The sequence below is a fragment of the Excalfactoria chinensis genome, chromosome 3 (assembly GCF_039878825.1).
Source record: "Excalfactoria chinensis isolate bCotChi1 chromosome 3, bCotChi1.hap2, whole genome shotgun sequence".
Lineage (NCBI taxonomy): Eukaryota > Metazoa > Chordata > Aves > Galliformes > Phasianidae > Excalfactoria > Excalfactoria chinensis.
In genome coordinates, this window is record NC_092827.1 from 66,221,487 (window position 1) to 66,509,844 (window position 288,358).

Below are 288,358 nucleotides of genomic sequence, written 5' to 3' on the forward strand. Positions count from 1 at the left end.
TTCACTTTACACTATGTATTTGTAACTGGTTCTTACACTCGAGGACTAGCATTTTCTAGGGCAAGGGACAAATATCTGTGCAATTTCTAAATACATTTCAATCTCTGATCACCAACAAAGAAATAAGCTCGACTAGAGGAAATTCTTTTACAAAGGAATTTCCTTGCCTCCAACCTCTCAAATTACTGCTTTACAAAATAGGCAGCAACTTGACATACATCGCCCTTTGCCTATGCTACTCCTTCACAGTGTCCATATACATTCTATCAGATGTGCACGTGCTGAGCCAGGTGCAGCATCACAATGCAAGCTGATATTGTGACAAAAAAAAAACAAAAGATGATGATTGGTAAAAGAACTAAAAAAGTATAATGACAGTCAGTGTGTTGGTATTTACATTTCCTTATATATATAAAATAAATACAAAAGATAAAAACTGGCCCAGATAAAGTTAATAAAATAACTGTCATAGATTTCAGTACAGCTAAGAATGCAAGCAATGTTTATATTGCGATGGTAGGAAGATCATATCCAAACTTGAAAGAGCTATTCTACTGTTATAATTTAAAAGGCAGAAGATGCATCATGGGTTCTTTTGCTGTCTTTAACCAATAGTCTTAAAAATTGCTATTAACTAAACTGAAGGTTAAAGGCAACTTTTTTTTACCTTACTTTCATTAATGCCTATACTTTATCAAGCCTCAAAGTCAAGTGCATTCTTTTATGTTGTAGTGTGATACACTTATGTTACCTGAACTTTAGTTCTCATACTGTGCAAGCCAACAGTAATGTTGTCATTACACATTTCCCTTGTGATTTTTTGTACAAATCACAAAAAATAGTTATGCTATATCCCACTGTTTCCTTTGGTGTCATTTCCATGTTGTCCTATATTCTCTTCATAAGCTTAGCATCTTAACTGAAATTGCAGATTAAGATGTCTTATATGGTAAGATTTTCTGAGTGTTATTTACCGTAACCATTTTCAAGAAGAGAAAGAAAGGGAAAACGAGTTCTTGTTTGATCATTTCCCCAGGCATAATTTTTTTTCTACCCAGACTCCAAATGTTTTATGGCCATTGTGTAAAACCATCACCTTGCTTTGTGGGTAATTAAGTCATTACAATAACACATTATGTTACCACGTACCAAAGCAAAAATGCCTGACTTCTATCAGGAAACTATAAAAAGCCAGATGTTTCTAAGAGTTCAGGCAGAATCACAGTGCTATCACTAATCACCAGGTTTGTTTGTGTAGGAGAAAGTGAACCCATGAAGTCAATGTGAAATTTCCTATATAGTTCATCCAACTTCATAAATTTAGTTGAAGCTTATCTTTTTTTTTAGGAGTAGAAGTAATGGTTTCCCTAAAAATAGGAAAAAAATAAAAATAAAAAAAAAAAAGAAAAAAAAGAAAAAAGAAATGAAAAAAGAAAAGAAAAAAGAAAGAAAAAAGAGAGATTGGAATTATCTAACTTATTTAAAGTATTTAACTTTCAAGTCAGTCATATCAAATCTGTCTATTGCTGGATCGTCAAGACAGAATTCAGTGAAAAAATTCAGACCTGGGCACACAATCAATTGTATTTCAGCCCATCTATTCAGGACACAGGATATGGATCTACAGACTGTGTGTCAGCTTCGTACTTTCAAGCCAACAGTGTGCCAGCATGACAGCTGTCAGAGACCAATGATATTTGCTTTGGCAGAAAACTTGAGTGATTTGGACCAGTAATGTCTGAATCAATATTGAACTTAGACAAAGTTAACTGAGTGAAAGTTTTTGAATCTATCTGAATCAGAGAAATAAGATCACACCAGGTTATTAATTTGCATCCTCAGATTTCAACATTTGTAATTGAAACTGGAGAGGCTGATAATTACTGACTAGAAAGTTATCTTTTTGTTTTTGTTATTGAAACTATTTTGTTATTTATCGATATGTATGTTTACTCTAGGGAAAGAGTTTACTTAGTTTCTCAAATACTTTGGGTTAAGTTCAGCAGAACTTATGAAACAAGTTAATAAACTACGTGGTAATAAGTAAATATCTTAAATATAAAGGAAAATGGGAAGAAGGGGAAAGGGACACTATGACAGCAGCCACTTCTCAAAAAGATGCAATATACTTCCCAAAAGACTCCAAAATAGTCTCTAAGAAGCCATTTATTTTTATAAATATGTGTTCAGTTACTAAAACACAGAATTTCCTATGACTAAAAACATTAATTACTTTAGCTTGTTTTATGAAGTAAATAATTCCATATGTACCACAACATTAAATCTACAAACATACAGTTAATCTCCTATAATTAATTCAAGAATATGAAATTAATTCAAGAATGTTGAAATTGTTTATGTGCCTTTTGTTTCCCATAAGTGTTTTTTGTTGATTTGTGGAAGGGAGAGAAAGTTTTGTTTTCACTCAGATAATTTAAAAACTTGGAAAGAACCATCAAATACTCTTTGCTGATTATGGATATGATGACAAAAATACCATGTCATTCAAAGACATATATTACTCTGATAATCCCAAAAAAGATCAACTAAGGGACTGAGAGACAGTTTCCTTGACACACATCATCAGATCATCTGACATGATTTTCCGTATATCACGGCCCATTAAAGTCTGTTAAAAGATTCCTGCTTTGATCCCAGTAACATGATTCTGTTTAAGTCATAGTTTCCCAAGAGATATACAGTCTCCATGGACAGAGAATCTTCCAATGTTTCTTTTTGGTCCATTTATTTCCATCATTCACCATCAATTTGCTCGTGCTTTTTTGTTTGTTTTTTTGGGGATGTTTGTTTGTTTGTTTTTGCTATCGTTTTTGTGAGAATCCTATGGAGCACAGTTGGGTTTTTTTCCTGCACAAGTACCGTGAAATACTTCTTAAATTTCCTCTAGATTTTTCTCTAATCTTTGAATCGTTTGGGCAGAGTGCTGTGTTAATGTGTCCAGTTTTCCTACATCCATTCAACAATGTGAACATTAGGTATTTGTAGAGAGCATCTGGTCCCAGGGACACTTAGTTTAGAGCTATTAATCATATATTTGTTCCCTTTTACAGTTCCTCTCTTTGTGTGATTAAAAACAATTTGAGTTTTTCTGCACAGCTAAATCATTTCTCCAGTGTATCCCTTCAAGCCATCTGGTTGTTCTTTTTATCCAGGGTTGCAAGCCACAAATCTATAGGCATTGACAACAGTGCTTATACATATTTGTTTGAGGGCTGCTCAAAAAGTAATGCCTTATGTTCTATTATGTTGGCTTACAATGTCATGCAGGGTCTTGTTCATCACTACTGAAAATGTGCAGCTAATGGTGGTGACTGCTGAAAAGCTAGTGTTCTGTAGCTGAGATTTATCTCTATTAAAGAGTGTTATTGTACTCTTTGTAGCTGTTTTTTCATGGGAATAGATAGGAGGCATCACATTCAGAGTGACCAACACAACAGAACGCATGAGAAGTGTGCTGAAATGTAGTTCTTTTGAGGAATGATAGATCATACTGTGCTCTGTACTACAGACTTATCTTTGTTACTACTCATAACTATTTCTACCTGCCTTTGCAAGCACTGCTTTCTGTATGGATACCTCAACTTCCCTCAGAAACAAAATAGCACTAGTCAGTAGATCAACAGCACCATTCGTCCAAGGCAGGGTTTCTGAACAGCAAATCCTGAATTCAGAGATCTTGATGTATTGGCTGGAATAGGAAGTTAAGGCCCAAGCAGTAGTGAGGTCCTTCAGTACAGTTAGATCAGAGCTCTGGGCAAAACTCAGGCTGAAAACTGAAAGGGACATATGTGGTTACATCCAACCTCCTCTGTCTTTCCAATTGTGATGCTCACAGGTTTCTCTGCTTGCCCACCTACTCTGAAGATATCATATTAAGAAGGAAGACAGAGTCAGCAAGTCACTGTAAGATTCAGATGAGGCAATAGCACAGGAACTTCCCGAGCACTGACTTTAAGTAGCCAGTGGCCTTCTCCTTTCCATACTTGCTTGGGAGCCAGCGGGTTGTGATGCTGATGGAGCTTGGCCACAGAGTAGCCCAGTCCACAGTGCTCAGCTATATGAAATAGTCATTATACTTAAGTTTATTTCACTCCGCCTATAAAATGCCTCACATTTCTATGGCATCATAAAAGTGGTAGTATGATATATGTTTCTGTTGATGGGAAAGTTGCAATTTGCTGCTTATTCTAGCCCTCACCCAAGGGTCCATGTCCTGATCTGGCCTCAGCCTGGTCCTGTCCCAAGGGAGGTGCCTGAGGCCTGGAACTGGGACTGTTCCCATGCCCCTAGCAGCTTGCTGCCAGTGAGGCAGTAGAATGGGGCTGCTTTCCAGGCTCTGCCCTGGGTGAGCCTATCCAGAGCCCACAGGGATCCCCTGGTACCATCAGGGCCCTGACAATCCTTTCACACTCAGCTGTGTTTCTGCTTTGACTCTGGCTGTTGCTGAGTCCCTTATTGGCAACTTCAGACCATTTTTCACTTGGTATCTGTTATAATTCTGCCAAGCAGTGTTAAATAACACATACTTACCCCGTTCTCCCAAAGGAAACAATATCATTCATTAATTTTTATATAGAGTTATCTTTAAGTAAAGAAACGCGAAGCCAGAACTTACCACAAGCACAATACTTGGCAGTGACAGAGATGATTCTGTACTTACTAGAGAGCACTTTCAAATTGTGACTTACAAAGCAGAGACAACCAGCAGAAAACAAGGAGGGGAGTGCTGTGTTTCTCCTGAAAAAAGTGACGAGTGGAGCAGGAGTGGTTTCATAAAATGGGGAGTGTTGACTGCTTACAAAGCACACTTCGTTCACTGTGACTGATTGCATAGTGTCATCATTTGGATTATTAGGTGAGCAGGAATGCAAGACTGGCCTAAAAGCTCTTTAGTCATGTTGGAAAAAATGCACATAATGATGAATATTAACCACACATCTCTGGAAACTTTTTTTCCGCATCCTCAGATTACTTGAATTGTAGACTTTCGAGCAACTTGTGGTCCTTGCATGATTATTCCAATGCATTCCAGACAATACTTGTGTTTATAATTTATTGTTAGATAAAAAAGGAGCTTCAGATTCAGACCAACAGTTTTGAAATCCTCTAAAGGTAGGGCAGAAGGAACAAAAATTTATAGATTAATTGGAATGGTTCTTCCCAGTTCAGATGTATCACAATCTCCTGTTGCCCCTTGGTAGCTTTAAACGTTGCTCCAGAGAAACTGGTTCCTGCCTTGTTTTGCAGTACCTGGCTGTCATGAGACAAGCCCTCACAAACAGCCCTCCCAGTATCAGTTACTCAGAAGCCAAGAAAAGGTCTATGGGCAATTCAAAATGTGTGGAAGGTTCCTACCACTTCTGCGCAGACTTAGCATTCACAGAGAAGGAAGTGTTACCAGGGCATGTGAAAGACCACAGCATCTGAATGCTGAGCCAGGGCTGGGCTGCAAGAAGGTGTATGGTAGATAGACAAAGGATTAACTGGAAGAAAGAAGTAACATAGGATGAGTATGGAGACAAGATATCCTGCTTGCTTGCAAGATTATTGAGTGATAAGCAGTAAAATGATCTAAGGAACTATGAAACCCAAATATTAATGCTGGAAATCATTTCCGGGCACATAAAGGACAAGAAAGCAATCAGAGTAGAAGGTGATTTGCCAAAGGAAAGTCATGCCTAACCAACCTGATATATATAATGAAATATCCATATTATCTTCCTAGACATCAGTAAGGCTTTTGACACTCTCACCGATAAGAAGCTGTTGAAGTATGGGCTGGATGAACAGACTATGGGGTGGACAGTAATTGTCTGAATGGCTAGATCCAGAACATTATAGTTCTGTGGCATAAAGTCTAGATGGAAACCAATAATGAAGGGAGTACCACGGGGTAAATACTGGGTTTGATCTTGTTTAAGATCTTTATTAATGGCATGTATAATGGAGTAGGGAGTAATTCTGTGGAAAATGCAAATCTGAGGGGAGTGACTGACATGTCAGTGGGGTGTGCAGCCATCCAGAGAGTCCTTGCTAGTCTGGAGATGTGTGCTGATAAAAAAAAATAGTTGTGAAGTTCAGCAAGAAGCAAAGAGGCTGGCATCCGAGGAGTAACAATACCATGCATCAGTACAGTACATGCTGGGAGACATTCAGCTGGAAAACAGCTTTGTGCTAAGGACCTAGGATGCCTGGCAGACACCAAGCAATGTGCCCTTGCCACTAACAAGTCTAGTAGTATTCTTGACTGTATTAGGCAAAGTATTGCCAATAGGTCAAGAGAGGTGTCCCTTCAACTCTACTCAGTATTGTTGAGGATGCATCTGGAGTACTGCGTCCAGTTCTGCCACCCCCCAGTACAAGCTCCCATCTCTTTCATTCAGTACCTGATCTCCCATGCAAAAAAAAACCTTCTGATTCCACTGTGAGAAGAAATTCTTACATTTTGTCACTTTTGAATGAATGTCCATTCTTAAGGCCAGTTAATGTTCTGCCTCAGTGTTCCAGGTAAAAGAGTACCACCAAAACTTCTGCAAATATGTGCAACAAATGTCCAGAATCTCAACAGTGGTGTTGGCACAGTAGAAATTAGATGAACAGACTGAGAAGAACACTAATGTATCCTTAGGATACTATTGAGTAATGAAATGATGACAGATCTACGAGAAACAAAAGTGAGATGAATTAAACTATTTTCATTGCTCAAACTGAGAAAATTACCCATAGTGAACAACCAGCAGAGTCATTACCAAGTGATAAATGGAACAGTAAGTCTGACGTCAATTCTCTTACCACAGTTTAAACTTCATAAGTAATGTTGTGGTACTATTCTTTTAGAGTTGGAAAAAAAAAAAAAAAAAAAAATTAAAAAAAAAAAAACTAAAGGAGAAAAGGAAAAAGAAAGCAAGAGCAAGTAAGTAAGCAGGAAAGAAAGAAAGAAAGAGAGAGGGAAAGAGAGAAAGGAAAGGAAGGAAAGGAAGGAAAGGAAGGAAAGGAAGGAAAGGAAGGAAAGGAAGGAAAGGAAGGAGGGAGGGAGGGAGGGAGAGAGGAAGGGAGGGAGGCAGGGAGGGAGGAAAAGAGAAAGAAAAGAGAAACAAGCAAGGGACCCTTGTGCATTTTCTCACAGAGCATGGCAATGAGAGAGATACAATACATCATGTCACACCTAACAGATAGTCATATTCTGGAGTTCACCAAGAAAAAAGAGGTAACTGCAAGACTTTTGCAGGGAACATATGCGAATAAGAACGTGGTAAACTGAATTCTTAGCTTTCTTGTTCAACTCATCTGATGTTATTATGCAAGCTCTTTCTAATGAAGTTTGTGGTTTGACGATAAGTTTCCCAATATTACTTTTTTATTGTTGCTACTAAACTATCCACAAAAGGAAAAATTTAAAGCATTTTTATTTTCTCCACCAAATTTTTAACAGAAACACCATACAAGTATTTCTCTTAAGAAAAGGCGAGTGTTGTAAGATCTGTTCATGTAGGTCAAGGGAGTGGGACTTATCTCCTAACTTAACTGCCTTAAAGTGAAAGCCTAGACTGACTATATGCATGAAAGAAACAGTGGCACTTGCAAAGGACAACCGTTTTCATTTATATTAGGACAGGCTGAATAATCTCAAGATATTTGTCTGTTGCACTGTCAGTATGGGGATCCTGGGAGATGAGTAGTTGGGGCCAGATATTTGATTTTTAAATGGCAAAGTAATCCCAACTAATATCTGTCAATTATATGGGACACCAGGTTCAGTTTGTATTGGTGTGTATGTAAAAGCTCCCATCCATACAATGTTCCAAGATATTCTATTGTTAATCTTTCTGAGTACAGTCATTTCTGTAATGTATCTGTACATGTTCTGTACTCTGTCTCTCTTCTTCCTTTATCTTTTCTGTCCTGCACTTGAATTATAGTTGAATGTTGTCCCCCATCTTCTATTTTTCTCTTCTTCAAGGATCTTTATTAGTAATTAAATCCAGTGCAGTATCTTCTTACTCAACAGTTCTGACCCTTACATGTGCTCCAGATTATATTCACTTACTTTACTGACCAATACATGTTTTATCACTGAGGGAAAGATTACTTAAAGGTTTTATAGTTCTATAAGAATAATGAACCAATTTTCCAGGAAAAAACAATGGAATTACTATAAATGATGGTATGAAAGGACATTCCTTTAAGTTTTTGGTTTTTTTTCCTCTGAAACTGGGAAGGAGAAATGAAGAGAAATGGGGAAAAAGAAGGCTGTACAATACCAATTTCAAACGCAGTTTTTCTCTCAGGACCAGCAAAGGGACAGAAAAGGAGCAACCAAGGGCTCATCCACATTGTTCCTGTGCTTATACTAAGTCAAGGATACTTCAGCATTTCATGATGCCCCACCAGCGAGGAGCTGCAGGTACACAAGGATCTGGGAGGACATAGAGCCAGAACAGCTGACCCAAACTGGACAAAGGGATGTCTCATACTGTATGGAATTATGCTGAACAATAAAACTGGGGATTTGGCCATAGGAGCTGCAATGCTTAAGCACTGAGCATTATTTAGCAGGTGGTAAGCATTTGCATTTGTTCATCACTTGTTTTGTATACTCTTTATTTCTGCTTTTTTTTCCTGCCTCTTTCCTTCCTATTAAATTGTTTTTATTTCAACCCATGTGTTTTACTTTCTTTTTCCTAATTCTTTCCCCACTCCACTGTGGGAAGAGTGAGATTTGTTTAGCTGACTGCCAGGTTAAATCACAACTAGAAAACACTGTAGAGTACATGCTTTCATTCTGTATTTTTACTAACGCCTGATACAAGATGCTGTGATCTTTTCAAGGATTGCCATCTGATAAAGTGGATGATCATTCACCAGCATTCTTCAATTAGAAGGGAAAGATTTTCCCTTTGCAGTAACTGGCTAATAGATTTGATCTGCATATGTGACTTGTGATTATTACTTCAGTAAACAGAGAAATATGAAGGATTTTGGTAGTAGATACATACATGGAAAGCCAGTTGTACAAGGTGGCTAGTGTCACAAGGGAAGTGAAAAGGCATTTCAAATGGTGCTACTCACAGATAATCAAATTTGTTTCTTGTAATTTTCCATCTACTAATCCATGACAGATGTCAGCTACTCTGCTTAATTTCACTGTCAGCCAAATTAAATATTTTTGGGAAGGGATTCAAAGAGCAGAGGAACAAAAAATTGTTTGGAAATATTATGAAACCAAAAAAATTTAAAAAAAGAAAAGACTATGTGATTTTCAGGCATTACAAATGCGTTCAAGGATACGATCCAAAAAAAGAGCCTGTAAGCATAGAAATTATCACTGAAATTCCTGACTTCAAGATAAGGTTACCAAAATCCCTTTCTAGTTTCCTGAGGTGAATGAGGACCATGGATGCCTACATATTTCTCATAAAGCTACCTTGAACATCTCAAGTTGTGCATCTTTCCCTGTGCAGAAGAGATTCCTTTTTTGGCTTGGGTAGAGCACTGAGACAGCTCTCTTACTTTAGGAACTAGACAAAGCAGCCAAGTGGACTAACACCTAGTTCCCCAGAGCTATCTCATCAGTACACAATGAGAGGCAAATCCAGAGGACTACATGTGAGATAGCAGGGTAGCCATGGACAATTTGAATGCAAAACGTGGTTGGAAGAGGAGACAATGAGTATTCCGTTATCTAAGATTGTCCCCACATATGGAGAGACCCACCTTCAGTTCACCCACCAGGGATCCATATTAACATCTGTTTTGAAGAAGTCTGCTGTGACCAGCTGAGCTCACAGCTGTTTTGATATCTGGAGGGATGATCCCCAGAATTGCTATTGAAAGTTCTGAGAATGAATTGCAAAACCAAGGAAAGTAGACAAGAGCGTCTAGGCTATTAGACTAGGAAAATAGACAGTAGTGCTAGACTATTCTAAGACTAGCATGGCCAGGGGAAATCACTATGGAAATATGCATTGATAAGTTTTGGAAGGAAGATAAGTGAGCTCAGATAAAATTTTACCTTTGCTTGACTGCTGTAAAGAAAACATCTCTAAGATATTTTTCTCAGTGTGCTTAATCCAGACAATCTTTTCAAGGAGGAAAAACGAATACAAGTAAAATTAATACTATCTAGGTAATAAAACAAGATTGCCAGTTAAAACTAGAAAGAAGCTGACAGAATGAGGTTCTACATTTAACGTGTGCAGTGACGCAAAACAAATACTTGGTTGACATTTTACAAATAATGAATGCATTACAAATCTGGCCTTGAAGATTTTCCTGAATATATTTTGGCCTAATCATATCAGCTGATGTATCATCTGTTTTATTCGGCTCTCTAATGATGCTATCAATCACATCATAATGGAATGTGAACCGTATTATTCTTATGAAGTTAAATGTTACAGAAGTCAGATGCACTGGCTTATATTTGATCTTCCTATCAATATAGCTACTCTTTGGGTGATGGTTATTAGCCATGACTAAAGTGCTAGGAGTAAATAAAATTAATCGTAACATAAGTAGCTCCTTTCTTGATAAAAAATATGGGAAAAGAAAATTCTATTATTTAAATGAGACCTTACTCTTATCTGTATTACTATTATTCTGTTTGATTGTTAGTTTTTTGTATTTCTCCTGCTTCCATTCTGTGAGATCTGTCTAGGATTGCTTTGCATGTGTGAATCAGATAAATCATAGCAGTACAAAACTTCTATTTCAAATCTTCAAAACTGTTTTGTAAGTTCTCAGCATGCAGTTTTCTCAGGATCTGTTCAAAACCAAACTTCTTAGGAAATTACTGATAGATTCCACATGGAAAAAAGAATGTACATTTCATTATTTAATTCCTTTTGCTTTATAATTCCTTGCTTGTTTCTGCCTATTTTTTGAAATTATAAGGAATCTCAATCGTGGCCAGTTAAGCAAGGTCAGAAAAAGTAGATCCTAAGCCAAAATCTTTACCATTGATATTTAAGATAAGATAGCAGTAGGAGAGCTTGACAGATGAGGCTGCACTGGAAGTGGGGTGGCATCGGGTTGAGAGAGGTGATTGTCCTGTCTCTGTCCTCCTTAGGCCCCATCTGCAGTACTGTGGTCCAGGTCTGTGGCCCCTGGTATAGGACATATGTCAACCTTTTGAAGAGGGTTCAGAGAAGGGCCATGAAGAGAGGAGACTTAGATTAGATATTAGGAGGAATTTGTTTACTCAGAGGATGGTGAGGAACAGGTTATCCAGAGAAGTTGTGGATGCCCCATCCCTGGAGGCATTCAAGGCCATGCTGGATGTGATCCTGGGCAGCCCTAATCTAGTGGATGGAAACACTGCCTGTGGCAGGGAGTTTGGAACTAGATGATCTTTAAGGAGCCTTTCAAGCCATTCTTTGTTTCTATGCTAATATTAATCACCATATTCATGCAGCTTTCCATGTCACTCCTGACAAGGAAATCCAAGTCTATCTTTCCTGATCCAAGCTGCAGGTTCTGACCTGATACCTAACAGGTGGGATTGGTCTAAATAGTAATGTCTATCAAAAAAATGTGGTGACTTATGAAAAGAAGTTCTCAATCATAACCTCTAGTCAAGAAAGACAAGAGCACCTCATGATGTGACTTGTTCCGTGTAGTCAAGAGGTCTCTTGTCACATGCTGAACTGCCCTCTGTTTACCCACGTTGGTTTCTAGGAGGAGCCTGGTCTCTTAAATTTTCAAAAAGAAAAGAATCAGATGAAAGAAATTCTGACAAAAGTCCTGAGCTCGGAACATCCAGGAGGCAGAATCACAACTTCAAGGGAAAACTCCACAGCACTCCCTTCTTCAGAAATTTTATTTCTACTATGGTTCATTGCAAACCCACTGCTGAGAATGTACATGCACTTTGAAAGGATGCTGTTAAATAAATACATAAATAAATATATATATATATTTAAAAGCAATTATGTGATATATCTAGTATGAGGGAAGGAAAATTATGACACAGGAAAATGATAGAAGCCAGAATCTATCAGCATTTGGCTGGTTCGCTATTCTGCGTTCTCTGAGAATGAGCTGAGTATTTTCCATTTTTGAAATGTTAAGTCTAGGAGTTAGTTGAGTAAGTAATTTCAGCTACCATAAAACAAAGTTAGTAATTCCATCTTCCCGGTCCAAGTCCCAGCAGAGATCAGGTTGTTAAGTACCCATGTAAGATGAAAGTGTCATTCAACTGATAAAAGTTTCATCCAGCTTCCACTCACTTCACAAAAATTTACAGTTAAGAATAACAAAATGTTCTGTAGATTTATGATGTGATAATTTATCTAGATCTCAGCCCAAAAATAATTAGCCTGTTTTGCAACCCGTGCAGAAAGGAAAATTCTCAATTCAAATAGTTTCAGTATAATTCTACAGAAAACATTTGATCATGTATTTTACAACCACAGTTCTCTACAGCCACAAAATCTGTCTTACACTCATCTTTCTTTTATAATTCAGTTGATTAAAATGTTGTATAATAAATTATTTGGAACCCATTCAATTATACACAAATATATATATCACCAGTGGGTTAATAGTAAATAGTTTTGAACATGAACCTGATCTTGGCCTTATTAAGTATAGATTGTTCCAGCTCTTAATAATCATTATGCTCACTACAGCTGAATCTGTGAGGCAAAGTCTTTGGACATGAGTGTGGTTGTTGTTGTATTTGTTGGTTTTAATCTGGGATGGTTTTAGAAGCTTTACCAACCAAACCCAGAATATCTTGCAACATCCACTTTGGAAGTTAAGGATTCATCTAGATGTATTACTAATGTTCTGCGGCAAACTCAGTTGCTGTTTGTCATGCTAACTGCATCAACAAAATGGTACTTCAGCAGAGGTTGAATTTGAAGGTCTGAGGTTCTGTGCTGTCAGTAGGAAAAATGGAGGAACTGACAAATCTTATTGAAATCATCAACTTGGAGGCTCTGGGATGGAATGCTGGAATTACATTTCCTTTGCAGCTTTAATTACTGAATATTCCTCCTTATATAGCATTGCAAACGTTCCTTAGATATTGGTTTTTAGTTTGGGTCTTTGTAAAGCCTTGTGGATGAAAGTTTTCAGCTGGTGCCTTCACTATGTGGCTATATACCTCGTGATATTTTTTCTTTTTTTATTTTGTTTTGGAGATTTTTTTAGTGAATAGTCACTTACTTACTTGTGTGTTGCGTCTCAACCCCAACAGCCAGCTAAGCACCACACAGCTGGTCTCCCTCCCTCAATACATAGAAATGTACATAAGTTCTCACAATGTTAAGATCTGGCATGCACGGTTTGCTATTATTTTAAAAAATAATATTAATAAATAAAAAAATTCAAGTAATGAATGACAAGGGGAGGTTGTTTCCTTTACAGCCTCTGTCTATATATGGTGACTGAGTTTCATCTTACAGAAAAGACACTGTAAGTTTGAACAAATAAGAAGGAACACCTAATCCTTGCTGGTCTAGACAACAGTATCTTTAAACATATACTGTGTTTTATTTGCAGCATTCCCTGGTATTCTTCCAAGAAATGTAATTTCATGAAGATTCATCTCAGAAGACTGGCTATTCCCTCCCACCCATACATTCCATATGCTGTTTTTTTGGGCTGCCTGGGATTTCTGGTGTTTTGTTCTAGTGTTGCCAGAACGAAACACAGATACAAGCCTCAATGTGTCCTCCACTAGAATCATAGAAACATGGAATCACAAGGTTGGAAAGGACCTACAAGATCATCTAGTCCAACAGTCCTCCCTTTACCATACTTATACATACTAAAATTTGTTTAACTGTTAGCAGGGTGAAACTGTTAAGGGGCATAGTTGGTTGACCTAATTGTCTAACAGGATGTGCTTTCATTCTGGTGGGATAGCAGAGAAACTGTTGCAGAGGTTCATTAACATAGCTCTCAACTCAAAAACTTTTTTTTTTCTCCACACAATCAGAAAAGGAAAACAAAGTCTAAGTTCAAGGAACAGAGGTTCTTTTGCACTGAAGGGTCAGTTTAAAATGTTAACACAACAGTCTTTTCAGATTCACCAAGGTGTTTTTAATATATTGTAGTGCATTGCAAAGGAAAGGGACTAATAGATGATCTTGTGGCTTTCCTATAAAATTCCTCTGCCTACTCCCTTTGCTGAATGTGTCTTTGTGAAACAGATTCCACAGAAGAAAGGATTATCTTTTTTCTCCCTCTCCTTCTCCCTCTCCTCTTCATTCTTCTCCTTCTCCTTAGTCATTCAATCATAGAATTGCTCAGGTTGGAAAAGACCTTAAGATCATCAAGTCAACCTCAACCTAACCATACTATCCTAACTCTAACAACCCACCACTAAATCATATCTCTGAGCACCACAGCTAAACTGTTTTCATTCTTCTCCTTCTTAGTTATTTAAAAGGGATTTAAAATTAAATTTAGATAAATTTTATATGAGAAAAAAAAAATACAAAAAGAAAATGTTGTTCCACAAGACTGGATTTAAATGTATTTGTGAATGTATAACAAAACGGTGCTCAACAAATGTCACCAGTAGAATCTATCCTCTGTGTACTGGGCACGTGTTACCTCTGAAAGGGAAATCAACCATTTTTCCTGTACAGCATTGCTACTCTGAAGTAGGATCTGCTGCTTCATTTCCACAAATGGTGAAGAAAACCAAGAAACAAAGTGATTTAAAGCAGTGACAGAGGAGTACTGTCTGGGTTTCCTGGTGATGTTAAGAAACAGTCCTTGTGCTGCATGAGTTGGAGTTTATACGAAATAAACATAAAATGCTAGCAATTTTTCTAACCTCAATAAATTTATCTCTGAATGGAATGTGAGCTCAGTGGTATAACTGAATGACCTAGAAATAGAGAGTGCTAGAATTGCATGGAAATCAGGGTAGAAAAGAAAGCTATACAGTATACTATATTCCTCAAGAAGTATTTTTACTTGAGAAGACATTTCTTTATTATTAAAATGCATTTGCTGTGTGGGCCTTGAACAGATGTATGCTTTTCAAAACTTAATAAATCATTGACTGTGGTTTTCAAAAATGCTGTTCCACCCACTCTCCTGTTCAGAGAAGGCTGCAACAAATGACAGACCTTTCCTTTAAGGTTTTCTGATTCATAGTCTGTCAAAACAGTGGGTAAAGAAATTCCACAAGCTGAGGATCATTCTTAGATCCCTCTGATTTTATTGCTAAGTCTCAGATGCAGTAATGCAGTAAGAAAGAGTTGCACTTTCAGCAAGGAGTAGGCTTTATCAGCCAACATCTGTTACTTGAATTGGACACAGAAATGAATGAAAGATCACACAGCTAGAGAGCCAATTGGTTAAAAAATATATATGTTAGTTGGAAGCTATTTTCCATTATGGAAGCGGAATGCTGATCCATCAAATGAAAAGATGATCCCTTTGCTTCCATGACTGTGTTATTTGTACGCATGAAACAGCAAATGTTTATAGGAACTATGGCAGAGGCATGAGATATAAAAAATCCTCTAGGAGTACTCATACGTATAACCAGGACCAATAAATTTTAGCATAATTAATTTTACCAGAGTGTTAATAAAAGCTAGTTAACATATGGCTACAATACAGTACAGTACATAAGAAACAAATGTTTCACCACAGCTTTGAGCAACCTAGAGCTGAAGCCAAGGACTGCAAGAATGGAACAACTGGAGAAGGATTTACCTGAGGGCCAAAGAGGGCTGTACAGACTTCAAATCCAATGGCTTAAGTTTATGATGCATATGTCTATATCACTTGATGGAGAAGATACTGCTGCTGTTTGTCCTGAACACTACTCCAAGTACATCCAGCCCTTCTGGATGCATTAGCAGAAAACACTGCTATTGCTAAGAATTAATTCAACATTATACAGGATATCTGCTTTGCAGTCATTCATGAATCTTAACTGGCAAGTAAGGCAAAAAACAAACAAACAAAAAAAACAACAACAACAAAACAAACAAAAAAACCCAACACAATACTAAAACTCAAAAAAGGCATTTGGGAAAACGAATATAATATGTACTAAATTACTTGCATTAGATTTTTTATTTTTGCCACAAAGTGTTTTTAATCATACTGCTGCTAAAAATAACAGCAACAAAGACTTTGCCTTTTGAACAACTCTGTTCCTATCATCCTTTTTTCCTAATGGAACGCTGCAGAGCAACAAATTTTGGATTGATATCACTTTAACTTACAATGAAATGTGGCACATAACATAAAAAAAACGTAGCTCATCCCAAACAGACACCTTTGAACAGTTTTGCAGGACTTGCATATCGCTACTATAAAATCCACTAAGAGTTCAGAACCATCTCAGTTCAGTTCAAAAGAGTTCAGTTCAAAACTCAGTTCAAGTTTCACCCCTTGCAGAAAGCATCATTGTAAGAGTGCAAGGCCAGCAGATCTGTGCACAACACATGGTTCTGAGCTGTAACGATGTAAGCACAGAAAGCACACAAGGTCACTGTTCCCGCAGTAACCCCAGAAGCAAGTGTCCTTTAAAAAGCCATCTGCTAAGCTCTGTTGCAGGGGGTGAGCATTGCCAGGTCCTGCTACCTAAACTTGTTTAAAACAGGAGGCCAGCGAAGCAGAAAAGGAAAGAGACTCGTGTAGGAGCAGACAAGAGCTGGTATCATAAGGAAGTAGAATCCCTTGGAAGTGATGGTACAGCAGGAATAACTGCCTGAATCCAAAGTTCAGTAGAGGATCTGAATGAAGTACTGAAAGTTCTCAGTAAGCAGGAGCAGGATCAAGGTCCCTCTGTTATTCCATCTGGCTGGCTCCACACAGTCTTTAACTTCTTCTCAGAAAGGCAGTTTCCCTCCAAACATTTTTCTCTCCAGCTGTAAGCTAGGCTGATGATTTATATTTTCCAGAGGTGGCGTATCTTCTTAGTCATTCACATGAAATGATATTTCAACAGATATTTTTGGTGACAAAGTGCACCCTGTACTGTCTTTCTGTAGGAAAATATCAAAAAGCATGGAAAAGCTTGAATAGAATCATGTAGCTTATAAAAACACATTCCAAAGATTCAGACTGATGGAAAGGTTTTAGGGGGTGAAATTTTGGGTCAGCTCGGCTTCAAAAGCAGAAAGCATCAAGAGGAGTTTTATCATGCTCCACAAAATGGATAATTCTTGAAGCAGGGAAAGAGGAAAACTAAGGTGGCTTTGGCCTTACAGCCCAATACTGTAGGCAGAAATGCAAAGAAGTCTGGCAGGTAACGGAGTCTCTTTAGACTTCATGACTAAGAGAAGGAAGGCCTAGATACTTCCAAAAAGCCTTCAGCTTCCAAAGGGTTCTTCTTTTGATAAATACCTCAGCAGCTTTGAATGCTGGACTATATTGTAAGTGCAATATATTTTTTGCTAGCATTTGTTTTCCTTTCCTTGCATTCCTTTTATAAAGAAAATTTTATGTCATTACAGTCATTGGCATTCTTCAGAGTATTAAAACTGCTAAGGAAAACTAGCTGTATATGTTGAATTATACAACTGCTTTACATTAGGAGGACGTATATATACCTGGCATTTCTAAGCTTTTATAGCATCTAAAAGAAGTCCATTTTAGTGTGACTAACAAAATAAGAAAGCAGGATGCAAATCTTTCTGGATTTGAGGTTTTCTTTTTTATTTTTATTTTTCTTGTTTTAAGAGTGAATCTTAAAGAAATCTCAATTATACCTGCAAAATATCTGCAAGCAAAAAGTAATTGTCCTCACCTCAACTAGATGAATTAATTGAATTAATGAAATAATGGACAGAATTGTGTACTTTCATGTTGATGAATATCTGCTTTACAAAAGTGTGCAGCTGCTAATGTACACATAAGCAAGTGCATATTTCTGCACCTATGTCCCAGTAAAATGAGCTTCTGCTATTTGTACATGCTGTGCTAGCCATGAAACCCCTATTCAGCTTTTATTTCACTCACACACAGTACACATAGCTACATATTGTCAACACCAGCAGATTCATCAAGTAAATACTGTGCATCCACCTGTAGATTCTGAGAAGAATTTTAATAAGAATTTCCTGTCTCTAAGAGAAAAACAGAAGAAAATTTGGACACATGCGCACACAAAAAAAGCATTGCTACTAAGTCAGAAAATTGAATCCAGTAGACTATTTAGAAATAAGACCAACTATGTGATATCTAAATGAGCTTAATCTGATGGATGATGCTAACACAATACTTAATGTATGACTAGAGACTTTTCTTTCTACTTTCCTATAGTTTATACCATTATTATTTTATTAGATTTTAAAACTATTTGCTGTCATGAGAATATCTCTTTCCCACTGTTTCTTTGGCAAACTAAAAGTGGCAGAAAGGAAATAGTTTGCTGGCAGTATATGTGCAAGTCTTCATTTTCAGAAGAATAATTTGGAACATTTGTCATTTGAAAGTCAGTAAGAGGCCACATTTAGAGGCAAACTGATGATAAAATGAATTGTGTTCTCAATTGTACAGATACAAAGTTGTTGTAATGAAGTTACTCCCTATTTACACTGATATAGCGGATGGCAGAAGTGGGCACTTAGGTTAAAAAGTGTAGGTTGAACAGCAACCAGCAGACTCTAGCAGCCCATCACTTCTTGGAGCCACAGCATGCTCAAACCTGGACATTTTCAAACACAAAGTTTCATCCACCTTCCATGGCCAAGCATTAGAATTTTGTCGTACTGACTGGTATCTGCAGAAAAATAGAAATCAAGCCAGAATGAAGCAGATGAACTAACTAGTTTTGAGTTTCTAGTGTAAGGCTCTTAGCACCTGCAATTGTCTCATAAGCATCCATTTGTGTTATCAGAACATCTGAATAAGTGAGAGCAGCAGATTTTTATATGTTTTAATAATAAATAAATAAATAAATAAATGTGACTTAAGTGCCTCCAATAGAGGCATATATATAGCCAATATAGCCAGAAGATAGATTGATCCAAGTGCTGAATTTGTCTGGTTATAATCAAGAAACTGCTGAGATCTAGATTAATGAAAGGGCAGATATTTCCACTACACAAAGTTCTCTAATTCAGCAAGGATTTTGCTTGTACTATATTTAGTCAGAAAAGTCTCCATTTGCAAATTCATATGCCTCCTTCTCCCTTCCTTTCACCCCAGTCAGTGTTTGTGGCCAATCTTGTACTCCTTGGACAATTCAGCAAACTGCAGGAGTGCTCACACTGTGCCAGCATTGGCAGAAGGGCAAGAAAAACGATCAGCTAGTGTGACAGCATTCTTAGGAGGAGAGGAGAGGAGAGGAGAGGAGAGGAGAGGAGAGGAGAGGAGAGGAGAGGAGAGGAGAGGAGAGGAGAGGAGAGGAGAGGAGAGGAGAGGAGAGGAGAGGAGAGGAGAGGAGAGGAGAGGAGAGGAGAGGAGAGGAGAGGAGAGGAGAGGAGAGGAGAGGAGAGGAGAGGAGAGGAGAGGAGAGGAGAGGTCTTTTAAAACACATCTAAAAGGGAGTTCAAGTGTCATATACCCGTCTTGAGACACGATGAACATTAGCAGCAAGGCTACTTATACAGCTAGTACCATCCTTTGTGCACAGCACTGAATACAGATGAAGTGACTAAGGTTTGCAGTGTTAAGACCCAGAAACCCAGGCTAGCATTTTTTAAAAATATACATTTTCTTATACTTGAACCCATCCTAAAACACAGCTCTTACGTACAGAAAGTTGGTATGCTGAGTTTCCAGAAGATTTGATCATAGTTCAGTCTACAGAGAACTAAATACTGTAGTCAGTTCTGAGAAAAGGCAGTTCAGAAGAAAATCACAAAAAATGGTTTATGGGATAGAAAAAGTGATTTATTATGAGAGACAGGAAATGTTTAATAACTTTGTCTTGCAAAAAGCAATGTGACAGGTGTCTTGTTTGTAGTAGGTATAAATCTTTGTGAGAAGAAAATATGAAGTACAAAAATACAAAGTAGGAGAGAAAGAAATGATAGAAAAACAATGTTTGATTACTGAGGTCAGCCAAATGCAATTGAGATAAAGACTATAGTTGCTCTGGTTTTTAATAACTAGAGTAAAGCACCAAAGAATTCTCAACTCTTCATGCCTTCAGCTTCAAACTTTCCATCTTTTTAAAAGCTAATTTCACCAAACAGAAGTTATTAGACTCAGAGCAAGGCCAGCAGAAAGTGATACAGTGAAACTTGATAAACCATGATCTTATACTTAAGACCTAATTGCTCAGCTTGCAGTAAATTCTGCGGCTCTCAGACATAACATGAGGAATGGACAGCATTTAGATTGAATACCTCCAAAGGAAACCAGATGCCATAGACAATATTGCTGGTAATCCTTTCTGGTGCTAAAACAACTCCTACTGCACACGCTTCTCTCCTGGGATGTGCTATCCAGTAAGACAGGAATTTAAAAATATATATAACTTTGATCTGTGCTCTTTCTGACATTCTTCCAATTATCCTGCCAGATTCCAAGTGTGAATAAACACAGCCTTCACCTTTACCCTCACAGCTTCTACTGGAAAAAAAATTTCCTTACTTTTCTTCTTTTTCTCTCATGCACTGCTCTAGGAGGAAATGTATGTACAAAGCAGTGCAAAATACAGTAGAAATTTTAAGTTTTATTGATAGTGTCTATCTATTCTCTGCAGGAAAGAGATAATTCTGGCCTAAAACAGTTTCATAAATGCAGCTATGCCCTCTAAATAGTCAAGTGTCAAATCTTTCTAGTGGAAAGATTCCCATTAAATTTTATTGGCAGTGAATCAGGCTTAACTACAGGCCAGGCAGACAAAGTGCTGTATGTGCTTGTACTTGCAAGCAGATACTTTGATTTTTGCTTTCTATTCAACAGTTAACATTTCCTGGAGATTTCCTTCACAATGGACTCATACTGATAAGAAACTATGTACACAGTGTAAGGGCAATCATCTATTTCTGTTTATATACACTGCTTTAACATGAAGCAGCCTTTGTATGGGTTATAGAAAAGCAGATAGCACCTGACTGAACAAATTCAAACAATATGGAATTTTAAATGGATAAGGTCAAAATCACAACCATCTCACCAGTTACCTTAGGTGAGGAGTGGTATAACAGTAGGGATCAGAAATAAGGCTGTGGTAAGAATCAGATCTCAGACTTCTTAGAAATAGACCTCTTTTCCACAGCACGTCAGTAAAGTGAAATGTTCACCTAAGGGAGAGTTAAAAATAAAGAAAAATATTTCTATGTCAGTGTTTTGACAATTTCAATTTACAGCTCCCACGTGGGGAGCTCGTTATTGCTTCTCTGTTATAGGAAACAATTGATAGAGATGGGAGACCAGAGGTGCAAGTGGAAAAAGCAGCGGAATTGATCTTTTAATTGTTTAGAAGTTTCAAATACTGTAACTCTAATTGCTTGATAACAGATTATGCTAACTTCCTACTCTTATCTGTTAGCACACAGGAGACCTTTTTCTCCACACTGAAATCACTGAGATCCATGCTGTGAAACTGTAGAGACCAGAACAATTCTCATCAGTGATGTAGTTATGGCCAGGTGCCGCAGTCCTGCCTGCAGTGAGATGCTAACTGGGCCTGAATTTGGGGGGATTCTTTTTTGGTTTGTTTATATACAATCTCCTGCTCTGATCCTTATCCTGTGGAGGAAATAACTGGAATACCCTTGGCAACAGTTGCCACTGTTGAAAATATGAGTAAGGGAGAGAAACAGAGAGAAAGGATTTTGAACTTGTCCTCACTCATGATGCTTAATCCAGGTACCACTGTTCAAAGAACTGTTAAAGGTCTAACATAAGATCCTTCAGAACTTCCCCAGGCTAGACAATGCATAAATTGCAATTCCACCGGTAACTGAAGTCTCAAGCCGGGAACGTAAAGCTTCCCTTCCATTTCTGTTTAGCTGCATAGAATCATAGAATCACAGAATGGCCTGGGTTGAAAAGGACCTCAGAGATCATCCAGTCTCAACCCTCCTGCCATGAGCAGGGTCAACAGCCACTAGACCATATAAGAAACCCTCTTTCTGTTGAAATACACGAGTAATGTTCAGAACTACTGGCAATGTTGTTTTACAGACAGAGCTGCTATCACTTAAAAATTAAAAAAGAAGAAATTGCTTCAGCTAATCCTTTGGGCCTAGCTTGCATATTCTCTCCTTCAGCTCTCAGAGCTGGTTGAATTGATGAGCTTTTCTTTCCTGTTTTCAAACACTGACAGTGAAATTCTTGGCCTTAGGGAAGGCTTATTTTTACAGTAGGGATTTAGAGGTGTTCTTGAAGTGATGAAACTGCAAATTTCAGCCAGAAGTGCCCTAAATCTTGCAAGAGTATTGTAAATTTCCCTGCATGCAGCAGAGCCCTACCTCCTCCATTCCGACCTGTACTATCCTCTTAACCTGTTCCAGAAGAGACAGTCAACCATGATGAATTAAGTGTGTTTGCAAAGGACCAGATCTATGTGACCACCAAAGGAATGTTTCCTTTCCTAAAGAACTATCTTTCACAAGAGATTTTCTGTTCCTTTGTAAGTTATTTTTCAAGTATTATTAGTATCATTAGCAATTAATGAATGTTCTGTATGTTCAAATATTCACCATATTTATTACTTTCTGGCTGAGATTATCCTGAATTCTCTGAATTTCCTGTTATGTTTCATCTATTCATTACAAAAAGACAGATGCAGACCTCTGTCTAGTATGCACAAGAAAATCCCGAAGTTATTTCCCCAGAGCACAGGAATCCTCATTCATTGGATAGAACGTAGATAGACCTGTGTAACATTTGTTTGGTAAGCCTCAAAACACTGTCAAATGAAGTCATTAGAAATTACATGATCCTTATATTATGATATAAACTATTACAACTAGTGCAGAGAAAGCAAGTTATGAGACCAAGCTGTTCCATCCATCCAAATAAATACCCAAACACAGAGGTGTAAACAGTTAAAATATTTCAGATTAATATTTAAGCAAAAATTGCCAGGGGTTCTTTACACAAAGTAAAGTACAAGAAAAAAAAAAAAAAAAAAAAAAAAAAAAGAGAGAATAATCCCATTTTTGTCTGCATATAATGAAGATTAGCACATGGTATGCTCCACCCACGTGTGACTGACACACGAGTCCCATTATCAGTAAATCCTTTCATTCTCAGCTTACATTAAACATAGCTAAAAAACAAGGTGGAGCCAGAAACCTTAGCCATACTGATTTTTGTTTCATCAAGAAGTGTTTCTCCTACTTAGAAAATTAAGCAATTATATATACAATAGTGTTTCTTTTTTCCTTTAGTTAATAAAGTAATTAATTAGCTTAAATGCATAAAAGCCAGTTGTGTATTTAAGGTGTGTGAAAGGGTGGCTGATGCATCATCAGTACGCAAGAGGAGGCCCATGTTAAATACAGAATCCTTCAGTCAATTAGTGAGGCATTGCAGATGGTTTCATTTGGAGGAAGGGATCCTGGCTCCATGCAAAGGGAGATGTGACCAAAGTGAAGGAACTGGAATCCACTGACCTCCACTGTTATCCATGAGAAAAAAAAAAAAAAAAAAAAAGAAAAAAAAAAAGAAAAAGGGATTCTCTGAAATTACCAGCTGAACATGAAAAATAATTAATTCCTGGTGTAATATTTCCACAAAGGAACTGGAAATCTCAAAGAGGAAAGGGAATGCAAAGCCATGAAAAGAAAGTGTCAACAGAGTAATCTAATCTATCCAAAATTGCATGCCGCTGGAGAAAAAGAAAAAAAGAAAAAAAGAAAAAAAAAAAAAAGAAAAAGAAAAAGAAAAACAACATAAATGTTTAGATAGAAAATAAAAGAAGAAAAGAAATCCAGAGGTGAATGCCAGGAGCCTGGATTTTCATTCACTTGAAATCGCTTTTTTAATTCTCTGTTCCTACAATACAGTCTGCCAGGTTCAGCATATGCCTGTTAACATTATGTTTTCATGGGCTCCACAGGAGTTCTAGGTGCCATGCAGATAAATGACAGGAACACATCCATTCACCTTCCTCTTGTGCAGCTTTTTCCCTTACTCAACCAGAGAAATGAGCAGCACCGAGTCATAAATAGAAAGTGATTGAGGATGAAGGCTTTGCAGAAAGCTGATTGGAAAAGGACGTTTTCCTTTTAACAATATTCGTACCTCAGTGTAATTTGGAGCAACACTATTTTTTGGCATACCACATTAGACATTTTTTTTTTTTAAACTCTATTTTTCACCAAAACTAGAAACAGCTGCTTTCTGATGTCGGCTGGTGTATGTGGTAACAGTGTGGCTGGAGAAAGAGATTTCTTTTTCCTCGCATGAAAGACACAACCATGGAAAGTATGACGTTTCGGAAAAGTGTTAGCAGGTGATATAAAACATTGCTTTGGTTTACATAGGTTAAAGAACAACCATCCAAATTGCTTCTGAATGATTCCAGTTGTAGTATCTTTAAAGTACAAAGGTTTGATCACCACAACAGCGATTAGCAAAGCAAAATAATCTTTTTTTCTTTGAAATCGTAATCCCCAGGAGAGGATGTTTGGAAAGCATTCTTAGGCTACAACAACCAATTCTTGCCCCTCTGACATATTCCGAAGTGATTATGTGAAATAGAAGAACAAAAGCAGAAAGAGCTCAGCTGTCCCTCACTCCCTTGTAATTATACCTCTGTTTTTTTCGTTCCCCTTCTCAAAGCAGGAGTATTTTTGGAAGTACCGCTTAGTTATTTTGAAATATTTTTGACCACTGTACCACAACACAAGCTTTCTCTGCTTTAGTTAAACCTATCACATGTAGCGTTCCTCCAGAAGCTCCCTGAAAAGACAGATGGAAGTTTACCAGTCTAAGCAAAAATGGGCCCTGAACCTCCTAAACGCTTCTTCATCAGTTCCAACATGCATACACTCCAGCATTTTGCCCCAGCAGTTCAGGCTGAGGTTTGCAGTAGCTCCTCAGTCGCATAGATGCAGCCCTGCTGGCTGTGAGGACACGTGCCACAGTGCTCTGTAAAGCCCTAGAACAAGGCAATAATCAGGGAGGCACAGGAGGTTCCCCATTCAAAGGATTTTTTTTATTTTTTTGTGCAATATTTAATCATATTGTGGACTGTTTTCTGCAGATTGGTGCAAAGTTCACGTAAGTTTAAAGGTGATCAAATAAATTATTGAAAGAGAGCTATCAGATGGAGTACAAATACTCCATCTCCAGCTGAAGAAGTTTGTAAGTCACAAAACATTTGGAGCCAGAATAATTCAGAGGAACTATCTATACCTTGATTTTTCATATTCTTTGAAGTACATCTACTTCTGATGTTAGAGACACAGTACAGGATACTGACAAGATTTTGCTTGGACTCAATATATCCATTCTTATGATCTTATGTCATTTAACACCAACACAGCACCGAAGGTCTTTGTAGATCAATGTAAGACTGGGCCAGTGGGGCAGCTAGCCTTATGAATCCTAAGATCTTATATTTGAAAATGTTTCTTAAGAAAGAGGGATGCTTGGGGTGAGAGAGCTAGTTGGTACTTCCCTTTCTTTTCCTTCCCTTTGGAAGGATGACTGCATTATTCTCTCCTTGCCACTTCTCCACATCCCTTGGCAGACAGACCTGTCTTTCACAAAGCAGCCTTGCAGCACAAACTAGATGGTGGTGGTTTTGGTGACATTTCATGCTAATTAGAGCCAAATGTTATCAGCACAGAGGCACAGGAAATGTAGAGAACTTGTATTGGAGTGTCAGAATGATTTTTGTTTGCCTTCTATGGACTCTTTACCTGAACATATGTGCAGTCAAGATCTAAATTCCAGTCTTAGGATTCAGAGCAACTTAAGCAGACGAGATCAGGCTCCCTTTGGAATGACTCTGGGATGATTAAAAGGATCCACAGACATAGGACTACTGCCCTCTGGGTTGGCTATGAGGACTCAGTCTTTGTATATGCAGGTCATGAAAACAAACTTATTGTGCTATCTTGAACAACAGCAGTAAGTCTTCCTCCTGCTGGGACTGGAGTTGTGTACATCCTGCATGAGCTGACTGATTCCCCTTAGGGACATAGCCTACTGGTGCTGCTTCCTTCCCTCTACAAAGACATCCAAAGAACCCTTGAAATGGGCAGGTGTAATGCTCCCAGGTGTAGCTGAGGCTCACTCCAGGCCTGTGAACTCTGTCTGAAAGAGGAACCTCTGCTTTGGTGCTGAGGAATGGTGTAAGGATCCCCCATGTAAGGGACATGCTGCTCTGTGAGATCCCTCAGGGTGGTGTGAACTACAAAACACCACTTTAAGCCCAGACAGACTTGGGAGAAACTGAGCCACAGGTCAGTCAGCCTTCCTCCTGAATATTGCCAGAGATATGGAAAGTTCAAGGTGAGCCATTCACTTCCTGTAGAGCTTCCCTGTCTGACCATGAGATCTTTTGGGAAGTAAGTAAAAGACATGTCCATCAGCCCCTTGGAAAACTCAGGTTTACAGCCTTGGTTCAACAGACAGATATCTCACAAATATACGAACATTTATTCTAGTTAGCTATCCCTTAAGAAAAGCGCTCTTCCTTTAATCTGTACTCCATAATTTCTCACGTAATGCTCTCCTTAAGTGAGCACACAGCTGTACGCCAGTGGCTGAAGACTAAGTAGAAACTAATTTCAGGTTTTGGCCCATAGTGATTTTAAGAAGTCACACCTGGACTGGGACTTTGGGTGCCAAGATTTTAGCCTGGAGCAAATTTTTACAGCCAAGTTTGAAAGCCCTGAAAATAAGAAGAGAGAGGGAATGTTATAATGGAAAGGCTGGCATCACTTCAGCTGCTCTCTAGCAGCCATAAGAAGTCTAAGAGGCCAGGAGATAGAAGCAAATCTGCCAACTTTCACTCTGTTCAACTAAGGTAAGTCTCGCTAAAACATTTCACTGTTTAAAAAAATAAAGTTGCTTTCACCTCTTTAGAAAGGCACCACTTATTATGGGGGGAAAAAAAGAACAAAATCCAGTCAAAAATAATACAAATACACTTTCCATCAAAGTCTGCTTTTTATTTTTTTTTTTCCCTTTGTGCTGCTTGATTTCTTTTTTTCTGTTGAGTAGAATGAGATGTGGGAAACTACCTTTAAAACGAATTTGACTGTTCCTGGCTGGAAGTTTGGGCTCTACCCATCCAGAAAAAGGCAGTATAGTCTGGGCCATTCCCAACAATAGAGTGGCGGCAGGCTAAATATAACCTCGCTTACAGCCCCAGAATTGGCATCTAACACCAGGGGCTTACAATAACACTGGAGCTGCTCCTGCTCCAGCAAGCCGAAGCGAGGGGAGGGAAAGCTCTGTTTGTTTTTCAGCCGGGTCCTCATTCTTCACTCAGCTGTTTGCTATTAGGGCTGGAGCAGTAGCAGTGAGAAATTCATTGCTGCTTGGTCTCCGAATCCTGACACAGTAACAGCGCAGACCCAACCAGCCAAATCCACAAAGGATCAAGGGAAGGGGAAAAAGAGAGCAACAATCTTTTGAGCGCTTGCCGTCTCGCTTATATTGCACCTTTCATCCCCGAGGAGCCGATTTACCGAGGGTCTGACTCTGCCCCATTCCTGCAGAGGTGCGTATTGCGAGTGCTGGAAGCGGCACAAGGAATTTCCTCTCGTCTGGCTCCCTCCGCCCTACTGGTGTGACCTGTGTGACTGGGAGGTTCTTCCACCATGTCCCTCCAGCTGTCACCTGCACCCTGCTGCCTGCCAGCTCTGCTCTCCTGCTGGCTGGGAGGAGGGGTGGGGGACAGAGCAGAGTGAAATAGTGGGACGGACAGCAGGAGTGTCCTGTACAGAGCTGCAAATCTCTGCTCCCTGGAAGGGCACAAACCAAGCGCAATCCTAGTTAAATTCATCCTGATGCTCAGATGGCCTTTGGACCCAGTTCTGCTGGCATTGACACAGGTATACAGTGAGCTGAATTATGCTGAATATATATATATTTATGCTATTTGGGTTTAGCTGATTAAAAATAAATAAATAAAAAGGAAAGCTGGACTCATCTTACCAGCACATCTCTAATTAGATCAGTGGAGTCACTGATGTGCCCCAGTGTTGGGGACAATGACTCAGCCCCACAGGAGTTTAGTGAAGAACACAGGCTCCATAGGGATGACAGCCTGGGTGAAAAAGCAGACTCCTTTCCAAGACAAGTGCTCCAGAGCATTTGCTATTTGGGAAAATTAAAACTGCTGTCTGGGGTTCTGTTTTTGTGTGGTAGGAATGTGCTACCAAAGTGAATCGCTGCTTTTCAGAGCAGGCTTCCCTGCCGCTGCAGAAAGCAGAGCTCAGCTTCTCGTCGAGGAGAGCTTAGGAGGAGGAGCCTTGGCTTGGGGTCCCTGGGTACAAAGGGTGATTTCTGCTAGTCCTGCTCGAAAGCGCTGCATCTGAATGACGGCTGCTGGATGCAGACAGCATGAACGAGTTTCTGCTAGAAAGCCAGTCCCAGCGGTGGAGCTGATTTGCTTTCATTCTTTTGCAGCCTATTTACATTTGAAAATACAAATGGTATGTAAGAACTCTGGAACTTTTCTGCCAGTATAGCTGCTTCCCTTTCAGTGGACTCTGCACTGTCTGGCTTGTGAGCTAAATGATAAGATTCCCAGGACTGGGAATTTTGTTTTGCATTTCACTGCCTCCTTGTCCTGTTGACATAATGATCTCATATGCAGAAACAAATCTCTCCCCCCACCCGACCACAGCATAACAAATAGAATGTAAAAAACATGGGCTCTGAGACCATCTGCCCAGTTTCTTTTGCTGCAGTAGAGTAAGAGGGTCTGTTTTCTCCTATCTGCAGCCTACACATTGCAGTACAGTTGAGTCTATTGCCAACTGTCACCTGTGAGCATTTCACTCCCAGCTATGCTTTCTGATTTCTGGGAACAAATCAAACACATCCCCAGTGGCTGACGAACTAGACATGAAGGAATACTTTGGTACATTTGAAAAATAAATAAATAAATAAATAAAAATCAAGCAGCAAATGATTGCCTTTATACAGAGGCATTCTGAGTTATTCACTAAGAAGCAAACCTGACACAAAAGCATGTGTAACCCCAGCTGGCTTTAAACAGCACACATGCAGTGTGAACAATATGAATGGCAGCATCTTGATGTTCAACACATTTGGGAGAGAATCTTGTGTACGCTGGCCCATCACCTTAGATCAGGTCTCATGTTTACACTGAAACCTGAACTCCCTGAAAGGCAGCAAGAAAGGAAAGGTTCATAGCTGCGGAAGCATCAGCTATCACTTCACAAGAACTGCTTCCCTTTGTTTCTACCCCACAGCAAAGCATGTTTACTTCCTCTACTTTGTGAACAAAACTTGTAGCTGTTCAGGGCTAGAAGCTCTTGATAGGCTACCCAGCACATACAGGATAACAAACACTGCAAGTTGGTCAGTTATAAAAAATGGTTGTGGTTTTAGACAGTTTCTGCCTACTTTTTGTGATAGGTACTCAAAAAGTAATTTAAAAAATTGTATTTCTGTTCACGGGCTTACACTACATTGCATTAGAAGACAGGGCCTCTACTTATACTAGAAAACTTCAGGAGCGCATCTGCTGACGTACCATGAGCCACTAGTATGTAGGGCTGTACTCCCAACCTGTACACATCTGAGTCCTGAGCTCTACCAGGTCCCTGCAGCTATTAAGCCAAGCAGACTAGTGTCAGCCTGGGTAGTGACACTCTTATTCTCTATAAAGAAAGAGAAAACTTGACTAGTAAGAAAGGAGAATAGAGGAGAGCCCACAGCCTGTGTCGCACCACATATATTTATTTCACTGCTACAGAAATACAGTGAATAAGAGCCATAGTAAATAATTTCTTTCATCTATAGCAGAAGTAGTTACGTTCAAGAAGCCCACTTTTTTTAACATCAACATATGTCCTGAGTACTTTGTGACTTTTTGGTATGAAAACATGACGTCTCTCAGCAATGGATGTTAGTCAACTGACACAGGGCTTTCTTTTTCCAAAGTAACCTTTATTTGGTAATAAAGGTTGGACACCTCAACTACTCCATACTGAATTGGCTTTTCAATAGGCTTTTATTCCAATGGTTAAAATATCCATTTCACCTCTGAGGAATAACTTGGAATTACTCCACTAAGGCACATCTGGCATGGACCTCATTAATCTTGAAACAGTAAGATATATGCCCAGCAACATTTTGGCACTGTGAAAGAAGGAAATAATAATGTTTCTTCAGAAGCTCTGAATTCCTGGCATTCTACACAAGTTACTATAGAAAGCCTAGTCTACCTTAGCACTATATTTATAGATAGAACATCCTAGCATCTGTCTTGAATTGATTTGCAGAGATAAATGAAACAGAGTCTGATGCGTCTTTGCCAGTCCTCAACTGGTACAGCATAGTACCTACAAGTTCACTGTCTTCCATTGAGACTGGCTTACAAATGACTGACTCCATGCAATCAGCTACAAACACTACAGAAGGACTGTGAATTTCCAATAACACGAACTTCAAAGACCCTGGAGGATATGAAATTTCTTTCAGCAACTTCTGTAACTAATACAACCACACGCCAACACTCATCATTTGTATACTAGGCGATGAAAATCAAATCTTGTAGATAATCATCCTTCCACTATCACATTTGATGTGGTAAAGTAGCTTCCACCTGTTAGAATATAAAAACCAGACAAAGGAAATGCTTTTGACATTGAAGTCATCACTATCATCACTAGAGGGAGTGAAATCTGTTTTTGAAAGCACCACCTGAATCTCTGAAGTCCTTCAAAAACACTGACAAAGTCCTTTACAGGTCTTTATGTTGGTAATGATAATCTCTAAGCATATCTAAGAGCAAGTGGAGCTTGACAGATTTGCACATTTATCTTCTCTTCTTGGCACGGTCCTGGATGACGGAGAGAAATAAGCCATACGTCTTACTTTAGGTTCCTAGACCAGGTGGAGATGAGCCACACTCTACACATGCCTATTTTCCTCAACTATCTGTTGAAGAAGACTAGGGTGATTAGCTCAGAGGTTATTGTCCATACTTGATCATCTGAATACCACTACAAGACACTGCCTGCACTGCCAATAAACCTCTGACCCCAACCCTTTACAAGACATCCCCCTTTAAATCACATACTCTCTGTTTCCTCCTTGCCTTCATACTTGACTACACAAGTTGAATACAATGCTCAGTCACAGTGATGGTGATGTTCTTCACTGTTTTGGAAGCAAGCAAACTGGGGCGCGTCTTACAATGTATGGCTGTCATTTAAACTTACAGTACTACGTGTGAGTAAAGGCAGCACAGTGTGATTTAAAGTTTTGGTTAAAGACCATGCTGAAATCTTAAACTCCAAGTGTACTCACTGAAATGGCCCCTTGTTCTTTGATCTCAATGGGATTTGTCGAGGATGAAAGTATTATTTCACCTGAGTAAAGATGCCAGCTCTCCAGTCGCATGTAACTAAACTTTAAAGAACAAATTACCTCCTGTTTTGACCAGGTTACCTCTGGTGTTCTTTCATGTGCTTATAGGTTGTTAATGCACAGTTGTTTGGTATTTGAGGTCATACTGCAGTGCTGCTATCTTTGCAATGCATTCTATTAATCCATTGATCATGAAAATGTATCTGAAACAGCAATCTTTCCAATCAGATGAAGCTATGCTTTGGAAATCAGTCAGCCATGTTCTAGTTCAGGTGTGTGTAGAAGGGACTTGATCTGTGTGCTGTCTGATTGAGTCTCATCAAGAATAGGAGCACATAATACAAATAACACCAACCATTTCAGTTAAAATAAGAGCACTGACAAGTTGCTTTTTCCTTCAATGTGAAATCAATCTGCAATCCCTCCAAACTATACTACAGTTTCGTAGTGGTGAGATTACATCAAATGATACTGGAAAATGTACGAGTCCTGGGTAACATAGAGCTCATAAATTAAGCATTTTGGCTTAAGTTAATGAATTTCGTCAACAAAAATAAATAAATAGGTAACTCCAGAGCAGCCCTATCCACTTGACTGTGACTCTCCTACAACTGTTCATTTTCTCAGGCACCTATTTCCCATCCACAGTCAGCTGGATCAGCAGTATCTTGGCTCCCAAGACAAAGCAGTCATTGCAGACATGACATGTAGCCATGTCTTAGCATCAGACAACTTGCACGGCTTCTGGTACCATGCTGCCTACTCTGAGCTTGGTGGGCTCCAGGAAGCAGAGGGCAACTTTATTGCTCCCCCGAGAAAGCTGCCACACTCCACTCCTGCTTCTACCCAGCAAGTAACTTCACCAACTCTCAGCCTTTGTCAGGGAACTATTCTTGCATTTCATGAATGCTGATGTTTTATTTCAAGCGTTATAGACAGGAATGATATGAATTTTATTTTCCCACACAACTTCTCACTCCTATAGCTGCAGAGAAATGCTCAGGAATGTATGTAGTTAATATTTAAATTCCAAAAGACAAAAGGGCAAGAAAGCAAACCTGGATGGGCTTATTTGCAGCTCAACAGTTTTAGAATATAATTTTTGTGAAACTTCACCCAGGGAAAGGAAGAGTGTTAGAATGTTTGGGACTGGAGGTCAGAAAGCAGGGATCTACAGCAGAGCACCACATGCCTGGTACTGCTCCTTTCTGCCCTCAGGCTCCCACAGCAGCGCACCGACCACACACAGCCCAGACAGTGCTTTTCAGTGGCCAACAAACATCCCAACAGCAACACTTCCCTCTGCATTCATCTGCTAATCCAGAGGCAGAGAAGCAAGGAGCCTTCCCCTGAAGATACAGTGCCTACATACATAGATGGGAAGAAGGCTAGGTGTAGAAGTAGGAGGTGTAGAAGTGCCCTAAGCCAGGTAACATGGCACACAGTACATGGGTAAAGGCCATATGAAGTAACTAGCTCCCAATGATTCAGTGAGTTCAGAATTGAAATGAAATATGGTAAATCAACTGTCCCTTTTTTCTGAAATAAATTTTAAAAAAGAGGAAAAAAGATAATAAATGTTGCTGTTAGCTTTACTGCAGCAATAGGCAAACTTAATTTACTGTCTTCCTTCCTCCAGGGCACTGTCTGCTAGACAGGACATCTGAGAGGGTCCCTGGGCAGAGCTGCTATGTGAGGAATCCTGAGCAGCAGAAAAACACAGGACATGGAAAGTTCTTTCTTCCAGGGCAATCCTCACCTGGTTTCTATTGCTGATGAAATCATCTCCTGAAAACAGCCAGACTCACGGGCTCCATTGATGCAGGTCACATCATATTCTTAGGCCACAAAATGATCTCCCCCAAATCACCCTTAGAAGTTGGTTTATAGAGCGCTCTGTATGTTTATAACTGAGAATGGCCAAAATGTGACCCTGCCAATGGAAGCGGGAGGTTTTGTTATATCACAGCATTGTGTGGCTGCTCTGCAGCACTCTAACAAACCCACAGGCTTGGATCAAGCAATCAAGGGGAGAGCTGATGCTCATGCCTCGCTTTGTAAGTGGAACAAGAATGAAGGGGAAAAAAATAATTAAGCTCTTTTCATGGACTCCACTGATCCTCTCCTTGGATCCTGGGGTGTCTTGATGGTTTTCTCAGCTGTTCTGGATCCACAAAGATGCTGCCAACCCAGCCTACTCAGTTGGGCGTTTGGCACTGAAAGTTCTTTGTGGTTCCTTTTAACCCTAGAGGATGGATCTTTCCTATTTGATAGCACCATTTCAGTCTGCTCAGCTACATTCTCCCCAGATCTCACCTTTCCAGTGCATTTTCATCCCCAGCTTCAGGATCAAAATTTGAGGAAGTTATTTGGACCTTTGACACTCACCAGGAGAAGAAACTCATGAATTGTAGGATACCTAATAAGGGTAAGAGTCCACGTGACTACTATTTCCTGCAACCAGAACACAGATACTATTATCCGATCACTTAGCTCCTTTCCTTCTTAGCCCCAAACACTCAGTGCTTTGGTTTGTCCTGTTTCATGATTGTCCTGCAGTTGGAAAAGCTTTCAGAATACTCCATTTCAAATTTCAAGCAGAGGGGAAGCAAACCCATTGGCTGCTCCCAGACATGTATTCAGCTGTAACAGAGAAATGGGTTAAGCTGCTCAGGCTTCACCCAGACCCCTTTTATGGATTAAATTTGAAGCCGCCCCATCACACTGAAAACATCCCTCAATCTTTCTCTCTTTCGAAGCACCTGTAAACTGCTGCCAAACTGTTCTGCAGTGCCATCTAGTGAGGCAGACACATTCTAACACAACTTCCTCTCTGAGCATGGACGCATAAATCATTCTGACAAAGCTTTGCCGTTTTTTGTTAAGGCTCATTCTTTCCTTCCTATATAAACATGTTTCCTCGAGTCTTTTCTATTCAGAGTCCAGCCAGACGAGCCCCTTCCTCCTGACATGAGACCCAAGTCTTGACTCCAGGGCAGTTTCCCAGTTTACCAAGTGTATCACTGCTGAAACTGGATTGTACCTTCACAGTCTGCAACATATTAAATGGGTGTAGATGGTATCCCTGCCCTTCAAATAAACTCAAAAAGGCAAAGTCAGGCTATGTGGGAATGTGATCTTTCATGCTGGGGGTGATATGCACAAGGAAAGGAGATGGACATTGGGTGGATAAAGAAAATAACAGAGACTCATGCAGGGAGGTGGGAAGAGGGCAAAGTATCAGCTGAGGAAGGGAAATAAGAGGTAGAATGGAGCAAGAGGAGCAGTGGTGCTGTAGAAGGGGACCTGAAAACACAGAGAAGAGAGGTGAGAGGACCAAGTTACGTAGGTCTGCTCAGGGAGACGGGAAGAAGATCAATCACAGTGAAATTAGCAGAACCTTATGAAAGAAGAATAAGACTGGAAAGAATAGGGACAGACAGTTTAGTGAATCAATGGGAGACAAAAGTAGGCAGTGAAAACTTATAAATCCTCTGTGGCTGAGCTGGACTGCTGTGATAAGGAACAGGAACAGCAGCAGCAGCACTGTGAAGCTGGGAGTAAGCAAGGATTACAATGGAATGGGTGCTCATGTGAGCCTGTTGGGCATGGGGCCTAAGCAAGTGTCAGAAGTAGGTGCAAAATGATAACTACGTAGGCATTGGTATTCTCGTCTGAAGTCTGTTTTTTTAAAGACCTAGGAAATGCAGTCTATACCTGCAAAGTACAAGCACACATAATTCTTACAGGATTAGAATTCCAGCTCTGAACTCTCCAAAATTAGAGACTGTCAGAGTTGTCTGTACACCCCGGTTCACTGTATAACTTTAAATGAATAGACATTTGAGTTAGAGAGAAGACAAGAGGGTGCAGCAGAAGACTTGTCTATAGAAGACTGTGCCTGCCATTCTGCAGGCAGAGCAGAAAGAATGAGGCGGGGGATGAGCTCATGGCTAAGGCAGCTGAATGATGCCACAGAGCTGGACTTTCTTTCCTTTCCCAGTATGCCCAGGGGAAACACATCTAGCCTTTTCTTAGGTGGAGTTTAATGTGTGGTTCTTGATTTGAGGGTGTCAGGCTGGAGATCTAAGAACGGAGTCTGCAGAAAGGTGAAGACGTGGAGCCATAAATAACACTGTTAAGAATTTCCACACTGAATTGTCTCTCAGGACTATGCCATAAAACCAGCATGGAGGGCACATATACTCCAAGAAAACCATCAGTGAGGACAATGGTGATTTCTGGCTTTCTCATGTGTTGCTAACCAATTTCCACATGCTCAAGCAAAACCCTACCTTTTCAGAAGGTAGATGTCCCTGTGGTCTGATCTGCTGTGAGTTTTCATGAAGTTTTATGAGGCTAGGAGTCAAAGTACTAATAAATGGAACTGCATGTAAGCTGATCTTTTAATAAAACTACGGCTATTGAGGGGGGGAAAAAATCTCTGTAAGATTTCAGAAGTCTATGCTACATTTTCCGTTTTGCTTGGACAGATATGTGAAGCAGTGGCTGCAACAAGGAAGCAGAAAGAAACCCCTTAAAGCCCTTAACTATATCTTTAAGCACCTGAAAGAATACCACAATCACTCACTGTTTTAGTTCAGTAAGGGAAGGAACTTAGTGTACTTCTAAGTAGCAAAAAAGGGGGAAAAAAGTGAAAGAGAGAAAAGCCACAATAAACTCATGGGGTATTTTCCATAGTGCATGACTGGCTTTTCAGTATTTACATTACATAATATACAGCTACTAGAATTACTGTGTCCTATTCCAGAGAAGCTTCCGGAAACCAAATTATTTGGTGGCTAGGAATGAATGCTAACCCCCTCATTAGAAACACAAGCTTAATAATATAGAAGTTTATTCTACCTAAGGGTATGTGCATCCATCCTACTTGAGAAGCATTTCTCTGTATGACAGATTCAGCTTGATGGGTGTGTTTACAAAGGCTTTCTTCCTAGGATAATTGGGCAATTTTGGTTTAGGGGAATAGAGACATTTGAAAAGTATTCTAGCACAGTAAAAAACACTCCAGAGATCCAGCTACAAAGAGTTGAGGACTGAGGAAATGAGCAAAACTCGGAAAGGAGAAATGAGATCATCAGTCTCAAATGGCCAAGAGGCCTGCTTGGGTAGGCTGTGGTTGTCCCTGAGAGAGCCATGGTGGACATAGCTGTCCCTTTTTGCCTACACCACACAAGGATGAGAATCACTGTTCATTTGTAATGCATGAGCTCAACCAGCTTCCTTTGGATTTTCCCAAGAAACTCTCTCCATGGAGCACTAGAGATCTGTCAGTGGGCTCTCCAAGGCTTGCAAAGTCATTGCAGTTGATGGTATCATCTAACCATATAGAGTAAAATCAGAAGGCAGTAGACCTTGCTATTGCAATGCACAGTCACACTAAAATCCTTAGAGTTGAAAATAATTCACCACCACCACCAAGATTCAAATGTGACAGCTAGGTTTATGCAAGAGTGAAGATTCACTGGTTCCTTGGATGTTCCTCTCTCCCCACTACCTGTATTGACAATCCCAGCTGGTATCTTGCAGACCCCTGATATCCCTCTGATTTATCCCGTAAAATGTTTATTTCCATAATATATAAATGTGAAGAGATGCATTCAGTTACCGTATTACCCCACTTAATGTCTATTTTTTTTTTCCTCCAGAACACACTGAGAGTTTGTATTCACAAACTATCATTAATTTGTTTTTCACAATTAGCCAAAAAGAGATATTACCTCTGTATGTTTTATTAGGGAGTCAGGAATCAGCTTGGACTGAGTCACTGTGATGCTACTTCTTTGCAGCTACTAAACCAATACTTCTTAGAAATAAAATAATTTCTTTAAAACAGCTGTTTAGTGTCTATTTTCAGAGATGAAGAGGGGTCACAGCTTGCAGTAACATCCATTTATGTTTGACTAGTTCAGACTGACTCTCTGTGTCAGCACAGTGAGTGTTGGAGTGCCCCAGCAATGCCTCCTGCTGAAGGAGCCCACCCTGTTGCAAAGGCCCTGGCCTCCAAACCACTCTCAGCACATCTGAGGCATCTCACTCAATACGTTTCATATCCATTCTTATAAGAAAGTCACTATTTTGTGTAGTCATAAACCAGAGAGAAGGGGAAACACAAACTGGAGTTAAGCCTTTGTGGTTAGACTTGATAATCTGGAAGGTCTTTTCCAACACGAGCAATTCTAAGAAGAAAGAAAAGCTTCACTACGGTGGGAGAGGACAGGGAGGAAGTAGGAGAGGGTGATGAGCAGCACAGGGAGGACTGTAAGGACTGTCTGCTTCTTTTGGAGGAAGGATGCAGGAAGGAAGCTGAAGTAGCTGTTAGATCTCTTTATGTGCTGAAGTGACAGGTAGTGGCTGAATCCTCCCTGTGAAGCTCTGGAATAACAACGCTTTCCAGACATGAATGGCCACTGAAACTAAAAAGCTTTTTTTTTTTTTTTTTTTTTTTTTCCTTAACATCAAACCCATCAGAGCCTCTCTGCTTTTTACTGGAAAGTTCAGTGTAAAATTTGTGTTTGTAAAATATAAACGATACAGTCTTTACTCACACATCTGCTACCACTTAAGGGAAAATCATAGCAGGGAAAGGATACTTTCCTTGCATTTGCTTTAAGCATCACGCCCATCCCTCCTGCCCCAAAGTACAGTTTTGCTGATTTCATCCTTGCAAGGAAATTTCCTGTAGCCTTGACTGCCATAGAAATGGAGATCTACTAAGGAACAATTGGTAAAATGTACAGCCAGGGTAAGAGCTTTTACCCTGTTCATGTATCAGTTTAAGGGTGTCACGTTCTTCGCACCAACACTTGAAAATATCTGAGTCAGTCACCTAGCAATTTGCCCAGGTTATGCCTTTCTTGAGAACTTTGTCAGACTACCAGGAAGAAACAGGAGATGGCCACAGTCCTCAGAGCTGACTAACCACATAAAGTAACATCTTTGGGGGTTTTACAGAAGTGTGAATCTGCTAAAAGGAAGTGAGCCAGTAAACAGTTGGACAGTTTAAACTATATGGCATGGGTTCTAGAAATAGCCATGAATCCTTAACAGGTGACATACCCTCACCTGGGAGTACCTCAAAATCAGCAAACACCAGGGATACTTTGAAAATGCTTTTTCCAGTTGTGGAAGAGCAATTTACCAGCAGTTATCAACTCCAGTGGGAACACAGGTCTAGTATCCATAGGCTGAGTACATTCCCTGACTTTGTAAGCGCATAAGCACACAGATGCAGATATCTGCTCAGAAACAAGCCCATTAGGAGAGAAACTGTCAGATGAAACTGATTCTGATGCACCACCAATGAAAACATTCTTGCATAGCTACAGAGATGTGTTCATAATGAGGCTCCAGTGCTACTGCAAGAGCAAGAAGTCCCATGAATTCCAAGATTCACAAAACCACTCTTTGGCACTAAGATAAACATCATTTTTGCAAACACAAAACACCACTAAAGGCTTGTTTTGCAATGGGTTACGTGCTGAAGTAGCAGAGAGGGAAGGGGCAGAGATAAGCCATCTTGATACGTATTTTAAAATGAAACAAAAAAGCTGAATGTGAGTTTATTAATCTATTCACATTAATAATCACAAAACTTTTTGGTAAACTTTTTTCACCTGTTGCGTAAGGAGTCAAAGTGTCAGAGGTCAGTGGGTGAAAAGGTGCTAGAATTTCTTAGGCTATATTAAAAAGAAAATAAGTCCAGACAGACAGCAATTTTATTAAATATTGAATTGTCTCTTAGTATCACATTACTATCTCCTGGAAAAATTATATTGTCCTAGGAAAACTCTAGTGTGCAAAATGTTCAATTGAAAGACATGAGTTCAGTCATTTATTGGGGCCTGGCATAAACAAAGGTGTTCTACGCCAAGTAGACATAACCAGGCAAGCTCTTTGACATTCCTACAGCAACAAGTAATTGTTATTATTTCAGCTTCAGATATGACAATAGCTTTCTTGTCTTCTTACATAAGAAAGAGCTATCATTTGCTTTGTGAAGCCTGGCAGGGAGCACTTTGTACCTCAGTGAAAATCATCTGAGTTAGAATTGATTTTAGCACACACACTTGACAGCTTGGTCAACTCAAGAGTATGTTCACTTCATGTTTTGAATGAATTCCGAATGCAATAAACTTGTTTTAAAGCAAAACTTTCAACATGCTGAGGCCTCACATTTGTATTTATTATTATTTATTGTGGTTATTAATGTTTTTTTTTTATTAGGGTAGGAATCAACATGTCACGAGTAACCCCAGCCCTTCTTAGAAACCTAAACTAATAAGACAACTGAGACAAGTGGTAGAAAAGACATGCATAGGGCATGAACATAGCAACGGTAACCTGTGACTATAATGTCACTCATCCAAAAGCATTCATCAAGTTTCATACATGCTGTTGTATCATTATAGCAAAGAGTATTCAAAGCCTATTTCAGTGAACAGGAAATGTATCCCTGGCTGAACAGCATTCATCGCACAGATCCTTTTCCTCAGAAACACACCTGCAACTGCATCACCCTAAGCAGCCAGCTGAAGTGCAGCAGGATTCCTTCCTCTGGCTTCATGAGGTTATACTTTGATTGTGCTCAAGTAGAAGCTTCAAAAGCACATCATTTCCATCCACTCATGGTGCTTTTTGAACACTGTGTCAGTAAAACTCAATAAGAGTTGAGCACAAGCAGTCTCTATTGTTGCCCAACTGTGCTGTTTAACCTGTGTGCTAGAACATGGAATTAGGGAAGAGTCCAAGCAGAATAAAGTAGATGCCATGCCAGCGGCTCTGCCTTAGACCACTGGCCTTCTTTCATGGGTTTGACCACAGTGGGTATTTTTTGGATAGCAAAAAAAAAAACACAAAAACATAAGAGTTACAACCTTTCCATATTCAACACTAAGCCATATCAGTCTGGTTCTTTATTTGGTGAGGTGGAAGAAACAGGCACAGCTTATGCCTTTGGAATAGAGAAGTGGAAGCACCATGCTGGGCTTTCTCTGAACATTTTCAGATTGCTCTTGGAACCATCTGTCTTTCCTATCTCCCACAGTGCATCACCATCAAAACTAACTAACCTTGCACTCTAAGCAGTAGTAGCCTACAGTGTAGCATTTAAATATGTTTTAGGTACTGACACATCATCATTAAGCACCATATCTTTGTATCTGCGTCTGTTTCTGTATCTGCATCTAAATATCCATGCCTGCATCTAAATCTGTTCTTACCTATATTTATACATATATCTCGCATGAGGAATAATGTCATGAAACCACAGAAATAAAAAACCTGGGGCACAAGCCAGAACTTGGCCTTCTGAATGTTAAACTGTTCAAGGAAATCAAACAGTAAGCATTATAGAATGTCAAACAAATGAAAAAACTCCAAATTCCATCACATTTTATTTGCAGATAAATATTTTAAATGACTTTTAAAAAAAATATTTGGGTATATTTACATAATCCTCTAAACCTATGAGTTCAATTGTATGGACAGTAGCTGGGAAAACAGTGACAATGCAGGTGATTTAGTCATCTGTTCATGGAGCAAAGCTGAGATTTGGAAAATTTGAGGTGTTCATCACTGAAATACAGCACTCCAATGCAGTGTTCCACTGGGGAAATATTCCCCCTTCTTGTTCTTAGGGTGATGAGATGATCCTTCCATCTATCTGCAATTCATTATTCCTCACAGTTGGCCTTTAATGTAAGTAATTTGAAAGAAATAAACAAAAAAGAACGGATTTTGTTACTCTTCAAAAATATTGGTTGTCCTAGGTTGGACTGTTGGAACAAGTTCACCAGCCTGGAGTTGCAGAGGTAACCACAGATCTGCAGTTTATTGCACAGAGAGACCCGATTTTATAGAATTTTGTAGCACACGCCTTCTTGTGAAAGCACAATTTACATGTTTGTTCCATGTGGATTTAAATTTTCAAGATTGTCATAGCTGTGGGGAACCAGGGCTACTCCTACTCTCAGAAAAGCAATGCTCTGTTGTATGCAAAAAAGCAAGCAATTCAACAAATGCCTTTGCAAACTACTTGAGAAGGAAATGCTACCAGTCAGCATGTGTAAGGGTCTGGCTGTTTGTTATTCCTTTCCTTGCCACAGACAACTCTTCCTGAGGTTTGATCCCACAGAACTCCCCTGAGTGCCAGATGTAAGAACCAAATCTGACCTCACTTGTGCAGATATGTAATATGTAAAGGAGATGCTCCATGTCAGTATCCAATATTGGTCAGATAAGAATCTGACCCAACACAACCATTTTGGTGTTTGTGCACACGTGTGCGTCTGCCTGTTTGAATCCTTTCAATAGGCGTTTCTAGCTACACCCGCAGTAGATGACTACAAGCATTCTTCTCCCATGACTGGTACATAGCAATTTATGCAGCTCTCTGGTGAAAATTTTGTTTTAAGGCTGTAGCCTTTCCCCATCCTTTTACATCTCGTGACAAAGGGGAATAAATTCTCACTGGCTGCGTTTCCAAAACAGCAGACAAATTTATTACTGCTAGTAATATTTTCAGCTACAAAATTAAATCAGCTGAACAGCCAAAGCTTCTGACTGAGGTAGGAGGATCCCACATTTGGGACTTTCTCTTTTTCTGTGTAACACATCAGCAGTCCGTGGTCAGAGTTCAGTCCCTTCTGGCCACAGAGATGAGGCAAGAAGAATGTGCTGATGGCTCAGCATGTTGGCCTTCGGCCAGCATTGAGCACACCTCTCCTACCTGAGACCTAGAGAGATGTGGAGACAAGGAGGGCAAAACAAAGGGGAGAGAAGTCTGAGGGAGAAGCAAAACTCATTTCCCCAGACACCATGAGCAACAGTTCCTGGTAGGACCATCTGAAAGGATAAACAGCTGTGCTGGTGCAGGGTATAAACTAGCAGATGTTCAGGGCAGAAAGAATTTCCCAAGTGGCATGCAGTTGTGGTGTTGTTCACCATTGCTCTTTGTTCAACATGTCTTTGTTTGGTTCCTCAAAAGTACTGGGTACTGTCAGCTGCTGACAGATGAGGGCAGTTTCCTGCAATGACAAAAATGGTTTAAGCTCCTCTTCCCAACTGCCTCCCAATCACTGACACCTCTTTCCAGCTAACCATTTCCTCAAACCTCTTTGCTTTCAGAAGATGGAGATCATGCCAATGGTCAGCACCAGCCAAACATCCCCAGAGAGCCAGAGCAGCAAAACTGAAAGGCTACATTTTCATGCCATACCACTACTTCTGGTTTTGATAAGAGGCATTCACTGGCATTTTTTTTCCTCACTAGAGGCTTCGCTGCATTTTATATTATTTTTAAGTATTTTTAAAATCATGCTTTTCATCTAAGTACATAAGAGTTTTAGACAAAACTTTTGCAATGTTATGTCACATTAGATTGGCCCATTTGGATTAGTCTTCAGTAATGTGCAAAGTTGCAGTTAATTTGGGATATTATCAACATTTTCTAATTGAAAGTATCCAGTGATGGTTCTTCACTTATGCAGACAATAAGGTTCAATCCACTGTGAGATTCAGGGTTTTCCTTTCTTGCTTCCCTGAGTGTGAAAGTATTTAAAAGCAGCTACAGGTCAAATTTACAGTGGGAACATTATTGCCTTATGTTCCAGGATTGGAGTGGGAGTCAGGCTAAAACCAGAGTATCAGTAGCGATTTTGAATTAATTCCAACTTGTGCAGATCTTTAGAATGTATCTGTCAGAGATGGGCAACTCTCATAGCTTAATCATAGACATTTGCTATTAATATTAATCTGTTTCTGTTTATGACTCAGAGCACTTTGTTGCCAGAACACTGAAAACCCCAGAAGGCAGTGACAATGAGTGTATTTATAATGTTTGCAGAGAAGTTGGATGGGGAATTGGATGGGGGGGATGGTAAAGTCATTTTACAAACTGGAGTTATGGCTATTTATTATGAGTCATCTTATTGTTTGTCTCACCACGTTACCTTGCTTCATTCTATGCTAAGCTTCATGCCGAGAGACAGACCTTGCCCTGGGAGCCTTCCCAGTCCAGCCAGGTGCCAAGCACCTCTGGAGAATACATGATATATAAAAATCCCCCACAGAGGTCAAACAAGGTGAAGGGCTGAGTAGGAGCCGGAGGTCAGCCCAGAGACTCACAGACCATGCACTCATGTCCCATTGGCTGCTCCAAAGGGTAGGCAGCCCCAGGAGAGGATCAGATACCTATCTAAATGAGAAAAGCCTCCAACTCCCCCTGTAAGCTTCATCTTCCCTGGGAGAACGTGTCCCTCGTTTACTTGTTAGAGACAATTGCAAACATGCTTCACTAGTAAGCATAAAGTAAGAATGAAAATGAAGCTCTTGGACACCAGAAAGTAATGTTTTTGTTTCTGGCCACTCTTCATTTGAAGGAGTGAGATCTCTCAAGCAAGGTGGAAATACCTACAAAAAGCTACAGATGTCAGGAGAAGGAAAGGAAATGCATTTCTAGCTTTAACAGCAGAGCAAATTCCCTAAGACTCCATTTCCCAGTCTTCTGAGGAAGGATTTGTTTTACTCCCCCCAATGGCCACAACACAGTTTGGCCACAGGCAGAAGAGCTGTCAGATATTGAGCACTACCAGCATTTCTATGGTAGATCTGTTTTCACAAAATAGTAGGGGTTGGAAGGGACCTCTAGAGATCAAGTCCACCCCCCCTGCCAAAGCAGGTTCCCTACACCAAGTCACACAAGTAGGCGTCCAGGCAGGTCTTGAATATCTCCAGAGAAGACTCCACAACCTCCCTGGGCCGCCTGTTCCAGTGCTCCATCACCCTCACCGTAAAGAATTTCTTGCACACATTCATGCGGAATTTCCTATGCTCTGGTTTCCAGCCATTTCCCCTTGTCCTGTCTCCACACACTGCGTTCCCCTAAAGAGTCTCAAAGAACAGCTACTTCCTACGTGCTCTAAAATACTGAACATATTTGTGTAATTGGGGAAGGGGAGGAGGCAGTAAATGCAGAACAGAATCATTCAGGTATTAACTAAGATATAAGCAAATAAATGTTTCTAATTGACCAGAATGGCCAGTTGGTTACACAACCTCCAAAACAAGGACTGGGCTGGGGATTTCAGTGCATTTGTTTCTCTGAGTCATAAGTGTCAGGCTCCATAGAAAAGGCCAGCCAAAGGAGATTGTTCTCTATCTTCCCTTCTGTTTCATTCCATTGGCCATAGGCAATTCCCGAGCATGCTCCTAAATGGTACAAAATAACAAGAACTGGATCTGGTTCACAGGGAGCACACCAGTGTCCCATAATCCTCACTGCTATCTCCTTTCTCTCAAGCTCCTTATCACAGCATAACTGTTTGGCTGTGTTTTATTTCTATTTATATGACTAATTATACCCCAAATCACTTTCCATGATGGTCCAGATATTTGGTAAAAAAAAAAAAAAAAAAAAGAGACATACCAAACAAATAAATACAAAACAAATTATGGATAACTTTACTGGCCCTGGAGATTAAGAGAAAAAAAAGAAAAAAAGACATCCTCTTCAACATAGAAGGGAGGCAAGTGGGCCCTTTTACCATCAGTCAACTCACAAGGCTCCACAAAGGATACCAGGAAAGTGCTGTAAGGCTGATATCTTGCCATTAGGCTTTGCACAGCTTCTCAGATACAGAACAACTGGTTCACAGCTCACAGTATATTCTTAATTCCAAATTTTAAATGTCTTTGGTGCAAACACTAAGAATTGCTTTGTGCTACAAAAGGCTCATATCTTCATTTGCTTAGTGATCAGCTTTTGTTTTGTTTTTTTTTTTTCCTCATTTGTAAATGTGCAATATGAGGACAGGGTGCAAAGGAGAAACAATGTAGTACATGGCACATCTTTTTTGGATTGGTCAAGATCCATCCATAAGCAGTTCTGAGTAATCTTAGGATAGGCATTCAAGCCCATACTGATTGGGAAAAAGGAACATCATTTCTCAAGTTTTATTCTCACAAAATTTCTGATTTGTTTAATCTGTAGTCATTGGGATAGTTCACATAAAGGTAAACTGAGGATCCAAATCACAGGGTCTTGTCCCACAACACTGTTATCCAGCATCAGTAATTCCATCCCTAGTTGCATTAAATTACCGACACTGACTGTGAAGGTAATTTGGTGATTTGAAGGTAATTTGAATTTGGTGCTATAGAAATCAAGTTTTGACTGGAAGCATTAAGAAGCTGTCACTTGAAGAAATATGCCAGTGAAATTTTTCCTTCCTTGCACAAGCTTTCTGGAAGATGAATATCTCAGAGCCTTTGACATGTTTTCGTTCTCCATCAGGTGCCACCACATTGCCCAAGTTAGAAGAAGAATTCCAAGGGTTACAAGAAACAGAAGCTTCCAGCTTTGTTACTTTCCTGGAAAACACAAAATTCTTTTTGCACTTTCAAAAGAAATGAATAAACAAAATAAATGGCATCCCACATCAAACTGAAAATAATCTACGACTTCTGCTTTAATTTCTTCAGCCACATCTGCTTTGTATCTTGTGAATTTTTTTTATTTTGAATGTGTGGCATATGTCCAGAACATTTTTCATCTGAGAACCTGTAATTTTGTGCTCTGAAAGATCAGCCAACAGTAATGGCAATATTGCCTCATTCTTCAAGGAAAAGCACAAACATGCCCTTCTAAGATATTCTTGCAGAACTTGTAGCTGCATAATCCTGGTGTATATGATTTCTCAGAGAGTCTATGGCATATAGTGAAGTAAACCAGAATTGATTATTTCAAGGATAAATAAATAAATGGGCAAATAATTTTTTTAATTCAATGAGTACTGCAAGCCTTTCCTGACTTCCTAGCCCCAGATCACAGAAAACATGACGTTGCATTGGCAGTTGCATTTGCACTCATTCTGGTCTGCAAGTAGATATAGGGTGGGGAAAGAGGAGAGCCCCCATTAGAACTTAACTTGGAATTTCCCAGTCTTTCTCTTCCAGCTCTTACCAAAAATAAATAAATAAATAAAAAATCAAAGGAAACAGATGCAGCAAGGGCACTGTAACACAACAAGTGTTAAGACGTAAACACTCAAAGGTTCTGAACTGTGAAATATATTCTAGCTTGTTCATGCTCTGGAAGCTAAACAAATTTTGCTGCAGCAGTGCTCAGCATCTGGTTGTTGGATTAGATTTGGACAGCTGGAAGCCTACTGTTAAAAATAAATGCTATCACAGTGGTAAACAAAATGTTTGAGTAGCCAAGAGGTCAAGGAGGAAACACAAGAATAACAGGAGAAAATAAAAATGTTATCTCAGTTGTAAACCATGCTAAGTCAGATAGGAAAGTTTGAAATGGATACTTGAGTTATTATTATTATTATTTTATATGGAGCATATTCAAAGTGATTGAAGAAGTGAGTATTCAACTTCATATAGAGCAATCTTTATGGGGATAATACTTTCTTAACTATAAGAAAAAGTAAAACTTCTCTACAGACAGTTCTCCCTGATGAATTCTCCAGAGTTTGTGACAATATCCATGCTCCCTTTGGGTTGGGTTCATCACATCTAGCTTTGAGACTCCTATCTAAGGCAGTTACTTATAGAAGCTTTCACAGACAATGCTAGGAATCTTTCCAGCATAGTTCATTTCACTGGTCTTAGCAATCTTTCTCTGTCCAGAAAACCCTCACAAGATGATTGTGACAGCCTTCAGCATCAGCAGGCACTCAAGAACTATTTGATGCTATAAGAATGTTTAATATTCCAAAGGTCATATCTAGACTCTGAGCACAACCCTTTTGAGAAGTCTGGAGGGAAATAGATGACAATGTGCTGCAGAATGAACTTGGAGTCTATGAAAACCATTCTAGCAAACAATCAGAGCTGTAAAGGTGCTGCAAGCACTGATATACTGTAAGCCCAAATAGCATTTCTCGTACAAAGTAACCTCATTGATTTCTATACAAACTTATCTGTATCACTACCAGAGAAGAGATGAAAGAACTACCAGTCTCCTCCAACACAACATACACATGAATGACGCCAGAACAATTTCAGAGTTCCCTTACCAACAGCAAAGCAGACATATGAGTGGGCATTCCCACAAAGGGCCAGGAAAGTACTGGAAGACTAGGATTTTTCCAATAGCAGGTTTTGCTAGTATCTCACAAAATAATAAATGGGTAAAGTTGTTCTCTGTGCTAATTTGTAACCTAAGATTGGTTACATTGGATTGATAGATTGGGTTGTAACCTAATCGGGCTGTTATCAATGAGCAGATGTCAGAATAATAAATCATTTCACTCAGAATTCCCAATCTCATCTTCATACATACTGGGAAGAGAAAGGATCTCGCAGTAGTGGAGAAAAGCTCTCAATAATTGATGTTTCCTTACCAGGAGGTAACCTACACAAGCCTTTCCCAGTTCTCAAGGTAAACAAAAAGATGCTGAATAAAGTCAGAAGAAAAAAGAAGAAACATAAGAATTACACTTTTTTGTTGTAATTTAATAATTTGTTTGGCTTTTCCAAATAGATAATGTGCTCACAAAAAGGCATTACAAGAAAACTAAACTTGTTCATTGACATCAGCCTCTTCAAAGTATATAAAAGCAAGGTAACCACATCCTTTTAATGACTGTTTCTATGTTTGCAAAGCTTGCTCAAAGTTATTTCAGTTAGTAAACTGAAGCAGCAACCATTACACTATATTCAGATTTATTCACGTATGGAAAAATCCTTTGGAATGTAATGAGAGTGAAGCTCAAATGGCCCTATAGAAATGACTGTATCCAACATTTATATCCTTTCTATACAATTCTATAAATTGATTTTTAAATTCTGTAGGAAGGCTATCACTCCATTAAAGTCTGTCAATTTTTTTCCATAAGCACTACGTGCAAAAGTGCTTGTAGAAAATATTCCCATGTTCTTCTGCATTAAAAAAAAAAAAAAAAAAAAAAAAGGCAAAATAATCTGTGACCTTCTATATAACCATTTGTTAATACTCAATTGATTGATACTAGAGTAGAGAGACCTTTCCTTTTTTTGGACTTAATGGTATTTGGAAAGAGACCCCCTGCAATTCATCCAACAAGTCTTAGTGATGTGAGAAAAGAGACCACTAACACATCAGTGCTCTCTAATATTGGAAGGGAGACCCCCTTTTGCACTGAATTAGTGCCTGGAAAATCTGCTCCCCTTATGCTTTTTCCATGTGATCTGCTGGAGCTCACTCTTGCTCCATTGCTGGGAAGGCCAGGACATATCCCCTGGCAGTTTTAAAAACTTTTATAAACTGGAAAGTATTTTGTTGGCTTGAGCTTCACTTGCCTAGAATCTATGAAAGATGCTGCTGTTATTGTTGGGGTGTTAGTTGAGTTAAATCCTGTTATTCATTACCGTTCAACTGAATGGTTTGATTTATTTTTTAAAAGGTTTTATATTTACCCCAGGATGTCAATTAATTCTATTCCCAATTGCTTATTTGCATTTCCTACGGTTGTTTCATTCTCATGTGTTCAGGAACTTGGTGTGGGGGGAAGGAAAAAATTTATTGTTCCAGGTTGGTTTCCAATTTTTTTTATTTCAGTCTAGGTGAGAAGGCCAATCTACAGTGATTCATATACCTGCCAGGTGGGAGAGAGATGGATGTTACAGTGCCAAGCAAGCAGGCTCTTTCCTAAGCAGCTTTAACAACAGCTGCATTTTCATCATCCCTGAAATGTGAGGAAGCCATGTATGGAGAACTTTGATGTTTCAGGTGAAACAGAACCATGTTTTTGTGATAAGAATTTGCACGTATTAAACGTGAGCCCAGTGGGCTATCATGTTACTCTTTCTAAAGCAATGAACTGGGCCGCCCTGAACTTTCACTGGCTGAAATATGGATTTGAAATCCTGCAAGTGCCAATATGTGCTCCTGCATGAGCATATGCACAAAGACAGGGGGAGAATGCAGCATTTTTAATTCTCCTTCCAGTTTACATAAAAATCTCTTATAAAAGATCTGAAAATATGTATGAAGTTCAGACCTTAAAGTCATTTACCATTCAGCACACTCAAATTTGCCAGCAAGTCATTCACTCACTTATTTGGCTCCTTGCTTATGAAATTCACTGTGGAAGGATTTATACAAAGAGTTTGATGGAAATGGGAGACCAAGTCAAGACTATATTCCTGTGCTGCTGAGGAAATGTCTTTAGTAAAGCGAATGTACTTTTTAGTGTGCCTGGAATGAAGTTTTAAGCAATCATTTTAAGCTGGTGATTTGTGTACTTTGTACTCTATAATGGAAATAATACCAACCACTGATTTGGGTAAAACTAAATCCTGGAATGGCTTTTGTCCCATTGGATCATTCCTTTGGGAAACAAACAAATAACTTACTGCATCTGAAAGCAATAGCACTGGAAAAAGAAAAATAAACAGGGGAGAACAAGTAAATCTTCTTAAATCAAACTCAAAATTTCCTGAGAGTCATGAAACAAGAGGACAACAGCAATTTGGGTGTTTCTACTTATTTGCCTACTTCTGTTGCTATTATAAATGCAACACTTGCTACAGATCATGCAACTAAGTGTCATGGTTAGTTCCTATGGTAGGAATATAAACAGACATGAAGTTAGAAATTACATATTTATCCATATCAGTAATTTATTTACTTGCACATCACTTAAGGAAGGGTCATTCAGTCTCCACCAGAGCACTGCACACATTGCAAATAAGTAGGTGCAATGCCAGAGCATCCCTGGCCCATGTCAGATTGGAAGTATATACCTGCTGGTGAAGCCCACTCAATCTCTCATTAACTATGCCATGATCTTTTGCCTCCTTTTCAGTACATCCAGAATGCTATTCCTAAGGCCATATGCTGATGAAGAACTTTCCAGCTCTGCTACAGCAGCAGTTGTCTGACAGAACAGCAAAATATGTGCTCATTATCAGTGGCAGCAAAGTACTTGGGGAAAGATGCACATGGGAAGACCTTTCAGAAAGGTCACTTAAATCTGTGTTGCAATAGAGTGCCTGGAAGAGCCACAAAATTTCTACTGTATTCTTTAAATGTGGCATTTCTAAGAGATCTGGCCCTCAGTTATATGATCCCAATCTCCAACCTCATAAAAATTTAGAAAAAGTTGGGTGAATCACGATGAAATATCTTCTGGACTGGTCTGAAATAGCCCACGAGTGCCAATTTATTTGGAATCGATCCCAAGAATTTTGTTTTTTTCTTAAAGTAAGCACATACACTTGGTTCTGTATACAGCACATGGAGAGCAAACACATGGGCAGATGGGCAAGAATACTGAGATGTCTGTAGAGAGAGAAAGGACTCATTGAATTAGCTGGCTTTCTCTAGATGTAAATATACCCTGCTAAGCAACGTAAAATAACTAATGAGCCATAGTCCACTGAGAATCACTGGCAGTATGACCTTACCTCTGGCTTAATTTTTTGTTATGATATTGTATTGAATAAATGAATTTATGAACTTCAGTTTCAGTACCTTTGCTCTTACTCCAGGCAGAAATTAACTCCGCCACTTCTGTATGGAAGTTTGCTCCCTCACAATAGTACATTGCTCCCTCATTCTTTATCCTGTTGAAAATGAACATTACAAAATGCAATCTTTCTGTAAAGCTTTCTCACAAGATTGAAAGGAGAGCAAAACTCCCAAGCAGGCAGAGATAACAAAGTTCAGCAGTGTCCTAGAACATGTCAAAGAGTGTAGCCCTTCCTTGTTACTGTTGATTGAGAGGGAAGAACAGAGCTCTTTTTGAATGGCTCATTTCATCAGGAGCAGCCATCTCACATACAGGTACAGCATCCTCCATTACAACACTGCACGCATGCTCACTGACAGTAATCCATGTTTAAAAAGAAAATGCATATTTATTTTTGCATAGAAAACCACACAACGTGCAGAACTCTTTGGCTAAAGCCCATGGACTCAGGCAGACCACCCACATACTCTCCACTGTATGTCACTCTATAGAACAGAATTAAGGCCTTATGAAGCCTGAAGTCATTGATCGACTTCTCAGACAGCAATCATTTAGTGGAAATAATGGGACTCTCAGCCAAAAAAGGGGTAAATACTGAGTAACAGAACAAATTCCTCTAGGTTAAGTTTCATTTTTCACAGAAAAACCTAAAAAAGCATAAAGCATTCAATTTTAACAATTCTTTAAAATAAACCCATCATTAGGAGATGGTAAATAGAGTCTAGTTTTCAGTGTTTATTCCCATTTATGATCAAAATGTCCTTTTGGGCATGCCGCAGAGAACAAAACCTAGAAAGCGCCTGTAAAATCGTTACAAGAAGAAAAGTGCCAGCTAACAGTAGGCAAAAGTTTTTACAATAACAATGCTTTATGAAAGTTTTGCAAGCAACTTCAAAAATGTTTTTTCCTGTTGTCAAAAAAACAAACAAACAAACACCTGCAAAAAATGCAATTTTCAGTAAAGTGTAAAGTAGATGATGGCTCACCTGTACTAGTAAGAAACAGCAGACACTACCAGTCTAGAATCCCACAATCACCCAATTAAAACCTATTACAAGGACTTGCTTTTCTCTAAAGATGAACACTGCACAACAGAAGACTCCAAAGTACTTATGAAATCAACATCTGTTGTATCCATGACATTATGGATTGCAGTACTCAATCTCGGAGTTTCCTTAACACAAGAGTAACATGATTTTCAGCAACTCCAAACTACATGCTCGAATAACCAGTATAAAGCATACCAAAGACCAAACCCCGGACCGAGGCTCATAACAAGGATGCAGCCTCTCAGCTTGTTCTCCTTTAAATCTACACACCACTACATCTGAGGAACTTGAAAAATCCAGTCACACCAAACATGCACATTACTTTACTTCCCTGAAGTTCCACATCCCCTTCTGACTTCATCTATCCACAATCACCATGACAATGATGAGAACAGATTTTTCTAGTATTGGTCCTTTCAGTACCACCTCCCAAATCCAATTAAATACTTTTGTCTGATGGAAGCTCCAGACCCACAATTTCCCCATGATTCTAACAAGCCATCAGGGACAGCTTTGATATCTGATTCTCTGCTCAAAAGGAAGCGCATATAACCAGTTCAGGAATTATCAACACTTAAATCCTACACTTGATTTTACCTTCAAGAATAAATTGGATCTAATCACGATTTACAAGGCTGATGACTGCCAACTGCAAAATACCCATCCCAAAGGCATCTCCTGGGTTTGAAATACTAGCTGAGTTTCTAGACATTCAAACTTCTTGGGTGTCTCATCATTTCTAACCAACTCCCACAGTTCTAAAACAATCATCTATATCTCTTAAAAACAAACAAACAAAAACAACACAACAACCTTTCAGACTCACCAGATGATGACCTCTGGGTTTGTCTTTTTACCTTCAGCAGAGTTGTGAACAATGCCAGTGGTCTTTTTTTTTTTTTTAATTAAAAATAATAATAATAATAATAATAACTAAAATGGATGCAGGTGACTCACAATTCCATTGCTTTGCTTATCTGTGTTGTGGTTACTTTGGCAGAAGTGGAGTTCAGTGTTGGTTACAGTAAACCATCAGCATCCAGATCCTTGTCTTCTCAAATACAATCTCATGTCATTAATGCAAACCAACAGCAAGAGAGTCATGGATGAGGGAGCGGACATAAGGCTTCTTGTTTGAAACCTTGCTAATAATCTACATCTTTTACTACATTCACAGGAGGAATAAGTAAGAGGTCATTATTTTAAGGTTTGTCCACCATTCACTGCCTCCTAGGAGAATCCAAGTGAAGCAATACGCCCAAGCAATGTACAAGAGCCACATGACTAGGTAGAATTTATAGGCCATGTGGGAAGTGAATAGCTCAGTTGCAGAGAAGGTCCTTTCCTCCTGCTCTTGCTACTTCATTCACTCCCAGTTTTAACAAAAGTCACTCAATTTGGTGAATTCATGAGATGAAGAACTTACTAATTGACAGCAGCACTGAGTCTTTAATGTCTGACATGTTCAAATTGAAATCATTTTTCCACTTTGAGTTCTCTCCAGCTGTGTCCTAGTACCACATTGCAAGTTCATTACCAGCTATGACCCTTTTATCCAGCTGCCAAGTTTGCTCCACGGTAAGTTTTATCTATTGCATTTTTTTCTCCTGCTTCATGTTATGGATGTTTTGAAGATTGACAGCCCTCCAGTAGCTCATTTTGAGCATCAATTGAAATAATTTAACAGAGATTCTCTGATGACAATACTTCATCATATATCTAATATTCATCTTACATACAATCCTAAACGCATTTAACATGTTCTGCCATAGTGTAGTGCTAACTATGCTATTGTATTCAAAATTAACAAGTTGCTTTATAAAAACCTTAACACACTCCATGTTTCACATCTATCAGTTACTAGAAACCTCATCAAGGAGATCCTAACTTTGTTAAACAATTTCCCATATACTAGGTACACTGTCGTGACTTAAAGCTCCATTCTTTAACCATCATTGCACATTTATATTAATTCATTTGTTATTTCATCAGTGAACTAATTCAGGTTAATTACTATTCATGTGACCACAGCACAGCGCTCTTAAATATTGGCAGAACATTTGCACTCCTAAATTCTGAAACATCCTCAGTTTTCAAAGGCCTATTTAAAATCAGTATCAGGAGCCAAAGATTCTCAGATTTAGGATTTCCAGATACAAGTTCTCTGCATCTGATGGTACAGAAACACTATAAAAATGTATTGTCTTCTGAATAATATCTCATCTTACAACTTAAAATTTATTTTTACTTGATGTCCTGTGTTTGCCACTGCATCATGTTTTTAAACCAGATTTTTTTCTTCCTGGTAGTGGAATACAGCCTTGTAGTAACCTCAGACATCTTATGAAATCCAAGCTACTTGCTTACAAATTACCCTCCTGCTCAGCAATGCTCAGTTAATCCCATAGTGGAGCACTGTAGGATGCAATAATGTTGGTTCATCAGAAAGTGTGCTCTATTGTTTTTGTAATGTTAAGGGTACACTCACCACTTCAAGGAATGGAAAAGTTCTATTTCTTGCACTACTCACTTTGAAGCTTTTTTCCATATTAGAGATGTAACATGCTTATTGCAGATCATGAGTTTGTCTGGTTGAAGTGGCTTCACTGACAACATTTATGGGTGTCTTTCACATAACACTCAACTGTTGAAGTCAGTCTCTGCCTTCTGCCACAAAAGGAAAGCCATAAAATAAATTTCTCCTTGTTAAGGCTGAGTTCATTTTCAATTGAATATCAGCATCAGAAAGAACTGAGCAAAAATGCTTCAGAACAGTAAGAAAATTTCCAGAGAGAAGGGAAGCATCTCAAAAGAACAGAAACCCACTAACCAATAGCCGCTGCATCACTGTAAGGAAACTACAAACTGCTCAATGGGAATACACAAGCATGGATGTTGATGGTACTGAGCTTCAATAATGTCATGTCTGGAAGCACTTCAAACACTGTGGTGAAGAAACCAAGAAGGACAGTGTAATAATAATGACCAAAAAGTGACAAATAACAGGGAGAAGTTTCTCCACAATGTAAACTGACATATTTTAGAGGATCCTTGGCAAGGCACATTGCTGAGGGTGGCAATTACCACAGTAAAGGAGAATCATACAGAGTAGGTCCCTGAAACCTTTTCCCTTGAGCAACTCCATCTGACCTCGGAACAATCCCATCCAGCTACAAAGAAAACTGATGCCAGCTTCTCTCAGTCACGAGATTAGCTGTCCTCAGTACATTTGTACATCTATATAGCTCATATAGACTTGGCCAAAGGCTTGCATAACTGTCAGCCTCTATATATTAATATAACCAGTAAGTGCAATTCTTCTTCATTTGTGATACTAACCAAATGTAAGCCTGACTTGCTCTCAAAAAACAACTTATTTAAAAAAAACACAACTGTTTATCTGTCATGTAAGTCATATGGAGGCCCTTCTACACAACCACTCTTTTCTTTACAAACCAGTTGAACTCTTCCTTTACTGACACTTCAGGCCCTCATCGTGCCCCTTCATAGTCATACTCTAAGCTGTCCTCCCATTCTTCCACTCCTTGATCAGAAATGCCATTTTCTCTACAAAAATCAGCACCTGGAAATTCACATGGATATCACCTTCACCCTCACCACTGCCTTCTTAATGCTGAATACCTGCAGTCCTAGTGCTTGGCCTATGCCAGGACCTGGGCTCTGGGAAGGACCTGGCAGCCACAAAAAGCTGAGCAGCATGACAGGCAGTGTTACCTTTGGGTTTTGGCTGCAGATACCATACCCTGCATGAACAAAGACAGCATTTCTTTATTTTAGGAGCTAAGAACTTGGCAGACAATGTAAAATGTCTTAGATAAAGACCTTATGTCCCTCTCACTTTGGCTGTTTCTACAGTTTCTGAATGCTTTGGCAAACTCCAGCCCTCTCCTCAGGACCTGGAAAGCAAGCCCTCTTCTTCATAGTGCAACTTGCTTTTTTTCCACGGGTTGTCAGCAGTGTAATCACTGGGCAGGCTAGTATACATCTCTGACGTGGCCAGCAAGTCACTGTGGCCTGCCAATTATATGTCTACACTTAACACATGACTTTTTCTCAGCACTTGAACATTTCACACAGAAAAGAGGACCTCCAGACTCTAACCAGTGAACAGAAAAGTTCTAGACAAACTGATCTGCTGCCTCACCTGTAGCCTTGCTTTTTCTGCCAGGGACAAAATCCAGATCTTTGTTTCTGTCCACCTGAGAGCACTGAATTCAGACCTGATCCCAGAACACAAGCCGCAGTCTTCCTGCATGTCTTCACCATTTTAGTGCTTCTTAGACAATCAGATGTTTACTGTTACTCAATTTTATTAACAGCTGCAGCCATGCTAGGCTCATCTGAGAAAATGCACAATGAGTCCAATTTATAGCTGTAGTTGACTGGAAGCAGGAGTGATAAAAGACTTACTTTATAAGTAAGTCATATGTGGCCTAGATCTGTCCCAGGAAGAACAATATCAGCAGCTGTGGAGCACTGGAATTTTAATTGCTGGACAAACATAACTCAGATTCTCCTCAGCCTCTGCTATGGCTTTGCTACTCAAATGAAAAGGCTCTGTGCCTCCATTCACATCTCCATGAAGGAAGCAAACTGTCACAGCAAAGGCAGGTAAAGTACTTAGCATTCTCTAGAGCATTTGGAAGACAGGTAACTTAAATGTATAGGAAGATTAATAATACCATAGTTACTAATAGTGTATTATAAAAGTATCATACTGTAAGAGCATCATTTGTAAATGATGATACCATAATCACTAATTGTTAAGTATTACAAAAATACTTTCGTGAACTTCTTTTTTTTTTTTTTCATTATTTCGTAGCTCTTAATTCTTCCTTGTTAGTCATCATTGGGCTACCAAGGAATCTGAATTTCATTTAAAACTTAATTCTTGCTAAAAAGCCCATCTGTTGATCAGAAAAGATGACTTCTAACAAGTACAAACATTTGCTATTCATACTGAAGGATATAAAATTCACAGAAATCTAATTTTTCACCCAAACACTGGACAGAAGCAGGTGATTCAGTTTAACAGTCTCACACTATCTATCCACATACACGAACATGTAGTTAATACTCCTCCACCAAGACTCTTCTGTCACCATGCAGGCAGGTACTCCAACCTTTGATGAAAAAGCCCGATATGTTTCTCCTTCCTGGATAGCAATTTCAGTAGCTGTCTGTGCTCTCCAGTAGCAAGTTTACCACGTCCTGGCTGTTGTCATCTCCATCCTGGAGACATCCTTCCTTCCCTACTCTCTGCCAACCCCCAGACAGCCTAAAAATCCCACCTGGAGCCCTGAACTAACCATGTTGCTCTTGCCTCCAAACATCTCCACTTTGACAGAAAGCAGTAGTCAACACCTCTCCTGTTCCAGATATGTAAAAGAACTGCCATGACAGAGAAAGCTAATAAAGAAAACTCTGGAGATTCCCTACCACAACCAATCCCTTTCTGAAAAATCAATCAATAAATAAATAATGAAATAAAATAAAAAAGAAATTTGCAGAATAAAGGCTCAAGATGGAGGTAAGCGGTAAGCTGGCAAGAGGGATCTCCTCTTTTATACCGTTGACTCAACGCTTGCTGAAGGACATAAGTAAACAAGTTCAAGCAATTCCTGGTCAAGGGCTGAGAAATCCTTTCTCTGAGGGACACAGATGGACTAGGCCACAGGCAAAGAGAAAGAGATAAGCTGCAGCTTATCTTGAGGAAGATGGCCATTTTTGGGGGTGCACCCAGGGATGACACTTAGGCAGGAAAAGAGGAGGATAAAAGAGAAATCAGCAAGTATGAAGTTAGTTAGGTCTTCTGACATCAGATTCCTCACAATATGATGCCTGCATACCGAAGAACAAGAAAGGTTTTCTGACAACACATTCCTCACAACCTCAGACCTGCATGCTGAAGTAGTAGTAGGTGTCTGCTATCAGATCCCTCACTATGGAAGTCCTCAATGCTAACTGCCTATCCTGGACCTGCTACCTGCTCCCAGACTTACCCCGTGGCTTCTTCCTGCTACCCGCTTTCTGCCCAAGGCTGGCCAGCTGCTGCTGCTCCTCACCCCTCTGCACTTTTGCCTTAGACCACCAGAACGCCTTGCAACGGGACCACTGCTTGATCCTGATGATGAGTATCCCCGCTTTACACAATTCTTGCCTTTTTCTAGCTTTTCTATCACCCTTCCCCATCTCCCTGATTAAGATTTGTAATAAACTGGTCGGACCAACATCTGATCCATTGTTTCTTAATCTCATGCCAGGTATACATATATCAAAGAACCTCTTCTCCCTCCTATAAATTGGAGCAAGATAGTTCTCACAAAGGAAGATAAAGAAACCCTGCAGGAAATAGCTGCGACAAAAAAGGGATGCAGAATTGAAGAGCCTATGGCTGAAGTACCAGCATTATTTCCTTTGTTTTGCTCAAAACAAAGGAAGATATCATTGTCCTTAATTTATTATCTCACAAAGGAATAACAAATCAGGAGAAAAGCATCATGAATGGAAAACAAAACATTTCCAAAGGTGCTTCAACATAGGAAGATACTGTGATTTAACCCAGCTTCTTTGGTCATGGACACAACCTGGAGTTCAACGTCACTGGTTCAGTTCTGTATATTTTTTTTCTAATAAAGATGCAAAACTGTGCTGTCAGTAATGCATTAAGCTGAAGAAAAAAAAAAAAAAAAACAATAAAAAACAACAAAAAAAACCCCCACCATTAGAATCCTCATATTTGCATATGTGCATCTCTGTTCTTGAAGAGAGGTTGCCAGAGAATGTAAACAGGAGAATCATGAGTCAACAATCTTTTACGTTCACATAATGTCTCTTGGGACTGCGTGTGTTCTAACACAAAGCCATATGTTATGTGATTGTGGAGAATAAGCATTTAATCATTGCTATTATATACAGCCCTGATTTATTTATTTATTTTTGATGGCTCAACTGAGCATTGTTTGCGTAGCAAGCACCATAGAGCCTTCATTTCAAGCCAAGTGGCTAAACTAATCAGTACAGTTTCTCATGTGTTAAGTGAGCTTCACTGTTACCCTTCACTTTTGGAACTGGAGGTGACATTACACACTCATTGCTTTTTTGGCATTTCATACCTAAATCTTCCAAAAGAATGCCACAGGAAAAAAAAAAAAATATATATATATATACACACACACACACACACACATATATATATATATAAAATTGGAGAGTCTTTTCACATGAGCTTTTGCAAACAATCTCAAAAAACAAAATAAAAGTGTATTCTCCCAAGCAAAGAGACAAGAACCCCACTGTTCCAGCAATGAGCAAACATAAGAACGTGCAGACAGTAACTCTGGTCATTGTGCTGATCAGTTATGCTTTGTCAGTACTTCAGGGCAGATCTCATGCAACACATCAGCTCTGACCTCTGTGCAGCATGATACCTCTAGATTTTAGGCACAGTGCGGTCAACCGGCCTGACCAGTCAGTAAGACTGACCTTCTTTACTAAAGTTCAGTCAAAATCTTTGAATAATTTTGCTGTCTGAACCTCCGATGCTGTGTAGGATGAGTGAGAGAAGAAAGAAGTCAGAAGGAGAAAGGAGAACCACAACAACCTGCTGCTATCCTAATCCACGTACATATTTTGTTCCATTCTATTTTTTCCACAGTATTTAGACCACAGAAGCCCTGAACCTTGCAGCAACTGAATGCATTTGTGCTGAATTTCATGTCGTAGAGTTATAAACACGGCTATGTTTTTCACCAAGACCACCACAAAGCAAGCAAGGTCTGTGCTGCACAGATTTAATTAAGTGGCAAGGTTTCAATAGCAGGGGGATCACAATGAGTTCAGACCCAAGAATTTTAACTCTTTTCACCTTTGCATTTGTATGGTATCAAAATTCACATTATCAGGGTATCTCCACTTTCAATGTCCGTTGCTTGAAAATAATTGAAAACTCCATATTTATATGTACACTCTGTAGACAATATTAGAAATAGAAAATCTGTGCACTATGACACTTAAAACACTCTCACAAGGACTAGTATTTCATATTCCAAAATAGATTTTATGCCACATTAGAAGTCCCTTACTGATTTTATTTTTTTAAACAATGTAGTAATTAATGTTTCACTCCATAATTTGATATATATATTTTTTAATGTTCCCTAATTCTAGAAAGAGAACAAGTGGAAGAAGACTAGATCATGGACTATTCTCTCACTTCCTACTCTTTAACATAACCAAAGCTACAAATAAATAACTCCTCAACCGGATTATTAGCTGCTAAATAAATTGGCTTTTCAGCCCTGCAGCATACAAATGCCACCAAGACATCCGAATTCATAACTATTAAAACCTAACTTTTCATTTCATTTTTTCTTCCTCCTAAATACAAAGTGGAAGTTGGCAGATGAGCGTTGGCTATTCTCAGACCAGACCACAAGTTTATTATTTCAAATCATCTATAAAAACACTAATGAAGAGAAATTATGTACTGAAGTAGTATATGGACCATCAAAGGTTTTGTCTTGAAATGGGAGAGTGGTCAGTCTGAAATCCCTTACGGTTCCTGAATTTGTTGATTCAGAAAAGCAACAAGATCTGAGTGGTAGTGGGGGTTTTCTGTTCTTGTTCCCCCCACATCAAGACAGTTTTCTGCTGGATTGCTTTATGAAACTTCCACAGAATCAGTCTTGCACTGTGGAAAACTGGCTGTTAACTTGTTAATTCAGTCTATCTATGTTCTGGACTCCTGCTTGCTCTGTACACATCCTGGACTAGGGCTTTCAGTCATCTTCACTTTTCTTTTGGATTCCCAGGGAGATGCCATGGATCTGGAAGTTCTTGGTTTTTTGGTTAGGTACCTCACCAGTTTCCAAAGCATTTTTTCCCCTATTCTATCAGCCAATCTGAAGGCTGTGCAGCGAAATCAGTGTCTCACTCCTTGCTTGTGCAGGAACTTAGATTCTCACATTCCCACATTCCAATGTTTCCTGCACTGCTTGGGAACCAGAGTAGCCATTCACTGACTCCTAAACTGCATCTGAGTCTTTTGGTGGTTCTGTTCCCCGACTTCTCAACTAACCATCTTTGCACACCCCATCCTGACTGAAAAAGCAAGATGAGGAGAAGGTGAGCAGTCTGCCTGCAAACCAAACAGAAGCAGACAGGAAACAAGAGCATTTTATTTCATGCCTCTTGAAGCAGAATTTCCTGGAAACCCCACACTGGGAAACAAACCTTAAAACCTGCCTTTGACATTTCGTCCTGGTTCAAAACAAAGCCCTTTTATACAATACAGAAACATTTCCGAGGAAGATATTTTGTGATTCTGCGATTTTCATTTTCCCCATTTTCATGAATCCCATTTCAGTTACAAGCCAAATACATGCTTTCTCTCTCTCCTTGAAACGTTTGTAGAAAGAGTAAAAGGGAACAGAGCTAAAAGTGACTGCAACTCTCCAACTCTCAATTTCCACATAGCTCTATCCCTCAATAAAAAAAAAAAGCCAAGGATGACTTCTGGAGATTCAGGCATTTCATTTCAGCCTATTGTTTCCTGTTTAAAAAGAGTCCTCTTTGCAATGAACAGCAAATTGCAAAAGCAGAGGACAAGCATCGACAGAAAGGGTTAAGGGACCAGGGAAAGTTCAGAATGTCTTTTTCTGACATTACTTTTGAATGTAGACTTATGTTAGGAAGTTTTTCCAACTGAACATTAGTGAGGGGGTGAGGATTGAAGAGGAAGTGGCTGCAGCAACTCATTTTTATTTTATTATCCTTTTTATAGAAACATCTCACATCTATCACTCAATGTTACTTTTATGGAGAAGAGACCTCAGTCGGTTGCCTGATATTTGGGATTGCAAGTCTGGAGTAAAAAAATTCCTTCTACTTCAGTTTTGTTATCTTATGACCTCAGAAAAGCAAATTAGATCAAAATAATTAAAATGAATCATTTTTATCAGCCTCATTATAGGGGCATCCTTTCCTCATCTACATTTAGAGAAAGTAAAGGGACTTAATGCTCCTAATGGATCTTAGAAAAGGTTCAGACTTGAAACCCCTGTATCTATCATATAATTTGGCAACTCTACTGTAAAGGAATTTGGAAAAAGCATTACAAGAGGAAACCTCACCCTTCTTACAGGTTTCCCTCGGAGACAAAGCTATTTCCCTTCTTAACTACATTACTTCAGAAGACACCTATAAAAAAATGTGTTAACTACATACAATAAATACAAAGTGCACAGAGATGTTGCTGGGTGTTAGTTCCAGTTGTCATTTATTAATTTTGAAGTGTTTTTCCGGTCTGTGTGCCAGAGGACTACGTAGGATAATGACTGTGTGCATATACTGTGATATATATGAAGGGTGTGCAACCTCACTTGGAAGAAAAATGACTTAAATCTCCAGTCTCCTCCACCCAAACTGTATTTGTTTTTTTTACATCAATCTCTTTATTTTAATCTGCCTCTTAGGCTATTCCAACTGTTCTCAGAATGTGGATTATTTCAGAAGTTGCTGTAAAGAGAAATGTTAACTAAAATTATATGTACTAAAGCACCAACTGGCAATCTGGAGATCACAAGAGTAAAAACACAAAAGAATGAAAATATGGGAGCATGACTCTTGAATGAAAAGTTATGTCCTCAACCATTACTATAAAAGTTGTTTTCTCAAGCAGTGTCTGTATGTTCTACTATCATGAAATCAAAAAAGCAGCAGTGGATGAAAAAAGACTTTGGGTGAGTAAGAAAACAAATACTCCTGTGTTAGGACAGAAGATAATTTGTACTAACCAAATCCCCAGACTCCATATTATGCTTCATTTGACAGAGATGTTATGACTTCATGGGTGGGAGAAGAGACAGAAAGGGTAAAATAAAACGTAACCATGTCAGACCACTGATCACAGTAGTTTCAATTAGAGTAAAACCAAAACTTTTTCCAGCATTACCTCACGGCCCAGAATCACACATAGAAGAAGACATTTCATTCATTCACTCAGCTTCTATTCCCTCCCCTTGAAATGTCTTTTTTTTTTAAATCTACAACAACGAAGAGTATTTTATATTCATTAGTTCAAGATCCCCTGGTGTAATGCTAGCTGAGGGTATGGAGTTGGGCCAGGAACACATTCAGCCTCTGGTCTCATTCTTTCTGGAGCCATTACCACCTGAAACCAGCATCCTCCCCTGAGGCACAGCTTTTTGGTCAGCCCATTGCCGCACATAGACATGAGGCAACATTTTCTGTGCAGTGATTGGTAGCTGCCTGTGAGACCAGTCTACAAATTGGGAAAGTGAGATACCTTTGGGTATTGTGGGAGAATATACTATATGCAGGCATTTCTCTCTTCCAAAATAAGAGCTTAAACAGCAAGTTTAGGGGCAGGTGCTACCCTGGGAAAGCAGAAAGTGCTTAATCCAAGCATTTTGGCAGGACTCTGAGTAATAGCATGGAAGCAGAAAAGCAACTACATTACTATGTGCTGTTATTTTTCACAGCTTACACTGCAAGTCAGGTCTAGGATGAGTTTGCTGTTGCAGGCTTTACAAACAAGTGGAAATACTCAACCAGTGTTCCAGCCAGTCTGAATTTGGGCCTATATTTAAGCTATACCTGCCATTTCTTATTCTCACAGGTGTTCAAGGTAGTAGAACAGGCAGCAGTCAGCTAGCTACCTGCGAGCTTGCTCCCTGTAAGAGATGGCAGCCTTACTATTCACATCTCACCCAAGCACAAAGACTTTAGATAATGCTTGTTGACAATTACAACTCCTCTTTCATGTAGATATTAGAAAGTATGTTTGATTAACAAGGTTTTAAGGCTTTAAGGCTAATGAGGCCCAGAATTTTGAAATCCGGTCTTCTTTTATCTTCTAGAGGGACACAGCAAAATCAGGTTAACAATAAAAACAAAGGATAAAAATTATTAATTATTAAATGCCACATCGAGAACCTGTAACAAAGGAGAAAATGCTGATTTCACACAGTCTGCATTTTTCCCTCCACCCTTAAGTTGTATCATTCATTTCTTCTGTTAATTTAACTGCTCAGAGAAGTCCTGTGCAATAACATGGAAGTTCCCTGTGTATGACACCACTAATGAGAGAAACAGCAGCTGGGATACTCCAGTCACTCTCCTAGTATGGCCAGTCCTGCAATGGAATGCTTTAGCCTTCACATGAAAGCTGCATAAGTATTCAGAAGTTGATTTACTCTTCAAGATAGCACCAATTCATTTGTGTCTTGTCCCTCTCCTATAGATGCTGCACTATGGCTCTGTTGATTCAGGGTATTTGCTTTGTTGTGACTGTAATGCAAGGACTTTGAAGAGAAGTCAGATCTCGGTTTTATCAGTGCAAATGAGGAATGTTTCTTTTAACATACTTGTAGGAATTTGATGTAAAACAAATGTGACATCATTCCTGTTACAGCATCTGGTCCAAGGCATAGCACTTGTACTTGCTATTCTCATGCAAGAACTCCTTGAAACTATCAAAGTAGTTACATTCAAGGTCAACAAATTGTGTCAGAGTCCAGTCCTCAGACAGGAAACATTTGAATATAAGCAAATGATCAGGTATTAGTTAGAACAGGGGAATAATGCATCAACACAATTCTGATGAGCAAAGGAACACGACTTTGCACTATTAGATAGAAGAAGTATTGGTAACACCTACAAAATGTTGAACTTCACAGCATTAGTAGAAGCTGAAGTACTCTGTTTTCACTGGAAAGTGAGAATAAATAGTAATCTCAGCTAACTGTATCACTGAATATCCTCTCCCCCAGCCCACATCTGAAATAAGTAAAATAAGAATACCACCTTTGGCAGTGAATATATAACCTAAGACTCATATCAGCAGGCAACTGACTTCTTCCATGCTCTAAAATCTTTGATTATTAAGTTTACAGGCAGTAATAAGTTAGGAAGGGCTGGAGGCACAGGATAAGAACTCAGTCAGCACTTGACCAGTTGGAAAAATGAGCTAAAATTTCATAAGAGAGGTTCATTTAACTTTTACCAAAGCATAAAATTAATCCATATGCTTTAAAACAAACCAGAAATGTTTAACACATTACACTGTGTTAAATTAATGATTTTGTTGCTATAATTCTGTTCAATAATAGGAAAGCATTTACATCATCCTTTGTCCAGTCTTTTCTTTTCAGAGACATTTGGATTTCATGAAGATACAAGAAAGACCTTCAGTTAAACATCACAAAAATGCATTGTTAGAAGTATACTGTTATCCTTTGACAGTTATTAAAATCCCTGAGACAAAACCCACCCCCAGCAGCACACACACTCACAAAACTAAGAGTAATTACTTATGCTTTACTGAAGTATAGAATTCTAAAGAGCAGAACCTGTGGTCATAGGAATACACGTAGGGAGAAGTTGAACTTAAACAATAAGATGAAAAATAGTATCTGACAGCATCATTTTACTGTCCTTGAATAAAATTAATTGGTTAAACAGTCAGAAAAGACTTCCAACATTATCCAGTCCAACCACTCACCTATCATCAACATTTCCCACTAAACCACATCCCCCAGTACAACATCTAGATGTTTCTAGAACACCTCCATGGACAGCAATGCCACCATCTCTCAAGGCAACCTACTCAAGTGCCTGACCAGTCTATTTTTTTTTCCTTCCAGCCACCCTGCCCCAAGCCTGCAGCATTGTCTGGGGTTGCTGTGGCCAAAGTGCAGGTCCTGTACTTGGTCATGTTGAACTTCATCCCATTGGCCTCAGCCCAGCTACCCAGTCAGTCAAGATCCCTCTGCAGGCATTACTACATGTAGAAGGGAACATAAAGTATCAGGAGCAGGAATACACGCTTTCCTGTCTCCCCTACCCATGAAGGGCCAACATGAGACCCATGCTCTTTTCCTCAAGGCGTCACTTAACAGCATCGCTGTTACTCAGCATTACCCACAAATAAATAACCAACACATATCCAGAGGGTAAAACCATGCTGTTTTACCTCACACACAGTGTCTCAATTTCTCCTTGTTTCTGCAAGCTTTTTTCCATGAACCCTCCCCAAGACTTTTCCAAGCTTTATAGTTTACTACAAGTTCAAATAGGATACCTACTCAGTAGGAAATGATTCCAGCTTCACACCACACAGGACAACAGATAATACCTGCTGCTTTGCAAAGCATTTAATCTGAAACAGATTTTAACAGTAGCCACTTTGGAATATTGCTGCCTATTCCCATATCACCTGACCTTCAAATTTAAGGCCATGACCAAACTACTGCAGAATTCTATTTTAAGTAAATAATCCAAAGACACTCAGCTGGAAAAGTCCCCAACAAAGCCTCAACCAGATAGGAAAACTCAGCTCCTCTACACAAAATACTGAAATCCAAGAATAGATGCTACATGGTAACTGCAACAACAGGAGGTAGTAGATACAGTCGCCTTTAACCAGTTTCAGATCTTTCACAAAGGGTCACAACTCAGTAATAAGAAAAAGGAATAGCTTACCCCCTTCTGAGGATCAGGACCTACTGGAAACTCCCAAAAGAAACAACCTCCAAGCAAAAATGCTTCCTTCACAGCTGCCAGTCCTTAAATGAGGCTAGGGAAGAGTGGACCCAGAGACCACCCCTTCAGTTGCACAGCTGAATTACTCACACCTGTGCTCCCAGGGCTGGCTACACCCCTTCACCAGGTGCTCAATCACTGGTTCAGGCTGTTGCTTAATGGCTCCCATTCAGTGACACAGCTGATATTTTAGGAAACTAAACTATATTTCTTCATAGTTAGTTTTCTGTTTTTCATAAGATGTTTGGTGGATATTCTAGTCTCAAAAATTGCCTGAAAGCACACTTAAATTGCTCAAAGTGGCCTATTAAATATTCACAGTTGTCTAGGAAAATTTCTGATGGCTGCTGCATGTTATCTAATTAACAAGGAACTTTTCCTATCTGCTTTTTATGTCTCTTTTCAAATGTTTTGTCTTCATAGTGAAAAAAACAGAATTGCATGGTTGCTTATTTAAAACCAAAGGTGTAGTGTCTCTGAAGGCACTTTATGCTGGAAAGTAGCATTTTATGACAGCAACTCTTCAGTAAGTAGATATTCTCTACAACGTCCTTCTGTCACAGTGATCTCAGAAGGACAGCCTAGTGTTGCCATTATAAGATGGCAACAACATCTACAACTTCTTTTCCCCTCATATTTGCTTTTAAAAAACCTGATTTCAAGCACTCAACTTTGCCAAATTCGAACTGTGTCAGCTAGTTTTCCATTCTCAAAACCACAAGCATTCAAGCATTTACGAGGAGTCTGGGGGGGGGGGGGGGAGGGTTTTGTTTGTTTGCTTGTTTTTTAACTTACGACAAAATTGTAGTAAATTTCCACTTGAAAGTATTTAGTGCCTGTGTGGTACAGCAGATTCTCTCAGCCCTGAAGGCAAAAGGGGTTAATAAATTCTTGGTTTACTACGGAGCTGTACATCTGCAAATAATGGATAGATGGAAGATTCCATTTGGAATGGACTGATGATGCTGTGGCCATTGCCAAACTGCCCCAAAGCACTTTGCTGTCCAGCATCAGTCCTTCATGAAGGTAACCAGAAAGCCTCAGAAAGCCAAGTTGCACATTAAGCAAAGAGAGATAATCCTGTAGACTTAGAAAAGAGATCCTTTTGCAGAGGCCAAACTAGCCCAAGACTAGGAGGTGTTACTGGGACACACAATGGCTGAGTGGGGGCTAACAACATTTAGCCCTAGAAAGTAGGATATCTACAAAACAGTAACCTTACCCTTTTACTTCAGTCCTACAGAAACAAACAATCTCCATGTTTGTAGCAAGGACTCAAACTTTTTTTGTGTGTCTTTTGCCTTCATAATGCTATATTTCTGCTTCAGAAATCTGAATTTTTTAAAACACTGTAATAATTATCACTCATACATCCTCAGTAGAGGTTTGAAATTATCTCTACTAAGCAGTCTGCAAGCCAAAGTTCAAGAACACTTTCCTTGCAAATGTTTCTGAGCAATGACACTTGTGGAACGGTTCAGAGCATGTGGATGAGAAAGTTAGCAAGATGAAGTCTGAGAAAGACCATCCTAAGAATCCACCTGTGGTGAAGATAACTCATAAGCGTAGTGTATTAGCATGGAGCCACAGAGTAGAACGTGCTCCCCTGGTTAATCTGGTCTTGAACTGGAAAAAATATTCAGGTGTGTTATTCTTTTGCTTCAATTGTACCAGACTTTATTCTGATACACAGACTCTTTTTGAGTATTATCTAGCTGTGTAACGCTTCTATAGTTATTGATGAGATGTTAACAAGTTCTTGACTCAGTGGGCTGTTAGACTCTGGCACAGGCTGTGCAGAGAAGCTGTGGATGCCTCATCTCTTGATGTGCTCAAGGCCAGGCTGGATGGGATCCTGGGCAGCCTGAGCTGGTGGGTGGCATCTCTGCCCGTTACAGGGAGTTGGAACTGGATATCAGACTATGATACATAGCAACAACAAATCATTTTCCTTTGCAATAAACAGCTAAAGCCTTCTCAAAAGAGCATTTTCTAAGGAATTTAAACAACTCATGGATATATCTTGATTTATATGTACTAACTATGGCATGTATAAATTAAGGCTGCTTGCTGAATACAACATTCTTTACAGTACTGAAAAAGATCCAGACAAACTGATGCTGATGTAGCTGTGAGTAATCCACTATTTCCTTTTTTTTTTTTTTTTAATTAACTGACTAATGATATTTAATGATTCTGTCTTAGAAAATGTGGCTATTTCAAACAATTTCAATGTCTTTTCCAGTAAATCCAAAGGTACATAACAGAAAGAATCTTGTGGTTTTTCAGAAAGGCAATTCTTCTCCCTCCTGGATTAATTTAAATTTTGGGCACAGGTATACATAGTTTTAAAACAGGAACAGTTGATATTTTAACTGCATTTACAATCTGGAACAAAGTGGTCCCTGATAAGTAAAGCTCTACAGTACACTCTCAACTATAAATAATGAAGCAATCCTCTAATAGCCATTTCTCTGGTTATTTGCTGGCATGAAGTCAGAATGAGTAGTTTTTGCAATAAAGACAACAGACTGTACAACAGAAGAAGTGAGAACAGTTTGAGGAACTTCCATAAATAAAATCAGGAGAAGTCTAGGCTTTTGCTGCTTGTGTTCGCCAGTCAACAGTCGCCTTCCAGCAAAACGTTTTTCTCAGGGCAAGAGGGCCAATGAAGCACATGCTGGCAAATCTCAGGGCATATACATCCGGAGTTTACCATCCAAGGTGGCAGTGGTGAGCTGCAGTTCAAAAGAAAAGAACCATGGCTTTAGTCAAGATCTTTCCAGTGAATTAAGTTTGCTTTAGTGCAAACAGAAGTAAACTATATTTAAATAACTTCTATTTTAAAAGATAACTAAAAAAAATCACCTTTAAAATGCTCCAGCTTTACCTGTAAATTCTTCTAACCCAAACTGGCCTGAAAATTCCATTTTTCCTTTTATTTATTCTTTTTCTTTTTCTAGCTCTTCAAATTTGTGTCAAGATGAGCTAACATGTCAACAGATTGTCAAAACAAAGCATATGTTTAAACCACACAGAAATTTAAATTCACTGTGTATGACTCAAGAAGGGAACACAGAATAAACATGAAAGAGCTGGAATAAGCGAAGATGGAAAACATTATGAATTAAGTCAGTCATTTCACCAAGTGATGTTTTCAGACTTTGAGTGGTGTTAAAATGTAGAATAATTTCCTTTCTAGAATGTACACTGAAAAAGGACGCAACCTTTATAAAGAAGCAAGCTTCAAAGACATGCACTTAGCGCTGTACTTGCATTAGCTTTCTTTTATAAGTCTCACAAAATCTTAATTATGAAATAAGAGTTGTATTTTCTGCAGTTTCTTCTGTAAACAAGCACTAATAATGTTATGATCTCCAAGTGGTACCTTTTATTCAAGTTGTTTTCACTGTGTGTATCAGGACTTGCAGTCATTGATGTCAGCGACAAAAATCCCAACTATACGCAGTATACTTTGGTTGATATCTTGTACTCTAATCAATCCATCAAAATTCATCTCATCAAATCAATTACAGTTCTATTTAACTTCTTCTCATCTTTATTTTTCTTGCTCTGTTATTTGACGTGCTTAGTCATTCTCTTACTTTCTTTGGCTCAATAAATTATACTTTTTGCTTTGGTGGTTTGTACCCCCTTCTTCAATATCTCCAACAACAAATTTTTAATCTCCCACAACAGCTTATCTCCAAAGACTGTGACTGTAGTTCATTTATTTTCATCTTTTTCTCTCTCATTTAAGTAATCTTGATAACATAGTCTATTTAGAAATGTCCAGTCTGCTGCTTCTAACTGTATTTTTATTGCCATTCAAGACTATTCCACCTTTCATAAATACTTTTATTGGCTCCCTATCTACCTCTGTAACTTATTATTGGAAAGAGGATATGTTGATAAAATATGTAAGTAATCTATTCTAAGTTACTGTATTCATTTTTGGAGAAAAAAAAAAAAAAGAAAGAAAAAAAAGAAACTTCTAATATTGTTTCAAATTATTAACAAAGAGCTGATCTAACCTAACAAACCAGAGATTCCATTCTAACTGAAGATTCATTGTTCAGCCAATTTAATTTTTTGCAAGACCCAAGAAAGTCACCTGCTCCACCTTTCTGTTCTCAGTGGTGACTGAAAACAGTAGAATGCAGTAAGCTATGGCATTGTCAAATTTTGGACATCTGTGAGAAGACAAGTTTTCACAACCAGTTCTAGTGCTGCACTGGCCCCTAGTGACTTTCTTTTTTTCCATTGACTAGACTGAACCTCAAGAACTGCAGCATGTGGTTACTGCCTCATGCCATATCCTCTGACACTAGTAAAACACTGCTTGGTTTCATCTTGCTAAATGCAAATGTATTCCCTAAATGACTATTGCATTCGTCCTCCAGAATCCTATTGTTCATCCATTAAAAATGATCTTTTTACTCAATCCAATCACCTTTCACACATTTGACAACATTAAAGCACAGAAGTCATGGAAGTGTTGGCCAAGTTAAAATACGCTCACAGTCCAGCTTTCACATCGCTTCTTCTTGGCCCTGTGTTGATTATCTTACAAGTCCTTCACTTTCCCTTTCCACTGCTTTTTCACCTGCTTTCAGCAGCAGCAGATAAAAAAGGCTGCCCCTAGGTTGCATAACTCTCCAGAGAAGTATACCCTGTACAGAGACAGGATTCTTTTTTTAATACAACTAATGTTTTAAAAGTCTAATGAACTGTAAAGCAACAACTAGACAGTTATAATGTCACTGTCATCATAATTCAAACTGATTCAAATTGATAACTTATTTATTCTATTTTTTAGAATTTAGAATATTCAAAATTGAATAATTTTTTCATTTAAGCCAACATTAAATTTCCAAGGACAAGAAAAAAGGAAGCAAGAACCACAGGGAATAGTTGAAGTGTTTTGAAAATGATTAGCAAATAGATTTCTCAGTTTGCTAAGGCCCATGAAGCAGAAGATAGTCTCTAGTCAAAGCAGCATAGTACTTTTTCTATTAAAAATGTTGAAAGCTGTACAATTTGTTGGCTCAAATAACTGTAATATTTCTGTCAATTATTTCAAGTGACATCAAAGTTGTAAGGGACTTAAGTCACTAGGAAATTAAAGTAAGTGACATTTTAGGAAGGCAGGCAAAATAAAATAGTTATAATGAAATTATTATAGCTGCATAAAATTCTTCATTTTTCTTTCTTCTGCTGCTGAATTAGTAAAATATTTTCTTTGGGCTTCAGACTTAGGAAGTCTTGGTTTCAACATATATTATTCTTTCTTCTATATGCACCAATGAACTCATAAATTTGAAACTGTTCTTCTCGATCATTTTAAAGAAAGCAAACAAAATAGCTTAAGAAGTCTCTGAAGTCCAATCTTGCAGATGAAAATATTGAACAATGCGACTCCTATTGGCCATTACTATTCTAGCCTCAGTTACCTCAGTTATCCTGCTATGTGTTAGGCTATCTAAATAAAATGTATGCACAGAAGTGGAGGACAGGCAACTGATGGAAGTCACATGCTTGCACCAAGCACTGAGGAATAATCAAGATCCTTCTGTCAGTTTGCTCATAGTATCATTTCAACAGTGAGATGAAGTGCACAGGAGCTTCCCTGGAATCATCTTAATTACTTCTTATGCCTTGAGACCTATGCAGAGACTATAAAATGAGTTTAGTTGTTGCTATTTGTATAACAGACAAGTACAAGTAATAAATATGAAATGTGAAAAGCAGGCTAATCATTAGCTCACAGTATAAAACAACATGAGATGGTAAATCTTCTTTCTAAACTTCTTGGTATCAGAAATCTCTACAGTAATTTCTATTGGACCACATATATATTTACTATAGATCTTAACTTGGATGCTGAAGATAATTCAGATTACAAGCAATGCTTTAAAAAATAAAAAATACATAATACATAAATATATAAAAGTTGCAACAAGGTTCTTTAAAACCAAGGTACAGCAATCAGTAGAAAATTATCAACATATGCTGACAGGATGAGCCTCACAAAATACATACATACATACATACATACATACATACATACATAAATAGATAATAGCTAGCAATACAGAAGTTCAAACTTGAAATGGTTCAGATTCCTATGTCAACAATTCAAAACGCATTATCTTCTTCAGCTCACAACCAGCACAATTTTTACCAATGCAAGGCCTACTCATCCTAGTGCAAGAGTTACCAATTATGTCAGATTTTCTGAAACTGTGTTTGCTCATTCAGACCTCTCAGCTCCCAATCATCCTATTTCAAATCTGTTTTAAGTTACATTATAAATGCCAAGAGCATTTAAGTTAATATACCACCCAACATTTAGAATTCACAAAAAAAACAAAACAAAACAAAAAAAAAACAACAGTTGTCAAACTAATACATACTTAAATTTTGGCATCAATTCTGCAATGAATTTGAACTCTGTATAAGGGTTTTGTATGAGACAAACACTGAAATCATTTGGAAATATTGGAGAACAATATGTAAATAGAGATAAGAATCTTTAAAAAGCCCTGTAGCTGTGAAGCAAAAAGTATCATCTTGCCAAAACTCCCATATTTTAGCAGACCAGATGGTAATGTAGTTTCTAGAGGTTTACTATTTTTAGTTTCATTATTCAAACTATTTGAAAATAAGAGGGCACATATAAAACCACAATTGCAAATTTCAATGTAAGGATGGTATCACTGAACATCAGTGTTCATATCTCCAAGCCTATTTTTAAATCAAGAAAGAAATAATTATAATTTCTAGATTTCTGTAAGTGAATATCAGGGTTTTTTTCCTACATTTTCTTCTTTTCTACCTATTTATAGTTCTGCTTCTAAGACCTTTCCTCATTCAAGCCATCTTCATTTTCACAAGCTATGTGCAGTGTTGTTCATAGAAGGCATTACTCAATGGGTTTCAAGTTCGATACAAGAAAACCATCTTTTATGGCACATATTACAATACACACACATTACTCACTAATACAATAAATATCAATTTCAGGCAACTAGAAACAAACCACACTGCAGATTAGTGCTGGAAGCAGTATTTTGATCACTGTTTTTACTTTTAAAACACTATAATTTAAACATCTACCAAAATCTCAGCATACCAAGAATGTTTAAAGATATATGACTACAAAATAACTCAGAATTAAATTTACATTAGACTTTTTTTATTATTATTATTATTTAAATAATTGTAATGATTTAAAAGTCAAAATAAGTAAGTGCATTTTTATGATATACCTGAAAATCCATACACCATCGTATAAAACTCCACATTTTTAATCAACAGTGGTCATAGCTAGACTGGTAAATATTTTAGGAAGTAACCTTGATCTCTTTTCAGTGAATACAGTCAATGTCTACAACAACCGATTTTAGCATCTTTGAATGGATAAATGTGACCTCTCACTTTGCAAGTGGCACACTTATAGCTGCTGTATACAGTTGTCAGAAGACAAATGGTGTGGCTGAAGGGAAACCGATAGGAATACCAAAGAAAACTAGTGCTTATCAGTGAACATAGGACCACCAGTACAACAGTTGCTCTTGAATTTTGCATTGCTTTGACAGTTAGCAATAATCATGAGCAACAGGAACAGGAGATGGTATGGAACTGAATTTTATTATACTTTCGACTTTTCTGAAAACTATGCCTAAAGCAATGTAGCCTTCTACCTTTGTCCCTGAAGATCTGTAGTACATGAAGGGTTTACCAACTTTGGCTTTGTGGTTTAACACAAGGAGAGAAGATATGTACATAGAATTATGAAAAGTTTTGTTTTCTTGAAAGATGGCTATTTAATCTGTCAGCTATACTCTAAAGAATTCAATCAGTTAGATCAAAGCCACATCATTTTGTTCTGTGTTTGTTTGTTTGTTTGTTTTTTCACAGAAAGATTGTACAGAATTTTTTATTCTTAAAAATCCTACTGCAGAAACAAGAACTGAAAAGAAAATACAAAAACAGGTTAGCAGTTTTTTACCATAATTCCTGGAGGTATGAACTCCACACACACACAAAAACATAGAGAGTACAGGTAATGTCATTCAAGACCTGAAGACTTCTTTGTGTTCATAGTACCCATAGATGATACGCTCACATTTTTCCACTTTCTTGACTTAAATACAACTTGGGAACCAATTTTATATTTATCTTCTTGCTTCTATACTAAGATTCATAAATATTTTTCATTTATAAGAAAGTCTGAAAGAATAAGCTAATCTACATAACTGCAAATTCCTGTAATAGATCTCTCTAATGCATAGGTAAGAATATGTGTAAGTGAATAAAAATCCCCCGGAAAACAATAAAGAAAAACAAGCTACCACAAAAAATGCTCACCTAAGAGAATGAAACCCACTTCAGACTTGTCTGCCTCTAGAGCTAAATGAAGAAACAAACATGACAGAAGGTCATAAAGCCTGTCCCACCACAGGAAGAGTGTTCAACACCACAACAATGCAAATGCTATGAAGATGACTGTGATACAGGGTAGGATTGTATGGAAAGCCCTGCACACTTTCCAGATCTGAGAGATAAGACAATATTTGTTAAATCCAGTGAGAGAATTTCCTCTAACTTCAAGCGGCCTTGGATCAGAACTTCATGAAAAAAAGCCATTAAGTGAAACAACACACCAATTTAGAGATATTCTTTACAACTAGAAGCAATCAAAAAATCTAGTTTCTTTCTTGCTACCACATTATTAATGACAACTTACATAGGCCCCCAAATGCCTTTTTTTCTTTTAATAGGCCATATTAAATATTTCCATTCCAGAACTCATGCCATTTTGGCAGTAAACCCTGATGTGTGCAGAGCACTAGGACAAAGTGGTGGTAAATGTTCCTTATGTAAGTACACATCAATATATCAAATCCCAGCTGCTAGAACACAAATGAAAGGACGTGACTGAATAAATTAACAGAAAATTTTTAAAAGGCCAGACTGAATAAAAGCATGGATTGAACTGTGATGACACTGGAGAATTCTTTATAACATGTTTTAAGCACTCTTATATACAGTGTTGTTTGACGGAACTGGTAGGTGAATTTCCTGTGTAAAACTTATGTCATGAACTTAAATAAATTGCCTTTAATTTTGCCTTCCTTTAGTGTGACCTTTGCTCACTACTGTGGTGTTCTCTTCCATCAGAGCTTATATTTTTAAATTAAATCCTTGTATTCACTTGGGCTTTGTGGCATCATACCTTTTCTATTGAAACAGTAGTAGTAGTAATTGATTCCGTAGCAAGATAAAGAAAGCTGAAGTGTGAAAGCACATATTAAAACTCCCAAACAGCTTAGCAATAAGAAGTGAACTTAGAAAAGAACTTCTTAAGTATTTTATTTTTTTTCCACATTATCTTTATTAAATGTGGTTCCATCATAAAATTCTGCCTCAACAGATACTCCTTTCTGGTGGCCTAACACCTTAGGGTCTGCCTGAAGATCCACGCAGCCTGATACTTAAAGCAACTAACTCAAATTCAGTCTGGAACTTATCAAAGACAAAATACTACTCATTTCTACACAGATGGGTGGCTTACTCTGCTAGTGGGAAAGTGTCCATATTGTGTAAAGAAGATGTTAACACTGAGGAAATAAGATGTGAGATTATAGAGGGTGAATTACTCTTTTCTTTGCCAGAAATTATACACCCTGGTCAGGATTGAGGTACTGAAACACAGCAATGAAGGAAACGGCAATTTATTACAGTGTATGTTTTGTGAATAAAAAATAAACTTCTCTACAGACAAGCTATAATTCATGTCTCACATAAACATACATTATCATTTCAGAAATCTAGCTTAGTGTCCTATGCTTTCAGGTTCAGAATGAATCAAAGATATCAATGTTAAATAATTTTCAATATAAAATATAGGCTTTTGAATTGCCATTGGTATGACTGCGAAGCAACAATGACAGAAATAGGCAAATACACTGTATTTTTAAAGTAGCCTTCCATCAGAACTATTCAGTCCTTTCAAATAAATTCAGATTTTCCAGTTTTAATTACAACTACATATTGATGTAGTTTACCTACAAGAAAGTAAAAGTATTTTCCTGGTAAATTTTCTTCAACACGTTTATGTCTAGAAGAAAGCAAGAGTGGGGAGACTTCTAGTGGACAGGGAATGATGAAAGAAAAACAAAAACAAAAAAACAAAACAAACAAAAAAACAAAAAAACCAGTATTTTCAATGCCGTAAGCACCATTTGAAACTGATTTTACATAAACGAGTCTGAGAAAACAATAATGGTTTTAGCTGTCTACTGAAAATTTGATCATAAGGAAAAAAAATCTCTCACTGCATGTTTCACATTCAATACAACCAAATACAACATTTCATAGTATTTCCTGCTGAACCCACAAAGGAATCTGCATTTAGATAAAAGTACTATGTCAATATTGCTATATTTTTATGAATAAATATCAATTAACATAAAAACACAAAACACAGAGTAAAATCCAGCTGTTTTGCTTCAGGATATTATGCTCAGGGAATTAACAATGTCTTGCTTCTCTGGTTCACCCACATAACAGCAGCACTGAACTTATTACAACCTTTTGTTGCTAGAATAACACATTCCCTTCTTACACTATTCATTCAAAATTTACAGCATCTAAACAGTCTGTGAACTTATCCCAGTTCCTCCTCATTAGGTTGCTCTTTCTAAGGAGTCCTCTTCAAAACTTACATGGCTGGACTAACAATACAACCTAGCATCTTCTGCTTCCTTCTGCCACCTCAGTTCAAGTCCTGTGCAGTAGATGCAAATTTGCATAAACTAGAAGACAGCCTGGTTGTTTCTTGTTGTTTTGTTTGTTTGTTTTTTCCAACCACATACCCACGCCTCTTTTGTCTATTCCTTTTTAAACTAGGGGCAATAGAAAAAAGTTTCAGCAGAACTTCAGAATATTGAAAGCAGTCTTCAGTATCAAGAAATGGTCAGATGGCTGTCAGATTTCCCAGAGAGCTGTGCAGTCTATACCCTCAGAAATATCCAAAAGTTGCCAAGACGTGATGCTGAGCAACCATTTGTAGGTGACCCCACATGAGCAGATGGATTGGACCAGATGAAATACAAATGCCCTGTCATTGGTTGTGGTTATATCAAACTGTGGTATCAGAATAGTGAAACACAGATCTGCAGATGCTGGAAGATGAACAAAAAAGACTACAATAAAGTAGACTATATTATGGATTTCAGTCACTGTTATGTGTGAAAGGATGCCAAGCTTAGTCATCCCCCTGGGTACATTAAAGCAAAATTCAATTAAATATAAAAGAATGAAAATATGTAATTAGGGACACAGAAATGCATAATAAACCATTTTTAATACAGAAAAGGGTTACTATATTCCTATAATAGTAGTTTTGTAAAGTCTGCAAAATATACTTAGAACTCACATGGCTGGACAAATGATCATTTATTTAATGATAGGTTTGAAACAACTTAAATGTAATCTCAGACATTCTTCGAAAGACTACCTTAATCTCCGAGGCTGCTAATGTTTGCATGACATCATTGTCGTTACAGCCCTGTCTCTTCACTCAGTAATGAGAAAAACTGAGGGAAACATGAAAAAGAGTTTTTACTAGCATCCCGCTGGGGTGTATAATTTCAGCTGCACAAATTCCACTTCAAAACCTGGGCATTAGCTCACAGCAAAATATGTTGAGAACAAAACAAAACAAATTCCTTCATTCAGTGCCAGCCACACAACAGCAATAGGGCACTCTCCTTCAAAGTAGCTGTTAGATACACCTAATTATCCTTGATACACCTAAGAGATAGATTTTTCTTCCTCAAAACAAGGCATGTATCAGAATCTAACAAGATTACATTTCTTCTTTTATTATTCACATTCAAGTGACTGAATATCTTTACTTACAGTATATTGGGTTTTTTCCCCGAACCTGTCATAGTCATACTACTTCTGCATTTAAAATAGTCGCTTTATCATGAAATAATGCATCAAAGGAGAAAAACAAGTACCAAAAAGAAAATGTTCTGTATAAAGAAGTTTCTCTGACTTATTATATTTATAGTCTTCAAAGCAAAACACAAGAAAAATGAAGAATTTTGGTCTGATTCAACTTGGGCAGTGTTATGTCTACCTGCATATGTTAATTACAAAAATTTGTCCTATTGGCAAAAAATGCATGTGTTCTAAAAGCATAATCTGCAAAAAAGAGGATGTTTTTTTTTTAAAGCATTTGTTAATTGCTGATCATTTAGGCACAAAATAACAAAATGAAGCCATTTATACCAGAAAAGAAAATACCCAACAGATCTAGACATGGTTGAAAGCAATTGCAAGTGGAGTGACTTCTTCAGAGTAATTGCATATATGGTTCAAATTGTCATCATAGTTGAAAAGATTTTTTTATTCTATAAAGATGGTTATTCATTAAAAAATCAGTGTTCTGTCAGATTAGCTGTCCAAAAGAAATGACTGCAAAAGCAAAGATACCTCTGTAACATGAGGCAATTATCGCAGTCACAAGAGGCATTCTAAATATAACTGAATTTTACATTATTTCTGGGTGAACACTTATAAATAAAGAAAATAAACAGAGATTAGATAGTCACCACTTTACATGACCTTAAAAATGTTTGCTGGGATGTGGTAAGTCCATGTAACTATAAAATCCATATTAAAAATAGCACCAATGTAATTTTAAAAGCAGATGAAATTCGTGGAAATGTTTATCAACTTGAATTCTGCCCTGCCTCTTCTAAATGTAATGTTAATTCTCTAGGTAAGTTAAATTATTAAAGCGTCTTTATTTACCAATGTCTTTTAGACACACTAAGTAATAAGTATGTATCCCAAAATTTAGTAAATTGAGAGTACGCTGTGATTAAAAAATTCAGGACATCTCTATCTCTGATATAATCTGTCTGAAAAAATAAAAATAAAAATAAAAAATAGAAGTATATGTACAACTTATTGATGTGACAAAGTTTAACCTGAGACATAGTGTAACTTTATAACATGAACTACAGAATTGAACCTTCATGACTGAAGTCATGGAAATGTAATTTCATGAAAAATCATTGCAGTGGTATTACATTATCACTTCCTTGAAGAAGCAGAAGGCACAGTGAGATTCCACTAAGTCAAAAAATACTTTTGGAATCAACTGTTCAGTGTAATTTTTAAGAAGAACCTTGAAGAAAAGAAGCAGCCAAATGTGTTTTCCATTTATAGTGAAGTATAGTTGTTGGCAGACAAAGGACATAACATGAGACCTCAAAGCTTCACTGCATGAAAAAAAAAGCCTTCCTTCTACTTAATGACACGGTGCAAGAGTTTGTACATGAAAGAGTCCAGGTAGCTCATTAATAGCAATGAGAATGTGACTCTGCAAACTCCACAAACCCATATTCTTAGAGACCTGGGCTACTGTCACTTGGAATCTAACACACTAAATTTCACTATATAAGCACTAATTCTGAGTGTTTTCTTGCCATTAAAACAGGCAAGTCCACTGGTCAAAGAATGAAAGATGCATTTCTACAGTGCAGGAAGCTACAAGTCAGCTACAACACCCTATGGCAGGATCCATGGGTTTTTCCATTCACGATCTCCAGTAAGTGCACCTTGAGGAGAAGGATTTTTCATCACACTTTTGCCATTCCACAGATGATTATTTTAACATTTTCCAAATAAGTCTGTATTTTCAGATGATTGTCATTGACTTCTGTAATTACAAAAGATGTTCTGAAATGCAAAGTTTTAAAGGCAAAATAGGGCATCATATATCATGTGAAATCAAAACCTGTGGACACATAAATGTAAATCACTTAATAAGCACAGTTTGCCACAGTGTAGAAATGCCATTTGTCCAAAGTCAACAAAGGCTGCCTCTTGCTTTTTCTAACAGAATGCAAAGTAATCTTTTAGCTGGCAAACTTAAGGTTTTCAGAAGGAAGTGAAGTTACTGATTCATAAGTAACCTAAAAAATTATGCACACCCAGCAGTGCTGATTCATCTTGCTTACAGGCATTTTCTACATGTAAAAACATGTAAAAGCAGAGATCACGATCCCTCCCCAGCATACCACACAAGGCTACTGTCAAGACAGGCAGAGTTTTTAAAAAGACACCCCTGGCAAGAAAGAAGAAGAATTTACCTGTGCTATGTATTATATATATAGCTGTATATAAGTGTTTGTTTTGTTTTTTTTTCCTTAACATGTTAATATATATACACAACGCAAAAGAAAAGAAATCTGCTTTTTGATGAAATTTAGATTCTAAAAAGAAACTCTTAGTATGAGAAAAATATTGTGCAGATTTATCTTTAAATCTATGAAATCCATACTTCAAGTCTTAGTAAGAATCCCGATCCTGTACAAAACAAGTGATGAGAGTGTATATGTCCCATCTTTGTAACTCTGTGCTGTTTCTAAGAGTCAGTCACCACATCTGGAATAGTCTTCACTTATTCCTCCACAAAAGAAAGCAGGAATAGAAGGGCAGCATAAAGTGAATTGCTTTTCATTTTATCTTCCTACTTCACTAAACTAGGAATTTTAATGTTTCTGGTAGCTAAAATGAACCCATTAGAGGTGCAATTTGCACATTCCTCACTGCTGCAATTGACTCCAAAGCAATATGATCTACATGCAGAATTTCTTATTTCAAAATATGAATATTATTTACAAACTAATTAATTAACTTTGCAGCCATTTCACCACTAAGTATTTTGGTACCTTCTTACAAATGATAGGCTTTAACAATATCCAGTACCTCTTGGACAGTGTATATAATACAAATATTTCACACTGGAAAATTGCAATGAATGTATCTGAAGTCATGCACATTGAGAAGGGACTATGTTTACGAGCAATAGGGAAGAAGAGAATGACAAGAATATATAATATATACTGAGTTTAGAAACTGTCTGGAAATACAATGATCATAACAAAAGACTGCTACTAAAATGATACATTCCTCAGGTATGACTTTAGAGCACTCAGTTCTGGACACTCCAGCATTCAGCACATGAAGAACTGAGTGACTTGCCAGACTATTAGGAACAAATAGCTCTCACTAGCCACGTACAAGATTGATAAACACAAAGCATAATTGGAACCACTTTCCATGGCCAAAGCCCAGGGACTTAGAATACAAGCATTTACTGAAGTATTGATGGACAAAGGCTCATATATCACATTTATTATTTTACAAGAGATAATCAAATACTTTATTTAGGGCATATTTTAGTTCTAGAAGAAAACCTTGCTACATACAACACATGGTAAACTTTGTTACTTAATACAGGAGGCTGAATTCTAACAAGATATGATTCCTCTGAGGTGATATGCATATATATATATATGCTTATAAATGATCAATTCAGTTCACGGCAAGCATTATAAAATTATTTTTGATTTTTCGACTATTTTCTGTTTTCCAGAAATTAAGATGATACAAACTGATTTCTTTTCTCTTTCCTTCTTAAATCCAGTTGCTGCATATGCTTTTGAAAAAAGTTCTACAAGAAATAATCCAGGTATGCACCATTGTAAACACTTTCCATAGCAAGTTAGGGACATGATGTATACACAAAGTTAATAATATCTTCATTTTCAGATCACTGCATATTTATCAATTTCTATTAACTTTTCAACTTTGTAAGTTCTGAGAAATATTGTGCAGGAAAATACTGTAATGCCACATTGCAATTTGGAACAAAAAATTACTAGACTAATATACACTCACAAAATACCCAGAATATTAACAAAAGACTGACCAGAGTTAGTTTCCTGGAATTTCTTAGCTCAAAAAAGAAAAACATAAGAGAAATTAGATTAATAGCTTTCTTAAAAATGTGTTTTTCCTAAGTGCACGATTTGTACAGCCAAATGAGAAGTTTAAATGTAGAATGTCAGGTAACAAGCTCATTCAGTGTGCTGTACCTCAAATATATATATATATATAATATGCATATAAAAAAACACAGGCATGAAATGTGAAGCATACCTATACTATTAAATGGCCCATGGTACTGTTGTGCTTGAGCCAAAAGAGAATCAAGGCAGTATGCTGATACGGCTTAGCACAGCATTATTCACAGTTACTTGCAGCAGTTCACAGGCAGGCAATGCGGTCATCTTGGAATCACCTTTCATTCAGTTAATAATGCTGACAAGTAACCAGCTCACCTCCAGTGCTGGACTAGAACATGAAACTGTCCAAGTCAAAAACTAGCTTGCTAGTAATCCACTGAACAGTTTAACTCTGGTAAGATTAATGCAAGTTTGGAGTCTTCAAGCACACTTACATAATAATGTTTTCAATTCTCAGAGTTACTAGAAGGACATATTTGCTTTAGTATGGTTTAAATCATGATCAAAAAAAGAGAAAAAAAAAAATAAAAAAATTGCAACTATAGAAATGTCTAGTTCTGAAAAATTCAACTGATATTTCTCTCCAGGCAGTTCATAGCGGGTACCCACAAAGCTGGGAAAAAGTCCCTGAAAAGAAATTAAGGCTGTCAGCATATGAAAAATAAAACACCCTTCCACAAAAGAAGTACCAAGCAGAAACTGACAGTAAGTGAATCTTTAGATTCACAGAACCTGTGGAGAAACACATTAGTATTTGGGACAGGGTCATCCTATTGGAAGAGATTTCATTTTGTTCAACATTAGAATGGCAGTCCATATCATTATATACTTGCAAGTTTCTTTCTGTTAATCAAGTGCCAAGTGAAGTTGCTTTAATCCTCAGAGACACATAAGATTTCTGTAGTCTATGGTTGACAGTTATCAATATCATGGATGTGAAGTACTTTTCTTGGAAACATGCTGTCTTGCACTCCTGTGTATTTATAGTACTTGAAGAAAATAGTGAAGACACGTACTACAGACTCAAATACAAAGGACAGGTCCAACAGGAATTCCTAGTCAGGAGGAGAAAATCTGGCATTTTCCTAAAGGTGGTCCTATTGGCAGAAGAGCTAACAAGAAAGGGAAATAGGGAAAATGTCAATTACAGAAGCAACAGCTTCTGGCTTGAAGTCAGCAGCTCAACCTGAGGCCATTGCAGACACCATCTGTTCAACCACTACTGAGTAGTTTATATTAGCATATAGAAGCACCCATTTGGAAAATTTCTGGGGAAAAAACAACCCAACAACCAACCAACCAAAACAAACAAACAAACAAAAAAAAAACCCTACTCTCTAAGTAAGTTCCAGAAAGAGCTGTGCTATTTTGTATGTAAAAATTCTCCATTTATTATGTTGTATAGAATCATGACCGTATCTACAGGTACTACTTTACTTCTTATTTGTGTAATTTATGATAGCCTCTAGACACAGTATTACTTCAAATTTAATAAATGACTATTTCCACTTAATGTCAATCAAAGCAAAATCTATAATTTTGATCCTGTCCTTTGAGCACTCAGAGCACAAAAGCAAGATTTGCATTATCTAATCACTTTGAAATTATGCCTCCACATCAAGATTTTTTCATGACACGTATTGTATAATGCCATATTTAGGCCAACGAAATCCCAAGCTCTTGCACTGAAAGGCAGACTCCACAGCCAAATAAAATAGCACTGTTGCTCTGCTATAAACATTTGATGGAAATCTGTCAAACCCAGAGTTTTCAATTCAGTGATATTTAATATTCTAAAGACATAAAATTCCTTGTGTAAGTAATTAGGCTTTTTTTCTCTAAATTTTAACATGTTTTAGAATTCGATTCTGGGATAATCAATAAGATGTTACTTCCTTTTAAATTAGAATGCTAAATAAAATAATTTTCTTCCCAGCAGTCTGTTTTTTAAAACTATATTTTTCAAATTTTAAATTGTAAGAATCAGACTAACTAGAAAATTTATGCTTGACACTATCATTACTATTAGTTCACACTTCCAGATGTCAGTATTCCAGATGATCCTTTGCTTTTTACATGTAAACTCTAAATGAGAATCTACTGTTCCATAACACAAACTTTCTTCCACATGGCTTTTAGAGCAAAATATAATTTGCTATAATTTCTAACATCATTTTCTTGCAAGATATATATAAAATATATACATATATATCTTTTTGTCTACTCCCATAATTGGTTTTCTTTCTTGTTTTAGTTTTTGTTTCATCATTCTTGTTCATTTTAAGAATATTCTGACTTCAAAAAATAGTAATCAGTACTATCCTTTCTTGCACTTTAAATCTTTGCACTGAGCATTATGTGAAGACATGGTTGTTCCTTCTTTTTTATTTCCTTTCCAGATTCTGTTCTACTTATGTTTCTATTCCTTATAGAACATTCCTATATATTACATTCCTTAAGTTTAACTCTACACAATTATTTTTGTAATCTGGTGCTCTAAGTTGCTAATACTTACTTTGAAGTGTACTTTTAAAGTCAAGTCGCTGTCAGCTATATTCCAACAGTCTCCAAGGAACAAAACTGTGATCTAAATGAATGTATTCTTGGTAATTTGCCTGTTGAAGGTTTTTCCTTTTGGTCACATAGATGAGAAACAGGGAGAAAGTATATTTCTAGTGGGTGCATTTCTTTCAGGAACAAAATATTTTGCAAATGAAAACAAATAATCTTTTTCTCCCCCCTTTTCTCTCTCTCTCTCTCTTTTTTTTTTTTTTTTAACTAATGGGGGTACAAATAGGCAAATATTGAACTGTCAAGTTGTGAGGTATGTGCCACATTAATGCTTTACCTACCAAACATGCCTTTTAAATAAACAGAAGCAACCACATTAATAATACATTCCATATATAAGTTTAGAGTAGGAGGGTGTAAATAGCTTTCTGGAAATCTAGCAATTCGTATGGGAGAACATAAATTGTAATTATTTTGGCAAGTAATTATCCAAACGTATTAACAGCATAAGGTAATACTAATACGATTTTTCATGTGAAGTAAATCATCTCCTTTAGTTCGTGCTTCATTTGAAGACCTCAAAACTGAAAGAAATCGTAAGACTGCTGGATCACTTTGGAACAGCATATTATGAAGTTACCATCATACTTATGAATTTTAATGCATAGGAATATGATATTGCTGTGCTTAGCTAAATATACATATATATATAGTTTTTTAAGATGCTCAAACTGGTTCACAGTAGTGTTGAGAAGGCTTATATGGATTTTTAAAGAGGAAGCCTCCACTTCATCCTCTTCCCCTAAAAACACTAAGTTTCATGGTACTGTATGTAATGATATGCAATACCAGCAGAGAACATTTGTAAGGGTTCCACAAAGGGTTATCTCTTCTACCTGTGTGAGGACAGATCTTACAAGACAAATTCTACTGAATTTGGTATATGGATTAGCATGAATTGAAATGCTCAGTAAAACTCTGTCCAAATACAGGTCAATTTTGTTTAATACATGTCCATATTCAGGAGCCTCAACTAGATAACTGCACCAGTGAAATAGAGCAGATGAGCAGAACAGTTTTAACTGCATAAATGTCAATCAGGCGTTTGAATTAAGATTCTGAGAATTGTCTTTTTCTGCTTTTGGTGTTGCTACTACCTCGACTAAATAATGTTACTTTTATAATAGAAAATTTCATGTCTGTAGTCCCTACTCTTTCCTATCTCCCTTTCCTCCACAGTATTTTCACACTCTTGTCTTTCTTTTCCTCAACTGCAGTGCTTCCTTCCTTGACAGCAGAGAAATTTCTCTTCTGTTCTCCTTCTCTTGCCCCAGAGACACAGCATTATACATTATTTCCTTCATTTCTTATTAACATATCACTTTCATCCGGCTTTTCCTCCTTCCAGTGTAAACATTCCTTAGTTTCTGTGTCCTTAAAAGGCCTGCTGTCGTCCAAATTTGTTTCTCCAGCTACAGATCATTTCTCACTTGCTTAATAACAAAGAACATGCCATTTGCAGACAGGTTTTTTGTTGTTGTTGTTTTTAGTTTTGTTCTGTTTTGTTTTCCAGCCAACTTCTCTCAAATACCTTCTACCCTTGAATTTCATTGAAATTTTTTCTGATAGTCCTATTCCTAGCTGCATCTGAAAAGTCGTGGCAGTCAAGTGAAAGCCCTGGTGACTGGGAAAAAGGTAATGCCACACCCATTTTTGCAAAAGGATAGAAAGGATGACCCAAGGAACTATCAACCTGCCAGCCTCAACTCTGACAGGGAAGATCACGGAACAGATCCTCCTGGAAGCTGTGCTAAAGCACGTGGAAGACGGGGCAGTTGAAATGAGACAATAGCACGGCTTCACTACAGGCCAACTTAGTGGCCTTCTATGACAGCGTAACTGACTCAGTGGACAAGGGAAAAGCACAGTAAATTCTCATAAATGGAAGAAAATGACTGTGATTTGGGAAAATAAACAAGTACTATTTTTTAGTTATCATAATTCTTTAAATTAAAAATGTTTACTAGTTTTCCGACAATTGAGGTATAGATATATTATTATTCTTTATGTAACATTTCAGTTAGAAACAATTTTGACCACATTACATCAGCTATAATAATATACATTGCATGTCTCCAATAAATAACCTAAAATGGACATTCAACAAAAATTGCTAATGTCAAACATAGATTAAGTTTCTTTGGAACTGGGAGTATTTTACTTTGGCTATGCTGAAGGTCAGTCTGATGCAAATTCCTCTACAGCACAAAAACAACTTGCAACAAGGCAGGATAAGCAATGTATGCAATCTAATCCAGAGAGTGCAAAGATAATCCATAACAAGGGTAAGCAATCACTTGATTTTGTTTAACTACATTCAGTGTTAAGAAAGCTTCTGAATGAAGCAGCCACACAGAGGATGCACATGAAATGATTTCTCCCAAAGTATCTGCTTTCTTGCAAACTCTCTGGCTCATCTGCCAGAGGTTTGAAACATCCCTAATCCTGGATTCTTTCAGTAACTGTTTGTAATTAAGTCAAAATGTGCAATTCTGTATGCACTTACTCTTGTGGCTACCTTTGTTTTCTTTCCCTTTACATCCTTTTCTTACCTATATTTAATTTACAATTATAGATGTATTTCCTTCTCACTTCTCTCTAGCTACAGTGCTGACTCAGCATCCATGCCATCTCCATGGAGCACAGAGTCCTTGCAGATCAAATACCGTACAGAATCCTACATGCATTTATGAGTTTCACAGCCCTGTCAAGTCTCTTGCTAGGCATGCAACTGTTGACATGTAATCATTTTTGAGAACACGGTAATTCATCAGTTTTCCATTGCTATAATTTTTAAGTGGAATATCACTAAAACAAAATAGCACAGACTGGGGCAGATGTTTTGTTACAAATACTTATATGATTGATATTTTACTGCCACTTAAATAAGACAAAGATATAAAGTTTGTCATAGGTTGTCATACAGTTTATCAAAAACATCAAGCTGCCATTCATCATTCATCCTCAGAATCTATGGCCTATTAATATTAGATGAATGAGTCATTCTGCAGATACTTCAGCTTCTGAAATATTTCATAGTTTGGTATCTTTTTAAAATCCAATAGTGAAGTGCGAAGAGATCTCTTAAACAGTCCTTGAAATGCTCTGAATGTTTCACCTCAGTGTCACAGACAAGAAGATCAATATTAAAATTATTTTTAATATGGACAGTTACAGTCAGGAGGTATGTTGGTAACTTAGCCAATATACACTTTCATTTCAATTTGTATTTGATGGCAATTGCAATGACCTACAGAATTAAACCAAAAATGGCACATCATCAATGCTGAATTTCCAATGTAAAAGAGTGTTCAATTCAAGGCTATGTACTGTCCAGCAGAGCCACCATCCAATCAAAGACTATTTTAAATGACAGTAGAGCAGCTTGGATAAGGTCGCATGGAAATCAGAAAGTGGTGCCAAGAACTCTGCAAGATTTAATTATCCTCAGCATGGTATCAGATCATATGGAGAATCTAGCTGTGTAATAATATTTTTTCAGCTGTCTGACAGGAAAAGATCGCTGCCTGAGTTAGCTTCTCATCTAGAAATGTTCAAATACACATAAAAGCGCAAATAGAACTTGAATTGACTGTCACTTTCTGCAAATCCATGAAAGATCTACCTGCCTTTGCTCATCAGAAAAAAAAAAAAAAAAAAGAATATTTTACCCAAAACATTAATTCACATTAAAAAAAAAAAAAAAAAAAAGCCTGCATTTCTTAAACACTATGAATAAATAAATGTCATCAATGATAACCCGTCTCATTGACTATGGCAGCATTATAGCATCACAATTATAATTAGGCTGTGATGACAGCCATAAATTTTTAAAGGTATAAAACTACACAATGTAAATAAAAACTTTCCTAACATACTTCAATCTATAAGGCTGATTTTACCACAGATGAAGCCAACATTTTCAGAACCTGGGATGGAATTGGACCATTAATAAGCTACACTACAGCTTTGTTTCCTCCATACTAGAACTGTGTCTCATCCAAAATACGTTAGTTTGGAAGACCACATCCCCTAATATCACCATTTTCAGTCTGATTTGCTGAATAGAAACATTCAAATCCCATGAACCTGCCTGAACGTCTTAGTTTGGCAATATTATTTAGTCTTGGAGCTTTCTTCTGAATGAGATGGTAAATTCTAGATTTTCAGATAATCTCTACAAGCATGTGTATATATGAGATTATGCATACATACATATGTGCATATTCATACATATGTATGAGTCTTATTCATGTACCAAACAACAGAAACGTGAATTCAAAAAAATGAAAAAGCAAAGCTTACTCTTATAAAAACTAATTTATGGAGTTGTGACAGTAAACTGATGGTTTAAGATTCATAGAATTGATTTCAGAATCAAAAAAAAACAAAACAAGAGCCAAATTTTCTGGATTCTTCATCAAGCAAGGCAAGCATGCAGTAAGTTCAAACACATTGTCAAACTTGCACTGTCAAAATCAGTAGCTTGTTTTGATCTTGGAATAACCTTTTATTTTCATATCCTAATTAGGTATGAATTTGTAAGCAGAAAAATAAAACAAAACAACAACAATAGCCCATCACAAAACAACCCACTTTTTCAATTCACAATTAAAATAAATACTTAACTAGTCTATTTCCATTCCCGGATTATCAGGGGAAGTAGGTGGATAACAAATGAATAGGTGTTACAGATTTCAATAAATACACTGGCTTATACATTAATACTAGAGACTAGAAAGTTCCTAACTAAACACTTTGAATGACAGAATTAACTAACTCTAATTCAGTGCAGCTTTTGCATCTTTCTCTATGATTCCTTTTTTTACCCCAAAAAAAAGCAAAGCAGCAAACAGATTTATGTCAGATTTCTTGTACATATGAATCCCAGTGGAGTAAAACGTAATCCAATGAAAAATGCCAACCATACCCTTGCTATGATTTTAGCATATATTTCAAGCTGCTGAAGAATTTGTATTTTCAAGACAGGAAAAAAGCAAACACACACACAAAAAAATGTGTGAATAAATCATTTTGTTTGATTTTTACTCAAAAAATATCTAAACAGCTTTTTCTAAACAGCTGAGTAAAAAAACATACTTCAATAATTTGTCCAAAGAGCAAAAATTTCAGAGATTAGTAAACAACTCACATGGTAAAATGAAAACGTTCACAAAAACTACAGAATTATTCAACTGTAATAAATGTTTATAACAACATGGGTTGGTTGGGTTTTGCTTTTTTTTTTTTTCTGTTTTTTTTTTTCCTTCATTTTGTTACATTTAATTTTTTTTATTATTTTTTTATGTTTTTTAATTGTAGGATTGTCATTTTATAAAAAGACATAAGACTGCATTTAATGTGACCTAAAGATATATTACTCAGACTACTGAAAAGAAAAGGCTACTTGCCTACTGATTTGTCATAGCAAAATTCCACAGTTTACGATCTCCAACATAAATATGTTAATATAAATTGCTGTGAATGGACAGATATACTGACACTGAGGAGTACATGGAAGGTATTGAAAACATTAGCAGTATCACCCCTGATATTTTTCATAAATAAAAGTGTACTATGAATGAAAGCAGTATCATTCTTAAACAACCAGCATCAAAAAAAAAAAAAAAAAAAAAAAAAAAAAACAAAACTCAGCTATAATAACAAGGTAATCCAAGTGATTCACTCTCATAGTAAGCAAATATAACTCAGATCACGGTCTCCCTGCAGCAATTTGGCAAACAAATTTCCTTCAACCTCAAGGTCTGGAAAAATTCTGAGGCTTGGCAAGAGAGCAGCACAAGAGTACAATTGTACACAGTATTGTGAAGAAAAATTGTATTCTTTTTCTTTAAAAAAAAAAAAAAGTGATTATATTAATTAATACAAAGATTTATCAGTTTTTAAAATTTGCAAAAAGTGTAATCAAATACTCTAATCTTTCACTATCTCACCACAATCCAGTAACAGCACCTGCTTCTGTATTTATAAATTTAGAATTGAAAACTCTATTTTTTATGTAATTTATATGACATAAAAAGCCCGCTAATCAAAGTACACTTCAAAATGAGACTGTGAGCTATATGATCATCTTCTACGGAAGCATCACATGTAGAATTCTCTTTTTCTACAATATCACTTTCCTGCCCAGCGGAGCAGCTGTCTCAATGTCAGTCATGCTTAGTAGACTTCAAGAATACATCTTTAAACAGAGAGGACCACTCCCATCATGGCCATGAATTATCCCTCCCAGGAAACTCTCGGACCACATGCTATTTAAGAGCTATTTATCACTGACTGCCTCTCCCAAACTGCCAACTTACTATGACCACCCATTGTGGGTTCGCATGGGGCATGCAACTCACTCAACAAAAACAGCTCCATAAGTCAAGCTAAAGGACCAAAAACTTATACAGTGAATAAGTAATGTAAGTGAATAAATGATAGCTGAATATGTGCCATGAGTAGGCTACAATCTTACCCTCAAGCTGGAATCATAAGTTCTTTTAAGTGTAAATCACTCGAGTGTTTTAAGACTCTACTATTTAGTGCATACAGCCACTGTCTGGAGCAGATACTTAACACACTCCTGAGCGTGAAGTCCTGGAAAAGTTCAAAAGCCTCTGATACATTCACATGGGTTACATGCTCTTGCCATCTATATAGATTTCCAGATTAATTCCAATTTTATTAATTCTAATGTTAAAAAATGCCACTTTTGTCTTGTGAATGTCAGGCGTCAACACTGTGCAACCTCCTATCTACAATCCAAAATTCCATTTGCTCTCAAATACCGTCCTTACCATCTACTGCATAAATTCCAGTCGTTTTGATGTTCTTTTAGTTCTAAGTGTTGCAGTATTAATTTTGACATTTATGTTATTCCAATTCTTAAAGCATAAAATCTACAAGTTAGAGGCATAGTGGAAATTAAAATGAAAGAAGAGATTGCACAGAGGATATGGTTTGAATAGTGTCCACTAATGATCTGTAACATAATTCTGATTTAGTTTAGCTCTTAGAAAGCCCTTCATTCTAGGCTTTGAATAGAATTCTGATGGACCCTATTCTTTGTTTCATTGTGAATGGTGGGGCCTTTTCTTGTGCCGAATCTGCAGAAAGGAAACAAAATTAAATATGAAATAATATCAGAAAATAAGTACACAGATACACTGAAAGGCACTTTACTATCTAATATTCTAGTAACCTAAAGTGATTTTCAATACTATTTACACTATACCTTTTGGCACCACTTCTTTGGAACCAGTACATTAAAACTACACGTTAAACCTCTAAAAATAGCTCAGTGGAACAGGAAATGCTTACAGAAGTGGGAGCTTGAAAACTACAGCAGTTTTGTGTGTCAGATGTAAGCACTGTGTGACCGTCTGCCCAGCTGTAGTAGTCTCATTCAATTGGATTCCAGACCTGATGTCATGTAGTTTATTTACAAAAGTGCTTAAGGTAAAAAAGAAAATATCTCTTGCCTCTTTACAATCTTCTGTCATGTAATTAAACAACTGGATTAACAATTGCTCTTTTACTCAATACTGGGGAAGCAGAGACCAACCTCTTTTCCAGGCTCTCTCATGGTCTGTTCAGTTTGCTTCATTAGTTATGTAATCACCAGAATTTTTCATGAGAAAAACAGAAATTTGTCTTTTAAAACAAACTATCCTAAAGCATTCCTGTCAGTAACATACACATCTTGAAGTTCCTTATTACATATTCTCATTATTCTATATTACATAAAAGTCAATGAGTTTTATGAATTTAGTATTGTTGTGATTTTTTTTTCCCCTTCTCTTTTTTTTTAAGGTTTAATTTTCCTCTGGATAATACTCATCTTCTATGGCTGACAGATTTATAATGCTTATATGTGCCTGGACAATACAGACTGGGACTGAGAATGTATTTTGTTTCTGCATTATTCCTCCCCATCTCTATTTACCCACAGCATGAAAGTACATTTTATTGCTGGGTAATCCACCTTTTCCTCAGGAAAATATTTTGCAGATCATAGCAAATTCAAAAGCCAAACCATGGTTTTAAATGGCATACTGCATACTCAAAGATTTTCAGCAGAAAAGGATATTCTGTTTAAAAGCAATAAAGACATATAGCTCACACTTAAAGAAAGTGGAATCATATTTGTTCCACATAGAACTTCGTATCACTTACAGAAGTCTTGAAATAATGCACCTAACTTTCCTGAAGGACCTTATTATTTGCAAGGTGCTTTTTAAAATTCTGTTTCAGTATCTAAAGTAAAAGGAACAAGAGCTGCTCAAGTCATGGGATTGCAATGCTTGCATAACACTGGGTAAGACAGTGGGAAAACCAGCTAACCCTGCCAGACTAGCAGCTTCCCAGTGGAGAGCGTATCATATTCTGCAGTGCAAACGAAACATTTTGAAGTTGAGTCATTCATAGACAGAACTCCAAACATAAATTAAATTTGAAATTTGGAAAAAGAATGCACTTAGAAGCAAAAAACCACTCCACTCAGTAAGCAGCATAATATAACTGTATAGGTAAGTTATCGGTGGTAGAACCTCAAATGTTGTATTATGCAGCAGAAGCCAACATTTCAAATGCCAGCTGGAATCTATTCAAAACATTTAGATCATGTATAGTTTACAAGAAAAACAAAACAGTAATCTGTGCCCACAGCTCATAGTCATAACACAGTATTCTGCAAGCGAGAGAAGGAATTATGGAAATCCTTAAAAATTTTGACAGGAAACACGGCTAAGGAGTCCCTCATTTAATAGTTTTTTTACTGTTAAGATGAGTCTTAATGGATATTTAACCAAAACGGCACAATGGAAAATGGATTTTTCCCAAACAACATTATTTTGTTATTTTTTTACTTGACAGTAATAAATGGTATGCATTTAGAAGCATCTATTGTTTTCCCTAACATATTCCTCTAGGCATTCAGACTGCTTCTTAAGGAAAAGCAAAAAATGCATGACTTTATTTTGTATCAAACACAGCATTAATTCATGTTTTATAGCAAATCAGCCCTAAAAATAAAATGGAAGAAATCCACCCAGACAGAATCTGAGAAGAAAATGTCATGCTCTGCAGATACAACAAGATTTTGTCACACAGTGTGACATTCAGTTTACAGTACAACCTCTTGGACATTCTCAAGATTCACCTGCTGGTTCTATATCCATTACTCTTATGAAATTCTAAATCAAGTATATATACATGTAAAATTAACATTTCTGCCATACTCTCCATTAAATGTAATCTCATTTTATGACTTTTCTTAGAATTATATAGCGGTGATTTCTATTTTCATTTTTATTATTATATGTTTTCCTAATTTTGACATTATACATTTAAAAAAACACTTAGGAAAATTAGCTCAAATATGGTAACTCAAATGAGATTATTCTTTTCACTGCTGCAGTCTTCTCACCCCCAGTATTTCATCCACGTTCAAATTGAGCAACTAACCTCTGATTACTCACTTTTACAAAAGCTCCTGTATTACATTCATCATCATCACATTTCAACTCTAAAACTTTAAGTATAACAAACAGAATTTCATTCTGCATGGGTGCATTTTACATTTCAGTCAGCTGTTCTACACCAGTGAAGATCAACTGGAGATTTTGGGATGGAAACAGGCAAAGTAGAAACTTTAAACAGGCACCTGGAAAGCTTTAGAATAGGCTGCACAAAATGCAGTAGGATAAGTATTTTGTTTGGCAAGTAGGTAGTCAAGGAGAGTTCATGAAACGGTTAAGGAGAGAATGTAAATGCATAAGGCTTGCATGAATAATCTCCCATAGACAAGAGCTAGCCCTACACATGCAGGGCCAGTCAGATGTCTTTGCACTGCACTTTGCTGAGACCAGGTTCTGGAGAGCTAATTAACTTTAGTGAAATACAAGGCCTGAGTTATCTTTACACAAACAATAACCTAATAAGCTAACAGAAGCAATTTGGAGTTTTACATAGACATAGCTCGTAAAGGCTAATGGGCTCAAGCTGTCTACATATGATCAGTATCTGCACTGTAATAAAAATATCCGTCCTATACCTAATTTTTCATTCCCTGAAGTATGCCATTACCTTTAGAGCCAGGTGAATATAGTAATGTGGAAAAGTTTTGGTTTCATGGCTCATTGTGAGGACACCTATAAGGCACCAGGGTAACACCAAATAATTATTAAAATACTTTTTTTTTCTTTTCTTTTTTTTTTTTCCAGAAAATTTATATTTTGAATATAAATGTTAGTAGATTCTAAAGATAAATTTTGTAGATTATCTGTATGTGGTGATGACAACCTACTTTTAAAATGATTAAATCTAGTGTTTTTTCTCCAGAAACATTGCATGGAACATTCAGTGAGATAATCTGTGTCAGCATGATAAACTGCAGACTGAAATCTTATCAAAAGGGAGTTTCTGAGTTGTTCAAAGCATACCATACATTTACAACAAGCTAAAAATAGACTACACAGTTTCTGCAGAAACACAGAATATAGCAATAAATTTAACTCTGTGAAGAGAGAGTTTTCAAATTAAACTCTAAGGCAATAGGAATCAATGGATTTTAGTTAGTTTGGTTTTTTTTTCTACACACTTTGCCTGCAAAGCTATGAAATACTAACTTAGTAATAGCATTTCAATTGTCTGTGGTTTCTGTTGTTACTGCTAGGACAAGTAGTTCCAACAAAAAGGCTGTAAAACACAGTGGTCAAAATGGTAATATCTAGAGTTCCTAGTTCCCTAAATTTCCCATTGCTGTCCTGATAGCATTTCACCAACAACATCTACAATGGAATGACAATTGAATCAATCTGAGCATTAAAAAAACAAAAAGACAGGGAAAAGCCTGAGGTGTGAAATTAATGATATTACTGTATCAAAGCAATCACACCTGTTCGCATGTAGGATAGTTAGGCTAGTTTGATGATGTCGGTATTACTCACAGTTAAAACCCTTCTTTTCATATCAAGGGGACGAAAAAGGAGAAAAAAAAAATCGTTGTGAAATAAATAAGGCAAAATTTGTAATTAAAAGGCCCAGCTTGCTACCAGCATCATAACATAAAATCATTGAACCTTTTCTCCAACTGATGGTGAAGAAAGTCAACAGTGGAAGCCAACGAAGAGTTAATATTTTTGGAAGAGTGAAGCAGACCCTTATTAATACAGAGGATAGGGAGGAAGGAAGAAACGGAGAAAGCAAAAAATAGACCACGGCATTTCCGTTCAAAAAAGCTCACTAACTAGAATAATGATATCTACTATGTGTCTTGGATAAATGTATGGAATATAAATTATTTAATGAGATCATAGCCACAAATATGATGCTTCAGTTGCATTCTTTGTGACATAACTGAAGATCTGACATAACTTTATTCAGATCACCAGCAAAATATTTATTTAATGTGTAACTATAAAATAAAATCAGAATTAGTAAGCTCAGATAGAGAGGTCACTCTGTCATTGGGCTGGAGAAAATATGTGAAGTCCTTCATCCTGTTTTGTCCATTTATGGAAATTCTATCTCTTATGTCATTTCAAATGATCAGAAAGATCACAGATTTTCACTGCATATGAATTATGGGAAAAACTATACAGGGTCAGGCCTGATCAGCTCAGTATCCTTTCTCTTATAGCAGCCTCATAGCGAACACCCAAGAAATAAGAAAGAATGAACTTTTAAGAACAGCAAGACACAGGAATAGACTAAGTATACCATCCCTAACACTCTGCAGAACAGGAAACTTTCTGAAGAACTTGAAAGACAGGCACATTTGGCTTCAAACACAATGTTTTAATTTTCCTTTAACAGATTTCTCACCCAAACGTGTATCCAGTCTTCCCTCAAAATGATATAAACTAACAGCATTCACTGAATCCCATGTCGAGATACTACAAAGCTTAACTACACATTAAGGAAAATCAGCTTCATTTGTTTTTAACCTACGACAGGTTATTGTTATCTGATGTAGACTAATTCAGTATTAGAACATGAACAACCATTCCTCACCCATCTTCAACACACCCATGCTGTGGAATTTGCCAATGACTAGCGAAACATTGGAACACATTGCCCAGAAAAGCTGTGGATGTCCCCTCCTCAGAGGCATTCAAGGCCAGACTGAATGGAGCACGACATTGGAACCAGATGAGCTCAAAGGTCCCTTCCAACCCAAACAATTCTATGTTTCTATGACTTTTTTTAGACACCTCATATAATATCTCAGATTGAAATCCAGGTTAAGTCCAATGGCAAGTGACATCCCACAAGAGTCTTTACTGGGACATACATCATAAAATATCTCTGTTGATGACATGGACAGTGGAATTGAGTGCACAGTCAAGTCAAGTCTGTCAGTGACACCAAGCTGTTTGGTGCACCCAGAATGCTGAAGGGCAGGGATGCTAACCAGAAGTTAGCAAGGCCAAGCGCAAGGTCTTGCTCTTGAGTAAGGGAAATCTCAAGCACAAATAGAGGCTGGAGGAGAAATGATTGAAAGCAGCCCTAGGTAGAAATACTGGGGCTACTGACTCAACGTGAGCCAGCAATGTACTACTGCATTCATATCATAAGCTATTCCATGTTAGACATCATATAAGCAGAGATGTTTCATACTTTATTACAGAATTTGACAGAATAAAATGTGAACATGAAAGTCCCAGGCATGGGCTTGTAGTATGGTATTGTATGGCAGTAGGAAAATGACCTATTTGTTCAAAGAAAGGTTCTTTCATAATTAAGCAGCTCCCCAGATGGAATACTGCAGCCATTCTGTAAAAAATGATGTCACAGGATGTCTCAGCTAGCAAGATATGCCAGACAAAGTTGATACATTACAAAATTAGGAAAAAACATAGATAAACCAATCTCCTCAGATTACAATACCATTATTTTAATAAACGAGTTACTGTAGTTGTTAGTCATCTCAAATGCCATTCTTTAGAAACCCAGCAGCTAGGAAAAACAGTGATTCCATCTGTTGATTATTTATATGGAATAAAAGAAAGAGTTACGCGATCCCTTTATCAGGATCTACTCTTTCCTGCCTACATATGCTGCAGGCCAGAAAGGAAGAAAACAAACAGAAGCTGCCCATCTGCCAAATCAGTTTACAAGGAAAGCTTGCTGGGAGCGAGGACCTCGCAGTTCTGAGCTTCTGTTCTTTATATAAAGATCAGGAAGTTTGTAAGAAAATAAGTACAAAAGGCAACTTTAGATAATTTCTGCTTCCTTCTTTCCCCACTTGTGCTGTACACAGTTGAGACACAGCCAGAAGCTGGGCCAAAATGTTTGGTGTGGCTATATCATACTTCACTGGACAGCTGGAACCATTTTATGCTGCTATTTTAATTTGAGACAGAAGTTGTGTCTGTTTTTCTTTTCATATTTAATACGTTAGCTAAGATTTAGTGTTCCTTTTTCCAAAAGCTCATTTGGAATGCAGATTATTCCATTCTTTATTTTCCCTGCATACATCTAATTGCATTTTTAATGGCTGAATTCTGCCATCCTATACAATCTCTATTCATTCATATAATAATTGTCAGTAGATTTGGCCATAAATTTCTCGAAGACTATGTAGCAAAGGATAATCCTTTTGAAATACAAATGATTGAATTTTAATCAAGGTGAAGGTAGACACTTTATAACTGTTCTACAAAGCCCTGAACTGTAGAACTGAAACCTCCCACGGAATGGTTTCTGGTATCAGCAAGTGTTAGATTACATTCTCTGAATGCTCTTTGTTAAGAAAAGCATGTGATACAGACTAGCTTTACAAGATGGCAAGAAAAAGAAATACAGTATTTGAAAGATAACTTCCTAGAGGGCTATATAAGATAATTAAATCCTAATTCTTACTTCAAAATTTCTGTAAGAAACATAGTTGAACAAACTACTGTTTGGTCTTTCCTCTTTTTGCCAGAGCTTCCTCATTTCAGTTCCTCAGGACAGAGGAGAAGACTGTATTTGAAGCACAAGATTTCCACCACACAGAATTTTTCTACATGCTTCTTAATGGAGCATGAAAAGCAGATGCTCATTTGGTTATCCCTTTCAGTATTATATTATTGGTTCCTGCAAGACAGTTCTGTAGTGTGTGAGAGGAGCAAGAGATGTTTATTTTATCTGGCAACTCTGCTTCAATCCTTTGAAGGGTAGCTTTTTCGGAGGCATTGAGCACAGTAATTTTCAGAACTGCTATGATCAACTGTGAGTTCTCATCTCTGAAACCAAGCATGAGACATTTCATTTTTGCTCTCTTTTTCAGAAAGGCATAACTAAAACTGCAGAAACCATTATTCTTATCCTTGCAGCTATTTTCTCTTACCTCTCTCTGCAGGGTTTTCACTCCCTCCCTCTAGGCTCTTTCTTCATCTCTCCAAGATCATACGTAGGTCCTTTGCCTCCAGTTCTTATTGTTAGTCTCCAACACTCCCCCTTTACCCACATTTTCTATCTGATTATCTCCAAGAAGCTTTTTTTTTTCCAGATTATCCCTATGACTACAGTCAGTGACTTTCCTTCCTACTCCCAGCCAATCCTATCTCCTTCCAGTCCACAACTGACCTCAGCCCTCCCTGTCTAGATTCTTGGTAAACAGAACTCAAGACAGCTGAGTAACCAATTGTTTGGTACCACCCCTAAGTATCATTCAGACTATTAATGCCATTCAATAGAGTATCTACATTTGTAAGAACTACGGTAAAGATTTTACAACAAATGTACTGTGAATTAAAAGGCTTACCAGTGCAAGCATATTTACCTCAAATCATGTGGTGTACAGCTGTGATTTGCTGGCAATGTACTTAGAATGACTTGAGTATCGCATGATTAAACTGCATTGTCCTTGCTAGCTAGGAGACAGCTCTCTCCTCCTTTTTTTAAAAATTCCACCATCCTTCTTCAGAGTTGTCATACGTGCTTACGAGTCACTTTATAGGTATAAACAAACTTTTCTGCTAAATAACATTACACAGGGTTGCACATAGCATTACTACTGCTATTAGAAACTGTAAAAGTAACATTATTCCTACTGTATGAAAAGACATATTGTATGAACTTGAAAATAGAAAATCTCGTTATGAACTATCAGGGAATGGAATAAACTTAGTAGGATTACCTTCTGCATCACCCTAATACGATCTCTACACACTGAATCAACCCTGTGTACAACTAGAAGCTTTATTCAGTTTTTCCATCAAAGCAGTTCTTTTAAAGGCAAAGCCCAAAATTTGTAGGTGTAAACATTACAAACAGGTAGGAATCAAACTTGGCACTGTACACTGACCTACACTGAAAAGCTCCCAAGGGTGGTAGAGCTGAAGAACCTTCTTTCCCGTGAGCCACTTAGAATAGGATTAAATTTAGGATAGAAGACAAGCTGTAGCTTTGTCCTAAGACTGAATTTCAAAATCCACGTAACCCTTCCAAGTGTACTAGTTATGCAATTACTTAAATTTGAAGAATTTCTCCAGAATTAACAATTTTCATACTTGTTCCTATAGATTTAAACTGCACATCTGCATCCCTGAAGGACTGCTAACAGTTGCGTTTTTTTTAAAGTATGGCTATCAGTGCAAGAAGAGAAGGAAAGAATATAGCCAACCCCAGAAAGTATGTTATATATCAGATAACATCGGGCTTTTTATTTATTTTTTTATTTATTTTTTATTGATGCATCTGTCTTCTTTGGTTGGATGATGGTAAAGGAAATGACTTCTCACCAGACACCAACTGCAGTACAGTTCTTGGCAGACAATCCTCATATAAAGCCTGCAATACTGCACACTACTGCTTAAAGGGAAAATGACAACTGAAATTCCTTTCTCAGTATCTTAAAGCAGTATGTTGAAAGGACACATCAGTAAAATAGTAAGTAAAGAGTTGTAAACTTGATATTAGAACACGAGGTCAAGTTGACCCAGTGTGTGTAAAGATCCAGTTCATCAAAAACATGAAGTAAAATATCCTAGCTTGAACAACTGCAGTTGCAAATAATTTGTGTTTAACATTTGTAGTGGCACGTGAGAACAAATTACAAGATTGCAAGATAGCTGCAAGATAGGTTGCTTATAAGCAAGTTAGTATAAGATAGATCTCTGAAAAAAGAAACAAAGAAAAAATTAGGCTTGGGAATTTGTGTATTCAAGAATAATCAACAAATCCACAGTACCCTTCTGGCCAAAATAAAAATAATCACTTTTTTTTCTCCTTTATTAATAATTTCCAAGGAAGACATTACTGCATTCAGATAATATGATTTTTTTAAAGTATATTAGCTGTAACAGGCATAGTATAGTCATAGTTGGTCCAGCTCAGGCCAATCTGTAAATTTCCTAAAATTCCAGAACAGTGTCTCTTCTGAGAACAGTAGCATACTTGCAGAAATGAATTTTGTTTTGGAGTTAATTAAAATCCAAAAGTAAGTAATTAGAGTTCAGATTTTTTCCAAGTGACCCTCTCCACAAATATCCTTACATCTTAAATCTCAGAATCCAGCTTTCTCAGACTTCTGGAAACCATTCCTACTCTTTCTAGATTTGTGTGGGTTTCACAGAATCACAGAATCACAGAATTATAGGGGTTGGAAGGGACCTCTAGAGATCATCGAGTCCAACCCCCCTGCTAAAGCAGGCTCCCTACACCACGTCGCACAGGTAGGCGTCCAGGCGGGTCTTGAATATCTCCAGAGAAGGAGACTCCACCACCTCCCTGTGCAGCCTGTTCCAGTGCTCCGTCACCCTCACCATAAAGAAGTTCTTGCGCACATTCGTGCGGAACTTCCTATGCTGAAGTTTCAGCCCATTGCCCCTAGTCCTGTCCCCACGCACTACTGAAAACAGACCAGCCTCGCCACTATGGCTCCCACACTTCAGGTATTTATAAACCTGGATCAAGTCCCCTCTCAGCCTTCTTTTCTCAAGGCTAAACAGACCCAGTTCCCTAAGTCTCTCCTCATAGGGGAGATGGTCCAGGCCCTTCACCATCTTTGCAGCCCTCTGCTGGACCCTTTCCAAGAGATCCCTGTCTTATTAACTCGAATAATACAATAATCTAGTTCAACCGGATTAACATTTTAAGTCAAGTGAGCTATCTGCCCTGAAAATACACGTTCTGACCATTTTTCATTGCCCTGTTTGCCTTCTTATTCATCAGGATTCAAATTCTCAGCTGCATTCCCTCCGAAGTTTTCTGACATGCCTGCAGCTTCCATTTCATGACTATGAAGGTCAATCTGAGGGCCATACAGAAAACAAAGGATTCTACCAATATAGTTTAAAAAAAAATACTTATATAAAAATAAAGTTTAAAGTTTTCTAATCTCTGTAACCTGGTCTTTGAGAAGAATTCAAAACTTTCATATGAATTTCAGAAAGGAAAAGAACTAGAGCAATTTTTAAGAATTTGTTTGCAGTTTTTTGCCTTTGAATTTGATCTCTGGGAATGAAAGAACAGAAAAGATGACAACTGGCCATTTATTCCTCTCATACAGAAAACTGAAGTAAAAACAAAAAAGCTGATAAATTTCATTTACATACATTTTGACATATGTGTGGACTACGAGAGGAAGTAATTAGACTGACTTGACACAGACACCAGGGTCAAAAGAACCATGTGAGAGCATTTTCCTGACTTCAATTAAATCATATTAGAGGTGAAGCTGGTCACAAGTTTCATATCCACATGAATTAATCTCTGACAAGACAGTTCTGAGTCCTAAGGCAGAACATCATACTGGAAAAAATGTGCCCTACGTAGGGATGACAAGACAAATTTGATACTAAAGCCAAAACTCAAGCAAACTTAAGTCAGAAAAATAATTTTCCATATCACTACAGAAGTAACCTCCATTGGGGAAAAAATTATGATTAAATGAACCATCAATGGTGAACTAAAATCACAAAGGGATGGCATTTTTATACAGTATGTTCTAAACTGAAATCTCCAGATGTGACCACCAGGAAAAGTATATTTTGTTAGTAGCTAGTAAAAGACGATAACTCATTTTTCCAGACACATCCAAAACTACCTGTAGCCAATTCTGACTAAAGTGGTGGTTAGACAGTAATAACTGTATAACTGCCGAAGAGATCCACAAGCAAATCTCATTACTAGGAACATTATACATGTCTCACTCCAAGCAGGTGGGCAGAAAATTACTGTGAAATCTTCAATGGTTTCCAAGTAAACCTAGCTGTGAAAGAGTCTTCCAGATCTTCACTATTAATTTAAACTTCTCCATCTGCCCAATAATATGTTTACTGACAGTTAGTTTCTAACATAATCTTGTCACAATAAAAACAATATACCTGAAACTAATTTTATTTGAAATATAGATGTACTCACTGGTCATAAAACTAGACTTACACATTAACACACACACAAAAAAAAACTGTTCAACAGAATAACAGTTTGAAATAATACCTTCCACACTTGTAAAATAGGCATTTGATAAAACAGTTTGTGGCTCATTTAATTCATTTTCCAATTCAACAATTTCTACTTTGCATTTGAACTTATGTGAAAAAAAAAAAAAAATCAAAGGTGAAAGTGTTTTCTAAATGACAATTTTTAAATGCTAGGCCTTCAGTGACAGATTTCTGGTGCATATCAGCATCAAAGAAACATCAAATAATTCAGTTTGTAAGGACTTCAGGAAATAATACCATCTAACCTAACAAGAGGAAGGTAAATATGTAACCCAGCCCTGGTTGCTCAGGGCATTCCCCCTTATAGTCTAGTTTTGGGGAAAGAAGGTTTTTTTTTTTTCCTGAAGCTATCTATCTTATAGCTTATCTGTTTGGTGCTCACATCAAACTTTTATACACTTCTTAAAAAACTATAGGCAAATGGAAAATGAAATAAATTTTCCACATTTCATAACACGCAAATTTTATTTTTGTTATTTTTCATCAAATATCCTACATTAATTTACAGTACATTCCTTTAAATAGCTGTTTATTTTGTATGGATAGCTTCACTGAAACCTTAACAAATCATCTAATCCAACCTCCAAGTCAAAGTAAAGCTGAACTTAGATTATGTTTTTTAGATTATATTTTTTCATCTCAAAAGCTTACTCTTCTGTGTCTGCAAGTATGTGTGCATGTATAGTGCACTGGCTCAGAGCTTGGAGTTTCATTACTTCTACTAAGAGAAGTAACATGCAATTGTACAGGACTCTGCTAGCATATGCCCAGATTGTACAAAGATGAAATAAACAGTGAGCTAGACAAAAGCCACCAAAAACCTGCAGACAGCAATAGTCTCCTCATTTGCTTTTACTCTGTTTCACTACCATTTCATAAAGAGATGACTGATAGCTTTCCTATTTGGCAGACTCCCTCTCTATTTTAACTTTGATTCACAAAATTGTACTGCAGTTAATAGTTGCAGTTATTATAGCTTAAAAATTTTATACCCCTTAATGCACATTCTTTAAAATAGATTTAAATGCAATTAATATTTATAAGAAGCTTAACACTTTTCCCTACATAATTTTTATACAATTAATGAAATCAGAAAGAGGCACAAAGAGGCTAAAACTAAGAAAGCTTGAAAATTAAACTAGGATAAAGCCAACACTTCTATCTGATTCTTCTTCACCAGCTTTCATGACATTTTATAAGTCACTCCAGAGCATTATATGATGAAAGGACATAGGATGTCATTTAAATTAAAAAATTAAAAAATAAAGTAAATGCCCCTTATTTCTGGAAGAATCTCCATGGAACCAAGAGTTGCAATAACGACTGGAACAAACTGCATCATGGACAGGTGCTGGGAAAGCAACCACTGAACTGGATTGCTGCCAATACACGTCACTCTTGGCTGGATCTTTCCACACAAAGCTCAGCCATAATGTTCAAATTTCACTAATCAGTCACTTCCCTTTTTTTACCCATTACTCTTTCCCCTACCAGTGTTTCCCTTTGAATGCAGTGGGGCTTTGTGCAGAGGTTATCCAGAACACAATCTAGTTCTTAACTATATTCATTCAAATTTCAAATGAAAGAAAACTACAGTAAATTTCAAATTCCTAATGAGTAGCAGGTATAAAAATGATCCAGTATTGGAAACTCTGGTTGCCTAATACAAAGCCTTTCTTCCAAGGCACAGGATTACTATTTTCTAATTCTTTTGCGACTTGCTTTTTTCCTCACTCTACAGTCTTCTTACTGATATTTTTAGCAAGCTCTGAGACTAGTCTTAATCTGGATGCAAATTTTCATACACCCTATCCTTTTATTGAACACACTGTAGTGCTCAATCCAAAGAGCAGAAATACATAGTGCTCATCACAGGATAGTAATTATACATTTTCTCAGCTCAAACAACATGTACTCAAGGAATAATACTTCTAGAAAATTTTAAAACCACAGAAATGCTAGCACATTCTTTTACATGTGGAAGTATAAGAAATGTAAGTAAAACAATTCTCTTTGATGTAATTTTACTTGTTACTTATTTTTGAATAGTAGCAACTCCTGTTGAGGAGGTAGTAAAGAAGAACTACTGTGCACTCTAGGGTAACACATATATGTACATATTAACTTACGTACCTGGTTATCATTGTTTAAAGTACTGCCTTTAAAATAAGGAGAAATATTGAAATATTTTATATACTGAAATATGAGAATATTGACAAACTAAATTATAAAGCTTCCTAGTATAAACTTGTATCCAGATAGAAATTCTGGGCAAGTGTTTTTGAGAGAGAAGGTGTATATTCTAGGAGAGTGTTGACCAGCGTATGTATACATATATACATATATGTACCTAAGCAGATAAAGCTTCTATGTTACAAATAGACAAAAAATGTAGACATTTGTGCATATAAATAAAGCCCTTGGTTATTTCTTAAGCTTTGTTCACATTTCATGTAACTATGACATTAAATGGATAACATCATACAATATCCTTTTATGAGCTTATCCTCAAAGTAGCATCAGAAAAGGAAACGTGATTATTTCTTTTTCAAATCTGAAGCAGTGGGATATCAAATAGAAAGAGGTCAAATGCTGAAAGTCTCTAAGAATCTGGAAACCAAAAAAGCCAGGAAATCCAAGTACTCCAGTACAAAAAGTTTAGAAAAGTATCCTTAACCTTTGATGTGAAAGGGCCATAGGCTGTGTGAGTATGACTATCCCTGAGGAATGGTAAGATCTGAGTTTCTTTAAGGTGATTCTAGACACCAAGACCTTCTTGAAATTATACGTACTTCTTTTTGTAGTGACTTGAGTGAACATTTTACAAGTTAGAATTAAAAAGGGAAAAAAAAAAAAAAAAGAACTTACCTGTGGCGAAAAGGGACTAAAAGCCACATTAACGACAGAATCTGTGTGTCCTCCCAGTTTATGCGAAAAGGTACTTGAATGCATCTCATATATATAAGCCTAAAAAAAAAAAAAACAGTGAAATAATTTTCACTTTAAAGAAGTAAAATACTATGGATACACCAAAGTATAGTACAAGAGGACTAAAGATTCAGCCTACAGTCAAGTTAGGAATGATTCATAATAGCTAGACATTTTTCTATGTCCTCCACATCTTTAAAGAGATTTCTATAAATCAGGATAATTTTTCAAATGCCTAACTACAGTTAATTCAAGTTAAATATACATATGTATGCATATATATATATATATATATTTTTAGAGGGAGTAATGTAATTTTTTTAACCTTGAAGAAGCCCCAGACCAACTCAGTTTGACTTTGCATGCAGCAAACTGCTACACAACACACATCCTAAAAACTTTTGCACTCAATTAACAGTCTTTCCAATTTATGAAAAGATTCACGGACCAAGGCAGCTCCTGAAAAACACTTAATGTTTCACTCAGAAAACAAATCTCAACAGTCAACTGCAAAGAATCTATAATCCAAGTCAACATTAATGAAATCTGACGGTCCACAGTATCAAACTTTCGATACAAGACCATATTCACTGAGAGGCTCATAATAAATCTACTTAATCGCATGCTGTTTCTATACTTCACAAAGTCCAGGATATAGAACTAACACTATCTAATGTCTTCAATCAGCTATCTAAAAATGGACAGAAAAGTATTCATTTTTAACCTCTGGATCCCTTGTAGCATCCCACACAAATATTACCATACTACCTCAGAAAAGAAGTAGAATGTCAATTAATGTGTTGAAATCATTGTGCCCTTCCTAAAAGGATAGAGCAAGGACACTTGTTAATTGGAAACTGCCTCAAACAGTAAGACTCTCCTCTCTACTTTTCATATATTTCAGGAAATTGGTCAGAAGAAATACTGAATTGTTCATAATACACAAAAAACATTTTTTTTGTTTTAAAACATATAGCTACACCACAGCTACAATGACTTGCACAGCTTGGAATATGATCAGTTCACATGGAATGAAAGAGGCAAAAGGAACCCAAATGAGATAAAATTGCTACAATGACACAAAATAAAGCATTATGTTTTGTCTGTAGGCAAGAAATTATTTTCTGATGTACATGACCACGTGTTAGTAAATGGTCTGTACACAGAACTACTCAGGTTCTTGCCTGTGAAGTTGACCATGCAGAAATAATACAACTGATTCTTCTTTACTGATTTAAAAATACTAAGAAAAGAATTTTGGCTATTTGCTTCATACCACAAGCAGATTACAACATTGCCAAAACATTAGATTTTAAAAAGTTTTCATAAAAGTTTTACTGTCACAGTACCCTCCCAAATTCCCTTTATGTTATAGGCTGCAAGACTGCAAGAACAGGACAAATGGCATTTTGTTTAATACATTTCAGACCTTATTAGATAGAAAAGTTTAGACAGGATAGAAATTAATTAAAATACTGTGGAGAATGAAACAATTCAGGTGCTTGACATGAAGCATACATTCTCTAGACTCTGTACACTTGATGCATTTGTGAGAAGATATAAAAATGGATTCATGGATTTTTTTATAATCATATTGCAAGCTACTTATTCTTCAGTTGAAATTTGTTGTAAAGGCTGTATCAATAAGGACAGCCTTCAGCAGAAAAGAACAGGCAACAGACAGGACTATGCTTATCACTACTCTCCATCATCTCTATCCATTCTGACTAAATTGCCTTACTGACAGTTTTCTTTTCCTCTTTAAAACCTTCTGTCCTCTGTCTCTTTCATGGAAGAAAGCACAAGGAAAAGATGAAGGCAAGACCAGCAAGAGTCAGGAGAATAAACACTCAATCACAGACAGTGTCTTCCAGCATGTTCTGAGCCAAGAAGAAACACAGCTTCATGTTTTAAAGAAGGTAACATCACAGAGAAATATATTAAGTGAAGCTGAAGTTTTTTCCATCTTAATTCAGTGACTTGCAAAACTTTGCCAAAGTTATGCAATAAAAATTAACTTCCAATTCCATATTCTCAGTTCTATTTTAATTGAGGAGGATCACGTTCATGTTTTGCTAAGTCTCTGAGTCCCAGTTCATCTCTAAAGAAGATGTCAAAACATGTTATTGTTTTTTGGTTGTTGTTTTAAGATAAATCCCATGAAACACATTAACTTATGCTTTTCCACACTGTTACTAAATCAACACTTAAGCTCAGATATTTCCTTTAAAAAATGTTACAAAGTTGTATAGCTTCAGTAGCATCTACCAAGTGTTTAAAAGGAGAGGTTAGCCAATCACACTTCTTAGCCTACAAAGCATTTAAGCTCTTACCTCCCATCTTTCAAGATGTAACCCCTAGTGCTGGATGCAGCATGCTTCAGAATCAGACACATTGTGTAGCAAGATTCTCTGGGTCAGAGTAAAGACAAGAAGACGCAGATGGAAGCACATGTGTAGCCAAGCACTGAAGCACTTGTCAGGATAGAGAAGATCTCAGTCTAGTTTATACGAGACTGCTTTCATACTGAAGAGCTGCTACATGAAACACGCACAAAGGGGCTAGGAACACAACCCTGTATTTCTGACAGTTCTCTCTTCAAAGAAATACTGTTCTTTTAATTACCATTAAATTCAATAGTTTAAAAAAAAAAATAAAAATCTGTTTTAACAGAAATGGTATTCAGGTACTCATAAAAAGTGTAATAACTCCAAAATAAATATTCTCCTTCTGTAGGCTGCCATCATGCTAATTCTATTACATTTGAGATGCCACTCAAATTACTTTTCTGTTCTATAATGACTGGATTTTTCTGGCAGTTTCTGCTCTACAGAAAAAAGAACAGTAAGTGATGTATAAACAACACCATAACACTAGCAACAACAACAATGTTGAAAATATGAATTCAGTGATAGAGAAAGAACACGTTCTTCAGTAAATGAAATGTAATACAGAAAGCAATACAGCTTAGGAACTGCTCAGTAATTCCCCAAATGCATACATACATATAATCTGCTACAGATTTCAGCCAAGGTCAATTCCTTTTTTTCTATTAAGACCTTTTTTTTTTTTTTTTGTAATAAAAATACTGATTCAGTAGATACTGGTATTTTCTTTCCATTCCTGTCCAAGGTCAGCCAAAAGTAAAAATCATATACCTGTACCAATAGCTTCCAAACAGGTTTCCTGCAACCATAACCACATACTTACTCGTGTTTCCATTCACATGAAGTTTGGAGAACATTTGGAGTAGTCAGTTTTGATTAACTCACAGTGAAAGAGTGTATTTAGCACCTTATACAAGCTTTTGCTTTCTTTAAATTTGTAGCAAGAGTCGGGGAAGAAGGCTGACAGACCTTTCTTGAGGAGAAAAGAATTTATATCCAAATGCAAAACTACTTAATTTTACTACCCTGGTAGAAAGGGTGTGCTAAATAAACAAACTCTGCCTTCAAAATAAACTTATCCCCACCTGTTCCAGATGCCCCCTGATCTAAATCTACAGCCATGTGCATTTGAATCAAACTATTTACATGCTCACATCTCTTCAGGAAAAGGGAAGAGGGGAAAGCAAGTCAGTAATAGTAACAATGAACACACAACAGAATAATTCTTTTTATCATTCCTTGCGTGGAGACTGTAAAGCAACAACAGTTGAAATACACATCTTTTCTAGACACCGTGTTTTTAAATTGGAGTGCCTTCTTAAAGTATTAATCATTTAAAGAAATGAATAAATGAGTAAGTAAGGAAATCAAAAATAAAAGACCCTAGCGTCTAACATACTTAATTTGACCCTAAACAATTAGAGATTTCTTCAGAAATTTTGCATGGAATGGCCAAAGTCATCCTTTTCCTGGGACTAGTTAGTGTAATATTTCAAATGAGCTCCAGCAGATGGAAGCATTATCTGGTGGGAAGATAAATAAATAAATAAATTTACTAATAAATCCAGATGACTGTCATGAAAGCGTAAGACATTAGCCTCCCTCTGCCTCCATTAGTGTCATTACATCTGGTGCACAGTATTAGTGTCATTACATCTGGTGCACAGTCCCTTGCTGTGTGATATAATTGTTTGGGTTGCACTCCATCAATCTATTTACCCTGGGTCCACATCTCCCACTGAACTGTGTATTTTTCCTTAATCCCAAGCTTAACAAACACCTGAAATACTTGTTCTAAAATATAAAATAACAATCAGCCTGAAGGAGACACCCAGCATGGAAAGTTTCAGCACAAAACATTCCTGGTTACAAACAACTGAAAACAGAATTATAGTGGAAAGTGTTAGACTACTGTAATTACATGCATCAGTGCCAAATCCACACATAATAAAACAGTTTTTGCAAGTATTCTAAGCACTGATTAACACTCTTCAGTCCTGAGACATGTTATACAATAGTAGCATGGAAAATCTATTCAAGTCCATCCCCAAAATATTGAATACAATATGCCCTTTTAGAAACTCTGCTCTTCTAACGCAACTTGTTGCAGAAGTTGCTTTGGTAGTCACAAGAAATTGCCTATTACAATAGGATCAGAGTTTCAATTTGAGTTCCTTCCACATAACCACAAAAGGAGTAGTGAAAATTAATATGGTTCTTCATTATCAAAGATCAGGTCTTTCAAAACACGGGGCATACTTGTCAGATATATCAGTATACTGACAGTTACAGCCAACACAGTTTAAATTTTCCCCATTAAAGAAGACTATATAAGAAGATCCAAACCATGAGTTTTACTTCTGTAAGCCTTCCTCCTTAGAAACTTCCAATCTATTTTTTTTTTCTGATTTTAGTTTCTATTTAATTAGTCAATTCCAAAAGTTCATATATATGCCTGTTTTTATTTCTATGCCTTTTGTATTTATGTAGCACCAAATATTGTTGTATTGTTGTATGACCTGTGACTGTCAATGCTCTTTCGGGATCCCACTGGATTTGTTGGACACAGATAACTATTAAACATGAATTAAATTTGGGTATTTATATCTATTTTGACTTCCAATTTCAGCTACGTTTAAATATGGGGTATTTCCTTTAAAAATAATATTAATTGGCAAAAAGCTAACATTTAGTATTTTCACTCTGCTGGCAGAATTACCCACAGTAGTGACCCCTTGCTGATGCAGGGAGGCACGAAGTAGGAGATAGGAGTCCCAGGGAGTGGGATGAGACATCAGGCTTAAAGATTTACACAGTAACACTGCAGCCTCAGAAATATCAGTTTTGACAGGCTACTGGAAAAGAGATACTTTGTAGTAGTTATGTGAACACACTTAGAATCATACAATCATTTGAGGTGGAAGGGACCCTCAAAGGTCATCAAGTCCAACTTCAATCCCTGCAATGAACAGGGATCTGCAGCTAGATCAGGTAGCTTGGAGCCCCCTGCAGCCTGACCTTGAAGATCTCCAAGGATAGTGTACCCACCACCCTTCTGGGAAATCTGTCCCAGTGCCTCACTACCCTTAATTTAAAACATTCTTCTTTATATCCAGTCTAAATCTCCCTTCTTTTAGTTTGAAGCCATTTCCCCTTGCCCTGTCACAGTAGACACTGCTAAAGAATCTGTAACCCTTTCTTCTCACAGCCCCACTTTACATATTGAAGGCTGCTCTCATGTCTCCCTGGAGCCTCCTCCAGGCGGAACAGCCCCAGATCTTTCAGCCTGTCCTTGTAGGGTTGGTGTTCTATCCTTTGGATCTTTCTTTTGGTGGCCACTTCTATAGCCAGCAGAAAATTTGTCACTCCTTTCAACTGCTGACCTGGATTTATGTTGGTCAGTACTGAGATGCAGAAACACCATACATAAAGCAGTAGACTGAGCTGACCAAGAACCAAACAAGAGCAGATGTGTTCATGCTCATAGAATTCCATGGTTCATAAAATAATCTACCACACCTAAGATTTTCAATCACCTTCAAAGATATACCCAAAGAGCAGAGTAGCAGCCCACTGCAAAGTCATTCCTGTGTTGATAAGAAAGCAATATTTACCTCTTCTCTCCTAAGACAATAGTCATAAAACCAATCACACTCCCAAAGAGTCCAAGAAATTGAGGTTCAAGAGTAATACAAAGATGCATTCTTCCTTGGAAAGGGATAGATTTCATCTAACAAATAGCTGGCAGTGAGGAGGTTGCAAACCCTGTCATTCATCCGCTGCCATTTATATTCCTCAGCCAAGCAATGTCAGTTCTGTTTTTTCCACAGTAATCATTGCTAATGCTATTTTCTCCAGATGTTTCCCTTTAAAGCTTGAGATAAACAATATGGACATATAAAATAGAATTTGAACAAAAAATAATTGAGATGCTTATGACATCCAAACCCAAAATATCTCAGATAGTCCCTACCACTGCTTCAAATACTACATTTTGTTCTGCAAGCCCTCTGGTAAGAAGCGTAGACCAAACCAATAAATATTAACACTGCTATCAGACATTTTGAAAAGCAAATTTCCAGAAGGTATCCTACTTGTTTCTAAATCCCATATTAAAATCAATGAACTAGCAAAAACATCTCTGATAGCACAAATGTATAACTCCCAAGAAATTATGAACTAGACATAAATACAACTTTTGAACTATCATCATGTCCTACCTCCTCCATCTACATACATCTATAGCAGAATACCTTTCTCAAAACCCTGTGATTCCCTTCATCTGTAATCCTTTATCTTCCATTCATTACTACCTAAAAACGTTTCAGTGAAATCATGGTCTCAAGAGAGAGGTAAACCACCACATAATCTTATCATTTACATCATGAAGATCTGGGGTTGTTTTTCTCTTTCCTGTTGAGATAATGTAAAGTAATTTAGGACCTAATCATATGCAGTTTGTAAGCATATTAAACCACAGACGCAACATGAAAGATTATCATGTAAATAAGATCAGAATAACTGACTGCAGTAGTGACAAACTGAGGTAGGTGTCTTAATTTTTCACTCAAAGTAAAAAGCAGAGAAAAAAATGTCAATTCTCAACTCAGTTTTATAAATCAGAACTGAGGCACAGAAAGACTAATATGATTTATAATACATTAATAAGAAGCACAAAAACAGAAGATATATATAGAAGAAAATACTGCTGGCAACACAACCTCCAAATGAGTTTTGGTGATTTACTTTGGTCTATTTTATCTGGTTCTGTGGATTGAACACCATTTACACATAAACAGCATTCAGTTTGCTCAAGCTGCTGAGTTCAGACTCATTCAAAAGGAACTAAGCTGCATATCTGACTTAAAAGAGCATTTCAGCTTTATTAGCATTGTAACTAGCAAAATTGTACCCTAGTAATCCAAAAGGAAGACTTCCCTTCTGCTCTGGAATATATGAAGTCCTGAAGTAAGCATGAACAAAGTAACTTACTAAAGTTCAAACAAGAAGTTTCAAAGTCCAAAACACCTTTCTTTTCATAAAGAACTTAAGAAATCAGCAAGGAACAGTACTTGGTACTATGCTAAAACAAAAATGTGTTTCCCTATACTGAATAAAACATTATGCCAGACGCAGAATCTTGTACCTGAAAATAACTGATCAAGAAAGTATAGCCATGTCCACCATTCACAGGCTTACAGATCACTTTGGATATGACCCCTGACTAGTACATCATCAGCATCATTTGTAAAGTGAGAATTGACTATAAAACCAGTATTGCACAGATGTTAACACTCAGGAATTCTGCAAGTGGTTAGGACTGATGCGTAAGTATTAAATCAACATACCCTGTCTTCTGTTCCTCCTTTCACTGTCAATGTCCTTCTGGAGAAGAAACACTCTACTACCTCTGAATTTGGTGCCTTCACATTTTTTGGAGGTCTAAACTTAATCTCAGATTTAGAACATGCTTCAAAGGTATCGCAATAGGTAAAATCCTGCACTTTAGTAAAAACCTTAAATAGAAAGGAATAAAACTTCATACAATACCGTTGTGTTTTTGTTACTGATGTAACAACCTCCTACACTGAAAAAAAAAGCTGTGGGTTTTCAGTATGGGCCAGTCAAACCCAGCCTGTGAGACTTGACATGGAAACAGATTTTTAAATTAGCAAATTGCATTTCAGCAATGGGGCTGAAATGTGACACTAAAGTCTACAGGTTGAAGGGAAACAAAATTATCTGAAAACAATTTAAGACCCAAATCTTTATTACTGCATTCCTCATTTCATTTTTGGGATCTTGGAATTTATTCAGAGAGCCTCAAAGTACTCAAAACAAAAACTATGAAAAAGAACCTAATTAGACATGAAGTAAAACAGTAACTAGGATTACATCGAGCATATTTCTCATATACTTTTATCCTTTTAGAGTAAGATTTCATTTATGAGATAATATTTAGGTAAACATTTTTCTACAAATGGAAAATGAAAATCTAAACCCAGCAGCAATATTTGCCTAACGTCCTTGGCACTGTTCCTTGATAGTAAAAAACTTCGAACTATCCACTTGTTAAACATCCAGAAATTACACCGAAGACTCAACCCACTTCATTTGTGGCCTTAGGCTTTTTAAGATGAAGACAGGAACTGATATTAGAAATGCTGTCTAGATATTTTAATCACTGTGAATTATGGAAAGGCTTATCACAGTTCAGAACCAGGATACTGTACAGATTGAAGGCTTTACGGCCACTGATGACTTTACAATCTCGACTCCCTAGAAGCCCGCAGCTGGGCCAATTACCAAAGTGACACCAAGGCGGTGAGTGGTAAAATGGCGATTTATTGAAGCAAACACACACTTATATAAACTATGCCTTTTGTCTACGCCTACTGCATTACACGTCACTGATCCTTTTAGAAATGGGGAAGGGACTGTCGCGTAACGCCCCGATATTCCCCGTATTCTGCCTAATACACAACAACAGATACAGTTCTGATCAAACTGTCAGGTCCTACACAGTTCTTGGCAAAGGTTATTTTCAAGTGGAAGTAACCAGGTACGGGAACATTTGCAACACATGACTTACAATATGTACACACACAAAAGCAGCTCACATGAAAGTAAGAGGTTACTTTAGTCAAACAGAAGCTATATCAATCAGTTTTTGTATCAAATAAGCAGTATGCTTCATAATAAAGTAAAAGGCAGACAGAAGTTGCAACTCTTCATTTATAACTACATTTTTCAGCTTTCTTACTCTTTGCTCTGTAGGAAGATGGTTTTGATTTTGCAGTTAATGCAGACAGTGTATATTTCTCTCTAGCAAACATTGTGAAATACAAATCGTGTTTTGTAATTAGTATTTCTCAATTATACCCCAGTTATTCCTCTTCTAACTTAAAAATCAATCATTTGTTAACCATAGGGTGCAAGCATTGCACGTGATAAATTAAACTCCAAGATGACTGAGTTGTAGTTACTGCTCAGTGGAAAGATACATTTAATCAATGAGGAGTAACCAAATAACCTATTACCAGCACTAATACATTTTAACAGCTATTATAATCCCAGTGGACATTAACTCATTGAATATTATCTGCAAAAATATCTGAATTCTTGGTATTTTTAAGCTGATTCAGTTGCATATCAGTCCCTTTGTCAGAATGTTACTAGTTTTACAATATGAATGGACTGTTCCTTGTCATGTTCTTTTTTATTTTTATTTTTTCCAAACAGAAAGGCAGAAGTATAATCAGTCAAAATGTATCAAAGAGAGGTCTACAAATGTCCCTAAACTGTATTTTGTCCTAACATTAAAGCTATAGCAAGTTTCACAGAATCTGAAACTTGACTCAGTTTTCCAGAGGGGACAGCAAGAACAATGAAAAGTCTCTATGGACGTGCGATGCAAATTACGCAAAATTCTAACCCATGAGCCACACGAAAACATTGACTGGCACTGAGCCCACCAGGGACTACGTGCCAACTGGAGCAGGATGCAGTACAGCTATTCAGCTTCCTATAATCAGCTACCAATTGCCAAGAATTTGGACTAAGGGTAAAATCATATTCTATAAATTTATTTTCTATCAGCAGCCTTTCTTAAGCTTTATTGCAAAAGAGAAAAGGTTTTACAACTATGCCTCTTTTTATACTATTTGTCCTCAAACTTAATTAGAATCGCAACTAAACATATAATGCATGTCAAGCATTGAGATCAACATTAGATATGCTTCACTTTACAAAACAAAAGCTTCTGTTCTGTATTGAGAACTACATTCTCAAATGCAAATTACCAGAAACTTGAAGTACATATCTTATCATGGAAACTGTGAGAATATACTAGCCATTGCCAAAGCTCCAGCAATCTGCCAATAAAACCTCTAACCTTCACACATGACTGGAGTCCGTATTTCAAACTGGCTACAAAAGTAAATTCCATTTGCTCTGAATTTGAAACTGACCAGAAACCTTGTGTCATATTCTTAACGAGTCACCTTGAAAGACCTAGAAGTTAGACAGTTTTCCTAACCAACTAGTTTGGAAGAATGTATTTATAAGCCCAATTTTAAAGAGCAATACTACTAGCTAGCAAGTATCTATCTCTTAGTAAACACTGGGGAAAACACTAGCCAACAACACAGGACACTAAATTAAAATTAGTGCAAACTCAGAAAGGTAGCAATACACATTTACTCAACACTTTTTGCTAAGAGATTCTTAATACAGGTGAGGGTCTTTTCATTTTGTATTCAGTGTTCCTGCAAAACCAGAAATGAAAGCTTCATCACCCCATGTTTGATTGCCTAGATAAACTGACGTGTAGTTGCTACACAGTTCCTATGGTCAAATACATAAGCACTATACATGCTGCATAAAGCCATGTTACAGACAATAACATTCTCCTCATCTTCAATGGCATATGACAACTGAGAGTCAAGTGCTGAGAAAACTTTGAGAAATTAGCTCTTAATCACTCTGAGTGACAAAATTTGATCATTTCCCACACAATGTAAAGGAAATAAACATAGGGAATCAAACGTTAATAGTAATAGCTACATAGTAATCAAGCATATAAAAGTGCTATTAAGATCAGTTTTGCTCATTAGTCTGAATCTTAGGAATAGGCATGAAAGGACTACATTGCACACAATACAAGTAGCTCCTGTGGTTTTGGAGGAAAATAAACAAAGACACTACTTACACACTTGTCATCTGATCCACTGGCTATAAACTTCCCACAAGGAGATACTGCAATTCCACATGGGTAGGAGCGGTTACTATGGCCTTCAAATCGACGTTCACACCTTCAGAGAAGTTTCAGAAAGTCTTATTACTAAAAAATAAAGACTAGCTCTTTTACTGCCGTTTTCATGAAATTCTACTTAAGTCTCATCATTTTTCTTAGTCTACAAATTTAACTAAGGCAAATACACTAATTAGGTTATGAATACCTGTCATAGGATTTGTGAAAACTGAAATGCATTAAAGAGTATCACTGAATAAAAAATAATAATAATAAAAAAAAGAGTGCACAGTACTACAGGGAAAAGCCCAAAGCCTGTGCTTTGGCCTTCTTTAGTTTACGAAGACAAATATCATTAGCATTTAGAAATTTAGATGCCTGCCATTAAACTACCATAATTAGCTACCATAGAACCATATGATAGAATGGCTTAGGTTGGAGTCAACACATAGCTCTTGAGTTCATGTTCAGAGACTTTCAAAATCTAATGAATGTCATTGAATAAACTGCCTCTATTCAAGCTTCCCATGGAAGGCATCAGCTATCCTACACTTCCCTCAAAAGCAGCATTATATCATATAAGACTCCAAAGGTTAATGTAGAACGAGTAGCAGAATACATATTTAAATTATATTGGCAGAGAGAAAAATGAACGACATTCATAATTTCTCTGTCACTCATGAATATGCCTTCAGGATCACCTTATTTCTTTAGGTAGACAACTAGCCACAAGGATTAACAAACAGAGTTTAAGCCCTCATTCCATAAATGCTAATTTCCCTAATGAACTCTTTCTTCTTCATAGAACCATCCACAAATAAATCACTAACAATTTATTTGCAAAAGAATTTGACTCCTTTGCAGCTACATCCAATAACTCAGTTCTCTACCTATGAATGGATTCATAGGAAATAACACAGTTCCAAGGCTTCTACTGATCTTTTTTTCTGCTACACTACAGCAGTGTAAAACAAAGGACAGTACAACTTTTCCCCTTGCTAATATACCCACAGTAATAGCTAACAACCTGGATTCCATTTTCTTAGTTGTGCCCTGTTAAAGACACGTTGTAAGTTCCACTACAAGTATGGTTACTATCCCAGTCCCCCAAAATTCTGCTTTAAGATGACATTTCAAAAAAGTGATTCCAGTTAAACTTTCCACATAACCTGGCAGAAATTTTGCTACACTATCTATTATCCCTAGGTATCTCCATGTACTACGGAGATGAAGTGAAAAAAGGAGCTTCTAAAAAAATAGGTGCTACTACACACACTACTTTAGGTTATTCTAGGAGTTCACTTATATCAGACATCATTTTCCTCCCATTGTGTTAAGTAGCAACAGGTGGTGACCAAACTTATTTTGGACATTGCAAGCTTTCCCCAGCCAACTGGCATGCTGTCCCAGTCTCCTAAGAATAAATCTCTGGTCAGAACTTTTCAGGGGTTACCATGGCAAACATCTGGTAATTGCATGGGACAGTAAATAGCCAAGTTTTCCCTACGTTTTCCAATGTACAGCTTTTAGACTACTTTCCAAAAAAAATAAAATAAAATATATATATATATCTTATGTCACAAACAACTTGTAGAATATTGGGGAAAAAATGTAACATTTTTTTCTGTCTTTTAAAGAGAAACATACCAAAACAGTACATCTTGATATATCAGGGAATGCATAAATGAGGCTATTCCATTCTTCTTCCTACACTCAGAATCAACTTGGTAGTAGTCCAAAGCTTTCTTCTTTTTAAACCACCTCATCTTTTATTCTATTACTTCGTCCCTGTGCTCCGCTATTTGCACAGAGAACCTGCAATACTAGCAGATCCATTGAGATGCTATGAATATCCAAGTATAACCTGACAGGAGTAGTAGCTACCTCAGATGTACTGTACACGTGGGTTTCATTTAAAACACATACTGAACTCCTCATAGAGGAGCTCAGCATGCTTTCAGCAACAGTGTGAAGCAGAGACCACACATTTCCCATCCTACATGCTTTGATACAACCCCAATCCCAAACTTGGAGGAACTCCAGCCACTGCTTATCCCTTTCTCCTTTGTTATCCTCAGATAACACTCAAAGCTTTTGGGGTGAAATAAAAAAAAAAGGGAAAAAAAAAAAAAGAAAAAGAAAAAAAGAGAGAGAGAGAAACAGGATTCTCATGTTCAGAAGAGATCAAGAAGCAAAAGAAGTAATTTTGTTATTAATATGCATTTCTGTGTAGTTTGCTCAGGATATTATGCAGCTCATGAAGACAGAAACTGAAAATTTTCTGAAAATTGAAAGTAATTCATTTAAATTGCATGTCTGACCCTAGTGCTCTCAAAGTGTAATTGTTAGAAAATGTATGAGATGAGTTCCATGTGCCTGCAAGAATCCTGCTGAAACACAGTGCCAACAGAGCTTATGATCTAGTTGCACAAGATCATAATACAAGTTGAAGATATTACTTTCATGTCAAAAGCTGTCTTGTGTAAAGACCTGGCAAATCTTTTCAGAGGCTGAAAGAGGGTGAAACTAATTTTCTCTCGGATCTTCCATCAAAGTATTGTCATAACCATGAGTAATTTGCAGGAGAAATTCAGTACATTCAAATAAACTAATATTCCTCAAAAATCTTCACTGTGGTCCCATGAGTGCACACTGTCTTCTTCCAGTAGATAAGGAACAAATGCTCTAACAGCAGTAAGAACAGAGCAGCTGAACTTATACTCCTTAACACTTCAGAGTCAATCACAGGCAGACTGCCGCTGCCACTGAAGGCATTAGTTGTGGTGGTGCCTGGAGGCTCCTCACAACGCATTACTTCTGACAGCTTCAACAGTGACAAGAGCAATCTAATAGCTGTCATGTCTACTTTCCCAAATACAGCATAGTGGCAATAACTTCTTCTGTTTTTTTCCACTTCTGCAAAGAAAATGAGCACATCTGATAGAACAGCACTACTGTCTCAATCTCTGGATTAATTCACAATCTCATCTGTCCTTTTCCATTCTGTTTTCTAATTACACATCACACCAGCTGTTGCAGCAAGTTCTCCATACTATAGGTCTCTGTGACAAATAGAGATGTGAAAGTGCTGGTTTCATATGATTACATAGAATTATAGAATGGTTGAAATTGGAACAAACCTCCAGAAGTCATCTGATCCAACTCGACTGCTTAAGCAGGAACACAAGACCATATCTGGGAATACCTATACCAAGAAGGTCTAAGGTCCACATAGAAAACAAGGCTAGATGTAGAACATGAGACACAGACACCTATAACGTAGTTCTGGCTTAGACTGGATACCCATAACTAAGCTTAAAAGGAGAACCAGGAGCAAAGGACAGTGTTTCAGTAATGATTCAAGGCTGGTCTGAGCATTTAAGACCCACTGGGGCTCTCAGTGCCTTCACAGTGCAGTCTGTAGCTTGAATTAAGCTACATCTGAAACACCAAGATAATTCTATGACATGCAATTAGTGTCACAAAGAAGGGTGAATCTATATGCCCCTCTTACTTCTGTGACCGCTTGCAATGAAACATGCAAGGAAAACTGCAAACCACTGCAGAAACCTAGACAGCTGATTTTTTTTCCCCCAGTATCAGCCAGTCATGGCAAGTACTCATTACATTTTGCTGGTGAATGTGAGCTTATGCTGTGAGTTTATTGCCAATAAAGTCAGACATTTACAGAAGTACAGAGGACAACACTTTGAATTGGTGGTTTTCTCCTAACATTGCGAATGGAATCAACTTCCTTTATTGTGGATATTATACCACACAGTTATCTAATCTGTAAGTGGGAAAAAAAAAAAAAAAGAAGGGTAAAACAAGTAAAAACTGTCACATGAAACTTAAATGATGAATATAAGGAATCAGCTGCTATTCAGTCTAGTCCGCTATTTGCAGTTATGGTTTTATTGTGTAACAGAATGGAATTTTCCCTAATTTTAAAGTTTCTATGTTTTAAAGTGTTGATTTTACAGCAACAAGATGTAGAAATCTGCCTCTCACCACTCTCAGTTTTCATGAAACGCACTAGTTACTAAAAACAGACAGGACTGGTAGATATGAAGGCTTAAACTATATTTGGACCTGACAACTGCTGTCATTCCAATAAAGACTTAAAGATGAACATTAAATGGTAAAGGCAACAGGTACAGATACATGAATCAGTGCTAGACTCCTGACTCCAAGAGAAGTTGTAATGCTTCTGAAATACATTCAGTAGAAGGAGATAAATGGATAAAGACAAAATGATAAAGTGTTTGTGTCTTATGGGCAATGTTAATTCACAAAGAGGACTTAAATTCTTTAGAAAAATTTAAGATGCAAACTCCTGGTCATCAAATGTTTGTCTGACTCTTGGCGATCCTTTTGCTGATTACAGAATCATAGAATTACCCAGGTTGGAAAAGACCTCAAAGATAATCAAGTCCAACCTTAGCCTAGTCATAGTACCCTAACTCTAGCAACCCTCCACTAAATCGTATCTCTGAGCACCACAACCAAACGGCTCTTAACACATCCAATGATGGTGAGTCAACCACCTCCCTGGGGAGCCTATTCCCTCCGTTTACCCCTATTCACCCCCTCTATAAAGAAGTGTTTCCTAACATCCAACCAAAACTTACCCTGGTGCAACTTGAGGCCATTTTCCCTCATCCTGTCACCAGTGAGAAGAGACCTGCCCCACTCTCCACTGCAAGCACCTTTTAGATACTGGAAGAGAGCAATAAGGTCTCCCGTCAGCCTCCTTTTCCCCAGACTAAACAGCCCCAGCTCCCTCAGCCTCTCCTCACATGGATGATTTTCCAAGCCCTTTGTAAGCCTTGTTGCCTTCCTCTGGACCTGCTCCAGTACCTCCATGTCCTTTTCATACTGAGGTGCCCAAAACTGAACACACATAACTGATAACTCTAAAATTCTTCTCAATTAAACTGAGATATAATAGGAGTTCAACTTCTGTGTTCACTGCATCTAACTTAGACTATAGATAAATAATTTCACTTTTTATCCATCTAGCCACTGTTTGGACAAAAGACAGATTTAATATGCTTTTCACAGCTGATCAAAAGTCATTATCTTACCCCATTACATGCATTTATAAAGCCTGATACTTCATTACAGTAACCTGAAAGAACAGTAGCCAAAGTTGGGGGTTCTTCCAAATAGATTTAACCTCAGCTCCTTAGTGTTTTATGTTGCTTTCTAGATTGTCTGGAGCTTTTCTTAGCTATGGTTATAAGTGAGGAGAAGAATGCAGGAGAAGTATAAAAATGTTCACAAGCTTCAGATGTAACTTTAAAAATCCACACATTTAAAAGTAAATGAAGCAGGAGTCTGAGCAAGTCCAAACATCACTAGTAGTGTCCAAGATTCTCTCATTTATTGGCAAGATGACCTGGCTGTGTGAGGTTGGCTGGCAACATCAGAAAGTTAAAATGCCTTTTCTTGTACCACCTTCAGAGGAACTCATAAGACTTTCTGGCACTCTCCTAAGCAGCACTGGAATGCTTCCAAACCACCAGTACTGAAAGAGACAGATGAATTCACAGCTTTATCCAGTAAGGATGATGAAGTTGAAGGTGCAACAACACTCTCACCAACTTCAAGACCAGAGAAAGGACAAAATAAATGAATTTTCACAGTGCGAGAAAAAAAGAAGCTTGATAATACAAACCAAGTGGGAAAGAAAAAAAGGAAAAAAATCATGTGAAACTCAGAAAAAAATAGAAAAGGAAAAAAACCTTAATATGTTCAAAGTCTATAAAGCTGTAGGTCAGGATAAAATGTCTAAAGATTTACTCAAAGCAAGGCTTAAAAAACAAACCTGAGCATTCATGATTCCTCAGTCAATTATGATTAAAGTAATGCATATCAGCAAACTATGTCAGAAAATGAAAAATGGAGAATAAGATAAAGGATCCAAAGAAAAAGGCAGTAAGAAAACAAAATAAGAAGTTTTCAACATGGTTTCCTAAACATTTAGAACAAAATCAACAAAAAGTTGAGACCTTGAAGTTGATGTTACTACACACAGTGTTGCAAACAGTACACATTAAAAGGTGGAATTACCTTTTCTGTACCTCAAAAACACTGGATAAAGATTTCAGTGAACAAACTTTACTCTGGCAAACCCAAAGCAGAAAAAAAAGAGGTGATTCCAGAGGGACTACTCAAAACACTAATGGCAGATGCACCAACTTCACAAATCAATAACTTTAAGATAGAAGAGATAAAAGAAATTGGCCCGCCACAAGATTGTTTAGGAATTAATCTCTTCTGTATGTGTAAGGAATGGACTGGATTTGATTGGACAAGACCTATAAACAGAAAAGCAAGAAGTTTTCAGTACGTGTAACTGTATAGTAGACCTAACACTTCAGTGGAGACCTTTTCCAAGTTCAGATAGAGCTTTCCAAACTCAGCCAGTTCAAAATTATTTATGTGTAAAACACCTGGTGAACACATTAGGAAAAAGTGAACAGCTTTCTTCCCTTATGAGAACTCAAGAATTGATTTTAAAATATAGAAGTTTTAACCTCTGGCCAGAGGAATGAGAGAAAAATTCATTTTTAAAAATTGAGTTACTTTCCCCAAAATAGTTACAAGCAAGAAAAGTGATTTATTTTCTCTATTTTTTTTTTATCTACAATAGTTATCATCATTGATCACTGTATAACGAGAAACAAACACATATATGCACACAATACCCAATGCATACCCCAAAAATATGGGTCATTAAAAACTTGAATAATCTTTAAAAAGAAAGTTTGACTAACAGAACTCAGCAGACACTAGAATATACTGACTTTGCCAAATTAAATACAAAGCAAGAACATACATAAATTATACCTTTCTTCCCAAGACCTATTTAATTGATTGCCCAGATTTTACACTTTAACTATTTTACCATTCACCTGCTCTACTCATAAGTATTTTGAAATGAAGAGACAGATAAGTGATCTGTGAAAAGCTATTTACTTTTTCATTACTCTTCTAGCAACAGAGTTAAGGGAGCTTATTAGAAAAACATAAGAAGGTAACAGATTCCAACCTCCGCATTCTCTAGTTTCATTATTTTCTGACATTTAGTACAGGTAATACAGTAATGCTTTTGGCAAGAACACATGTGCCCCCTATAGGCTTAATGCATCCTTACCACATAAAGATGAAAATAATTGAAACAACCATTAAGCATTTCCTAAATAGAAAATTCACTAGTAGAAAAAAATATTTTTAATTCCTTTGATGTTTACATACTCACAATAAATATTATTCTTCCATATTTGAGCATCTTCCCCATCCAAATCACTTTCCTTTTAAATACAGTTCTTTTAACCAGCATAAAGATGTTGTCCTAAGTATTTCCTTTACTGTGTAGCATTCTTACCTACCACACTCCCTCTGTCCCATAGGTTTCCCATGTGCATTATAAGCTTTTTTGAAAAGTGCAGCATCTTATTCTGAGATTATCATAAAGTATTATGCATATTTATACAACATGATTTATAATATTTATACAAGATGATTTATAATAATGTTGTTACAATTGCATTTGTATTTTAAAAGCTAGATCATAAATGATATCTTCCGTAGCAGTAATGATATGCTGCTTTGGAAATAACATTAGCATCCAGTTCAATATTCTATTTTATACATATAATTAGATATTAATGTATGTAAAGTATAGGTGAAAGATCTTTATTATTTAATGATTTACACATAAGTAACTACAACTGAGCGACCAAGGAGTAGAAATCTAAAGGTTCAATTCCACAGCAAGTATGACAATAAAAGAATGCCCTTCTATCCCAAGATACCTAATTCAGTCTTACTTGAGAGTTCTTAAATCCCAGAGCTTGATGCCATCACCTACAGCTGTGGTCATGAAAAGGTTGTAAGCTTCAGGTTTCTGAGTGCTGAAGGCTGATCCCTGTAAATATAAAAATTAATTTCAAATAACAATTGTTGTAGTGCTAAATATTAGATCACTCGTGAATAAATACAAAGTATTTTGTTAGATTATTAGACAAAAAGCTTTTCTGCACAAACACAAAGGAGTATGGAGGAACACTGGAAAATGGACAAACCCCTACAATCTCATTAGAAAAGCAGAGCATTGTCTTCTTTCCAGGACAGCCACAAGCTCTTTGAACCAGGGGTGACACCTACCAAAAATGAAACAAAAGGAATCTCTGTAGTACCACACAGATTGACAGTGATAACTGCCTATGAGTATGGGTTAATTATGGATGTAGGGGAAGAACATGTGATTGCACAAGACTTTATGGGCCTATGTGTCCTGGAGTAAGTGAGGGTCTGGGTAGCATCAACTGAAGTGCTAGCACAGATCAGGTGGCCTGTTGATTAAGGTGCCAACAACTGGAGAGATTGGAATGAGTGAAATTAAATGACAGCAGCTGAAGCTGGACCACGGTAATAGGAGTCAGGGGTCTGAAGTACAAGCAACTGAGGGTGCATAAGTAAGCATATGATCCCTTGCAAACTTCAAGTAGGACTAGCCAGTGAGCAGGAGAAGTAGCTTAGGAGTCAGGTGTGCATGCATGTCAGGGAGAGAAAAGCCCAGAAGAGCTGACTACCAGAAGGTTGAGGCCAAAAGAAACAAAAAATTTTCAAGATTCTCTTTTTACTGAAGGAAAATAAATAAATAAAATTCCAGGAATTAGTATTGGTCAACAGCATTTCAAACTAAATATTCTACACCTTCTTCCAGACATGGCCAAAATATTGATCAGTTACCAAAACATGAAACAGCCCATGGCCACTCAACCCCAAATTATAAACTCCAACAGTTAATTAGAAGACTGTAACATTCATAGAATAACTAATCAATTTTGTTTTCACAGTAAAGAACACACATGCAATGCAAGAAGAGATTATTTTCACAACTTCTAGTTTGAAATTCCTTTTTTCAAACTGCAGATATTATTACTGTCTAGGCGAGGAACAAGTAAAAACAGAAAACTTCAAGGAATTAATTACCTTGACAATGTCAAACTACATGATACAGATAACCAGAATTAGTCAAGTGTTTAGCTATAAACCAAGTTTAGCCCTGGCATAGGTGGGGGCTTTGTTTCAGTAGTAATTGCACTCATTCACACCATGACTGAATTGAGATTCAAACCTTTAAATACTTATATCCAGGATATCTTTAAACCTCTGATTTTAATTTTTTTCTTTTTTTTTTTTTTTAATTCACATTGGCAAACCTTGACCTTTTTACTGGCTAAAACCTTCTTTCTCCAGGGAACTAAATATAAACAGTTGGAACTCTTCCTTTCCTTCCCCTGCCATTCACATTCTTGATTTGGCTGAATTCATCAGGGAAACCTCAAGGCCATTTCCCGCAATCAGTGCTCAACTGCCAGGAATCTTCTAACAGAAACTGGCATATGGGTGGAAAGTTCTCCAGAATTCAGTCAACAGAATCGCCCAAACTGCAAGACAAAGTTGGGCACTCGGACTAAAGGGAGTTTTCACTTCCTAAGCTATAGATTACCACAGCCTGCTCTAACAAATGAGCTGAAATGCATTTGCCACTGACTTCCCAACAAAGTAGGGGTCAACACATTATCACATAAGCTCAGTGTATCTATTATGTATAAAAAAAATAAAAAACCAAGAGCTAACAACTCGTAAAAGAGAAAGGCAGTATTTCTCCTAAGGATGGTGTTCATTAAGTTACAGAGTTTTTTTGGTTTTTTGTTTGCTTTAAAAATGTGCTTTGGAAATATACTCCTTATCTGTTTTTAGAGTCAGCAGTGATGACTGAGTGTAACACAGAGACTTCTCCAGAAATTTACATATTTACTTTGCACACTACACCTTTAATTTTTGAAACAGTAACAGTACAACATGAAGAAAATATTAGTTCCTTTCCTGCTATGAAGTTTTGACAGTAAAACACTTTCTCAATCTAAACTATACTTCCAGGTTCAAACTACAGTTAATGTTAAATATTGATGTAGAAAACAACCACCGCTACCAAAAATTTAACATACATTAGTTGGAATAATAAGCAAGCTGAATGTTATTTACCCCTTTATGGTTTTCATTAATTTATGAGTTACTCAAAAATGCAAATTAGTAGCATATTCTGTAAACTATATTAATTTCTTCTGACAGATAAATCACTTGTTTACACCCCATCATCTTCCTCATTCCCCTCTGCAATCTTTTCTCAGCTTCTCTCTAGCATAACTAAATAGCAACTTCCAAATAAAATTTGTCTCCAAATTGAACAAAGTTCAATAGAATCTCTATTTCATTCAATGATTACATATCAACACCACCAGAATCATCCAAACAGTCCATACCCTTCAAGCAAACGCAAAACAAATATGTTTATCATCAGAGAAAAAGAATCAGCTCACTGTGTTCAAATACTATATAACTCCTGGTTTACCTATTACATTTTTCAACTTTTACATCATATCCTTGTGAGTAAATGGATGGTTTGAAACCATCTTCTGGGCAGAAGAAGCCTTTCTCTGTGAAAAGTAATGTAATTTATAATTGTGCTTGCTACAAGAACATAATATCAGCATACTTGAGGATGATGATGCTGGCCTCCCATTCAGAGTGTGTTCTGCAGGAACACAAATGTGTTATTAACACTAAAGCTTCAAATCTCTGTACTCTGATGACAAATTGCCATTTATTTCTGTATCTCATAAGCCTGTAAAATCAAAATTTTGTTCCTGTTTTTGAGATTTCAAACCAGTATTTATTTTTTACTACAATACCTACAATTTACTATGAAAGCAAAATATTCATGGTTATAGTAGGAACCATGAAAAATCAAGTAATACTTTCGCAATCATCATTGATCAGTTTTCTTTAGGTAATCTTCCATATAAAACAAAAATATCAGGTCAATAAATACTGTTTGGAAAAGAACTTACAGAAATGTAAATAAACATATTTGTTTAGGATGTACACCTTTTCGGGTTGGTATAAGCTGACTAAAGACTGCTGGTTAAAGTGAAGTTGTCACAATCAGAATAGCAATGTTTTCTCACTGTTTAGGAAGAAGCTTAAAGGCATCACTAGGGTCTAGTAACAGTTTGCACTAAAGACAGTTTAGAGAGTATTGAGAGTAAAGGCTAGAAACCAGAACTATCCTCCCTCAGGTGGATGCTATTTCCTCTGTGCTACAGCATACTTTCCTTCCTCTCTTTCTGAAGCCTGCTCCCCATCCCATAGCACAAGTTAAGAGTGGAGAGTCCTCAACATCAGCTTATTCTCTACCACTGAAAAGGATATGACTTCCATCACTGTCCTAAAGCGGAGGAGCTTTCAACACCCATTTCCTGAGTAAATGCTCTGAAAGCTTATCTACTTTATGAATCTGCAACAATATTGCCACCACATCTTCAAGAATCATGTAATTACCCCAATTTCCTAATGAAATTTATGTTACTGCCTACTAAATTTTCATCCAGAAATTTTTAATCTGCTCCACAGTTCAAACGTGATGGAGAACTAAAGGTCTCATAACTACGTTTCCACAGCATATTTGTAAATGAGTAATTAGCTAACAAATCCAAGGCAGAAAGGTAATTATGTAAAGTGGCATACACATCTGTTCTGAAAGTAAATATAGTGCAACTCCTGTTCAACCAGTAGTAGGGACTTGACAAGAAGATAAAGATGCAGTCAAAGAAGAATGTTTAGTGAATATGGGGAGCAAAATGGAAAGTGCAAGTGGTATAAAAGTGAAGTTTATAAAAAAAAACAATACTTGAATTGGAGTCACAGTAGGTTTAGAAGTTTATATTCATGACATAAGCTTAAAACTCTTTAGAAAGGATGCTTAATTCAGATATAAATTGTTCTAGCATTAATAAAGTGAACACAGATGAGCTTTCTATCATAATCATATGGCATGCCTTGAGGACTTTAGGGCAATTCAGTGCCAAAAGGCTTTGTTAAGGAAGCAAAAAAAAAACAACAAAGTTTTGAATAATAGGCATTAGAATGCTCAATTAAATAAAGAGTTTCTTAAATGAAGAGTTTCAAAACAAGCAGTGTAAAGTTCTGCAAGTAATTTAGTTGAGTATATACCAAGCTTCCAGAGTCTGGTCATGTATGCCATTTGTGATTTCCTCTCCTGGACTTCAGTACCTAAGTTTCGCTATTTTGGATACTGAACTAAGACTGTAATCTGCATTGCAATCAAATATTAAATCCCTCTACTAATCTCAACAAGGAGACAGCTGGAAAGTGATTTGCACTAGTATTACAAACATATAAACACCAGCTAGTAACTATGCTACGTAGAATAACTTCTCCATGTGAATTTTTATCTGTTATGATTTTGCCCAGTTTCCTCTTTCCCTTATAGTGGTTTTCTTCAAAAAATACTAAAAACTTGGCACAGATCTATAAGTGTAGCACTAAAATGACCTCTTCATATGTTACAGAAAAATCTCTGGAACTATAGGATGAAATAGGCTTGATCAGTTCATTTCTACAAGTGACACTGGATCAGAGAAGCAGACTTCAGCTACAGGTCATCCTGAAACTGTGGCATACTGGCTGCAAGCTTAAGGCAGCACAAACATCACAGTGGTTGGCAAAGAGGGATCAGTTGAGAATCTGAAAGCTCCAACTGGCTGCTACTACTGCTTTCATCTCCATGGAATGGAAAGAGCCAGTACAAATGGGCAGAACCACCACCCAATTCGCAATTTGCCTGAAAAGAGATGAAGGAATTTGCTAGCCAATGAGAGCAAAAATTCCATGTATTTAATCTACAGTCATTAGAGAATTTGAGGAGGATGAGGTGCTGTGAACTTAATGGTTTTACCCACATTATTTGGGGCAGACTTTAAGAGGAATAACTGTAAGTAATTATTCTTTGGCTTCATTGCCATTACTGCAGACTTTGAGACTGCAACAAGATAACGATTTCCTGATTCTTAAAGGAAACTTCCACATTAATTTCATCTAACAGACCAGAGAAGATGATTAACAAAGTTAGACAAGGGAGTAGAGCAACAAATTCTTAGATTTGACATTTTATCGTTTGAGTGTTCCTTTAAACAGTGGTCTAAAGTGATTCCACATTTCTGCTCCATCACATACAACATGAGAGTACCTTTAAAGAAATACTGATTTGATGGCATGTTAGAGCACATACAAATAATATGAGAAGTTTAGTTAATTTTTACTCCCACTCATTATCACATAAACATACTTTCATATTCAAAGTTATAAAATTCTAAAAGGAAACAGGATCCACATCTGTTAAAATGGATTCCAATAAAAAATTAGCACTGCATCACCCTCTAAGAGATGATTTATAACCATTGGTACAGTCTTGCATATGAGTATACATATTTGCAATATTTCCTGCTATGCTGTTCTGGAAGAAGATTCAGGATAGCACTTACAGCAGACAGCCTGATGCCTAAGAAGATATTCCAAATGATAAAGTAAGCTTAAGTAAGCACCCGGCAAGAACTGAATGTTATGCTGGTTCTGTATGTTATTAGAATGTCCTACATATGGAACAGATAAGCAAATCATAATCAAACCACACCTTCACTAGTGTTTTATAAAAGCCTGAATAGAATTCTTCATGTAATTTAAAAAAATAATAATCTGATATCCCCATTTACTCCTGTTCAGATTGCATACAATAGCAACCACAGAACATGGAGACTGATATACTCTTGCACAAAGCTAAACAGAAAGAAAAAAAACACTTCAAGAACACACCTAATGCATTGCAACCATTAGTGAGCATTCAGTTCACAAGGCTAAAGTTGGTCTAGTCCAGACAAAAGTCTCCATAAATATTATGGTTTGTACACTCGAGCCTTAAAACTACTTCGCTCCATAGATCTGCTTCTTCTGCACCATCCACCTCCAACAGCTAGAGGTAGTTACAGACTTCGATTCCAGTATGTTTTACATTTCAAACAGGAAATAGTTTACATACAGCATTTTGCATAATTGTGTAAGCCTACAAGATATTTCAGCGTGTTACCTTAAACCAAATGCACCAATTTATATGCACTCTAAACAATTACACTAATGTAACAAGATAGCTGATGGTGTAATTTTCCAATGGCCTTAGCTGAAGTATTAATTTTATGTAACTGAAAAAAATAACTGAGAACCTTGATCTATAGTTTTCCTCCAAAATGAGGAATTTTCTTTGCTATACCACACGCCTCTAGTTTTTCTCCCAAGAGAACACTTGTCCACAGCTTTAAAGTTTTTCTTGATTAAATAACCTGAAGCCACTCAGCTGACCAAGCAAAAAGAAAAGCCAAAACTTTATATGTGTTACAAATAGCACTGAAATAGTTAGCAGAATTTTAAGTGCTTTACCAGATCACATCTCACAAGAAAACCCACAAAGTGTTATACAAAAGTAGTAATAAGGAACTGTTTTAAACCCACAGTAATAAGGGCCTTCCAAATGGAAAAGAATCAACACAGAAAACCTAACACAGTAGACATTCTATCATGTACAGGAACATAAAATTTCCAAATGTTCCAATCAATCTTTCAAGTTTTGTTGTTTTGCCTTTTTCTTTTTTGTTTTTGAAGTGATCCTCTCCACTGCAATACCGAGCAATTTTTTTCTCATTTCCAAAGTCCCTGAATAAACCAGATGACTTCATATTCAACTTTATAGAACACTTGCATAAGACATAAGACAACAAACCTAAAAGGTCACATAATACTCACAGAATTAGTAAGATGAACCCATCATTCATTTATATGTTGACTAAGTTGTACATTCTGTAATTTAGTTTTAAGTAATAAAAGAGCAAACAAAATACATTTATCAGCTTAAGGTTATTTTGTGGCTACTTTACAGAAGAAAATTTAAAACAGAAGAAAAAAAAAAAAAGCAAGATTCACAGTTTCCTAAGAACAATGAACTCCTAGTCAGATAATACTGTGATTAAAACTCTTATTTGTCTTATTTCCAAACTCTTTTTCCCCTGCATCTAATCTTTTGGGTCAAGAAACACACAAGGCTCCTCCCCCTCTCCCATCTCTCTCACAGCCAAGGATCTTATAATCACCTCTGTTTGCAAGAAGCCCTTTTGCACAGGGCTACACAGTACACTTCAAACCCTGCATGAGAACAACTTTAGGCAATGACAATTTGCTCTGAAAATAGCTGTTTACTGTAACATAAAATATTTTATTATTCTCTTTGGGTGTTTTGTTTTTTTTTTTGTTGGGTTTTTGTGTGTATGTTTTGTTTGTTCTGTATTACTGTTGTTGGTTTTTTTTTAATACCAAATAATTATTTAACGTATAAATTATTAACTTCTCTGTTGCATATGAGGAGAAGACTATTAGGAGTATACATGCCCCCAGCATAATACTCTCAGAACAGCATATAAAACAATTTTGGTTCCAGGTAAAATAACACAGAGGTCATGATAAAATAAGTTATAAGAATCATTAGAATTTTACAGCACTATTTCCCCATGCAAGAACTAAATGTTAAACTTGTTTCCTCTTAGTCATTAAATATTTTGAGGGATCAAAATTCCATGTGAAAGTTAAATAGCATCGACATAAACACTGCAACAAATCAGTAAGAAAAAGCATTCAATTTTCTAAACAGCACGTTAGAAGTACAAGTCAAAAATGTGACAAGTGTTAACAGCTATAAAAATAACTAGAAGTCTAGAAACATTTCAAATGTTTACAGTTAATAAATCCTACTAACAGCAGTACTACAGTCTGGCCCAAGGATTGCAAAGTTTAAGACACGCTGCTTTGCTAGCAGGCTTGTTCAGCAATTATTACAACTCCACGCTTCCAACTAGAGAATGAATGAGATCTTGTGTGTGGATATGCCTCTATCACATAAAATTACACCCCTATCCATCTCCAACACAAAATCTAATGATGATGGTTAATTACACAATCTGCAATTTTCTCTGCTGACGTACAACTGCTGTTATAGATATTCAGTACTATATATACCTTGTTTTGACAGATCTGATGGACTGCTCTAGTATGAACTTCTGGTATCACTGCTGTGCTGCGGCCTGCGTTGAGATCAAAAACTTCCAGTGCTCGGTTGCTGCCAGCTGTAAGTACAATATCTGTAAAATTCTCTGTGTTAAAGTTAAACTGATCTAAAAAAAACAAAAAACAGGTAAAGGCTTTGTTGTATTTAGTGCCTTACAAAACAAAAAAAGCAATTCTGAGGCTTAAATTCAATATCCCAAAAATATGATATCAACACTGATAGAAAAAATTCAAATGCTAATTACTTTCACTGAAGTTCCTGCCATGTCATTAGATACAAAATTCCAAGAAGAAAATAGGAATTTTCTGAAGGATACAAGAGTAGAAATCATTTACTGCTGAAAGGCTGGTGATCTCCACTGTTGAAGCCATGGGAAATTTTTGTACCAATTTGCAAACACTTTTCCGTTTGTATCTACAAAAAATATCAAATAAATGCTAGTGATATGAACTTCTAGTCATAAGAATAACTGATTTACCACCATACTTGACAAAAGACACCCAAGCTAATTTTAAACAAGCTGACTTATGTAACAAAAACAATCTAATGAATGCAGCATCAAACTTCCTCCTGGTTAATTTACCCTACTAGAAGGGATTCAATGAAGCATTTCAGTAGTTCCCAAATAATTGCTCTGAGTTAACTGAATTTACTACACATACTTATACACACTCAATTCAAAGTACAAGTCAATTGAAATTAAGCCAGGCATTGTGGGGACACTGAGCTGGACACTCTACACTACTTCTTGACTCTTACAGGTTATATCTTAAAGCAATGAAAACAAATTGTTAGTCATAAGCTAAGAATTAAATCCAACACAGAAGGCAGGTAATCAGCCACTGAAGAAGGTTATTATGTAATTCAGATCACATAAAAGCTTGAACAGCATCTACTTCTAACTTGTAAGAACACAACTCAATAATAAATACATAGGTGGAACTTTCCCTAAACTTCAACAACCTATGTTTCCAGTTAATATAATTTCCAGTTTACTGTATAAAAGATTGCTACAAATATTACAAGGGGCTTGTTGAATAATTCAGAGGAATTAATCCAGTAAAGGTCAACAGGAACTGTAATGCTTATATAAAGTAGTGAAGAGTATACAAAGAAAAAACTTTACAGTAAAAAAAAATAAAGAAACTTTCAAAGAAACTTTTTTTTCCAACCCACCAAAAATGAATAATGAAAGTAAAGTCATATGCAATATGGTTAAGAATTCCAGTCTGGCCAGTTTCCCTAGATAAATTTGATGGCTTGCCATTAGCAAAGACACTTCCTTTGTAGAATTTCCAACTGGCTGTCAAAGTCAATTCAGAGAATCACCAAGACTGGAAAAGACCTTTAAGGTCACCTAGCTCAAACATCTACCTACTAGCAATATTGCCCACTAAACCATGTCCCTTAGTGTTGCATCTAAATGTTTCTTGAACACCCTCAGGGACAGAAACTCAACCACATCCCTCAGCAGCCTGTGCCAACTTCTGCCAACCTGAGCTTCCACAGCAAAACTTGAGATGATTCCCTCTAGTCCTATTGCTAAGTTGTGATCCTGTTTTCAGATATTAGAACACACTAAGACAAGACCTAGAAAACACAGCACTGATGAAAGCTTAGAATGGGAAGCACATACAGGCAAAACTCCAGATCACATGAAAATTGAAGTGACTATTGTAACATAAACAGGTCTAAATTGCATCACTATCCCAAGTCAACAAAAATCTTATAAGGAAAACCAAAGAGGGCTGCCAAGTATCTTCTTACTTCATTTTTTTCCCAGGTCTCCAGGTCTATGCACCTGGAGATAACACATAACCTCAGCTGACAATCATAAAATTATAGTTTTTATGTAATCCAAATTACAACTCTATACTCCTTTAATGCCTTCAATCATTAGAAACTGATAAGTCTTAAGTGTCTCAGTTTTAATGTCTTATATCCACCATATATTGGAGATACAGTTGTTTTCAGAAGAGCATCACTCATTTATTTTAAAAAAAAAAAAAAACAACATTAAGAATACTTCACATTTCATCATAGTAGGCATTATAGTATACAATGGCTTTAAGGAGTAATGCTTCTGTTACTTGAATGCAATTTAATTTCTTTTAAACTCCTTTCAAAAGGCTCCTTTTGAAAACAAGGCATGAAACTAGATACAAGACAATTAGCTTTTGTTTTGCTCAAATTCATATACAAAGTAAAGATAATTAAAAGCTTTCAAAAAAATTAAACACAAAACAGCTACACCTCACTTCAGCAGGCACAACTGCTGACAACAGTGGAAATTCACTGGTTAGAAATTTCGAAGAATGCAAAGAAATCTGCCTAGGTTGTGAAACATTGAGATTAATCAGATGTAGAAATCAAGAAATTCGGATTCTATTCCCAGAACCGCAATAAATATCCTCTATGACATTTATAAAGAACATTTTCTTACTTCTGCTTCTCGATTCCAGTTTTGAAACCCAACCAGCATTTAAACTTTTAAATAAATTGTTGTAACACGTAGCTAATTAATACTAACTAAGAGTTTTTAAAATTCTGCAGAGAAACATTGATAAGATTTGTCATTGTATTGTCTCCCATCCAAAATGTGGTGGCAATCCATTGGTGAGCCAGATGGTACAATCATGCTCTTCTAATTAAAGATATAAAACATGCTCTGGGGGTAAGATCCAGCATCTCCTTGAATCAGCTCCATTCAAGCACTCTTCCAAACTTGACTCAGAAGGCAAAATTAAAAGTTGTGAGAAACAAAAGAAATGACACAGTGTTTCATAAAAGAAATGCTGGGAAATGAACTGGAGGGAAGCCACAAGAAAATGTCAAAGCAAATTAACCTCCAGTACCGTTTTTTTGGTTTCTTTAATCGACACATATAATCAAGCCTCAGACCAGTTTGTGGATTTGTTGTAATGTCTACAATTATATGTTCAGTCTTCTGGCATTACACTAATATCCTGGAGAGCCTAATTGCATATTTTTGAGTTTACTTTAATCCATCAAGGAATACTGAAAGCATGGCAGTAACAAAAATGCTGGTATAAGCACAACTCTACACACATTAACAGCTTTAAACCAGGATATTACATGCTTCTAACAAAACAATTGGAGAAACACAGTACATGATGAAAGCTCAGTGTTCAAGTCCTTCCAAAACTGTTGAGGTGGATTCTACAACTGCAACACATTCCATAATACCTCTAACATCTGAACTAGCTAGATTAAAGATCGCTCACATCCATCTGACACTATGGAATTTCTTACTGTTACTGGATACATTCCTCTGGGAGGCCTAAGACCAGAAAACAGAAGTAAAAAACATTTTAAACTAAATCTTAAAAACAAAATAAGAAGAGGAAAGGGTACAAAAGAACAGTTTATTATTTTCTGTCTTCTTTTTCTAAGTTCCTTCAATATTGCCTGTATAAATGTTAAATGTTAAGGATAGCACAGGTGATTTGCCTGTTTTCTGGAATTACTAGCTCACTCTGAATAGATTTACAGCAAAACTGGGCACAGGAATAACGTTTCCTGACTTCCACCTTCAATTTCATTATTTGCTTTCCAACTCCTCATTTCCCATCCTTCTTCCCCCCTGCAATAGTTTTATCTTTCTAACGTAACATATATACAATAAAATGAAAGCAGGAAACTGTATTCCTTTGAATTTGATTTTCCAGTCTAAGTGCTGTATGTGTCTGTGTGCATTCCTATTACAATATATTGCTGAGATAGTATAACTAAAGGCCAGAGCACATCCTCCATTAAGGATTTTGACAAGAAATGGAAGTTACAGGATCACAAGTACTTCCGGATTAACAGTAAAAACAAGCAGATCAACTTCATCCAGAAAAGTTCAAAGAGTGTTTAAGCCTGAATAGTGGCTAAACATCCAAGGAAACTGGCAAGGCTTCCCCATCTGTGAATGAGGCTCAATACTGCTTAATATCACACTATTCACAATATCAACTAATAGATTTCAATGCCATAATCTTAATTCAGTATGACAATCTTCTGAAAAACCTGTAGTGTTAATAAGAGAAACTAACCTTGAAGAGATTCTTATTTTCTTTTTAAATACAACTGTGTTTAAACACATGCATATATAAGTACATATATATTTGGATGTAATAAAATATCTTAGACAGCAGTACTGCTGAAAAACCGACAAGTGAAGAACAGAAAACCTGGTAAAAAGATACAAGGACAATTTGGCTGCAATTGTGAACAAACATCAAAAAAAGGTATAACAGACAGATTAAACAGAAAAACCTGATTCCATGTCAGAAAAGAAGAGCAAATTAATGATTAGGTAAGCAGTTAGTAAAAAGTACATGGAAGGATGCTACCAAATGAAGAAAGAAGTGGACAAAAAAAAACATTAATAAGATAATTAGACACAGTAGATCAAAAGTCATTAAAAAAAAAAATCAAAGCAATCCACTTCCATTCGACAGAAAATGAAGAAAACATTTGCAGCATGTTGGAGCCCCTGAAAGAAAATGCACTTAAAAATATTCCCAAGAGAAGAGGAATTGCAGAAGCCACACAATCATAACTTAGGATACTCATGTAAATAAGTAGAAAGTAAACTACAGGAAGTCCCAGATTATTAAAACTAATGGTAAAACAGTATTTGCACCCAAAAAGAGCACACAGTATAAAAACTGACAACTCCTTCCCCTTCCCCCACCCCCTCATTATGAGGGAACAAAGAAATTTTTGCAATTAGCTTGTTCAGCTCTTTCATCTAAATACTGTTCCTAAGACAGCCCTCCATCCCACCTCACCACCCCCCCACCCCCCAATAAAATCCCAGATCAAACAGTAAAAGGAGTTTCATGTATTTTCACTGCTCTGCTGATGAGGATTTAACTCACCTTCTTAGGTCATCCTTTGTTGCATCAAGATGGAAACTTAATAGATGAAACTCAGCTCCGCAACACAGCAATATAAATGTATCCATAAAATAAAATTGTGCAAAGCCTACAGACCTGTGGAACATCTCTTTTCCCTGAAATGCAAGATATGTTATTAAGAATGGATTCTAAGACATTAAACATCTTCTGTGCTAAAGCACAATTCCCCTGTTAAACTAACCATATGCCAAAAAGTTAACCTACTACATAGTTGCCCTCCCTATTTTTGAAGTCTATTAATTTCAAAACAAAGTTTTCATTTTGCTTAAATTAGCTGGCAGTAAATTTAAGAGTAGCTGTAGTCAATTGAATCCAACACAGTTGAGTCTAAACTTCCATGTGAACTGTGGAATAGACTATATGAAGACAAGCAGAGCTGAGCCAATGCAAACAGAAAATACATAGTAGACATTAAAATCAAAACTTCCTGACACATCCACTAGAGTTGGCTATTGGACTTTTTTCCAGATTGTCATGACAAAAGCCTAATCTGAAGGCGATGAAGACCATGTAGATCATAATATCAGCTCAAATGACTACCAGTCAGTAGCTCTAGAAATCAGTCCATATGTTCCTCCTACAGAACCATTAAAATGAAATTAGATCAAAGTGCAAAGTAGCATCTTCTGTGAACTAAACTAACAGGAGTTTCTAATTACCAGAATTAGGGCAGCTTCATTCTTGCAGACTGACCAGACCCTTACAGTTCTATCATCCGATGCAGAAACTATCCACTTCTTGTCATGACTCCAGTCAACAGAATTAACTACACCATCATGACCTAGTAAAAATAATAACGGAAATACCATAAACCCTGTTTCTTGCATTTCTCCAGAATTAATCATGCTGTTTTAATATATTTAAATATAGGCTTCATATGGCTGGACTGACTTCCTCTCCCCCACCAAAATCCATGGAAAACTATCTCTCATTAATAACTGAAGTACACAAAATTAAATAGGGACAGAGAAATATCAATCTATTCTACCTGAAACCTCATATATATGTAGGATATTGATTCCATTAGTAAAAGAGGGGCTTGTATGGAATTGTTATTAAAAATACAGTATTACAATTATTCTAAAACATGGGAAAAATAAAAAATAAAAAAATACTCCACAGAAAACAGAAGCCTGACTCTCAAGTTCTAATTCTTCTAATCAAGCCTCTACTGTCCACAAAAGATTTGTTCTGATGTGAATTAGACCAAATGACATTCTGAATAAGACTACCCAGACAAGCATATTTAGGAAATAGCTTCATATGGCTTCATCCTCTTGTTGTTGGTGACAGAATCATATAATTGGTTGGAATAGAAAGGTTGGAATAGACCTTGAAGATCATCAGGTTCAACCACAACCTAACCATACCACCCTAACAACCTGCCACTAAATCACGTCCCTGCACCACATCCAGTTTTTACACACATCCTGGAATGGTGACTCAACCATATTCCAGCGCTTAACCACCCTTTCTGCAGAGAAGTTTTTCCTGATATTTAAACTAAACTTCCCCTGGTGCAACTTGAGGCCATTTCCCCTTGTCCTGTCACCAGTGAGAAGAGACCAACCCTGCTCTCACTGTAAGCACCTTCTAAGTATTGGAAGAGAGCAATAAGGACTCCCCCTCAGCCTGCTCTTCCCCAGACTAAACAGCCCCAGTTCCTTCAGTCTCTCCAAATAGGGCATATTCTCTAAGATGAATCACATTACAGGTGATAACTTAAAATTTTAATTGCAAATAGCCTCTACAAGAGTCAGACTTTCCCACTTTGATATCAAACAGGAAAAAACAAGATTAGAAAACTATGAAGAATGAACTTCAAAAGTCAGAAACATCACCAGAAGCTAAAACTAATAACTGTGTCCAAGCTTATACTGATCAGAAAATAAGAAAATGTTAAAACTAACAAACTTCAGTCTGTATTATGTTCCTAGTTTGTCCATATGAAAACTAATTTACTTCATACGATCTTAAAACATTGAAAGTGCTCATACTGCCCTCTAGTGCATATTTTCTTATCAGTCAAATGAAGTTCCATATCAAATATTTTAATTCTAATTTAGATTAAGACCAACAGATTTAAGCCAGCTGTAATACAGTGGAAAACACAGAAGTGATAGTGAAGTGGCAAAGTCCCAGGCTACAGCAAACAAGAATATGCTCAAATGCAACAAATACAGACATAGAAAGAAAGAAGCAAGCAAAACCTCTTTACACTCAGAAAACCTCAGATAGGCAGGGATCTCTAGCAAGAAATACCCTTGCCTCCACTTCCAACCCTTAAGTAAGGTCTGGGAAGGGGTAGACCCTGTCTCCACCCGTTCTGGTCACTCAGGTACATTGCATACACCTGAACTCCCCTGGGTTGGCCCTGAATTCCCACCAGGTGTTCAATCACTGCTTCAAGCTGTGATAGCATTTCTGCTACAGCCAGCAATTAATATCTTCTATGGTAATGTACATCTGCAAAAGGGTACTTATAAAGAAGATATTTTAATTACCAAATAATAAAAACAAGCAGAAAGTTCAGGAAATAAATAAATAACCTGCATAGGTACTAGGTAAGTACTTACTTTACTCCCAATGCAAAACTTTATGTGAGGGCTTTGGTTTTGTAAAATCACTTGGAAGCTTTGAATTACCACTATGAGAATTACAAAAAATAAAATAAAGAACATGAGAAACTTTAAGAAAATTTGGAAGTTTGAATAAGAACCTAAGACTTCAGGTCCCCAGTATCCCAAAGAGTAGTGAAGAAAACATCAGCTGGCTTGCAGTAGGCCAGTAAGCTTCAAAATAGACTTTGCACAGGGTTCCCCTATCCCAAAGCACATTAGCTGGTTTTGTAAGAAGAGTTCCTCAGAATGGTCCAAGCTGGGTGTAACCCTTCTAAAGCTGATCAACATCACCTGTACTTTGTAACAGAACACAGTCACCTGAGGAGTCAACACTGATTGGAATGTACAGCTACTTTAATTGAGAGCTTTGGGGAACAAAGCTGAAAATAGTAGGCTTAGAGCAACGAAGTTATCTCTTCTCTTCTATGCATTATAAATACATTTTTAATAATCAGCAAAATGCAAGTCACAACCTCCCTGGCAGCCTGTTCCAGAACCTCACCACTCTCCTAGTAAAGAGCTTCCCCTGACATCCAACCTAAATCTTCCCTCTTTCAACTTACATCCATTTCCCCTTGTCCTGCTATTATCTGCCCTTTCAAAGAGTTTACTCCCCTCCTGATTATAGGTTCCCAAGTGTTAATGCTGCTGTATTAAAAAAAAAGTTTTTCTTTTCATTTCTCAATTAAAATAAATAACAAGTTTTAAAATACCAAACAAACTTAACTCATCAGAGTATTAACTTATACTTCCTGAATCAAAAGCATTTCTCACTCCCATTCTTTTGAGGGTGATGTAAGTGAAATCTGTTCGTTAACATGACACTTCATGTTAAACTCAATTATATACTATTCTTTACTAATGTAATTCAGAAATTTACCTCCAAAAACATGATGTGTATCGGTGAGATCAGAGTTGAATATCAGTACAGTCTTGTTAGCCAGCCCACAGGCCAGGTAATTTCCATCCCCTATAAAAAGATTCTGATTATTTATGTTTGAAAGCAACAAGGAAATAAGGTTCTATCCTTTTATTCATAAAAATTACATATGCCACTACAAAAAAAAACAAACAAAAACAAACAAACAACAAAAAAAAACCGAAGTATTCATTTCACATCTAACAATTTTTTTGCTTGAACATCACAAACTCATACTGCAAAATTTAGTATGAATTTATACACCATTTCTTCTGTTCCTGACATATTCTCGCAACACCTACACATCACATGGCAGAAATTTACTTTATATAGGAGTGCTACAAATTTTATGTGTATAAATTTTTAGCAGTCGTAAACATTTCCTGACTTAAACTCATTTTTCAAATATTGTCAACTTTAAAGTTATATCCCCTTACCATACATACCAGCACGTAGTAGTCATCCTGGATTAGTCCTTAAAAGTGAAGGATTTCTTATCAACATCATAAACTATCCTGAGCACATGAGGAAAGGGTGACAGAATGCATCATGCTTGACCATTTGACCATTGATTCGCCAATAAATTCTCCACTAAACAAGAACCACCCACCTTGCTGATTCAGAATTCCCCACTGCATTTTTTCCAAACAGTTAATAAAAATAGAAATGGATAAGAGAACCATATACTATAAGTTAATCTTAAAAAAAAAATCAGATGCAAAATGGAGGACACAACTATGATATAAAAAAAGCATTCCAGAATCTTCTTCTATCTTACTAATTATTAAATACATCAGCCTACTATATTGACAAAGTGCTACGTTTTGATTTTATCTCACCAGCAATATTTCAGTTGACTTTTTCTTCAGATATCAGTAATTAAACACACTAAATAATGACCTAAAATATTTTCTTCTCAAAAATAAGATAACTAGTTCTGAGTAAAATACTCAAAGAAATCACAGAATCATAGAATTACTCAGGTTGAAAGAGACCTGAAAGATCATCAAGTCAACCGCAGCCTAACCATAGTACTCTAACACACCTCATACTCCCCATAGTCTTTAAGCTGTAGGGTAGTGCTCTTCTGCAGAAGTCTCCCTATTTTTTTCAAAGGTTTTGACAGTTCATATCTTCAGCATGAGATCTGACTGCTAAGTTTGAAGCTCACCATTGCAAAATGTAAGCTCTCCACAACTGATCTCCTTTATGGGCCATAAAAATAATTTCTTACAGGCCTCTAAGGATCACTTAGCGTTGCAGTGTGCTCTAGAAAGTCAGAGACTGCATTTAGCTTACTTTTATTTTGTACAGTGACAATAACATAAAGATGGTAGTAAATATCCAAAAGGTTATTTACAGGAAAAACTCACCCATATGGAAGCCTTGAATCTGCTGGGAAGCACTGAAGCAACCTCCAACAAGGAGCAATCTCCAAGAGATGCTGTCTTGGTGGTGGTCAGCCCTTAAATGAGGTCTAGAGGAGGTGGAGTCAAGCTCCACCCCTTCCTGGAGCACAGCTAAATTACTCTCACCTGTGCTCCCACAGCTGACCCGACACTTGCCTCAGCTGATTAATCAGAGGTTCAGGCTGTGATTACCAATTTCCCATACATATTTCTTGAAGATGAAAGTTGTTCTGGTACCCAAAATACTTACAAAGATACATGTTTTTAAATACTTTATATATTCTGTAGTTTGCAGCATGTATATATACACTTGATCCTGTGTAACATTTACTTGGACTGAAAATGACAAAAGCTATGACAAGAATTGCTTCTCCAAAGCATTTAAAAAAACAAAAAGGGGGAGTATTCTGATTCTTTCGAAACAGAACTTCAGCTTCTAACGCATCCTAATGACACCAAGTAAATGACTCAGAAGATGAACTTCCTTAGTGAAGGAAAGTGTTAGACCACTAATTATGAAGCTGTAATGGAAAAGTGATAGAATGGGGCCACAAGAAAACAAGATAGAAAATCAAAGGAGAATAAGAATCCTTTGACATGTATTAGCAGCTTGCATGGTTTTGCAAGTTAAAAGATGATGACCAAGCAGCAGATGCCAGACTTTTCTAGGAAAACCACAGCTTTTATAAACAACATCACACAAATTTTGTTATTCTGTCTCCACAAGGACACAATAGTACATTTAATGAAACTATACATACCAGAATACTGAATGCAACAAATTCTAGTTGGTTCAAGGCTAACGGATATTTCTGCCTCAAAGATGACTGGAGGAGAACTTTCCAGTGGATATTCTTTACTTGTACTTAAGAAAAATAAAAAATAATTAAAAAAGGAAAAGGAAAGGAGAGCAAAAATATTGAGACTTCTAAGCCTTGTTTGTTGCCATTTCAATAATGAAATAAATATTGCTTGCAGAGTTTTGTGTATATATTCCCTGAAGAATTTATGTATGAAGAATTTGTGTATATAAATAGTTTTGTGTATATATTCCTTGAAGAATTTATGCTAAATCTAGAATAAACAACAGAATAAATTACAAATTATCAAACTTAAATTACTCGCATCAGCAACTATTATTAATTTATGAAATAAAGAATTAACATGGCATTTTAGAAAAATATTTAAAAAATCAAATTTCTTAAATTACACAATAATTTCATAATAGTGAAATGAATTAAAAATGCAAACTACCTTGCTTGTAAGAATAAGCAATATGAAAAAGATTCCCATATATAAACATAAGTAGGACACTGATCACTAAAACTCACTTTGCCACATTCAGCTATTTTTCTTATTAGAATGGCAGGTTAAGATCTGAATCACTTGCTATAGTCATTTTATAACAAATTTATAATGTGTTTTAGTTCCACAGAAGCTCCTTACTAAAGTTATGAGAGAAGCAGTTACAAAACATATTTCTGATAGAATTCATTTAAATTTGTTCCTCCCTCAAAATAGTTGCTATGTTACCTACCATTTAAAGCTGGTTTTGCACTTTGATACCTTATTTTTCTTCAGGTTAGTATTTGGAGAAAACATGGTCATTCTACAAAAAAGAACAGAGACTCTACTATATAAAACATTCTTTGTTCCATGAGATAAGCAGGTTTTTTTGTTTTTTTTTTTTTTGTTGGGACTTCCTTTTTTCCAAACAAAAAACAATCCTAGTTCCTTCTTACTGTTCATGCATACTGTCTGTAGGTAAGACAATGCACATGCTGAATGATAAAAAGATAACTTTGTAGTGATCTACAATATTCTTGTTTGTAGCTAAAGTTTTGTTTTCCATGTGTTATTTGTTGGACTGCACATTCTGAAGGCCAAAATCCACTAACATGAAGTATTCGGGTACTTCTTCCTGCAGACTGAATAAACAAGACGAGCTTCAAGAAGACAGAATGCCTAATAAAGATTTTGAAAGAAAATTGAACAGCCGAAATGGGAGAGTAAGGTCTGAGTTAGCAAAACATAAAGCCAACACATGCGACACAGTTCCTTCATATAGCAGTACCAATTTACTGGAAAAATTTTTACCATAAACACAAACCAAATGGAACAACTGGTGTCAAAACAGTTTTCCCCTAGATGGTCTTTGCCATATCTGAGCAAAGTTATAATAGGTTTCTCAGCTACATTCCCTGAAAAAAACATGGAGTCTAGACTCTCTGGAAATGATGCTTAGCAAACACAGTTCTAAATATTTTAGTAGTAGCAGCATAACATATATCAAAAACTGAGACATTTCTTAGCAAAACCTGAAAGAGCTTGAGCTGTGTTCAGAGCACTCTGAAGTGTGAAAGACACTCCATTTTGCAGAGCATTTTAACACTGTGTTTCAACAGTTTATCCTTCACATGCCTGAAACTTCAGGAAAACACAGGGGAGATTTTTTTGGTTAAGGGAGAAGTCTGACACCACATTCAAAAGCAATTCGGGATATTCCACCGTGAACACAGTAGGATAGAATAAATGAAAGTTTTTCATCTACCCCACACATCATCGCAATGATTGCACACATCATCACAACCAGAAGTTCCTTCAACTGAGAAGCAAAGAAACAAACAAGATACAAGAGACGCAGGAGAAAATTCATAGATGCCCTTAAGCCAAATTTAGTTTCCTCTGAAACTTTTATCTATTGCTGGGGACCATTTCAGTCGTGTTCTCGAGGGATGCTTAAGTAGTGGCTTTGATTAAACAAGGAAATTCTATGATATGGAATTAGGAATGGGATGAATAGAACTTTCTTAAACTACAAGTCCAGTGCCTGTATTCATCCTATCTTATCCAGGCTTTTAGGTTGAGAGAAAATGGAGAGAAAAGACGACAGTCTGTATATTCACAGAATTAGGAACACAAATAACACATTCAGAAATCAGCAATAACAGGTTCATCATTTCAAAATGATTGAGTCTATTTTGAGGTCCCAGACTCTGATGGTTGTTCTCAGAACATAAAAACCACAGCAACCAGTTGCAGTCTAAAGATGTAAACATAAGCAGACTTTCCCTCAGATCAATTAAAAGAAATCTATTGCTCATAGGTAAAAGCTGGTTCTTGATTTCTCAGTTTCAATACTCACTTGCATTCAAAGTAAGGGTTACTTCTCATGCACCATTCTAATTCTGTTCTAACAATCATTCTACACAAGGATGGTACAGTCCAGAATAATCTATACCAAAATATAATGTATATCATACTCTATGATCTACCCAGAGCTCTGAGACACTGACCAACTCTCCATTCCTGTGGGGAACACTAACACAACACTACTCATTCCATCTGAGTGTGAGTTCTCCATCCAAAGATAAGCCTTTAAATGCAAGCAAAGAACAGGCAAGGCTACAGAAAACTTCCTCAAGTGATCTTAGAAGCTCCTAATAAAAAATAAAAATTTAAAAAAAAAAAATAAAAAAATCCTGAAAGTTCTTCAAAAATAACACCATACCAATAAAGTGAGGTTATATGTAAAATTGTAACATGGCCCATCTCAAAAAATGGTCAAGAGGAAATAAATTGCATACTTCTTCCTAGGTTGATCTTAGAATGCTCCCTATGCATAGAACAAAAGAAAGAACTAACTGTGTTTAAGTGACATAGTATTTAGAAACAGACACTATGCAAATGTACACAAATTTTCATTTTAAGACAAAAACAGTTGATCACTGATCAAAAGCTGTGAAAACTTACAACATGTTTTTAAAAGGACTGTGATTGTTAAAATCATATCTATTTTTCATGGGTCACCAATTTCACAGTGGTGAGATTATCCATCTCTATTACATGGTATAATATCAGATCCCAGTAAAACAGATACAATACAAGCGTATCTACTCACTGTGGTGCAGCTGTATAACCAGATGACTTAATTTTATTATGAAAAACCAGTGGTTGATCTTTCATGGTGCTTTTCACTCCTGTAGTAAAACGAATTAATAATCACTGAAGAGCTTCCTAATGTGAAATTACATACATATATATATATAGACATATAGTTAAGCTAAGCAGTGGCAATTTTTAATGCCTCCTTGTAAATACAAATCACAATTATGATCAGCTACTCTGAAAGACTGAGAAAAGGAAAGAAGTAAACTGCCCCTTTGCATAATATCCCTCCTTAAATAATATCAAGTAGGAACTTCTCTAAACTTTGAACTAACAAAAATACTGTTCTAAGGAACTTTTTTCATCATTCACTCGTGAATTCTGTAGTTGCCTATTTTATGCTTAGATTTTATATTTACTAGCTATAAAACATACACAACTTGCATTTGGATATATCTAAAGATCTGAAACAAACTGGCTAGCAGGTGCACATAAATGATTGTTCTTTTATGTGGCTTGAGAAGTCATTAATAATGGCAGCATTCACCCTCTTGTAATAACATTCCTGAAAGGCAGCTTCCCGCTCAAAACTAAATACAAGCATTTCATATCAGCAGAAATAACCTAATTAAATTTAAAAGGGAGGGGGTGGGAGGGGATAGAAATCTTGTTCACAATCCAAGGAAAAACCTTCAGGCGCATTGTGAGTGATCTATCTCATGGGCACATTTAATAGTGTTGAGGGTAGGCACATCTTTAGCACCCATCAGCTATCACTCTTCTATATGTATTGATGAGGGAGAAAAGGGTCCTTTCTAAAGAATGCCTGACACCACTTGCTCTGAGATATCAGAGGATTTCCCTGGAGCAACTAAGATATCTGAATGTGACGTGTCAATAATAATACAGTGCTGGGTTTTAGAAGAAGCTTCGAATTCTAACAAAAAGCACTGTAGATGCTGTCTCAGATTTCCACATAAAACTAAAACTATCACCTTCGCCAGTCTAGCATGTCCATCAAGTACAATCAATAGAATCAAAATAGACTAATCTAAGTGTCCACAGCTACCAGTTATTCTCTCTTTTCAAAAGAAAAGGTGATTAAGAAGAAAAATACTTTCTAGGTATTTTCTGAACCTCGCTTTACTACTACTAAGCAAAGAAGTCATGTGTTCTCCAACAGCATCTGAAAGTCAAACCTTTCTCTTTTTTTTCAAATAGTGGGAACCTAAGTCAAAAATCAATTTCTTAAACTTACAAGTATTAACAAAAGACTATTCAGGACATCAAAACCAATTAAATATTTAATTAAAAATAAGAAAGGTCTTATTATATAGAAAAATATATTTCTCACTATGAAATGATATGAAAAAAATATAAGCATTCTACATGCTCCAACTCTTTCAACATTGACATTTCTCAGATGACTATACTTAAAAAAAGAAAAATATCCCAATACCATCATTTTCATAACAAACACTTGGGTAAGACATGAAATACTACTAGAAAAATAAAGTTCTATCTAATAAAATAAAAGTAACATACATGTAACTCAAGAAATATATAAGAATAAGACACTTGAGTCTGTTTCAGTTTATAAAAACATGCCTTTATTAATTCATATCAAGATATTTTTTACACTCACCTTCTGTTTTACTCAGACGTTTTTTATTTAAATTTGTACACAATGGAGATTTTGGCAACAGAGGACACCTAAGTTAAAAAAATATATATACATATTGATAAATGCAATGGATAAAAAGTGTCAAAACTTATTTTTACTAATTTGTGTGAAAGTACACATGACATTTTCACTTCACTTCGCTAAAGACAGCAGGTTTTTCTATGATTTAAAATTTCAGTGTTCTCACAGAAGCCATTTCCAGGCCCATGAAAGACCAGACAATCATTGAGAATTGTCACTGTGGTTCACTGACTTTATAAACTTTTGTGATGAAATGATTAGCTTGTAGACAAGAGGAAAGTGGTACATATGGTTTACCTGGACTAGAAAGCTTTTGCCACTGTCTCCCATAAGATCCTCATAGAGAGGCTGATGAAGTATGGGCTGGAGGAACACACAGCAAGAGAGCTGAATACTGGCATACATCCCAGAGGGTGGTGATAGGTGGCACAGAGTCTAGCTGGAGGCCTATCACTAGTGGAATACTTCAAGGATCAGTCCTGAGACCAGTCCTGTTCAATATCTGCATTAATAATCTGGAAGGTGGAGTGTGTCCTCATCAAGACTACAGAGGAAACCACAAAACTGGAAGAAGTGAATGATACACCAGAGGATTGTGCAACCATCCAGAGACAGGATGGAGAAGTGGGCTGGCAAAAGCATCAACAAGTTCAACAGGGTATAGTGCAGAGTCCTGCACATAGGGAGGAAAAACTCCAGGCCCCAATTACATGCAGGGGACCTGCAAGTCCAGAAAAGGATCTGAGGATGCTGGTAGACCCCTACAGGAAGTGAACCAGCAATGTGCTCTTTCAGCAAAGATGGCTAGTGGTGCCACGGAATGCATCAAGAAGTGCTGCCAGCGGGTGAAAGGAGGTGATCCTTCCCCTCTGTTCAGTTTTAATGTTCAAGTCTACATTCCCCAGTGCAAGAGAGATATTGTACTACTGGAGAGAGTTTGGCAAAGAACCATAAAGACAATGAAGACACAGTCATATGTCTCCTGTGAGGAAAGACTAAGAAAGTTTGGACTGTTCAGCCTAGAGAAAAGAAGGCTCAGCAGGGATCTTTCTAATGTGTACCTGAAGGTACAGCGCAAAAGAGTGGTGTCTGGTGACAGGAAAAGAAGTAATGTTCACAAAATGGAACACAAGGTTCCAGCTAACTACCAAAAAGCATTTCTTCACTGTTCAATTGACCAAACACTGGTACAGGTTTCTCAGAAAGGCTGCAGAGTCTCCTCTTGGAAGGTACTCAAACGCAAACTGGACTTGGGCCTCAACACCCTGCTCTGAGTGTCCCTGCTTTAGAAAGTACCTCTCAGATGACCTGCAGATGCCCCTTCTAGTCTCAACCATTCTGCAATTTAGTAACTTCTCCCACTCAGTGCAAAAAAGCATGACAGGAAAACAAGTAAAGTTAATCCAAGTCAGAAAATAACACTGTACAAAACAATGTGATAGACTTAAGTGTCAGAAAAAGAAATGCATTATCTAATTTTGAAGAAAAGAATATTTTAAGTTATTCTGTACCTGGCAATGACTGATAAACTCTCCTCATTTCCACTTGTAAAAATACCACTCTGCTGAGATGTCACCAACAAAGCAGGGTTAACTTCCAGCACAGCAATCATGTCTTCAAAGATTGAGGTGATCAAGCATAAAACCTGCAGTAATTACACTGTAAAATAGTACTCCATGTACTTCACAATTTAAATTCTAATGCAAAAGTATTTATAATTGAGAATAAAACTGTTTTTTTGTTTATGAAAATTACTCAAAGATATCCATAGTTTTGGTCTCACAGCATTAAACATTAAAAAGTGCTTAATGCTGTCCTTCAAAATATGCCTAGGGTGCTTATATATAATATCATATGTATATATTTCATTTCCTAAAAAGCTCTTCTGTTGATTTTCCACTGAAATTTTCTCACAACTCAGTTTTTGCATATCTCTTGGAAGGATTCAGAAGTTCATCCCAACATCTGCTTGAAAAAAAAGTGTAACATTTTTACCTTTTTTTCCTATAAGACAGTGCCTCTGCTGCCACAGTGGTCACTCTTGACATTCAAGGTACACGCCAAACACCATGAAAAACAATTCACCTTTTGCTTTCTAGTCACTTCAGATAGTATTCAAATTCTGAGAGCTTTAAAACTACCCAGCTATTAAAACTAGAAATCTCCTTAAAGAATCATCTCCAGAGAAATAACTCTGTAATTCATATTTTGAATAAATAAGTGTACACGTACATAATTTGTACACAAAATTCAGAATTAATGTTTATAAAAAATAACTGGAAATGTAAACATTCAATAAATAAATGCTAACTATATACTCACCTTTCCATTAACTGCTTTCTTCATTAATGAACACGATCTAGCAAATCGAACACTGAGGCCACTGTAATCTTTACCAAAAAAGAACACAGTGGTAAAAGATGTATTTACATTTAAAAGGGAAAAAATTTACTCACGTTGTTTTGACACCATCATAGCCCACTGTTTTCAGTATATATCCTTCCAGCTTACAGCCACATTGTGAAGGTATGAGTAGAATAACATGCCTAGTAGTTAGGTTGCTAAATTGAATAAGAATTCATAACTAACTACTACAAAAATCTAGTACTGACACATGTTCTGAAACAAGTCATCAGTACAGAAAAACATAGTAAAATTAATTGATAAATTAAAACATTAAAAACAATTTTTGCTGTATTAACTAATTCTTATTTATATCAGGTGACAAAGAAAAGCAATCACATTAGATTGTAGCCAAACATTTTCTATTTATACCTTTGTAACATAAAAAGGCTTCCAATTCCAAGTTTGCTGAATTTATTAATAACAAGCCAGTAGAGGTTCCTATCCAAAAATAGCTTCTATTCTGGACACAGGATCTATTAGAAAAAAAACAAACAAAAAACACAAAAACAAGAACATGTACCTGAGTTTGATAGAGAAGGGTTTTTTTGTTGTTTTTTTTTTTTTATTATATAAGACACAGTAGTACTAGCTAGATTCCAATATGACAAAAATAACAAGCTACCCCACAGAAGATTTTAAATGCATTTTTAAAATCTGCAGTTCAAAGGAAAAAGTTTCAATTAAAATTGATGCAGTGAAAATAACCTAAGAACCAATAGGAACTCCTGAGAATAGATTCCAGACAACTACTTGGTGGTATTCTAAAGGACTTACTCATTTTCTTCCTTATGGAAACATACTGAATAGTCACAGTGTTCAATTAGGAGAACAGGCAATGATGCTTCCACTGGCCCCTCTGGTTTCATGCTGCTTGTTTTGCAAAGCTCAGAAGCATTTTGTCTTTCACCTGAAGAAAACCAATTAGCAGTGTCATCAGTCAATGAAACAATGAAATAAGGCAAACAAAAAGGATTTAAGAGTGAATTAAAAGTAATGTAGTACAATAACATGAAATAAGACCACACTATCTTTCCATTTCAAAAGATGGAGATATCTTGAGCCAGAGAATCACCTTGCTGAGGTGCAATCATTAAAGGTTTATAAGTACTCAGTGTTATGCCAATAAAAATACCACTGTCCATTAAATAATATATCATGGGAGGGCTCTGATATGAGTGTAAAACAGCAGCATAGCAAAACGTAAAATAACATAACAAAGCATAACATAAAAGATTCTTAGAAGCTTCAAAGGTAACTGAGAAATGGTACTCCAATTAGACAACTGATTAATTTTTTAGGAATTGATTCTATTCTCACTGAAGACATCATGCAATGATGTATAAGCAGATAGATTGTACAAGATGTTATTAGAGACATGTATGCATAATTCCTCCCTTTATGCCAATCCCCAGCTTCATATCAGCTCTAGCAAAAGATTCCATTTGACTGTCTGAGATTCAAAACTCTATCATGTACACTAAATTTTCACGGCATAAAAGACACATGCTCAGTAGTCAATAACAATTGAAATATAGCAAAACCAGCATTCTAGAAGCACTATGCTACCTAATTCTTCTTCAGATTTCCAGATTTTATTATAGAATTTCTCTTGCTCTTTCTTTAAGTCAATACGTGTCACACAACGGTAATTATGATCACTGATTAAACTGAAGATCCAAAGCTGAAAGAAAACATAAGAAAAGCAACTGCAATAAAATTATACAAATATGAGCTGGAGGTTCAGTATTGAAAACTGTTTATGTAACTAATGAATTTTTATTCATCTTACCTGGGACCTGAAATTACATTATATCCATCTATATTCCAAAATTATCAAAGATTTTTTCATTATTAGCATTTAGTATATTAGTAGTCATTGTCAATTTGAACAGCATGTCTAATTCCTATATGTCTATGTCTTGGAAAAAAAAACTCCTCACAGTCTATATCCTACCATTAAAAATCCTGGGTAAGCTGCATACAGTTGCTTAATGAGCCACATAAGTTAATTTCATTAATGCCTCTATCTTTATACCTAACTATATTTACATGTTTAATTTTCTTCATGATCCACTGAACAGTTACACAGAAGGAAGATAGCCTTTATATGCCATAGAAAAAAATCTGATTAATATATTCCTAACATTAGTTAAAGAAGAAATCAAATGCTCAAAGGACATTCATTACATTTTTCTTAGAACTCCACCATGGTAAAATCATGGCCTCTCCAATTTATGGCCATGTGTTTTATTCCTTGGCCAAAAAACAAGAATCCTGCTTTTCATATTTTTTCTTTTAAAACAGATACTTATAGCACCTCAGTGTACATATTATTGATTGCAGTTCTAAAAAGTATTATGGTTTTGAGAAAAAAGTTAGCATTCTGTAATAAAGGTTTTATATTGTTGTTTGCTAAAATAATTGTTGTAGCATTTCAAAACTTGTATGCAAATTGAGAAGCTTCATGATCGAAAAATGATAGTGAACTATTTTGTCACATAGAGATTATTTTTTATGTCTACTACCTGTCCTTCAGCAGATCCAGTGATGATCTGTCTCTTTTCTTCGTCAACTAGCAGACTTAGCAAAGGAAATCCTGTTCCAAAAATCTTGCAATTAGTTCCAGAGTACACATGAATCAGAAATGTTATTCAAAATTGATAGCTCCTACTTATAAAGAAAGGTAAAAACACAATAAAATAAGACAAAAAAAAACCCCTAAGGCAAAGGATCTTCACTTTTTTTTTTTTTAATTGCAATGAGTTTTCTATTTCTAGATCTGTAGCCTGCCTTCCCAAACTGGTATGGCTGTGGTTTTTGGTAACCTGCTATCCACACTGCAGAGGCAGTGGTTTGCTGCACCCTTTCACCAAGGCTTAAATAGCAATGTTTTTCAGAGCCCTATTGGCAGTTCAGCTACTGTTATTCTCATGGCCCTCCACATACAAACCAATTCCATCAAAGCAACTGCCATAGGTAATCAGGCAGGAGACATCCCTTCTTCCTCTCCTTTCCTATCATATGGTTTAAGCTTTCCTTTTGCTTTGAGGCATCTAATAATAGATAAGCACAAAGCTTAACAACCAGTTCCCATTAGTTCCTGCCCCCAGTCACAGTGCGCTTCAACCTACACCATAAGCAAGAACAACCAACACAGGATTGAAACAGGTTCTGGTGAAAACCACACAGTTACTTTCAGGAAAAGTTCTATTGGAGAGGGCTGTCCTTGCTGTGCTTGTTTGTCCTCCTCTCCTTTTGTTCTCATCTTTCTATAAAAGGTAGCTTTTGACTATGAAGTCTATGTATGCCTTCAACTACAAACCCTGCTAATAAACCTACATATGAAACACTTAAAGAATTTCTTTTCATTTCCAATACAAAACATAAAAAAGCACATAGACAGTAGAACTATTTGCACATCTCAGTAAATGCCAAAAGCTAAATGCACATTCTGTACAAAGAACTGTTTATGAAAAGACACTGAAACTATCTACCCACTTTAAAGAAAAAAATATATGCTAGCATATAGTTTACTATAAATAATTTTACTAGATCAACTAAACACCTATATAATTATTTTATTGTTCAGATTGATATATTTTGCTATGCAAAAGTATAAAAAAGGAAAAATTACCTGTAAATACTCCTGACTGATATATTAACAGTCCAGTGGAATAGTCCCATACCTTTAGGGAAAAACAAAAAAAAGATAGGCACCTACTTAGATCTTTAAGGAAAACACAAACTTTTAAAGGCCATCAAGTGGTGAAAACGGGGATATGCAGCCACTGAAAGTGATGCAATATAGCAAGGTTGTTTTCCAGAGGTTTGGTTGATTTGTTTTCTTGTTTTTCATGTTGGGCTCTGTTTAATCAATAAGTGCCAGAGTTTATTTGCCAGGTAATAAAAATCACCAAAGTTAACATTTCACTACTGTTTTGACTATGAAAAAACTCCAATGTCATTTAAAAAAATAATAATAATTAATTTTTACAATAACTTTGCAAGCAATTCTTAAAAAAAAAAAAAAAAAAAAAAAAAAAAAGCAGCTCTAGTCTCTATAATAGCAAAGAATAGCAAAGATGACTTTTCCTTAACTTTCATCAAATATTTTTAGAGAAAAAAAAGTCAATATGAATTCAAAAATTCACTAATTCTTTTTTTAATTATTATTATTATTTTAGCACAGCTCAAGAATTTCCTTGCCTTAAAGCTTCTGTCTTCAGAAATTGATATAAGCATATTTTTCTCCCATGTGCAAAACTCAGCAGCAGTCACTGGAGCTAGGTGGCCATTCAATTCAACTAGTATAGCTTCATTCTATGATAAGTCAAAATAAAAGCAAAATAGATTTCAAAACAAAAATGGCAATTAATACAAGGTCTGAATAACTAAGAATTATTGCTAAAAATAATATCAGACTTAGGTTCAAATTACAAATTCAACGACATTTTTCTTAAGTCAAATGTAGCTCTGTATACCATTTTGCTGGCAGAAAACACATGTTGCATTTGCTTTTTCAAAGCAAGTGATAAAGGATTAATTTTTCAGATGTTTTAGAATGTTCAGATATTGTTTAACATCAACATTTTTATGGCATATCACTTGATAGTGCTATCAAGCATTCATTTCTATTTGTTTTCTTCTAAATGAGAATATGAATGCATAACATTACCACACTGTGACTTTATTGAAAGTGATAAACTTTAAGAAACAACAGCACTGTGGCTACAAAGAATGGTATCTCACCTTTACACTTAACATGTAGATTCGATTTCCAGCACATACTGCCACTTGTTGATCATCTGGACTAAATCTTACATGAACCACCAATCTCAGAAGAGTTCCAATAATAATTCCTCGAGGTGTTAACCCTGCAGCAATTTTATTATTACTGAGATTTAGCAAAATCTAAAACTCTGATGCAGCTAGATCCTCAGAAACATTACATAACAGCTATCTACCAACACAGTTATACCAGTATCTGTTGGGAAAATATACAGAGTAAGCCACCATTTAATAATATAGAATAGTTTGGGTTGGAAGACCATCTAGTCCAATCAGTCTAGGTTATTGGAAAGCAAAGCACAGAACTATATACCAGTAAGAATTCTCCATCTACCTTCTTGCCTAGACCATGTCTGGTACTCTCTGCAACACTAAGTGTGTATATCAAATCTCACTAATATCAAGGATAGAATTTTTGTAGCAGGATGGTATGTCCAGAGAACCTAGTAGTGCCTTGTTCATTTTGGAGACTGGAAATCCTGATTCAAACCCAGCAAAACACAGGTTTGAAAAATATTTCTTCCAGATGAATATTTCAGCCACTGCAAACCATTGCATAGTAAGATGATAAGACTGGCTTTGAGAACAGGCTCAGTTTTCATCCCTCATATTACCACATCATTATGTTCATCTCAGTGGTTTTTTAGATCCACAATTTATGATGCTGCCTTCAACAGTGTGCACGGATTTTGGACATCTTATCAAGTCTTAGGATTCCACTGACAGCGAATTAACCAGAACACAGCCACAACAGCTACAGATGTTTTTTTCTAGGTTTTACCCTAGATGTTGTGGAGTCTTTCTATAACAGATTTATGTGTCAGAATTTATCAGCATGGTGGGATGAATCGCACAAAGAACTCAAGTTCCTGACACATTTGATAAAAATAAGGTGAAAAAAAATTGTCCGAGACTGCACAGAGAGCAGTCTGGGCAGAGACAGCCTACACAGCATCTGCTGAAAAGCCTGTGGACAGAGACAGAAGGTGAAAAAAGAAATCTAGCAGCAGTGAGTGTGGCTTTCAAATGTCTTTGTATTAAATATACACAGACTGTCTACTGATCTTCCACTAACTGACTCTAACTAACTTCCATGTTTGTTTCCCCTGAATTCTTAGTCCAATTTCATGCCCACTCGCTGAATCATTCCCTGATACTCTATGTTACACTTATATGGATTAAAGTGTAACGATGGCATTCATTATCAAAGTATTTAAAACATTCTCATTTCTTTACAAGTGTTTTTTTTCATAATGTGTAGTTTTCCACATTCGGTGTGGCAGAGTATGAAACACAATTTCTACACATAAAATGATAGGCAAACCGACATCATTTTTAACAGTGATGAGCTACATGACTCTTCCACAACAGTGACACAAAAAGAGGGCCATTAAGCCTCTCAATCATAAAGCTATAACAATATTTTTAGGACAGCGTGTCACTGGGGCTCTAGTGAGCCATGACTTGATCTCTTTCATACTTCCTATAAGTTTCAGTCCATTCAAACTCCCAACTGCCTCCATTGAGCCCAGCCCAAGCCCCAGCTGCGGGTCAGAACCATGGCCAGCTCCCTTCCCTGCCAGCTCGGCAGCGCGCCGGCTATTCGGGTCGGGTAAAGTCGGACTGCGCTTTGGGCTGGGGGAGGGCAACCAGGAAATAAAGCGCTGTCACGTTTAGGATCGTTGGATCCGAGAGGCTAGTGCCTTCTCCTCAGAAACAGCAGGTTATTATAGAAGCAGTAGTGGAAGAAGAAGGTGTTGGAGGTTTGTTTGCTAAGGCGATCATTGTTGAGAAACTGTTCTCGCACTGCTGGGCTTGTAGATGGTGGTGAGTGACTGCCTTCACTTCACTTCTATTGTATATATATATACATATATATATATATATATGTAATATACATGCTCTGTAAATAATACGCTACCTCTTCGCAGTTTCTGTGTGCATTCATCAACATTCCACACTATCACATGCTCACGGGAAGCTGAGCAGACGAGAAGTGGATTGATTTTACTTCCAAATGACAGTGCAGAAATTGAGTGCCGATGTCCTAACAAACGTAATGGCTGACAAAACGTACGTGGAAAAATGAGTCACTTCAAAATAAAGTTACAAACAATGCAAAATTACAAACGGAGAATGTTTGAAAAATTAACAAAACTGTTTCAAACTCATTTTCTTTCATTGTTCCAAAATCTCTTAATAATTTACAACATAGCTGTACTGGGATGAAGTAAACTTTCCTTGTAGCAGCTTGCATGGTGTTATTCTAGGTTTTGTGTCTAATTTGGCTATATGTAGATAACGTGAAATATTCAGCCATTGCTGAACAGTGCTGCTGGTGTCAAGGCTTTCTCATTTTGCAGTTCTGACACGCCAACTTCCAGCAAGTAGGCTGGGGACAGGCAGGAAGCAGGGATACAGCTGAGCAGCTGCCTCCAGCTGGCCAACAATGTGTCCCATACCACTTGACATGGAATCATAGAATGGTTTGGGTTGGAAGGGGCCTTTAATATCATCTAGTTCCAACCCCCTGCTATAGGCAGGGACAACTCCCTCTAAACCAGGTTGCTCAGAGCCCCATCCAGCCTGGTCTTGAATGCTTCCAGGGCCGGGGCTTCCACAACTTTGCCAGGCAACCTGTTCAGTGTCTCACCACCCTCACAGCAAAGAATTTCTTCCTAATGCCTAGTCTAAATCTACTCTCTTCCAGTTTAAAACTACTTCCCCTTGTCCCGTTGCTACATGCGCTTCTAAGAGGTCCCTCCCCAGCTTCCCTGTAGGCCTCCTTTTGGGTACCGGAAAGCTGCTTTAAGTGCTACAAGGTTGTTGCGGCCTTACCTGCGCAGCGGAGCCGCCGGCTGTATTCCAGACACACAGTTCGTTCCTATTCAGTGGGAAGGCGCAGTGCTGGTGACTGCACGCCACCTGGACGAGGCACTGAGGCAACCTGGACTTAAACAGACGCTTTTGGCAGACGATCTCAGCGTCTTCGCTCCCTCCCCACGAACGACAGTCGCCCTCGCTTTCCATCCTACAGCGGGGCACCGCCGGCGGCTCGGGGCGCGTCCCCGCCTCTTGAATGCATGGGGGAGCGGGACGAAGCCGCCGCGAGGGGAGGCTCGCGGGAGGTCCAACGGGCGCGCTGTCACTATGGCAACAGCGTCGCTGCCGACGGGCCGCCGAGAGGGACAAGCGCCGCCGCGGCCGCATTGCGCAGTCACTCGGGGGCGGCGGCGGGTTGCCAGGGCGACGGCCGCGCCAAGTCTCGCGATAGCACACGGCTCAGTCTGCGGCCAGCGCGCGGTCCCGCCCGGCCCGCCTGCCGCGGCGCGCGGGAGAGGCGGGGCGGCGGCGGCGGCGGCGGCGGCGCGGCGGTAGCGGCCGCGACAGCGGTGAGTGGCGGCTGCCAGGCGGGGCTGTGACGGGTAACCGCTCCCCGCGCCGCTGTCCGGGCCCGCTGCGGCCGGCGCCGCTCTCGGGGCGCGCAGGGGGAGCGGCGAAGCGGAGGGGCGGCGCCGGCCCGGCCACTCTTCTGGGTCGGCCTCCGCGCGGCCTCCGTGCGGCCGCTGTTGGCGTGGTGTGCCGGGCCCGCCTCGGGGCGGGGTCTGACCGCTCCGCCCTGCGTTGCCGCACGTCTGCGGAGCCGCGGCCGAGCCGGAGCTCGGGTCGGGTCGGAGGTGAGCTGCGCTACGAAGGCTGTTCTTCGGCCGCTGTTCGGAGGGGTTCTGTTAGTTTGGCAGGTCTGTGAGTGCGGGGCTGTTCTCTTGGATGAATCGTTGCAGAGTTGGGGCCTTGTGGGATCACAAGCCGGGAACTGCAGGAAAGTTGTTGTCTTGTTTTTCTTACGTCTGTGAGCTGTAGAACCTGTGCGAGTTAAGTGACACCTCAGCGGAAGTCATGCAGTTTGTTTTGGTGCTAGTAGGTTACAAACTATTTAGTAGTAGCTGTCGTGTTTCAGATAATTGTACAGTCCTTGTGGAAGGCACGAAGTGACAGAAGTCACCTGAAGCTTCAAAGCACACGTGTTTTACCTTGACTGATGTTTACATTCGGTCAGCTAGTTCATTGGAAATCATTGACAAGGTTTAGGGGTTGTGCATTGAGTGCAGCCTATTGTGCTGTATGTGCTGAGGCTGCCTGGACAGCAGCATGCTCCAGAGGAGGAAAGGGTGAAGGAGCCTTCATTGTGTAACAGCCCCTTCCCTCTCCAACCTGCCCGAGCAGCTTGAGCTGTCATGTAGGTAAGTGCTGTAAGGAGCTGAGCATTCATACAGTAACAAACACTTGATGAAAGTACACACGCTTCTTCAGCAGCAATATGCTGCTTTTGGTCAGAGAAATAATCCAGACATCATTTAGTGCATTGTGTTTTCTCAGCAAATAGCCAGTTTTTATTGAAGTTGTTTGACTTTGTGTGAACAAAAACTGATTCCTTCCAGGAATGGAGTATCCTAAATCTAAGTTGTTTTGTATTTGCAGAGTACTGGACTAGGAAGAATCAGAATAAAACTTAAAAGCCATGGCAGCACGCTGGAGGAGAATCCTGACAGTATTTGTGGCAGCTCAAGTACTGTGTTTGGTAAATACCTTTGAGGAAGAGGAGGTACCTGAAGAATGGATTCTTCTTCACGTTGTTCAAGGCCAGATTGGAGCAGGAAACTACAGCTACTTGAGACTAAATCATGAGGGAAAGATAGTACTTCAGATGCAGAGTTTAAAAGGTGACGCGGATTTGTACGTGTCTGATATGACTCTTCACCCCAGCTTTGACGAATACGAGTTACAGTCTGTTACTTGTGGCCAAGACGTTGTCCACGTACCCGCGCATTTCCGCCGCCCGGTGGGAATAGGGATTTATGGTCATCCCTCTCACCAGGAGAGCGAGTTTGAAATGAAAGTCTACTACGATCGAACAGTTGTACAGTATCCGTTTGGCGAGGCTTCCTACAACCCAGAGGAGATGGAAGCGAACCAGAAATACTCTCACTCTACAGAAGATGAATCTCAGGATGAAGAGTCTGTTTTCTGGACTATACTTATTGGAATCTTGAAGTTAATACTTGAAATTCTTTTTTAAATGGATCCGTGATGGACTAAATCACATTTCAGCCTGTGAAATTGGAACGCGAGTAACTTTCTATAATATTTAATACTCTTTATTGTTTCCTGAGGAGGTGTTCAGGTTACTTTTCATAAATCAGAAGGAAAGTGGTGCGGAGAAAAAAAAAAGCCATATTTGATTTTATATTATAAATTCTTTTCCTTAAGTGTAAAACAAGCAGCAAGTACGGGATTTGAAGTGTTATTCAGCGATCAGGGCTTAAAGATGAATGTAGAGCTGGGGATCGTTAAACAGGTGCTTAGGAAAAATGAACTCAATGATTTTCTGTCGTTGCTTTATAAAGAGTGAAATACAAACTGCTGCTCTGTAGCACCCCCTCAATTTGGAGCGTATTTAGAAATAAAACCCTGCTCTTTTGACAGCTTATCTTCAGTATAACTAAGAAGCAGCGGCTCTGAAGCATACTGAAGCTGAGGGGCGTAGGGTGAAGGAAGTTAAAAACAATCACATAAGGGAATAGAGGGGCTGTAATTTGTCTGCTTGTGCTGTACATCCCATCAGTCATCTGTAAGCAGAGGCCTGTCCCGTCACTCACCACCTCTGCAAGTCCATGGCCTGAATCAAGAGCACGTTGCTTCAGTATTACAGTAGGGAGGGTAAGCCTTCAGCTGTTGTTACTCGTCAATAGAACATTCTCATTCCTCATTAAAAGCAGTGCAGTGTGTAGTATCTTAAGCCTGAGAGGTATTTTCTTACATCTCCCCTTTATAGCCTATTTGTGATTGATTTATTATTATTTTTTTAATGTTTACAGTCTCTTTTTTTTTCCCTGTAACTTTATATCAGTAATTCATTATTTTGCAAAGAAACTTTTTTGCTGAAACGAATTTGCAGAATATTGTTAGGAAAGTCAAACTGTGTTCACTTTTCCCCTGAAAGTTCATCTTTTGGCCTTGCTTGAGTCTTTGGAAATAACTAATTGCTATGCAAACAGTATGTATTTAAATTGCTCTGTAATCTTCTTTTCACAGAGCTTACAGACGAGTGCACTGAAATATACGAGTGTGGTACTATAATTTTATACAAATGGTGCATGTACCATTTAAATTGCATTACGGGAAGCCTTTTTCAAATAGGAATTGGACTTTTTTTTTGGTCTCAATCGCTAAAACAGGACGTGATCAGAGACTTGTCTCACAAAGAAATGGTTATATAGCCATAATTAAAAGTTTATTTGGTTAAAAAGAAAAAACGCAGTGGTATTGTTCCTCTTAAAAGTGGTTGGTTAAATAGCACCAAAGTATCGCTTTCATTTGTGCAGTTAAATTTTGTTAACAGCAAGGTTGTTTAGGGGAGTTTAGCCTTCCTTGCTGTTTTTCCCCCTTCTTCCTCCTCTTCTGGGTATGGGAGGGTCTTTCTGACAACAATCACAAATCCAGCGACCTAAGGAAAGAAAGTTATCAATTAATGGGAAACTACCTTGTTTTTGTATTCAACTCATCTAGTTGTGCACCTTTCACCATTTAGATAGGCTCTCAGCAGTTGGTAGCACTTCCTTTAACGTACAAAACCAGCTCTTCCTTAAAACATTAAGTATCCTTTCTAAAAGGTACAGAAAGCAGCGTGTAAAATTCACCATCCCTTGCAGACTCACTGCATGTAGCAATTGGTTACTTGAGCACTTGTGGATCTCAGGAAGTGCCAGCACTGCCAAGGCAGCGGCTATTAGAAAAGAAACGACAAACTACGAGGTTGGGAGTTGGATTTTCATATGAATGACCGCAGTTCAATGTTAGGTGGTTACTCACAGCAGAAAAGAATGGCAGTTAAAGAACGTTGCTACTGTGCTTCAGGGTAGGAGGGCCTGTTTCTCAAACTAATGTGAGTTATTTCGGTGCAGTTGGGCAGCACAGATTAAAGTGATGGCAGGGGTTCAACACCAGGCCTTGTACTAAAACTCATTAAGTGAGGGAACAGTAGTGAGTTGAGCAAAAAGCTGGAATATTAAGTATTTATATTACTACAGCTGGAATCACCAAAGCTGATTTTACAAGTTTTGTAGGAATATTATCTGTTTTGCTTAGATTCTCTCCTTAAGACAGAATGAAAGTTGAATCAGCCGCAGAACCTGGGCTGAAGTGAGAGCAAGCTCTAGAGCTTCCCAAACAGATACGCATAATATATTTGAGGTAGCATTTGACAGGGATTGCTGTCACTGAATACTTCATCACAAACTTAGCATGGATTTACTATCATGTGAAAAGCAATGCTGCTACCAGTTATGTCTCTATAGTTTTCTTTACACTGCCTTAAGTTGGTTGGGAGATACCAGTAAGTGATCTAAAGGTATAAGCTGCCTGAAATGTAGGTACCTCACTTCCAGCTTTGACATCTAAGAATAAAAAGGGTAAGGAAAAGCATTTTAAAAGGTGTTTAGGAATACTATACTAAGCATACTTTTTAATTTAGAAATTAAAATAATAGCACACTTTATTAATGTGAAAGCTGTATTCCAGCAATATGCAGCAATACAGGAGTCTTTACAGGTCTCTTTTATGAAAAGAGGAAATTATTCTCAGTATTCTGTGGAGATACATATTTAAAACCAAATAGCTCCCAGTGAGTCTGGATTTTGTTGTAAAAGCCAATTATGTTTCCTATTCAAAAGCTGCCAGGTTAAACCGTGCACAACCAAATAGACAGAAATAAAGCCTATGAAAAAATGAGACACCCTACTGGATGCTTTCCAATGCTATTGCTCATTCTTACCCTTCATACTGGTCTTAAACTTCTCTCAATAGCAACACATCTATTCTGACAGAGAATCCCCGGGGGCTCAGAGGAGGTGGGAAGAGAACAATTAAATCTTTATTACCTGAGGGAATAGCGTCAAGCCCCACACAAAAAGTGTGATAACCACGGTCACAGACATCACAGAACATCATTTCTTCTTCGTGGTGAGGCTGCCCACATATAATGCATGTTTTACACTCCATACATTGCCAAGGGTAAGTCTTAATCATAGCAACAAGCTCCGGGGTCATATCAAGGCAAGAAGGGTGGCCTAGATTAAAACCAATATCATTACTAAGTCTGAAATGAAATGTAAACTTATTTAGACTGCTTTTACAGAAGCTGAAGCCGAGCTCACCTCCTGCTGAGATCTGACAGTGCACTGAACGCGTCAGTACGTATAACATTAAATAGGAAGCTTTAATGAAGGAGAGAACAGGTAACAGAACTGTTGTACACAAGTACAAACATTTCCACCAAAAATCTGTCAGAGATACTCCCTTAGGAATCCAGTTAGCGCATACAGATACTTACCGCTGTTGTCACACTGGGAGCAATGTATAAGAGCTTCAGCTTTTCCTTTCTTGTTGGACTCCTTACCCTTCAGACAAATTCCACATATAGCATTTGGAATGACCTTTGGCTGGAAGGGTAGAAGAGGACTATAAATTCATTCCAGAAGAATTCACAGATTTAACAGGAAACGTATCTCCTTAACTCTTAAAATTAATGATTTATCTGCTGTGTGAACCTTAGTACATACGACAATAACTGACAATGAGTGATGTTTAAAGAATCTTTGATTAACTACGTACAGTTTTGCACTTGGCACACGTGTAGCGAGCACTGTGTAAATTCAACTGGAGTAGAGCATGTAGTAGCCTTCTTCCTCTGAATTCATCAGCTAACAGTCCTCTACATGTCAATTACACGATGTAACATTAAAAATTTCAGGGTTTTTGTATTTTTTTTCCCCAAAGTAGAATAATTCCTTATGAACATCCATGCGGATTTCCCCATGTGGAGTAATTTAAATACCATTTTCCCTTTGCGTTGGCTCTAAATATACAACTAAATATACAAAATCAATAAACTAGATTTTTCTATATCTTTAAAGTATCTGATTAACTATGTTATACCCTGCTACCCTTCCTTCTTGTGTCCGATCCTAACTGCAGTAAGAAATACACACCACTGTATCTAATTATAGTTTTGTAATATTACTAAGAGATCATCTGGAGCCTATTTGGGTGCATGAGATGCATTTAAAAGGTAAGAAAGAAATAGGAGCCTGTTAAATTGATTGACGTTTGTGGATTAATTCCGTGTCCCAAATCAAAAGACAAACCAGCAGAGTTCTAACCCAATGATGATCAAAGAAGACACAAAGCATGGCTATTTTCAGAAACACCTTGATGAGGACCAAGGAACAACCCAAGCGTCATCACCTTCAGACACATTTCAGTACATCGTTGAGTTCTGACCACTGCTTAATTAATTTAAACCCAATTTCTCACTAATTTCAATATAGTCCTCACTGATTTTAATGACTACCGCCAGAGTTTTGAAAACAAATGCTGCTGCAAAGGCACAGCTACTAGAGGGAATTCAAGGCAAATCCCATCTTCTGTGGAACCAAATGGCTCATCAGTAAGCAAGAACAGTCCCAGTCAACTACCAACCATTTGTGGGGAGAAGAATGAAGTTTAATTAAAGAAAAATACATTATATATATAAAAAAACACTAAAGTATATGTTTAAAAACAACATACAAACAACAAAAAACAGAGATCTCTTGTAACGCAACTTATATTTCAGTGTGTCTATTGCTCCTGACAGTTTTAATTCTAGTACCACTATCTAGCCAAAACGATAAGAATAATCGGAACCCATATTTAAGTAGTCAGGACACATTGCTTAAGGATTTATGAAGTGTTCCATCTGTTTAAGTTAAAACACAGCTACTGTCTCTGATCTTGACTGGTCTAAAGAGTTTACCTCAAAAATAACACACACCCCACCATACCGGTTCTTCATTGGTAACTTCCTTCAAAAGATGACAGAGACATTCATACAGACTTTTTTTGCTTATTTATTTAAAAAAAGCATAGTCAACCTGTTTTATACATAAATATAAGAAAACAATAAAAGAAGTCTAACATTCACAAAAGTCTCTACAAAGTAATAAATATAAAGGAAGCAAAAACACACATAAAATCTCTTGCTGTTAACTATTCTATGTGTCCTACATGTATACCTTTATACCCTGCTCCTGTCAACAAAAGTGGCACACGTTGCACCATCTACCCTTCTGTTGTTTGGCCTACATTCTAATTTATATCGTGGTTGTGTTTTTATCTATTTTCTAAGTAAATCAAGCCTTCCTAGAATAGCAAGTGCACTTCTCTAATCAGACTTCTAATTTGTTATGAATTGATATCTCACTGCCTTTAATATTCAGCAGCATACTCCCTTGTACTCCATCAAAACTAAAGTGAGCTACTTTTCTGGTCACTGTACTTGCATCAGGGTACGTGCATTAACACTCTGCTCTATGCATTTCTAAAGTCAGACACTGATACAGGTGCATTAGTTAAAACTGCTCCCATCTACGCTTACTTCATTCACTAAATTGTGTTTATTAGAAATCATGCATTTAGGGGATGGGTAGGATGGGAATCACAGCCTATTCATAACACAGTTCCAACAGGAGGGAAGTAACTTTTTTTTTGTGGTTTTTTTTTTTTTGTTTTTTTTTTTTTGTTTTGTTTTTTGTTTTAATAAAAGAGAAATAAAAAAAAAGAAAGATTTCACATTTTTTAACAATTCAAGTTCTGCCACCATCAGTGGCTTTTAGAAACACTATGAGGAAGGTGTTACCGAACCCAAATGGGAAGTCACAATATCCCATTGATTATATGTTGCTTTGTACATATTCATCTAATTGAGGTAAGGAAGGGGGAGGAAAAGAATGCAGGTCAAACAGATGATTGCTCTGTCAGTTTTAATCTCCATGCTGCTGTGCTGCAGCTCTCAAAGTCAGCATTCCAACTATGCCATTTTTGTAAGGTCTTATTCTGAACGCAAAGCACTTGCATATATGTAGACCCAAAATAGAAGTGTTGTAAAATAGAGTTTATCGATATGTTTCAGTTTTATGTGCAAAAAAAAAACAAAAAAAAAAAAAAACACCCTAAAACAAACTAAAAAACTCCTTAACTTTCACCAATACCCTGCGTGTGCAACTGCAATAGCCAGTCCTGCAGCAACAGAGACTTGCTGCTTGTAACGTGACAAAACGTCTAACACAATCCAACCCTTCTTTGTTTAAGGACTGACAATAAGAATGCCTCCATACAAAATACATTATTTCTTTTCCTTAAAAAAGCTACATGGAAATGTGTGAATCCTGTAATACTCACAATGTGGCTACAACTACACATTTGCATTCTGATGCCGTAGCAATTTCCTTCAATTAAACCACAAGTAACCAAATTTACTGTCCTACAAAAATAGTCAGATATTAGAGAATGATACAGAACAAAGGCATTACAAAGTTTTAGAATTCACAGGGACAACATTTGAAATCAGTTAAGCCTTCAGCTCAAAGTGCCTTGACATTCAGGCACACGTGGCATATAATTATCTGGTGATTTTAACTGACTAACAAACAAGAGTCTTTCTGTCTTGCCAGCTAAAGCGGCTCATATAATTGAGTTTACTGAAAGCATTTAAACACTCCCACGAACAAGAAAGCCAGTCCTCTCAATACCCAACAGAGCATCACCACCTTAACCTATCAAGAGGCTGATGGCTGATGCAGGCAGGATACAGCTGCCATTGAAAAGATGTGGCACTCTGAATTTCCAGTAATAGATTGCTACTCACGTAGTCAGTGATTTTGAACCCACAATTGCTATAGGAACCCATTTCCGAAATGCAGTCCTGTATGCCACCAATATAACTTTATTTTTAAAGTTCTGTTGTTTAACATTCCTTTCTCTATGCATTCAAAAGGCCATGCATAGATTAAATTAATCAAATACTCAGAAATCTCAAAGTTGAGTGAAACTTCCTTATGTAAACCAGTGGCACACAATCTCTAATGTAAAGTTAAACAACAAAGCTAAAAGAATGTCAAGTGCCACTGTAGGATTTCATGTTCATGGGAACATAGGTATGCATTCTGAGTCTACAACAGTTAGTGAAGTCACACATGAAAAATAAACTTATGGTATCACAGTCTAAATCTCCACAGTTTGCATATTTCTTTTAAGTTTATGAAAGACAAAACACAATCGGAGTTCGACATCTGTTATGAACTTTTACAGTTATTGTACGTAAAGAAAATTTATCAAAGCTGTCCAATTCTTGCTGTATATCAGCTTCTCCGTTTATAGTTTATTTACTGTTAACTTGGTGGCTACAGATCAGAAACAGTTTTGAATACAGAATGCAAACCATCAACAGCACACTCTTGCTGAGAAAGTTTCCTGATATGTATGATCTCGCCACTGACAAAAAGTTTTCTTTTTCATAACCTCTCTTAACACACACTCTTGTTTGTTCTATAAACCTTACATTAATGCAACGCTTTTCTTCTCTATAGGCCTATTCCTGCTCCTGTATATGTCAAAGGAAAATTGTTGCTCCTTTCAGTGGAACAGGATTGGACAACATGTTTTAGAAGTGTTAAGTTACACCTCTTGTTAAGCAGAAAAACAATAATGATAATGCTTGTCGATTTCTGTTTCTTCTAAAAAGTATTTTTAATCAATCTTTTTTTTTTTTTTTTTTTTTTTTTTTACATTATTCTCCGTTAATACTGATGATTTGGTTCTTAGGTTTGGCAATCGCTGCTTTATAGCTCAAATGTGTTTATCATCCTAACCGAGTCAGATAAAAGCATATTGCCTACAAACTTTTCCACACAGTATGAAATACATAAAAAGCTCTCTTCCATATAGTGTTAAAGTGGTTATGTAGTGTTGCCTGTACAGCTGTACCAAGCTTCCTGCCTTTCATCCTTATACATCATAATATCTCAAGATGAAAGACTGTTTAAAATGAACATTATAATAACATGTTCAGCCACATAGCTGCACTTTACAGCACTGATCTCTAGGTATGTACTAAACAGTACGAAAAATAACGGATACCGAGTGCTAGTTTTGAACTGGCAAGTAATTCTGACTGGCATGTCAATGTCAAGGCAGACAGAAAGATGTAGAATTCCAACAACCAAACCACAATGGATTTTTCTGGTGTAACTGCCTAGGAATTGTAGAAGTTAACAGAAACAGAGGCCGCTGTATAGCTAGAGTACAGGAGAGGCCCATGTGAAATAAAAGCAAAAAGGAAGGAAGCAAACAGATGGAGCACACAATAGGAGAGCAGCGAGTGAAGTACAGCAAGCAGAAGTTCCGTAATACTGAAAAACAAGTAGTTCAGGGAGAGGCTGGTCAATAAAGATGTTCAGTCAGGGGCTTTTTTCTTCTACCTTGTACCCAGGAACTGATTTGGATAATACAGAACGTTTGGAACCATCTTTTCTTGGAGTAGCACTTTTGTCTCTTGTTTTTTGTCTTCCCTGAAAAGAATCCTCCTGGTTGTCTGTGGCGCAATCACCTTCAGATACATTGCCAGACGAATTGTCCTATAATGAAAATACCATAGCTATATTTTTTACTTTTTTGGATAGACAGACAAGTCTTTTGTATGGCCCTTAGAGCCAACTAAGGTAAAAGAAGGATATATCTTTCCTTCTACAAAAGCACGGGGTACATCACGATATAGAACATCTTTTCTCATAACCTTCTTCATCTATTTGCTTTCATGCTTGGAGACTGGCATCAGCAATAACAGTAATGCTTTTTCAGTTATCTTGATAGCATAGTGGGATACACTAGTTCTTTGAACCATTTTCCTTTGAAAGTCAGCAAGAAATCAACTATATGCAAGATGTTTATATAACAAAGGGCCAGCAAAAAGTTAAAAGTGCCCTGGCCATGCATTTAAAGTGTGTTACCAAACAGCACTATCTCAAATTAAATATGTGAAGGTTTTTTTCTGCCACCCTCATCTCATATTTTCCACCAGGAGCACCCTAAACATTTCATGTGGATTGCAGCAGAAGAATGCCAAAGGCAAAACATGCTTCAAAGTTTAATACAGAACCAAATAATAGATTTCATGCTGCAGTTAAATATTTTTTTTGAGGAATGCGAAGGTAAGAAAAAGGGGAAGAGGTTCAAAGAAAGTGAGAGACCAACATAAGCATAACTGAGAGCAGCAGCACAAGATTTTTCTCAGAGAAGCATAATAAAGGCCTCCAAAAAGCTCCAGCAGAAAACAATACAATCAATCACATTTCTTACACTAAAAATTGAAAGGCCACGTAACAATGGTGCTTTACAGTAATAAGCACTCTGTGCAGAGTAATCCGCCTCTGCCCCACAACCTAAAATCCAAACAACAGACACAGGACAAAAGGAGGAGTATAACAGAAAAGCAAAGCTAACTACATGGTAAAACGAAACTGCATGTTTCACAGCTGATGGGTGATTTTAATTCATTTATTTATTTTAATTGTGGCAGGGCTATTTAGGACGAGTCCACTAAAACACAACAGATCAGGGAAGCTGCTACCTTACTCCAACAATGGGGAGGGGATAAAAGGAAAAGGCATATCATAGGACTCAACAGGGAGAATCGTAGGCAGCTCAGGACTCAGGAAAAGAGACTTGAGAACTGCCTTCTTTTGCATTCACCAGATATTTTGCCCAGTGATTACTATGGAAGCCCTGCTCTATACCAAACTCACTTCATAAGAATCTCCTTTCCTTCCACCTTTCACACAGAAGCACATTTTCCTTTCTGTGCTCTCTCATCAAAAGCCATCTGAACTTCTGTGGATAATGAAAGGATAACCTGCTCAGTCCAATTACTTTTCGTTGCCATTAATAAAAATGGAAGCCAATGGAAATGGGAACTAGAAAGAGGTGATTAAAAACCAACTATTAAAACAAATAAACAAACAAAAAAAACCCTCCACAACCTGGAGTATGATTAAATCAAATTTTTGTGTTGAAATTTAACATGCTAAGTTTACTTTCTCTTTCCCCAAAATAGAAGCAAAAAGGGCATATGAACACTACCGCTTGCTAGTCTACAAGCTGACTCCTTCCATTCTTCTTTACTTAGGAGTATTTTGTGAATATTTAACAATATATATTCCTATGGAGAAATTTCACATTTTACCTTCTATCAATTACCCACTATCTACCATTTTAGTCAGCTGAACTAGAAATTGTTAAATGCATCTGTGAATCTTAGAATCAGGGCTCAATTTCTACAAAATGGTCAGTACCAATACATCAACACCACCAAAATGACAATGATTTAGTTGTACCCGGATAGCTCATCTGAAGCACAACTGTTCCAACAAACACTACCAAGGTAGGTATGTGAAATGTTTGCTTATAGTAACAGTTAATTTGAAGTTTGCTTAAGTAAAAAGAACATACACACCTACTAAAGATGTATCAAAAAGCAACAATAAAACTGCCTTCAACCTTTCCTTTAAGCTGCAGTAATAAAATAACTGTTTCTGTATGTAATACTTCCTCCTTCTACTTCACAGGGAAACAAAGTAAGCAAGACTAATGAGTCCTTCCCTTTAGTGATAGGATACATTCTATAAAACTAAAATAGCAAAACATGCTGCGAACTGAACTGAAACTCACTCCTCTCAGAAATGCCAGCAGACAGATCTATCACTTGAGGAAAAGGCTATAAGAGAGGTTCTTCAAAACTAATTCAAAAAGAAGAAAAAAAGGGCCTGATATTCCAGAGGTGTGTTTGACTTACTTTTAAAACGGAGCAAAATGGAAAGTTGAAGAGAAATGTTATAAAATAAAGAGAAGTACTAAAAAGGTGGGTATTCTGAGTTTGCAATTCTACTTCATTTTGCAAATGTTAAAAGATCGTAATAGGAAATTACTGAAACTAAAAAAAAGGCAAATAGAAAGGATTATTTTTGTTGTTGAACAATACTTTCAATGTGTCTCACCGAATTGCCTTTGGTTTTCCGTTTCTCATCACCTCGCCCTTCCTCTGCATCATCTGAATCCCCGTCACTGTCTAATGCAGGCAGCTCTGGATCCAAAGGGGGTTCGTAAAGAGCTGTGTTTAATGGTAAGTAACGAAGTTCATCTGGAGAATATCTAAAATTAGTAAAATAAATAAATGAATGCCTGTGCGCTTTATGCATAGATACTACTCACAAAATATGTATGAGAATTAGAGAGAAAGAGTAAGAAATGTAAATAATTCCAACCTTCCTTTTCAGGGAAGCACATATAGACATGCACTTCTAAAAATATACAAAACCTATTTAGTTATCCCCACAAATGTTACACTGTTTAGTACTTGTCATCTTTGTGTAGGCAGATATTCGTGGAACACAGGAAGAGTATATTTGCAGTGTTGCAAACCTGAGCAATCATAAAAGACCTGAATGTCTACAAATTTTTGATCAATCCTTGCCAACAAACCATATACTTTGTTTATAGAAGTACACAGCATCGGTTCTAACCCAGGACACACAAACAGTTGGGGTCCAAAGCAAAATAAGTAAAGATGATAGATTCCAGATCAAGTTTCATGATTACTGAAGGGGGAAAAATTGCAAATAAAAATAACTACAGGATAACGTCAAGATCTGATTATCTGAGCGGGCCAAATTTCAGGCACCGCAGTACATCAGAGGAGACACTCCAGCAGCAAGTACTACATATATGCTGTTGACAAAATTCCCCATGCTGCAGCACATTTATTAGACTAGCAAGTGCCTCAAGCATAAGAGTAATTCAAAACTTTGCTGCAAATATACTCAAATGTTTTCCACCAGCTAGATGTAGAGATCAGTTCAAAAGAAACAGCAGCTGCAATGCTTTTAAAATACCTTTTGTAATACTCCTGGAACTGGCCGGGTATGAGAGCCACTGGATAAGGACTAACCTTTGTTCTCTCCGTAGGCAAGATTTTGTATTTTCCTTGAGGCACCTGGATAATCTGTTGTTTAACACAAAACAATAAAGTTCTTGTTTTGTCAACTTTTGAGCTTTCCTTACCCCCCATTCCCTGCAAATATTTATGGGTGTGCCACTTTATCCCTTTCACTCAATTAGAACAGCTACCTGATCTCTCCCACAGAAAATTCAACTCATCAAAATGACAAGAGATCCCACTCATAAAACAGTATTACAGATTGAAGTCTAATCAGGATGTGCTTGATGAATTGAAAGAAGTAAGACTAATTCTAATAGTACAGTATGTAAAGTCTGAAGTATGCAACTGAAGCAGTAATCATAAACTTTTGTGAGAAGTATCTTTGACGTTAATTATTATTGTGGGTCCATACTGGTAGAGGGTAGCAACAACACTGCCATCTAATGCCAAAATCAGACTGTGCCACTAAAAAATCCCACAAATAATACAAATACAGGAAAAAGAATCTTACAGAAGCTTTCTTTCTTTAGAAATGAGTCAAATTAATTATCCACCATCTTGTTTGTAATGTATCACTGTCAGGAAGATGGCACCTTTCCATAATATATTACCTTACTGAAATAGTTTGCACAGACAAAATGTAACATCTAACAAAAATAAGGGCATAACATTTGATTCAAAGCATTCTTTCAGATAAACAGCTAAACTTTTAAGTAATTAGACTGTTCAGAGAGAATTTTAGAAGCGTTCCAAAAGAGAACTGGGCATGTACATGAACAGATATAACAGAAGCTTCTTAAAACTAAACATCCTCTGAATTTGATGTTGTTATCAGCAGACTAGCAATAACAAAGGAAAAGCTTACTTGGACAGAAGTTAAAAAAAAAGTTTTATATTAAAAGTATTCGAAATTATTCTTTTTGACCATGGTGTGAAATGGCTGAAGTCCCTATGTCTCTGTAACGAGACTAATCAACCCCCTGAATGGTAAGACTGTTAGAAAGGTTCTAAGAAACACCCTTACTAAAACAAAGAGCTACCTTTTGACATTGATAAAAAAAATTTAGTTTGCCTACATGTGTCTGTAAATCAAAATAGGCTCTTCTTTCTTCCATTCGCTCTCGGTTTAAATTGCTGTTGAATTCTGCAGCCTTCTTGGCAGCTTTTTTAATATACTCTGGAACTTTACTGGCTTCTACTTTCTGTGTGTTCTGCTGCTGCATTTGCTGAAACACAAACAATCTTATTAACTTACACACATTTCACCACCAGTTTGCGAACATTTGTTTTAATCTTCCACATTACAGATCTGGTTCACTTAACATATTCTATTTACTTACAGAGTACTCTTTATAATGATCTGTTATTCGCTGACGTTCTTTCTCTTGCAGTATAACAGAATACTCAGCATGTTTGGCAGGGTATTCTTTAATCATAAGATCAATTACTTCATCACTACGCAAAGCTGTTAGACCTAAAATAGATAAAAGCAATAATGATGCTACCTGGCAAAAACAACCGTGGGTTATTTATATCAAACAATCATCAAGTGAAGTTTTTGAGCAGCTGAAGACAATAACCTACAATGCACAACGCTTCACCCTCTGTCACACAGGAGTGAACTTATGACATTTAGCTTTCAAGGCTGATTAAGGCTTTGCTTCTTCCCAAGGAGGAAAGACTCTTCCTTTGCTTACAGCTACAGAATCTAAACTTCATCTTCACAGTGACTGTCACCTACTAAACTTCCCTAAGAGGCAGAACCTCTGCTGAAAGCAGAGAACCTGGTGATGTTTGCTTCAGTTTCTTGTACTGGTGAATGGTCAGTTTCACTGCCTCACACTATTTAATTACGAGGTCAGGTTCTCTGTACAAATAAAAAAAGAATCACTGTGCGGTCAATTCAGAGCAGCAAACTGCAGACAGATGCCTGATTCCTGATTAAAGTATTTCAAGTTCAAAAGTCAGAACATGTCATTTTGCAGCTATCAAGTCATGCAGAACATCTCTTAAAAAAAGATTCCAATGCAACTAATCTCTGTTTACAACAGGACAGAAGTTGGCATATGTTATCACACGGACAGCTGATGCACCACATGCCTCTACTGTATATCTGAGATAGAATACAGCATTTTGCTTCTACTGATAAAACTTAAGGTATGGTTATATCCTGCATATTTAAGTAAAACTTTCAGGAGAGCTGGCAGCTGAGAAACAAAGGCAGAGTACCAAGGACTGTTAATTTATAAAGTGATGTAACATCTGCACAGATACATGGGTACACCGGAAAAAAAAAGTGACAGGCATCCTTTAATTTTTAACACACTCCAAGTCACACATATTAGCAGAAAAAGAACAAACACTTGAAACTCTTCCAATATAAAATGCATTAATGACAATGTTCTATTGCATATGCATTTAAGTGGCTTAATATTCACCCTTCTGACATCTAAGACATAACTATGGAACACACTAACATTTGCTGAGTCACTACTAATTCAGCTAAAAATACAGATGGAGTTTTAGTTTAAAAAATCATGCCGTTCTTTTTCTGTTAAGGAGAAAAAAGCTATAAAAGCTAATTTACAACATAGGTTTTACTAAGTAATTGGAACAGAACTAAAACTTATTTTTTATGATCAATATTGAGCATTAATATCCTTTGGCCAATTTACACAAACTAAAATATAAACTAGTTTTCAGGTCAGAATTTACATTTTCATTTGCAAGTGATTCACTTCTCTACCAAACTGAATCACATTTTCAGTGTGTCATTTTTTATACTGTAACAAGGAATCTTATTCTTCTCTTACCTAACGTGCATTGAGTCTCCGTGATAACATTTAGTTCTCTGAGGTAGAGTTTCTCCTTGTGAGACAGATCTCGTCGTTCCAGATCTTTGGGGTAATAACAAACAGCAACAAAAGCATATAAAGTTACTCAAAATCCCCCATAAACAATGTTAAACCATTTTGAGAATTTTATTTTCAGATAACGAGTCTGCACTATACAGGAAATGAAATACAAAGATAAGGCCAGCTTTACAGTAAGAAATCACCAACAAAATACTTTGGAATTAAGCTGAGGTCAGTTTTCAAAAGCTACTTGCTGATCTAACACTTAATTCATTCTTTTGTATAGATTTTTCAGTGGCAAGACTGAAAAGTCTTGAATTACTTTGAATTCCTACTTGAAAACTGTCGGATACATTTTCAAAATGCCAGTAACAAAATCAATACGTGGAACATACAAAATTTAGATTCACTTGCTATGATCTTTTTTAATTAAATGGACCATTCTGTGGTCAAAAAGACACAGAGATTACATTCAAAACTTAAGAAGGAAGATGTTTAGATGAAAGACTTTTAAATATATATATATATACCTGGATATTTTCTTTTAAAGGAAGTCACACCCAAATATTCACTAACTTGCTCCTGAAGCATATAGTACTCCCCTGTTTCATCTGGCGGCCACTTGTACTCTATCAGGTTTTCAGCAGGAAAATAGCTGTATCTGAGCATAAGAACAACGTCAGAAGAAATCAAAGAATGCTTGGAGAAAAAGACCAATAGCTACATGCACCACTTGATTCAAACAGTTAAACAAAGAACATGAAAGAATGGAGAAGAGCTAATGCTTCAGCATATCAAACGAAACAGTAAGACTAGCAATAAAAGGCAGTATTACCCGAGGTCCTGACTAGAAGTCTCACAGCTCCGAGAGCTGTCCCCTGAGCCCATCCGCCGTCTTTTCGACGGCTGGCTGCCATCATTGGAATTTTCTTCGGTGTCATCCTGAAACAAAGATGAAAACAGATATTTATCAATTTAAAGTATTCAGTGGGTAATTTAAAACATCAAAAACATTGTAATATGAAGTTTAGACGTACCTGAAGGACTGACAATAGTCTCTACACAAAACTGACAGGACAGTTTACACAGCAAACATAAGAACTGGTAGACAACTTAAGAAAAGATGGAGTAGCAAAAGCTTTTTGTCTATGAGGGGATTAAGAAAATAACCCTAAGCTACTGACTAGTAATACTATATGACTCCTACCTATTCTTTGCTTGTTAGCAACAAATCTCAAAGCATCTTTTGGTCAAAGTTACGTGACTACAAGTGAGAAACAGAAGACAGAAGCAGTCGGGCAAGTCGCACATAGTGAGCAGCAGTAGATCCAAGAATAAAACTACCTCAAATAAAAGAAACCATGGACAAAAAGAAACTATGGACTAGTAGGAAAATATCATTATAATAAATGCCAGTTCAAAAGAATGATAAAATGCAATGTTCAAAATGTTTGTACTGATTCTCACTGAATTAAAGTATTAATATATATTATGTTTTTCTGAAGTATTTGGAGCAGGTGGTGAACAACTGAACAGAAACTGGAGCCAGTTACTATGTAGTTTAGTCTCAGGAAAAAGCACCCATGACTTTTTAACTGCATTTACTGTGTCATTTTACATTATGAATAGAAATGCAATCTTATAAACTCAGTTTCTGATCTGAAATCTATTGCCATTACTGCTGCAATTGAAATGAATGGAGTAGCTTAGGTCCCCCTTTATAAATGCTGAAGTAATCTTATCTTTTCAATGAAATATTAAGAATTAATTACAAAACTGTAGACTGTATGTAAATTATCAATGCTGATTTGCTGACTTGCAGATCTTAATCATGAAACACTTTCTGTAGTAGCAGAAGAGCTACTGCAAGTGTCTAACTTTGTACTAAGGACCATGCTGCCCTTTTGGATGGCTGCTTTAACTGCTTTCAAGCAAAGTAGGTAACTGCAGATATATCCATTTTTTGTAAGTTAGTGTCATCCCTGAGATGATTTGAATTAGGTGGTCAGCTTTTGATAGGCACAGAAAGTCATTTAGTTTCCATATGGTCCCATTACTGAGGAATTTTGGTCCGGGCTGTTTGACCTGGATTTCTAATTTCCATTTGGATTGTATTTATAAGTATGGGAAAAGAAACCACTTCTCTTTTATTTTGTATGTGAATACACTTTGCAACTCGCTTACTTCCTCAGACAGAAGTTGGTCTTAGACTGCTCTTTGCTACAACTAATATAAGTCCACAGCTCCTTCCTTTCTCCCACCCACAGCACCCTGATGCACTTTAGAGTTTAGAGCTGCTGGACAACAACATAACTACTAAAGCCATGTTTCCTAGAGCAAAGCAGACAAGAAACTTCAAAGTATTGCACCAGTTTTCCCTTACTGCATCGAAGTTTTCCCTTTCTGAACGCCGTATTTATAGGACATGAGCACCCACACGGCAGGAGGTACGGCTGCCTCTGCCTCCTCCGCTTTCAGTTTTGCTCCCCAGACGAACACAAAACACGCAGGGAAACAAGGCAGGCCGGTGCAAAGGACTTTGCAAACAAGTGAGAACACTCGTAGCGCTCTCTAAAGCTCGATGCAGCTCAGCCAATGACTGCACCGATGATTAAAAAAAAGGGACAGTTCAGTAAGAAAAGCTCAGCCGAGAGAGGCCTTCCCCGCCTCGCAGGAGCACGCCCAGCACAGCCGCACGCCTGCCTGTTGGTTGGCTCTTTAAAGTTACAGAGCGAAGTCTCCGTACGCCAATCAGCTTCGAGAGCTCCGCCACGACGCTTTATTTTGTAACTGGCAGCCGGAACTACCCAAACCTCCTCCAAAAGTGCCCGCCGAGCCGTGCCCGCACGGCCGCTCGCAGCCAGACCCAAACTTGGCGGAGTGCGGCGGTCCGGCACGGGCGGCACTCATAGGAGCGACGGCGGCCCGCGCGGGCGCTCAGCCCCGAACCCGCGCCACAACTTCGCCGCGGCCGCGGGAGGCCGCCGCCGCCGCCACCCCCCGCGCGCCCCACCGCGAGGAGAGCCCGGGCTCGGCGCGTAGCCCCGCGGGGATGGGGGGGCCGGCCGAGGCCTCCGGCCGCAGCCTCGGGCCGCCCGCCGGGCCCGGAGAGCCGCGGCCGCCCGACGCGCTCACCTTCAGGGACTGGTTGCCGGGCGTGGCCGGGTCGCTGTCGCAGAGGCGCGGGGACAGGACGGCCGCCATCAGCGCCGCGGGGGCCGCCGCCGGCTGGGCGAGGAGAAGCGCCGCCGCCGCGCGCCCCGGCCTCGCGCCGCGCCCGGCTCCGCCCCCCCTCCCCCTGCGGGGGGTGGCAACGGCCCCTACCGGCCAGCCCGGGCACGAGCGCGGCGCCTCGCGCAGCTCCTGCTCCGCCCCCCTCCGGGCTGCCCGCGGCGACCCCGGCCCGCGCCGCCGGACCGGCACGCGGCCCGCCCCGCCCGCAACGCCGCGCGGGCCCGGCGCCGCCGCTCCGCCGCCGCTACTGCCGCCTCCGCCGCGCCCTCCTCCTCCTCCGGCCGCCGCCGCCGCCGCCGCTCGAGCGGCCGCGCGGCCCAGCCGCGAGCGCGGGGCCGATCCGCCTCGGCAGCGTTTGGGTAGCAGCGCGGCGCGCAGGGGCAGCATCCCCCCGGCGTGGTGGGCGCCGAGCGCCGCCGCCGCCGTCCGGCGCGGGAGCTGGCCCCTGCAGGGCTGGGCTGCTCCGTCTCCGGCGCGTCAGCCGGGGACGAGCTACGTTTGTGAACCATCCACCAGCGCAGGAGGGGTGTACGGGGGGCGGGGGGGAGCACTCGCAGGAAGCCGGTGCGAGCGCTCTCCCCCCCGAGGAGGGCGCTTGAAGCCGGCCCCCGCCGCTGCGCGGAAGGAGCGAACGCGCCGCCGTCAACCCGCACCCCCTCCGGCCGCGCCCGTCGCCGCTCCCGCGGCCGTACCTGGCAGGAGAGCCCCCGTCCGCTCCGCGCCTCGGCCCGCACGCGGCCCCGCCCGCACCGCACCGGAGAACAAAGCGCGAAGCCACTCCCACGCGGGGACCGCAGTCCCCCGCCTCGGGCCGCCGCGGCTGGCAGGGGGCTGCTGCGCTGCCGGCACCGAAGCCCTAGCGCTCCTGCCCGCGCCTTCGGGCCTGGGCACCGCTCCGCACAGCCGGTCCACACAGCCCTGGGCACGTTCAGGGATAACACCGCCAGCCTTAGTAAACGTTTACATGGAGCTCGGAACAATAGAAATGGTGTCAGCGCTCCTTTCCCACGTTCCGCAGCATCTGTGCCTCGCGGATCTGCCTTAACTCTTATTAGCCCTCACCGTTCTCGTCTTCTACAGCCCGTTATCAATAGCCATGCTCCTGGGCACGTTCTTCTTGCCCTTGTCCTGAGAAGCTGCTTGCTGAATTCACCCGCCTGAGCACTGCAGTACTTAGAACAAGACTAACAGTCAAGGAAGTCAACGACCAAACTCAGCCCCTTCCAGGAGCATATGTGGAAATTCACACAAATTAAGCATGTAAAAGATGGCTTCCTCCTTCACATTAAAAAAGCCAAACAGCACTGCCTTCTCTCTCAAGAAAGTGCACATTCAAGAAAACCATTAGCTACAATTTATTGTAAACATTAACAACTCAATGCATGCAACAGACAAGCAGCATTCAAAATGTGCTGAAGTTTGGCTTTCCACCAGTTGCTTTGACTTCCACATTGGAGTGCTACAACAGATGAAGCCCATATGTACTCAACCATACACATTTCAGAAACCAGTTTTTACAAAGCAAACTGGCCAAAATTGTCTCAACTATCACGTCAGCTTTGTTATTTTTGTGCTACATTTTGGATCGATGCAGTTGGGTAAATGGATGCTCTGAACATTTTCATATATACAGAGCACTGTGCTGCAAAAAAGCAGGTGTATCTTCTTGGGAGCGTCACTCATAATAACAAGCCATTATCAAAGCCAGTGCAATAAATGTTTCGGTTTCGCATTTAGCTGAAATCCAGGTGTCTCTTTGAACATCCCAGACCCATCTACTGGCAACCTAAAGGAAAGAAAAGACAAAGCTATCAGTGGAGTTATTCATAATGCTGTTCTTGTATTTTGAAAGAACACACAGCATTTCACGAGTGCTGATATAATTACATTATGAGAGCTACAAATAGAACTGCACAATGGCAGTGAAAACGAGCAAGTGCTGTATGACACTAAAATGCATATTCTTCCTTCATATTAAACATCCCACCACAACAGACCCAAACGTGTCTGCACCAAAAACTCACTTCTCTTTCATGTTCATTTGTCAGCACTTCAGCATACTGTAACATAACACCAAGAGACAGCAGTGTTGGCAACAAATTGAACTAAGAAGTAGCTGCTCCCCTCCACCTCCAGCAGATAACTCAATCGTACTTGTAGCTATTCTGAACTCTCGACTTGTTCGGGTAGAATTCTTTTCAAATCTGAAACATGTGAAATCTGACTGCTGAAATAAGCCAGTTCTTCATTGGAGCGTTTGAGTAGACCATCCCATCCTACATCTCCACACCCACACAGCACAGATTTAGAAACAGCATACTGACACAGCACTGACAATGTGTGTAGAGGAAAGCCTTTCACAGACTGAAGGCAGCATCCCTTCAAATACTGTTTCACACAGTACATTAAAAACAAGGTATGATTTCACCTCAGAAAGACACAAGGTTTTAAGAGGTGATTCTCAACACTCCTAACTACAAGTGCTCTTTAGCATTCACGAAGAGACCAGAAAGAGCATTGAATGTCAAAGTGAGCACTGCAAATTTACACACAAAAACTGTAATGCTTTTGCTTTGCATGTACCAAGTTCACATCACTCTTGTCAAGTTGTGGTCCCAGGAACATCCATTTGGCAGCAGCTACAGTTAAAACAGTTCTTCATTTTGTGGGCACCTACTCCTTCCCACGTCACCCCATGCTACAACTGCACTGCATTTTGCACTGACATGCAGTGACCAAACTGGAAATCAACAGTCATTGGAAAAAGAGAAATATTCACTGCCCTCACGCAGTTATCCTGCCATAGCACTAAGTGGAAACAACTGGTTGACAGAAATGCATGGGTTGCTTACCACTGTTACTGGCCTCAGTAAAAGAAAATAAATAATAATAATAAAAAAGAAATTAAGCGTAAAAAAATCCAACCCCAAACAAGTAAGGAATCTAACAGCTCCAAGATCACCTCTCACTGCCTTGGTGAATATGGAAGAACACCAAGAAGAGACTGTACGGTTGTAAAATTCTGATATATATATTCTTATAAATAATTTGTTTGCTCACATTTATTGCTTGACCTGCCTTCTCCACAATTAGCACTGTTACCACGTACTTATAACGGTCAAAGCCCATGTCCTTTGTAGCCTTCAATATTTCTTCTGAGAGAGAAGCACACAAGGATGGACTAGAATCTGCATCATACTTGGCCTGTTCAAGTTTATTCTGTCAAAAACAACATTGAAAGATCTTAGTTCTCATCCTGAGAGTCTTTTACAAGACATTTTTACAGGTATTTTCCTTAAAAGAACTGATGAGCAGGGCAAACTGTAAAGTATAAACAATGCTCTCAAACAGGAAAGGCCGTACTGTTTGTACTATTATAAAATGCTTTATCTAGTTTTTGAAAGTGACAATTAAACTTGTCCAACAAATCTCCATTCAATGAACAGGGATGTATTATTCATCTCCAAAATTTGGGCACTTTTCACTGGAAGAGAGTGCTACAAATACCAGTTGAAGGCACATCTTTAGAATTACAAGAGTTGATTGTATCTTTTCAAGGTATTGCTAACAGCTACATTTTGACTTAATGGAATGTTCCCATTCTTTCCTGCCTAACTTTTATACACCGTGGTCAGACTATTGAGGACACCAGGCATATTTTATGCAATTCATGTGATATTAATAGAAATAATTGAAATAGAGTTTCACAAGTTGAATGTCTGGATATTTTGGAGATCGGGCTACTTTGAACTGTACTGCAGCTCACTCCAGTTAAGAAGTGGGAAGGAGCGTAAGAAGCTTCAGCTCGATGTTAACAGCACACGCTTTGTGTCTATGTTGCAGAAGGCCTTTTGCACCTTACAAAAGAGAGCACATTCATGCTACATGTGTGCCAAACCCAAATGCCTGCTAAGACTTATGCATATATTTAAGCAACTTCCACTGTTCCATTTGTATAATCACTGCAAGATAAATTACCATTGCCAAGGAATAGACAGTTCACCGAAAAATACTGTACCGTTAGTATTGCTTGAGCTTTGTCTCTTACTAACTGATCCTGAAATTTATTGTATGGCTCCATTCTGTAACTATTAAGATATTTTATTTTTGCATTAGCTTTTGATGAACACTCTTCTTTCATAGGAGTTAAGCCTTCATTTCCTAGCTTCATCTTTCCTTTCATCTGTGCAAAATAAGGAAAGTAAAAATCTGCATTACATATCAATGACCAAGTGTTTAATGGCTTCTAAAAAATATCTTGTGGTAGTAGATAACAGGAACAACAACAACAAAACAGCCGAGGAGTGTGTTGGGGAAAACTGATAGCTTTTTTTCAGGCTGCTTTGAGACCACTACTTGCACTAAGGAGAACAGTACTTACCTTCTGCTCAATTTTCATCTCTTTTACACAAAATAAAAGTAAGTTTGTATTTAATCTCAGCCAAAGAAAAGCATCCCAGCATCCACTGTGGTTTTAGAGGAAAACAACGCAACCCCCTGCTCAAGACTTTCAAGATTCTCATTTGAATTTCATACACGAAGCCCAAAATACATCATCCTTGGTTTGTTTACTAGGACATTTTACTTGTCCTATTAAGCAAATGCTTTCTGTGTTAACTTCTTCATCTGCTAATTTTAAAAGTACTTCTATGTTCAAGCTTTGTCATTTTAGTTGGAACCTGAAAGCAGGACAGTAATTCTTTTTGTGAGTCATTAGAACTCTGAAGATCCAAATCTTTTCCCCGCCCAGCTTCTGTAACACAGTTCAGCACAAAAACAAAAGCTGGCCTTCCTCAAATACAAGCTGCAAGCCTAATGATACATAGAGGTGCCATCACCTGCTGTTCCCCATGGGTGGCTTAAAGCAGAACCCTCAAACAATAAGAGAAGACAGTAGTGCACAGAACCAGTGAGACTGCAACAAAAGCAACAAAAAGAGGTCATCCATACCAGCTACCTTGTATCCACTTCCCAGTTTCGCCAATTCTTCAGTCCCTTGCTCTACTTTCTGACTAGGGAGAACTTAAACCAGAGAAAATCATCAGCTACCTCTAAGGAGAGAGCACAAAGAGGATATAAAACCATGGTGAAAGGCTCACACTAAAAGGGACAGAAAAAATAGAACACACTTATGGTAACACAAAAATCTAGCACAGTTTTCTTGATAAGATGCCTTACTTACAGGCTCACAAGCATCTTAGCCAGGGGAGTCTGAAAATAAGGGAAACAAAACAGTTCATATGATATCACTTAAACATTACCCATGTTGACACAAGAGACATTACCTACACCTGTATCTCCTGTTTCCTTAACATTAATTTTCCTAAGAGCTGTCTATGATGATGGTAGCCCTTATGCAAACTGTCTGCAAGTGTTTGTTGATATGACATCACAGTGTTGCAGGGGTTAGAAGGGATCTCAAGGGGTCACAACATCCAAATCCCATGATTAAGCAGGTTCCCTACAGTATGTGGAACAGGAAAACTTACAGAAAGGTCTTTAATGTCTCTAGAGAAGAAGATTAATGCCAACAATTTGAGCCCTGAATAGCACTGATACTGCACAAAGATGTAAGTAGGCAAGCTTCCGCTCAGGCCATGGACTCTCATAATCTGAAAGTCAAAACTTATTCGGTGTAATGAGTAGGTTATTGCCTTAACCTACTCATTACAGGTCCTCTTAAAAGAGGGGGGATCCCGTTGGCCTTCTGGGTCACATGGGCAAGCTGCTGGCTCATCTGAACGAAATACTTCTTGTTGTTAGGGTAGCTCTAACAAGAGTTGCCTTTAAGTTACACAAGCAGCGTATTTCTCCGAGCGGAGGGCACACTCGTCCCTCACCCACAGAACAGCCAGCGGCCATCACCGCCCCTCGCGGGGCGCGGCCGCGATGACCGCCACGCCTCCCTCACACCCGTCGTCCCGGCGCGGCCGCTCACAGGGTTTCTATCCCACGCGCTCGTTCGCCTCCTTCCTGTCCTGGGGGTGGCGGGCAACTTGGACGCATTGGGGGACTCCTCCATGGTTGCGGGCCGGCGGCGCCGCTTTCCCCAAGGAGGGTGCGGCTGGAAGGAGCGGCCTCCGCCCCGCTCCCAACGCCGGGAGCAGCGGCCACGCTCGCGTGCAGCCGGCGTGACGCTGCGCTTCAGCGGCGCGCCGTGACGTAGAGCGGGAGGGCCCGGCAGCAGCGGAGGTAATGGCCGCGACGGCCGCCGGGGTGGGGGGGGTGTGTGAGCGCTCTGCTCTCCAGAGCTGGGCCTGCGGGGTTCTCCGTGGCCTCGTCCCTTGTGATATGCGCAGCGAGGAGTTGCAGTTGTTGGCGTGGTGCTCTGGCGATGAAACCCGAAGCGAAGGACCGAGCGAAGTGTTTGTCGAACAATGCTTTGCGGCCATCTTAGGTTAATAGCAGGCCCGGTACTCCCGATGGCACCTGACTGCAGCAGAGGGTGTGCAGAGCTTATGTACAGACCGTGATCTTCAGTCTGTCTATGTAGTTTGCTCTGAAATTAATGCCTCCTATTTATTTTATGAAAACTACAGCAGATACAAAGAGCACAATAACATTGTTTGACTCTACACATTCACAGTTTCAAAGTGCTGTTTTTCAGTATAGTCACCACTAGTAGCCGGTTAGCATGGATGAGCTGATCGAGATGGTCATTTTGTGGTGTGACAGTTGTACATGGGTGACCAGGACGTGGCTTGTCTATCATGTTGCAGTTACCACTGCTGAAACATACCACCTGCTGCCCCATATCCTCTGTTTGGTCTCCATAAGCGTTCAGCAAGTGTCAATTGAATGTCACCGAGTCCCATTTTTTTTCCATATGGAGGAATTCAGTTCCATCCTCTTTCTTCATATGTGCTTCCACGTCAGATGCCATTTGGTCAGACTGCCCCCTGCTGCCTTCTGTCTCATGGCAACGTAATGGAACATTGGTGGGAAGGTTCAACCTGTACTGCCATACAACCAACATCCACTTCTGATGTCATGAGCCAACAAAATAGGAGGCATTGTTTCAAAGCAGCCCTTGTATACAGAATGGTTTGAGTTAGAAGGGACACTAACACCCCCTCAGTTCCAACCCACTGCCATGGCCAGGGCTGCCGTCAGCCAGCTCAGAGGCTGCCCAGGATTCCATCTAACCTGACCTTGAACACCTCCAGGGATGGGGCATGCACAGCCTCTGAGCAGCCTGTGCTCAGAGAGCCTCACAACTCTCTGAGTAAAGAGTGTCTTCCCTGTGATTAGTTTGGTAGGCATAATGCATCAGAAATAGACCAAACTGAAATTCTGCAACTAAAAGCAATTCTGTCCTTCCCTTTTCAGATGGCGTCATCAGACTTGGTCACTACTTGTCTTTCCCCAGCTGTGCATTACGTGATTTGCAAACTTGGATTTGAGAAAAAAGACAGCTATGATATTAATAATATTGTGTCTGAAAATGGAGAAGTATGTTGGCAAGCCATTACAGAGCATGTGTGTTATCTTGAATCAGGTTGGTGTTCTTCTGGTAATATGTTTAAAGCTGATGCAGAATCTCACTAATGTACACAGTACTCAGAACTTAGTTATTTTATTTTAGTATAGAATTAGCTTAACTGTTAGAATATGTACATATATTATTTACAGAGAGCTTTAAATGTTTCGTCCATTTTTGGTATCTTGTTATAGCTGACTCCTAAGATTCATGTAATCTGTGCTACATAGATAGCTCCATCCTTGCTTCCCCATTCTTGTTTCCCAGCTCCTTTTACCTGCACATAAGGAGTTTTACCACTCTCTTGACTCATACTTATTTCCCTCTATGCTCTTTATATGTCTTTTGCAGTAAATTTGAAACACCTGGGAGCCATCAGTAGGGCTACTGTGGTTTTTGTTTCCTTCTCTCCAACTTTTACTTGTACAGAAGTATTATTTGTTCTCCCTTCTGTATATTAAACAGTTTATAATTAAGCTTTTTCAAGAAGAACAAAATATTTCTGTTCTGATGAACTGGCAGATTGTTTGTTTGCCAAACTGCAAGCTTTTGTTAATTTGCAGAAATGGTCAAAATAGATGCTTCTGCCTTGAGCAATATTTTTCCATGAGTCAGGTGAAATGTGCCACCAAAGAGAAGCAGTTATACCACTCTGTAGGGTACCACATCCCTCCGTATTCTTTAAAGGGTGTAAGTGGTGCTGTTTGATTAAGCCCTCAAAGCTTGTAGTAGCTTCCAGCTTGGTTTTGTGGAATTGCTGTACTCTTTTACTAGTGGATTCTTCCACTTTCAACAAAAATTGAGCGTAATTAGATGTATTATAATAGAACATAAATAGAACTTCAATTCCATATTTTCTTGCATTAAGTTTAGTTTTGGAGAAGGCACTTGAATCTGGTTTCACAATGTACTTTTCTGTAGTTCATTTGTGCGTTCTTTCGGGCAGTAAATTGTAGTTTATTGGTTGTGCTGAACTTACAGGGATAAAAATGTTTGAGCTAAATATGTATACAAGCTGTAGGAGGTTTTACTTGTTATGGCTTTTAAAGTATAGTTTGGTTCTAACCACATCCTGTTTTTCAATTCAAGATCAAAGTGTGGATTATATCAAAAGCATACGATCACTTGGACCTGTATGTGAATCTGTTAATTTGCACTTCAAATCTCTGACCAAGGAGAAATTTGTAGTTCAGTATGCATTGTGGTTCCACTGGACAAACTCCACAGAGGTATGGAAATATCTGTTGACAATTGTATTTTTACACATGTGGAAGTTTTTCATAAGAACACACAAAAGAGATCCATGAATCAAAATGCTTAGATTTTGTGACTAATTGTCCTTCTCTGATATATAGTCACTTCTAACTTTCCTGACTCAGTAATTATATATATATTATTGGGCCTGTTCTAACCAAAGATGGTAGGATCATTTTCTGCAAAATCTAATGGTCTGTGCTTAATATCAAATATTATTATGCAAAGTCATTGATAGTTTTTATAAACGTGTGGTACTAGATATAAATTTTGACTGAAAATGTAAGAGGTGGACAGTAACCCTTCAGTCATCCACAGTTTGATTACCTTGGCATGATTTTCTTTCTGTATTTGCATAGTGACTATCACAGATGAATATTTGTATCACATTTTTTGTGTGATTTTGATTTCTCTTTCTGAATATGTAATTCAACGCTCTTCCTCTTCTCTCCAATCCCCCTTCCCAAACCACACAGTTATTTCTTGAAGTTTTTGATGTTCTACAATGCGCCCAATCTACAGAAGTTGCTCTTGGGTTAATGAAACTAACGTCGTGCTTGGAGAGAGCTTTGGGTGATGTAAGTGCCACCATGAAGATTCAATTGCAGGTTTGGTCTTATAAGATGAGAATAAGCTCTTAGATTTAATTGCACGCTGAAAAAGTGACAGTATTGCGTGTTATGTGAGTACAGATAATTTAAGACCTAATAGGAAGCTGGACTGATGAGCTGGTCTCAGTTCCTTTCTTCCTTTTTTTCCCACACTCTCATTTGTATTTTTCAACTATCGATTCCTTTTTCTGTTTCACTCCATAACCTCATAGGTGCCACCACTGTTAAGGGGGAGCACGCAGGCTGGGGAGAATGGAACACCTGTTGTTTTATTGTTCTTGGGAAAACCATCTCCTCCCTGCCTCTCCCCACTTTGCTTTCCTGTTAGCATATGTTGCCCATAGATGAGACAGACTAACTGGTTGTTAAGTCTTTATGAGGAAAGGGCAGTAGACAAAAGGTTCACACCTAGAATTTTCCCAAGCCTGAAGGGGTGGTGAATTTTTGAAGCAATTAAAAATTCCCTTAACTATATGGTGTTATGCTTGCTTTCTTGCTTTCTTTTTTCAATTTTATTTATTGTTTATTATTTATTTATTTATTTATTTATTATCAAATTTATTTATTTTTTTCTTGGAGTAGCGGGGAGAGATGAAGGTGTCTGTAGACACTGTTAAAATCATAACTGAGTGCATAGGATATGCACTCTTTCCTGATGCAGTCCATAGATTTTAATTTGCCATGGAAGAGTAGAATTGAAAGACTTTCTCAGTTGGTGGGTTAGTGTTTTTACAGCAAAGAAGATGCTTATTGGATGAAATTAGTCAAGGTCTATGCTTGAAATACAAAGAAACATACAGAATTATTCATGTTATAATCACTTCTACTTATTATCTTTTATAATAGGTATTTTTACTTGTTGATAAAGATTGTCCCTTCCTCCTAAGAGATTTGCTTGCTTCTGAGCAGCTTGCAGTTGTTTTTGGACAAGTTGTAGTAAGTGCACAGTTTTGAAATAAATAACAAACATAGATCTGATCTTCTTTTTTGCCTGGTTTCTAGTCATAGTCTTTGCTTGTGCTAAAGAAGAGTTTCAAATTCTGTAATATGCTGGGAAAACTTTCGTTTACATACATGTGAACGGTGAATATTACAATTGTAAATTGAAATAATTTTAAAGGGTAGCCCATAATTTTTTTAATTGCTTTTCTATGTGAAAAACCCATGTACTTAAAATGTCACAAATCTGACAAGGGGATAAACAAGCCAGTGTTGTCCACCTCTTTTTGAGTTGCACAACTTGAGATCATAAGTCTCGCAGTGGCAGTTTCTTGTAATGTGTGTTCCCTTTCATTACCACTGTAGTAAAATGCTTTATAATATTCTTACTGTTAAAGGCAGTTTCCCTTTTCCCAGAGGAACACTGAGAATGCAGCTTTGAATGCAAATTCTTCTTTTTTGTGTTAATTCATATTAAATTACTGTGAATGTGTGGTATGATAAGTAAAAGCTAAACTTGATTTAATTTGTTTTCCTGTCATAACTGTTTAAGATGTTTAGCAGTTCTGTTCTTTCTGTATTGTATTCTACAACATGTATGAGTAAGTTAACATTTCCTCTCAGAGAGTACTGGGAATTACAAATAATGAGTTGCAGTTACTATGACAAGCTGTGACCAGTTGTCTTGACAGCAGACATTATAGTTTCTCAGTAACTTCTCCAGTTTCCTGTCAGGGCAAGACACAGAGTAATAAATAATAAATTTCTTCATGTAGTAATGACTTTGTTTATTAATTAGATGAATGTACTGAGGATATTCATTGGATCGCCGTATGGTCTGAATCTTCGTAATGTTTTGTGGCATGGGTTTGCATCCCCACAAGAAATTCCTGCAAAGTAAGTTCTTAAAAAATAATCTTATTTTCTCATCCAGTCAGACTAACAGTGCTTGAGAATCAATTAATAAAACTTACTACTCTTACAAAGAGAAATAATAATAATAATAATTCTCTAACACCTTTGGTAGTGCCCTGACAGTTTTCTCCATTTTTGTCCTGCTGCTGCTACTGCTTCTTTTGGAACTAGATTTCCATAGAGTACTTCAGCCATTATGAAACTGATCAGTTTTAGGAACAGTGTGTTTTTGTGTCAGGAAAAATGAAGAAAATTAAGGTCTGGGCAGTAAGGAATAAATCAAAATGAAAGGTAGAAGAATAGGAAAGGAAGAGAAGCAGCAGCAGCCAAGGAGAATGCACGGATGTTTTTTTTTCTCCTAACTCCACATTGTTTTGTCATGCTTGTAAAATGTACTTAATCACTGAGCTCCCTTACCCAAGAGGGATGGTTAAAATAGGTACTGGATCTTGTTTGAAAGAGCAGAAGAAACCTTTGTCCCTAACTCAGAAATGTGGATTATTTGCAAAAGATGTTGTTGTATCGGCTTTTCTAATACATTGTAATATTCTCCCTAGATATTGTGCTATGCTGCTTTTTTTAACTGCAGGATTGGGTCAGCTGTTACAGACATATCTTCTGCAAACTAAATATGTTTTAGTACATCGACCTTATGTGACCTTCATTAGATTAGAGGATCTTGATGCATTTCCAGGCAAGTATTTAACCTTTAGTCATTACTTATTTCTACGTTCTTTATTGTTTCATTATTTACAAGAATTGAAAACAATGTGCTTTCCAGAGTTAGATGACCAAATCTTTTAGGTAAGATACTTGTATATAATGCTTTTAGATGAATCAGTTGTGCTTGTAGACAACTTAGACAACATTTTAATATATAGACTGTTGTACTGATTGGCAAAACAAAAAATACTGAATTCTAAAATAAATGTAACACACTGAAGTGTGTTAGTAGTACAGCTAAGACTTCAGCTATACGTTTCAATGCTTTGATGATGAGAACTCACTTCCTCTAATAGTCATCTAGTTTTTTTTAATGAAAATCTTTAATTCTTTCCAGAATCAGTGGATTCTAGCTGCAAGGGTCCCATCTAGCTGCAAGGAATACTCTGCATCTTGCAGTGGAGGTTGTGGTGAAAGAGTACCACATCCTCAGTACCCAGACACTTACCTCAGGAAAAGTCAGCAGTTGAAAATTTCCAACATCTCTGCATCCTTCCCCTTACTGGAGGCCCCAGGCTTGGGCACAGTACTCCAGATGGAGCCTCATATGGGCACAGTAGATGAGGGTTATCACCTCCCTTTCCCTGCTGGCCACCTCTTTTGTGATGCAGCCCAGAACGTAGTCAGCCTTCCAGGCTTCAAGAGCACACTGCTGGTTCATATCCAGCTTAAATGTCAATACAGAAAATTGGATAACATAGGAACAATTTCATACTGATCCTATTAATGTGTATTACACTTTTCTGAAGTACTTGAAGCAGATGGAGAACAACTGAACAGAAACTGGAGCCAGTTACTATGTGGTTTAGTCTCAGGAAAAAGCACCCATGACTTTTTAACTGCATTTACTGTGTCATTTTACATTATGAATAGAAATGCAATCTTATAAACTCAGTTTCTGATCTGAAATCTATTGCCATCACTGCTGTATTTGAAATGAATGGAGTAGCTTAGGTCCCCCTTTTATAAATGCTGAAGTAATCTTATCTTTTCAATGAAATGTGAAGAATTAATTACAAAACCGTAAATTGTATGTAAATTATCGATGCTGATTTGCTGACTTGCAGATCTTAATCAAGAAACACTTTCTGTAGCGGAAGAACTACTGCAAGTGTCTAACTTTGTACTAAGGACAATGCTGCCCTTTTGGATGGCTGCTTTAACAGCTTTCAAGCAGAGTAGGTAATCATTCATAATCTTTTTCCTCCTATTTTTTTGTCTTGTTCTGCATTTTTATTTGTAGACACTCATGATTTATAAAACACTAGCCAGCAGCATTTGTAGATTCCAAAGGTTTTTGTTGAATCTTCAGGAGACGTAGCTGAGAAGGAGAGCTTGACAAAGCAAAGGGAAACAGCTCTTCATGTATTAGAATGCTGTGGGGGTTTTTTTGTTTGTTTTTGGGTTTTTTTGTTTGTTTGTTTGTTTTTTAAATAAATATTTTTTTCATCTTCCTTCTCCATTCATGTTTTTGTAAGTTAGTGTCATCCTTGAGCTGATTTGAATTAGGTGGTCAGCTATTGCTGGGCATGGAAAGTCATTTAGTTTTCACGTAGTCTTATTACCAAGGAATTTTGGTCTGGGTTGTTTGACCCGGATCTCAAATTTCCACTCTGATTGTATTTTAAGTGAGGGAAAAGAAACAGTTTCTCTGTTATTTTTTCAGGTATGCTGACTGTGTGATTCTCTTACTTCCTCAGCTGGAAGCTGGACTTAGATTGCTCTTCACTACAACTAATAAATGTCCAAATAGATTGCTAACAGCTGAGGTAAATTCCTGTCTAAAATCAGTTAGTGCTGGCCATACATGCACAGTAATTATTCTGGTAGCAGTAGTGTAAACTTAGATTTCCTTCCCCCAAAATCTGAGAATTAGTAGAACATCATTTACAAATTTCTAGTACATTTTGATGAATGACCTTTTCTTTCTTTTAACTAAAAAATAAGGATAAAAGATGCCTGCCAGTAAAAGTGGTCTGAAAAAGTACTTCGAGGTTAGTGTTCTGGAATGGTAGTTGAGAGAGGAAAGTCAATCATGTTCCATTTATTAAAAAAAAACTTAGTAAAAAAAGTTCTCTTTTTTATTTTGTAAGGGTTTATTTGCTATTCATACACCTCCGGTATCTCATGTATACTGAACTTAGATTTATTCACTTATATGCCCATATAATTATTTTCCGTTGGTAATCAAACAATGCTTATTGTTTTTTGTTCCAGTCTTCTGCTTTCTACACCACTTTTGATGAGGTATTTGTGGTTTTATTTTATTTTTTAAATTCATAGCAGTGTCAGCATTTAAACTTTTACATCATTAGTAGTGATCAGAACATGCTTATTAGTTACATTGAATAAGGGATTATTTATAAATTTTTTCCCAGTAGAAAATGATGGGCAGCAAATGCACTTTAAATGTGGCATCCTGCAGAACATAACAAAAGCATACAAATTATAATGAACAGAATTTAATTTCATAGAATCACAGAATGACTTGGATTGGAAGGGGCCTCAAGGATCATCAAGCTCTGACCAGCTTCCCCCCTGCCTACCACAGGCAGGGCCTCCAACCTCCATATCTAATACTAGACTAGGCTGCCCTGGGCCCCATCCAACCTGGCCTTGAACACCTCCAGGGACGAGGCATCCACAGTCTCTCCCTGGGTAAATTCTTTTAAATGTTTTTATTTTATATTTCTTCATCTCAGAGAAACAATTGTTTTGCCATTTTTGGTAGACTTAGTTATTCAAAATAAATACAAACAAACCCTGCAAGCAGAAATCCTCAGTCTTAACAACTCTTATTGAATTATCTCAGTCTGTCAGTAACAAATAGGCACCTTGACTCTGAAGTAGCTGAAATAATTATTACATATTAGAAAAGCTCATTACTTAGTGTTTTTCTATTCAAATGACTTTTTCTAGATGCTAACAAAACATTTGGCTAATGAAGAAATCAATCAACTTCCTTCAGTTCTTGAAGAACCTGCTATGGCAAGTATTTTGAAAGTTCTTTCTGTTGTTGTGATTTTGTTTGTGTTTTTCATCTGTTTGGGTTTATTTGGTTGGTTGGTTTGGTTTTTGTTTTCCTAAAATTTAGCAGCGTATTTATGATCATGTATTTATTTATCTCTTGTTGCCTCTCTCCAGTAGTGTAGTTTCAGAAACTTGTTGCTGTTTCATTGTGAAGGATACAAAGTAGTACCTGACATGCTACATTTGGTTAGAATCTAACAGTCTTTCTATCAGAAATGTTCAGGTCTAGGAGTTGTCTGTGGTAGACTTCTAAGATCAGCAGAGGAGAGTGGAAGAAAAACATGCCTCATATGAGGAAAGCTAAACCGTTTTCTAGTTACTTCTGGGGCATAACCTATACTAGGTGGGCAGATCATACAACAGTATAGCTGCAAGCTTGCCAGAGCATACCCTGCATGTTGCCACCTGAACAGAGAGTCAACATGAAAAACAGAGAGATTAAATTTAGAGGTCTCTCAAGACTGTAAAAAAGATATGAGTTTATTGCACTGGAAGTCAGAGGCAACGAGGCTATGGAGGACTTGGGACATAAAATCAGAGAAAATCTGTTGTTACTCTTTATGGAATAGCTTGTATGTCAGTTTTAAGGTTCTCGAGAAGCTAGCACAGTGCACTAGCTGCCTTTTTATTTTCTTATGAGCATAGTTTGTGGTTTTTTCTCTGTCTAAAGTCCCCTTTTCTTATGGACACAAATGTATTTTTAACTTTTAGAAGACACTCTATATGCTTACCTCTATTGGTGTATATCTCCACAGGAATTTCTTTGGGATTTCTTGAACCACCAGGAGGGTCCACGCATAAGAGATCATTTAAGCCATGGAGAGATCAATCTAAAAGCATTTCCCAGAGAAATAGCCAATCAGTTGTTGGCATTTGCAATTACACTACTCTGCAGGTTCTCAGATGAAGACATGGTTGCTTTTAAGGTGGGGCTCAATATTATGCTCTCAGAAGAGTTGGATGACAGATGTGATTTTAGAGAGCTTTTGACAGCAGCTTTCCATGGAAATGAAATATTCCTCTAAGTGAAAAACTGTGCAAGTATGTTTTTTAGGATTGTAGAGAAACAAGTATAGAAAGTTTTCCGAATTATGATCCTTTCTTACTGTATCTTAATCTGTTTGCTTGACTAATCCTTATTCAGGTAGTTGATCCATTCTATAAAACAACTGTAGCTTACCCAGGGGGATATGTAATATTTGAGAAACTCTTTCTCTCTGACCTACTATAAATAATGGAAGTAGTTTAGAAATGGAGGTGTGATTTGTTAACTCTCCTTACTGCATATACTTTTATATGTATGCAGTACATATTTTGTAACATTAGCTACTACTATATTTGCTCCCCCAAATTTCCTGTTCATATTTGACATTACTTTTAATCTGGTTAAGCAACCTTTGAGATAAATCTTCTATTTATTAGTTGGAACTCTTTTAGCTTATAAAGACGATTTTCATGCTGCTGCATTAAGAGAGTATGTAATTAGTTATCTTTCAGCTACTGCCAGCATTTCTACATGGAAAATGTCAGAGAAACTAAGCTTTAAACTGATGATTACTGCATTAGTCTCTCAGAAATTTGGAAGTCTGACTTCAGTAGTGTAGTTGGCTTGAATACAGTTAAGCATAAGTCTAGGTTTGCTCACAGTTAGGACAGTTTAAAGAACTGGTATTTTGTAATCAGGAACACCTGATCATAAAGCCGCTGATGAACTGTGCAAGTTGCTACCGTTCTCGGTTTCATCCCATTTCCAGACTCAAGAAACAGGTAAGTCCTTGCAACTGAAAGCATTTATGGATCCTTAAAAATAGCCTTAGTTGCTGTCTTCAAACTTTGATGGTCCAAAAAAATTAGGATTTTACCTAAGTTGTTTGTTTTTTTTTCTTCCCCTAATGAATTTTTAGGCTTTGAGAGGTAATTAAGCACACTGCTGGTCATACAGCATATACTGTTCCTGCTCAAATCATCGTATAGCTTTATTTTTACCTGAATGTTTACTGCTTTATGGATTTGTTAATCTTCTTGACCCTGACAAGGATTAAGTAGTGTTTGAATCTTGGATTGGGCTACCATAAGTAATGTTCTTGTTATTTGAAAGCCAGTTATTTGAAATTCTCTCAGTGTAGCAAAATCTGCTTTTCAGTGTCACAGTATTTCTCAGACAATTAGTTTATGAACTGTTTGAAGACAATTCTTTATTGATTTGGGTTTGCAGTAAACAGTACTCATTTTAGACAGCTTTTGAATTGTATCTTACAAAGGCTTTTTCTTAATATCAAAGGAAGGGAAGAAAGAATAGTAAATTAGTTTCTTCAGATGATATTGTAGCATCAAGGCATTTTGCCCTAAGATAAACCTTAATAATACAAATTATAACTAGCAAACAAGTAATTTAATAAGTATTGCAGTCTATTTTGTTGTTGTTTTTCCTAAAATAGCCATTAAGAAAACTATAATATGTAGTCCTGTTTGTCTGAGTCTGTACTTTGCATGAAGTTTTTCATAACATGTTCTTGATTTTTAGGTGCTAGAATGTATGAAGAGCATTTGCTTATGGCATGAATTACCAACAGTGTCTGAGGAATATATTCAAACAGTTAAGGGGTATGTGTATGCTGTTTTAGAAAAGATACTTCTCAAAAACATACAAACAACAGAGTTTGAGATTAAGAGTCTTATCAGATTCCTTACTAGTAAGATGTTAGACACCAAAGGGGTTGTGAGAAGACCCCTTCATTTTTCTTTTCAACTTAATCCTTGCTTATACGTATCTGTAGCCAAAAGATACTGGGGAAAACTACAAACACTGCTATCTGGAAGAGAACACTGGAGTCCTTTGAAACCAACACAAAACTGACCAGCTGTTCTGTTTGTGAAGAGATACTGAAGGAGCCTTAGGAAATTACACTAGATGTTGAGCCCATCACAACAAAAACAAAAAGATGGGTCATCAGGTATAAAGCTGAAAACAATTGCTTGCTCTGGAACAAGAAAGTAGTAGCTGAATTAATTGAGGACTTTACATGAGATATTAAATAGAAGAAAGAGTATAATGTACTTATGTGATTTGAAAATGAAAAAGTCAGTTATATTATCACTGGAAGAAATTATGCTGACATAGAGCTAAGAGATGAAAATACAATGTGTCAGGCATATACCTAATATGCTTCAGGATTTTAATGAATAAGTGGAGGAATAAAGTGATAAAGAAGACTGCTGAGACAGAAAAGGCTGTTTTTAATTGGATAAAGAAAGTCATACTTATAGATAGATAAAGATATATAGATAGAGGGAAAACTAAAATAGCAGAAAGTGAGAGTGGATATCAAATTCACTGCTGTCATTATCTGCATTTTGTTCTGTGCAACCTAGACAAATAATAAGTACTGAATAGTGTTGTCATCTCAAATCACTATTTCTTGTTTTATTTTTTAAGGTTGGAAGGAAATACTGAAGCTAGTGCATTAGTTTTAAAGATGTCTGAAATTCTCTCTCAATTGCAGCAGTATTTACCCCATAACTGCTGTAATTCAGATGACCTAATAAGTACTGTCGCAACAGAGAGGTGAGTTTGATCTTTTCCCAGTTTCCACTGCCAGCTTGTACATGCAGATCACCGCAAGAATACTCAAATCTAAGCTATTCATTTCTCCATCTTTAATAGCAAAAATCTGAAATAGAAAATTTCATGTTATATGTGTGGTCAGATTTTAGAGGTACATTGGTAATTCCAGTTATAACCAAACTGGAATGATGATTGGAATGACTTGTCTTTTAATTGGTACTCTGGTGGCAATCTTAAGTGGCTTGTGAACCAATGGATATGTTGTTGGAATGAAACACCTAATCAAATGCAGGAGGTGTGGGCAGGATAGCGTGAAGAGAATGGTATACATTGCTTTAGTTATATAAATTGCATGCCTTTTGTTTACTGCTGCTTTATTTATATGAATTCTATGCCTTCTGTTTACTACCTATCAGTCTGCATTTGTTCTCATTTACTAAAAAGAAGCCTGATTATTAAATTGTTACGCGGTTTTAAAATTTTTCTGCTTTTACCACTTTTAGTCATCAATGTTTGCTGTCTCAGAGATAATTTTGGCGTGAAGGAGATTAAGAAACACTTCTGCAAGAGCAGAGTGCTTAAAGTAGTGGGTGACACATTATGTTTGCAGATTAGAAAATGACAGAAGAAAGGTATTTGGTTGCTTTAAAAATTTATAATGCACTGTGTAGTTGGTTAAACATTGGCCTCACCACCAGTGTTTTAAGAGGTGTTAAATCTGCTACTTGTTCTGCCTAGAAGAAAGACCATACACTGATGTGACTATTAATTAATACCATTTGTCTGAATAAGTTTTATTCTGGTGGATGCTAATTCATTGTGAATTGAAATATGGTATGAGGCCTGAACCACAGACACACTCTGATTTGATGTGTTTGATGTATCATTTTGGCTAAGCATTTTTGTTTATTTGGGCTGTATTTCTTTAATTTGAAATGGGAAGCATATTCATCACCAGTAGTTTACAAATTATGTTACATAAAGTGATAGAAAGCACAGCCACTGCTCCTACAGAGATCCTTACTTCTAATCAGTTTTTAGTTGTTGTTTTTTTTTTTTTTAAGTTTAAACATTATAAATTAAACTACAGGTAATCTGAAATATATCTCATGTTAAACCCAACTGGCAAAAGATTGAAACTAACAGTTACTTTCTATTTTGAAGGCTGTTGCTGGAACTGTGTGATAGATATGTTTGCACACTCTATTCTCCTCGACCTGTTCTGGAAGTGTTAGTGGTACTCCGTAAAATAAGCACACAGTGCCATCAAGTGTCTGAACAAGTTATTGCCAGCATTAAGTCGAGATACCAACAGTGGACAGAAAAGACTCTACGTTCTCGCCAGAGGCATAACTATCTACGAATGCTGAACAGGTTGGCTGATGTTTTCTCTTTACTTTGTGGCTGGGTTTATGAGAGAGTTGCATGCTGCTGTTGCTACTTTTCAGTGTTTTGTCATACAAGTTTTAAATACAGTGTTCACGTGTTCTTGTTAATCATCTCAGAGTTAAGTGTCAACCCAGTGAAACAGCAGAAAATCTCAATTTGGAGACAGGTTCAATGAGTGTTTTTAACATTACTACACTACTTACCTTAAGATTTAAAATGAAAGTGTCACTTAAAGTTATAGGTTTTTAATTTCTAACTTTTCCTGCTTAAGCATAAAAAATGCCATTTGAGTTTTACCCAAGTACAGAATGTTAAACTGATTTCAGGACTCATCCTCCAGTTCTGCTGTTCTTTATCCTTATATCTGGATCAGTATCTTTTAGATACATTAGATCTAGAGAGATTTTTTTGGATTACATTATTTTTGTCCCCATTCACAAGTGTTTCTAATGGATTTATGAATTTACTTCAAAAACTGGAAAATAATTTTTTTTTGCTTGATTATATTCCTCAAAATATTAAACCACATTATTTAAGAAACACAGCTTAAATGGACAAAGAATATTTGCAACACAGTTGATCTCCATTTTATTATCCGTGGGTTAATAGGTGATGGTGAGTTTTCCTCTGAAGTCTTAGTTAAATGTGTTTGCTTTTCCTGTTTTGAGATTTCATAATTTATTGTCTCATATATGATTTTGATATTTAATCTGTTTTTTGCTGATGGACTTTTTGCACTCTTTCTCGCTATCAAATACTCAGCTATTTAGCATGGTTCTAGAATCATTAAATCATAGAATCATAGAATTACTCAGGCTGGAAAAGACCTCAAAGAGCATCAAGTCCAACCGCAGCCTAACCATAGTACCCTAACTCTAACAACCCTCTGCTAAATCATATCCCTGAGCACCACATCCAAATGGCTCTTAAACACATCCAGGGACAGGAACTCAACTACCTCCCTGGGGAGTCTATTCCAGTGTTTAACTACCCTTTTTGTAAAGAAGTGTTTCCTAATGTCCAACCTAAACTTTGGTGCAACTTGAGGCCATTTCCCCTCATCTTGTCACCAGTGAGAAGAGACCTGCCTTGCTCTCACTGTAAGCACCTTAAAAAAAATCTGGGAAAAGAAAAAAGAAATCTGAGAATATATGTGTGTATATATATACATATTTGTATTAGTGATGTCAGGATTAATTTGGGTTTATTTTAATTCATTTATTTTACTTTTGTCTGTTCCTAGCATTAAGTTTTTATCTCCGGTGTTACGGCTCATCTTAGTGTTGATTACTCTGGAACTTGTTAATGTCCACTTGGTCTGTAAGAAGAATCCTTCTGATTATCATCAGTACCTAAAGTAAGTATATAAGGCATTGTGGAAGTAGAAAGTTTCATACACGTTTTTCATAGCCAGTTTAATAGATTTGATCTGCAATACACATCCTGTGGAAACAAAAAAAGAAAAGAAACAGCATACCTTTTAGTGCATTATGATCCTTTCTATAATTATAGTCATCGGTTCTATCTCATACAGTGTTTGCTAAGGACTGAAATAACTGTTAAAAATGTAGGGTCCAATTATTCACATTTTTACTTATTAGATTCTTCCTTGGTACTAACAGAAAACGATCTCATGCTCAAAAAATGTTAATGCATAAAAGCTGTATTTAATATGTAAGTAATTGTACTCCTTGTGTGTCAGTTAACAACAAGTTGCATTGTGAAACATTTGACTGAGAAAGGAAAGGAAGCAGTATGTGGAAAATTGTATTACACATTATATCATTGCATTCTTTCTATGCCATTATTTAATTGCAGTTCTGAAAATCATTGCTTCTTGCTGTTGGAATGAAGGAGTGGTTCTTTTCCAAAAGTAGGATGAACTTTAATGCATAGGTCATCCTGAGGGAAATTTGGAAGTTTGGAGAAAGTAGAAACTTTAAGTCAGGCTTTGAGGTCCTTTTCTCCTTCAATGTCCTTCAATGAGTTTTACTTCTCTTTTTATTTCTTATAGGTTTTTGAAGTCAGTTTTGCAGTATACTGAGAACCTGGTGACATACACGAGCCCTGAGAGAAACAAATGGGATGAAACCATACAGCTTACAAATAAGGCTTTGTTAAAAATAAGGAAATTCAGTGACAGAAAGCTGACATTAATACAGTCAGCTATGTAAATTAAATATTTTTAATGTTATTTGGACATCGTTACATCTTTTATGCTTTGGAGTCCTCATGCTTGTCAAGCCTAAGGTTTAAAAGCAAACTTAATCATTGTAAAATGTGGGATGCAAGAGTTATTATTTGTATTAGGAGGCTGTTGACAGCAGAGTTCAGGCTTCTGAGGAATAGGCTGCTTGCCAAATTCACTGAATGTGAACCAAGTCAGTATGGTGCGCGTTCTACTTTAAGTATATAATGTGTTTTGTAGATTGGTTTATAAAAAAAGATTTTATAAAAAAGTTTTTTATTACACTGTAAGTATCTAAGAGTATGAATAAATACTCTGAAACATTTTCAAATTCCAGAAATTTTTTTTAATGTTGCCGAAATGCACTAGAAATAGTACCAAATATTGTGATCAACATATTAAGACACAGTGAATGGGTATTTCTTGATAGCTATGATTGTTTTTAGTAGTTCAAAACAGACTCAGATCACGCACCACGTTTATTTTGTTTAAAAGCATCTATTCGTTCCCAATACAAATCAAGTTAGTGAATTAATTTTGTGTAGATTAAATATCCATACTGACATACATACTCATGGACGCACATTTATTGTGGTACAAAAAACTATCCTCTTGTTGGACACAAGATTCTTTAGGTTTTTATTTTATTTTCTTTCCAAAGTATGTTCCTGCCCCTTTCGAATCCTCAAAGAATAGAATTTCAAAGAAATGCATCGATTGAAGAACAGATTCACAGGAGATCTCCTGTCTTTCTACTGTGGAGAGCAAGACCAGAGGTTAATATCTGGAGATTGTTTGGATATGCAAAGGATTAGAGATTCGAATCACATTTCAGTAAGATTCTTTGCAAGGTTTCTTGACTGGAAATCATAAGGAGAAAATTATTAGTTCAACTTATTTGGCGTGGAGGGTTGATCTAAACTGAGATCGTGTTGCTTCCTTTATGCTACCCTTGCAACATACTGTTGGTTTTTAATTTAACTGTATCAGTTTCCATGTTTTGTTTCTTTTTGTCACTATAGAACTAAATCATATGAAGAAGTGAGAACTAGAGAAAAATAGAATTACAACTAGGCATAATTAATCTAATGCAGCCTTTAAGCCACAGTCTGAAATTTCAGCTTTTTTTTTTTAACAGCTGAAGTGGAAAGTCTGATTATGTTTTTGAAGGCGTATTTTTTATCCATTGACTTCACTCAGAAGTGTTAACTTCTGAAGTGTCAAATGTCACTAAGAAGTTGCACGTAGGACACTTGTTTGGTTGATGATAATATGGTAATAATTTACTAAAGCTTAACATATATACTGTAGGAAAGAGATTAATAAATTGAAACTCATTGCATTTCAAAAGTACATAAATGGATAACACACTTTCATAGAATCACCAAGGTTGGAAAAGACCTCTAAGGTCATCCAGTCCAGCTGTCTGCTTATCACCAATATTTCCCACTAAACCATGTCCCTCAGAACAACAGCAGAATGTTTCTGGAACACCTCCAGGGTCCGTGACTCCACCACCTCCTTGGGTAGCCCATTCCAGCACCTGACCATTATCTCAGACAAGTATTTCCTAATGTCCAACCTGAATCTCCCCTTCTCCTTGTTCAAAGTATGTTTGTATACAGAAAAGTACCTTATAGACCATAGATGCGTATTTTCAATGTGACTTTTTCCTTTTCTTCCTATATTTGAACTTTGCTAAAATGACCTTGCACGCTTTTTTTCATCTGCATTTACTGAGAACGAGCACACTGACAGTTTCTCCTGTAGTAATTAATGCCACAGTTGTGATTAGGTGTTTAAAATCTGCGGTAAGAGGTGTGATGGACTTCTGGCAATTTTGTCAAAGACATTTTTCCTACCTCTGAAGTTCTCTGATGGGATTGCTTCTACCATCTATTGTTGTCCAAATTTGGAACAGGCTGAGGTAATCCAATTAATTCTGACTTGATGCTACTATAATCTTATACAGTTTCAACAGAGCTACATACTGGGCTTATGGTTTCTTCCTGCTGTTACAAGACTTAGAGAACAGAGTTGCAGAACAAGCATATATTCTATATGTAAGTATATATATATGGACATTGAGGAAGAAATTGCAAGAGACATAGTATAGATCATTGTTTTTGTTGTTTATCAGTTACTTGAAATTACTTCTCTACTTCAATAATATATCTTTGTCATCTGCTTGGAGTTACTTGAATTTCAAGATACTAGCAGTCTTGACTTTGAACCTTCTGCTTACTGAGATTTGGAATAACCAAAGACACAGCAGAAGTGTGCAGAAGTAAAGCTGACAAAAACGTCTTTAAATGCAACTGTTCTGAATTTTTGTTGTTGTTCTTGTCCAAACTGAATTCATAACTGTCCAAAACTTCATAGTCTCCTGTAAGGCTCTTAATTCAGATCAGAATAGGTACAGTTTTCAAATATAAGTAAGGATCGTACACTGCTTGAGTTAGAACTAGTGAAAATTAATGAGTTCAGGAGATCTCCTACAACATTATATGGATGTTTTTGTTCATGCATGTAAAAGATTGAAGAAAAGCTCCTCTCTGAAGCAGCTATCTTGCATTTGTGTGAATATTTGTGGGTTTTGATACCTTATAAGGATCATGATGATGAACCAGTACCTTATGGAGCTGGACAGTGTAGAAACACAGTGAAACATCAGTTATGGAAGAACCCATATGTGGAATCAAAATTTGTGTTTTTCCTCTCTCTCTCATTCTCTAGTCATTGTTCTCCACTGTCATGATAGGAGTCTTTAGAAACAGCACTAGTGTCCTTATAGAAATGTAACTCAAGGGGCCGAAGTTGTTCAAAACAATTTTAGGGTTGTCATTTCATTGTATCACACGGGAACGGAGCAACAAATTCGGTTTAAGTTACCTTTTACTGCTTTCATCAGATAGTCTTTAAAGCTAACGCATGGTGGCGGTGTTGGGTAACGCAAAATTGCAAGACCGCCTGACATTCGCTCTTCTCTTTGTATTAGAATATGTGTAAAGAAATTGGTTTTTCAGCTTTGTTATTCTTTTTGTGTGTCCTTTATTGTAGCTGTTGCTTCTGATGAATGTTTTTTGTTTTGATTTCTGTCCTCATTTGTCTTAGTTCACTTTTGGAGAAATGAAGCATTCCAAAAAGGTATTCTGCAAGTCGCATTCCAGTAATTAAGTAGGTGTTCATCACTCACTGTGTTGTTTTGAGGTCTTTTCACATTTGCCAGAAATTCATCATGCCTCCTTCTCCTCGAGGAGTTTTAGAGAATGAGTTAATAAAGATAATTTAATAACCTGTTTCTTACAGTACATGAGATAGCATTCCTAACAGATTCCAGATCATCCTTTGTTAATTGCTGTGGTGTCATGGAAAAATAAGTCTTATTTCAGGATACATTTTGTACAAAATGTGTAATCGTCAAGGAATGTGCTCATTGAGAAAATTGCTCTGAGGACTTAACCTCATTGCCATGGTCATGATTTTTCAGTCTCTTAAAACTGAAGTGTACAATGGTGTTCCTATGACACCCTGTGAAGAAGATACAGTAGAGCATTGCTTGCTGGGCGGCCTTTGCAATCCATGTCCACAATAGCACTTCTGGACTGTGCGGAGAGGTTAAAGTTAAAAAAAAGATTTTCATTCATATGAAGCAGGTTTTTTTTCTGTGCTGTGAAATACTGTGTAGAAATGTTGGAACGTCCCTAACACTGCTTGTTTCTGCCTTATAGTAGTTAATGCATTTGGTCTTTGTAGGGCATATCACCTTTTCTTCATAAATTAGTCTGCAGATGCTGAGCAGATTCCTGGCATAAGCTGTTCTTATCCCCATCTACTTCAGTGCAGAGTTTTTATCCCTCTGAAGATTTGTCTCGTGTTCTTTGGCTTTCCCTTGAAATGAATTGGTACCTACCTAACCTGTATATTTTGAGGCGACTGGAAAAAGAGGTTGTGTGTTTCAGATAAAACTGCTTTATAGAGAAACATAATTGACCCGGTGGTCTGCTTCACAAAGAAAAGGGGATGATACGGAGGACTTCATGGCTACACGCTAAACTTTTGTAGTGTTTTTATGTTTGAGAAAGAACTTCACTGCAGAGAAGAAATGGGTTTTCTTTTTGAGGCTTTTCAGGAGCAGTGCTCTAAGTTGAACCTTTTGATTTCTCGCGTTTTCTAAGTTTTTAAGGATAAAAAGAGATCTGTTATTTAAATAGTCTTTTAAATCGTGTAGATTTTCAGATGGAAACTGACTGAAAGGAGAAAATACCTGTTGTTTGCCTTCCCTGGTCCCCAAACGAAAGGATGTAACTATGGGTAGTGAGTGCTGTGGGAGATAAAACTGGCATTTTTTTCTTCTGAAGGTGAGAATCTAAGACTGTGTATACAATTAAAACCAACTGCTTTGCCTACCAAAAGGAGTCCGTGCCTTCTGGCATTCTTCACTGAATGCTTCCTCTGTTCCCCTCCCATGTATATGCATCTCACAGTTTCTCTTAAAAAAAATAATAATAAAAGAAAGAAAGAAAAAAAGAGAAAAGAATAATAATTAAAAAAAAACGGCATTGTAGAACCAGCCAGTGCCAGTTTGTTTTCCATGTTTTCTTTCCTCTGTAAGGGATTAGTTGTAGTAACAGATTTCATGTGCCAGAAAGTGGGTGAACATTAACTATTTTGTCATGCACCGATCCTTCCCACAGCCCTGCAAAATTTGAAATGCAGGAATGGTTATTCATTAACGTTTCTTTGTGTCTACAGGAAGTACATTTACTATGTAAACATCTTTTATATAGAACATACAGCTGTTTTGAACGAGCACTCAATGAAACATAAGAGTACAGTCCCTACACTGCCACTTCAGAAACTCCGAGATACCACAGCATTGTGTTTTGGAAGAGCAAACACAAAGGCTGCCCGGATAAATGAATGGTGGAAGTTTCTTTAAAATAAAACAACCTCTGACAACAAAAAGAAAAAGGGAAAAAATGCCAACTTTGAATTTGATTTTCATATCCAGAATGCTTGGATGCTGATCTACGGTTGTGAAGTCAATACTTAGAAGCATGGGAGAGGATGATCCTTGCTCAGAAAAGCCCCAGATATGAGAAGGTGGTGTTGGTTTGTCTAACGGGTCCCAAGCGCCTCTGCTAGGTGTAACTTTTATTATAGTTAAGGAAGGGGTGGGTTTCTAATTGTGTTAATGGCAAAACAGTCATATTCTTAAAGCGGCTGAGTAGTACAATGATAGGAGGTGACAATTAGATGAGCTCACAGATGTAGGACCAATGGCAGCCGTGCAGAAGCAGAAGGTAAATATTACGCAGTTGGTAAAGAAAAAGCAACCCAAAAAAATAAAAAGCTGCAGTTGACCCTTCAGGATATAATGCACTTGTGTCAACATGGACTCTGCCCAAACATTGTTCTGCTGTGGAAGCAGCTGGATGCCCTGCCCTTTGGTTTATATAGCACCGAAGGGAGGGGGCACGGCAGGATGAGGTGAGGGAAAGGCAAGTGGGAAGATAAAGCAAACCCAACTCACCTCTTAAAACAACACAGCTCTCTGGGCTGAAAATGTCTCCCAGGCCAGCCCTCCCCATGCTTGTTCCTTTGTATCTAGGGCCCTGCAGCAGCACAGAACGAGTGCTGACCTCTGAGTGACAGTTGCTACAAGCAAGCAATTTTTCTGCTTTCTTTAAAAATATTGTTCTTAGGGAGGATAGGCAGAGGTGGGGAAAGTGGGGCAGGGAGAGAGTAATGGCTGTTCCTGTCTGGCCTGCTGTGTTTGTGGTCTAATTTATAGCGCTGCATGTAGCACGATGGTGTCATTTTAATGGTGTATTAACGCTGAAGTCTGGATTATTTATTTGGTAGAAAAATGCATCTGATACTAAATTCATCTCTGGGGAGATGGCTATGGGGTGATTACAGAACTGATAGCCATCAAATTGATAGCATTTCTCTGTCTTCCCAGGTCTGCTGCTGTAAAAGGGTGACAAGGTGTTTTCTGGGTGAGAGTAATGGTCTCTGTGCTGTCCTTGGGGGCAGATGTGGCTCAGCACCTGCGCTCCACATCCTGGACAAACAGCTACTGCAGAATTATCTGCCAGTTTGTTATAATTTCTATTTGGATTAATCAGTAGTTGCTTGACATGAGTCACGTTGTGAGCTTTAAAGCTTTGCCACACGCCATTTTTGTTTGTTTATTTACAATCTGTTATTCATGCTTGGAATACTGGCCAATTTAACCTGACTTGTAATATTTCTTTTTATTCTTTTAGTTTCAGCTGAAGTCTCTCTTCTGCATTTGCATATGTCTAATATGCACGAACGAGGAGGTTTTGTTGTATTTTCTTTTCACTTGATTGTCTGTACCAGGTAATACAAAGTAGTGCCCAATCGAGATTATTGTAACCCTTACTTTAAACCAGTTAATGTGTTGAAGAAAGATGTATTACTAATCTCAGGAGAAGGATGGAAGCATTAAAATTCCATTTTGTTTGCTGCTTGCATCGTGGCTGTGTCTGATGTTGTAAATCATCTGAACTGAGCTGGATGACTCAGCTGTGTTGAATGATGCTGTGTACAGATCAGGAGTGAGCAGACACTTTGCACATGCATGCATGTCTTGTGGAAATATATTTAATATGGACTGTGGCAAAGCTGCACTTGGGATATTTTGATAAGTTATTGGTATTGACATGCAAGCAAGGCCCAGACATGTGATGGAAGGAGCCCTTCATCCCTGTGTCTGCTGCGTGATTCTCTATGACTGGGGCTCCTACAGACCCATGGGAAGTGGGTGCGAGAGCAAGAAGACTGTCTGTGTCTGTTGGCGGGGCTGTGACTGTAGGGATTTTCTTGCCAACACCCTCGCTGGATGGCAGGGACTGCAGCTGTTAGCAATCAAGAGGAAGCTATTGTTTCCTTTTGACTTTTACAGACTGGCCTAATATGAGTTCTATTTATTCAGGTGTTTTTATCCAAATTTTCCAAAGATCCTGAGTTCGACCTTTGTATATGTAGTTTCCCCTCCAATTAGTAAGAAGTGTTTAGAAACATCAAGAATGGGACTGGAAAGGGGCCTTGTAGGTGCTGTGTGCTGCTGTCGCTGCCAAGTAGATTGCGCTCCGTTCTTTTCATCTCTATCAAATACCAGAAATAATTCATCTCTCCTACTCTTCTCTTTGACATACTGCTGTACCAGAACCTTGCTCAGGTTGCTTGGAAACCCTCTTCTAGTACCCATTTTTTTCGTGGCCCATTCATATTCATTTGTCCTGGTGCCAGTATTGTCCCCTAGTTAGGTAGTTCTTCTCCCTGTCTAATATTTACACATCGCTTGGATGCGTTTATAGTAAGGAACAATATCCTTTCTCAGTTTTCATATTGCAAGGCTAAACAAGACTGTTTTTTTTAGTGTCCACTCATAAAATGAGTTTGTTACTTCCTGGGTATACCCAATAGCCTTTCCTCACACCTGTTCTGGTTTTGGTTCTCCATTGGTGGGACCAGTCCTGCCTACCCCCCTCAGCCCTGCAGGGAAGAGGCACCACCATTTAGCTTAACAGCAGAGATTTTTCCCTGTCTGTGCTGGTATTACTTAATGTTCCTCTGGAACAGCACCATGTGCTGGTGTTAGAACCATAGAATCATCGAATGGCCTGGGTTGAAAAGGACCACAATGATCATCCAGTTTCAACCTCCCTGCTAAGTGCGGGGTTGCCAAACACCAGACCAGGCTGCCCAGAGCCACATCCAGCCTGGCCTTGAATGCCTCCAGGGATAGATTAGATTAGATCTCGCTTTCTCCTTCCTCACTTGAAATACTTGTTAAACAGATTGTCCTTCAGTTCCTTCTGTGTTTCACAGCTCCTTAGGTCATGGTGACTTCAATCTCTGCACCTTTCCTCCCATTAGCAATCCGTACCTCTACATCACCTTCCTTCTGGAAACCATCACTTTCTTAGGCTTCCACTACATTTAAATGCCTGGATTACTTCATTTTGGTTTGTCTTGTTGAGGAAGGTCTAGGTCAGATAAAGTGGAATCGTTTTGACTTTGGCAATTTTTCTCACCCTGAAAAAGGCTTTTTTTCAGAGGCCCATCCCTACGTCCTTAATTTGATACTCTTTTGATGTGATTGCTCATACACGTGAGTTTGAGGCTGTCCTCATAGCATTCTCGTCTTGGTCAGAGGCTTGGCATTTCACAGAACTCCAGGTTTCTTCCAAAATCTGCATCACTTGAGATTTTTAACCCAGCTTGCTACGCAAACACATCCCACAGCATTCTAACATTCCCACTTCATCCTATCAGGCAGGTGCACACACCAGATCCTAGCACTGCATTTGCAAAACTCTCTGAAGCACTGTGGGCCCCAGCCCATCACCCTTCCTGCTGCTGGGGGCAGCAGGCCGCGTCCCTGCTGTACATAGCAGTGCCCATACAGGGCAGGTGGCAGGGAAGATGCGCAGCTGTGGGGCCTGGGACACCCACCCTTGGCATCACCCCACTCCTGCAGCGGCATGTTTGAACAAGAAACAATAACACACTCAGTAATGGTGTGAGTAAAGTTTTACAAGGAGAGCAGGTGCGCCTGCTTGAAAGATAAACTCTTTCCCCATGCGACGATAAGATAAATGATCTGAATCTTGCGATTTAGTTAATGTTTCTGTCTTTAGCCTGCTGTGTACACAGCACCCTGCTGGCTAAGCTGCCCAGAACTGCGTGCCTCTGTGTGCACAGGGCCGTAATCATCAGCACCATCATTCTCTCACCTGGTGTGTGATTAAACAGCCTTTAATCATTATACGTCGTTAATAGGTGTTCCTTATTGTATGGTGCAGTGGCTACCTTACGTTAAAAAAAAAAGACCAGTGCCAGCATTAAACAACTTCATTGGCTGTGAGTGGAGGATCTTGTTTCACTGCTATTTCAGGCTGTCACGTTTCCCCAGATCAGTATTTAAATTATGTCTGAATTTAGGCAAATGTTTTTGTTCAGCTGCCTTGAGAATTAGGGTTAATCCATCTTTCCCACCCAGAGAAAATTCCTCTGAAGGCATCTTGCTCTTGTTTCACCGCTTATTGATTATCACTCCCAGTTTGCACGTTACTGACTGCGGTGTTCCAGCTGCATCTGAATGAGCAAAAGAAAAGCCAGCTGGTGCTCTGTTGTTCTGATTTTTATATCAGCATTTTGGTTTCAAAGACATTTATCTAATCTTATTAACTGGCTTTACCAAGAGGATTTCCTCACAGACTTAACTGAGAGAAAACAAATAGACAGCAAGGAGGGGGTGGTGGAGGATCTCTTCTGTTATTCTGCACAGAGGCGTTCTTACCTACTGGGAGAAAAAATAAATCAGATTTTCCATTCACTCAAATGCTGGCACGTCTCAGCGAAGGCAAAGCCATTCCCTGGTGTGAATGGGCTGTTGGAAGGCGCTGCAATGGGTCCTTGCAGAGAGAAGGCAGAAGGCAAACCCTGTGGAAGGTGGAAGGCAACGGCGGCGGGACTGTGCTTGTGTGCAGGGAAATGCTGCCAAGCGTGGGGCCCAGTGGCTGTGCCCTTGGCACATCCCCACACTCCCTTTCTAGCTCACCTGCTATGTGTGCAGTGTTCTGCGGGTGGCCAAGTGCCATGCAAACACTCAAAGAGTGCAAAAATGGAATGGATTTGGGGAAATGGTTTCAGCCGGTGCCTACACATTAGGGACTTCTAAGGCTGAAGGTAGCAGGCAGTATTAAATGAGGTTGGTGGCCCTGCCTGTGGTGGTGGGGCTTGGAGATTCATGATCCTTGAGGTCCCTTCCAACCCGGGCCATTCTGTGATTCTACACGATTCAGGCTTTGGAGGGTAAAGTCTGAGTTCTTGATGTGGCACAGATCTTGGTACTCATAAATTCAGAGCCTTATTGGAAATAAAATAAAATACAGAGACATTGCTATGCAAGCATACATATTTCAGTGCAGGGTTCCTTAAAAAATAGCTGCTGGGAAAACAGGATTTCTACTACTACAGAAAAAGGGTCATGTCTTTTAGCCAGACTTTTGTTAGTAAGCAGCTCTCAGCTTCACCATCCGGGCTGTGTGCCCAGGCCTTCCTCTGCCAAAGGGCTCCCAGAATCACAAGGATTGTCTAGTTCTGATTTAAGGAAACTTACAGCCAGGACAGCTGGCTGATGGGTGAAGTCTCTGAGGGTGTTAGGAAAAAAAACGAGAAGGAGCGTGCAAGTGAGAGGAGTTTCACTTTCTCATGTGGGTGAAGTGTGGACTGCATCTCCCCTTATATTTTGTGGTGAGGGGGGCAAGGTGGTGTGGATAGACTTGCTTGCTATCCTTTCTTCCCTCTTCTCTTCCAGTTCCCTCTCCCAATTTTGCTGGGCTTCTCCACAGTTGCATCCTCAGGGACACTCTGGGTCTGCACACAGACCCAGTAAATATAGACACACAGACTGCTGAGCAAAACACAAGAGATGAGGATCTGAAGATACAATAAATGCATTTATATACCTATGTACCTATTTTAATTTTTCATCCTTCTGAACAGCAAAAAAAGAGGTGAAACCCTCTAAAGTCTTCAACTTCTCTCTCCATCTGGCAGTTTTCCACTAGAATCTTGCAGAGGTAGACTTCTCCTAGGACCTTCTTCTTAGAAGGTTCCCTGATTTAAGGGAAATTCCTGTAAGAAAGTCTGTCAGCGTTTCCTCTTTTTTAATTTGACGTTTATTAGCTCTCCAGGTCAGTATTTTGCATTTCTCTCTTTACAACAGCAAGGGCTTTTTAGTTTGTTTTGCTGCTATATAGCTGTATCCCCCTGAACTGGTATCATCTCAGCCTCTGAGTTCCCAGTGTTGATTGGTGCACCATTAGTAAGTGACTGGTGCTCTTGTAGAGGAAAGTTTCAGTGCAGCACAGTATTTTGTGGCTTATCAGAAGCATCTGATCTACCCAGCTTAATTCCTTAATTCCTGATTTTCACACAGATAAATAGAAGTACCAATCTATGCCATTTATAATGTTATAGACCCTTTCTCCCCACTGTCAAAAATGTATCTAATATATATTCTACATATAAAAGTCACACCCACTTACTGGAAATTCACATTCGTGATAAAGATTTCCCATTTCCTGTTGCACTTGGAGAATTATTAGTTAACTAAAAAAATGTAATAATAATCTAAGAGCCTTGATCTTGTAGTGTCCTAGGGTTTTTTTCAAGTCGAAATGCCATATGGTGCCAGGTGAAAGGCTTTGTGGAAGAAAATCTCCTATGCCATTATTTTGCCCTTATTAATCAAATGTGTGGTTAAACAGCTGTTGGGTATCCTCTGTGAAATACTTTTTTTTACATTCCATCATGGGAAAGGTCTTTCTTTCAGCCTTTATATAACTCCAGGGGGCAGAGCTTTAAGAGTCACCTGGGTTGGTACACAAGACCTATTTCTGTTATGACTTTCCATGAACATTTAATTAATATTGTGCAAGTATTCAACCAAGGTAGATGTAATCCATAATCTCTGTTCTTCACACAGAATTTATTCAACGTTTGCATAGCCTTTGAAACAAGGAAAGGATGGTTCTACTATCAACATTTGCCAGAGATCATTCTGCGTAACAGTTCAGAAAAAGCACAAGTTCTGGTGTCTGAAGTCCACCAATTGCCATGGGATGAGAAGAGAGCCAAGACATAGAGATGGGTTAAGAGATACTTGGTTGGCACCTTCCCTCAAGATGACACCCCTCTTATTATTTTAGCTATAAAATCTTTGGTGGCAAAGCAGAAGCTACAACTTCCTGTAGCCATTTTTTCCATGTACCCAAGGGTGATGCTCTTATACTCAAAGTAAACTGGCCATTGACAGTTTTTTTTCCCTATTCATCCCTTATCCATCATCACTGAGATACCTGAGTATGGCTGCCACCCTGCATGAGCTCTGAGGAATTTCAGCCTATTTTAGTAAAGTTCATGCCTCCTGCTCTGCACACCCCAGAAGATGGATAACTACAGATCCGGCTTCCTTGGAGAAGGCATGCAAAGCCTTGGAGAAGGCATGCAACGCCAACACAGAGTGTTACATACAAAGGTTCTGTAATTTCTGCATATTGGCTTTACAGGTCACTAAACAGTGATAGAAGATTTGTGTGCTAGGACCCACCTGAAACAGAAGTGTTTTGTGGACGCACCTGCTTTCTGGCTTTGAGTATCATGGTGGAGTTGTGGCCTTCTCATCTGTGATGAAAAAGAAGAAAACCTGCATTTGTTTACGTACGTGCATTCATCACTTGTAAGAAACTCAGATGTTGAAACACTTGCACATCCCCGCATAAATAAATAACAAATAAAGTCAGGCTTTCTGAATTTAGGATGCCTTTTTAGTGCACATTCTCAAAGGATTTCTCTTCTCTGAGTATAAAGCACTGTTTCTTTTGAAACAAGAAAATCAACATGCACCATAAATGACAACTTGTTATGGATGTAAATATTAATTATACATTGAAATTCTGGAACTGTTTTTACTAGAAGCTTGTTAACTTGTTAATTATCATAATTATCATACAAGGGGAAAGGGAAAAGAGAGAGAGAGAGACTGATTAGTGTTGGTAATTTGCCTCATCCTTTCTGTGCTGTTGCCTTTTTTTTTTTTTTTTCATTTTGGGAAAATTAATTCTGTGAAATTATCACTATGGTGCTGTGCTCCGGGACACGTCTGTACGATGCGGCATTGTTCTGGCAGAATGCAGACTTAATTCATGCTTGGCACCTTTCCTGTCTCTCCCTTCCTTGCCATGTTCGAGTCTGCCACGCTTGGGCAATGGCCGTATCTTTCTCCTAAAGTAATAACAATAAAAATGTAAAGACTGGGAGAGATGCACAGAGCTCCTCAAACCTCGGGCAAATACGGGCAGGAGAATAAAAGAAAATGGTGGTGTTTAACTTACAGCTGAATAGAGCGAAATTACCCATAGGAGATATAAGACTGTTGGTTGGTACCACTAGGAGCCTGACATCCTTAGTGTTTAGGAGCCTCTTTAGGGAAAAATTCCACCTTTTGCTAACCTTAATGCACTCCTGTTATCTCTGTTTGCACCTGTATGCATTGGAAAGCCCTGGTTCCTGAAAGATGAGCACAAAAATTATAGACCCACCTTAACTTTTGCTCATTGAAATGCTTTTATCAACTCTGAGATAGGAAACAAAAGATGAGTTTAAATGTCTATAGCTCATCATGGCAAAAAATTTGCCTTTGGGTTATTTGAGACTTCTTCCTATCTCCTGGGTTGCTCAGGATATTCAGTAGAGATATGGAAAAGGTGGCTGTGAACCCACCAAACCCACAGGGATATAGGATTAGTCACATTCTGAAAAGGCTATGAGAAACTTCAGAGGCACCTAATCCAACTAGATGAATGGGTGACACTCGTGCTCATATAGCTCACAAGGCTCTCAATTACATGCGAGGTCTTGGGAAAGGCAGCTGAGTTTCACTGTGGATGGCTTGATGATCATTTGGATATAGAGCACAGCTCTAATTCATTGGTCAGGCAAGGTGTTAGACTGAACAAGGAGCAGGATAGAGAATAACGTGTGAAATACAAGCAATTAATAATGCAAGTCAATGATACATTCACATTTGGAATAACATATGCAGAACCAGTCACTCAATACTCAAGATTTTCACAAGGAGACAGCACCAAAGCAAGACAGAGTTCAGAGAGAGGTGACGGGGATGGAAAAGAACACATTAAATCTCTCATGTGAGAAGAGACTGACAAAATCAGGCAATTTACCTTTAAAAATGGTGAAAAAGTATTAATATGGTGTGAATATTGTAAAGGTACGTTGTGATATAAAGATAGTAAATAGAAAGCCTATTCGACTGGTGTTACAATTCAGTGGAAGTGTTTGTTCTGTGTAGCAGGAGTAAATAGAACTATATTAATGAAATTTAGAAGAGATTTAAAGAAAGGAAGCAAAGCCTTATTTACATAGTATTAGAGGTTAGGTTTTTAGTTTTAAAGCTGATATGTTACTTAGAGTGGATCATCCCATATCTTTCTGCTTTGGGTGTCTTCCATCTTCTTCTGAAATCTCTGGTGCTCACAAAAATCAGTCTGTGCCTGGGTGACCCTCAGCTGTTTCCTGATGGGCTAACAGTCTCCCTCTGCCTCTTTGAAAATAAGGCTGCCCTAAATATTCATGAGCTTCTTTGGTGTGCACCAAGAACAACTAAAAGTCAGTGTGGAAGTTCAGAACAACTTTTAAAAGCATTTTTTTGGGGGTGAAGGAGGATCAATATGACATGTGTGTATTTAATTCTTTCAGACAAAGGTCAAGGAGGATACGTACTGCAGAAGTCTGCTGCCTTTTCAAGCCTAGTGAATTATGGCATGAAAGGTTGCATTTAAGCATCAGAGAGATTGCTCAAAGAGACTTGGCTTCTGGGAGATAAGGACTGAGTGAAAGAATAAGAGAAAAGAGAGGGAATGTAAGAAAAAGAGGGCTTGGCATAAACAAGCATGGTGGTGACCCAAGTGAAGGAAACATAAGGTCCCTGTAATACCAGCAGGTACAATAGAATGTGCCCCAGCCTAGCCAGCTGCAGGGCCTGGGAAGGCCAGTGCAGGCTGTGAAGCTGCCCGCTACCCCAGTGTGTCCCAATGGATCCCCAGCAGCAGGAGCTCCCTGATAAAAGGTCTCATGAAATTGCCCTGTGGAGACCTCAGAGCGACATCTGGAAGATGCACCTATCTCTGGAGGAGAATGGCTCTGCTATAATTATTCATGTTTGATAATTAACCAGGATGTAATTAGATATAATCACCCTGACAACGGTGTGCACCTTTTTCAACAGACAAGGAGGAGGCCTTGTTGTCCACCTGTGTCTGATCAAAAGGATAATAGAGGAGCAAACCATTAGTGTGCACATGGTAAGAGAGCTGGGCCAGGGCTCTTATTGAAGGCTTGATAAGTGATACAGTCGGGCAGGGCAGAAAATAATTAATTCATGATATTTGTTTTAAACTGTCTTCACCATCGTGATCTCAGCTGTCGGTAGCCAACCTGTTTGAATAACGCTGCATTAAAAACAAAAAACAAAACAAACAAACAAACAAAAAAAACAACAAAAAAAAAACAAAAAAAGAGGAAGAAAAAAGGCTAAGGCAGCTAAAAGAAGAGAAACATTTCCTACAGCATCAGCAGGGTTCGGTGAAATTATTGCATCCCTTTGTTATTGCAAACAACAAGAGAACAGCTGAAATGTTTTGAACCCATCTGTGCATGGCACCTACCCAAAACCTGCTTAACGTAAATGCACTGGAGCCTGTGACTGGGGCTCTGTCCGGTGCTCATCCAGATAGAATGGGGCAGTGCATAGAGATCCCTGCCCAGAAGGGGAAGGCTGAGAGGTGAATGCTAGGCACCTGGTGTGGCTGGGGCCTGCCCTGGGTTGACAGGGTTCTTTCTACATTGATCCTGGGGCATATGGAGGAGACTAGAGCCATGGGAGAGCTTTAACCAAATCATCAATAGCAGAAGCTTTCCCACACATTGCTGAAGTCCATTATCTGTTTACCAACTGAAGATTGAAGTGGACTCTGCTGTTGTAACGGGTAACGCCCTTCTGGCCTTCTACTGCATAAAATGCATAGCACGGTGTGTCCCCTCAGAAGATGTGAGGGCTCCTTGAGGATGCCAAAGTATCACTAGTTTGTACCTGAACCACAGCCCAAGGTTTTCTACAGAGCAAAGTCTCCTAAAGCAAACACTGTACCACAAGATCATGTTCTATATATATATTTTCTTTTTCATATGAGTTGCATTGAAAATAATCAAAGTTTAGAATGTTGCATTAGAAAATGCTGTTAACTGGCTTTCTAATGGAAGATTTGCTTCATGTATATAGACCACTGCTGGGGTTAGAATCAGAGCAGTGACAGTCAATGTTTCTAGTCAGTCTAGCCAGGAGCTAGACTCTTTTTAAACCACCTAACCACTGCAATTTAATATTCTTCCTGCTTCCAGGACTGAACACATAGGTCTTAGTCAGTTCAAGGAGGATGCCTGTGCCTGCCTGTGCTTGATTCTTCCTGTACAAGGCAGCTACCAGCTCCCTGGTTCTGCAGGGTGGCAGCAAGGCAAGCTGCCTATAGCCAACCATCAAGCTCTAAGTACACCGTATTCCTTCATGTCTCATTGACAATAACATCTGTCTATCTATCTATCTATCTATCTATCTATCTATCTATCTATCTATCTATCTATTTAGGTCCTGAAAACACAGAAGGAGACTATAAACAAGGTGTTGCTATGTATAACCCCTAATTGCTTAATATTCTGGTTTCCCAGATTGTCCTGCCCCTTTCCATGGCTCCACCTTGACTCTGCTTTCTGGCTGTGAAATCCTGACATGTACCATTGTAAAAATGCTGCAAAGTATCTGTTAAAGAGGTGCAGAAATGTCTCTATTAGTACAATAAAAGTCTTCAGGATCTCTTTCTCTAGATGTCTTTCCTGCATTGGCTATGTTTTGGTAATCAGACCTGCCATCAAAGTACTTATTAAAGCACTCATAAGAAGCAGGTACCAGAGCAGCATTCATACAGGTGAAATTCATTAAAACATCAAGGTAATTTTTCTGCTTTTCCTCTCCTCCCCTCACATCTCCCCTTTCCTCTACTCTCCCCTCCCCCAGCCTTCTTTCCTTTCCATTCCCTCTTTTTCATACCAATATTTAGGAGATGTCTGCCTTTCTAACAGTACTGTGGAGGCAGCCTTGTGCAATGGGAGCAAGGCAGCTGTGCCAGCAAGGACTCTAGTATTCTGGGACAGGGATTGACCCTTGGCTCCAAATGTAGCAGCACCAAATGGTGCACATGCATCAGTCATGCTGCTTTCTCTAGCATCTGATAGATCCTGTGCTCACCAGGGTTTTTCCAGCTATGGTGCTGCACTCAGAATAAGGTGCCCACAAGATTTTCTGGCTTCCCACATATATGGCATCAAAGTTCCCTCCAAAAACACATCCCAGCTCTTGCTTTCATACAGTCAGAGCACTTAAGGGGAGAATCACTTCTACCCTCCCTTCGACCACCACACAGCTGCCTGATGTAGCACAGCAGAAAGAGAGGGTAAAAGGAGCTGGACCAATTAGCACAGCACCCTGGGCCAGGCGCTTTAGCTGGGCCTGCTGGGCCTCCTGCTGGGCCAGCTGTGATGTGCGAGCAGCGAGTGCCAAGCATAGGAGCCAGGACCTGGCCACATTTGAAACCCTCGCCTGAGATTTCCCTGCTTCCTTTTTCTCTTTCTCCCCTTTCACTACGTGAAACACGCAGAGGGCTGTATGTGCAAACACTGACAGATGGTGACACCCGGCTCCGGCCCTGGCAGATTAGAAGAGAACCCGATGTTCAAGGGACCAATTACCACTCTGTCCCCTCAGGGAAGAGCATATCAGATGTTTACTGGGGGTTAATAATAAATGAATTGAAAAAAAAATTGCTCTTCGAACACCATATTCTGTGTATTCATGTCAGCAGGTTGTAATTAGCTAATTAAATGCTTGGACTGACAGAACGGCCCCAGTGGGGGTTGCAACATTACAGACTGCTCCTGAAATATGAGCAGGAAACATCTTGGAATATGCAGGCGGGAGAACAGTTAACACCTCACATTTAATGGGACACCTCTTCCTGCAGAGGTGATGAGGGATCAGGGAGGAGGGCTTGGTTAAGGCTTGTGTCCTCAGGTTTGTGGCCAAAGAGGACAGAGACAGCATGTGAGTGAGGGGTGCAGGTAAGGGCATGGCAAGTGATCGCATGCTCTCAGGAGAAAGTAAGCCTGGCAGAAAAGAATGAATCTTCTGAAGTGTTTATAAGTGGTTTTAAATTAAAAGCGGCTCATGGTGCTGTGGTGAGCAAGCTCCAGGAGATGCAATTTATTCTAAATAGGAGTGTCAAAGCACGTGTAATCAGTTTGAGTCACCAAAACCAAAGCCACACTCAGAGAACATGAAAGGCCCACCTTCACTCTTGTGAAGCAGAGAAAATGGGGATGTATGTCCAGCCCTGGGTGTCAGCTCATGCAGCACATCTCTGCCCTCCTGCCAGGGCAGAGCATGCTGTATCACAGACCTGTCATTGCTGCCTGTTTGCTTGCCAGGCTCCATCGCAGCAGTGGGCCAAGCTGAGGAGCAGCAAGGAACCTGGCACACTGTGCAAACAGGGGAGCAAAACCCGTGCCAAGTTACAGCAGGAATAATGCATCTCTCTGGAAAGTATCAAAGGAGGTATTTGTAGCAACAGCAGTAGAAATGAGAGCGCGTCAGGCATTTGCAAGCACTGTGTTTCTTTGGTCCCACTTTTAGACACACTGCGTTGGAGGTTAAAAAGCTTCTTACAAGGAAGCCATTGCTTCCCTGGGGTCCTGGGTGGGACAGAGTCCCAAACAGAGCTTTTGCTCCCTTCCCTTCCCTACACAGCCTCATCCTTCTCCCAGCACAGCTGGTGGGATGAGGAGAACTACCCCAACTCTTGAAACAATGATTTCCCAGAGATGAAAGACAGGGTAGATGAAAGGAGTGAGAACCATTTAACAGATCCCTCCAAAATGTAAAACATGAGATATCCACAGAACATGGGAAAACAAAAGGGAAACACGTCACTTTGCACCTTGCATTCATTACTGCAGCAGAAGTGAGGGGTACTCAAGGCAGCTCATTTGGAACCATTCTGAGACGTGCGTTAGTCTGGTGATCCCGCAGCGTGGATCTGTGCGTCCGGGGCTGCTGATGCACGTAGGAGCTGGGGAAGACCACACTGTTGAAAAGTGCGTGTGCAGGGGCCTGTCTGCTGCAGATAGGAGGTGTCATCTGACTCTCACCACTAGGAATGCTCTGATGAACTCAGGAGGTCTAACCAAACTTTGCTTTGCTGCAGCTGTGATGTTTTCCTCATGCCCTTGCCTGTGCTCCGCGCTCTCTGCTGTAAACATGCCCACCCAAAGAGCCTGAGAGAGGAGGGCTGTGATACACTGCTGCCAGACTGAGATGTATGTCTACCCTGTTGAGCCTCCCTCTCCCCGAGTGCTTGTTATGACTGCAGAGTGAATCGCTGCTGGTCCTTTCCCCTCCCTCGCCTTTCCACCATCCCAGCACAGGATCCTCTGACCTGGGGGACAGTTTGGTGGGGCAGCAACAAGAACAACCACTTTTCTTCTTCTCCTGCCCTTGCACATTAGGGAGTGAAGCAGGTTACTTTGCTTGTGATTCATTTTTAAAACCTTTCCCTTTGTCAAGCCAGTTTCACAAACCAGCACACACTCAGGTTTTTTTAAGGGCTTTCCAGTGCTTGTTGGGCAGATTATGGAAATAGCCCTTTTCCTTGTATTTTGCTCTGTTGGACCAAGTTCAGCCCTCTTTTCTAGGCCAGCTGGCTTGTGAGTGCCAGAATAGCTGAACTTGATTCAGGCAGTGGCAAAAGCTTGGTAAAATAAAACCTGCATACAGGATATCTCACCAGCGCCAAACAGCGCCTTGTTGGCAGATGAGCACCTAGAGGCTCAGAGTCAGTGGGCTTTGGGCAAGGTGGTCCTCTGTAGAGGTGCCCATGGGAAGCCTGCCCCACTGTGTCCTGTGTAGGTTTGTGGTAGTCCTCACAGGCTCCTCCAAACCCAGGGATAAGCAGCTGTCCTGCAACATGGGACATGCATGCACCTTGGAGGAACTGCACTGTAAGGGCAAGTGACAGGCAGGGAGCAGGAATGTGGGGTACGGCTGGGAAGGAGAAGCAAGTCTTGTGCCAACAATGTGATACTTCCCAGGAATGATTAGAAGGTACAGGTATACGCTGGAATGGCTAGAATCACAAGCAGCAAGATGTTTTCTGGGGAAACGTACAGCAAAGAATGTGCTGTACATTGCAAACACTCAGCTTATGATGTGTGTGAGGGGAGGAAAGCTTGGTGAAATCTCTGGCTCCTGCTTACTGGGTGCTGACCTTGCTCAACCATAGTATCCCAGAACAGTGGCACCAGCCATGCTTATAATTACCATATCACACAACCACATAGATTTATTATTTACACACACGCTTTATTGGCATTCATTACAAGCTGTTAATGAGGTGTCAGTTTTAATGGCAGCCACGAAGCTAATGAGGAAGAGGTGGAAGGATCCTGCCTGGGCACAGCTGTCCTGAGACCACTCAGTGTTCCCTGGGAACCTCAGCTCCTATCCTTTTCCCCAAGAGACCCAGCAGTAGCCCTCAGCATTGCCTTGCTCAGGCTCAGCTGAGGGATGTGTGCAGGATGAGGCTGTACCATCAGGACAAGCCCTTGCCAGCAGCATGAGGCCATGCTGGCAGCTTCTTGCCCTGCAGATTTGCAAGGCTTGGGCTCATCCCAGCCTGCTTTCAGGGATGCAGCACAACAGATGCAAGGCAAACACCACTAGTAGAGGCTCCCATTCTTTTGGCCTTGGGCTCTTTACAAGCAGTGGCCTTCTTGAGAGTCACCCGGCGTTTGGCCAGATCCCCAGTGGCTTTGCACATTCCTTTTCTTTCTCTGAATGAATGGTCTAATCTGGCTGGAGGGCATTGCAAGGCCCAATAGCCAGTTTGCTGCACCTGCTCATCAAAGATTGAAACACCTGCCCTGGTTGAGGCTTAGCATTTAAGTGCTGCTATTTGAAGACAAATCTTGCCTTTTGTCTCTGCCTGAGCCTTGTCCCATGTCCCCCTCCCCCTTCAAAAATAAAATAAAAGATGACAAAGAAGAAAAAAGGCTGTGCTGTGTATTTTTTGGATGGGGCTCATTTTTTCCTCTAGTTCTCCAGAAAAACAACCCTTGCTTTCCCTGTTAGGTGAATTGCTAGGGAAGATTAGACACACAGGCACAAAGCAGTGTGAGCGCTTTCCTTTTGCCTGCAGCTCTGTGAGGAGCTTGTGTTGATACTAAAGCGCTCTGGCGTTCAGCAGATGCACTCTGAAGTACTGTTGCATCAACCAAGTACTGGCCAGCAATGCCATGCAATGAAGTGATGTTCTTATTAAGAGCTAATGTTTCTCCTCCTCCATTCGGTCTCTTACCCAAATTTTGACCTCTCCGGTTGTTTTCTTGTGACAACAAACAACTGACATCAAGTCAGTAGAGTCAGTCTTACTTACTGATAATGAAAAGGGAGTTAAGCTGCTTGTACCAATAAATTAGGAGGTACGGGAAACAGATTTTGTTCAAGCAATTTGATATTTTTCATTGAAGAATTTGCATATTTGGGTGACTAAGGTACTTCAGCTATGTAAGGAAGCTGTGGTTTTACAAGTTAGTTTATTAAGATGCTGGAAAGATACGAGATGCACCAACTGAATAGGGCAGGGACCAGGTGATACATATCCTAGGGTATCAGAAAGCACAAGGTGTGCTTTTGGTGGCACTCGGAAAGTGTGTCCTTGAACCAAGTTCTCCAATGTTTCTCTCAGTGATCTGAAAAGAAATAAAGCCATGTTGGGCACAAGGAGAGCAATGACTGACAAGGGAAGTAGGTGAGGAAGGCTGCAGAGAAGGGCGCTGGGCAGAACAGAAAAATCCCATAACAGAGAGGGCTGGCTGCCCAGCCTGGAAATGGGAACCAATGGGCAGCATGGGGCTCCTCTGCCTTCCCAGCTGCAGCATCAGTCAGAACGAGGGGCATTTTTTTTTCTTAATTAAATTAAGAAAACATTAAATATTAGGGGAATTAATTTAGGCCTAAAATAAGAACATGTTCATCCCATGATGATCAGGCCATGAAATTCTCTGCCTTGGGTACAAGATGATCAAAAGCACAGTCAATTTTTGGAGGAAGAGCTGCTAGTAAAGGAGAAGCAGGAGATGCTGCGTTCATCTGCACAAATGGGTGAACTTGCTGTAGGGCACAGATCAGTTGCTGGAAGGATGAAGGAGAAATTTCTCCCACATGTAGCTTGCTTAGAGCGATGCGTGCCCCAGCAACACCTCGAGAGACAGGAGAAGCCCACATTGGTGTGCTGGGAGTTGAGCTTACAGCTCTTTCATGAAAGACACCAAGAGTTTTTAGAATTTTAATCAGCTGAATCCTCTTACATCTGTATGTTGCAGTGCCCTTGATTTCTTTGAGATCGGGGTGTTTGTTCCAGCTAAAGGATGAGGAAGGCAGGAGTGAGGCCGGGCTGAGTTTTGTGTTGTTGCCTTTGCCTGAAGCATTTAGCAGGAGGCCGCTGCGGGAGGAGGGATGTCAGGTGTGATTTGATCTGGCACAGGTTTTACTGATACAAATTCCCTTGGCTGTAGCCTCTCAGGGGCTACACCAGCTAAAACATGAAACAAAATAAAGATCAGAGGTACACTCTACTTACACGTCCTTAGCAGTAAAGAGAGAATATCTTAATTATGCTTTGCCTGTGAGGTTAATCATATGGGACCACTGTTCTTTCCAATTGCCTTAAAATTTTAAATAACTCTGTCTCGTGGAAGATGATTCAAAGGAAAGTAAATTTCACCTGGAGGTTTTATGGCTTTGTCCTCGACACGGCATGTCTCCCTGCTTTCCAGCATCATGGCATGGAGATGGGGAGCGCCTTACATACACACAACATGCAGATCAACCCATGCAGCCAGACAATTCACTGGCACCAGCACAAATTTCCAGCGTTGCTTAAGTATAAATTTGAGTTACAATATATTTACTATGATGTGAGATGCAGACTAGGCTAATTCTCAGTAGTTAAAAAGAAAAAACAACAACAACAACAAAACAGCAAGAAATAAATCTGCCTTTGAAGCAGAGGATGCTATTCAAGTAACACACCATGGAGAGTTAATGGTTACAGTGCAGTGGGTGGAAGTAAAGCCACTGCAGGTGTGTTTCTTAATGAGGTACTAATTGGGCAGGTGCACATAAATAGGGGACAGGGAGGGCTCCCTAGCTATGGAGACTAAAGAGAATTCTGTGTTGGGGAAGGCACTGCTGCAGCTGGAAGAAAGGTTTATTTGTTTAATCTGCGTGTAATCAGTGAGGATGTTGGTGCTGGTAATAAGGAGAGAGCTGTGTGCTGGAAGGGCAGCATAGATAATGAGAGTTTGGGTAGATAAGGCTGGAGGTTAGGGGATGAGACTGCTGCTTGTGTGTTTGCTCAGCAACAGAGCTGAGTTATTTGCAGGAGTATGGGAGAAAATGTGAAGCTTAAAGGAAGAGTTTTTAGGGTATTATGAGATCATTTGGGATGCTAGAACTTAGCTAATGGGGATAGCCATGAGCCCATCAGATCAGCTAACTCTGTCAGCTGAGTTGATGCTGCACATGTTACTGAAAGGGAGAAATGTGTATGATGAAAGAAAGAAAGAGGAAAGGAGGTTTTACTTACAAAACAGAAAGAAAGAGAAGGGACAGAGATCTGTTCTCTAGATCTTTCAAGTGCTCTCTCTTCTCCTTAACAAGAGATGGTGAGACAGTATAGGCTCCTCTGTTTAGCAATCCGCTCCTTGAAGTTTTCTGATTGCTTAGGAGTGAAGGTTATGGGGAAGGAAAAATAAATAAATAAATAAACACATGAATAGAATCATAGAATGGCCTGGGTTGAAAAGGACCATGATGATTATCTATTTTCAGCCCCCCTGCTCAAGGCAGGGTTATCAACCATTAGACCAGGCTGTCTAGAGCCACATACAGCCTTGCCTTGAATGCCTCTAGAGAAAGGTCATTCTCAACCTCTCTGGGCAAATTATAACAAATAATATAGTAATAACATGGTATAATGGCATGACTCTGCAGTGGCACCCGAAGTAGCAGGATACAACCATAAGAAGAATCCAGCACAGAGCTTTTCTGTGTTTATACGTCACTGAAGCAATTCCCTTCCCCTCAGCTCTTTCCTCACTTAGAGGCTCACTGGTGGACTGTGGTGGTGTTGCCCCTTGCCTCTGAAGAAGCAATTTATAACTAGATTTCTTCCACCATGTTCTTAAGTTGCCAAAGCAAACTTGTCAGTAGAAGTCTGGTGTTTAGATGCTAAAAAGATGTACATCTAATTAAATGTGAAACTGGTTTGTGAGAAAGGAACATATCAAGAAGCCACTAAAGAGCATTACACAGAGCGCAAAGAGCTGGAAGCAAATGTTTGAAGAAAAGAAACAGCGTGGATATTACGACTTCAAGCCACAAACATTGTGGTAGTGAAGTAAATGGTAACACCAACAATTTCTGGGTACTTGGGGAAAAAAATCTGTTAATTGTATTGAATTTAGTCTTGAAAAAGATTTAATGAGGCTTCAAATTGCTGTGCTTGGACTGTATGTAGAAAGCAGATCTGATAGAGAGGTCTTGGATGACTCCATATGTGCTGGGGGGGAGTCTATTTCCACATCTTCACCAGCTTTACTAAACAAACACGTGTTCTTCTTAGGCCTTTCTACTGAGACAGCAGCAATTGAAAATCTCTCTGGAAGCATATGTCAGCTATCAAACAAGTAGCTGACAGCTTAAAAACTTTCAATTACTCCCTAATTGCTGAAGGAACTCAGAGGTGCAACTGGCAGCCAGACTTTGGACGTGTTTTAGCATTTGCCTTTTTTGTTTGTTTGTTTTTTTATGAGTTTTTTGCACAAAATTTGTCAAAAGTGAAGAGCCTGTGCTCTGATATTGGAAATAAATATTGATTCCGGGGGAGCATCGGTTTGGAGCCTTCTGTTAGACAGCAGTCAGGAGAATATATATGCTCTACAAAAACTGTACATCTGTGACAATCCAAAAGCTAAAGTTGGGAGTTGCATTCGCTTGAACTTGTTGGGTGTTTCATGTACTTCTCCTCTCACAGTGCTGAAGACAGATGGTGCTAATAGAGGGGGAAGAAAAGATTTCTCTAGGATTTTCAAATGTCCAAATAACACAGGGCTCTATTTTTATCTCTGTGTGGAGGATGCTGTAACAATTGCACATTGCGCTGCTCTGGCATGATGTTGCATTAAGCCAAAATTAGCACAATATATGTACACGACAATAACGATAATAAAATTTATTTTCTTACTTTGGGAGAATCATTTAAAGTGTGAAAAGTGATGGAGTTTGATATCTCCCTTGAAAATGAGGGGAAATTATAAAGCAGTCAGCTAATGTTCATCATCTTATTCACACACATGAAAATTATAGATGCTATGTTATTCTGCAGGTGGGATACCTTAGCAAAACCCTGTTCAACAGAGCTGGTGTGTGAAACTAAAACGATCTGCATCCTGCACAGTGCCAACAATAGTAATAATAAGTTTTTTGTGATAACGTAAAAAAACAAAGACTTTCCTTTTAGGTCTTTCATGTAGTGAATGACAGAAGTAGGTAGGGATCTGGGGTATCTGATTGTGCACAGGCACTATGGTTTTGCCCAACCCCATGCTTAAACATGGGTAAGGAGGATTTTGGTCTCATGAGCTAACCTGATCTAGCATTGTAAACGATGATTAAACCAAGCCAAACGGTCTATGATGTCTTTCTAATTATTCTGTTTTCTCTCTGCATTACTTACATCTCCTTTGTCCCTTCATAAAGCAGCTAATCTTGGTTTGCCCTTGGCAGAGATGAGGATTAGCTGGTCATATTCCTCATTAAAACAGCATCCTTTTATGTACTAGGAGGTTCTCTGTGTCACATCTTGCTTCTCCTCCTCCCTCCTGAGGCAGACCCTCTCTGCCAGCCTCTTTTGTGGCCTTTTCTTGTTTCTGAACTTCAGATTTTGGGTCCAGAGACCAAAACCAGGTTCACTGCCCTCAGGAGTGTTTGGCTGTCAGAACAAGAACACTGACCAATCAAGGATAGTTTTTTTTTCACTTTCTGTGAAAAAAAAAAAAAAATCTGACTTGAGAAAGACTGGAGGAATGCACCCCATTTTTACTTGCATGGGCTGTGTCACAAAGGGGTCTCACCTTCTCTCAGTCCCCACAGTGAAGCATTTGCATCCCAGTTTTCAGGGACGTGAGTGACAATGACCCAACCTGCCTGGCAGAACCAGGAAACAAGGGGGAGGAGGTGTGTGGGCCACAAATCTGGCTTGTGGTTATGACCGGTGATATCTGATGGAGTTTAGTACTTCAGGAGCCATAAACTGAGGGCTGTATGCTGGTAGCTGTATCTTCCTATGCAGAAAAGCCGCTTCTCTCTTGTACCACACCACAGGCATGGTGCCTGCAGTGCAGGCTTAATCACAACAGATTTTCTTTTCCTGTGGTTCAGAGGCTAAACCAGAGCTGCCAGTGGTTTTGCTGCGAAAACACTTGCCAGGCAGAAGATTAGGCTGTGCTGTTGGGTTTGCAACCCTCCCTCCACTTGTCAAGCTCTCTAGCTGTATACTGCTCCCACAAGCACAGCCTGCTTCCCATCCCTCAGCACCACGGTCTCACCTCTGTAATTGCAGACTTTGTTTTTAAAAATAGGTATAACTGCGTTTATTGCCAAATAGTGTGTGCACATGACCAGTCATGTCAAGACCAAAGTGAAGTTCCGAGATGGTAAAATTCTTGCATTCATGAACTTTCAGAACATGCAGCATTAATTCAGATTATCAGAGGGCAGCACAAACTGACAGGGCATAAATTAGTCACAGGCTGGGCATCATGACAGAGAGTCCACTGAAACCAAACTATGGTCTATCTGGTTTAGTTGCAGTAGAGAGAGCACAGTAAAATAGTGAAACAAATTAATTTGTATTAACTTAAAAATATTAGTGATTTCATATGTCTAATAGAAAAGAGTCCCTGGTACATTCCTTGACAACGTGAATGTGAATGTTGGCTGTGAAGGTCATTTCAAAAAACAAGTGAAGGGTGTCAACATTTTCTTAGTGAAAAGAATGGCAAAGTCAAGACAGTTCTACCTTTGAAACATGCTTCATCACTTCCTTGTTTCTCAGACCCAGGTGTGCAGCCAAATCAGCAGTCTAGGTCTGAGGGAAGGTTTTGTAGCTGTTCTGTGCTTTTCTCTTTGCCATTTGCAGGCCCTGTGAACTGCAGAAACTGAACCTCAGGAAGAGGTTCCCGTTTGCCTTATTACATGCCAGTTTGACTCTTCAGCCCATTCCAGTCTGGGCTTGTTGTTATTCCTGTCTATGAAGCAGACACTAGCACTCTTGCTCACCCCAGCATCACACCACTACTGGCCCAATGAAAAGAACTTGAACTGTAAGGGAATGGCCTAAACAAGAGACAAAGACTTCAGAGCCAACTCTACTGATAAGGACAGGTAGATGACAGGGGATACATTGATGTGTAGTCAAACCAAAGGATAAATGACACTGATTACCCATCATCTTTCAAATTTCCCCACTTGAATTTTCCCCACTACACTGATCTCTTTTACTGTTTCTGTAGGGCTTTTGCCATATTACCTTTTTTTTAAGCTTTTCACTAGCTCCTCAACTTCCATCCGTGCAAAGGAACTTTAAAAAACACTAATGATGACCAGACACAGAGCAGGTAGTGGGGAGTGCAGAAGTTTTGGATGAGGTCAGTGGAAAGCCAGTGGAAAGCCACAACCCATTTGTGGAAGAGAGCAGACATTAGTGAGCTGTAGCTGAAATACCAGGTTATGGCCAGTTCTAGTTAGAAAGCGACTACAGGCAACATCCCCTTTCTTGTCAGGTTTGTTAATTTTCAGAGCTGTTAACATCTTCCTGAAAATGAATCCCACACCACAAAGGTTGCAGGAGGTGTCACTATCAATCACCAGCTTGGGATTCACCTGCATCCTTCAGGAGACCAGCCAGCATCTTGTGCTTTCATAAGGAGTCATTTCTTTCCAGAAATAGTGGAGATGTTTCCTACGCTTGTCTTTAGGAGTCAGGCATTGTGTGGTCCCAGAATTCTTGCCACTGATGAGCTTTTAACAAACTCTGCTCCTCATGGAGTGTCAATGTCTAGTCCAAGATATGTTGTTTATCCTCTCAGCAGATTGACTTGCACCCAAACAACCAGGCAAACACTGCCTCAAAGTGGCAGAATTATTCTAAAAGATAGTGCATTTCACTGGCTATCAAACTAAAACAGAATTGTTTTTAGATGTCATTCATTAACAAAGGTGCTTCTGCCAGCCTTTCCTCAGCAGAAATAGAAGAATCTTTATTCACTTTCTGCACAACCGTAGCCTAAAAATATTTTTCTTATCTCACACGGTTTTCCAGCAGCTTCCAGCACAACCTAAGACATTGGGATTGTTACCTTCCTCATCCCTGCCTAAACCAGCATAAGATGTCTTGCTCAGCTCGATGAGAACTGCAGTTTCACTTCTGCTCCAGGAGGGATTGGAATCAAAGGCCTGATAGCATCTAAGGTAGGATGTGAAGAGCACTGTCAGGCTCCTTGCTGGGTTGTTACCTTGGTGGCACAAAACACCCTGGGTGACACCATCCGCCCCAGAGCAAATCTTGCAGCACCAAGTTCTCCTCTCTGCCTCCCCACCTCTGCCTCCACCTAAAAATATTGCTGAATGAAGCATAAGGCTGGGGTCCAGGAAAGGAATGGCTGTTTAGGTTTAGCTTTTTTCTTCTTTTAACAGGGACTTCAACAGCTCTCTGTATGACAGCTTTAATAAAGAAATGGTCTGGTGCTGAAAAGCAAAGGCAGAAGCCAAAAATATGTCTCATTTTTAGCATTTCATAGTTGAAAGCTTAAACATTATGAGCACAAGATTTGTGAGAGTTCTCAGCTTTAGTAGGTTTTTTTTTTCCTGGTTTTCAGAGTTAAATACTTGGAATCTGATAATCTTCCATTAAAAAGATAGTGTTAAAGACTGTATTATAAAATTAGTTTCAAATCCTTTCATTCCATTTCAACATAGAAATGTATATAATACAATTTAAAACAGAAAATTGAGCAAAGCATCAGCAGGAGATTTAGCCTGATTGCTGTACACACTTAAAAGAAAATGCTGTGCATGTTTAAAAGAAAAAGACACTTAAGCGCTGTGACATTCAGTTTTTAAGAAACCCAGTTTAATTATATTTTCCCTAATTAAGGATTTCATTATAGGGGATCACATGATTTAATTATATCAATACCCCAAAGACCTGATTGTGAACATAAAATGTGGATTAAAAAGATGCCTCATCACTTAATTACCTGCTAGATTGGAACAGATCCATGTTGTAGGTCAAAAGGGACATAAAATGCAGGCTTCTGCCTCCCTCTTTGTTGTGCATGAAGGGCTCTGTGCATGGAGAGAGAAAGGGGAGAAGTGCTCTTGTGTGTGTAATGGGAGTGATAATTACCTGTGAACAGCTTTATAAGCATATATTGAGAAATGCAATGTATTTTTTAAAATTCTTATTTTAATTTAAAGTTCTTGGTGGACCTACAGTAGAGATGAGCTGCGTTGTCCAACCTGCAGCCTGGTGAGTGTTTATCTCTTCTTCCCAAAACACAAGCCCTTATCTTTCAAAGGGAAAATGTCAAGCGGTGGAAAGTCTTTGACTGGGAGCATAGCTTCCCCTGTAGAAAGCAGATGGGCACCCAGCACTGATGTGTGTAGTAGGAATTGGGGTTCTCTGAGCCCCTCCAGCATGACCCTCCTGTGCTGACCACATGCCTGGAGACTCTTGGTCCCTGAACACCTCGAGCCAGATTAGGGAAGGAAATCTTTTGGGACACCAGTGAAAAGCTGCGGCAGTGAGTTTTAAGCTGTCCAAACCTTGCTTTCCACACTTTCCTCTCTTTCCTACCACATAAACAGTTTGCATCCCTCACTCCCAGAGGGGAGCTCATGGAATTCCTGCTGCAGGGCAGAAGGATCTTGGCTGGCCACTTTGCTGATTCTAATGCTTCTCTGTCCCAAAAGCAAGCTTTGCCTGCATCCTGATTCTGTCCTGATGCAGAAAATGACTATCGAAGGAAAAGCTGCACAGCTATAGTAAGTCTGCAAAGAATGTGGGAGGTGCTGTATTTTCCAGTGAATAAACTTGCATGAGGGTGGGTACTCTCTTAAGAAAGAGAATAGTCTTCAAAGTGTCCTTTTGCTCTCTGGGGCCTGCCTGGTGGCTGAAGCATCCTACATCCTGAGCATATTGCTGCAGTAGTGGTGCACCTGTCTGGCACAAGAGCATTTTGGGTAGTCGGTCTAGGAAAGAGCAAGGTCTCCTGTCTGTAAGGCATCTCCACAGAAAGTGCCACTGACAGCTGATGCTGGTACACTCTAAGTCATTTCTATGGTCTTTCTAAAGGCACCAAGTTGGTTCTTCCCAAGAAATCTACCCTGATAACTCATCATGGGACTGAGCCAGGTCTGCACTGTGCAGCTGGCACACAATCACCCTGTCCCTCCTGCCCCATGGGTATGGCCACCCTGTTCCTCCCATTCTGGCACAGTGAGACCAAGGAGAAGGCTTTGTGCCTATTGCACACACTGGGGTAATGTGCCTGAGTAATGTGAAGCAAGAGAGCGCACTTGACTGCAAAATTAACATCTGCAAATGGAACAGTGCTATGGGATGAAGACCCTTTCCTTTTACTTTGACTTGATCTCATTTTTCTAAGCAGGGAAATGCCCCAGTGACAGAATCACTGCAGATGGCATGACAAAGCCCCGGCTGGCACCAGCTGAGTTGGCACAGTAAGATTATCATGTTTGAGTTTGTGTCTGTCTTTTTTTATCCTCCTGCTTTGCTGTGCTAATAGCATTTCTATTACCGTATAAGCCTCAGTCAGCTCTCTCAAAAGGAGAGACATCAGCATAAAAAGAAAATTTCATTATCACAGGCAAAAAACAGGTCACAGAAAGGGCTAAATGGTGTTAGTCTATTTTTGATTATTATTATTATTTTCCTGTTTCCCTCCTTCTCTCTCTTTCTCCCTCTGCCAGGTTTAAAGAGGGGCTGGAATTGAAGTCACAGGGTCTCCAGGGCAGTAATGTGGAGCAGCGTGGCTTAATGGGGCAGCTGGTGGAGAGAGCCCAGCACATGTTTCCTTTACAGTTTTCATCTTCATACTTCACAGAGCCCAGGGACTGATTGATGGAATTCTTTTTTTTTTTTTTTTTTTTTTTTTTTTTGAATATAGCTTTCTCAAGGCCTAGAGACTGGCTCTCTCAGCCACACTGAACATATGTCCACATATTCCCTTGGGCAGTATTTAAATGTGTGCATCCATGTGGCTGTATTTGTTTAGTGTGTGCTCCCACTGATCTAATGGGACCTTTCCCATGACCCATTGCTTCCCTAAGTTTGCCACTTGCTGCTGTCAGGCGAGAGAGGCTTTAACTTGGATGCCTGTAGCTGTAAATGAATGGGAATTTTTTTCCCCTTTCAGTACTTTCGTCTGCACCGTCTTGCTGATGGATCATCTAACGCAGTTTGGTTGAGAACCCTTCTTTGCACTGTTAAAAAAATGCCAAACCTAAACAGACCCCATCTGTTACAATCCCATGTCGATTTATGTGAATGCAGGATTGGTAGGGCTGCTCTCTGCTCGTTAATAAACCATCCTCTGAGAACAGCACTCCTTGAAAATGCTGAGGAAGGTGTACTCTGCTTGATACACTGATAGCTCAGACAATAAACTCTTTGGTAAGAGGAAAAGAGGTGACTGCACAGCACTGATTTTTCTTTGAGGAGGCACTGCAAGATTCTTCACAGCATTTAACCTTCCCAGGGTAGGCGGGATGGGGAGATGAGAATCAGAATGAAACTGACTAAAGACATTTGCAGCATAGACAATCTACTAATACTTATATGGCTTAGAAGATGAGATTCAAATAACATTATGTACATTTCCAACTATCATGGCTAGATGCAGGGACCTGATTATATCATATGTTGACTCTGTCTTTCTTTTCGGATAAAAAGAAGGTGCTGGAGTCACTATTCCTGCAGGTGATCAAGACACATTTAGATATTGTATTGGGGGACATGGTTTAGTGGGAAATATTGAAGATAGGTGAACGGTTGGATGGATGATCTTAGAGGTCTTTTCCAGCCTTAATGATTATATGATTCTGTGATTATAAACTTGAAGAATTGCACACATCACAGGTAAGGGAGGTGCAGAAACCGTGACTGGCTTGATATAGCTCACAAAGGGGAAAGCTATAGAAATCTTCCATAACTGACATTTGCACACTATTTACGCTGTTCCGGGAAATGTTTTACGTGATGATTATACCCATGGTAAGTTAAATTGCAAGGCTCTCCTGTGCACACCAATGCAGTGAGGCTGTCCCTACCCCAGTGAGCATCAGTGAAAGAGCAGGGGAATGAGGGCTGAGGTGAGCTGCCTTCATGCCACTGCAAAGCTGCTTGTCCTTCTCTCCTCTGTCCTTCTGGCAAATGTCCTTCAGCGCAGTAATGTGCCATCTCCCTCAGTGCCACACCATGACAAGTCCTGCTTGAGGTGGAGCTGACAGCAAACCTATTCATGTGTTGTGGGCAAAGGTCTGGGCTCCTTTGTGGAGCACCTCCACATGGGTTGTGCCAGTAGGCAAGAAGAGCATAACGGAATTCACCCTGGAAATCCAAATGTCAGCTGCAGACCTAATCTCAACTATCTATTTAAATTGACATGGGTTAGAGATGAAATCAACTGAAGAACAGGAACAAATATACAAAATAGAGAGTGTTTGTGAAACCACATTTTCTATCAAGTAAAGTTAGCAGTAGCAGTAGGACATGTATCATGGGCTGAGAAACAACGCAAGAGAACTCAGTCATCCTGAGACTAAACTGATTTTTTTGTTAGAGAATTATTTACTAAACAAGAGGACAGCTGCTGTGTTCTCACACACGGGCCTGACTTCCCAGAGCTGCCTTACATCTCTTTGCTCCTTCAGCCTCCCCTTGTATTTCTCTGCAGGGCTTGCCAAAAGAGCAGCCTGCCCAAAAATATAAGAAAACATAGCAGTGAAAATGTGATCTAGTCACATAATTTCAACTGGATCATGCTAAAAGTCAAAATGAGCAGGACCTTTCCCAGGAGACCATTTAAATTAATGAAAGGTCCTCATTGGAGCAGATATCAGCTCTCTGAAGTGTCTTGTCCTCTTGTTCTGTACTTGATACTTGCCATCTTGGGCTTCAACTTGCTCTTCATGAACATGATCGTGATGCCACAGGAAGATTTCAAGGATCTTTGCACAGCAAGCCACCAGTGAGCAAATACTGAGCATGGACAGTATGTTCAGGGTGCTTTTAATATTTAGGATGATGGGCACAATTAAAATATCATAATACCAATTTGTCACATACTACTGTATTTTTAAGATCACATTCTGTTGGGTTTTTTTTGTGCGTGTGTGTTTGTTTTTTTTTTCTCCTTATTGATGGCAAAAATTCAGGGGAAGCACATTCATGGCCAAAACCCACCAGGTTACCTCAGAGGCTGACAAATGACATATTATACATATGCTAAGTCCTACTGTAGTGTGATGTCATGTGATCTTGTGCTAGGATATCGATTGCTGTTTGTATCACTGTCAAGAGGAAGCTTACAATGAGGGATTAGCTTATTTACTGCTTCAAAGGAAATATTTCTTTTCAAGTTGATATTTAACCATACTTTCTTTAATCTACTGAATAGTGCACTTGCTGGAAAATAACACTTTGGGAATGACTGACCAGTGCAGCATCCTGACATTGCTAGAGTTTGGCTTTGTTTTGTTAACATTTTTGTTTGTTTATTTCTAGGATACTGGCCCCAAGAGCATGGCAAGCACTGCTATATGCATTCTGTACCCATCACTGCCACTGTCTTCCTGCATTTGAGGGTGCTTGGAAACATGCACTTTGGAGGCTGTTTGACATAAAACTCCAGAGACATGCTCCAAATGCAACTCTAAACATGTCAGTGCCCTCATGAGGTAAGAAGAAAAGCTCTGCTGATGACCTGAAATCTGTTCTGTGCAACAGGATGCAACTGGGATGTGGAAGCACAAGGATTCGTCACTGCTACTGGACTCTACATCAGTGTCAGGTGGGGGTTTCTCTAACTATATCAGGTGTATTTGCTGTAATCACTTTAGTGTAATGGTGACCAAGATCAGAACAACATTTTTTTTTCTAGGCATTTATTCTGACATTGAATGAAAATAGTTAAAATTCAAGTCTGCTTCTTTCTGATCCATCTCAGGAATAGGATGCCCTTTAGCTGCTCTGACACCGCCACTCACCTCCCGCAGCTATCTCCCCCAGTCTGCTGAAATGATCAATCATTTTGAAAGCTTTGATTCCTCTCAATTTGACTATTGGTAATTTTGTCTAAATTGGGATTCTAGTTATCCTGGAATAGAGTGAGACCTGGCTGCAATCTCACATTGCAGTTTCATTAGAAACTAGCTTGTTAAGAATTGTGAAGTCCTCATGACTCCGAAGGAGGGACATACTGAAGGACTACAGTCTAGTTCAGATGCAACCACTTACATCTTCTTTTGACTTCCTTTATGGAAATTGTGATTTCTGACAAAGCCCACTTTCCCATTTGTAATGGGTAGTTTTGCTACTTTCTTGCAATGTGAAATATGAATGACAACAGAAGTGATGAACAGAAAGGAAGCAAAATAATTCTTCTACACTTGAAGGTCTCAGCGGAGTGCTGTGTCCATCTTGGGGCACCACTCTGCAAGAGAGCTATGGACCAATTGGAAGTGGTCCAGGTAATGAGAGAGCTCAGAAACAGCCTGTGAGGAAAGTCTGAAAGAGCTGTGGTTGTTTGGAATAACGACAGGACTAAGAGGAGACCAATAACATAAATTCAGCAATGTAAGTGGTTGCTGCAAAAAAGGAAGGAAATAAACTCTTCTTTATATTGACTGTGGACAGGACAAGAAAAATGGTCTATAACAGAGAACTGCAGATGGATGTAGTCTTGGCTTTCTGATTAGGAAGAATGACAAGCTCAGACTGTGGGAGACTATCTGAGAGGTAGATAAAGGGAGAAATCCAGAGCTTGGATTGTCCCTCAGCAATCCACATCCACACCTGTAAAGAAACATGTTCAACCCAGAGCAGAGAAAGAGCCTGAAGCTGGAAGGAATGATGACAATCAGGCCAGCTGTGGGGAGAAACAAAATGTTTGTTTGGACAATTTGCATCTGTTGCTTTTCTTAACCGGATAAGAGAGTACACTGTGTAATATACACACACCAGCCTCACTTACCGACAGAGAATTAAAATATTTATATCACGGACAAACAATGCCAAGGAACTCCCCTACAAATGCAGTGGTTTAATAAACACAGTACTGCAATGTAGCATTTATCTTTATTATATATAATCAGCTGTTGCTTTTACTTGGAGAGAAATAATGTCAAACTGAGCCAAGGTAAGATGATGGGGTTGGAAGGTTCCCACTTCCCCATTCCCAGACATACACACCTTTTTGGCTTTTGCTACCACATATGGATTCAAGACTGTCTGAGGCATAGCTCTGTATGACCTACTCCAGCTCCCATGAGTCTATGAAGAATAGGGCATCTCACAGTCCTAATGTGGTCTTCTATAGGAGATAACTTCTTTCCTCTGCCTTCAGCAATCAGTAAAGAAGTACCTTCCATACCAACACTAATAAGAATGTATGTATGCATATAGGAAAATGATGCACATTACTTCCCAACCAAAGATCTTACTGAAAATACAGATTACCTCTAGGTGAAGAACTTTATTCAAATCCTACCTAGTGGTAGCAATTCAGTTGTTACTCACTGTTTTAACAGTAGAGAAAATAGTGAAGGTATTACACCATGACTTTAAAGGCAGTTCATAATCACATGCTGATAAATCATTTAAGGAATGACTGGCAAAATGAACTATCTATCTTATATGCTTTTTCCTCTTCAAGAGAACATTATTAGTGCAAGTACATAACTAAAAAGCAAACACAGGAGCTGAAATAGTGGATATTTGTCAAAGATATTAACACTGTCTATAAAGCTAGGCATTCTTTTCATTTGCTTATGAATGTGATCCAGTCTGATGCTTTATCTTTTTCTCTAGCTATAGTTTTGTGGTCTTCAACACTCATGTAAAATAGGGAACTGCCCCCCAAAAGCATTTATTCAACAAACCACAGTTCTTAAATGAAGTCTTACTTCTGAAGAAAGAACTTTAGAAACAGTTCCAAAGCCAGAGTAGAAGCTGAACCACTCTGTGCAGACCTGTGAAAACATGAAGTCAGCAGGTTCAGAGGGTGGAATGAACAGGTTTTGTACAGGCTAAAGACACAAGTGGATGTAAATACATAAACACTACACCTAAGGAAAATTTACTCCAAGGGCAGTGTGATGCCAGAACTGTGGCTGCTATTAGATTTTGTTCCACATGACTCAGAGTAACCAGCTCATAGGCCCTTCCCCACCAGGTCCCTGACTGTCCCATGCCCACCCCAGTTGAGCCTCACATCATTATACCCAAATTACACTGGCCTAAATGCTTCTTAGTGACTTTTTGGACAGGGTTATGTCCTTCCTCTTTCTCACTGAATATTTACCTAGAAAGCAACATATTTCATGTCAAAGCAGGGATAAAGTTGCCTAAGATGGACATCACTAGAAAAAGAATCTGCTAAACAAAATAATGCCGAATACTTTGCAAGTATAGGCGCCAGTGTAATCTGATGAAAAATTAAGCTAATTGAAAGAATAGCCTCCTCCTAAAGAGATGTTTACTTGCTCTTACCTGATTTCTTGGGAAAGTACCGAGTTGTGGTGTCTCCTATTGCCAAGACTATGAGATCCTTAGAATGAAGGAAGGGATATTTTGAACAATTCATGGATAACCTGAAGTTACAAAATGTTCAGGTGAAGGTGACCTTCTTGAGAAGACCACCAACAGATGCTGTCACTGATTCCCAAGTGAAAGCCTTGGTCACATGAGTCTTATCTGGCAGCAATGGAAAGATGGACAAAGGCCACAAGCAGCATTTCTGTTAACATCTAATGACTTTCTGCTCAATACCCACATGTCTGTGAGATTTTATATGCACATCATCAAACACAACAAACTCTGTCACCTGACAGGAAATTGAGTGACTATGGGGTATGGACTATGCCTTACACAACACCTATGGCAAAGTATCAGGATGACTTATCCAGATCATGCTGATACTGTCAGCTGAGGAGTTGAGGATCACCTCCATGGCCACCTCCCTCAGAGACAGGAATGACATAGGGAGTTGGTAGGGCAGCAGTGGAGACATGCTCTCACTGAAGAGGGGCTGTTAAACTCACTGGCACATACTCATAAATATCCAGTTCCTCTGCTGTCCTACCAGGGAGAGCAGTTACTCTATAGAGGAGGTGACTTCAAGGCCTGCAAATTGTTCACGTGTCCCAGGGTGCTGCAAAATTCCTGAAGACTAATGAGCAACTTATCTCCTCTACTTTTGTGCCTACAGACATTGAAGTGGTATTACTGCAGTGGAACTTCAGGTTCTTGAACTGAGCATTTGATTATAGCAGACAAAGACACCTGGAGTAAGACACGAAGAAGTGAGCACTGCAAAGGAGCTGTGGGACGGAGGACAAAGATGTGGGGCAGTCAGGGGGACAACCCAAGCAGCAATGGCATGCCAAAGGCTGGGTACCCACCATGCGCATTTGCACTGTGGTGGAGCAGACTCTGGCATTTACCCCCTGAAAAGCATTCATCTGCTGCTTTGTGTTTTCACTAGAAGTCCATTGTCATGTCTCAGCAAAATGTGGGCTGTGCCTCATCAAGGCAGAAATGTGTTTCTTCCTCCTTTCCTATTTTGATGTATTTCACTTCCATATAATCTCCAGAGGGATCATTTAGCCTGTTCAAACACCTTATTAAGGAAGGGAGACATTGTTCTTCAAGCCTTTGTGCAGTACCGGAATGCGTCTCTTCCTGAGCTCCCCCGTGCATGGCCAGGCCTTGATAAAGCACTGCCTGCTTTTCTCTCATTGTTTCACATTGCCTTCGCCTTTCTTTCTCTATCTCCATTTGTCCGAATACTAATCTGTGTTTATAACAAGAAGCGGTTCCCGCACCTCCCCTTTGTCACTTAATTGAAGGGAAACTGAGCAACAGGTGGATCTCAGGAAATATCATTAGTCTCTTTTCATTGTTTTTGGCACTTCTCTGAAAGAGAAGTTCAGCTCAATGCAACTGGCTGTTCGCTGTTTCCAGGCTAATTACTGCAGGATCCAAATGAGGAACACATTCGAACACGTCTAATTTAAAGAAGGTGAGCTCTTCATCTGATTTCAGTGGGACTATTCATGAGCTCAGACTTACATGTGTGCTTAAGGACTTTGATGCAGCTAAGCCATATACAACCAAATCCATAAAGCAAAATGAATCCCTTCATTATTGTAATAGCACAAGAAATACAGTTTGTGTACAGAAACACAGCCAGCCATGAACCAGCACTTTCATGTTCCAGTAAGGTCTTCCTTTTAACCTGCTCTTTTATTCAGAGAGAATAGAAACAACGTGGAAGGATGAAAGTACTGTGTGGTTGATTTTGAGAGGCGCTTGTAAAGGAAGCTTGCAGCCAAAAAAGAAAAGCTGACCTGGGAGACTGCTGCAGCATCTCCTCAGCTAGCAGATCCAAGGAGTCACAGAGAAAGGGGAAGGATGCTAGAGAAAACAAGCAGCACGATCCTTCAGCATTTGGTTTTATCTCAGTAATTCCCAGTAGGACAAAAGAGGCAAAAGCTCACAGTGTGCTCCTATCACTTAGTAGACAAAGCTCCAATTTCTGCTATTTTTATAACTGGAACCCCAAGGGAATATTTCACCATTGAAAATCAGCCAAATGCATAAAGTTAAAGCATCCACCTGTTACAAGAATGCAGGCAAAAGGCTGGATGATGGCAACTTCCACTTGATGGAGAAGTCAGGATATTCCTAACAAGTGAAATGCAAGAATTACTGACCAGCTGAAAATCCAATCTTGGGACATGCTTTGTAGCTCAAGGCTTGAACAACTAGGTAAATCAGAGGAAAAGGAAAGAAGCGAGAGGAGATATCTTCTTTAATGTCAAGGATATGGCAATAGGGATGCAAAACCTGATAATGCAGAAGGTCCTTTAAATGCTACTGGTGTAGTGATACTGAGCTCTCACCACTGCCATCTGAAATGTAAGTTCATCTCATTCTCCTTTGCTGAGAACCTGAAAGGTTCAGCACAGAAATCCTCTGACATGCAATGTGTCCTGAGTTGTTTGGAGCAGTGATAATCATGGGGTGTTGACAACCGGAGGGCAAGAGGTGGTAGAGTGAAAACACACACACACTCAACTACAAAAGCCAGGGAAGTTAAGGATAGTGAAATTATGATTAAACAAGCAGTCCTTCCCTCGACATGGCTGCAGGGGTGGAAGTGGAAAAGCCCTGACTTTTCAGAGATGTCTTTATGGGTTTATAATTGTAAATACCCCCTTTTTAAAGGATGTATTTAGGAAGCAAAACTGTTCCCTTTTCGTGAATGATCTGTTGCACAGGGCTTAAAAATATGTCAAGGTTTGCTGCAGTAAATCCTCCTCATGCTGTAACTGAGTAATGTAAGCAACTTGGGTTGCCGTTTAAACAATTCCCAGTGTGTGGCATGGCCAGTGCAGTTTGAAATGCCTCTGTCTATCTAAACAGAAACAGATGTTTGAACAGCAGAGCTGTGCAGAAGTCATTCTTCAAACAGTAGATTAAAACATCTGTCAGGACCATTGGATGGGACCAGACAAGTAGCAGTAATATCAGCTGGGCCTGCCAGTCATGTTGGCCTCCCCCTGGAGGTGGAAGGGAAAGGACAGGGGTACTTATTCTGGTCTGAGCATCTTACAGCCTCATCTTTTAACTTGTTTCTCCAGACATGCAAAATATTATGGACCTGGCTGTATGGATTCATGGATTAACACCTCTCTCAGCACTGCCTCCCATAACGGATGTCTTTTTCTAGATTTCAACTGTCCCTGCTGCCATTGGCAGTTACTATAAAAGATGTGAAGTGTTGGTGTTGTGCCAGGTTACAGCATTTGCAGTTATTTCCATCTGTCCTTTGTGTTTCAGCATTTGACCAGTTTAGCAATTGAATTTTTCAGGCCTCGATGGGTCAAAAATACAACAGCTGAATAATCTTCTGCCACTTGCCTGCAGGATCTGTGCCACAGGCAGGGTATTCGTTTCCAGCTAAACAAGAGTTTAAACCAAACTCTTGGATTAACACCTCTTTTGTACTCTACCAAAATCTGAGCCAAGAAATGGAATCAAGAAATGGTTCCAATTTTTTTGGTGAATCAAGTTAAGGTTCTGGATCCAAACAGGCACTGAATGCTGTCCATTTTCACTGTCCGGATCTGAAATTTGAGCCTTGTCTCCATCCTCTGCTTCCAGCCCAGATTTATTCTCACTTCTTCTTTCAATGTCCAGCAGAGCGAACAGGGACAGCCCTACCCTTCAGGCTGCTTATTCTGGGGTGGAGCTGCTATGGCTGCTTTACCAGTGCATTCATCTTCCCAACACACTCCTGCCCTGTGCAGCAGGGCCAGCTCTGCCACCCTGTCCCTGGGAGACCCTCACTATCCTGTGAGGCCAGTGCTGGGGTCTCAGTGAAGCTGGTGGGGCAATCCCTTCTGTACAGAAGGGTCGCATTCTCGTCTTGTTTGTCCCCCAGCGCCCATTAATTGTGGGCTGTAGCGGCAGCAGATTACCTCACGACAGCCTGGCAGATGTGCTCTCGCTGAACAAATAAACTCATTTATATGGCTGTAATGACTGTTGCTTCTGTGCTCTCATCATGAAAACTCCAGCCTATCTACAGCAGTTTATAAACAAAGCTGCTTTGCCTTTATGGAAAAGCAATTTGTGACTGAGGATCCTCGGCAGTGACTCGTGCCAAATAGAGCTCAGGCCATTTCTCAGGGAACAGGTGTCCGCATCATTAAAGCCACAACCCCCCTTGGCATTAATTGCTGCCCCTGTTGGCACACTAAGAAAAGAGACAGGGATTTGTCTGGTCCACGTGGACTTGCTTCCCCCGCTCCTTTCTCATGGAAGTCTTGCATGTGATGTGCTGCCATGTAGGGGTGACCACAGCCTAGGCCACCAGCTGACCAGTACATCTCCTGCAGCCCTTGCTTCTCAGCTGTCTGGGCAGGGAGCTCTGGTAAAACATGGCCAGCACGGACTGGTGATCAAACAGCACTCATGGGAGGGGGGAAAGAAGGAAACTGTTTATTAGACAGAGCAAGTTCATTAACTTCCCCCTTCCCCTCTTTATTTATTTTAGCTGTCCCCTTATTTCCCTCTCTTCTCATTTGTTTCTTCCCTTGCTTCCTTCCATGTTACGTTATTATTTCATAAAGGAAAGAAAACTTCAACCTTCTTGTGGCTTTAGAGCAATAAACTACGACTAAAAAACACATTGTACTACAAAAGTGTGAGTGATGTTTTAATTTATTACCAAAGAGGAGTGACTAGCTTAGTTAAACGCCCTGGTTACCTTGAGTTAGGGAGGTGTCAGTGCAGGTGGGACCTGGGTTTAAATAAGCCAGGGCTCATCCCAAAATGAGGATCTTCACCAAGAGGAGACTGACTCTCTGAATGAAGTTGTTTTCCAGCCTGCACTGAGTGAGACACTGGATATTGTCTCTCCAACTATGGGGAGCCCTGGAGGAAGTGACCGTGAAGACACAAGACCACCACGGAGCCTTTCTGGGATTAGAAAGACAGCCATCTTCAGTGGCTGCAGGGAGCCATCCACATTTTACCATGCGCATCCTCACATCCCCTTCCAAGTCACTAATAGAGCCATGTTACTTACCAGCCCATCAAAGGCAGCTGCTCAGCCCAGGGGTGCTCAGCTGGCTCTGCTCCATGCACTAGTGCAGGACATGGGTTCACTGCCTCCTCCCTGCCCTTACTCACAGACCAGTGGAGAGTGTTTGTTCAGCTGTTTAAACCATTGGGAATAATCACTTTCCTTTCCCCATAGCTCCTCTCCATCACCAGGCAGGGGCAGCAGGGTGAGCAGTGCCTCTGCCTTGCAGCATTTTAACACTCCTCTTTTCATAAACCTTACCTCCTAATTCTGTGGTTCGCTTCCTCCCTCTCTTCCTGGAACCTTACCAGCTAAACTGATCAAAGCTGGGTTCAGAAATGACAGAGTAAAGAGCCTTCCCTCTGCTCCCTGCCACACTGCCAGGTCACCAGCAACCCGCTCTCCTGCATCTTCCTTCCCTGCACAACACCATGCAATGCAGAAACATGGGGCAGCAGCACACGAATGAGCAGGGAAATGAGAGAAAGGAATGAAAAATCACACTGGGGAATGTGTGTGCTGTTTCTTAAAAATAAATAAATAATGCTAAGAAAAACCTCTGGCAACCTGTAAGAAATAATAAAAACACCCTGTGTCTGCCAAGAATTCAGTCTTGGACACCTTCCTTTGGCCATCACTGATTGGCAGTTCCCTGTTCTGCCTTTTAGAGTATGGCATGTTCTCCATTCATTAGATCTGTGGGGTTTTTTGTTTTCTTTTGTGTTATTGAGGCTGTTTTTGTTTCCGTAGGCAGGCACATATCAGAGATAGGAGACTGTCACAAAAAGACTCCAAACTGCTTATGATTTATATATTTAGTTCAAACCTTGACTGCTGTAATGCTCAGAAATGTCCTCGCCATCTCTGTAAGCACTGGATTATGCCCTGAAGAAAAGACGAGGAGTTTGTTTTGTCCCCATCTAGGCATTCCTAGCTGAGAGTAATAGGCAGAAACTTCCAGATCCAGGCTCAGTCAAAAGGGAAGAAATGCAGGTTTGACAGTCAGGCCTTTGTGAGTACAAAAGACCAGATCACCATCAGCCTCCCTACAACCACCAGCCTTAACCAGACTAGCCAAGCCATTACTGAACAGGGAAATGCTACATGAGTGCTGACTTGATACGTTTTTTTAAAGGAGAACAGCTGCATGATCCACTAACATCTGATAACATTATACAACACTGGACAGGCATCTGTGTGCCTTTCACCCTAAATAACTGTGTGATGACAGAGCAAAACTGGTGTATGCTGTGGACCTGGGGCAAAAAGGTAGCGAGCCAATAAGGCTTTGTCCATGGCATCCTCATTCTGGCCTCAGTCACTTTTCACTCCAGAGAACACCATAGACTTTCATACTAGATATTCATAATAAACATTTCTGGTTGTCTCGTCTGTGAGCCTAAAAACATTCTGAAAGCTTTTTACTGGCTAGCAATTGTACATGTACACAGATTGCAGCAGTTTCCTGATGCTTAAAAAAAAAAAAAAAAGAAAGTATGTTACTTTAATCCAAACATTTAAGTCAAGTAAGCTATTTAAATGGGCACACAGCCTTAGGACGTGTCAGATCAAAACTTAGAAAATCTGGAATCAGATCCCAACTTCATAAGTCATCATGATAATTGTAAAGGATAAAAAACAGGCCACTGACTTAATCACTGCTGAAATTTGTAACTGTGTTTGGATCTGAACTCTGAACTCCAGCAGTGTTCTACAGCTTGTTTTTCAGGCAGCCATTTCTCAACATTTCTGAAATCAGGCACAGAGACATAATGCGCCCTGAGACACCTAAGTTTTTGAGAACCTTGATTTCCACTTGATTCTCAAAGCATCAAGAGAAGAAGCATTTCACAGCCTCATTAGAATTAGTACTTTTCATAATATCAATATGTACTTTCTTTAATAGCAGTTGTATTTTTAGAGAGATGATCGGCTTTTTCTAGGATTTCAATTTGTTGAAGAAAATAACTATGAGTTAACAAATCACCTTTAAAGCCTTTGGAAGGTGCTGAACTAGTTTTAAAACCTTTTCTTCCTTTGGAAAGTGACACACAGGTGTTGATCATCTGTTAGCTTGTATCTACCTTTTAATACCAAGCAGCCAAATCCATTATATCCTAGATTACTTCTGTGTTTTCACAGTTGGCAGTCAGTCCCCTGTCTGGGTGCTACCCCAAGGTGACAAAATGATTTTTCCCTTTAGGATTTGAGTACTAACTGTCCTTGGTCAGGTTTGCTTTGCACCATGCACTCTGCACAGCTGGAGGTGGGAAGATCCCAGGGTGTGCTGAACAGCAAGACTAAATGGGACTATACACACTGTATTACATATTGTACATATTTTCCCTGTTCATTGGGGGGACTAGATGGCTTTTAAGGGTTCCTTTCAACTCAAATTTTTCTATGGTTCTGTGATATCATAATCTACTCATATGTCTAGTCAATCTAGAGGAATTGCACATCATAGATTCGTTCAAAAGATGCTATGGGGAATTTATTTAACATCACCAAATTTGAGCCTGGTGACAGATTCAGTGACTATAGAGACAATAATGTCAATCTGCAGTTCCTGAATTGAAACCCAAGGGAAATGCTCGAGCTGAGGACAGAGACCTGATGCTAAGAGCAGTCCTTTCTACCTAGAAAGTTGACTATCAGCCATGTTTTTCTCATTCAGTTTGGACTAAACAATAATTATGGTTGCTCTGAATTCCAGAGGAGTATATTAATCAGCTTCATGCAACAGCACACAGCTGAAACTGAACTTCCATCTGCTTAAATTTTCTATGCAGTTCTTTATATTTTTTGTCAGCCCATGACTGAATGACAGCAATTTCATCACTGTGTTAATAGCTGTGGCAGTCACCTTGAGTACTTAGGGGAAAGAGTCTGGAAAAAATGCCTCCCAAAATGTACCTTCGTGAAATTGTTTTCTGGGAAAACAGACTATTTTGGGCTGGCTGGCTAACCTAAATGTCAAGGAGCAAATATTCCTTGCAGTGAATATCTGGCCAAGAGTGTTTTTCTACTTCAATTTCTTTGTTTTTTCATGGACTGTATTTATTTTTTTCTGACCATGTCTATTAGAAAGTAGATGTACAAGTCCAGAATAACTCTGAGCCCAATGCTGAGAGAGCTGAACAGCACAGCCCTAATAAGGTGAAATTGCACAGCCCCCTTCAGCTTCCAGGAACAAAATACATTTTGTTACATTTACATCAGTGGTGACTTTTCATTTCCAGTCTACAGGGTTTCATATTAATACTGGCTCCTGAGTTCACTCCATATCCCACACCACAGCCTGCAAAAAAGGTCATGTTAATGTAATGATTTTTTTCACATCCTTCCTAGGCCAGTTGCCGTGTGTTTAATTCCACTCTCACCAGAGTTCAGTGGCTCCCAAGTGGTGCTTTGCTGTCCAGGTCACAGTGTGACCCACCAGAGATATCTCCACTTTAGTAGCCATGTAAATGATCCCTCTTTACTTTTTCTATTCTGCACGCTCAAAAAGGCAGCAGTTTTACATTAGCAAGGGGCGAAGGCAAGCCTGCTTGGTACCTTCATTTGTAATTGTGGAAGGAGGCAGAACAGGACTGCCTTCTCTTGTAACCAGCCGTATTAAGTTTTACTTTTCTTCTAGCACTAGGCACCAAGAGTTACCTCCTCTCTTTGTGTTTCACATGTGGTGGTCTCTTATGGGTGTCCCATTGTGACCTGACGCCTATGCAAGTATTCTGTGATGTGCAAAAGCCAAAAGGGGAAAGAGAAAAAACCCACCCACTATGAGACTGCCTATTGAACTTTGTTTTTCAATTACCTAACAAATTGCTGACTAAGGACAGGATAGGGCGGTGGAAATATTGGACCTAAATGCACTGTACATTCCTCATTTGTAATGACCAGAAAATGTGGGTGTTTGTTAGTGGTTTTAGCCAATTTGCAATTTATCTTGGTTTTAACCCAAGCAGGCTTGAAACCAAGACAAACATTCTTTGATGTAATCTAATTGTGACTAAGACCGTTTGCATAAAGGTTTCGGAGCTAGGATAGGAAGAGGAAAAAGACCTTGAAAGCATTCCAGTGGAAAAGTCATGTGGAGTAGGGTTTTCATTGAACCAATGGCATCCAACAGCCCATTGTTTTAGTTGCAGTTTAAATTAATACCTGACAGCAGAGGAATTAAAGCCCTGCTGAAGCCATGTATTCACTTATTCTTGTTTTTTTTTACAATTATGTTTGTACAGTGATAGCCTCAGGTAAAGAACTAATAGGAAAAAATGCTCTTTTCCTGCTTCCATTCCTACTCCATTCCAAAAATATATTAATTAACTCAAAAACTGGTCTTAAATTCATTAGCCAACCTAGGCTATCCTCAGAAACTAATGGAACTGTTTATTGTTGGAGAGGTTGGAGAAAGAGCCTGGAGAGCTCCACAAGGGGTCCCAAAGTAGTGCAGTGCAGTTACAATCAGTTCCTGTTGTTTTCCCATACATAGATCTGAGGGTTTCACACTTCTGAAGCTCAACCTGAAGCTGAGTTGTGTTAAAAATAGTGGAGGTGTCTTCTCAAGTCTTTCCCTTGGTCCTGATGTATGGAGAGGCCAAGCACAAGCATCAGTAAGGTGGAAGGAAAAAACAAATCTAAGAGACAATCTGACTTGGACAATGCTTTATATACAGCAAAGGTGTCTGTGTACTGATGTGATTCGTGGCCTACTTCTGCGTACATCACGTTTTGATTCTGATTTTCCTTTTCCAAGCAACCCACCATCTCTGAATTACAGGAGCATAATTCTAACAAAAATCCTACCAAACAATTTTGTGTTCGCATGTGTGTGCGTGACTGTTTGTCACAGGATCAAGAACATAGTACTATATTTTGTTCTTCCATTCTACTTGTTACTATAACACATTTGCTACTAATAAGCCACTATGGTTTGTTTAGTGGTCTTTCAATCACAGGTTTTTTTCAAATTCCCACTGGGGGCCATGGATAGTATGGTACAATAAGCAATTTCTATAATAAGTACTCTAACGTGGCTTTCAAATTGGCCTGAAAATTGACCAGCCCAGGCATAAAGTCTGCTCATTTGATGTTTATGCTTAATGATAATGAAAATATCCAGTGATATTTTTCCATTCTGCCAAAATACCCTCCCCTCCTGGCTGTATTTGAGTCATAATTTGCAAAAGAATGACTCTAGAAAAGCATTCATATGTATCTATTACTGCATTATGCTTGCAAAACTAAAGGCTTGAAAAATCAAAATATTGGGAGTTTAAATGCATCCACATTGTTTAGATGTAGACCACACAAAGTATTATGTCTATAGAACAGAAATGTTTCTTAATTAGACTACTACAGCTTATTTTTTCATGTACTGCAGGAGATTTGAGTATTGGATGATGCTTAAATTTCTCCTTCTCTTTTCTGATTTGTTCCATATCCTAAATAATTATCTTCTTCCTTTCTTTCCCTCTTTCTCTCTTTCTTTTTTTATTTTTTTATTTTTTTCTTACCTTCTTTCTCTTTTTCTTTTTTCTTTCCTTCTTTCCTTCTTTTTCTTTCTTTCTTTTTTTTTTCTTTCTTTTTTCCTTCTTTAAATTTCAGTCAAAAATTCATTCTTGCCTTCTTCACGAAGACCTACAGACAGATGAATCACTTTCCATGGTACTGGCTGCTTAAGCAGATGGCAGCATGAGGAGGGTGTGTGAAAGGATATTGAGATCTCTACATTCTTAAGTCTTATGTCTTTGTGAAATAAGCCCATAACTGGCTCAGTGATTAGTTCAGGAGGATTTCTCTGGAGATCAGTAGATGGCTAATATATGCACTGCATCCTTTAGGTCAACTAGAGTGACAACTGAGAGATAATATGTTAACAACACAGAAAGTTACAACCCCAGAGAAATACAACACTAGTTAAATCCAATGGATTTTCTAGGTGTTACTTTATTGTAACATTCTCAGCAACCTCTGAAAAGCTGCTAGTTTTCAGAATAATGCCTTTATAGATTAATGCTGCTGATAAATAAGAGTTGTTATTTATGGTGAAAATCACACAACTGCCGGGTCTAAAGGCTTCTTTGGGGCTGAAAGCTTTCTGTACAGAAAGTTGTTGTTGGGAAACAAGGGACTGGTGTGTTACTGTAAAGGATAGGTTGTAAAAGGGATGCTTAAATGGGGCCCAATATGGTTTGGATCGCAGCCAAGGTCTTGCATAACAGGATGCCTCATAAAAGAAAGGCTTAAAGGGGTATGGTTAAAAGACAGACGTTTCTTTTGAGCAAAGATGTGCCAATGGGAGGATCACTGACAAATCTTTGTTCACTATTATGTGTGCATATAATTAAAAAATGTTGGTGTTTGCAGCCATTCCCAGATGATGCTGACTTGCCTAGGGAATCGCAGTTTGAATAAAATAGACTAAGACACATGAAATGCAGTTCACACAGGAATATTTTTCTGTGCTCAGATTTTAACATCCTTCAAGACGTAAAAGTAGGAATGTTTCCCAGTCCTTGAGATCAGAACCACAGCCTTCAAAACCAGACATCACTGCTAATCTCAGGCAACTGCCTTGCAAAGTCATAGGGAAGAATGACATCCAGCCTAGGGTAGTTTGATGGGAGCTAAAGGACAGTCATTTGCATTTAACAGGTAAGTCATGGATCTGCTGTGTTAGTTGAAGAGACTTCAGTTAAAGCTAGAGAAAATTATCATTCCACCCACAACAGAGGGGAACTTTTAATTCCAGCCGTATTGGCTGGCAGGTATTTGCATTTGCTTGCTTTAGATTTAAAATCCAGTAACTGTATGTTAAAGGTGTGTAAAAATAGCATTTCTGGATCCTTTCCATTTCTAAAGGCAAAACTTGATGTTGGTCTCCTAACCACCTAACACAAGTGTGAGGAGTTTATTTTCACTATTGCTAAAATACTGTGTACAAAAATATAGTCAGCCACTGCCCTCTGTCAAGGTTCATGGTCCCTGGGTTTTATAATGTACTGGGATTTTACTCAGATCACAAATAAAATCACTGGAGATACCGCTACTAAAATGGTATGGCCTTTAATGAAGAAATACGATATGATATATGACACAGCTGACACAAAGATGTGCCCAAAGGAAAACCTAGGGGTTGCATTAAAGAGGTCACAAAAGAGTACAAAGTGTGCTCAGCTTCTTTCTTTACCTAGGAGTCTAGCCACAAGCTCCGTGGTTAGGCTTTTCAGTGTTCAGGAATAAATACAGATATGAATATATATATCCTAGGCAGGCCTTCGTGACACTATCACAGAAACAGTGTTTTTAAACCTGGCAAAGATTTAGGAAGTTAAAATGGTCTCACATCCTGCCTTAAGCCTCTGTCTAGGATGCCTGCTAAATTCCATCTTTCAAGCTAGAGGAGGCTAATGAGCAATATAGGCAAAATACTGTTTTCCATCCCATTTCCTGCTTAATACAGATGCTGGGACAAATAACTGAGTAGCAATGGCTTCAAGCTGTGTCTTTCCTCATTTGTAGGCCAGATCTGGGCACAGGGGAAGTCTCATTAGAGCAGATGGGAAAGGACAGATGTTCATGAGCAGAGCAACTGCAGCAACAGATGTACCTATGGTTGGCTTCTGGGCAGTGCCTCCCGCAGCTGCTTGCCTCCACAGCTGCGGGAACCATCCACCCCACTATCCCTCCATCTCTCACTCTACTGACAATGTTCTGATGTTTCTTTTAGAGAGCAGAAAGTTAATAACTCATCAGCAATGCTGTTCACTCCATCTCCCTGTGGAGAAATTAGCTGCAGGTCTAAGAAGAAAAGACTGTCATAGATATTCAGAGTTCATACTCTTTATGGTTCTGTTTGTGAGTGTAGCACCAAGACAGTGCAAGATCTTCTCGGGGACAATTTCTTTCTCACTTACTATGCAGTACATCTAAAAGCACAGTTGATCTTCATTCAGCAGCCCTCTCCACATTTACAGTGTCAAGAATTAATGATATTGCCATGACTAGATTCTACCTCAGGTCCCAATGTCTTGTCACTAAATAAAAATCAAATTACTGCTTTGTAATAGCTGACTATTTGCATATTTGTGTCACAGGAGTGTAGCAAAAGAGAAGAAAGTAAGTGTCACATCTTTAGACTGAAGAAAGAAGTTTGCTGAGGTGTTGCAAAGAAGTAGGGAGAAATCAGGTGGGTTATTGCCCTCTGGTGCTCATTTGTTGCCGTGGTTCTGGTTCTAGAAGCAGAAAATGTTCCTCTGAGCTTCAGGATGTTGTAGAAGTCCTTTGGTAAGTAAGCTAGAGTAATACTTAATGTGCAACAAAAAATCCTCTTCATACACTGGGCATCCAAGAATAACATGAGCCTGATATACTAAAAGTTCACCCATTTCATACAAACTTCTTGTTTAACTGTGGAAATGCTTGTATCTAAGCAGTTTCACCACAGAATGCAAGATACGACTTCTTTGCACAATAGCCTTCCAAAAAGCTATAGGAGATAAAGTGTTTGATGAAATAGCAGCAATCAATGGACAGAAATGATTTACCGGGTCTCTGCTGCAGGAAGGAAAAAGCACACAAACTGAGCAGTCAGATCTGGCAGAAAGACTGGGAGCCAGATAGATAGCCTTCAATAAGTATCTGCAGACCTAGCTATGAATCCTCCTTTGTTAGACATCTGAACTCAGATCTCAGCCAGGCCTGGACCCACACACTGTAATTACCCACCGCTCCATGCTGCCATTACCCCACCTTTAATATATTAGACTCTGAAGCAAATTTTACAGATGACTCATTTCATTGGCTGCAATGGATCCAAATTCCAGATTAAAAAAAGAAAAAAAGAAAAAAAGAAAAGCAAAAGAGGAACTCATAACAAGAGGGGAAGAGATTCATGCTGCCGTTTATGTTAGTGTAATCAGAGATTAAAATGTTATCACTCAATATATCTGCCAGTGTTTTGATGTAGGCATGCTATTGTGTACTGCTAGTTTCATTCCACCAGTGTAATTAAAATAAATAAAAAAAATCAAGGCTTGCCTCAACACTAAATATCACACAAATTCTGGCATTCCAGAATTCTTACTTTTTGCTTTGTATGTATATATTTGTGTATAATTTGGAAAGTAACCATACTATATTCTAGCAGGAGTCAGAAAGGTCAGTCTCTGTGAATTCAAGATAACATAGTATGCCTTGAAAAAAACGTTCAGTCTAGAGACCAGGCTTGAGATAAACAGTCATCTGAAAGATAATAGATTTGCCTGACATTCTTGTGTCCAGTAAATCATAACAAAACTTCAGAATACTGGAGAAAGGCCAGGAATTGGTGACTTACATTATTGTTTTATTATTACATTTTGGAAAGGTAAAACTAAGAGTTCTGTTTACTTTAATTCATATTAACCAATTTTTAACTCGTGGCTGCCCAAAATCCTCATGCTTCAAATCACAGTGTCTTTACTTTTCAGCTATTTTTCAAGTTAAAAATCTGCCAGTCTCACCGGGGGGAAGGGGAAACATCATTTGTAAGGGCATCCTACATTAGGAGTGAAATACAATCTCAGGTGATGCAGAAAACAGAGCTGTGAACGAAGCCAATGTCCATTAAAAAGATCTCTGGCTGGTTTCTGACCAGGCTACCCTACAGAGCTAAATACACCTTTCTTCCAGCAATATCAGAGAAGAAAACTCTTCCCTTAAATCTGTTGCATAACGGGAAAGGGAAGTGACTAATTCTTGAATGCTGATATTGGTATGTCAGGGTTTGTATCTCAAACCTAATGGACACTGTAAATATTTGTTTAGAGCTTCTTGATCTGCAAAGCTAGACAAAACTCTTTGCAAACCACTTTGTTTTAACTACACTTTTATTCTAATGTCTTGTTTTAAAACATTTTCATCAAAGAGATACTAGAAAGATTTGAAGGATGCTACCGTGTTATTCCACAGGGTCAAATTCAGAAGTGAGCTGTGAGTTAACCCCTAAATATTCAGATCTCAACAGAACTAACAGCTGCTCTTTCTGCAGAAGGTGGTAACTACTACAGCATCTCTGTGAACAGCAAGAGCTGTACCCTATCTGTCATCTTCACTAATGGTTTGTGAACCAACACGGACCCAGATCCTATTAGAGCAGGGTTCTGAGAAGACCTTTCAGGTTCTGTCCATTTTATCGTCAAATTGACATAAAACCTTTTAGAAGTTTCCTATTTTACTTCTGTTTTGATGGACTTCTTCTCACTTTAAGTACTCTGTATTTCTGCTTTTGGCTTGAAGAAAGAGCACCAAAAATTAAAAATTAAAAAAAAAAAAAAGGTAAAAATAAAAAAAGGTTATTTTCACAAAATCTCAAACCTAGTGGCAATGTTTTAGAAATCTTATAGGGAACCTTTCAAATGAGATTCCTGCCCTGAACAATTGGGAAAGATTGAGTGTAATCTATGCTAACTAAATGAATTAAGTGTGTTTGTGTCAGCTTAACCCAGATGGGAAGAAAAAAAGCCCAACCAGAAGATGTGTTTCTTCTGATAAAGCCTCAGACTAATGTTACCTGGTTTTACAGTGAGCATCAACTCAGTGTTTGTCTCCTTACTTCTTTGGAAACTTAGTCCCTTTCAAGGCAATTCTTTCCCCTAGAGCACTTCACTAAGGGTGGTCCCAGCCTCAAATGAGCAATAGAGATCTCAGAACACAGCTATAGCAAATACAACTGGCTCTCTGCAACCTGAACTCAAAACAGCACCAAACTTCACACTTTTAGTGTGATGGAACCTGTTGCACGCACAACTATATCAACAAAGTGAGAACAAGAACACTCTGATTTGGGGGGTTACGTGGTCCAGAGCTTAAATGCAACACTTCAGAGTCAGTTATGTGTTCCTGTTGAACATCTCCGCAGATGAATCTTGTACTGCCATCATCTGTTGGGGTCTCTAATGAGAACCAAAACCTACTGCACAGTTTAATTAGATACATTGAAAAGGAGGAGATAATACTGCCAGATTAAAGAGTACACCATAGCCTGACTTGGTGAAAAGGTCACAGTTCAGTACAAGAACCAGAAAAATTGTATTATTGTTACAGTTTCAACATAAAGACAAAAACAAGCTCTCTGGTATTTTGCACCAGATTTTTCTTTGGAGTTAACTGGAGCAGCCAAAAACTCAAGGGGACCTAAACTGATTTACATAGCTGAGTAGTTGGCCTGTTATGCTAAATTAGCACTATTCTCCAGATGTAAGTGGACAATACAGTATGCCTGAGAATAGCTGTCTCCTCTGGATTGCTACAGGCTGGAAACACTACAGGCTGCATTGACAGAAATGCCTCAGCCACAATCATTATGATGAACTCAACAGCTTCTTTCAGTGTTGAAAGTCCTGAGGCAAAAGGGATGAATTCTAGCCTAATAAAAAATGAAAAAGCAACGAACAACTTGACCTGATCTGACCACTTCCTTGCAAAAACTGCAGGAGAGAAAATGGCCTTTTTCAGATGAGGTTTAGAAAAAGATGAGAAGTCAGTGTGGTCAAGCAAAAGATACAGTACCTCCCATTGCTGGATTTCACTACCAACCTGCTGGTTGTATGAGCAGACATGATAGAGCAAGCAGAGTAGGAGGGTGGGACATCTACTGCCTGACCTCTAGCATCAGATCATAAGAGTGACCATGCCAGATGAGGACAGAGATATACTCTTCCATCCTCTGGTGATCTGTACCTTAGAGATTTCCAGCTGTAGAGATACACTGTGTTTTGCATTCAAGCTTCTGGCTGTGAATATATCCCCACAAGAACAAGGGGAGAACTTTCAGGAATGTCCGATGGAGTCAGGAGAAACTGGGACAGTCCTGTGTTTCTAAACTGCCAGAGTATACTAAAAACTTGGATGCCTCTCCAGCACTAACTGGGAACTAGAAGGTCCACACCAACTGTGTCTTTCCTTTTCTGGTGTGCAAGGGCCCACTGGGGGCCAAGTTTACAGTTGACTCGTCTCCAAATGTGCTGCTAGTTTTCATTGAAATAAGCCATTGAGACACAGTTTTTGGTGTGAGAGTCATTACTGGAAACAGAGTTCTTTCATGTCAGGCATGCTTATTTGTGTCAGGGCAATGCTAGACTTGAGAATCAATTAGTCACTGATCTGTCCTGAATTACAGTTATATTAAGTGACTAATCCTGTGTGCTGTGGTTATCCTTCCTTTCCGTCAAACATGCTACCATTAATTAAAGATACCAAGAAGGTATCTTTCATCCTACTATGTGTATGCAGTTGGGAAGGGAGGTGCTTGTTGAGAAGTGAAGGGAGAGAGAGTTAAGGGAGTTTGTAGTACATCTAATTTTTACCATTTACTGTGTTTAATCTGTTACCAAAGGTCATTTGTCAAACTGTGGCTGCTGTTCCTACCCCTCCTCCTCTTGTTCACAGTAATGAACAGCCTGGGAAAAACCTTATCCCCTTTCCAAAGGATTGGCAAAGAGGAAGAGTTGATGATAATGGTCCTGGGAAGTGAGGCAGTTGTACATGGATCACTTCCCAGGACAAAAAGGCTGTATGCACACATTGCACCCAGGAAATGAGGTTAATCAACACCTGCTCACAAGGACAGTGAAAAATGCCTCCTCACAATGATGGAGAGATTGAGGTTTCTGCTGATTTTTTTTTCCCTCGGACAAGTGAGTAGGCACAATATCCAAGCAATGCGGTGGGTGACTGTCTCCATGAGACTTTCAGGTTAGTGGGGAGATGCTCCTCTGAGGCATAAGGACTTGGGCTTTGCATTGTTCAGTGCCAGACTGGCTTGTCAGTTGACCAAGATGCAGAGGTGAGGCAGATAAAGCGGCAACATCGCATAAAAGTTGCAGAGAACATTTTCATGGTAGAAAATTCAAGTCGTGAAGAAAGCATTGCATGGGAACAAGCACATGCTGTGCTCTGCCAGTGATTATAAGTGGTTTGTGGAGCTTGGTGAGAAAATGAATGAACTTTTCTGCTAGAATTTTGATGGTAATGTAAAAAACATAAATGGTAGTATATGAGATACTCGAGGCTAAACAGTCTGTCAACTTTGAGGTAGCTTTGGAAAAAAGTTAGAATATAGCTTAGTATATTCTGCTTGATTATCTCACTTGGGATCTAGTTTTGTCAGTCCAAGCAGATTCTAGGTTCATCGCTGCCTGCAGGTGAATGATGGAAGTGTCACATTAAATCTCAATAGTCAAACTCGGCTTTTTAGGAGATCTTTCACATTTACCTAGTGTGATTTCACTGTAGACAGCAGAAATTGTCACTTTGTTCTTTGTATGTGACAAACAAGTGCATGTGATTAAGGTTCTTTTGCAGTGACAGGCAAACAATCATGTCAGGAAAAGAAAACCATACACTTCAGCAGTGTGTCATTGCTAAAAAGAAATACTCTTCAAAGAAGAAGCTGTGTCAGTCTGTTAGTCAAAGGTTCAGATCTCTCATGTGGTTCCACAGGCTTCTGTAAGGAGCAGTTAGATGTTCAGTTCAATAATTAGTATCTTAAATAACTAAGTATTATTTATTCAGTGGTTGCAATGTGCCTGGCTTCAGGATAACAAAGTGTTCTTGCAATAGCTTGCTTTTTTGTGTATATGAAATATGATGTATTTTTCTTAAGAAAATACAGGAGAATAATATGAATAATGAATAATAAGAATGAATAATGAATAATAAGAAAATACAGGTGATCAAAAACATAAAAGAAGACTTTATGCACACTTTACTCCAAAACTCTAGAACAGTAAATGGGACCAAGGTCACTGTACGTTCTGTAGAATCAAATAAACTTTTTGATTCCCAAGAAAGAGAGGTGATTAAGTCATGCTGTGCCATGCTGCTCACTGTGTCTTCTTGACAAGGTCTTGGAGTCTCTGTTACCATGAAACAAAAGAGGCAGGAGAAAGATGTCATTTGCACGTCATCCTGCCACAGAAACCATCCCAGACCTCACTCTTTAGTTAAGGGAACTGGCAGCCCTCTTATTCTTTTTCAAGCATTAGTTAAACTTCATCTTAAATGCACTTTGGGAATGTATTTGTTTTTCATCTATGGGAAAGGCCCCTCCTTCTCTCATTGTTTGGATCATATGCAACCTACTTCTACTTCTCCTAATCCCCTTCATGCCCAGTTAGTATTTGTTTGTTCACGTGCCAAGGTTACATTCTAGCTTAAATAAGTTTTTCCCCTCCCTTAGGTTTATGGTTTTTTGATGTGTTTACAGTCAGCACTCAACATCCCCTCTCAGCCATTGTTTTCCAAAACAAACAAATAAATAAATAAATAGGAAAAAGAAAATTCTTCTGCTTTCTTGTAAAACAAATTTTTGTAAGGACATAAAATTATAGAATAACAGTCTTAGATAATTACTGGCTCTTTCAGTCAGCACTAACCACAGAGTCTTCCTGTGCTAAAAAAGGATGTACAACATGCTTCAGCTCACAACCATGGTTGGCACATTCAAACACAAAGGTGTGTTTATCCCTGGTTAGAATTGTATGGAAATTGTGTCCTATACTAATCTGATGAGCACTCCAACTGTCCATCAAATTCAAAGTCTAAACACATTCTCATTGACTAAGGGCTTGAAATGATAAGCATTAACACCAACACAGGACAATGCTGCCCTGTCAGCATTATCATTATAAACACAGTAAACTTGCAGAAGCAACCACACCTCACTGAACAGCTATAGCTCCTTACACTTCAGTGTAGTAGAAAATTTCCTTTCCCTGTCCATACTTACTAACCGGAATTAAAGAGAAGATATCAGTTATCCAAGGTCAGAGGAAGCTGAAGGTAGGTATAGTAAATAACCACCCGAGGAATCAGACTCCCATCCTCTGCTGGTTATCTTGACCTATCTCTCTTGAAATCAGAAAGGGAAGATTATAGGAGGTTGCTAATTAAGAGGTTTGGTGATGAGATTAAGATTGCTTTTTTTCTTTCCTCTTGTTTCTCAGCATTGTTCCATATAAAACTAGTGAACATTTTAGATATGCCTTGGAGGGTACAGTTTATATTTTCTTTGATTTTGTAAATCTGTAGGCTAATGGGACAGGAAAAGTGCATCTTTCTCATGCCATCAATCATTTTGGTTTTCAGCATTTTCAGTAGCTGGCATTGGATTAGCAGTCCTCCTGGAAATAAATAACCATTGTTTAATTTTGTCTGCAAATGGCCTGCTGCAATCCCTGTTTATGATTCATAGGTCTTCCCCTCTCTAAATAATACAAGGGTGCAACGTCCTAGCTCATCACTCTTGGCTTCTTAACTTCCTTCCTGTCAGTGTCTTTCCATAATTCTTTCTTCTTTTTCTTTTTCCAAATTTTTAATGAGTAAGATTAGAACAGTCCTGCCCATTTCTTGTTGAAATATTCTGGTTCCGGTTACTTCAATCTACTTTTATATTTTGAATTAATCTATCACCATAATTGTGAACTCTTAGAAATAACCCATGTTTATTTACTGATTTAGTTTTACTAAATTGAGTTCTATGAGCACATAGTCCATTAGTCCCAGCTTATCCAGTTAAACAGGCAAAAGAGTTCTTTATCTACAGCGGCTTTGCAGCTATTAGCTGTTTTAGGTTTTGGCTTCTCCAATTTCAGTGAATGCAACAAAAATCAGAGGCATTTCAACAGAAAGTCTGAAGTGATGGCCAGTCATTGAAACTGGATTAAGAATTTGGTAAGAATTTATTTCACGTAACTCCACAGCTTTGCAAAGATCCAATTCTTTATTTACGTTGGCTGCTACATTTTGAGATTTAAAACCTCTTCACAGCACAGATATCCCCATGTCCAAGGTTCTTCATCCTTTCTGTCTCCACAGGGAGATCTTCCAAGATTTTCCTCAGAAACAATGAAGATTAACCTGTATCTACCTCTTGTTCAACTGTGTCCCCGGAACACAGCAGTTGGAAGCTGATTTACCATAAGGAAATAACACAGTACATATCAGCAAACAAGTGTCCCAAATGTGTCTGTATTGCCCCAGTGTGGCAGGAATTTTCAGGCAATTTGGTTAGAAATATGCCTGCTGTTAATTAAAAATTTAACATGTCCAGCCAGAATTATTTCCCCAAAAGCTCAAGCTCTAGTTTTGGGGAACTCAGGAGTATTCTCTTATGCAGAAGAGGAAGCAGATTCACAGCTGTACGTGGTTTTCAATCAGTTTTTAATGTTTTATGTGTCACTCTGAAGTCTACTTTTAAAACTATTTTGTCCCCATTTGTTTGCCCTTTGACCCTTGGAGAGGCTTGATTCGTGAATCCTTGCTCCCTGCAGCGCGTTTCCTGGCAGAAGTAATGGAGTATGAGCTCTGACAGACCCAGCATTGGTCTGTTCAAATAAAACAAAAATTCAGCCATGAGATACATAGGAAGCAGGTCAAGCTTTTAATTTTACCAGTGAGCAAGGGCTGAGCAGAACATCTATCAGTTATTACATCTTTAATTTTCTGCTTCTCCTTGAGACTTGCCCTCACTCCCCTAGGGAATGCTGGGCAAATCAGACTCGATTCAAGTGCTTCATATAGTTGAAGTAGAAAAGGGAACAAAACCACAGACTGAATCCTCCTCTTGAGTAGCTAGGCAAAGCTTGCTGAGAGCCGTAATGCTCACTGCAAGTAGACAGGCAACCTGTCCATGTATCAGAGTGCAAAAAATGGTTTCTTTTTGCTACAGAAAAAAGCAAAAGGAAGCCAGTACACATACTGTTGTGGCAGCTGTTGTTCCCCTGTGTACAATGCCTTCTGCAGCAGACACTGCTTCTGCTCAGAGTGTCAGGGCATTGCCTCCTCTTCCTGCCTCTATACCCCGAGGAGGATCATGTACCTGGTACTTCTTAGAGTCCAGGTAACATCTCCTGTCAAGACAAGGTGTGATACTTGATCAGACATGTGCAAGTGACTCATAGCATGCATAGATGTGATTAGAGCCTAACAAGTTATGTAAAGCCCTGATCTTCTTCAGCAGCATCTCACAGTTTGAAGCATTGCTCTGCTTCATTGGTGTCAGGTTGGGCCACCTCTGCCTTTTTCCTGCATTGTTTTTCATCCTGCCAGCATTGGGGTTTGATACGTGAGAGACTGTGCAAGTATGACTGCCCCTGCCGAGGCAGAGGCCCAGACACCTTCTTATCTCCCTTTTCATGTCCCACATGAGGAGGGCTGCAGTTTTTTCACTCCAGCTGGAATATATTGCTGACATGTACTATTCCAAGCTTACCTTCTCAATTGATTTGCAGGCCAGTATACTTGCATGAATTGTGTTTGAGTTGTATTTTTGTTTTTGTTTGCCTGTAGTCAGTTGCAGAGCAGCAACCCGATAGTCTACTAGCAAAATCAAACCCTTTGGTCCGTGGAGCATGTAAGGAGTAAGTAAGGAGGGACTGTTCTGCTTCTATGCAGCAGATTTGGCTTGGAAACAAAAAATTTTCTGACCATTTATCTCAGTGTTTCATTACAGAATAGAACAGAGTTGCCTCCTGAGCTATTTTCATTCTCTGGAATATCCTGTTTCTATTGTTGCTTTCTGGTAGGAACTATCTTCTCACTTTCGAGTTTGTTGTTAACATTGTTTTTATTTCTCTGCCTTATATCCCCAGGTGATTTCAGTTACACCTTGGACTGAAGAAACAACCCTGTGTTGACCAACTTACCTCTCTTGCTCACAAATGCCCCAGAACAACAGGCACTGAATGCTTTCTTTTGCAGTGCTTCCCTTGCCAATCAGCCGTTAACTTCAATTCATCTCCATCTGCATCCCCACTGTCAGATGTGATTTCTCTCTCTCCTCTGGTTCATTGCTTTGGTTGTTACTGGAAACTGTTGGGTATCTTCTTACTTTCCAACACTTTCTTTGTTTTTCTTCCTGTGCTTACTGTTAAGTCCCTATTTCCCAGACATCAATTAATTCTTTTTCTGCTATTTGCCATTTTTCCTGTATGCTCCAGGTCTTCACTTACTACATCATCTTCCCTTTCTAAAGTACATCTCTGCCCATATGAGTCCTGCACAGACTCTCACTGGCATCCCAAGGAAAGATCAAATCTCTTTTGTCTTTCTCCTTGAACATCCATGCAGCTGCCATCCGAACAGCTTCTTTGATTTTGTCTTGTCTCACTCCTTGTCCCATCTCAATACCTTCAGGATATTCTAATTCCCCTCATGCACATTATAATCTTATATATGACATACTTGAAGAGACTTAAAGATTCATTTGTTTGGATTTCTTTTTGGATTTCAGACTTGGAAGCATTCATTCTGAATGAATAAAACTCTGGCATCACTACTTATTAATGCTGTTTCAGAAGAGAAACCTTTAGGAAAGAGGAATCTTTTGGAAAAGCACTGTATGTGTTGAAATTTACACAGTAGATGCCGAACAGACCCTGGGTAAGCACATACTTATATTTTCATCTCACACCTCCCCTGTGCTAGTATTGACTAGTAAGAGAGACTGCTCTACTTCCCTCCTCTAGCTCCAGATGCTATTACAGCCATCCGCAGTGTCCTCCCAGGAAAAGGGGCCCCATGTCCCTACAGTTAACAGTTGCTGTTTCTAATGGTAAATATCAGTCAGAAGCCTGAGGAAAAGCAATTTTAGGTTCACTTCCTAGATAAGAAAGAAAATTCCTTCCTGTTACTGATTCCATAATGGAGAATGAACTAACCTGCAGTGTCTGATAAGTCAGCCCTTCATTTCAGCACTTGCTGTGGGCTATGCTAGCACAGAAGTCCAGCAGCTCACCAGGGATTAATACAAGACACACAGAAGAAAGAATATGATTTGGTTCTTGCATGCCCCCGAGGGGAGCCATCTTTGTTTTCCATTGCTGAGGCCATGATTATACACTGCCCTATCTCACCCCAGGTGGCACTGCGGTGCTCCCCCTGGGATGGACATGTGGCTGTGACCCTCTCTGAGCACCCACCTGGGTTGCCCACTGGTCTCATGCCACGGTTTAGGCAAGCATGTGCTCTGCTCCCTTTCTGCCTGATGCTTGTGTGAATGTTTGCTTTACTTCACTTAGAGCTCACTACTGGGTAGATGCCAGCGGGCACTCAGGGGGATGTGGCCAAGCAGTGGTGCTCTGCTGTCAGGAGGGTGGCTTGCTTGAAAGGTGGTGACAAGTGGTACAGGAGCAGGAAATGTGTTTTCCAGACACCCAGCCTTAACCACTTCCTCTCCTTTCCCTTTCAGGTTTTCTTCCTATCTCTCTCATAGCTACAGCATATCCATCAGCGCACAAGCATACACATACTGCAAGCACCTTTGTGCACCAGCATGGATGAACCCCCCAGCCATGATGAAGGGAAAATGTTCCCACATATGGATTTTGCAGGAAATGGGAAGAGGGTGACAGCAACGGGGGCCGTGACCTGGCAGACCTCTCTGTCTATTGTAACGTGATACTGTGGCGGGTGGGGGGAATGGGGAAGAGAAGTCTGGCCCTGGGACTGCAAATCACAGCCCGTGATGACAAGAGGGGGCCTAATAAAACTCAGCACTTTTCACTTCTAAATGAAATGTGTGGGGAGGGTGAGTGGGGAAAGGGTAATTTATTGCCTAAAGATATCCTGGGGTATCGCTTTCCTAGAAATGCCTTCCACTGGACTGTAGAGCTTCCATGATGGAAAATGTGAATACAGCTTGGAGCAGTTAAGGTCTGTATTTGAATTAATTATAATAGCTATAATAACAAGATATAAGCAGTGGGGAATAGGGACGAGAAGGTCTTGCATTACCCCCTATCCTGTCTCATCACTTCATCCCTGGAGTGCTACACTCCTGAGGGACAGCAGCGCTGCAAAAAAGGGCAGGCTGGGTTGTCTGGGTGGTTCAGGTGGCACAAATGCCCCTGCAGGGATGGTGACTGCCTACATGAACTCATTGTACTGGCATGGGTGCAAAGTGCGCTCCTGGTCTGGCACACAGGGATATGGCAGAGCTCCAGAGGAGCTTCTGAGTTCCCTCTGGAGGAGTCATTTATTCACTTCTGTTTTCATTGCTTCATTTTGTTGGATTTGGGATTATGGTCCATACATTTCAAACAAAAACAAACCAACAAAAATAGACAAACTTTAAGAGCTCCAGAAATTCTCCTGAAGTCAGCACTTGCAGTGCTAGGAGACTGACATCTTTCTGTAACCGCAAAAGTGGGCGGTGAGCCACCTAAACAGAAGTCCCCATACGAGATTCAGTGTGAACTTCTTTCTGGTTGGGCTGGAGATGGATGTCTCTCCCAAAGGATTTTGATAGCACTACTTCTGGACCCAGAATTTTTTCTAATTAAATTATACAGAAGGGAAGAAGGAAAGGAAAATTAATTAAGAGTGTTTTTTGTTTGTTTGATCTTATTAGATGGTTAAGCTCAATTTTTATTGAATCTTTAGGCAGAGATTCTGGTTTGTTTAATCTATCTGTCTGATTATTATAATATTTCTAGTAGGGTGAACACCAAAGAATAAATGAAAGATAATGAAACAAACAGAGCCAAGTGCGGCTGTGCCCTAGAGCCATCCCATCTCAGTCAACGAGGCTGTGTTTCATCTCTCCCAGGCTGAGATTTCGGGACCCAGCTGGCACCAATAAAGAGTTATCACACCAGGGGGGAGAGCTGTGGCTGTGCTGCATGAAGCCTGCCCCAGTACTGTGCAGGATGAGGGAAGGAATCCGCAACTCCCTCCCAGACATGCTCTGTCTAAACCTGCTCACTGCATCCCATCGAGCTGGAGCCGCGCAGCTGTTCGGAGCATCTTTGCACCATGCCTAAGTACATACCAGCCTGCAGCACAGCTTTCTTTGCACAGCTGAGCCAATGCAAAGCTCTGTGGGCTTTTCCTTCAAATTCAGAGAGTGCTGTGAGGACTTATATACTTTCAAAATGCTCAGCTTAGATTAAGCTGAGGTTTTCAAAATGATCTTGCAGTGGATTTTCTTCTCCACTCCAAAGTTGTGGAATAAAAAGAGGCTCAGGTTTTCAGAAGATAAACACCCCTGGGGGATGTGTCTAACACAACTGTACTGAATTATTCACACATCTCTTAAATCTATGGGTTTGTACCAGAAATCACAAGAGCCCAAGCTAGTTTACAGGATTGTTAACAAACCCTGCTTTTGAGTGGGACTTAAAAAAATTGGCTAGAGAACAGTCTCTCACACAAGCTTCCCATCTCCTTCTAGATATTCATGCTCTGTACTGTGAATGCCAGAGCTGTTCCGAACCACAGAACACCTGCAGATCTGTTTGTGGGCGGTATCCATGAGCTGCCAGGGTGGAGTTAATGCCTGGTTAAATGTTAACACGGGGCTTGGTTCCATCCTTTTACAATGTGTAACCTGCTGCAGGTAAATGATAAACTGTTCTGGGTGCAGCCTTGGTTGCCAAGTTCTTAATTTATGTTTCTTGTTGCTGTTCACAGAAAAAAACAAATAGCTGTCACTTGAAAGCAGGTGAGTGAAAGATGCCACATGCTGATTACTTACTTTCTTGAAAGAGGTAAGGAGATGAATGAAGCACTGGAAACCATGTTGTCAAAGTTCAATATTTTCTGTGTGTTTTTAAGTCAACAGCAAAAGTTGCCAAAGAGGAAACATAAGAAAACTGCCAGCCACTCTAGGACAGCGCTCACTAAGGACTTCCTTCAATCACACCAATATTTACGCTGCTTTTCCACTTCTTGCTAACCCCTCAGCTCTCAGAGCAAGGCCTTACAAACCTGCATGCAGAGCCTGGGGCTGAAGCCAGCCAGCAGCATGTGCCAGGCTCACAGCCCAGCCACTGCACCTCCCTAGAAGCTGCTCATGGGCTGCCTGGCCCCTCAGTCCCTGCAGAGGGTTGTGCGGTCACCACTCGAGGTAAGAGGGGAGGGCGTCTCTTTCCTCTGCAGCATCCAGCATCACCTCCACTCTGTGGCAGGATGCTGGATGAGATGGACACAACCATGCCACCAAGTACGCACCCTCCGCAGAGCAAAGACAGCAAATGCAGCCCGATGTCTTCTCCAGCTGTGCTTGCCTCTTCCCACGTGCCGCACTTTACCAGCAGCATTCAGCTGCCCCGACCTGTGAGGGGATATCTGATCTTCAGAGATTTCTTCCTCGTCTGCTTCACTGCAGACATCAGTGTGAATCTGTTGTCGTCACCTCCCGTGAGTTTCCGACACTCAGCATTCAGAGGCTGTAGGATGCAGAGTCAGGCAAGAGGATACAGCAGCTGCAAAGTTGCAAAAAATAATACTACACGGTTCAGCACAGCTGACAGCTGCTTGCTTTCTGGCACCAATTTGAGATGATTTCATCATTTTTCTAACCTGCAGTGGTTTTACGGACTTAATTATTAGGGTTCTTCCTTTTTTTTTTTTTTTTTTCCTTTTTTTTTTTCCTGCTTGCACTTTTCAGCTGTCCTCTCCCACCCAGCCTCTCCCTCCACCTCGTGCTGGCGTGCACTGCAGGCTTCCTGCAGCATTTTTATAGGCTGCCAGAAGGAAAGTGACCTAGTTCCGTGTCCAGCTATGTGAGCTGCCTCAGCAGTGCTTTTCCTCCGTGCATCCGAAGCTATGGGCTGAACCACAGTCTTAGCAGGCTTGTGGCAGCTCGTCTATAGAGCCTGCAGTCTCCAACTTCGGACAGAAGTGGCAGGATAAGATTATACCTGTATTATTATTGTTGTTGTTATTTTAATCAGTGTGAATTGTTTGCAGCAGATGCCCCTCTGAAAATAACTCATAAATCATGGGAGTTGCCCGTGAGAGGAGACGCCCAGAGCCCTGATCCGGCAGCACTTACGCAGCAGGATGCCAGTGTTATCAGTGAGGAAATCCACACGCTTGGCTCTGCGTATGCAAGTGTCCTCACTAGTTCCTGAAGGCAGCAGAAAGAGAAAGTCCTGCCCAGCTTTGTACAACTCTCCCGGCAACACCCATTGCAGGGAGATGTTCCTGTCTGCTTCTGCCTGTGTGAAGGATGAGGCAGCCGCATTGCCCTCCAGCAGTCCCCTACAAGCTATATTTTCTCCTCTTTGATCCTTCTCTTCCCCTCTCCCCCCAACTATCTTGAGTAAATAAATACTTACAAACTGTTATCCTGGATTTTTCTAGTTGCACATGAACTGCTGAATTCAGCAGCTAAGATTTTAGGAGACCTCTTGCCACCACCCTAATGTCATAGATGTTAGCAAAATAAGAGCTGTTCATCCTGTCTGTTCCTTTGGCTGACATACACTTATATTTTCAAGATAGGTCTGACCACTTGCAGGTTAACAGGCACCACTCAGGAATACTGCCTGTTACAGTAATAATAGGATAAAGGTTGTTGCTGAATGTGTTCCTAAGCTTTCCCCTGCTCAATCTTTTTTCCACCTCTTCCAATACCTCTGTTTTTTCTCCAGAGTTACATCATAGCGGTAGACAAAGGAGATCTTGGGGAAGTCCTACATAAGAACGCATCCATAAACCATCAAAAGCTTACTGCTTCTTCTATTTTTGTAGAGCTTCTCGTTCCCTGTCCTTCAAAAAGCCAGTTCCAAACAATTTGTGCTATTACACAAAAGATGCTCACAGAAGCATTCTTCTTAGAAGCCTTTTATCTTGTCTCCCTTTCACAGTTAATGTTCTTCTTTTTAATCTTCATTAATCCAAACAAGATTTCCCTATTCAGTTCACCTCCACTTTCTGTATAACAGATGTCTGCTGACGACTTCCAAAAGCTTGTAGACCATCATCCATCCATTGCTAAGAAATGTCTAATTAATACAAACTCCATGCACCTAATTCTGGTGCCCTGGATGGTTTTGATACTTACTAATAATAATTTGTCACATGTGGCAGAAGCATCAACCCTCTACTTGTGGCTGGGCACAGTACTTTTCACCATTAGCCTGAGTTAGATACTTTCTTCACCAAGCTGAGTATGTGGTTCTATGAACAGTTATAAAAGACATCTAATTTAGGTGGGAAGGGATGTTTGGAGTCTCCTACCAACTTTCTGGGCTAGAAGGGTTAACCTGAAGGTTGGATCAGGTCCTCAGAACCTTGTACAGTTGAGTTCAAATTCCTCTATGGATGGAGAGCCAAATCCTGGGTACTATGTAGGCTGAGCATTGCTGAGGAAGGAGACAAATTTTTCTGCTCGCAGAGCAAAACCAGAGCGCAAACTAACTCTCTACAAGTAGAGACAGGTGCTGAATTCACTGAATAATCTGCTGCACATTATTTGCCTAGCTCTATTAATTAATGTTTGTGAAGCATTTTGTGGGTTAAATGCCCTCCGGCCATTGTTTGCCTAAGTTTTGCCCCTAGACTGACATCAGTGAAAAGCATTTAATGGTGGTGGAAGCAGCAGTAGCAGCACTGAAATTTCAAACCCTCCTGAGTCAAGAAAAACATGATTTTCTCCTTCATTTTATGGTCTGTTGAATAGTCTGTTTTTCTTGTCTTATAGAAGGAATAATATTCATGGCCTTGGAGTATTCTTGTGGTTTTCTAAATACCTCAGCTTTAATTTGACATCTTCCACTGAAAACAAAATGTATTGCCTCATATACTCCTTCACTGTGAATATTGTCCTTTCCCCTTTCCACAGAGCAGTCCTTGCATTTAACTATGAGCCTGCAGAGCTGCTTCACAGCAGGTGAGGAGCCCTGTCTTGGTGGGCAGGGATGGCACAAGGAGACAGATCCTTATCAGGCAGAGAGGTCAGCCCCGACCTTTAGCATAGGTCTGAGTGCAACACACCCATCTCACAAAATAAATCAGGAAACATAATAAGGTACATGCACAGGCTGCCTATTAACAAGTCCATACCCCAACGTGTAAGAATAAGCTTAGTGAATAAGTGCTCTCCCCACTGAAATGTGCTGCAAAGTGAGTGACAGGTATTGGAGTTGTTCTGACTGATGGTGCCTTCTCTTGGGCTGGGCCGCAGGAGGCAATCCTGAAGTAGAGTCTTCACGTCTGAACTTCTCTAAGGGCTGAGGTTTGAGCTCACAGTCCTCCAAAAAGGATGTGTTTGAATCACACAAAGAAATGAGAAGTATCCAGCCTCTTGCAGGTATGTGCCTGTTACCCTAGGAACTGAGATTCTAATTCCTGAATGCAATTTCCTCCTGTAGAAATTGTATTCCGAAATTTCAGGTTTGATGCAGCCCTCATCTGAAAAGTGAAATGTTTAGTTGTGTCTCATCCACTCAAATATATGTCAGTTTGGCTGGAGAAGGAGGACACTACAGGCATCCCCTATTAAACCTGCTTTTGACACTCACACTCCCTCACTCCTTGCAGATGCCTCAGGGGTTGTCATAATACCTATGGTCAGGGGAGCACATGAACTGCAACTTCAGGGTGCTCTGTGGCTGAGGGGAAAGTCAAAGCAGGGCCACAGAAACCCATTTCCCCTGCACAGGGCTGCATGAGGGCTGTAGACCATCCAACTGCCACTGCTTTCTCTTGTACTATAGCATGTGAAACCTGTAGCTGTTTGGCTCCTACAGATCATGCCAGTGCTTCCAGTGCTTCATGTGTGTGGGATTGAATGAGGAATAACCTATCTAAGGTACTGTCATTACCTAGCAGCAAAGCTTCCACCTTGAAGTCCTGAGTCCTGTTTACAGTAACACCTTGCAGCTCTATAGCTTTAATGAAGCCCATGACATTCTTCTATGCGTGAATTCCATGCTTCACAGACCATCTAGATGCTCCAAAGCCTGTGGGAATATTCATAGAGTCATACATCTCTGTATGTAAGGCCAATGCCCCAGACTGTACTAACACTCTGCAGAGTAGGAAATATTCTAGTCAGCAACGTTTTCATGGCAGAGCAAAATCATGGCACTAACTAAATGGTAGCTTGGGACAAGGTACAAATCTACAGAAAGATGGGGAACAGCTGCAAGTAGTTTTCTGCCTTATGGCACCACAGAGCGTGTCACTAACTTATCTCTGTCAATTCAGGTGCATTCCTGAGGATATCGTATTTTTTGATAGTTTAGTTCATTTTCTTATTAAATATCTGAAATGAAGGAAGACACATAACACTCCCGAAGTATTTAACATGAAGCAGTCTTGATCAGTCAGGCTGCAAAAAGAAATAAATGAAATTACTCTATTTCCAGATTGGGATCAAGTCAGATAATGATCAGCTCTTTTCCTTTGCCTGACCTGTAATTCCCCACCCCACCATCATCTCTTGCAGCAACAAGCTGTGTCCTTCACATGTTGCTGATCACTGTGAAACGACAGGGGAAAGACTTCCTGTGAGGGACTTGATCTCTGTTTCCAGGTGCAGTGCCCAGCAGCAAGGATGTTGGGTACGCCGCACCCTGCCTTTCCTAAGCTCCCCCACCCACAGTTATTGCTGCCAAACTCTGTGTGCTCATCCGATACGTGAAGGGGAAGCTGGCCTCTCCCTGACCTCTAAAAACATGGACACTGAGTGCAGCCTAAGGCTATACCTGTACTGTTGGCTACTGGCTTTAAGTCTGTCAGTTTTTCCAAGGCAGAATGGCACTAAATTATATGTGGGCCTGTAACTGCAGTTGCCCCATGTAACTGACAAAAGGATGGATGGAGAGCATACATCATAGCGGGCCAGGCCAACTATTGCTACTCCTCTTTATGTCTTAGCTGGGGTGAAAGTCAAGTGCATCTGAGGGTAATCCTATTAACCAAAACATAGCCTATTCTCTGGAGACAGATGATCAGCATGGAGGTAAGAAAAGACAATTTTACACAATACATATATAAGTTTTTTATTGTGATGAGGTAGCTTTTGTTTTTCCAAGGCCCTTACAGCTGTAACACAAGTAGTATCTTCTAGGCCAGCAAAACCCCAGTACACTCTGTTTTACAACTTCTGCCTTTTCAGTTTGCCAGAATGACCTATATAGACTGCAATGAAGAGGTGAAGAGCAGCAGAATCGCAGCTGGTCTTCAGGGACATGAACTGAGGAAGGGAGACGTCTAAATAGTCTTCTGCTACTCTCATTTGCACACAAGACTAGTATGCATCTGCGTGTTTGCTCAAGGGGAGGATCAATTAGTGAGGTGGTGATGGGAGCAAGGGTTCTCAAACCTCTAGGTCTGCCCCCTACCAGATTTTACTGGTATTTTCTGAATACTTCTATTAGCTCAGTGAGCGCAGCTTGTACACAAACAAATACAACAATTCTCAGTAATTGTTTGGTATGATGAGAGCTTGGGTATCTGTTTTTTTCCACAGGCATTGTTTCTGTTTGCCTTTACAGCTCACTTTCTAATGTGTCTTTGTCAGAGGTTTGTCTTTTTTGACACTGTCAGTCTCATGTAGGCAGAGCTAACTTCTCCAGCCTTTAGAGGCATTTAAGGCCAACTGTTGGGGTTTTTTTGTTGTTGTTTGGGTTTTTTGTTTTTGCATTTCTTTTCCCATTTCTTACCAGAGAATACAAGAAGAAAAGGCAGGAAAAACTGTTTGGTAAGAAAGACAAACATACTATTAGCAAAAATAAATACAGCATTACTTGATGGTTTTCATACATGTTACTCTTTCAACTGCTCATGAACTGTTTCAACCAGATTGTAAAATATTCATAATTTATATGTTACCCAGAAAGAGAGGAGATGCCCTGGAGAGGCTAATTCTTGGTTTGCAGATTGTTTACAAGCTGTCAATTGTAATTTGAATATATTTGCAATTCATAAGGTTGATAAATAACATAAATCACATGGCATATTTTCTGCACTACATCCCTGTATAAGTAACACCAAGGTAGGCAAGCATTTGTTTCTCCATCTGCCTCTCAAATCACACATTTAATGGAGCAAGCAAACATAATACCCAAGAGTACCTCTGCAGTCTCATAACAGTATTCTGCCCTGTCTGACTCTCTGTAAAGCTCTGATCCCAGTACATTGTGTGTGGCCACCTTCCAGCAAGTTCCATCCAAGTTGCAACTCACACACAAACAGGATAAGAATTCTGGATGTCTTCTCTGTATGGCACCTAGTGCACTGTGGGACAGCCAGCCAGAAGGGAACAAAAGGAAAACCATTCCTTCATATTTAGCACAAGAGTGGGTGGCTGAGATTTTGGGGGCGGGGGGGGGGAGAGGAGGGAAATGTCTAAATGTCTGGTTCATTAACCCAGATGCGTGAGGATGATTCTATTCTTTGAAGGGATGATTTATACAATTATCAACATAACACAAATAAATTGCATATTACAATAAAACTACCACATTCAGCATTTCTTTCTTTCTTTCAACAGTATGGTTGCTTTTCATTTTGCTTCTCCTCCGTCCCAATCCTTTTTGATGGAATCAACCAGATTACTCCCAAGAATCACAGAATCATAGATCAGCCTGGGTTGAAAAGGACCATAATGATCATCTAGTTTCTGATCCCCCCCTGACATGTGCAGGGTCGCCAACATCTTACTTCATTACACAGTGAAGTCTTTTCATTTCACCTCCTGGTGAAAACAAAATCCCAATTCCTGTTCTTTTCCAAAAATTATGGATATTCATTGCATTGTCTTTGCATCCAAATCTCTCCTACATTTCACCCTCATCCCTTATTATTCCCCACACTGTAAATAACAAATTATTATTACCATCTGTACCAATCTCCTATAGATCTGCAATTTCTCCAATTCTCACACCTGATCTTTCCTGCCAGATGACATTATCCAAGACCTCTGAGGATTTTCCTTGTTTTATTCTAAGTGAGTTATCATGGTTCACATCCTTCTTGAAGCCCAGTCAACAAAATTTGACTCAATGTCAAGTGTGTCCTAATGTATCTCAGATGTGTGCTCCTCTTTATCTATTCCTGATAAGAAATTTGCTTTTTACATTTTTGCTTGTAATATGCTGTGTATAGTACAGTGCATTCTATTGTAGAGCTCTTATCTAATGAATTTTATCCCAGCTTGTGTTCATGCAGTAGATATCTTTAAAACAATAACTTTTTTCCTTTGTGTTTACTGAACTGCATCCACTATTTTCCAGATTATTTAGCCAATTTCTTAGAGTCTGACATAGGAGACTGATCAATTGCTTTTCCTGGGCAACTGTGTGAATCACAGAGCCTTTTTGTTGCTCTCATTAATCAAACTGGTTGGATTCCCTGCTTATGCATGGTCTTGTGCATCAATCATGTAAGATATACTGATGAGTATTTACTGGCTAGTCTGAGCACTGTAAAAATGTCCAGTAATCCAGACAGAGTATAAGAGAACAGAATATATCCTAACTCATTGTAGTGCAAGCAGAGTACAGGGAAGCTTTTGAAGTCCCATTCTTCCTTTGACTTAACAACTCCAAGTCTACCCTCTCTTCACCCTTTTCTTTTGAGTGGTTTTGTGTTTGGTGGCAGTGGGGTCCCTTGAGACTGCCTTTATTCTGGGTACTTGCATGTAGAGTGGAAGACAGGCTGCCAGGGCTCAATGGGGTTGTGATCTAGGGTGGGCAGCTTCAAAACACCCTCTTTGGGTTTAAAGCATGGGTGTCCAACCTTTTGTCTTGAGTTGGACATATTGAGTAAAGAAGAATTAGCTAGGGCCATATGTAAAATATATAATAGAGTTCACGTATGCAAGTAACAGAACTTCTCTTTTTAATTTATCTTCATTTATTAATTTATTTATTTTAAAGGAAAGAGAAACACAAATATAAAGCTTGTGGGATATTAAACTTTGTTTTTGTGAAACTAATACATTAATATCTGGTTCAGTGGAAGTGGTTGCAATTCTTAGTGAGTTCTCAAGGTATTTGATAAAGATTTTTGCTGAAATCTTACTCTTCCTTTACTTTACCCTTGAAAATATTTATTCACAGACATACATAATAACAAAAACTGACCACATGAAAATAAGGTGTGATTGTGAAGTGGGGGATATTTCTCCCTTGTAAGACAGGTCTTATTAAAGCCTGGTAAAGAGACATGGTCAAATTTTTCTTTGAGTTGAATACCTGATCTCAACTCTCTATATATTCCATTTGAAAATTTGCTGGCAATGTATTTATATCCACTGAAAATGAAGCCACAAATATGCCAAACAATTAATGATTTTATTTAATTATTTATTCACTTATTTATTTGTAATCATATCCTGAGTGTAATAAATACATGTTTAAAGTACAGATGCCTGGAATCTTGAGAAATCTTGACCGAAGTGATGTCTAATATGTATAACAGAAGTGCATAGTTGGCATCTGCAGAGATTCAACTATATGTTAGATATAAACACAAGCCTCTACTATTCTTCTCTATTCAATCTAAAGGGTGGGACAGCACACAGTGAAAACTATGGAATCATTAAGGCATTAGGCATTAAAAATGAGGGTGCCTAAGTAACAGAAATGGAGCTTCCCAAATACTCAAGCTGACAAACTCTCTGAAACCAAGGATATTGGTATATCCTCCCTGTAAAGGAGAGAGAATCACTCATTGCAATTTGTGATGCCAAATTACTTGCTTTAATAATTGTTCTGTGTGGAAACAGAATATTTCAAAGAAAGTTAACCAGTTTGATAAAATATCTCCATGTAGGCCATCCATAAGTCTTTCCCACTCTCATTATGTGATGTTCTTTGAACTGTGTTAACTCACCATTAGCATTTGCCATGTGTACAGAGTCAATTGTTACCCTGAGGAATGGGATGGATGATGACATGCTTAGATAGTAATGCTTTAAATTAAGATTCTTGAATATGCCTCTGATGTACAGAGGTTAATTAAGAAGCTATTGTGAGCTGAATTAATACCATTTGCTTATTGAAAACATAAGACATGAGAATTAACAACAAAGTCATAAATATATTTCCCTAAGGGCCAGATTCTTCAGCTCTTACTCATTTGAACAATTCTTACTCATATGAGTAGTCCCACTGAATTAATTGGGACTAGATGTATGAGTTCATTTATCTGTATGACTGAGAATTTGTATGGTTGAGCCCCACCAACTTAGTGTTAATCTAAAATGAATATGTTTTTAATGATAAATTGGTATTTAGATGGACTAAAATGATTGTTTATATCCAAATCTTGTTTTAATAAGGCTAGGTTAGCCTGCCAAGTAAGTAAATGCCACTCATCATTAATAATCAAGTGACAGAGAACCAACAATTACCAATTAGAAGCAGAATTCTGACACACACAAAAAGTAAGTTGGAAGTTTTATTAGATCCCTTAAAAATATATATACATTTTCTGTGATACCTGAATGAAAAGCTGGTACATCTTCAGCACTGAACTTAGTGCTGTGATCCTCAAGCTAGTTCTCAGTGAGTTTGCTCCAGAGCCAAACGCTGGAAGGCTGCCTGGGTGAGAGGGAGGGATACCTAGCCAGAAGGCCCACAACCCAGCCCATCCTGTGGTTACAAGCCAAGTTACTATGTGGTATTACCCTGTGCTATGTAAAAATATCTGCTCCCACCATGCTTGGTTAGGGATCTCCTCCTGCTCTGCTGCAACACTCATCTATTGCTTAAGAGGCATGCTTAAGAGTCTGAACTCCTCCATAGCACCATGGCTGTCATCTGGCCAACACTGAGTGTGCAGGAGAGGTCTCCACCTTCTGAAAGATGCTCTTGGATCATGCTCCACTGACAAAAAGCCTCTGTTGGGACACTTTGGTGTTGGCGGAGAACAAATGTTGCAAAAATGATATGTCCTGTGGACTCAGTCATGTGTGAGATACAATCGCCTTTCATGACCAGAAGACAAGGCCTAGTGACTCAAAAGCAGAAGAGTAGTTGTGGCAGACTCTGATTCTTAAAAACACTGTGACTGGCCTCTGTGGCTCAAGTCAGGCACAGAACTGCTGCCTTTCTACCTCCACTTGCACCATATGGTGACTTCAGTGAAGACTTTTAGTCAGAATAAGTAGTGGCAATTTCTTTTTCCAGAGTTTGAGATCTGCGAGAAAAGTGAAACAAGGGCAATCAATCATCCACTTGAATCGTGTCTATTGTCAACCAGGAGGTTTTTCCTTTTTATTTTCTTCTCTCTCTCCTCTGACTATATTCCTCTTCAGCTGTAAGAGCTGCCCAAAGATGTGGAGAGAAGGGTTGCCTTTATGCTATTTCCTCCACACTACAAGGAAGCATCACAAAGATTTTTCCAGAGACTTTCCCTCCTTTAGGACTTTCAGCCTGGGGTGGAGTTTTTTGGAAGATCAAGGATCAAAATGAGGCATCATTGAAAAACTGAAAGACACCAAAGCAAACTGAACTCAAAGCAAACCTTCAGCAATTATCCATTGGAAACTGATACTACTGCATGTTTTGACATTGTTTTTGTTGGGAAAAACATTTATCATTACACTTGTTCATTCTCCTATTTCCTATAGATTCCTGAGAGCCATCTTAACCACCTAAGAGATACCAATTGAATAATGAGTAAAAGTTAAACAAAATCCTGCCTTCATTTATAGGCATCTGTAACAAAATAAAATAAAATAAAATAAAATAATAGATTGTATTATCATTATTGGACTTTTGTGACATTCATTTTCTCATTCCCACTAGTTACGCTGTAAATACTGTGTCTCTCCATCCTACATCAGAGCTATGTAATAAAAGTAACAATTTAATGCAGCGAGTTAAATAAGAATACTAAAACATACTGGCACTGGAATTGCCATTATCCTCCAGGATTTGGTATTCAGCTTCAGAAACATAGTTCTTACACATTTATTTATTTCCTTTTTTTACTGCAGTCAGCTGTCACCCATGAAAACCAAGAGCTACAAAGCATGCATTCTACCCGGTGCCAGCCTGGCCTCTCCTTGGTCTCCATGGCCACTCTCTGGGGGGCAGAAGGAGGAGTAGGGATGCAGACCTCGCTCTGCACGTGTGTGGTCTGGGGCTGTGCCTGCCAATGAGGCCTTGTAGCCCACAGCATAGGGGAGGGAGTGCCAGGGCCTCACATGCTTTTGACAAGGCAAAGGAATAGATGAGTGGCAACAATATCAGGAGGAGGAGGAAAAAAAACACAGGAGTAGAATAACAAAGCAAAGAGGCTGCAGAGTCTACATTTATGGGAAAAACTGTTCTGCAACAAGGCAAGATGGACCATAAACGCTGGCATTTGCATTCATCGAAGTGTTAAGTGCTAAGCCAAGGGTCTACCAGAGAAACTGGCTTGTTGGGAAATACTGAGGGAGCTGTTGTGCTCCTCTAGTAACTCTGGACCCTTCTAGTGCTGAGAAGGTGGATGCTAATGACAACAGTTAACACATCAGATCATCAGGTCAGCTGCCTTTCCTCCCCCCTCAAGCCCCTTAGCAGCAAGTAAACACACAGGACCATAGCTTAGAAATGTGTCCTCTGGTACTTCCACAACACAAACAGTGCAGTAATGGAAAAACAGTCTGTTTGGCCTCAGAGCATTAGCAGATGGCAGCTTCCCTCTCCCTCTTGCTGCTGCAAGCTGCAATGGTTCCTGAGGCCATCACTGGAGATGGGCCTTCTCCAGAGCTCAGTGACATGGCATGCAGAAGGCACGAAGGTAAATCTCACATGGCCTTCTCAGGGACTTGTGTGGGAGCACTGACTGCAAGAGAATGGGTGCATTGAGATAGCCTCTAGATACACCTATTCCAGCTGGAGTATTGCATATACATAGCAAGTTCTGACAGAAAGAATGACTCTGGCCTTACTCTACACTTAAGCAGCACCCAGAGTGGCCTTATCCTGATAAAAGTGCCTCAAAACCAAAGGGCAAATGGAAGGGCTCATCAAAGGAAGAGTGACCATCAGGACAAGGGAGATGATTCCTTTCATTGACTCTGCTCTTGTGAGGCTCCAGCTGCAGTACTACATTCAGCTCTGGGGCCCCCAACACAGGAAAGATGTAAAGCTGTTGAAGCAGGTCCAGAGGAGGGCCACAAAGATCAGAGGGCTAAAGCAGCTCTATTAAGAAGAAAAGCTGAGAGATCTGGGCTTGTTCAGCCTAGACATAAAGGCATTTCTGACTTCATTTCTGGATTAACAGCCTTCTGTGTTTTGAAGGAGGGGGGTGTGCATTACATGAGCTGAGTCCTACCCAGTAAGGTAAACTTAGGAGAACAATCACACCAGGGAAGCTGATTGCTGTCCTGTTGACAGCACTGACACCCAAATATCCACGGGGGTCACTGACTGTTTCTTGTTCTCTGACAGGGACCTGAACAGCTGCAGTCTGCGTGTGCAGAGCACCATGCTGTGCCATCAAAAGTGGGATTCACGTCACCTCACTACATGCATCCCACCTTCCTCCATGAGTAGTCACTCTTTTTACAGTCAAAGGAGAGAGATATTCATTTCCAAGGAATGACTCATCTGGCATACTTTAGAAACCTCCTCCAGGCAAAGGTAAGTTGCAAAGCAGCTCCAATAGTATCTGAGGTGGAAAGTAGATGCCTTTTTGTGTTGCAGACAGTACAGTTCTGCACACTTTACCAGGTGAATCCTAGCTGTCCTAAATTGTAATAAAAAACAAACAAACAAACATTGGATACTTTAGAAAGATTGGTCTGGGGCTTTTGTACTCCTCATCTCCTCAGCTGTGCTGCTGTGCAGAGAAGGTCATCAGTATTTGCGAGTGCATGAGTTTGCAACGGCCATACCCAGAACTGAGTTAATTGCTCTGTATTTTGATAAATGTTTGGAGATATTATCAGCAAAACAAAACCTGGAATTGTACGATGATGTCTTAGTTTCAGCTGAGGCAGAATTGCTTTTCTTCAGAGTGTCTGTGTTTTGGTTTTAGGAGAAAAACAATGTTGGTAATACACAGGTGTTTTTAGCTGTTGCTAAGCAATTCTGCAGAGAGCAATTCCGGATTTCTCAACTGCCAGCAAGGGACTGGAGAGACCCAAGGATCTGGGAAGGAACAGAATCATGACAGCTGGCTGAAGGGATATTCCATACTGTATGACATCATGTGGAGACAGAGTTTTGAAGGGGATGGGAGTTCATCCCTCTTCTGTTGCTTGGGAGCTAGCTGGGCATCAGTCAGTGGGTGGTGAACAATTGTTCGTGAATCACCTGTCATATGAATTTATATAGATACAGTTATATCTATTATCTTTTTTCTTTTTCTCTTAGTAAATAGTTTCATCTCAACCCACAAGTTCTGCTTTGGTGTTTTTTTAACTGATTCTCCCCCCTGTCCCACTGGAAAGGGGTGGACTGAGAGAACAACTGTGTGGTGCTTAGCCACCTGCTGGGTTAAACCACAACAGGTGAGCACTGAACATAGGAAGGAATACTAGCTAGCCTACGTTTGCTGTCATGTCCTGAGGCCAGACACAGAGCAGCAAACATGGGATCAGATGGGGAACTGGAGCTGCAGCCACTAGATCTAGTATTCTCTGCAGGGATAGCAAGGATGGGTGTAATTTCTTTACCTTTTCTAGTAAGTCCACATTTGGTATCAGCAGTATCAGACCTGACTGGGATTCATAAGAACCTCTGCATCTTTGGAGCAATATGATCTTATGTCAGTGCGTTCCCAGGCAGCCTGGAGACACAGGGGCACCTGTTTTCTTTTAGCATCTCTTTTCTCCTCTCACTTTGTAACCCACTGCTGCTACCAAAACCACTCATAGGCAGCTTGCTACCTGAAGCAAAGAATCAATACCTCCTTCCCAAATTATCTCACTGCTGCTCATCACCACCACCTGCAAGAGGAGAAAAAAGGCTGTGTCACAGGCAACACAGAAATGAAGGGATAGGGTGTAAGTAGACACATGGCTTCATCCTCTCCTATTTTCAGCCATTTGGCTTTCACTTTGCACCCTTTTCTACTCCCTCTGCTTGCATCCGAGATGGGCACAGCCTTCAGTTTTCTTACATGGCCTTAGGGCAGCCCTTTAGAGATACTGTGTTTTAGTGAGTATGGTGGTGATAATTGGACTAAATGATCTTAGTAGTCTTTTCCAGCCTTGATTCTATGATTCTGTGATTCTATAAGAGTTAATGAAATGAATGTCATGCCCACCTATGCTGTTTATCTAATCCTGGCATGCCACAACAGAATCTGGGGACTGCATCTTACTCAAGAGGAAGTGATGGTTCCTAAGAACCATGTATATTCCTTCAGAGAGGTTATTTGCTTTTCACTGTCAAGGTCACAGTTACTCATTCAAACTACCACAGCAATGCATCATCCCTCAGCAATGCAGATATGCAACTTCCTCTTTGCTGTTCAGAGAGGTATGCTGCCCTGCTCTTGCCTCCCTGCAATGAATTTGACTTAGCCAAAAAGAGCCTTTGGCTGTTCTCTGTCTCACCACCCTGTCACAGCTAAACAATCTAAGATCCCTTGTAGGCATATTTTAGATGCATAATACTGATACGCTTCACAAGACACATCAGTACATTTAAAAGTTATTTCCAAAAGTCCACAATTTAAATAATATGAGGGAGTGGAAAGGTTCCCACATGCCAAACCAGAACCAGAACATATCTGAAAGCCACTGGAGGAAATGAGCAGCAGCCAATAACACAGCACAAATTGTTTTTTCTCTGTCCTGTCTTCCATTCCAGTGCATGTGATACCACTAGTACCAGCAGGAAACATGGAGGTGAATTCATGTGATGACATGTAATGCGGAGGGTGGCACTCAGATTCACTCTGAGTTGTCTATGGAGCTCTGACACCTGCATGACTAACAAATTGCAGTACAGCTGAAAAAAAGGCCCTTCTATGTCTCCCAGATCCTAAGGTTACTACTTGAGTGTTTTTGAGGATACTAAAAAATAAAGCCTACCTTTCCTCCACCTAGTACAAATACCCTGGTGGCAATCAACCATCTCGATGTTCATGGAAGGACTGGCTACCCCTTCTTTGCTTTGTCTAATCTCAATTCCAAAGCCAAGTGCTAGGGGAAGGCCACAAAGAATGTATGAAGTTTCTTGGCCTTAGAAAAGAGTTGTGAAGTCAAGATAGATCTCGGCTTGGAATCCAAAAGCTCACAGCTGCAGACTTGTGGCATTTAACCTGCTTTACTATATGGAGGCTCCCATTGATAGACTGCTGTACTCAGATGCTAGTGTCCTTTACGTCTACCTCATTAACAGCAAACCCCTCATAATTGCCAGTGGAAATGCTTCTGAGCCAGGAGCTTCAACATCATCCTTCATCAGTTCTTTATGTTTTTTGACCCAGTGTAATATAGCTGTAACATCAACCTCATCACTGGCACTAACTGGGTCATTTATTCCACTATATTTGTTTGTTCTGCTGAGAATAGGATACAGTACATTGAAGGCAGGGAACTCTATGTATGTTTTCTTGCAACTTTTCAAAGGAGAAGACAGAAAACAGCAGCAGCATGCTTCACAGGTGTTTTATGGGGTGATAGGAACAAACTGACATAGGGAGCACAATTCAAACCACTGAAAACATTTGCATAAATTGGGTCTTTTTTTGGGGGGGGGGGGGGGGCTGTTTGCTTGTTTTGTCAGCTCTGTTGATGACAGGAGAAAACTAGAAATCTGTCATCATTAGAAATTCTTCATATCCTAGAAATCCAGAACTAATGTCTTTCCTCTAAGGCTATAAAGTATGAATGATTTACTGAAGCTGAGGAGTTGCTGGGGATCAAATCTCTGTAGATATCTACATCTATCACAGCTGATAAAGACTACAAGGTAAGTAGTCATAGAAGATACAAGGGTGACTTCTCTAGTCACTTTGCAGAAGCGTACATAGATGAAACCTGCAGATTCATTTCTCAGAATCACATGGGACAGGTGAAGTGTGAAGGAGCCTCTTGAGGTCATAGAATTGTTTGAATTGGAAGGAACTTTTAAAGATCATGTAGTCCAACTCCCTGTTCAAACCAGGGCATATTGACCAAGAATGTGCATCATCAGGTTTTGAATACCTCTAAGGATGGAGACTGCAGACTGTATGGGCAATTTTTTTTCCCTTACATTCTTATGGGATTTTCTGTGCTTCAGTTTGTGCTCATTGTCACACATCCTGTCACTGAACATTACTGAAAAGAGCCAGGTTCCATCTTCTTACCTCCAACCTTTCAGGTGTCCGCACAGTTGATGAGATCTTCTCTGAGCCTTTTCTTCCCTGTGATGAACAGACCCAGGTCTCTCAGCTTCTCTTCATAGGAGAGATGTTTCTTAATCACCTTTTTAGTCTCTCATTGGACTCACTCTAGTATATCCATACTTTTCTTGCACTGGAGAGTCCAGAAATGAACTCATGAACCTTGCTCACTTACCATGACATTTCAAAGATAATCAAGATTTATGTCACAATTATAATGATGTGCTCATTTTACCTCTCATGTATCTGTAGAAGCCTGTCCTACTACCTTTCCCGTCTCTCACCAGATTCAACTCCAGGTCAGCTTTTGCTTTTATAAGCCAATCTCTGCATAGTCTAGCTGTGTTTCTGTATTCCTACTAGGTCACCTAACTCTACTTCTACCTTGTGTACGCTCCCTTGTTGCAACTGAGTTTTGTCAAGAGCTCTTCAGTTATGTATGCATACAGTCCTCCTGCCACATTTGCTTTATTTCCTGCACATGGTTATGAACCATTCCAGGGCCTGGAGGGGATAATCCTTGAAAATGAACCATCTCTCCTGGAACCCCTTACCTCCAGGGCTGTCTCCTATAGGTTTCTTTGATGCAGAATTCTGAAGAGGCCAAAATCTGCTCTGCTAAAGACCAGGTGGATGATCCTTCTTTCCTTCCATTTCCCTCCACTCAGGATCCACCATCTCACAGTTCCTGCAGCCAAAGCTGTACTGAAATTGTATATTCCTATCCAGTTCTTCCTTGTTTTTAGGGATGAAGACCAACTCCCCCTGTTAGCTCCTCAATCACTTGTGTCAGGAACTTGTCAGCAATGCACTCCAGAAGCCTCCTAAACTACTGCTACCCTGCTGTTTTGTCACCCCAGCAGCTTTAGGGTAGATAATTATCAATTCAACTGTGGAGAAAAACAGTTGTAGGAACACCTGGAAAAAATTAGATTGGTCAGCTAAGATGAAATGCTTCAAAAGGTTCAAGGAAACCCAATGAACTGATACTGAACCATGGGTAATTATTTTCAAGGAGATCTTGAACTGCAAATAGAATTTGAAATGCAGGTCGGGATTATATTTTTAGAAAAATTAGTCAAGATGGTGGTAATCTTCAAACACCATTTCTTTTAGCTGTCACTAAAATGCCATGGATTGCATATGGAGAATGCTACCAGGACTGGGATCTGAAACCTTCAGCACTATTAGAGTTCACGCATGAGTGCGTTTACTAGATTAAAGGCCTTGACCCTAACAGAAGCTGGGGAAGTAAAATAAGTGTTGCATGTTTCTTAAGTCTTAATCAATCCTTAGCACTTCTGAGAATCAAGTGAACACAGTAATTCTCGTGTTACAGTTTAATTCCTCTTTCTTCACATGTAGGGAAAGGTAGGTAAGGAAGTTGAGTGACTTGCCAGAACAGGTATTAGTATGTAAGAAATGCTGGCATTTCATCCAAGGCCCATCACAGATCACTCTCCTCTCTGAGTAGATTTCCAGAAATCCAATTATACCTGGCAGAACTGATAGGTTTAAAATCTAATTACAGTAGGAGGAATGCAGTGCAGTGGATGTATTTTGTTAAGTCATTTGATGCCTTGCCTCATAAAATTAGCCTGCAAAACTGAAATTCAAATTAATTCTAGCCTATATAAAAATACCCAAAGCTAGGAATTGGGTGGACAATGCAAACAGCACGTACTAAAAAATGACAGTGTTGTGAGCTGGGGGTGGGTCCAGCAAAGATTAGATCAACACTGCATTATGCCTGCAGATTATATTCAGAGTGGGGGGGAGGGGGGGAAGGTTAAATGGGGAGTTTAAAATAACAGAAATGGATTCAAACTGTGTTGAAGAAAAACTGAGTAGAGACACAAAAAGCAGAAAGATCTCTAGGATGTAGTGTGATAGTTAAGTTAGCATGCTTGATAATACAAGAGAATGACAAAACCAAATGCGTAGGGTTCTGTATGCAGGAGATCCATGTTAGGCAAAGAGGAAGATAGGAATCTGTTCCAGTCCAGCATGTTTGAAACATGCATCATCATGTTGTGAATTCAAAGAAGAGAGGAATAATCCATGCTGGTGCAGGAATCGCTGAAGAATAATGTTGCAAAATGGAATGAAATAAAACATTTGTGATGGAAATAAAATGAAACATCTTAATATTGGATCTTGTGGCAGTGCTAAAATTTGTCATGGACCTGGTGAAAATGTTAAGTAAGTCAGGAAAAGTGTGCTTACTCTTGTGTGGGAGGGACAGAGAGAGATGGTTTTTTATCAGGTTAGATATGCCTTACATATTTCTGTGCTGTTGACTGGATTGGGAAAGAAACTCAGTCATCTCTATCAAGGAGAAGATGGATGCTCCACAAAGCAAAGGGTTTTATGATCGTCTAGATAGCATCCAGCAGGATGAATTACTGCTGGAAAATGAAGAGCATGCTCTGCAGACTTTCAAGAGGAACAGGCTGCTGTGACAGCTATGAATTGCAGCCACCTCTGTGGAAGCCATCATCCCCCAAGGAGGGAGGCAAAGGAGCAGCCTCGTAGGTCAGTTAGGTTCTCTTTTCCCAGGCACCCCCAGCCTGAGCTTGTGGAATGGCAGAGCTCAACATCCATGTGTTGTCTTCACTCAAAGAGGGTGGCAAGGCTGGGGAGAGCTGCAGGGGTGTCCCCCCCACCATGGGTAGCAAAGTGAGATCCCAGTGCTGGCTGGAGAAGGCATTCTGAGGAGGGGAGGGAAGCACATTCACATCAAAGCCTCTGCTTCCAGTGCATAGCGAGTACTGGAGCCAAAATGTAGAGAAGTGGGAGAAGGTACTGGGACAGGTTAGTCAAAAATCTAGCCTTAGAGATAGCCAGCAAAGTAATATTGAGAGTATATGTTAAAAGAAGTTGTAAAACAGCCATCTACTGTGATCCTGTAGCGTTTATCTTTCTTCCCCACCCACCTTTCTGAGCAGCTTTTTTCTTTCCATTGCCCTTCTGAAATGAACAGTGATAGTTATGTTGTCTACATTTAGCTGGGAAATTAAATCACCATCTGATTTCCTTTTCCCAGTTCTTTCTCCACAACAAAGCACAGCAAAATCAGTGGTTGATACCTCTGAAATAGGCATATTTGAAGCCTGGTGCCTTTCATCGGGCAAACAATCAAACATGAAGCTCATTAACCCAAGGTGACTATAAAAAGCATTTTCTTCATAGAAGTTTATAATTAACAGAAATACAGTGAGTACATTTCATATACTTCACAGTAGCTGAAACTTGGCTATGATTGTACGCCTTTGTACTTCAGTGTAACTTGTTTTAATTGGCAAAAGAGTGAAAAAGGGAACTGCCTGCAGCAGCAAATCAAGCCACAGGACACAGTAAAGGAATTTTAAAGAACAGATGAGTAAATCTGAGGAGCTGCGAAGGTGTTTTATCTAGCAATAATAAACCTGTGAAGGAAGGAGTTCTGTTCTAAGTCACTCCTCAGAGGATCAGCAGAATCTACTCTGCCACAGTCTTACTTCGGTGACACCTAATCATGGTGTTCACTGATCCACTCCAGAAACCCAGTCTTACAGGGTTAGTATCAGATCAGCTCTCGAGCATGATTGTACCAGGAGAAAATATGCCCAAGAGAGACAAAGTGGCAGAAAGCAGGACTCAACATTGGCATGTTGTACACCCCTATCAGATGAGGGATCTGGCATGAGCAATACAAGATTTTGGTCCAAAGGGTTCATACTGGAGTACTTAACCATCTGTCATACTTGCTTGAACATTAATTCGCTGATTCTTTAACTACATACTTCTTCCCCACCAAACATGTTCAAAATACTGAACTCCTCCTTTCTTTTGTATGCAACCTGGCTGGAACTCTTTTAAAACTCTCTCCACCCTCCCTCTCAGCCTTGCTTGAACTTTTCTAAAGCAAAAACATATTTGTCTGAGGGCTTAATTTGGCAACAAAGGATTTTGCTGTTAATTTTACATTGGGAATTTATCCCAGACAGCACTGTGAAAAATGTGCTTGGATATTCATTTTGAAGAGTTTTGACTTGTGGGTATTGTGTTTTGCTTTGAATTGTTGAGACAAAACTGTTCCAGTGAGGGGTTGTGCTCATTTCAGCCAGCCATGCAACAGAGGGAGAAGAGAACTCAAGGTGTTTCCCTTCTTTGCCAGCTATGTGATGGAGCTGCCTGAAGGAAGCTGAACTCCAGGCAGAAGTAGTCCTTCACATAGCAGCCCACCTGACCGCAAGCAGAAGGGACCAGCCTTTGTTTCTTGGATTGGTCTTACCAGTAACAAGAAGGGCGAATCAATCAATCCTGTCTTTGCAAGGCAACATTAAACAATATAACCATCGATTAAGCCTCATTTCTCAGTGTAGATTTTCGCCTGCAGTCATAGTGTTGTAACAAAAAACTTACCACAAAGCAGGGAGGAAAAATGCTTTTTCTTTTGTGTTGTCCTAAGACTTCACTAAATCAGACATCTGAAATTAAAATCATGAATATAAGTATGTACTTGAGACTTTACCCATTAAAACATGGTTTTATGCTAGCCCCCATTTCTGTACTTCTGCATCTCCATTAAGAAAATGGGAAACTTCTGGAAAGATACATGGATGTACATAACAGTCCATGTAGGAGAAGCAGTACATTTTATCACAGATGCTCAGTGAGCAGTGCCATCAGACCACAGTCCTGAAGCAAGTCAGCAAACTTCTCAGGTCTTGTGGGGCTCTTCACTGTTTAAACATGGACTTTATCCAAACCAACTTGAAGTTCTGAAGTGAGCACAGAAGAGGCATTCAGCACACAGGCAACTGTGCCAAACTGCATTCCTGATTTATAGTTGCTGAGAAACCAGAGGATTTCAAGAGAAGGGATAGTTCATACCTGTGAGGCAGAGCTGGGGAGAGATGCGGTCTATTTTGACAGTAGGATCAAGGCTACTCTAATAGATCCATGTCTGTCAAAGAGAATGAAGGTGAGCAGAGTTCCCCCAAAATAGGCAGAAACCCACTGGATTTTTTTTAGTGGGAGTATAGCTGGAACACAAAAGGGCCTGGGCTAAGGGAAGCAACAAGATAGGAAATAAAATGTAGTTTTTTGAGTACCTATAATAGTTTATCCTGAAGCTGAGCTTTTTCCTATTTTGTTTTGTATTGTTTTTTCCCCTGAGGACTCTTCTCCACCATAGCCTCTGCTAGGATTAACACACATACTTAAATGTCTAAAGGTGCATTTATTTCTTATGCTCACCATGAAATAAGTGCTGGCGATATTTGAAATGGGCAACAAGAGGCAGGGGCTGGATAGACAATTATATTTATTAAAGCCTGAACTTATGTATTATTTCTGTATTCTCAGTGGTTGGTCATATCTTTGCAAGAACTACAGTTTTAATGTAGTATTGAGAAACCAAGATTCAGCCTTTAAGAAGAAAGGATCCACTCTAGGATCTAGCAACAAATTTATTTTGCATGGATCAGGAAAAGCAGCAGTATTTGCTATGACATTTGCTGAACTTTGTGTAGTATTTGACAGCTGGGCGAGGTGGACTATCAAGCAAAAAGCCTGAATAACATTTATAATATGATTTCTAAGAGCAAAGCCCTCAAAAATTATTAGGTCCTAAGAAAGTAGAAATAAACAAAAACGTAGGGAGAAGCTGCAAAATCAGAAGATATCAGTTCTGGCTTAAGCATGTCTTTTCTACAGACGTTTGATTATGACAGGAAATTAAATATTTTTGCTTTCCAAGATTAACCCACAGTTAAATTACACATCTTGGCAGAAATAGATCTTTGTATCTCACCAACAATATATTAATTCCTCTTTCATTGAGAAAACAATTACAGACTTGGTTACAAGAGTGCATTTTTTCCCTCTGCGGTTATTGTTGTTTCATATTAAGGTTATTTGATATTTGTTATACACAGCTGAAAGGCACACAGTCTTCTAGTTCCTTGGTGATTGTCTCAACAGAATAAGTTGGCTTATAAATATTTTAAAATAGAAAATGAACAGGTTGTACTTTGACAGCGCATCATTTTGCATCGGCATCTCTAGATGAGAAGTTGATGGTGACTTCAAGGTACACATTGTATTAATGGAAACAAAGTGATGGATTTTTTTTTTCCTTACAGCTCATTATTCAGCTTGTGGCTGATAGAATACAACAAAGTATACAAAAGATAAAGCATCACTTCAGTTTTATTGTCATTGACAATTATTTCAGTTTCCTCCACTAGCAAAAAATCACTATTATAGGTGACATTTCACTTTGTCCATCTTGAATTCACTTTAATTCTAGGTCCCTCAAGTCTCAGGTTCTTACCTACACCATGAAAAAGTCCCAAGATATTGCTGAACTATTTAAAGTTGCTTTTGCAGACTAGATTCTCCAGCTGGAAGTTTTAAGTTCTATAAGCATAAATTGTAACAAAAATCATAATGAACAACTGAATGATGTGCTCATGGTCTTCCACATTAGGGTGATGTTTATTTTATTTAATAAATTCTTAAATTAGAACAAACTGTAAAGCTGTTTATGATATAATGCTTTCATCAAAAGGCAAGTTGCAAGCAAACAGTGCTGGCAATGTCTGTGGTCATTAATGTAACTCGTAGAAAACAACAACGACAACAGCAACAACAAAACAAAACAACACTGTAATGCCAAAGCATAAAAACAGAAAAGGGATTTTACTCAGTAGCAGCTCTTTTAATTTGGCCTTTCAGTTTCAACAGACAAAATTTTCTTACCTTGATTCAGGAAAGATTTTTCTTTGAAAGAATGCCAGTATTTATGAATAGTTTAAATAGTATGAAAGAGAAGCAAATTGCAGAATGTAGTGGGGCTTATTTGGATACGAAGAAAGTTTGGAAAGGCCTTTTTTGCTTCTTCTACTAAACCATGTAATACGGGAACAGGTACTGTGTCTCTCTGGCAGTGAGAGCCAACAACATGACTCAGCATAATGGCTGCTTTCTAAACCAACATCATGGTTGCAGTGATACCTTAAATATTCATTTTTCTTGAATGCCTCCAGATGTTCTGGCAGCAGGAATCCTTGGTTTAGATGTTTCTGTGCCTGTTTTCTCTTTTCTGCAAGGGCATCAGTATGCACCCCTCTCTTGCCATTTTGTTGTGGTAACAGAGCCTGGGCAGTTGTGACAAATGTGTTGGACTAGTGCACAGCTACAAGAAAAGTTACTCAGATAAGAGAAGGGCAATTCACTGTGCCAATT

At 38.9% G+C, this 288,358-nt stretch overlaps 5 protein-coding genes across 11 annotated transcripts; 2 read left to right on the top strand and 3 right to left on the bottom strand.

The window, feature by feature from the left end:
* Positions 1 to 68,729: 68,729 nt before the first annotated feature.
* WDR27 (WD repeat domain 27) lies at positions 68,730 to 159,477 on the bottom strand. Of its 3 annotated transcripts, XM_072332355.1 has the most exons (24): positions 159,093 to 159,395; positions 158,176 to 158,317; positions 156,216 to 156,340; positions 155,673 to 155,786; positions 155,101 to 155,152; positions 153,992 to 154,062; positions 153,033 to 153,147; positions 152,241 to 152,373; positions 151,836 to 151,939; positions 151,383 to 151,450; positions 150,572 to 150,705; positions 149,001 to 149,068; positions 147,369 to 147,447; positions 145,005 to 145,076; positions 144,229 to 144,332; positions 142,020 to 142,109; positions 139,178 to 139,299; positions 138,480 to 138,613; positions 133,907 to 134,004; positions 133,542 to 133,663; positions 125,384 to 125,481; positions 117,504 to 117,606; positions 106,347 to 106,445; positions 92,030 to 92,147 (listed from the first exon to the last, which is right to left on the bottom strand). In XM_072332355.1, the coding sequence occupies exons 1-24, from the start codon at positions 159,282 to 159,284 to the stop codon at positions 92,112 to 92,114; spliced, it is 2,475 nt and encodes an 824-aa protein (XP_072188456.1). In that variant the 5' UTR covers positions 159,285 to 159,395; the 3' UTR covers positions 92,030 to 92,111. The 3 variants fall into 3 exon arrangements, with proteins under 3 accessions (XP_072188457.1, XP_072188456.1, XP_072188458.1); XM_072332356.1 differs by lacking the exons at positions 92,030 to 92,147; positions 158,176 to 158,317 and adding an exon at positions 68,730 to 69,300 and having other exon boundaries at positions 159,093 to 159,477; XM_072332357.1 differs by lacking the exons at positions 92,030 to 92,147; positions 106,347 to 106,445; positions 117,504 to 117,606; ... (1 more) ...; positions 133,542 to 133,663; positions 133,907 to 134,004 and adding an exon at positions 135,563 to 138,091.
* Positions 159,478 to 159,589: 112 nt separating this feature from the next.
* Positions 159,590 to 164,033, top strand: C3H6orf120 (chromosome 3 C6orf120 homolog). 3 transcript variants are annotated; one of them, XM_072331823.1, is made up of 2 exons: positions 159,590 to 159,646; positions 160,734 to 164,033. In XM_072331823.1, exon 2 carries the CDS (start codon positions 160,774 to 160,776, stop codon positions 161,329 to 161,331), a length of 558 nt encoding a protein of 185 aa, XP_072187924.1. In that variant the 5' UTR covers positions 159,590 to 159,646; positions 160,734 to 160,773; the 3' UTR covers positions 161,332 to 164,033. The 3 variants fall into 3 exon arrangements, with proteins under 3 accessions (XP_072187924.1, XP_072187922.1, XP_072187923.1); XM_072331821.1 differs by lacking the exon at positions 159,590 to 159,646 and adding an exon at positions 159,796 to 159,931 and having other exon boundaries at positions 160,734 to 162,560; XM_072331822.1 differs by lacking the exon at positions 159,590 to 159,646 and adding an exon at positions 159,862 to 159,994 and having other exon boundaries at positions 160,734 to 162,556.
* Positions 162,623 to 179,955, bottom strand: PHF10 (PHD finger protein 10). Of its 3 annotated transcripts, XM_072331820.1 has the most exons (12): positions 179,112 to 179,258; positions 176,812 to 176,918; positions 176,507 to 176,637; positions 175,935 to 176,018; positions 174,462 to 174,595; positions 174,198 to 174,347; positions 173,075 to 173,184; positions 172,181 to 172,334; positions 169,610 to 169,765; positions 164,644 to 164,752; positions 164,192 to 164,380; positions 162,623 to 162,759 (listed from the first exon to the last, which is right to left on the bottom strand). In XM_072331820.1, exons 1-12 carry the CDS (start codon positions 179,178 to 179,180, stop codon positions 162,674 to 162,676), a joined length of 1,479 nt encoding a protein of 492 aa, XP_072187921.1. In that variant the 5' UTR covers positions 179,181 to 179,258; the 3' UTR covers positions 162,623 to 162,673. The 3 variants fall into 3 exon arrangements, with proteins under 3 accessions (XP_072187921.1, XP_072187920.1, XP_072187919.1); XM_072331819.1 differs by lacking the exons at positions 162,623 to 162,759; positions 169,610 to 169,765; positions 179,112 to 179,258 and adding an exon at positions 179,903 to 179,955 and having other exon boundaries at positions 164,100 to 164,380; XM_072331818.1 differs by lacking the exons at positions 162,623 to 162,759; positions 169,610 to 169,765 and having other exon boundaries at positions 164,100 to 164,380.
* A 595-nt stretch (positions 179,956 to 180,550) lies between these two features.
* On the bottom strand, positions 180,551 to 185,964 carry DYNLT2 (dynein light chain Tctex-type 2). The gene is made up of 5 exons (XM_072332205.1): positions 185,827 to 185,964; positions 185,149 to 185,643; positions 183,229 to 183,393; positions 182,271 to 182,429; positions 180,551 to 180,996 (listed from the first exon to the last, which is right to left on the bottom strand). The coding sequence occupies exons 1-5, from the start codon at positions 185,962 to 185,964 to the stop codon at positions 180,886 to 180,888; spliced, it is 1,068 nt and encodes a 355-aa protein (XP_072188306.1). The 3' UTR covers positions 180,551 to 180,885.
* Positions 185,262 to 201,639, top strand: ERMARD (ER membrane associated RNA degradation). The gene is made up of 18 exons (XM_072333466.1): positions 185,262 to 185,402; positions 186,540 to 186,708; positions 187,780 to 187,919; positions 188,421 to 188,522; positions 189,402 to 189,491; positions 190,294 to 190,391; positions 190,967 to 191,103; positions 192,200 to 192,314; positions 192,799 to 192,901; positions 193,350 to 193,379; positions 194,052 to 194,120; positions 194,918 to 195,088; positions 195,846 to 195,929; positions 196,687 to 196,766; positions 197,599 to 197,727; positions 198,892 to 199,101; positions 200,360 to 200,473; positions 201,131 to 201,639. The coding sequence occupies exons 2-18, from the start codon at positions 186,540 to 186,542 to the stop codon at positions 201,288 to 201,290; spliced, it is 2,001 nt and encodes a 666-aa protein (XP_072189567.1). The 5' UTR covers positions 185,262 to 185,402; the 3' UTR covers positions 201,291 to 201,639.
* Positions 201,640 to 288,358: the final 86,719 nt, after the last annotated feature.

What these genes read in the sequence shown, in the direction of transcription:
- C3H6orf120 (XM_072331823.1), top strand. Translation starts at nt 160,774, where the DNA reads ATGGCAGCACGCTGGAGGAGAATCCTGACAGTATTTGTGGCAGCTCAA.
- PHF10 (XM_072331820.1), bottom strand. Translation starts at nt 179,180, where the DNA reads ATGGCGGCCGTCCTGTCCCCGCGCCTCTGCGACAGCGACCCGGCCACG. An exon ending in ATTTTGATTTACAGACACAT is followed by an intron (nt 173,185 to 174,197) that starts GTAGGCAAACTA and finishes GTTAAACAACAG; the next exon opens with ATTATCCAGGTGCCTCAAGG. An exon ending in GCTTGACGCTATTCCCTCAG is followed by an intron (nt 162,760 to 164,191) that starts GTAATAAAGATT and finishes TTCTTTCCTTAG; the next exon opens with GTCGCTGGATTTGTGATTGT.
- DYNLT2 (XM_072332205.1), bottom strand. Translation starts at nt 185,964, where the DNA reads ATGGGGCAGCAGGTGGTATGTTTCAGCAGTGGTAACTGCAACATGATA. An exon ending in ATGCTAACCGGCTACTAGTG is followed by an intron (nt 185,644 to 185,826) that starts GTGACTATACTG and finishes CCTCTGCTGCAG; the next exon opens with TCAGGTGCCATCGGGAGTAC. An exon ending in AGGCAGGTCAAGCAATAAAT is followed by an intron (nt 180,997 to 182,270) that starts GTGAGCAAACAA and finishes TCTTTCCTTTAG; the next exon opens with GTTGCCAGTAGATGGGTCTG.
- WDR27 (XM_072332355.1), bottom strand. Translation starts at nt 159,284, where the DNA reads ATGGAAAGCGAGGGCGACTGTCGTTCGTGGGGAGGGAGCGAAGACGCT. An exon ending in CACACAGAAACTGCGAAGAG is followed by an intron (nt 156,341 to 158,175) that starts GTAGCGTATTAT and finishes AAATTGCTGCAG; the next exon opens with GGTTAACACCTCGAGGAATT. An exon ending in TTGTTGCATTCAGTATTCTG is followed by an intron (nt 142,110 to 144,228) that starts GTATGTATAGTT and finishes ATCTTTTTATAG; the next exon opens with GGGATGGAAATTACCTGGCC.
- ERMARD (XM_072333466.1), top strand. Translation starts at nt 186,540, where the DNA reads ATGGCGTCATCAGACTTGGTCACTACTTGTCTTTCCCCAGCTGTGCAT. An exon ending in AGTACTGTCGCAACAGAGAG is followed by an intron (nt 197,728 to 198,891) that starts GTGAGTTTGATC and finishes TCTATTTTGAAG; the next exon opens with GCTGTTGCTGGAACTGTGTG. An exon ending in TATCTACGAATGCTGAACAG is followed by an intron (nt 199,102 to 200,359) that starts GTTGGCTGATGT and finishes GTCTGTTCCTAG; the next exon opens with CATTAAGTTTTTATCTCCGG.